Source organism: Pipra filicauda, unplaced genomic scaffold, assembly GCF_003945595.2.
Source record: "Pipra filicauda isolate LSUMZ 115617 unplaced genomic scaffold, ASM394559v2 scaffold318_size846807_pilon, whole genome shotgun sequence".
Taxonomy (NCBI): domain Eukaryota; kingdom Metazoa; phylum Chordata; class Aves; order Passeriformes; family Pipridae; genus Pipra; species Pipra filicauda.
Genome location: NW_024104441.1, coordinates 469814 through 758171, shown reverse-complemented (window position 1 = coordinate 758171; position 288358 = coordinate 469814). Strand labels below are relative to the sequence as shown.

At 41.3% G+C, this 288358-nt stretch overlaps 10 protein-coding genes and 3 long non-coding RNA genes across 31 annotated transcripts; 5 read left to right on the top strand and 8 right to left on the bottom strand.

The window, feature by feature from the left end:
• Positions 1 to 11990: 11990 nt before the first annotated feature.
• On the bottom strand, positions 11991 to 16483 carry LOC120323688. Its single transcript, XR_005564407.1, has 2 exons — positions 16297 to 16483; positions 11991 to 16204 (listed from the first exon to the last, which is right to left on the bottom strand). It is a non-coding gene; the product is annotated as an uncharacterized LOC120323688 (long non-coding RNA).
• On the top strand, positions 16375 to 89461 carry CFAP20DC (CFAP20 domain containing). 10 transcript variants are annotated; one of them, XR_005564405.1, is made up of 17 exons: positions 16375 to 16579; positions 22580 to 22667; positions 24926 to 25015; positions 25490 to 25583; positions 26675 to 26747; positions 38205 to 38319; positions 40035 to 40191; positions 43832 to 43990; positions 49311 to 49447; positions 50590 to 50788; positions 51324 to 51470; positions 56059 to 56384; positions 60181 to 60594; positions 66493 to 66699; positions 72705 to 72766; positions 79962 to 80045; positions 85063 to 85142. XR_005564405.1 is itself a non-coding variant. In XM_039383592.1 (17 exons), the coding sequence occupies exons 2-17, from the start codon at positions 22647 to 22649 to the stop codon at positions 89102 to 89104; spliced, it is 2388 nt and encodes a 795-aa protein (XP_039239526.1). In that variant the 5' UTR covers positions 16376 to 16579; positions 22580 to 22646; the 3' UTR covers positions 89105 to 89461. The 10 variants fall into 10 exon arrangements, 8 of the variants coding, with proteins under 8 accessions (XP_039239529.1, XP_039239528.1, XP_039239527.1 ...); XR_005564406.1 differs by lacking the exon at positions 85063 to 85142 and adding an exon at positions 81092 to 81358; XM_039383592.1 differs by lacking the exon at positions 79962 to 80045 and adding an exon at positions 88992 to 89461 and having other exon boundaries at positions 16376 to 16579; positions 50608 to 50788; positions 85063 to 85154.
• A 10406-nt stretch (positions 89462 to 99867) lies between these two features.
• Positions 99868 to 111032, bottom strand: LOC113984159. The gene is made up of 4 exons (XR_005564404.1): positions 110910 to 111032; positions 109798 to 109884; positions 105649 to 105741; positions 99868 to 102954 (listed from the first exon to the last, which is right to left on the bottom strand). It is a non-coding gene; the product is annotated as an uncharacterized LOC113984159 (long non-coding RNA).
• Positions 111033 to 111671: 639 nt separating this feature from the next.
• On the top strand, positions 111672 to 117253 carry FAM3D (FAM3 metabolism regulating signaling molecule D). Its single transcript, XM_039383598.1, has 9 exons — positions 111672 to 111685; positions 113099 to 113250; positions 113571 to 113591; positions 114221 to 114344; positions 114591 to 114649; positions 115022 to 115072; positions 116352 to 116436; positions 116566 to 116692; positions 116899 to 117253. Exons 1-9 carry the CDS (start codon positions 111672 to 111674, stop codon positions 116986 to 116988), a joined length of 723 nt encoding a protein of 240 aa, XP_039239532.1. The 3' UTR covers positions 116989 to 117253.
• Positions 117254 to 120023: 2770 nt separating this feature from the next.
• On the top strand, positions 120024 to 148463 carry FAM107A (family with sequence similarity 107 member A). 2 transcript variants are annotated; one of them, XM_039383591.1, is made up of 5 exons: positions 120024 to 120201; positions 131187 to 131250; positions 140858 to 141032; positions 144170 to 144326; positions 145451 to 148463. In XM_039383591.1, exons 1-5 carry the CDS (start codon positions 120178 to 120180, stop codon positions 145556 to 145558), a joined length of 528 nt encoding a protein of 175 aa, XP_039239525.1. In that variant the 5' UTR covers positions 120024 to 120177; the 3' UTR covers positions 145559 to 148463. The 2 variants fall into 2 exon arrangements, with proteins under 2 accessions (XP_039239525.1, XP_027569755.1); XM_027713954.2 differs by lacking the exons at positions 120024 to 120201; positions 131187 to 131250 and adding an exon at positions 132145 to 132671.
• Positions 148464 to 149213: 750 nt separating this feature from the next.
• Positions 149214 to 168013, top strand: ACOX2 (acyl-CoA oxidase 2). The gene is made up of 15 exons (XM_027713850.2): positions 149214 to 149287; positions 149980 to 150220; positions 151532 to 151694; positions 154326 to 154477; positions 154994 to 155101; positions 155818 to 155937; positions 156415 to 156530; positions 156927 to 157099; positions 158171 to 158333; positions 159003 to 159193; positions 160373 to 160534; positions 161492 to 161597; positions 164324 to 164541; positions 166254 to 166383; positions 167278 to 168013. Exons 2-15 carry the CDS (start codon positions 150061 to 150063, stop codon positions 167338 to 167340), a joined length of 2025 nt encoding a protein of 674 aa, XP_027569651.2. The 5' UTR covers positions 149214 to 149287; positions 149980 to 150060; the 3' UTR covers positions 167341 to 168013.
• On the bottom strand, positions 158908 to 162869 carry LOC120323687. Its single transcript, XR_005564403.1, has 3 exons — positions 162526 to 162869; positions 161934 to 162072; positions 158908 to 160645 (listed from the first exon to the last, which is right to left on the bottom strand). It is a non-coding gene; the product is annotated as an uncharacterized LOC120323687 (long non-coding RNA).
• Positions 168014 to 168929: 916 nt separating the features above from the next.
• Positions 168930 to 176945, bottom strand: KCTD6 (potassium channel tetramerization domain containing 6). Its single transcript, XM_027713861.2, has 3 exons — positions 176771 to 176945; positions 171599 to 171707; positions 168930 to 170329 (listed from the first exon to the last, which is right to left on the bottom strand). The coding sequence occupies exons 2-3, from the start codon at positions 171623 to 171625 to the stop codon at positions 169643 to 169645; spliced, it is 714 nt and encodes a 237-aa protein (XP_027569662.1). The 5' UTR covers positions 171626 to 171707; positions 176771 to 176945; the 3' UTR covers positions 168930 to 169642.
• Positions 176946 to 177218: 273 nt separating this feature from the next.
• Positions 177219 to 182050, top strand: PDHB (pyruvate dehydrogenase E1 subunit beta). The gene is made up of 9 exons (XM_027713860.2): positions 177219 to 177386; positions 177553 to 177660; positions 177732 to 177794; positions 177878 to 177913; positions 178006 to 178291; positions 178985 to 179095; positions 179719 to 179810; positions 180094 to 180235; positions 180537 to 182050. Exons 1-9 carry the CDS (start codon positions 177240 to 177242, stop codon positions 180680 to 180682), a joined length of 1131 nt encoding a protein of 376 aa, XP_027569661.1. The 5' UTR covers positions 177219 to 177239; the 3' UTR covers positions 180683 to 182050.
• Positions 181846 to 216904, bottom strand: PXK (PX domain containing serine/threonine kinase like). Of its 9 annotated transcripts, none has more exons than XM_027713858.2 (19): positions 216690 to 216904; positions 206581 to 206631; positions 205866 to 205913; positions 201204 to 201390; positions 199214 to 199291; positions 198995 to 199068; positions 198082 to 198156; positions 196772 to 196876; positions 196531 to 196632; positions 195745 to 195906; positions 194320 to 194437; positions 193806 to 193884; positions 191610 to 191658; positions 190839 to 190916; positions 190338 to 190424; positions 190042 to 190111; positions 189008 to 189070; positions 186160 to 186194; positions 182820 to 185896 (listed from the first exon to the last, which is right to left on the bottom strand). In XM_027713858.2, exons 1-18 carry the CDS (start codon positions 216789 to 216791, stop codon positions 186178 to 186180), a joined length of 1545 nt encoding a protein of 514 aa, XP_027569659.1. In that variant the 5' UTR covers positions 216792 to 216904; the 3' UTR covers positions 182820 to 185896; positions 186160 to 186177. The 9 variants fall into 9 exon arrangements, with proteins under 9 accessions (XP_027569653.1, XP_027569654.1, XP_027569659.1 ...); XM_027713855.2 differs by lacking the exon at positions 186160 to 186194 and having other exon boundaries at positions 182826 to 182912; positions 185815 to 185896; XM_027713852.2 differs by lacking the exon at positions 186160 to 186194 and having other exon boundaries at positions 181846 to 182912.
• Positions 216905 to 218016: 1112 nt separating this feature from the next.
• Positions 218017 to 219491, bottom strand: HTD2 (hydroxyacyl-thioester dehydratase type 2). Its single transcript, XM_027713813.2, has one exon. It carries the CDS (start codon positions 219469 to 219471, stop codon positions 218965 to 218967), a length of 507 nt encoding a protein of 168 aa, XP_027569614.1. The 5' UTR covers positions 219472 to 219491; the 3' UTR covers positions 218017 to 218964.
• On the bottom strand, positions 218695 to 221996 carry RPP14 (ribonuclease P/MRP subunit p14). The gene is made up of 5 exons (XM_027713836.2): positions 221908 to 221996; positions 221730 to 221814; positions 220857 to 220933; positions 220179 to 220257; positions 218695 to 219571 (listed from the first exon to the last, which is right to left on the bottom strand). The coding sequence occupies exons 1-5, from the start codon at positions 221994 to 221996 to the stop codon at positions 219515 to 219517; spliced, it is 387 nt and encodes a 128-aa protein (XP_027569637.1). The 3' UTR covers positions 218695 to 219514.
• A 3661-nt stretch (positions 221997 to 225657) lies between these two features.
• Positions 225658 to 284952, bottom strand: PRKAR2A (protein kinase cAMP-dependent type II regulatory subunit alpha). Its single transcript, XM_027713812.2, has 11 exons — positions 284579 to 284952; positions 260685 to 260720; positions 243074 to 243126; positions 241424 to 241507; positions 240216 to 240322; positions 235901 to 236054; positions 233518 to 233619; positions 231899 to 231973; positions 228832 to 228897; positions 228077 to 228215; positions 225658 to 227572 (listed from the first exon to the last, which is right to left on the bottom strand). Exons 1-11 carry the CDS (start codon positions 284826 to 284828, stop codon positions 227439 to 227441), a joined length of 1200 nt encoding a protein of 399 aa, XP_027569613.1. The 5' UTR covers positions 284829 to 284952; the 3' UTR covers positions 225658 to 227438.
• Between the last annotated feature and the right edge of the window lie 3406 nt (positions 284953 to 288358).

The following is a 288358-nucleotide window of genomic DNA, read 5'->3' as shown; positions in this document are numbered from 1 at the left end:
TATGCTCTTTTTGTAAGTTTTCGGCCATTTGCTTCCACACAGCAGCTAAAAATGTCATCTTGTGTTACTGCCCTTTATTTTCAGCTCTACACCCATTATTACAACCCCGTCCATCCCTATTTCTGTGGCTGGCACTTTAATAAGAATTAAACCTACTCACACTTTTCTGATGTTAACTTTAATTTCAGTTTCTGCAGAACAGGTGTCATGGGGAATTAGTACCATTGCATTTAGCAATTCAATTAATGAAAGTATATTAAAATTACAGTAGTAATGAGTAAAAAACTACTTAAACTTTTAGCAGTGTTAGAACTCCCAAATTTCAGTAAAAATATGCAACCCTAATGAATTAATGTTAGCTCTGGAGCCTGAGAACAAAATTTTAATTCTTTGCCATCCAATCACATCTCTGCTCTTGGCCTAGCCAGTTATTAATAATTTCTATGCTGGTGATGAGGGTTATTTTGTAATTTTATTTCATCAATTTCTAGTAGAGCAAAGAGGACATGTAGTTTGGTTCCATTTTTCATCTCTAAAGACATGTGTAAATTATCTATGGAGGCAGAATTTGAGTTTCTGACATTTAAATAAATCATTTTCTACTGTAGAAATGATAGTAAACAAAAGTCAAACTCTTATTGATCTTCACCTCACATTCGTCACACTGGATCATAGAATTGGCATCCAGAATCTGAATGTATAATACGTATTTTTTTAGCATTATAATCGTAGAGCTAAGTTTGAGTTTTGACAGCAGAAAAGCATATGTCACCCTTACCTGTCAGCACATGTGGACAGTTTGAATAAAGCTCTAGAGGCATCAGCTGCTCTGCTCTTCTTCTCCATGACAGCCAGGCAGACCCCACAGCTCTGCAGCTGTACCATGTGTCAATTATCCAACATGCAAAACTTTTGCTGTGAGAATTGCCCTGCCCTGGCAAGATGTGCTGTGACTTCCTACTACACCTCCTTGTACTCGGTTCAGCTTTCCATCTTTCAGAGAGAAAGGTTTGGAACATCTTGAGGATCAGCTGGGAGGCAATGGAGCAGGCAGGAAGACTGCTCCTAAAGCTATCTGCAAATGATCACATATCTAAGAAAAAGGAGATTCTATGTTGAATTGTTCAAAGAGCAGAATTTTAGAAGACAAATCATAAAGTTGTTTTGCAAACCATTGCAGGTAACCCAACCTGAGAAAATAATGACTGAAAGAAACAATCCTTTACATATTTTATGCCATCCACTATTTTTAAATATGGGTCTGTGGATGTGTGTGCTTTGGTGACAGCAAAAAGGAGTGAGAATGGAAACCATGCCCTGATAAGAGGACAATTTAAGGGAGTAAAGCATTCTAGAATTACTAATTTCTAACTCATGACTGAATGCTGCAGAATGCTCTGCAACAGAGCCTTCACTGAATTTAGCAATTGCACATGAATGGATTACAGAATCTAATTAATTTATGTATTCACTTTAAGATTTTTAAAAATATAGACAAAAACTCCTTGAGTAAAAAATTACAATCCATTACAAAGCCTTAGTAGTGGTAAATGAAAGTGCTGGAAAGTGTGTTTTGGAATATTTCTCCACATCCTCACACTTCTTTGGACTACGTGAGACAAAAATATCTATTTTACACAATCAGAATTTAATAGAAAAAAGCCAGAATTTAAAAAAATACTTCTCATTAAATCTCAACATTTCCAGAGTACAGGAATTGTCTAGATTACTTTCAGTAGGAAATTTCCCATTGATAGCCATGGAGAAAAGACTTGATCCTGAATTATACAAAGCATTTGCATTCTTCATTTTCATAATTGCCCGAAGTTCTGTTTGGCTGAGTGACAACAAACAGCCATGAGAATTTGGTGACCAAACAGAGGCGATGCGAGGGAAGGCTGGCGCAGACATACGTGATTACCATCACTATAATACACAGCCAGCAGAGCTGCCAGTTATGTCAGACTCCCTCCTCTTCCCCTCAAAAGCTAAAAATCTCCTTAAATACTCAGGAAGGAAAAACAGGCTGGCAAGCCAAGCCAGTTGAATAAAAGATCTCTGGAACCAGATTTTTAGCTACATAAAACAGCTGTCATGTATCAAAGTCAAGATGTGTTGAGGCAAGAACCACACAGAGGACAGTGCTTTAAGCACAGAAGAATGGAAGGCCCACAGAGAAGTGCACGTGCACTGTGTGCAGCAGCATTCCTGAGCTGGGGGAATGCTAAAATGTGAGCCTAAAATGTGAGCAAGGCTTTGCCCCCCATAAGGAGCATTGTTCTCTCACAGGGCTTGTCTTCTCTAAATACTTTGGACCTTCAGTGAGATTTCCAGGACACTATTTACCTCAAAACTGTTGATAGTTTCTCCTATGTATCACCCAGCAATTAGTTTTCTTAAGCAGCTTTATGATGCAAGTGCCATGACCTGACTCAAATGAAATTAATTCTATAGCCCTTTTTAACTTAATCCAACAAAAACCTACTCATCCCGACATGGACTCATGAATCACTTTAATATATACATTTATGCGAGTAAAATAAGTGTTATTAATACAAATTAAATGAAAACCCTAACATTTATTTTACACAGAATAGTGAGAGAATAATTAATGTCAGTGAATATTAGAACTGTTCAAAATATCTTTGAATATTAAATCTGCTGGAGGTCATGGGTGTTTTAAAAGTATATGATCAGAGAAAATTTGATGTAAAAAAAATTTACTTTCTTTTTGTTTCATTTCATAGAAGTGATTTTTTATTTACACAAGCTTAAACATATATAGTTTACAAAATATCCCATTGTTAAATGCCCCCAAGTGAAAATAGAAATTCTTAGCACCAGACCTAAGCTTCATTAACCTACTTATATACCTGCATGTCTTCACTCAGCCACTACTTTTTCTGATAGGGACTAGTGTATGTTTTTATTACTGTGACAGAGACCTTCAGCAGATCACTGTATCTCTGTCATTAGAAACATCAAAGCATGAGAAGAAATATCTGTTTTGTCCTGTCTTTATTTAATACTTACTCAATTAACGGATTGGTGAGTTCTCTTTCAGCTCTACACCAGAGTCTCCACACCACATGTCTACAAAAGACAAACTATTTTTATCTGGATTTTTTTCCCTCATATTTAAGGGACAACCATGCCCTATTCACCCGTCCTCCCAATTATCACTCTTCATGTAGACACTTCCTTCTCCAAAACAGCAGCTCAGGGCCACCTCCTACTTCAGTACCAGCAAGAGCAGTAAGTCAGCAGCCATGAGGAAAGATGGAGCTTCTTTATAGAAGAGGATATTGCAGAATAATATTTTCAACCTCTTTAAACTTCAACAAATACAAGGGGCAATGTGGAAAATCATAATTTATTCTAAACAAAAATTTAAATGTATCAGAAATAAAAAATCACTAAGTTTATGCAGCTTATAGTTCAGAGTATTTTGTCAGGGAAAAAAAGCACTAAATTTTATTAAAAGTCCATTTTCATTTCATATTAATTCCTAAAATAACGATGGATTTATTTTAATGGTTATCCAGATAAATTATCACACTTGAAGATTTACTGCATTTTCTATGTAAAATAAAGGCTGAATGCTTCATTTAAACTCATGTGCAGACCCTAACTATAGAATCACCACTAGTGCTTCTGGAAATCCATAGGGACAGCTTTACTGGTGGGGGAAACACACATATATTACACTAAAATCAACAGGGCCAAGAAAGTTGTTAAGTATTTGAAATGGTTCTCTGCATAAACTGTAACATCTCTGTAAGAGGTGGAGGTAGAACAGCCCTTTGTCTTAAAGCTTTTGCTGAGAGAAAGGAAGTTTAAGAAATATGATTTCCTTAAACCAAAAAGCAAGTGCAAATATCTGAGATATATCAAAGTACGTGAAAAGAATGAAGTTTTCCATGTCAAGTACTGTAGAAAACTATATCTGTGTTTACATCAGGGACAGATACCTCAGCAAAAAAAAGGAGCATTTGATTACATGAGTAGAAAACATTCATCTGACAGATTAATTATTTTTGAAGCAACAGCAGCAATGAACTGATTAATACATGGAGTTCTCTATCTCCATGCTCCTATAACCATCACATTAAGTAAATTCCATTTCCCTGAAAAGATTCTGACTTACTGAAAGGTCTTTATGTACTTATAAATGTGTCAACAAGCGACAAGGAGGTAATAGTTTCTAGGAGGTATTACTGCAATGTATATTTGATAATGGAATTTGCTGGGTAAATTAGCCAAAGAAAAAGTATAAAGGTCTAATGGGCTTAGTCTACCACTCAAAAAAGCACACACTGCCCACTGTAGCAAAGATATGATGGATGCTTTCTGCAGTGGAGTATCACAAGCAGTAAGGATAGAGATGAATTCACCTGTTTGCAGGCGAGATATTTTTACAAATAATTTTGGCCATGAGTGTGAACTCTTCTCTTTGAAAAAGAAATCCTGATTACTGTAGTCACCAGTTTACCAAAAAAAAAAAAAAGAAAAAAAATCAATCTCTTGTCTCCATCATTGCAAATTGTCCACTTCAGGAATCCTTTACTGAATATTCACAGAGGGTCACTGATCACCTAAATCACAAGGTATCAGTGCTGTTCTGATCCCTGAAGGGATTGTTGAAACCAGAAAGTGATAAATAGCAAACAAACATGTCCTTTCTGAACATTTGGGTACTTTCAATTTGTATTGAAATGAATAATATTTTAAGATTTGCAATTAAGGTGGGGATTCACAGACTTCTGGGAGCTGTTCAGAGAGCACACATTGGGAATTTTATGTCCCACAAAATTAATATAAATCAAACTCAAAGCTTTTACTTACCAAAATAGCTTAAAATCACTGTTGTTAATAGTTGATTAGCCACACTAGCTAAACAGGGCAATGCAGTGCTACTCATTACACAGGAGAGCAGAGCTGCCTAAAAACACAAATCAAAATCTCGAGGATTTAAAGATGCAGAGCACTGGGGAAATCATTTGACCAGCACTCATACACTCAGATTATAGGATGAGTGGCTTGTGAGGAATGATTCAAGTGTCAGAAACTTGTCATGTATTATCATGAGATGCTATTTAATATGTACATCACTTTTGTCACCTCAGTTCATCATCTAAGAAAAGGAAAAACCTAGTGGGGTACAGTAAAATGGCAATGGTATACTTATGTAAATGCATCCTTCTCATAAAACTTCTCGTCAAACAAGGTAAATTACAGTTCATCCTCAACTTGAGACAAATGATAAAATATCAGAATTTACAGTTACACAATTTTCACTTGGAAGAACCCAATCTAAAGGGATGATGTGAAGCAGTGGAGAGCTCTGGGATATGGTTTCTTTAAGTAAATACATCCAATGTTTCTGTAGAGAAAAACCTCACATTGCAGAGTTCTATATTAATATAAAATCATGAAAAAAATTGTAAAACTTTAGTGGTATGTTAACGGACCACATCTTCAAAATAGGTGCCAGATTTATATTTCTTCTTATGAAATGCAACAAGTCCTTTCAGATTCTTTCTGAGGTGAAAAGAATTAATGTTTATTTCTGGAAGTGTGAGAAATTATGCTTTATCTGTAAATTTAATATCTTTACAGATTCTAGTGTGAAATTAATACACCGCCACTACATAAAATGTATAATTCATGGACTGATACCCAGTCAGATGTAGCAGCCGTGAAAACTGAGGCATCTGTAAATCATCAGCATACATCTGCAAAACAAGTGATGTCAACAATCCTAGAAAGGTGGACTATGCGGGGTTTTTTTAAGTACAAAATTTTCACTGCATCTGCCTGTCACCTTTCAAGGTAAATTCAAATATGGAAATAATTCTTAGAAAATAAGATGATTTTTTCTCTTTTTTTAAGAACAGCCAACAAAATCATTATCATGTATGAATGGGAAGCAAATTAGTTTCAGACTCTCTAAGACAAGCAGCTATATACAATGAATTTAATTATGGCACTAGCTGTTGGAGAATAGTAGGGGCATACACTGAAACAATGACGTAGCTTATAAGTGTTGCTGAGAGAAGAATTTGGGAAATACAGTGAGGAAATCAGGACCTCGTGAGAAATAACATAGGCAGACCCTCACAAATTCTCATTTACTTCGAGCCCTTCTTTGTTGTGGCCCAGAGCGTGAAGGGTGAAGGATCCTCCCCCTCCACATCCAGGAGGATACTGATCTATGATGGAGTCATCAAGGGCAGATTGTAAGGGTGGGAGGAGAGGGCTCTCTTGGACAGATAAAGAGCAGCAGCAGGAGCAGCAATACCCACATTACACTCTTCTCAAGTTTCACAGACTTCACCTACATTGACAATTTCAAGGGTGTTTGCTGCCAGCTTAGATCTTTGGCTTCTTTTCCAGAAGTAGTGCAGTGTGCTTTCTTTAGTGTCACATAGGCTGGGGAGTACGTGGTTGTGGGCCCCTGGCAGAAAGAAATTTGAGTAACATTGATACCACATGCCAAACCTTTTTATTTGAATCAGCCCCATGCATTTGCCATACATCATTGTAGGAATTTTCATCCAATTATCTGTTATTTTAATGATTGCTCTGTACCTGAAATACTTAATTTTGCATTGTGAAGTATTATGTGTTTAAAAAATTAAATTTTAAACAGAAAAAAGAAATTTATTACATATCCTAGGATGCTGATGCTAAGGAATGCTACTGTTCCATAAAAAGTGCCAAAAAATAAGATCCTTGCTGAATTCCACTTGTTGACTATGGTTATTCAGTATTACAACCTTTCCTTCTCAGATTTTACAGAACTTCATCCCAGATATTCAAATACTTCTTCTGGCAGATTAGTCAACTCTCATATATTTATAAGTCATTTGCTGCCCCCTCCACGTCGCCCCAACCCCTCTTTCTAATTATTTAGTTAGATTTGCATAACTATCCTAGTCCTCACAATACCATTAAGATCACCTCAAGATCTTGTTATTAATGTCAAGTCCTTCCCTCTGACAATGGGAGTGAATGATCATCATCCAGCTGTGAAGCTGGAAGTAGAATTGGAGCTGGGCTTTGGGACCAGCCTCAAAGGAGAGCGTGTCTTGTCCTGTGGGCCCTGTTAGCTCCTCAGTGACAACCTCATCAGGGCTGAATCTGGAAAAGCTGTAGCAAGAAACAATCAGATCCAGAGTGGCAAACAAGCCAGAATCTGTACAACATATTTACTGGAAAAAAGAACTGAGTGGATTTGAGGGAGTCTGTGTAATAGGTGCTCAGTGTCTGATGTAATGGATATCACAGTCACAGACCGAAAATGAGGGAACAAAAATGCTTTGCATCTGCCATGGCTAGAGTGCCAGTGTATAGACAGCACAGCAGGAAAACCAGGAAAAGCCAGTGCAAAATGCCTCATTTCTGTAGCTCTTTACAGAGATCTCTTTCACATTTCAGGTCAGTGCCAATGGCTCCACATAACCATTCAAAATATGGCCTGAAAGGCAATTGACTTTATTGACTGACCCTCAGAGTATTTCCCCAAAGCATTGCTACTGATCCTTAGGGGAAAATGCTGACAGCATTTGCAGCACCTTGCACAGAAGCCACAGGAGGCAGAGGCCTTATTCTCCTCTCAACCACCTAAGGCTATATCCCTTCTCCCCCATGGAGCCTGATCCCGCTTTGCTTGCCAGCTGGCATTCACTATTCTAATGCCTTCAAGCAGCCCTAAAACCCATTAGCTGGTCACTGGAAAGAAGCAGGAAATTTCCAAAGCACCCTGAATGTGCTGCAGTCCCAAGCTGTCAGTACAGCCTCTATAGATACTGGCAGAGAAATGATGGGAGGTGAGCTTTCCCTAGGAATTGCAGCAGAAGTTGGATGGCTTCAGGGCACTTGTGGCACAAAAGATGACCTTTATGTCACCTTCACACGCAGCCACAAATGAGGGTCTGGCTCTTTGCACAGGACTGAAACATAAAAAGAATCCTTTAAAAAGATACAAGAGCAAAGAAGCATTTTGTAGTGGCTGGTCCTGTTCTCCCTGCTGTGATCTCCACACATTGGCATGCTGGCCTTGACAGATGCAAAGCATTCTTTGTTTCTTCACTCTCATTTTGCAGTGGTGGCACAACTACAAGAAACACTGTGAATCCATTAATCAATTACTCTCAAATATCCAGCTTCTCCTCAGTGCAAACAGATGTCCCACAAACTTGTCACTGGATGTGGCAAGATGCCTTTGCAAAAAAAGTTGTTTAGTTGTTTTTACTTATATTAAATAAAGAATTAGCAGTAGAAGCTACATGTAAGGTTTGAGGAATAAGCAGGACTGGTATTACAGAATCATAAAATGGTTTGAGTTCAAAGGGACCTTAAAAATCATCTAGTTCCACACCCCCTGCCATGGGCAGAGCCATTTTCCACTAGATCAGGTTGCACAGGTCCCCATCCAACCTGGCCTTGAACACTTGGACTTGTCGAACCTCATTAGGTCCTCATGGGCCCACTCCTAAAGCTTGTCCAGGTCCCTCTGGATGGCATCCTGTCCGCCTGTTGGTTCAGCTGAACCGTTCAGCTTTGTGTCATCCACAAACATACTGTGGGGGCACTTCATCCCACAGTCCCTGGCACTGATAAACTCTGCAATAAATGTGTGCAACTGCTTGAGTGCTTTAATGCACAAAGAGCTTCTGCCACAGAGGTACCACAGGGACCAGGGTGCAGGTCCTTTCTTTTCTTACCCTAGACAAAAAGGGCGGTGGGGGAAAGTGGCTGGAAAGGCTGCTTTAAAAGGCAGTTGTGAGTTAATAGAGAGACATGGAGGGCTGAACTATGGGGCAACTGAGAAAACCTGTCCCAAACCATGTGTTTACTTGGATCCTGATTAATTATGGTCCTGATATTGCTTTATCAATTTCAGGTAAAAAAATTTACCAGGTATCTTTAATGTCTTTAATAAAAAGATTCATATATGGTGTAATATTTTCCCATTTTTTTATATCTGTCCAAGATAAGGTGCTGATCAGGTCTTGGGGTCTTAATCCCAAGAAATGAAGAGAAAAATATGCAAGAAAAAAAAAAGTCAATTCACGTATAAATTTACTCCTAAGAAAAGAGACATAACCTCTGGGGGTTTAATCTGTTCGTCATTCAAGCCACCATGTCATAATAACCCCCTTACATAGTTTTGTAGTAGAAGGCACTAGAATTAGTTTTGCCCCCACACCTCTCACGGGAAAGCTGTTCCAGAATTTTACTTCATCAACAACTAAAAATGTCCTTCTAGTTTCCAAATTTAATTGTATTCATGATTGCTTTATACTCATTTGTCCTTTTGCCAACACTGCTCTTTAGCTTCGGCACTTCTTTTGCTTCCTCAGTCATTTCCCATACACGAGCTTGCAACTTATTAGTCTCCAAATGCCTGACCTTGCACCACACAGCAGTGAATTTCATCTGATTTCACTACTCCAAGCCCTAAGTTCATCCAGGTCTTCCTATAGGACAGGCTGCTCCTATTCAGAGTTCTTTCATCCGTATATTTCACATATACACATCTCCTTTTTGGGAAAACGATATGAACAAAAATTAAAAAAAAAAAAAATTAGTCAGAAGACCAATCCTTAAAAATTGTACTGTATACTACACCTTCAACTAAAATTTTCCAGTATCTCCTGTAGTTCTCAGACCGTCACTCATTCTTTACTTGCTTTGCAACTTTCTTTCTGACGAGCATTATCTCTAATTTCCCTAGGAGATTCCAAATCACATACACAACTACAGTCCAGCTAGAGGAATCCAATTGCATTTTGCTATATAGAAAATGAGTTATCTTATCAACGATGTCCCCATGGATTTATCCTCAATGTATTCCATCAAATCAGCGCTGAGCAGTGGCCAAAAGGACAAGTTGCTGAAAGACTGTTCGCAAAAGTGCCAGGTGCTGTATATTTTATCCAGCACAGTTCACCTTCATTGCTCATAATCCAAACTTCTATTAGTGGTAAATGTGACATTGGTGCCAGTGTTTGCTGTTGCTGGGCTAAACCAAATTCCATCATCACTTGGACCTGAGCGTTCCTATTTACCTCAGCAGCTACCCAGGGGCACAGAAACTGCCCATCTTCCCTGTCTTTAGATTCTTGTTGTATCGAGGTGCAGCATGTTCTGTAGTAGCCTGTGGTAGAAAGTTACACCTTTAGCATTAGGCTCCAAAACAAACAGAAAGTTCAGTCAGGGAAGGGACAAGGTGAAAATGTGACCTCTTTTCCCAGGTTCATAATGACAATCACAAAGAACTGAGCCAACAAGCACAGAGTTTCACATCATCATCGTCATGGCACTGGTGTGCAGGACTCCTGCACTGTGCCAGTTTGATTTGTCCTAGGTCTCTGGGCTACATCTTCTTAGGAAAAAAATTTAAAACATGGAGGAAGGAAGTGATAATAAAATGTACTGTATACAGTGATTGGCATCTCAAATTCTTCTGCTCTGTGACACAGCCCCCAGAGCTGAGGGTGTGTATCCCAAACTTCTACACAACCCAGGGGTAACACAACACTAGTTGAAGAGACTGAAAAACTTCATATTTTAGCAATTCCCTAAAGCCCTAAAGTCTACAGTTACTTCATGTTTGGCTTTATCCCTAAGATCTAATGATGAAAGCATACAAACTGTTAGCAGAGTTCTGTGAAAACTCAAATCATCAGTGCACACGTGCTCAAAGCATCATGTGCTTTCACCTTAGCAATGCAAACCTATAAATAAATGTACCTCTCCACAAATCATCCTCTGTGAGGGTGGCTGCTCCTCCACAGGTAAGCCCAGTACTTAATTCTTTAATTTAAAATCAAATTTAGAGTAATTCAAGTTATAATGCTTTTATCCTTTAAGAGGAAGCAGTTAAAGTCATGCAGAATTCATGCTTTGGAAGGGAGCAATGTATTTATGTCCCACTGCCTACGACGAAGTCTCTACAAGGGAGCGTATAAATGTATAACAGGCATGTCACATTCATTTTGGTAGGTTTAGGTTTGTTCATGCTCCCCTTGTGACAGAAGAATTTTTAAGCTTCCACTCAGAAATATATAGAAACATTTGTTTTAACTTGTTTAAGGCAAATCTAGTAAAAAATTATCTACAAAATGGCCCCTGTCCTTTTCACTCTGCTTACAACAGAAAATAGAGCTGACTGTGTCTGAAAGGAAAACACAGCTTTAACCTTACCAATGTTGGGGTTTTGGACAACCAGCTACTCAGTCATAACTCAGTAAGTATTGATTTATATTTCAAATCAAAGGTATGAACAAAAGACAGTCAACTTCCAGAATACACTGTATTACATAGAAATGTAAGACATTAGGTCAAGGACTCAAACCTTCCTCTCAAAATTGGTGACATTTTTTAGCTTTACTTCTCATGGAATATCCTAAGATATTAAGCTCCTGAAAGTTTTATGAAAATCAACAGCAGGGTGGAGAACAGATGTTATTGATGCTGCCATTAGTGAAAGGTGGGAAGAAATTAAGTCACTATTCATTTTCTTTGGCAGCAGCCGGGCTGACATTCACTCACTGGCTGTCCACTCAGCACAGCTACTCTTGGACACCACAGAGCACGTACTTTCTTTTTCTGGCTGCTGAGCAGAAAAAAGCACATAGAGAACTTTGGACACCTGGGAGCTCTGCACTGCAGGAAGAAGAGTTTTAGGAAAACAGAAACCAGTCGAGATACAGGAAAAGTGACAAGACACATAGAAATGTGAAAATATTACAGAATTAAAAGGAAAGACAAGGGGGGTTGCTGTTTTAAGGGAGTCACAAGAGACAGAGGAGGTTGATGTCGTTAGACAGGAGGAATTCAGGGCACAAATCTGCATGAAATCTGTCTTTGTGAAGACTTTTTTTCACAGTACCATTTCATAGGAGCCAAAATGGAAAGTGCTGCATGGTATCCAGTGCCTCAGCCCAAAGGAAATAATTGAAAACTGCAGATGCTCTTCGTTTCTCGCAATTTGTATTTGGGTTTGTAGGTTTATTTGTATTCCAAATGTGCAAAGAGTTTTATTTGAAAGTACTTGTATTTCTGAAAAAAACAACATTAATTTAAAAAGATTAATCTGAAAGATATCACAAGTGATATCACAAGAGGCATTTATATGCAGTGCATACTGTGAGAAACCTTAAACCTTAAACCCCAACAATGTGAACAATAATTGAATGAAAAAACAGTATCAAAACACTAAACAAAAATCTGACAAGTTGGATGAGCAACATCAAACTATATATTGACTTCTTTTCCTATCTTGTCAGTAAAAATAAAATCAAAAGTGGAAAGAAAAGGGAAAAAAACCCACAGAGTTATCAGAACAAATAAAGGCTCTGTTCATCCTGCCTCAGCACAAAAGAACACAGGAAATGTCAGAATAGAAGAGTCAGTTTTGACCCATTGCAACCAATATCTTGCTTTCTAATACTTCATGCTGCTTCAAAGGAAATACTCCATGGCATTCTCCTTCACTGTACAAACTACGTGATGGAGAGATGAGGAAATTCCTCTGTGAGTCCAGACAGCCATCCATTTTAACCCCAAATCATGAGGCTGCTTGTGAAATTTCAATTTTTATTCTTGTCAGTGCAAGTTACTAAAACTTTTGAGGCACAATAAACTACCTGCCTTAAGAATGTCCCAATAGTAGTAAATGACAGTGGTTAAAAATTTTTTGTATATATATGGCACAATCAAATTGATGAAGACCATCAGTTCATTTCAGAGGCAAAACCCTCTGCAGCACTGAGACTAGTGTGGAGATGCTATTCTCATTCTGAGAATAGCATGAAGATGGTTTTGTTCCAGACTGAAAACACTATCATCCGATTTACAATAGATAATGTGCTGAGTGCATAATACAAAAAATGTAGAATGATTTCTTAAGAAATCATTGGCACCTTAATTGTGTTATAAAAATCAATAGTTTATCATGTAATGGATTTACTGGACAGAGAAGAGTGGTTATGCTATTTAAAGTTCCCACCAGTCATCCAGAGGCTGTTTTCCTTTAATCCTCTTCAAAAATTCTCTGAATCAAAGAAGCATGAACAAACTATAAAAGATATTAGACAAAATCTCCCTCTACACTGCAAAGCTGAAATGAAACAACCAATAGATTGGTATAGTTTGGGGTGTTTGAAGACTGTAACTTCTGTAAAGCACAATAGGAGGTGCAAAGAGAACATTTTTCACTTTAACATGACTTGCCTAACTTAAGTACAGGTTGCTTCCATACTGTAGAAAACCATGGCAGGTTTTCACTTTTCCTGTATACTTTCCTTATTCTTACACAGCTTCAGTGAACTACTCTGAAGGAAAAAAGGCCATTAACACATATACTGCATAAAGCTGATGGGTCTTTCAGTTAAAGAAATTTACTGCCTGTCTTCAGATGTTACATTTATTTTATCTGTAAACAGATACCAGTTGCCCCAAATTAAACCAAACACAGTGAAAAAAAGAGGCACAAATTAATACTCTTTTTAGCTCTGTGCTGGTTATCTTTCTACATCCATGAATGCTGGATAACTAGTTAGGCATCCTCATTAAATACTTATCTTCATGATTTCAAGTTTAGCATATTTACCCAAGAACTGCCTTCTCCAAATTGCTGTGTTTTCTGAATCAAAGGTATTATTCCATCCTTAAAAGAAATTATTTTGTTCTAGGATATCAAAGAGACAGTCAGAATAACTAATGAATTTCACTTTTTTTTTTTACAGTATTTATATCAGAAGCCCAAGGTACAAATGAAAATGAGACAAAATTCAGAGTGTACATGGCTGAAGGAGGAACCATTCTGCTGGAAATTGTTCAGACATCCACAAAGAGTAATAGATACAATGGTGACCATGCAGTTAAATTACTCTGCATGATGAAATCTAGGCAAACAAACTTAGGAAGGCTGAGGAGTAATGTGCAAAAGATATGGAGGCTGGCCTGGCACTGGAGCAATGCTTCAGCTCCATGGCAGCTGTTACCAAGTGAAGACTAAGCAAGCAGCAATAACATCGTGTCTCCCCTCCCTGCGCATCAAGAATTGCAGGAAGGGACTACAGAACATTTCATAGGATGCCTGGGTGTCTTCTCTTAGCTTAACTAGTATTTATAATTTATATAGATCTCAAGACATAACATGGCATTTTACAAAATACGGTGTGAACTAGAAAGACAAAAGATCTCCAGACTACATGAACTGTCAGTCTAAAAAAGCACAAAGAAAACTCATTCAGAACAATATGGCACAGAACAGACTGGCAAATGGTCATTAGAGCTGAAATGGAGCTTTACACAGAGGGAAGGGAGGCCCCTTCCCATATATCAACTGGCAGGCTGCTCCAAGTGTGAGCAATAGTACAAAAAGAGGCAAAGTCAGGAAAGGATGAAGGAAATTACAGAACTACTCCTATGGATACAAACCCAAGCTATGTCAGTGGGGGTCCTTTAAAAATGGCTGGGTTTAATATCACACATCAGATATCTAGTGCACATTGAATACTCTCCTAAATTAAATCAATTCGGTTCCCAGCATGATGCTACTAACTTCCCAGTATTTTAATTTAAGACAGGAGACCTAACCACACCTTATGCCTAGAGCATTTACAACAAGAAGGGATGTCCATATGTTCCATTTTCCTAGTCCAAGACACAGTAAAAACCTCTTCACTGAAAGACATTGTAACATGTAAGGGGTGAAGATAAATGTGTGTGAGTTCTCACAGTTTTCCCCAAATTATTACTCATACACTTGCTGAATGCTCACTGCAGAGCAGCCTCAAATATTTAACCAAAGAAAAGTACATAACCCAGCAGCTCAGGTACTAACAGCAGCTGATATACAGATATAATCTTAAAGAAGTCATTATAACAAATGTCTTGATTGTCTCATTATATTATTTTTACAGTGTTTCCCACATTGCCATAATTCCAAAACAGACCTTGGAAGTACAATGTGCTCAGGCTGTGGATGGACCCAATTTAATGACACCAAGTTCCTTGCTAGTAATATATTACCTGCTATTTTTGAGTCATATGATATGGATTTTTTTCGGTAAAACTGGAAGAAACAGGAAAAAAAAAATCCCCCTCAGCATATGTCTAAAACCAGTTTCCTGTGGCAGCTGGCAAAGGGGGCTTGGGCAGCCTGGCTTTGCCCTGAGTAGGCAAGTAGCTGCTGACATATGTTACACTCACAGCTGGCTGCTTCATGTACCTTTATAATTTTAGGCTCTTCAGCCTGACTCTCAACTTTTAACTGGAATTTCCAAACTACTCAAGCCTTAGCATAACTCCTGTCACAAATGATTCAGGTTTTTCAGATACAGCGTTGAGTGTAATGAATTTCAAGATGACTTCAGGTTAAACTGTATGTAATGAACTATGTAGTTTCTGTTGGCTACAGAATTCCACAATAGCTTTTTAACCTTTCTCTTGCTATCATCATCTCTCTTTTGTCCTTGCTCTATTTACTGTTTTTATTTAATAACCCGTAGCTCTGTTTTAGTATTATTGTTTTGCTTATCTCCAGTACCCAAGAACTCTACTCAGTGTAATCCAGTGTATGATAAAACTACACTGGATGTGATTTCTTAGAAAATCCCAAGGTAAAATGAGAAACCTAAATACATCTTATAATTGATTTAACTCATTCCCTTCCTTGGCAAAACCAGGACAGTACCTTTCAGGGGGAAAAGCAAGGAAGGTGAGCAGTGTGATGTGGCCTGAGCACAGCAGGGTCCCATTGGTGGCTCAGCCCTTTCAGTTCGTGTATTTCATCACACCGTGATGGGTTACAAGGGTCTTAATAATTGTTCTTTGTAGAAACATTAAGACACACTTCGAGGAAGAAAATTCCACTACTTTTCTGTAAAAAGGCTACAAAGTTTCATGAAGAAACGCTGTGATCAAAAAAGCAGTCACTTCAAGGGAAGATCTCCTTTGACTAATATTATAAAGCCCAGAATCAAATTGGTTCCCCCATAACCTTCTTCCCAGAGGTTTTTGAAGCCATCAGGTGTTTGCTTGTTCTTGCCAGTGGTGTTAAAACTAATGGGGCCGTCCTGCTCCTTTCCTTCTCTCGGAGAAAAACGCCAGACCCGCAAGGTCATTCTAATTCCCTAAAAACCAAGGACTTTGATGTGGCTGCTCCAGCTCATCCCTCATCTTCCTGAAGGTGGGGGAAAAAAAAAATTAAGGCTTAAAGAGCAAACGGCGAATGTATTTCACGAGTTTTGATGTAAGCAAGATTTGTTGACTGACTTGAGACAGTCCGTGGGTGACACACAGCGTCACTTCACACAGCCAGCCTCGGGACACCCGTGCGGGCTCTGTGACAGCCTCGGCCGAGTGTCCGTCACTTGGCGCGGGGCAGGGACCCGCGGGCACCGCAGCCTGTGCCCGAACCCGAGCCTGTGCGACTCCCCCGCGCCCCCCGAGCAGACGCCGCCGGTGGAACCCGAGCAGGTACCGGCCAAGAGAGCCCGGCCCGAGTGACCGCCCCGCCCGCGCCGCCATGTTCAACGGCCCCGCCGCCCTCGGCCAGGTGAGACCCGGCGGGGCCGCATCTCCCCGGGACGAGCGGCCTCGGCCCCATGGGGAGAGCCCAGACCCCGACCCCTGGTTCCGACCCAGGCCCCGACCCCTGGTTCCGATTCCGGCCCCGACCCCCGACCTCCGAGCCCCAGCCCCGACCTCGTATCCCCGGCGGAGGGCCGGGAGCAGGCGGGACGCGGCCGTGCCGCGGTAGCGCCGCAGGGAAGCGGGTCCGCGGGGCTGCGGGTCGTGGGTCTTAAATTAGCGCCAAAGCGTTTTGCGCCCCAATTTTTGTAAAAGGGAAAGTCTCGGTTTTTAATTTGTTTTATTTAATTTTCGTGTTGTGTGTAAAGGCTGCGCAGCTTCGCGCCTAGGAGCGCCAGTACTCTTGCTACACCTTATTAATGGTCTTCCCGCTCATTTATTATGCTAACTTGTGTTTTGAGAAAATATATAGCGGTGTTACCAACTCAGCTTTAAATATTCAATATATGGGATTCATTTGTCTGGGAGATACTAAAACCCTTCATCAGTGATGAAGTGCTTTTCCCGGTGTGTCCTAGCCACCATAAATCAGCGCTGGCTTTGGGCCCGTGATGGTGAGTTATATGTATTAGCAGTCTTGGGTCTAAGCCCGTGTGCCCTGCCAAAAATAGTGTATCCGTGTCATTTTTCAATGCAAATTAGTAGTAAGTGCAAATTCACTTTATTTTGCTTCACAGTTTTGACTCTGGAATAGAAAAACTTAAATAAACACAGCTTTTTCAGCACTGGGATATTGACCAGAAACTTGTGTTCCTATACCTATGTAAATAGTCCGTTTAAGTCAAGGGACTAACCATGGCCATGAAGGGTTTTAGGTCTGTGTAAGTCTGTCCATCCTTGTCTCTCCTGGAATTAGAGCAGTGCTTAGTCTTAATTAGCTTAAGGAAGGATGAAGATCTGTTTGCATTTGCTGTTTGTGAAATACTCTTTTGCTTGTAACTTTCTAGGGACCAGTTGTTGGAATTGCAGTACTACATAAACACCAAATATTATTCACTTGCATGTGAAACATTCTAGTGTGAAATATACATAAGAAGCTGTTATAGAATGGAGGTGGTTTTGCAGAGTCCTAAGTGTCTTTTGTGAATGGATGTAATAGGGGGCATTTTGGACTGCTGCTACTTTATTTTCAATGTAGGAAACACTGTGAAACTAAAGATCAAAGTCACTGCACAAGTCAAGACATCACAAGTTAAATCCTGATAGGAATCTATTCTTCAAAGATAAATATCCTTCATTGTTGCTTAACTTTATAAATTACATTCTTGATTGTTTGTCATTGACTGACACTTTAAGCCTCTATTTCCAGTTGGACAGAGGTACTAAAATACATGGTTCAGGGCAATAAAAGATAAGTTAGATCTGTGACTGAAAAATGAGAGAACTGCTAGTTTATGGCATTCTGTAAAGATGTCATAAAATATCTGTTTATTTGACAACTATGCAAAAAATTGAGGACTTGCGTTCTAAGTTGCTCTTGATTTTTCTCAAATAGTCCTTTTGGATTTTAAGTACTCTTGGTTTTTAGAATTTCTGGAGAGACTGGGAAGAGGAAAGATGAAAAATATTGCAACTACCAAATTTCCAGACCGTTTTCTCTTTTGTTTTTAGGCATAGGTTACTATAATTAAAGACAATACTACTTGAGTCCATCATCAGCAAATTTGCTGATGACACCAAACTGGGAGGGAGTGTCGACCTGCTGGAAGGCAGGAGGGCTCTGCAGAGGGATCTGGATAGACTGGAGAGATGGGCTGATTCCAATGGGATGAAGTTCAATAAAGCCAAGTGCCGGGTCCTGCACTTTGGCCACAACAACCCCCTGCAGCGCTACAGGCTGGGCACAGAGTGGCTGGAAAGCAGACAGGCAGAAAGGGACCTGGGGGTACTAATTGACAGGAAGATCAACATGAGCCAACAGTGTGCCCAGGTGGCCAAGAAGGCCAATGGGATCTTGTCCTGTATCAAAAATAGCGTGGCCAGCAGGAGCAGGGAAGTGATCCTTCCCCTGTACTCTGCGTTGGTGAGGCCACACCTTGAGTATTGTGTTCAGTTCTGGGCCCCTCAGTTCAGAAAGGATAGTGAGGTGCTGGAGCGGGTCCAGAGAAGAGCAACAAGGCTGGTGAAGGGACTGGAGCATAAGTCCTATGGGGAGAGGCTGAGGGAGCTGGGGTTGTTTAGCCTGGAGAAGAGGAGGCTCAGAGGTGACCTCATCACCGTCTATAACTACCTGAAGGGAAGTTCTAGCCAGGTGGGGGTTGGTCTCTTCTCTCAGGCACTCAGCAATAGGACCAAGGGGGCACGGGCTTAAGCTCCGCCAGGGGAAATTTAAGTTGGATATCAGGAGAAAATTCTTTACAGAGAGAGTAATCAGGCATTGGAATGGGCTGCCCAGAGAGGTGGTGGATTCACCATCCCTGGAGATTTTTAAACGCAGATTGGACGTGGCACTGAGTGCCATGATCTAGTAAATGGACTGGATTTGGACCAAGGGTTGGACTCGATGATCTCGGAGGTCTTTTCCAACCCAATCGATTCTATGATTCTATTCTATGATTCTACTTGATGCATAATGAAAGTAATATCTCAGTAATTAAATGACAAATACATCATTCACTTAATGTCTTTTGTAGCTACCACTCTTAATAGCAAAGGTAATTTCCAGTCTTCATTTTTAGTATTTTAATGGAAATTGAGAAGTTATATGAGCAAAAATGTATTGCAATGTCACTTGCAGTATTTTTGCCTTTGTGAAAAACAGACTGACATTTCACTGAAGTGTTTACAGTAATCAGCTTTGTAGTATGAATGAGTTGTCCAAACACAAATGCTTACAAACTTTGGGTCTAGTTTACCTTTCACTGAAGTTAGGAAGAGCCATCTGGTTATGAATTTGATAGCTACAACAGTCATCAATTTTCTGAGTCTGTGTAAAATCTGTTCTGCAAATTAGCAAATAACCTGGCTTGCCCATATGTGTATCAGTTTAAAACACAACTTCGTTGGTGAAAAATTTTAAGCCATATTGTAAGAGTGAACTTTATTTGACAATATGAAATTTGGAGATTTCTGGTGATGATATAATCTTTCAAGTCACTCAGAAAGTGTTCATCATCCCACGGGTTTTGTATTTCTCTTTTCTACCACGTACTTCCTAGGTATTATCTCTTCATATATATCTCTACCCTCTCCATATATATCTCTCTGTATTGTGATACAGTATGAAAGTCTTTAATTATTTGGTCATCTTTTCTGTCTTAAGCATAGCATTTGAATGAGAGCTTTTCAGTTCAGACATATGTTTCCTCTACTTGAATTTAAGGATTAATTAGTAGCACAAGCTTTTTGCATGATATAGGTGTGTGCCTTCATGGAGTTTTACCAGTGCATGTGTGTTCTTTCCGTGCTCAGAGCCAAGTGAGAACTATTTCCACACAATGCAGCGTGGAGATAAATGAGTGATGTCAAGCCAAAGCTAATAAGCACTACTGAGAGGCAAAGCATGTTAGCACTGTGTTGAACCCAAGTTAATATATCAAGATGGCTTCCAGAGCTGTTTTCATCTTCCTTCAAAAAGCTGTGGGATTTGCCAGTAGTGGACTGCCTCTTATGGAAGCCACTTGTACTGTATGAGAAAACAGTAAAGAAAACGAGGTATTAGTTTCTATGTCTCACGTACAAATCTGTCTTCAGCAGCGTCTGCAAATGCTGTAGCTGTCCACTTGCTAAGTAGCTGTTCCCTCCTGAAAGATGGTGGGGTATTGAAGATGAAACTTGGCCTCTACGTACTGCACCCTAAATGTTTGTTCCAAAATATAAAATATAATTAAGCAGACTTTTCACCAGAATATTAGTATTAGTCCCTGAAAGAGGTGAGTTATTCTTTTCAGTCTCAAATAAAACTTTTTATACAGTGACTCTTAAATCAGGATTTTTCACACTGGTTTAGTCCTGATATTTTCCCCTCAGATGTTATAAGGCGTAACAGAAGTTCAGAGTATGTGAGGGCCGTGCTAGGTGCATGATGCCTGGCAAACATGGGACTGATTTTTAAAGCAAAAATAAGTGCAAGTGCTTTGCCCTAAGGAAAAAGCAATGTATTCCTTTGCATCTCCTTCGCTTAAAATTAATTATAAATTAAAAATGGGCGATGGCAAAATCCTTAATCCCAGAATGACAAGTGCCCCACCATGTGAGTTAGTGATACACCTGTTGTAAATATGTCCCGAAGGAGGGCTTGGCTTCTACCTCTGTTTTAGTACAGGTCCTTCACATTTTGCTCTGGCAAAGGGAATTAAAACAGTAGGTCACTCTGAGATGAGTTTCATGGTGCCACTACTTCTCACTCAGACAGGAATCATGCAATTTTGAGTAGTTCTGGCTTGTTTAGGGGTTGTAGATAATAGCAAAGATTAGAAAAGTGACAGCTGCATACAGAAAAGTGAACAGTGATTTCAGAAATAATTTCTCTGTATATAAAGAGAATATATATAAAGAAGGAAGAAATAAAGCACTTGCTTTAGAAGTGCATTCTTTAAAAGGTATTTCTGAAATATCTAGTTCATAGTTGAGTAGTTCAATATAACTGTTAATGTAGTAATATAAAAAACCAAACAAACAAATTATGCCAACTAAACAAGTGAAAAAATTGTATAGAAACTGGTCTAAAATGCAGAGTAATGAAATGGGTGAGTTAGATGTACAGTGACAGTATTGCTTTAATACAATCAAAATACTATTTATGGGGTTTGATGGGCCTGTTACAAATACTGTGGTTGCTAAATTTAATTTTCCTTAGAATCAAAAAGTTTAAAATAAAGTAATATTTCTGGCAGCAGAATGGGATAAATTTATGGTATCTGATTATTTTTCCATTTTTATTTTATTTACAGACATCTTTCAGACTTAATTGTTGCTGATTAAAATAGTTGTGGATAAACATCAATAGATTTCATCATGTTTTCATAAATGAATTATTATTTACTCTTTCAAATTGAATGCTGCTCTAATACCTTAAATGAGTACATTCTTTATGAACTCATATATATTGTCACTGAATTTCTAGTTCATTTGCAGGCATATATATTTTTATAAATTTCCCTTGAAGTTTGTCACTTTCTGATTGTGAGGACTAAACTTCATTAGAGAAGCTATACTTATAGTCTCCTGGTCAGCATATTGTTTCTGTCTGTTAAGAAGCTGGTTTCAGTCTCAAAAAAATACCAGTAATTAAAAAAAAAAATTAATTCTTAAGTCATCTGTGCCTGAACTGGAGCAATGAACAGGAAGAAAGTATATCAAATAAAAGTGAGGCACAGTCTTGTGAAAGGATTTTTCTGTGGGCTGAGGAGCACTTTCAGTTTTCAGTGAAGGTGTGTGTTGTCTCTTGTGACTGATTCTGTCTCTGGAGATTGACAACTCCCTTTTATGTTCAGGGTCTCTTCACTTTCTGTTGACTTCAGCTGAGCCTGCAGACACTCAGCACGATCAAAGGGGAACGTGGGAGGCTTCCAGTATCAGTCTCTTCACTTTTGACTGTTCTGATTCTCTAACTGCAGACATCTCTTAATTCACAGTCACTTTAACAGCCCTCAAATAACTGAAGTGCTTGGTTTGAGTCTTACACTAATAACCCTCGAAGAAGAATGTTGAGTGTGAAGGAAGATAACTTGTCTCAGAAGTCTCTGCCAAATATTTCTAGATGGAGAGGTCTCTATTGCAGCCATTCTATATACTTGATGAATAAAGAGAATATTTTCCAAGACAGTGTCAATATTAATATTATTTTGGTCTTAATTCTTTTGTGTTAGCCCTCTGATGCAGTTGATATACATTTATACTCAGAAAAATACTTCATAATAGTATTCATATCTTTTAAAATATGGTTGGAGTTTCATTTTAGGATTGTTTTCATGTCAAATCCTGTATTTGTTGTCCTAACATTGTTTGTTTGTTTGCTTTGCAGCATAGTTTGTAAGTGTCTTTACTGGTTGAGAAGCTAAAATTATTTTCTGCCTGTGAAACGTGGAAAAATGTTCAAAAATCATTATCAGGTAAAACAGAAATAATTTTATTTTTACCCATTTTCATTTCACCTCTGAGAAAGCTCAATTAAAATAGCTTATTCTGGGAGGCAAAAAGTCCAACTGCAGAAATGTTTTGGAGTGTTTCATTATTCAGTACTTATATAGAAATTTCATGAAATAGTGGGTAGCTGCTGATGCTGTCAGGTCTAGAATGGGCACCAACGTTGTTTTGCCAATGTCTTTACTCTTGTGGGCCAGAGAAGGCACAGCCTCTGCTTCCAGCTGGTCATGGAAGCAGTCCCAGCTCTTGAGGTATAGTCAGAAAAGGGGGTTGGTTTATTTTCTTGGTCCAGCACGAGGTTGTGACAACACTAGTCCCACTTATCACTTGTAATCCTTATTATCCCTTTCTTCTGTTTCCTGGCCTTCCTTTTCACCACTTTGTCTCCCTTTCTCTGAACTAGTCCCATGCCAAGAGAACAACCCATCCCTGATTACTTTTTCCCTGCTGGTCCCAGATGTGCTACTTCTGTACCCAAAATGGGTACTTCTGATGCTGTTACCTAGGCTTTCTCAGCTTTGCATGGTATTGCCAATGCCTGGGTGCTGTTGGCTTTGCAGTATTGTGCTCCCCAAAATGTGCCCCATACTCCCCTCCAGCTGATTGTGGCGTTTGGCAGTTTCTTCCCTAACTTCTCTATGCCCCTCCCCATGAAATCCAGCCATCCCCCACGGCACTAAGTGACTTTTGTCAGCTTCTCACATTAGTGTTTGTTTGACATTTTCTCATGTCATGTCTTTCCATGTCCTGTTCAGTTTAACCTCAAATCAGGGCCTGCTCAAGTGCTGCATTATTAACAAAATGCATTTGCAAAGATGGAAGGATTGTTCAAGATTTGCTGCAAGCACATACAGCTTGGCAGTTAAGAATCTTTTTTGACTTTTCAAGAGCTTGATCTTGGTAGTCCTTACATAAATCAGATAACTTAGAAATTGATATTGTACTGTATTTTTTAAAAATTATCCATTATAAATTCAAAAATTATTTTAAGTGCAGTTTATGGAATGCCATTTTTAATCCCCTTAGAACTTAGTAAGTCCAGTCACTGGGATCTGCTGTGTGGCTGGATGTCTCAGGTGTGTGTGGGCAGAGGAAAATACCTAATTCATATACAATGCAGAGTTGATGTTCTCTAAAAAAATAATTTGAAGAGCATTTCTTTTGCTGGCAAGACTCCTTGCCCCTCTCGCTTATTCTGACTTGTGTACAATTGCTTGGGCAGCTGAGCATAAAGAGAATTAGGGAGTGCAGGCAAGTAGAAATGAGAAGGGAGCGGCAGAGTTGTAATGATTGATTAGGTCAACCAGGCTACTGAAAAATGCTTAGCAAACTGTAGGCTGAGCATATCAGATGTCACAAAAAAATGTGACATCAAATGAGAAAAATATTGAAGCAAATAACTCCCTAAACAGAGGTGATAAAGCCAACCTCCCCAAGAGCCTGTGGTTAGATTCCTTGATGTCTAATAGAGTCCATGCTCTGTGTCAGGGGTTTTCACCTGACAGGGGCATTTATAATAATCTTTTTCCAATATCAATTCTGTGGTGCCTCATGAAGGCTGCAGCATGAATACAGCCCTTACCTTTTTATGGTGATACTGATTGGAACAGGTCTACTACCAGGCCACTTAAGTTGGCCCAGAAAAGATAGTAAGTTTTTGTTTGGTCCAATTAGGATGGAATTTGATCACTAATAAAAAGTTACCGGGAAATGTCTTTGAAATACTCACCTATGTAGGCAGAGCCATTCACAAATGTAGACAAATGATGTAAACTTCATTTCCATAGGAAATCAGACAAAACACCCAACTGAAACAGATTTTATTTTTTAGCAGTATTTTTTAAAACTCACTTTGCTTGGTGAGTTGTAAAAATAAATCATATCCAAATATAAATTGCTAATCTTCAGCATGGTTTTAGAATATTTACAATAATTTTGCTTTTTAGAGAATGACATTATAGATAAAATAATTCAAAATATTCCATTATATTCCTTCAACTTTATTTTTTGATCCTCTAATAAAGAGAAGTATTGACTTCATGGATTGCTAATATTACAGTAGTGTAGAAGCTGTTATTGATATTCTGCTGTCAGACTGATCAGTAATATGGACTGTGGTAACAGCATGATGTGGAGAGGGATTCTTATGTCCTCATCTTGACGATTGATAATTTAGTGCTGAACATTTCGTTGGATGATATATCCTTAAACCATTTTATTATAGGGTGGCCGGTTTGTTGAAATATTCAGTGCTCAAGGCAAAAACCCAGGAGCAAAATGGAAGATTTTTGGCAATCCATCAGCTATATGGAAAGTAAGTTTTTAAAGAAACTTATAAAACCTAGAGTATAAACCAGAAAAATGTGAATGAAGCTTAAAATTAGAAGGTAATGAGGGCTTTGACCTGACAGTGGAGTTGTCACTTGCAGTTCTGTCATTATGACAGACTAAATGACTACTTAAATTAGTTCTTTATGCGTGCTTGCAGATTGGTTGGTCACAGTGGAATTTTATAGTTTAAATATTTACTAAGTAATTTTGCTATTCTGATAACTCACGTTGAGTCGTGAGTCCTGTTTGTCAGCATTATTTGTTCATAAAACATGCAAGTAAAGGACATACTTATATGGGTTATATTATTGCTATCAAATTTGAACTACTTTCATATTTGCAGTGCCATCTGCCATTTCTAATTTTTAAAAGAAATAGCTTTGCATGTTGGTAGCATGGTTGGTTGTGAAGAAGAGAATTCTCTCAGGATGCTTATGTTTGTTGTTCCTTTTCATAGGAATATGACAAAGAACTAAAAGGCTTTGTTTTTGTACTTGAAGGAAGCAGTCAAGTCAACAAAATGCAGCTACCAAAGGAAACTAGACAAACTTGTAAGTATCAAAGAATTAAATGTTTGTGATGTTTTTCTGATTATTACCTCAGTCTTATACTGGAATGTATAACTTACAGTATTCTCCCTTGGTTCAGGGGTAATTCAGCATTAGAAAACTGGGGGTTTTTCATTAACTTTGAGCAGGTCACTTACAAATAAGTAAAAGGTATAGAAATGCCATATTAAAATAAATACTGTTGGGAAGATCCTTATTGATACACGTTGTCCTGATGCCACCAGATTCAGTTCTGTACCTGATCCTGCTACAGACCAATGTCTGATAAACAACTTTTGAGTCCATTCAGCGCTTACTAAAGTCAATAATTCTGCTGTCATTACAGAATGTGAAATAGGTTCCTGTCCCCTTTCTCATTTTACTTTTCAAATTATTTTTACTTTGTTGTATCAAACGAACACACTGGCAGAAAGTTTCGAATTGTCATTCTTTACAAGAGCCAGTGTTGGTGTTGAGTCTTGTTAAGTCAGTGAAGAGCAGCCTGTACCCTCCCTGATGGAATAACTAAGAAAACAACATATGGTTCAATCCAGACAGTTTTGTACTGTTTTCCCTTGATAGGGAGCTACCTGAATTTTTTTGTTGGTTCCCTCAGTCAAGCTCATTTGCTGTTATTCTTAAAATCAGAAGGCTCCACTGAGCAGTGTTGTCACGATCTGATTACATTCTTACCCAAGGGTTTTTTGAAGTTGTTTAACAAGGTGTACATTGTCACAAACAGGAGTGCGAGTTTCATATGACTATAAGATAATCTTGATAGGAAAATATTACTTCATTTTATAATTCTTATGGGATATTTGTTGTCTACATGCTCTTGGAACACGAGAGTTGTAACTTTAAAAAAAAAAGTTCCTTTTGTTTTCATGAGAATTCCACCAAAGCCACAGATGGGACTTTTAAAACAACATTTTTATTGCAGTTTAAATTGGTTTTCTTAGGGTTTTTCTTGTGTTCGTATGTTGTGTGAACCTTGGGAAATAGTGTTGCAGGAGCCACAAAATTGAAATGCTCTATAGTGAAACATGCATCTGCATGCACACAGCACATATATTTATTTTTTTCCCTATTTCTAGTGGGACTGATCCAGCAATTTCTGACCCTTCAGATTTTTGTACCATTGGGAAAAGACTTTTCCACTGAGTTACTGTAAGTTGCACAAATTTTCCTTGAAGACTTAATGTAAAGGGAATGCTTGATTGCAGTCATTAATTTTAGTGACATATTTTGCATTAAAGCACAGTGACTTATCAAGTCAATAAGAAGTAATTAAGCTAATGAGATCACTATTTCTTGGATGTTTTAAATACTGACATTCCTTTGAAGACAGAACAAACTCTAAAAATCCTGAACGAAGACAGTGAAAAATCTGAAGAAATGAGACATAAATTTAGCAAACATATGAAAAATACTGGCTCATGAGGGCTTTCTGAAAATTTGTGAGAGATTTATAACTATTTCAGGGCCCCTTGGTTCAGGGCAAAAAGAAATATATATTCCAATAACTGGGGGAGAAAATCATGACCAAACAAATGGTAAAAGGCTAGAACAACAAGTGGAGTGCTCAGCTGGTATAATTATGTCCATATTGTAAAGAAAGAAAGGTACAGCTGAGTTTTTATTAGTTCAATATGGAATGATTTAATAGAGTTTTAAACTTGGGCAATTGTCAGACTTTGGACAACATTTCTCTCCTACTGACACCATCCATTTTTGTATAAGCAGCACAACTCAGCTTTGTAGCCAGTAGAACACCTAGGAGTTGAACTAACAAAAGAAATATTGGACCTTAGAAGCCCTGCAAGAAAAGATGGGTTAAATAATATGTAAAGTCAAAGAAGGATTTTATTTTTGTTTGTCTTTCTGTAAGTTTGCAAGTAAAGTGACAAAACAAACAGGATATGTCCTGTAGTAAACAGAAACCAAGTACATAGATTTGCTTCTCATGGACATTCTCTAGGCAGAAGACAGAGATTTAATGACCTGGTACAAATCCCAATTTTCTCTTCTTATGTGCAGTGATTTCAATGTCTGTGGGGATGAAGTAATCCCACTTACTACATTTCCATATACTTTTTACAAAAGAATTGATGTTTCATTTCTTCTGTTATAATAAAGTCATGCTTACCCTGATGATTCCATAAGTTCATAAATTCTTTAAGTTACTCGTTATTTTGAATATGTATCTATCTTATATATATATATAATATATATCTTAAAAGTACAATGTCAGTTGTTCCCCACTTAGTGCAACTATTTGAAAAAGTTAATAAAACATCTTTTAAAATAGTTTTATTACTAAGTTTTGTTTTTGAAATCAACTGTAATTTATGGATGTACCTATAAAGTCCTTCAAGACTTGCAGAATAGGTAGTGCACTATTTTATCCTAGCAGACTTATGATAATCCAGTAAATAATTAAAACAAGTCCTTGCTTCATGTGACTGCCATTCAGTTCCTTTCTTTTCAGATGTTTTGGAAGAAATCTCTTGCTTGTTTGTGTACAGAATGTTGATTGTGTTGTTCCTGCCTAGGGTTTAATGTTCAAAGGTGGTTTGTTACATAACCTGGCTGCTTACTACTGCAGCTTTGGGCAGCTTCAGCTGAAAATTGATAGTGTACTAAGCCATGAAATTTCCTTTATGTAAAAAACACTCTGGCAAGTTTTGTAGTAGCTATGATGCTTTATGTTACATATCTTGCTCTCATATCCTGCACAGAGATGGAAATGGTATTTAGTTTGAGCCTCATCCTTTTTTGCATTCTGTTCAGTGATTGATCTGGTCAGCAAACAAGAATTCCTTCAAGGCCATCCATCACTGCTGCCATCAGATGACATAAACCTTCTAACTTGCTGCTATCAACCAGTCATGCAAGATTCCTGTCACAAATACTGAATGTGCAAACTACTGTTTACATTAGCTGGCTTATCTTTTCTTTGGAAGAAATTTAAGGAGAATTTTAGATACTTTGTTAGGTGGCATGATTAGGTGAATATCACCACATTAACAATCAATGTATTGATCTGCCTAAAAAATGTGTGAAATAGATTGTGGATGAAGAATTTGGTGAAGCATAATAAAATCACAACTAAGGTAGAGAACATGTAATTTATGCAGCCTCTTTGGAGCAAATAATAGCAAAGCTATTAGTAATGCTGAATATAGCTGTCTGCTCTAAATGCAGTAGCCAGTTGTTAAATCCTCGGTATTATGGATTTTTTTTTTTTACCTTTCTTAAAAAGCAAAGGTGACTCAATGTTTGAAAAAATATTTGTGTGTAATAGAAAACAGCATCTGGCTTGTGTTGCCATTCTTGCTTTAATTCCCAATATATAGACCATGTGTTTGTTGGCAGTTCTGCTCAGCATTTTGACAAGCATATGAACATTTGTTCTTCTTACGGTACTGTAATGCCAGTCATTGTCATACTTTATTTCTGATATGTGATACCCAAGCTGAGAAGCTTGTTTTAATAAGTTTTACAACAAATGGTTAGAGCTATTGATCTGAGAAGACAGACCTTGAAATTGTACCACAGCCTCAAAAAAAAAAAAATAAAAAAGCGTAGGCTGGTGTGATGTATGAACAGGGATCAGGCACTCAATTTCTGGTTATGCACTGAAATATTATCTGGTCTGGTCTGAGTCCCTATAGGTTGCTCAACCTTTTTTCTCCCAGTTTTCTCATGCAAGATACAATAATATTTGTCAATTTATTTTGAAAATATATTACAACTAGTTAGTTAACTCAGTGTATGATACTTTTAAACATAGGAAGGATAAAAATAGGAATGGTAGTAAATTTTAAAATCTGATGGTTGATCAAGTACAGTTTCATTGATATGCAAGCTAGTGTGTGATGATAGTACAGATTTAATATTTGATGTTTTATTCTATTGCTGAATTGAGGCCAGTTAAGGGAGAGAGCATTTTGTATGAAAAAAGACAAGTTTTCCAGTTTTGCATTTGGGCATCCAGACAGGACAGCAGATAGTAACAACAAAATGTGGTGAAACTACAAAGTGATCCAACAACATTGGTGGCAAAAACAGGTGTGGTACTTAGTGACCCCTGGCTGCAGCTCCAAAGTCATGCTGCCTCTCTCACTGGTGGCCAGTTCACAGTCTTCAAACTACTTTAAATCTTGGGTTGGTAAACAACTGTAAATCACATGTGGCATAATTTGTAAAGCTGGGAAGGTCTGAGGCTTCATACAAGATCCCCTCATCTCTGTGATGTGAAAACTGGCACAGCAAAAATACCCACTGTCAGTGAAAACTGCTTCCCAGTCAGAGTCCTGCTTCCGAATCCCAGACTTGGTGCTTGATATTAGCATGCCATGGGGCTCTGCTGTGTTGCCACTTCCTAGAATTACTCAGTACCTTATGGACCATGTTCTGAGTCACAGCATGGTTGCTCATTCACTCTAATGGCATCTATGTCTCTTAATTCTTCATAATGTTTCAACCTTTTGTTCACTTGGCCAAGCGTGTATCAACAGGTTTGCTCAGTTAGTATCCCACTGTTCGTAATCAAATTATCTTTGCTTGCCACTAGCTTTTGCCAGCTCCAGAAGGCATCAGCTCTTGTTATATTCTGAATTAATGCGAACTCTGTGAGAGTTTCAAACTCTGGAACATATCTAAGTTTAAGAGGTTTTCTGCTGAAGTTTAGCTAGTTATGGATAGAGGAATCTGTAGAGAAAAAGGGGTTAAAAATGTCTGTATTCCTAAAGTAGTTGTGCTTGTTGATAAGAAATGTTATTGCAAGGCTTGTGAGCAGTGCAGTAGAATCTGTATTTTTGTACCATATTTCCTGTTTTCAAACAGTTGTTTCTATAAATATAAGTTTATTACATTGAGATTTTTAATAACCACAACATAGTAGGTTTTACATGCATAGCTAATTTATTCATAGATACCGTAACAGCTTGAATTTGTGTGAATTAGATGCTATCATAATCAGTCATCATTTCAGCTTTGCTGACAGAGATACCATAAATTATTCATGTTAACCTAAAGACCCAGCATGTTTTCGGATACAGAACAATAAAAATATGAATCTTGGTTAGTCTTGCAAAACTTAGAGCAACCTCTTTAGATCTGAAGTAAGACACAGATGCTAATTCTATTACGTGTGTCTGACATTATTTGAAGATTTTAGATAGAGACTGGAAGTAAACTCTATTGAATTGATTTAGCTGGAGAGATTCTGGTGTTTAGTAGCATGACACTTGTTCCTTGAAATTTTTGTGAAGCAGGAGTGAAATACAGAAAAGTATTAGAATATGTTAAATCCCATCATTTATGAAGATTAACTCATATTTGAAAGTAAACATTTTTTGATAACTTCAGTCATCACTTTGACCAGAGTACAAGCACAGCATGGGTAGTAATTTAAGAAACAGGTATCCAAAAAAAAGGTATAAATGTATCCTATGAACAGGGTGTCCTGCTTCCAGATATAAAAGTTTCATGCAATTTTATAGAACTGATAACAAAATACACCACCCTAGTTTAAAATTATTAATTATTATTATTTAAAATTATTTAGATTAGACACTTAGTCTGAAAGAAGACAGGTATCTTCTTTCCCCCTAGTCAGGACAAATTTGTTATCCTTATTCTGTAAGTATTTCTAAATTCTCACATTTGATGAGTTTCTTTGCTTCTGCAACTATAAAACTGTTTAAAGTCGTATCAATAACTTCATTGTTCATTGAATTAATCAATATAAAACATCAAGTGTGGAGAAAGATTTTTGTGCTGTTGATCTTCTGTTCTGGAACTTGCACACATCCAAATTTACTTTCTGCTTGTTGGAGGAATCTTTTTTCCTTGGCCCTGGACCTTCTTCAGAAGTCTATACTTGTTCTTTTTCCTTCACAATAATCAATACCTCTGATTACTACCTAAAATGTTTTGTTCTTTGAGTGCCTCTTAACAGTTTAATTATCAGTTCATCTTTCTCCAGTACATCTTTAGACCATCTGGATTTTCCTGGAAGTGTTCTTTTCTCTGCCTTTCTTGAGTCCATAGGTGTGCACACCACTTGAGGGGGATCTTTCTTTTCCAGCAGTGTTTCTTTCTGTATTTGAATGTGCACCCTGTCTGTGCACAGTGTCGGTCAATTGTGCTTTAGTTCAAAAAGGGAAGAAGGATTGTTAGCCTATAAAGAATACTGCTGGCATGGTTGTGATCTGACCTGCAGCCCTAGTGATCATATGTAAGAACAGAATTTGTGAGGAGCACAAGGTCTTGGTTTCCAGCTTTATGCAGCAGCTGGCTCCATACAGATGTGTGCCATTAGCATTTTGGAGACAACATTAACACTTCAGTTTATTCAAAAACAAAATTTGGGAGTAATGCCTCAAAGTTTCATCTGGTTTGAGATTTATTCTTGATAGGAGGTGCAGCTGTCTACATTTCAGCTTGCTTTTGTGGAGGGACATGCCAAGATGTGCAGAGTGATGGAAATGACATGATCTGACCCGATGCCTACAGGCTGTCCTGTGCCACTCACCACCAAAGAGTAGTTATTTAAGCAGACAGCTAAATGCACATAGCATTAGATGCTCCATAATACAAATATATAGAAGCAGATCCTGTGAGAACTTTAAATTTGAATTGGAAAGGTGGAGACTGTTCTATAATTCTAATCTTACTTAACTGGGTATGATCCTTTTAAGAAGAAAAAAATTCCCATTGGTCAAAATTAAGATAGATGATTCTTTGCATTCTTTTCAATCAGGTCATTATTGGCAGGCTTTCCCAATGAGCTCAGTACAACTGATAATCCATTCCTAAGTCTTGCCACTAACATTTAGATATTTTAATTTGTTGTAAATTGGTAGGCAAAACCATTTCACTTGCTGTTCTGACACTGAGATGCTTTCATTCTCTGTATTACTTTCAAAAAGGGATCAGAGCAAAAATGGAGATACTAATAAAATAAATCCTAATATACTTTTAATTATACTAATAATTGTGCTAATAATTATACTAATAGAATAAATCTTACCATGGTGTTAGATGATGTCCTGGTGATATTAAAGAATAAATTACCATCTTTTAGGACTTTAGAGAGAAGAAATGTACTAATTATGTATATTTTGGTTGATGTATGTAATTAATGTGGAGTAAACTGACTCCTGTTTATATTTTTATATATTGATAGGGTTTGTTAGTCAGGATTTTCATACTCCAAATTAAGTAAATTTTGTTAGCAACTTTGTTTTGTCTTTTTAAAGGGCAGACTTTTTAACAATTCTTACTAATAAATGGTGTAAATATGAGAAATACGGCTGTCCTTGAGGGAACTGTTACATTAGCAGGTGCGATCATAACCTTTTCTTTGCCTTTGTAAACCTGAAAGGACAGATTGTCTCTTTAGAATAGAGACATTCATGGAAAGAATAACAAAGCAAAAAGAATAAAAGCCAATAAACTAAAGAAAAGAGCCAAAAGAACTAGCTGCAGGCATAAATAACTGCATTATAGAGGTAATTTGTTTAGATTCTTGAAAAGATGTCGGTAATAAACTTCCCACATATTAATACTCATTAGAGTACCTTGTACTGAAAAATTAAAAACTGGTTTTGGGAATTACAGTTTTCTAAATGATTTGGCACAGTTAGCCTTGTTTCAGAGGAAGATACCACTGTACCCTAAAATAAAATTTGCTTAATACTTGAAAATAAGACAAAGATGAGCTCATTTCAAAACCAAGGATGTTAAAATATTGATAAAAGTTTCTAAAATATATGTTATGAAATGAACACTTCCAGAATGATTTTTTGAACCATGTGAGGCTCTAAGAGTAATTAAACTTTCAAAATAAATTATTCTTGATCAGTGAAAGTACCAACTCATTCATATTTGGATAATTGATGCAAGTATGTCAAGTAGGGAGAGGTCACGGTTCACCAGTTCTTCATAATTGTTCATATTTGGAAAGTTTTTCTATTCTAACTACCAGATTTGATGATTCTTATTTTGCACCTGCCACCTGTATTACTCCCTCTTTATGTATACTGGTTAAGGGGACTTTGTGGGGTTTTTTCTTAATTCTCTCCAGAAAACCACTACCAACAGGAAATTCCAGTACCCAAAACAACTTGTTCTCCAGGTCTCTGTGACATATCAGTCTTCCAGATCTCTGATTTCATAGAGATTTGATTCATTTTCGACATAACTAAGTCTATTTTTATGAGGGCATGTGGATTTCAGGTGATCAGGCAGCCACTTCAATAATGTCTCCTACGAGACCAATTTACAAGTAGCGCATAAAATAAAACATATGTGAAGTAAAGGGTGCTCCCGAAAAAGGAAACTTCAGAATCTGAAAGCATAGCAAATCAGCTGACAATTCCTATTACTTTATTCTACTTTCTTTAAAATGGAGATGATGATAATACTATCTAATGTGCTTATTATGGAGAAAATGGTACTGCAATTGCTAAGCACTAATATACTGATGTACTAATAGTGAAGCTTTAGCAGAGGATTTTGTCTGGATTTTGACCAGGATACAAAGAGATTTGTGTTAATATTAAATTGTATGGGAGTTGCTCTTAGCTTTGCAACATCGAGGAAATATCTGCTTTCATGTTTGGTAAACTTCCAGGTTAAGTCATTTATAAGGAGAAAACCACTTTCATTTTAAGAACAGGTGAGCCTGATAAATGAAGCGTCTCTTCAACAGTCCAGTGTCATTTTATTTTTCTAAGTTCATTTTAAGCCTTGAATTGAACATTAACAAATGGTTATAAATTATTATACATACAGAAGCAAAGTGAATGGCCAATCTGAGAAGATGAGTTTATCTGTACTGTTGGGTAGCTGCTACCATTTGCTTGCAATCTCACTATAGTTACCATTGTGAGGAGAATAGTCAATCAAAGTTGAAGATATAAAATAAAATTGAAAATTGAATTGGAAGGTAATTTTACTTTCAAATGGTTTGCAAATGTAGATGTTAAGTGTGAAGTGAATGCAGTTAATGACCATAGCTGGAAGAGTTATGCACCTGCTGATCACAGGAATATTATTATAAATGAGGTTGATTTTCTTGTTGACTACCTCATTTTTCTCAGCATGGTCTCATTACTTTTCTATCACATGTCTGACCCTTAGATATAAATACTCAAGCACACACATAATAAAAATACATTAACTCCCGTATAGATTTTTTGAAAATCAAGATGTGTGCTGCAGATGTTTCTTGCCTTTGTAGGTTTAACATAGGTTCTACTTTTGGATAACAGAAAAAAAAAAAAAGTTGAGTTTCACCAGAAGTACTCAAGTCATTTTACAACTGAGAGATCTAATGTTCTAACTCCTGTTGTCTGAATTATTTCAGAAAAGTGTTTCTTCAGACCTGTGTTGTATTTTTGTTTTCCAATAAGCAATGTAACTGGAAAGTCTGGAAGTAACACTAACTCTTACATAATTATCTCCTTCTCTTAGGAAATAAATTATTTTACAGAATTTTTAGGACACCTTTCTTTAACTTTGCCTCTTCAAATGTTTTAAAACTATTATTTTAAATAAATCATGTATCTTTAAGTGTGATTATAGGTATGTATCTAAGGTTTGCCCCTTTTTTATAGCACATATATCATCATAAAAAACTCATATGTTAGACTTATATGATAGAGTCTGATATAAATGTATGTATTTTTAGCTAAGTGAATGTGTTCAGTGTTACATTTTGGAATGTAACTGAGTTGTAGATATACCAATGGCCTTTCTGTAACTAAGGTACCTACTTTTTTTAAAGGAGGGACAGAGATAAATCTATTCATATAACAAATAAATAATACAATTTAAACATATTGAACTAATATTATGAAGTGAGCTTATGTATTTATTGCCAGTTGTTTGGAGATATGCAGGACCTAATTCCAGGCTCCTACTGCTCTGTCATAGCATCATTTAAACCAACATTTGCTACTGAGAATTACCTAGTTTGAGTTTCAGTATTTTTATTTGTTTTTCAGCACTCAGATTACTGCAATTAACTGGTTCCACAGCACAATTGCTCAGCTCTACATGTAACCAGGAAATTTAGGGAGTTTCAGGCAACCACTTCTCCCATACTTTGGAATTCTTGGGTGCATCAATTTCTTAGCACTTCTGAACATCAGGATTTAGAGTGGAGAGTTCCTGAGAACTATATCCATAGGTTTTTCACCAAAAGCAATATGGGAAGCAAAGTGATGACTGGAACTAAGCCTTGATCAGGGGCACAGGTTTAGCTGTGTGGCCAACTTGCTGGTGATCTTACATGAATTATTTTACATCTTGCTTAAATTTCTTCAAAAGTAAGATCAAGTCCTAGGATTGTAAGACACTTATAGGTCTTCTGATGAAAGCACTTTTCAAGGACTTGATGGTATAATTTGTCAGTTCATAAATATATATGCAGCTGGTACTGGAATCTGTTATGTCAAATGACAGCAATGGTGAGGATATCGTGTTCCTTCCTTGGCACAGTAGGGAAATTTCTGCTTTTGAAGTGTTTGTGATTTATAAGAGGAACTGCTAGTCTTTCAGAATGAAACAGCTAGTAGGCTCTTCCACTCTGTTTTGATTTGCCCACCCATGTTAGGAGGTTGAATAGATTAAAGATTGGGTTTGTCTGCAAGGGAGAGGAAAGAATCAGCAAGTTCTGGAGAGCTGGTGAACAGTTTGCTTTGCATGATGTTCTTAATGACTGTGGGGGAACAAGAAGGTGCTTCTGTATTTTTATTGCTGTACTAGTAGAACCTTTTCATGTTTACATACTTGCAGTATGTTTTGTTCTGTCCTTGGTTGAACTCTCAAATTGCCATAATCAGCTGAAGTATGTAACTTGCTCCAGAGTTAATGCCTTCTTAAGTTGACCTAAGAAAAGCTAAGGATTTTTTAGAGTGTTTATCTGCAAATTTTGGGTGACAGCATTTCATTAGTTAAGCTACAGGTAGTCCTTAATTAATGAAAAACTGTTTTCAGTAATAAAGTTTAAAAAACAAGTCTACAGTGCAGTCTCACAATTTTAAAGTAAAACCCAGCATCTGAATAGTGATAATGAATAATTACTTTTAACAACTCCACGTAGTAACAAAAAGTTGTTTATTGTAATTTTTGTCATCTTCTCAGAGGGGTGGCTAATTACAGAGAAATACCCATCTGTTAGAAATAGGCTTGTTCAAAAGTGATAGGTAAATTAATCATTGTTTCCCCATACATTAGGCATATTTTCCCAGATTTCAGCCTTTAAAGTTTTGCCTGTGCTCTGGAGTAATAATGTAGGACTGTTGGGGGATGTCAGGGTTGTGCTGCTGTTGTGGTTTAACCTCAGCAGGCAGCTGAGCCCCACACAGCTGCTCTCACTGCTCCTGCAGAGGCTTGGGGGAGAGAATATACAAGGATAAAAGTGCAAAAACTCGTGGGTTGAGATAAAGACAGTTTAAGAGGTAGAGCAAAAGCTGCACATGCAACCAAATCTAAATAAGGCATCTGCTCCTTCCCACAGGCAGGCAGATGTTCAGCCACCTCCAGGAACTCAGGGTTTCATCATGTGTAATGGCTACTTGGGAAGACAGCGTAACTCTGAACTTCCCCCTTTCCTTTTTTCCCCACAGTTTGTATTGCTGAGCATGACACCATAGGGTCTGGAATATCCCTTGGGTCAGTTGGGATCAGCTGTCCCAGCTGTGTCCATTCCCACCTTCTTTACCGCCTCCCAGCCTCCTCGCTGGCATGGTGGGGTGAGGAGCAGAAAAGGCCTGGACTCTGTGGAAGCCCTGACCAGCAGTAATGAAAACACCCCTGAGTTATCAACCCTGTTTCCAGCACAGATCCAAAGCATAGCCCTATGCAAGCTACTCTGAAGAAATTTAACTGTATCCGAGCCAAAATCAGTACAACTACTTACAAGAATTGAAGAAACAGAACATAAAAATGACCCTGTTTATCATTTTAAAGGAAACCTAATTTTTTTTTTGTGATCATGGCTGTGGTCTGAATTTATTAGAAATATTCAAATTCAGTGTCCTTGATGTCTTTGTGAGATGACCTGAATAGTGAGCAATAAACTTCTGCATTATAATTCACAGTTGAAGATATGTCCTCAGGAAGTAAAATAGACAAGCAATGTATTGTGTTTACCTTTAAGCTGACAAACAGTCTATGTAAAGTGACAGAGGCATTTTTAGGAAAAGAAAGCAAATAATGTTTTTCTGGTTAGCAGGCCCCAAGATAAGACAAGTTTAAGGGGCCAAAACATGTGTGATTATTAAAGGCTACTGGGTTCTCAGTTCAAACAAATTGAATTCTTTCATAGTCTGAAGGGCTGTGGAAATCTAGCAAAGAGTGTAGACTGCTGAAATAAAATTTGCATGTAGAGTGATTTTATATATGCAGGGCTATAGCCACCAAATTTGAATTGGAGAAAGAAATCTCGTTACTCATCTTGTAAAAGAAGTAATTCTTAAATTCCATATTTGCTATCACTGACATAAAAGTTCTGCATATGAATATATTTTTTGTGATTTCACAAAGATACTGGATTATTGAATTGACAAAGATCTGTTCCATTCTCTCCTGCCTTTTCTTTTATAGGATAACCGATTTAGGCAATATTAAAAGAAGATTGTATTTGTCAACAGTCCACAAGGAATTGTCTGTAACCCCTCTGCATGCAAAAATTCCTCTGTTTATGATCAAGCGCAAAATAGTAGGTACCTTGGGAATATTCCTCGCGCTGTGGTTGAGCATGCTTTTTAATCAGGAATCTTTTATGTATGTTTATAGACTTGTTGAAATTACGATTTGGTTTAGAACTCGGTTCCTACTGATTTCAAGACACGTGTATATGTCCCCTCTACCAGATGGCAGCAGAACTACTTAATACTACTATTCCTCTATCCTTCTTCCTATATTAGGAATTCATTCCCCTTTCCCAAGAGTAATGTTCTTTGTGATGTGTTTCTCTCTCCTGTTGATTCAGCCTTTGTAAAATTTTCTGTGTCCCTGATACTTCACATCATAGTGCTCCTGTTCACATGTCCGTTCTCCTGCAGTGACCTTTGATTACATTCTCTGGAGCTGCAGGTAGACTGTAGCTGATGGCTGCTCTCACATTCTTCAGGTTCTTCCTAATTCTGGCATATATAAAACAAAGCATATGTCAAACTGTTGAAAATAAAACAATAACTGTCATCTTCTCCCTGTCCCCCTTTCCCATGCCCAGCCACAACATATGGTAATAGCTGGCAGGATACAAAACCTGACGGTTACCACATAGCCATGTGAGGACTGAAGTCTCAAATACTGCTTTAGAAAATAAATTTCATACGAGAATAGTTAGATTTCAAATATTTTAAAATATTATTTGCACCGAGAGAACTAGATAACAGTATACTGAGCAACTGTGAATTTAAGGTTAGACATGAGAGGGAATATTTTACCAAAACTTCTGAAGTTATACTTTTTTTAAGATAGCTTAGGTGAAGGCAGCTGTGAGAACTACGAGCATCTGTGTTTTTAAACATCAGAAACTCTAAATGGAAAACATAAAGCCACAAGAAAACATACTTCATTAGTTCTTCTGGTTTTGGTAATTTTTTGTATGAAATCTCTGTTTTTTTCTAGGACGATCATGGAATTGTAATATGGTTTACATGCAAAATAGATACCTGTAACTGCACTCCTGTATTATAAAATACGGCAATAGACAAATGGTGAATTAAATGGAAAAAAGATTAAAATTGAGAGAATTTGAATAGTGGAATAGTGCAGGAGAGTGTAGCACATTGATGATAGTGTTCTAAGAGTGTTTCCTGAACCAAATAACCATCTAATGAGAATTAAAATGGGTATTTAAGTAGGATCTTTAGCAACTCAGGCAATTGCCATTATCTGATTTGCCTTTGGAAAGTAGTAGTTTTAAGATGTTGTGATACGTTGCACTCTAGTCCAAACTAGGAGTTTACCGGATGGTTTCATTATGGAAGGGGTACCAGTTTTGGAGAGGTCTCCTTTTGTTGTGAATCTCAGAAAGAAATCATCAAAGAATCTCAAACTTAAACTTCAGTAACTCTAACTTACGAAGTAATACTGGATAATGATTCTTGTTCCCCCCAAGAAATCCTTCAATAAATATGTTTTCTTACAACTTAGCTGCAAAACATATCGTGGATATGCTGTGCTGAACTCCCTTGGGCTGGCAGTCACTAGGTCATACGTCCTTATCTGTTTGTAAAAGTAATTGTTCAAAATGCAAATACAGCAATATCTTATGTTGATATCAAAATGTTCTGCATTGTGAATCACAGCCTCTGAGAATCTAATACTCCATTGACGCTCCTTTTGTAGAGAACTATACACTCATACTCTTCTGCAGTGATTAGTGTCAGGGTTTTACTAAAGAGTATTGTTTCTCTTTTCTAGTGGTGCAATATGTGTATTGACTTGGCAGCATTCACCAGTGAAATATTCAGAGGAGCTGTCTTCCAGTCTTTGGATGGAATTATTATTTCAGCTAACTGTAAGCTACGAAAGATCTTCACTTTAAAATCCAAGCCACAAGATACAGCTGAGGAAAATGGTGTGTTTTAATTACTATCTTCTCTTGATCATAGCTGTTCACGTAAAATCAAAAGCTTCTTTTTCGTCAAATTGGCAATTTGAAAGATTACATGATTTCATGGAAATTAAGGTAGTAGCACAGCATATTAAATCTGCCAGTGACAGACACATATTTAATTAGTTAATTAAATATGTGTGTACTCCTCTGTTTTAAACATTGAATTCCTTAGAAGTATTTTATTGAACAAATTCAGGTAAGATTTATCAAGTAGAGAGCTTGTTTTAATGAGGGTCTCTTATGCTGATAGAAATCAGGTTTTGGCCAAGAAGAGAGTGTCTGAAAGGAAAGAGAAATACTTAAAACTTAGCAACATTTGCTGTTTGTTTTCTTAATTTTGGACATTAGCAGCTGATGAAAGATTTCTTCTTTAAATAATCCAGGAAAAAACTGTTACAAAACAATATTATGTGAAACAGAGCTATGAAACTCTGATCTTATGTCCATTTATCCTCATGTGTCCTTGTTTATTGGGAAAATAATGTTGGTGGTGAACTGAAAAATGAGAGGTCTTTTTTTCTGTGATAGAGCAGGATATTGGTCCAAGTTTACCAGTCTCCATGCTAGCATCATAATTCTGAATCATCCTTTTCCAAGGGAGAGAACTGCATTCCTCACTGGTATTTGCAGTAATAGAAGAGGAATTGCAAAAGCACAGCTGGCACTTTCTTATTTTAAAGGCACCCTAGGTATAGTTCAGCTTCAATTTCATTCACATTTCCATTTTGTGGCTTTTAAAGAACACACCTGAAAAAAGGGGTCTGGTTTCAGAAGGAGGGATAGTCAGCAGTATTGTAAGTGTAACAAAATGTATCTTCCATTTGGAAACCCTAAACCAATAGGGGAGAATAAGCAATCCTTGTGATTACTCCTCTGATTTCTTGTAGGTAAGGCTGGGGAAAAGAAATAATTTTAAAAATGTCTGCAGAGAGAATCTGGTAAATTCTCAGCAGGAAACTGCAGTTAGAGGCCTCACTGGCATTAATTTAATTTAATTCCATTGGTGTATTGTTTTCTCTCTTCCATTCTAAACAGTTTTTGAAATGTGCTTAAATGTTCTAAATGAGTTCCAAAATTCTAAAATGTAGTTAGCATAATGAGTAGACAGCTTTAATAAACTGTGTGCGTAGTAAAATATTGTACTTTTAATTACTTCATTATCAATTCTATGATTATTACACAGCTGGTGGGCATTAGTATTTTCTGTATATTTATGAATTTCCTCATCTAGGCAATTCATAGGATCATAGAACTGTTTAGGCTGGAAAAGACCCTTAAGATCATCAAGCCCAACCATTAACCCAGCACTGCCACCACTAACCCGTGTCCCTGAGAGCCACATCCAGGGATAGTGACTCCACCACTGCCCTGGGCAGCCTGTCCTAGTGCTTGACAACCCTTTCAATGAACAAATTGTTCCTAATATCCAATCTAAACCTCCCCTGGAACAACTTGAGGCCATTTCCTCTTGTCCTGCCGCTTGTTACCTGGGAGAAGAGACCAACACCCACCTCACTACAAGCGATAAGATCTCCCCTCAGCCTTTTCTGAAGGCTGAACAACCCCAGTTCCCTCAGCTTCTCCTCTGGTCTTGTTCTCTGGACCCTTCTTAAACTTACATTGCAGCTGAAGGTTTGGCTGAATTAAAATGATTCTACACTTCCTACCCAATTACAGAAAAACAACAGTAAGGGCTTTTTTGTTATTATTAATTAAGTTTCAGATAACAATCACTATTTGATAAAGCTTTTGCCCTCTCAGATGATTGGACCAGTTAGTTGAGCTCCACTGAATGCAATGACTTTGCGATTTGTAATGAGAGTTGTCATGCTTTAGCCCCAGCCTTCAACTAAACACCACACAGCTGCTCACTCACTTGCCCCCTGTGGCATGGGGTCGAAAAGTGGAAGGGTAAAAGTAGGAAAACTCATGGGTTGAGATACAAACAGTTTAATAATTGAAGTATTATAATAATAAATTGTAATGTAAAGGGGGGGAGGGAAGAAAAATAAATCTCTAGAAAAACAAATTATGCAAATGAAAAACAATTGTTCACCAGCAGCAGCCCCCTCAGTCAGTTTTCCCTCTAGTTGATATGTTGAGCACATTGCCATATGGTCTGGAGTATCCCTTGGGTCATTTGGGGTCAGCTGTCCCTGCTATGTCCCCTCCCAGCTCCTTGTGCACTCCCAGCCTCCTCACTGGCAAGCCAGCACGGGAAGCTGAGAAGTCCTTGTCTCCTTGTCTTAGTGTAAACACTGATGAGCAACAACTAAAACATCAATATGTTACTAACACTTCTCATCCCAAATCCAAAACACAGCACTGTACCAGCTACTAGGAAGAAAATTAACTCTGTCTCAAAAGAAACCAGGACAAGGGTCGAGTTCTTTGATTCAACCTCCTTGTGGTTAAAGCAGTGGTTTCAAAGTGCAGTGAGTGTGTTACTCTTTTTAAGCAGCAAGTTTACAATATGCTTTGTGTTCTTAAAATGATAGCAAATGCAAAGGAGAAACCACTTATACTAAGAAATTACTTCTGTATGAGATCATTGAGATAGAAGAAGAAATAATTCATCTTCTCTGCCCCATGATACTGAGGTATACAAGTTTGATCTATACCTAGTTTCTGGTTTCCATAGTAATCCCAAAGTTCTATGTGGGGTTTTTATCACTAAGTATTGTCCAACAGTGATAAATAATGTACTGGCTTGGCAAAAAAAATGGTTGAAAAAATACATCCACTACTGAAGCACAATATGGAACACTTGAATTTTTTTATTAGTATCTCAATAATTGATCCATTGTTCAAGTTTGGGGTTTGGGTTATGTTTTCCTCTTCTTATCCTTGGAAAATGTGCTAATATTCGTTTCCTTACTATATTCAAGTCTTCTAAAATTTGGAAGGAATTGACATCATAACATCAGGCATAGTTCTGACATGGATTCCTTTCTTCAAAGAGAATAGCTTTCATAAACTCAGTGTATATTGGTTATCAAAGGGAAAGCAGAGATAGTCAGATCACATTCTACTAGTGCCTGATGTCACAGGAATAGATAGGTTGACAGCTTTTTAGTTTATCATGAAAGTGTAATGGCGTCCAAATTTTGAAATTAAAGCTTGTGAAATTCTTTATTTGCATATATGGGACTTCTCCTTTTGCTACTTCAGTACCACTGGTATAAATACCATTTTCAGGTGTTCATTTTATATAAAAATCACTATATCAGTATTACAATTAAAGCTGAATTGTAATAAAAATTATAAAAAATTTATTTTGTGGTTCTGTTTTGCTTGTGCACTGGAGAAATCAAAGAAGATGATTTCAAATAAGTTGATTTTCTTTTCTAGCCACTAGTGTATATTACTTTAACTGCATTTCAAAATTTTTGTCCTAAAAATTTACACGATATAATTGTAAAATTTACATGCTTATTGTCTTAAAAGTGAACAATTACAGCAAATTTTTCAAATTACTACAGTCTATTAAATTGTTGTAGGCATATGAACTAAAGTATATGTAATCTACCAACTAATGTGAATTGAATTTAATTCCATAATGTCACGGGAGTGAAGTAAAGCCCGTGTTTTTTGATTCTAGTTACGCGTGTTGTTCCATCTGTGCCACGTGATCCCACAGATGTTATTCCTCGAACCTGCCAGCTAAATAGAGATGTGCCACAAGTTACTCAACTGCTGAACCTAACAAAAATCCAGAAGCCAGAAGTAAAATGTAGGGAATATCCAGTGCAAGAAACAGGTATTCTGTTGTATTAAAATACTGTGAATACGATCGATACGGTATGTGTACAAATAATGGATGTTTTTGTAAAAGTTCCAGTGTCTTAAAATAAAACATGACAGCTCCTGCAGAGCTGCAGTGCCATGAACACATAGGCTGTTTTGTACTTTGAGATCTATGTGCAGTCTGAACAATTCTAATTCAGGTGTGGGGTTTATAATATGTCATCTGAATGTACATTGAAGCATTGTACAGTGAAGTTGGTACACTTCTTTTTGAACTCTGTTCACATAAATGAAACTCTTCTGACAACATGACCATGCAGTCTCCTCAGCTTATACTCTGAAATAGGAGATCTTGTATTATTGGTGTCTCAGAATTATTTGAATGTTTCCGTAAGCTACAAGATAATAACCCATATAATTCAGATTTTGGCAGCATTGCATAGAAGAGATTTATTAAAGACATTGGGCAGTCATGTGCTAATACAAACTATTGACTTGGGTAAAAAGTAAGAGAAAGAAAAGAGAGGATTAAATTTTAAATTATTGTTCCAGCTGAAGGCTATCAATAGGAGACCTCAAAAGTGGTTTTTTTCTAGGCTCTGTTTTGTTTGTTATAGTTATGAATAATCTCAACAGAGATCTGAATTATATGGGATAAAAACTGTAATGTGATACAGATACTAGTTTAATATAAAGTGTGGGACTTCAGAGAGCTTTAAACTTGTGAGATGGGCAATCCCCTATGTGCTTTTTCATGAAGAACAGTACAGACCAGGTAACATGCAGGAAACATCATAGTCTGTGAAGCAAGGTTTCAGTTTACTGGTTTTATTTCTTGTGGCCACCGTGTTGAAAAATTATGGTCTAGGGACCACTGTACTGGGTAAATGTGTAACACGATACCCTGTAAAGTCTAGCTTTGCTAAATGCAAAGGATTGTACATTGGGGAGGAATGTTAACTGCAGTTAAGATTTGAAGTATCAAAATTAAATGACTCAAGGAAGGAAGGTTATCATCACCATAGATACAGCTCAGTAGAATTTTCAGATTTTAATATTTTTTAAAAAACTAAGATAGTAGCAGGAAATTCAAATACATATGAAATGAAAAAGGTATCAAACCTTTAAATCAGTTTTGCGTTATTATCTGAAATACTTTATACATAATCTGTTAAACCATCTCAGAAAAGATTTTACAGACCAAGAAGTGATTCAGGGAGAAGCAGAATGAATGAAAAATTCTCATGTGAAGATAAGCTGAAGTACAAAGAAAGTTCAATAAAAGCTGTTTTTCCTATCTCATGGCACAAAACCAAGAGAAAATGCCCTGTTACACAGAATATGATTAAAATATGGAATCCACTGCTACAAGAAGCTGGTAAAGAAATTTGTATGATTCCAAAAGCAATTGGCCATTTATATGGGTAAGAGTAATGTATTTAGCACCAGTAAAAATGTGAAGGGAAAATTTAATCATCTTCTACCAAGTTTTTCCATCCTTACTCTAAGAACTGTGTTGAAGGCAGATGATTTCATACATCTTTACTGAAATTGTCGTGGGGCATTTCTGAAGCATTTGGGTTTGGCCTTGGTTTGAAACTGGATGTTAAGAGAGATTATTGGCCTGTTCTAGACTAGCACTTCCTGTGGGTTTATGTTTAAGTTGGCATGTCTGTCTGCATAAGATTTGTAAGCCAAGAATCGGTAGAAACTGAACTGGAGATGCAAATGCCAAGATTTGAAATTGTTTAAATAGACTTGGGCCAGAGAATTTACACCTTTTTTACTAAAGCTGCTGTTTTGCTTTAAGACTGTGTATTGTTTCCTACCTGCAGTAACGTCAACAGCAGAATTTCACTAAAGCAAATGTCTTTACAGTCCTTATTGTTTTGATTCAAAATACTGATTATCTTTTTAAAACAACTTTGTAATGAGATAGATCATCGTTGAAGAACAGCAGTAGAGAGAGACGTAGATTGTTTGTGTTCATTATTGGAACTCTGCAGTTGTAAAATTATTCATAACCAGTAATGGTCTTAACATAACCATGTAAAGAATGAAATAAAATTTTCAGCTATTGACAAGTTTCTTTGCTAGCTGAACAAAGTCAGGGTTTTTTTTAATCAGTTTTTTGAGTTTTGAAGACATCAGCTACAATTCCAATGAGGAAATAAATTGATGTAGAAAAAAAACATATTTTTCACCAATGTTCACTAAATTTCATTGATTAGAATTCTAAACATATCAAAAATGTAATTTGCTTACTCCCAGGTTATTACTGTTTTTGTAAATCTAGTTGAATGCATGCATAACTGACCTGTACTCTTTTTTTTTAATTATTCTGTAGATCCATTTGCAATAGTAAATATCTAGAATATTTGCAAGCACTTCTTAAAAATGAGAGTTATAATGGATTATAATGAGTGCTCTGATTCATGTCTTTCATGGAGAACTGATAGTTTCACTCTTCTTAAAATGTTGGATTGATTATTTTCAGCATAAAATTGAGGAGTACATAAACTTCGTCCTGCTAGAACTTAGAAAAATGCACAGGTGAAATCTCTCTCTATAGACACCCTCTTTCCTCTACTCTTTTGTTATGTTATTATTGGCTTTTGAAGAAGACACAAGGCTAGACCTTTGGTTTAGACCATATAATAGTTGTAATGTCTTACTGAAGTATTTCATTTTCCTCTTGCTCTGTACCACCTTCTGTGAGTCATATGATTATACCAAAACAGGGTGGTAGAACATGTTTTGAGAAGGAAGTTGGACTGAAGTAGTTTAGAAGTGGGTCTGAACAAGCAAATTAAATAAAGAACCCATTTCCAACACATCTTCATCAGTGTAGGCACTGTTAGAAGTGGTGCTGTAAGTAGATACATTTTTATCCCACTGGGCTTAGTACTTCCTCACTCCTGAGGATTCTCATCTTTAGTATGTGAATTCAGGGAATAATGATTTCCACCGTTTCTGTTAAAATGCTCTGGAAATACATGTGCAAAGTATTGACCAAGGGAATAAGATTACAGAGAATGATAACAACCGTTTAAGTTCAATATTACACCATCTCATGAAACTCTAAGGAAAAATAAACTTTGAGAACAACCTTGATAATATCAAAGGTTTTTAAAAAACACTTTTTAAAGTTCTTTTCTTCTGCTTTTACCGGAATATGAAAAAAACAACTCATAAATATTTCATCCTCCACACTAAGCTCCCGTGCTGGTGCTTTCTCAAGTTAACTTTTGTTCTCTCTCAATGTACCTCATTAATAAAGGCAATCTTTGTCCTGTAGCAGCTGAAATGAATAATAGGAGTTTTACATTTTTGCTTAGAGTAAGCCCCTTCATATATTTACTTGTTTAAGTTATATTCAGCTTCTTTTTTCGAGCAAGTACCAGTTTTGTAATATTAAAGGGGAAATAATACTTTTTAAGTATTATTGCCCTACAAGTAGTCCAGCCAAAGTTCTGTTGTAAAGTTGGATTATAAATTTGACTTTGGAGAGGAAACTGTGGAATCCAGACTCTCAGAGGCTGTATTCAAAAATAAATACTTCTTGACTTGATTGTCAAAATACAAGGGACTGTAAAATTTAGATGAGTACAATAGTGTGAATGATGTATCTAAACAGAAAAATGACTGTTTATTTAAAATAAGACTTAAGTTTTACCATCAAGGCTACAAAGACATATAGCCCTTAGGAATATATAGGAAAGTAATTAATGATAACATCCCTCAGCTGCATGAAAACTAAATGCCTTCAGTTTAAGGTCTAATCTTTTTTTTAACCCCATCTGACAAACATAGCATGTGGGCCTCCAGACACGCTTTTCAAATTTCAGAAGTTGGCCTCCTTGAAAATGGAAGCTTTGTAAATTTAAGTACATTTTAATTGGAAAATGTTCTTTTTATCCATTAAACTTTTTGTTTGATAATCAAAAGCCCAAAATATTTTTAGTATCATCCACTTTTAATTACACATAATATTCATTATGTCATCAACACCCTGTTATGTGTAGATGTAGGTAATTAATTGCAGTCAATTAATGTGTTCATAAAGAGAGATATTAATGCAAATCAACTTTTCTAATTGGAGCTAACAACATCCCAAGGTAGTCAGCAAATTAAAGAAATTGATGTTAAACCAAAACAGGTCATCTAATCTTGTGAAATGGCAGCTGTTAGCAGCAACCAAATGTCACATTAGGAAAAAGAGGGGAAGGTAATGGCAGAAAATGGCTTCTTTTGTGCTTATTAGTACAGTAAATTATGGTATTTGGGGGCTAATGCACGATCTGTTTTTCATTTCCTTGATGGCACTGTAAATAAAGCTGATCTTGAAATAAGTTTATGAAAAATGCTTAGGGGAATCGACAAACTGTTTTATTTCTACTTAGTTACTTTATGAAGGTGTCAGATCTCTAAAGTGAGATAGCAATTTAGCACTGAAGTTGTAGCAAGAAAATATCTTTGGACGGTTTAAGTATTAAATATAAATTAATGTGAAGATACTGTTTTTATCAGGTCTGGAAAGGAGAATTCACTGACAATCTTGGAGAATTAAAAAAGAGGAAAATAGATAGTACATGCAGTTCTGCAACCCTGATGATAAAATTAATACATACTCATTTTCCTGTCCTTCCTTTTTAAATTTTTTCAGAACATTCACCTGCATTCCATGTTTACTTTTTGCTTGTCTTGCAGACTGGTTGGCAATTTCTGTGCTTGAAAAGAATTATTTGAATAAATCTACACTTTAAGCAGTAAAAAAATAAATAGTAAAAGGGGCAGAACATTTTACCAGCAATAGAGTGTGTTTGCAATATTAGGGCTCAGCCCTGGCAATACAGTAAATTCAGTAATTTCAAAAAGCAAGCTATATAGTAAAGAGTAAATAATTCTCTTAGCTGTGACTGATACCTTGACAGCCTTGCCTCAGGTTTTTTTGTGTTATTATTTATTCATTCTGTTATTTATTAATTAAAGTTCTTTTTTCTTCCTGTCAGAAGTTAGGTTTTCATTGAAGTTCTAAAGAAATCATGCAAACCAATTTTTTGTTTATAAATATCCCCCTTTTAAATAAATCTTTAAAGCAAGGGGATTAGAAATATGTCTCTGTAATGGACCAGAAGTTTCTTGCTTGTATGTTGACACACTTTTATAAAATGGACATTTGCTATTCCTATGTTTCTAGGGATTGTACTTTAAAGAAACATAGTTTTTAGGTATATGTAGTATTCATAATTCTTTTAGTTGATTTGAAAAATACTACTTTTTATTGTTTGTAAGTACTGTAATTTTTTTAACTGTTATTTTTCTTAACTTAGGTAGCTTGGTTAATAGAGGACAAGGCAACATACACAGCAGTAAAACTCAGGATGTATCACATATTGCATTTGGATCAAAAATCCTTGGGCCACCTCCATCTTCAAACAGGAGAGTCAGTACAAAGGTACCTGGAGAGGTAAGAAGGTTTAAATTCCTACAACACTACTGGCACTTCAGCAAAGGAAAAGATTGACAAGCAGAGGAATTACACTAAAGGTTTGTTTCAGAGGAATACTGTGTTAGGTCATGGACCCCAGTGCAAGAGATCCTGTAACATCCAGTGGGGAGCAAGGAAAATGCTTGGGTGGCTACAGCACAGGGCATGGATTAGTTCATCCCCCAGGACAGAAGGCTAAGGGAGTATCTGGTTGCCATTTTCAATTAATGCAGGGCTATAGAGAAGCCAGGCCTCTTCTGAGAGGTGCCATGAAAGACCAAGAGGCAGAAAGCCCTGATTGCAGGGAGTCTCTGACTAAACATGGTGATAAATATAATTATATAGAGTGGTTCAGTACCAGAACAGGGTCACAGGGAGTTGTGGAACTCAGAACTTTCAAAGAGAACAAAACGTGACTGAAACAGGCTGATTTAACTTCAGCATCATGCCTAAAGAGGTCTTGTTCTACCCTAATTACTGTGATTTCTTATCATTCTTATCTTTCTGAATTTTTTGTTCTAGACTGCTGAAATTAATGTATGTAAATATTTTTCCTTATGATGTGAGCTGTTGTACAGAGCAGAAACTGCATTTCAGTATGCTCTGATAGTCAGCCATACAGTAGCTCATGTGATGCTGTCGATTCCAATGCCAGGGAAAACCCCTGCTCTCAGTCTGCCAGCAAACAATATGCAGGTTTTTGGAATCTCCTCAGGACTACAATTCCCAGTTTAACACTGTGACTAAAGGATCCACTTCTGTAGGAAGTCAGTTGAAAGCTAAGATGTAAAATGAGATTCCTTTCTCCCAAAAAGAAAAGACTTCTGAAGTCTAGAATAACTACAAGTTTTATTCTTTTTATTCTGATAGCGAATTTTAATTTTTTTTCACTTTGCTTTGCTTTGTTTTCCATTCACTCAGTGAAAAAAAAACCCTGCCTGTTACTAGGCTGTAAAAATTGAGCATACCACACCGAATCACACCTACCAGGAAGTTTCCTGAAAAGATAGTAATTAAAAAAAAGATTTGGAAATATTTATTTGAAAAAATAAGCGTAATTCAAAATGTGTATTTACTTTGGAGTATTTTGAAAGCCGTTACATTTTTTGTCTTTTATCAAGAAAATAATGTCTTTCAAGGTAACAAAGACCTCGGGTAGCAAAAGTAATAGATCATGCCAACTTCAAAATTCAGGAATGCCAGCTGAATCCATACAAGACATTGAGAGATTGGAGCTATCATTCTCATCATGCAATGATTATTTAGATCAAGGAGGCAAAAGAAATACTCACCAAACAACTGAAGATACATGTCAAAATGGTAAGAGTATAAAGCAAAGAATATGTAGAGTTTTCAAACTGCCAAAATTTGTGCATTATTCTGCCTTTGGAATGTAAGAATTAATTCTTTGTTTTTCTAATCCCTTATCTGCCTTATTAATTACTGGAGACATATTTATTAAATCGTGGCTTATTCTCCTGTATGAGCTTGAATAAATGCTCATTTTCTCTGCAGGTATTCGTATTGTGTTTGAGCCAGGGGTCAGCACCTGCTGGCAGTAGCCACAGTTTATGCACATACTCCGCTTTCCCTCATGCTGTGCAAACAACTGAGCTGCTGCAGTGGCTCTTGATTACTTTGCAGACTTTTGCAAGCCTGTTTTTTATAACTTCTATGGCTTGCCCATCTTCCATACCTATTATTAAATTTTTACTTCCTTGTGACTGTCATATTCCTGCTGCCCTACAAGACTCCCATGCTATTTGGAAGATGTTTGTATCCCAGTATAGTGCTGCATTATGCACACAATATGAATGTTCACAGGCATTTCATAAGCTTCTACATTGCATTTCAGACCCTGAAATTCAGACTGAGAAAACATCTGTGAGTGGAGAAACAGATTTTCAGCTCACCTCACCACAAGTACCATCACCAGACAAGAACAGTCATAAAAGATTATCTCTAAAAAATGCAGCCAAAACCACATGGGAGATAACCAGTGGTATGACACTCATTTTATATTATTTTACATTTCATTTCTATGTGGTGTGAGGGACTATCTGTTGCAAATTTCAAAGGACCCAGAAGCAGTTCACATAAAATATAAATGTCTGTGTTATGGGGGATTACGGAAATCAAACACCCTGCAACAGAATTGCTTTTGAGCGTTGATAAAGATTTGCAGGATTAAGCAGAGTACCAGAGCAATGAAAGAATATAAAAAGAAACATTCTGTGCTCTCATAATTAAAGGAAAAGAACTAAAAATAATTTGTTCTTTAAATCTCTAATAAATTTAACACTGAAGATTCCAAACATGAAATTTTACTTGTCACAAATAAGAGTTTAGAATATTAACTATGGTACCTATGTAATCTCAGGGGGTTTTGTTTGTTTATAAAGTTCAGTGGTGAATTATATTTTGTTCTTATTCACAGAAGGATACCTCAACTTATGTTTTGGGTTGTCTGCCAAAAGGTGTGGATATTTTTTTGTCATACAGTGTCAATCAACTTGCTCTGCCTGTGTCTGGGAAGTGCTTTCTTGTGGCAAAAGTAGCCCTTCTCTCTATGAAAAAGTAGTGTTACTTTCTGTTAAAAGGCATAGCCACCAATTTGAAAAGTGGTCAGACTACTCAAATGTGCTCAAAATTGACCAACGAGATTTTCCTTCACATTATGAGTGATTTCCATTTGGTTTATTCTTTGAGGATGTTTAGAAGCAATTATATGCTAAGACAGTGTCAGTAATTGCTATTTTGGGTATCATAATTTGACTGGAAGAGATTCAAGATGTTCAAGCAAGTAGAACCTTCTGGAGAATTTTTTGATTGCTTCCTGTTTACCTGAATTTTGAGGACTCTGGACCAGGAGTCACAAGTCTTAACTTGTTGTTCATCTAGAACACCAAGGTCCTTATCTAGCGCTAGAATTTCAGAAAATTGAATCAACACTTCTTATTTTATGTAAATATAAGTGATATAAAAAGACAGACTTAGGGCAGTAGACTGGCATGTCTAAATGCCCTCTTGTAAATTCAGAAGCAGAGAACTGAGGAAGAAAGCTGTGTATAAGCTCTGCCCTTTTGCTGTTTCTGTTTGCAAGAATGAAAACTGTTTCTATGTAGTCTTAGTTGTGTGTACAGGCAGATAAATGCATGATGTCAATTTGTAAGGTACAATTCTACAAACTTCTTTCCCTGTATTTTCATTGCCTGTCACTTGTAGCTCAGTTTGCAGATTTCAGTTTCTTTTCAATACATGAAGTTATCTAATTGTTTGTAGATAACTTAATGATTTCTTTATCCTGTAGTACTGGATTTATTTGCACTCACATTTTAAAAACAAATACCTTTCTAATAAAAGCAAAGAAATTATGATTTCTGTGATAACTTGAGTTGTAGCTGTATTTCATCCATTGTCAAGATTGCAACCCCATAATGCTCAGGATAGATCTTCTAGTGAGGAAACTCCCAACTGATCTTGCCCCAAAGTGAACAACCACAAGTCTGGCTCAGTGGTGATGACTCAGCCAAAATCATAGTCCTGGCATTTCTGACAAAGTGTAAATTTACATAAACCTATGACAAGTCCTTGGAACAAAACCACATTCCCCAAGCAAGTACAAGCTTCCATGGTTTCTTGGTCCTCTTTTACACTGCGGTCAAAGCAATTTGTATCAACGAGAATCCATCATACACTACTCTTATCATCAGACATTTAATATTCTTGAACCCTGTGCAGCCATAGCCTGTGGAGATCTTGGAGCAGTACTACACTTGTTCTACCATTAACTTGAGTAAATATTAATTTAAACTTGTTGGGGGTAGGGGAGCTTTCGTAAGTGATTGCTCTTATTACCTTAGGGGTTAGGCATTGCTATTTATAATGTCTCTTAGATTTATTATAACCTCAAATCAGCATGTCTTCTGTAACAGATGTGCTGTACTTTTACCAAGGTAAATTGTTTTTAACCAAGGGGAAAAAATAAAGTGAGTAAACATTGTTTATGCCAATCTTATTTATTCAATGCTGAAACCTTCATTAAAATGTTAGGCTGCAATTAGAAGCTTTAGCATAAGTCTGACTATGTAGAAGAGCTAATTAGATGTTAAGGTGATCATTCTTGCATTTATGTTGTTTGCTGCAATGTTGTGATTGCATAGTAGTTTGCATATTTTGCTGAGAAAGTACTCCAAATTATTTGTTACAATTGACATGGAAATGCTGAGTTAAAAAGAAATTGTAGTAGAGTTTTTGTTGGAGAGGTAATGGGATTTTGTTTGGTCCAAAACTCCCTGTAGACTATGCAAGAAGTTACAGAAGTTGCTGAACTCTGTAACCACCATAAAATGTCATCTTAAAGCCTTACAGACTTTTCTGTCTTCCCCCTCATATTTCATTAAGAATAAGTACTGTGCTATGCAAACTAATATTTACATTTAACTTATTCCTAACTCAAGTGTATTTCTTCAACATCTCTGGAAATGAATGTTGTTCTTTTCAGGGAGGCTTAGACTAAAAAGGCAGAATATTCAGGTTAAATATTATCCTGATACTAAGTCTTTTAAAGTAGTTCTTTATATTTCTGGAATACTTTTTATTCGGGCAAGACATTACTCACTATGTTGAGTAAAGTGATATGTAAGAAGTTTTTGGATGTCTGAGGCAGATTCAGGAGTGTAAGGCTCTAATTGCCTCCTGTTTTCTAAACACTTGACAAAAACTGTCACTTAAGTTTTCTTTTCCATGTTTTGAAACGTCATTTAAAATTGACTTAAAATCTCAAAGAGCAACTGATTTATCACCTTTTTTTTTCTTCAGAATTCATTACAAAATTTTGTCTGCAACTCTGTCTGCAAATAAACAGCATTAGAAGTTATTCTAGAATGAGAATAGAACAGTTGAGACTGCAGTTAGGGAAGTTGGTTGTTATTAAGTCAGTAGGCCAAAATAAAAATTAAGCCACTCTACTCATTCACAGTCCTTTGTGCATAAGAATTAGCAAATTCTCCTGAAGTAGGTTGTACACTAAACGTGAAACCACACCTTAGAGGGCTTGTTACAGTGGTCTGAGCTGTGGGTGTTTGAAAACTGCGAAGGCAACAAGATACTTGTCAAATCTAATTTCATGACAGGGAAAAGACCTTCTGAATACTAAAGAAGTGTGTGTTATACACTTGGTCTTAGTCAAGCCACTGCCATTGAAACCTAGTAAAATGTATATACACTGAAATGTGGAATGGTGGGTGCCAGACTGGCCAGAAGGCTGCAGGGTGCTGAGAGAGGAAAAAAATAGAAACATTTTCTTAGCCAGGTAAGTTTTGAAGATTTTGTTGTTGTTGTTTTGAAAAATGTGGCGAGTACTTTTCACTGATTCCTGGATATTAACTGGAGTTTGGTAGCTTTATGAGCTGTCTTCAGTAAACTGAAAAAATCACAGCACCCAGTAAGAAGACAGCTGTTTCTTCTGGCATCTCATTCTTCTTTCTCTTGCCTTCATTTATGGTGGTTCAGACTTCACACCCACCCCCCCAAGCTGCTGAATCTGCCTGAAGTGGTAACTTTAACAAAACTAAAACTAAAATACCAGAGTAAATCTACTGTCTTCTGTGATGGCAAGCATTTTATTATTGCAGAGTTACTTTATTATTACATTTTTAGTATTTTTTTATTGTGGCTTTTTTAATATGGTTGATGATAACTTCATTTTATGGAGCCAGAAAGTTTCAGTATTTAGTGAATAATCCACACCACACTACCTTTAATGAAGATAAGGGAGTATTGTATACTTGAGCAATTCTCCTTTTCTCAGATGCTATTTGAGACTGGTTTTAATCAATCAAATTGACACCTTTTTCTATACCATCATTCCAAACAGTAAAATATAAGTTAACAATAAGAATATAAAAATGGTCTTTTCATGTGTATCTGGCACACTCAATCTTTAAATCCATTTCTGGACTTTATTATTTGTTTTAAAATTGTCAGATTAGTAGTGACTGTATTCAGGGAAACTTGGTGAAACAGATATCTTCATACATTTTTTATGTCACACTATTTTTCATCTGAGCGGTAGTTTGAAATTGAGATTTAAACCATAAGTTCTAGATGTAAAAGAAAGTGTAGAATTTCAGCCATAAAGAAGCAGCAGATTGTAATGTTATGAACTTTCCACCAATGTGTGTTTATTTTTTAAATGTCAGCCACAAAAAAAATGCCTATAGAAAAAGATCAATGACCAAATTTAATACAATTATGTTTTCCTAGAATAAAATTCAGTTCCAGGTCTCAAATCTTGGCAGCTAAATAGTTTCAGGTTTGCAAATTGCAGGCCTACATGTCATGTACCAAAGCCTGTGTACTTTTTGATCTGTGATCTAAAATGTTTGGATTAACCTTGCTGCACTTTGAAAGCAGCCTGATTTTTTTATTGCATCCTCGTCACTCTTCCAGCTGTATAAATCTGATAAGCAAAATAGTTCTGTACTAGAAGAACTTACTTTGCTGTCCAACTTCCCCAGAAAATAAGCATGATCAAGGTGTCACACAGTTTACATATTTGGCATTGAAATAAACATTGTGTGTTTCAGATGAATGGGACTTTCCAGGAAGTTTCACTGAGAGTATTCGGTTGGATAGGAGTGAGCAGTTCATAGCTACTGAAGATTCAGCCTGCCATCATTTAAACTCATCCCAGAATGCCTCTGTTGAACATCACAGCAGTGAAACAGGTGATCAGCAAGTGAATAATAAAGAGATTTTCACATTTTCATCAAGACCTCGATCAGCTCCTCACGGGAAGTCTCCAAATATGTCACCAGAACGTTATGTTTTCCCTTTGGATTTGGAGCCAGACAGTAACAGAGTACGTGAGAAAACACAAGATAACTTCCAAGGAACTGACAGCAGTGAAGAGGTAGGCCACTTTGTACCTGTAATTCTTGATAAAGCAGTCTTCATCCTAAAACTCTTAGGATGAGATTCCGTCTTCAAGCTAGACAGAGGATAAATCATCTTTTCCCCATATACCTACAGGTAGATTTGTCTTTGTCAGGTTGCTGTGTCTAACTGGATACAGGAGTGAAACTGCAGGTGTACCACGTGTAAAAAGTGAACAAAAGAAACCCAACTCTCTGTCAGCCCCTGTGCTAGCAGAGAGATGTGAAAATTGTACATCATTACTCAAAAATCATAGATTGCATCATAGATTTGGGTGAGACACAAGTCCATTATGGTTGCTTATGAGTGCAGTAAATAAGACTTCATTGTGCATTTTAAAACTGTAAGTGGAGACTATTTTTGCTCACTGACATTGCTGAAAGTGAATTAAGAAATTTCAGCTTTTGAATACCAGTTGATTATTGGTATTTCTGCTTTATATCCTGTCTGAGCTGTGTCAGCATCACCAACTTTAATTCTGTTGCAATGTGGGAATCTTTCAGCAATAAAATTAATAAAAAGAAAAGAAACATTTTTTTATATGTTTATATAGATCTATACAGATCCCGTGCCAAGCATACAAAGAGAAAGCAGTAGCCAAGTACTCCTGCTTTTACAGCAAAAGAAGAACATTGGGGCACATTATTGACCATTCTAGAGGGTTGATGCAAGAGAGTGATAGAGGACCCCTGTCTTCCTTTAAAAAATTTAGGTATGACATAAACTAAAAGTTTTTCTTCGATTATGTACCAGAGATGTGGTAGGGAACAGCTCTTGTTTCATTAATTGTCTTTGGATGTGAACTGCATTAAATAATATCAGCACTGCAGTTGAAGATGCATTAGGCTTACAGAGCTAGAATTACATTAAACAAATTTAGGCATGCTAACAAATTATCAAGAGTTTGTTTTTCTGAGTCTACTACATTAGTAATTCATAGTTAAACCTTTCTTTTATGTGGAAGAAGCCACTGAACCAACAAATTACTTAGCAATCATATTTTGCCCATATTCATCCTCTTCCTTGTATAGATACATTTTGTGTTGCTTCTTGAAGTCAGTTTTATATTGATAGTTTGGATACATTTCATATTCAGAGTGCTCTACTTTGCAGTACTGAGGTGAAATGGAAAACAGTTTTATTTCAAGCCTAGGAAATACAGGAAAGAGGATCTTGGAAGAGCCATGATAGCTAACTTAATTCTATCTGGTTTAGCACAGTTTAAGGTATCTTTGCAGAATTACCACAATTCTTAGCCCAACCATGACATGTTTCTCAGTTTACTTCACTTATATGACAAAATATTTATTTTACCAAGTTATGCTGAATCCTGTAGCGTTGGGGTTTTTTTAAATATATGTTAAACTTACACTATTATTGTTTCTAGTAATCATGATTACAACTTCCTCTGAAATTCAAATAAACTATGTTTGTGTATGACGCACATGGATATGTACATGCTCTTGAATTACAACAAATAAAGTAGATATCTCGACCTACAATTTAAATAATTGGATGTGAGCATAAATTGCTTTTCTCCTGGAAAATATAAGTAAAACTATTCCTTTTTTTTTAATTAAAACAAATAAGAAGACTTTGCATACCTTCTTAGTTTAAATGTGTCAGACTGATTAAAAGGCCAAAAGTTTTCCTTCAGTTTATGCCACTGTTTCCTTCAGTTAAGTGGACATTGACTCTCTCTGTGTTGCATGTACTGAGATCTGTAAGATACACACAATAACTGTGCTAGAATTAGACAGTTTATGTAACTTTTGGCTTTTGGGGAAGAAATTTTTACAAACTGAAAACAGCAAGTATGTATAAATTCCCTTTAGTGTTAATAATTAGTCACTGAAATAGTTCAATGCTGTTTTTTAATTATCAGAGTCAAAGAATCAGTAAAGGATAAAAATTTCTTCTTCTGTTGGAACCATTCACCATCAAGTGACTTATTTTGTAATTACATAAATGTCCATGCTTTCAGCTCAGATTTCTCTCAGTGACTTTGTATGATTAAACTTGTCATGGCAGCATTTATGGATTGTGCCAACCCCAGAGCAAAACCAAGAACTCAGTGATGGCAAGAGTTATGCAACTGTGGCAGGTGTGACCACATACCAGATAGCACTGTCAAAAATGCTGTTTTAAGTGTAACAGGCCAGCGCTTCAGTGAAGCCTTCAATGAACAAATAAAATATTTCAAAGAATAAAGAAATAAGATTAAATATGATAATGTACCCTTACAAAGGCAATAGATAATTTCACTGATACCTCACTATTGAGTGAAACTATATCCCATCTGCTCCTAGTAGGGGGCCCTTCGGAGTCATTAGAATGATCATCTTAAAATTACAGCCCAGCAAGAGAAACCAGTTTTATGTATCCAGAACTGCCCATCTGCATGTCCTTTCAAGGTATACATACATCAGTGGAAGTGCTCATTCCTCAGGAAAATAATTCTCATCTTCAGTTTACATATGCTGCACTGTAGTTAATCAAGCAAACTTTAGAGATGTTTCTGGCACCGTTTCATGGTTTAGTATTTAACAAATTATTCTAGAATCTAAATAGGTGTGCCTAAAGAGACATGGAAACATGTGAGGGTTTTAAGCTTCAGATAAGTCAAAGTTACTCATTTGTCTCTAATATGGGGGAAAAAACACAGTGTTTGCTTTACTAATCTTTCAGCCTGAGTTAAATTAACTTTATGTGGGTTTTATAGCACAGACTTTAAGATAACATGGAAAATAAAAATCCATGAAAAAGAGGGAAGAACAGATTCCTAATTCAAGGCAATAACTGAGGGAATTAAATATAAACTTCCAAAATATCTATATTAATAAAATTGAGTTATTATCTTCTTGAATGTGCTTTTCATTCTGTGCAATCCTGGACTCACTGAAGTCAGTAACAAACTTGCATCACTTTCCTGTGCAGTAGGACTGCACGTGGCTGTGAGAGGCAACACAGCAGATGACATTTCAGTGTCTTGCTGAATCCTGTAATATATACTGCCTCACATCCTGTGTGGTAGCATATGGCAGAGGAGCAGCGCCGTGAGACGAAGATGAGGCCTCTCTCATCCTTTCTTCCTTGAGAGCAGGAACATTGAGGCAAACACTAGATGTGCTTCCCCGTTATTTTTCGTCCCATCTGTTCAGTCCTGCTGTTTGTTGTTGAGATGGGGTATGAGTGAACTTCGTACACTTGATTCATGAGATGATTTGCGGAGACATTGTTAGAAGCACGAATATAAGGTTAACAGTTTAACCTCTAAAATTCTTAAACTATATTCAAATGGTAATGAATATGATATTCTGTACCATATGATTACCAGAGGTGAGCAAAGTGATCTCAGCAGGAGTTATTCCTTCTACATTTAAGTTGAAGATGCGATGTGAAAATGTGGAATATTAATAATTCAGTGGAAAGACATCATTGTTGAGGACTCTTTGCTTAGTTTTGGTTTACAGTTTTAATAAATTTTATTGAAATTATAATTATCAGGTAAGACACAGGTTTGGGAGATTACCAGCAATCTAAATTTGGGGCAACATTTTGAAAATAGTAATTTATTTGAGATGTAAGAATATGTTTATGGTATTGTCAGTGTAGTTGCCAGGAAAAGCATCTGTTTTTCAGAATCCTTGCAAAATTAGAATTAGAAAGCAGAGATTAAAGAGAGATTTTTGAAATGTCTTAAGGTTATGTAAAACTGAATTGTGTGATGATGAGAGGGAGCCAACTGCCCTTGCTTTGTTTCCTAAATTTAGGATGACAACAATGGACTCATCCAGGGTAGTGGGAACCTTGAGATCAGCCACTGTAGACAAGGAACATCTGATTCAGCAGTTTTTAAAGAGATCTCATTAAAAAAGATGGCGTGGAAAACTGAATACTGGAAGAATAAGGAACACAGCAAACATAACCTCGATGAGACCATCTTACCAAACCCACAGAGTTCCACTGTGAGAAAAACAGATTCTATTAGCTCTCAGAGAAGCTTGAAGCCTATCCTTTCTCTTTCTCCAACTCAAAGTAAATCTAAATTCTTTAAAGCAATTAGAAATGGATCTGAAAAAACTGAAAGATATGAAGGAGTTTCTGATCAATTAGAAAGATCCGTCAGTAAAATGTCTCTCAAGAAAATCTCAAAAGAAAATTCATGTCTGACAGCACAGACTTGTGTAAGTGATTTTTACTTTGAAATTAAATTACTAGATCGTATAGAGAAGCTATATTAGATATACTCATTTGCATTAAGTAATTAATAGTACATCTTTCATCCAGACATATTCTGGTTTCATCATAACAGCATTTACTGAGCTCTATCTGTTGAAAGTTGATTTTGTAGGTTTTTGTAGCACACAGAATAATACTCCAAATAAAACAAATCACAGTGGTTTATAGATAAAAAGAGTTGTCATTGAGCAACTCACATTTTGGAAATATGGGAGTTAGAAAGTAGTTTGGGGCTGAACGATTGCTAAGGAAAATAGACAGATTTTGAATTGATATATTAACGAATGACCATAGAAAGAGCGTTAATCTGGGCACTTCATAGTCTCTCTGCGACAGCCTTGAGCAGTAATAAATTATGTGATTGAGAGCCAGCAGCAAAGCTGTGCCACAAGCTGAATTACCAAGCTGCTAAAGGAATTGCTACATTCACCAAGGTGTTGTTTATTCCTAGTTTTTTCTTTGTGGAAGAAAAGACAATTATGTTTTAAATATTTTCTAATAGCTAATTCCTGTGTCTTCAGCTTATAATACTGTGCTTTGAATTGGGAACTAGAGTGCAAGAATCAAGTGTATTCTGTAAAACACAAATGAACCAGTATGTTCCATGGGTTTTGATAGAATTCTTTTGGGCTTAGAGTCATTGCAGATCCATGTCTTCTGACATGTGACCTCTTCTCTAAATATGTTATGAGTGGATTAGATTTGTTATTGAGTGTCTGGCAGTGGAACGTGCCAGGCTTCTTCCACAGGCTTTTTTTTGTCATGTCAGTGGATAAGAGACCAAAGATTCCCATAACCAACATCTTCTGTCCAGCAGTCAGTTTTAGTGGCTGGGGAGAGTAACAGTGCAAGGACAGAGAACATCCAGCGGTATCTCACCAGCATGCCCTGCAGGCTTCCTGCCAGCAGTGCTTAATTTAGCAATTTCTTCAGTGAAAGGTGTTGTCTTTGAGGTGAATAACTGGTGGTGGAATTTTTTCTACAGATTTGTTGTAGTTGCTTTTTGTATCTGTGTGGCCTTTGCCTCGTGACAGTGAATTTCAGAGTTTAACTGTTATTTGTAGGAAAAAATACATATCTTCATTTATTTATTTGAATGCATTGTCTCCTTACTGCTGCTTTCTTATTCTTCTGTTTGTTGTAAGAAAGAATGAATAATCTTTTTTTTTAATTAATATTCTTACCTGTGCCATTTCCTACTTGATGGCTGTATATCATATTCCCTTGTAGCTGTCTCTTCTACAGGTCAAGGAGTTTTATGGTCTTTATTCCCAGGATTACTGTTCTATGATTATTTTTTTTTGACGTTTTTATGCAGCAATGTTGAATCAAACTACTGCATGATCATTATTGTAAGAGTGGGGTTTGTATTGTAATATCTTGAACCAGGTATTGCATGCCTCTGGAGACCAAAAGAATAGATGCTTCTCTTTTTTGGGGGTTCTATGAAGCAGTTATGCATTCTTTGGAAGAAAATTACCTACAGTAATGTCTTGGAACATGACATATGCCTCGTTTGCATGAAGGGCATGGATATCTTCCATCATTATTGTTTTCTGTCCTTGTAGTTTGTCTCATCTGCTGTAGGATACTGCAGTCACGATTCCCAGCAGGGGAGGGTGCTGTCATTCTGCTGTGGGAATTTTAGTCTGTAGCAATTCTGTGACCTGTCAATACGGTTAATTTTAGTTACCTGATTTGACAGCCTCTGTGAAGGGGGAAGCAGGAGTGACAACTTCCATGGGACAGGGATGTGGCTGCTGGGGCAGGGTCATCATGCTGAATGGTTCTACCTTGCCTACTTTGGACTGCTCTGGCTGCTGAGGATGGACAGCCCTGCAGTGGGTATGGAAATCTGGGCATTGGGGTAGGAGGAGCATACCAAATTGGGCACCAGATTAAAGAATAGTGTCTAGAAAAGCATTTGTTCAGCTTTTCTTTGTGTTTTCTGTGTGATGGGGAAATGCACAACATGCCACTGATTCTTCAGTGCTTTTTGTGAAATGAATCTATTTTAGTCCTGGTGCAGGGACTGGGTTTATGTGTCTCACAGTCCTATGAGATGTCTCTCAGACTGGGGATTCTGGAAATCTCTTCCTGTATTCTGCAAGAAGCTTATCAGATTGGTAAAGGCCTTGGGGTTTTCTGATAAAAACAGAACATGCTCTTCCATGAGAGTTGTGGAGACTGGTTTCCTTTGGGAAGGAGGTGGATTAGGGGGAAGCAAGGGGAATGAAATACAATAGTACAAGTGAAAATCAGAAACAGTGCTGAGACTTTACGGTAATGAAAAATATCAGTGTCTGGTGATTTTAAGGACTATAAAATGGGAAAAAAAATCAAAAAGCAGAGAAATTCTTCTGAATAGCAGCATATGTTCTGTCTATTTATGATCTGGAAAAGACATTAGAATTGCCACTAGTGATGTAGAAAATGTGGAAGAATGCAATGCATGAGTTCTTTTGTATTAAGAAAGAAGTAAGATAATGTTTCGGTAATTTTTAGTGATAGGAAACCCCCAGTTGATACTGATAATCTTATCCTCTGTTTCTTAGATAGGTTCATATCCAAGTATCTGTCTGTAAGTGTATAACAAACTTTTTTTGTATTTTGCATTCCCTTTCCCTTCTAGTATAATTTATAGGAATTTAATTTTTCTGTTTTCCAGTAACTATTTATGGTTTCATGATTAAATATATTCCTCTCTTGTTTCCTGATTTTTTCCAGTTTTGGAAAATTGTTCCACTTTAAATTCAACTATTTTTGTTACTAATAATAACTGAAATGTATTTGTCCATAACAAATGAAATGATACATTGATTACTTTTCTAAAAGTTAGTGCGGTCATCAACTTTGTCCTGTAGAATTTAGCTAAATATACACTATCTGGGTGGATTTTAATAGTTGATTGTTAATTTAGACTGTGGGGTTATTAACATACTGCACTTATAGCTGTAAATATATTGCACTTATAATTTGTTGCTTGTAAGTATTTTTTTTCAAGAACAAATCCTATTATCAATGTATAGAAACTCAAAAGCTACAGACCTCATTTTGTTGCTACAAAATATAAGATTAAAGTATCTGGCAGATTTAGCTCTCATACTTGATTTGATCAAGTATTAAAATTTTCCCATCCAGAAACCCTTCCTTGGAGTTCTTTGGCACTCCTTTTTTTGCTTGTACAGAGGACTAGTAAAGAAAAAAAATGCTTAACCAACTCTTCCTGCAATCGATTTGCCAGCTGCTTAATACGCTTTAAGGACCTGGTTGCTTGCAATGTTTTATTCATGTTTTAATAGAGTTCTCTATTATTAAGTTCAAATATTTTTAATTAAGAAAGAAGTATAGCCCTCTGGGTAATATTGCGGGCATGTAGATAGCTGGTAATTAAAGTTTTCCACACGTATAACTACATTCAGACAATTCTGAACAAATCATTTGAACCTAGAAGAATGCAAATGTCATTATATATGAAAAAAATCCTTTAAACAACAGGTTTTGTCAATCTAGGAAAAGTTTTAAGTGCTTAATAAAAATACTTTATTGAAAGGGAAGGATATGCAAATAGACGAGATAAGCTTTTAATTACTAAATGAAATATTAATTTTAGACAAATTTACGAGTATTGCAAAATTACTTCTTACATCAAAAGTTTCTTCTAAATTACAAAGTGAACTTAATTTCAAATTCAGTTTTCAAATTCTCTCTTTGAAAATCGACTAAGACAAAGTAAAATTCGTAAAGAGGCTTTTTGGTAGTAGTAATCTGAATCTGAAGAATAAGTATTCCAAACTCTTTCTACTTTATTAGGAGTTTATTGAATGGGATGCTTAACACAGAAAGCTGTCATGACATGTCTTCTCCTTCCTGAATGTGGTTTTTCCAGAGTGAGACCATTACAAGAAAAGAAAGCAGAATGACAATTGGAAATAAGCTGCAGGGTAAAAACATCAGCATGTTTAGAATTATGCTGTAAAAAATTCCAAAAATCTATGCACTTTTCTTCATAGATGTAAAGCAGAGGACAAGCAGGTTTGGGCAATGTTTTGCTTTTATTAAAAAGAGAATGAGAATAAAGTTCTTTCAATGGTTAGGGCTTTTATGCTGCAGACCTCCAGTTCGTGCTGTCAGTTTAATGACTACATGCCAATTGCTGGTTATATGAGATAAGAAAGGTAAGCCAAAGCTTCTCTTATAATAATCAAATAACTGCAGAAGGTCTATATATAGAAAAATTAACAGGAAATCAGCATCTTCAGTAAGATCAATAAAAAAGCAGCTGTAGATCGGGTAGAATAGTGATACATCAGAGCAAAGCGGGCTCCCAAGGGTAACAAAGTGAACAAATGACTAATAGTAACTGAGCGAGTCACAGACATTCAGAAAGGGTCTAGAGTAAATACCTTGTATTATTTTAGGATTGAAAATGGTAGAACTAATAACACTAGTAAGGAATGAAGCTTGGGCCTCAAAAGCCAGAGGTAAAAAAGGGGTGGCAGCTGTGCAAACTGCTTCTGCCATCTTCTTATACCTTGTATCTTCTGTCGTCTCTTGTCTGTACCTTGTATGTTATATACATAGGAGGAAAGATCAGGAGGTTGTAATCAAAATTTCAGTGTGTAATACTTTTGTATGTCTTCTGGTGCTACAGTGACTTTTGTACCCCTAGAAGACAAACTAAAACACTGCATTAATAGCAGGAAAAGCCAGCAGTGTTTGTATCACTGGTACCGCTGACCTGCATGTGTTCTTGAGGCCTTCAGTTACCCGGTGCCTTCTCACAGCAAAACAGAATGTGGGATCATCCCTTCTGCCAGGAACATGTACACTCCTGGTCTAAAAGCTCCATTCTCTCCACTAGAATCAAAGCACTGTCCCTCTTTGGGGTCCTATTATAGTGTCTCACAGGCCACTGGCCAATATTCCATTGATCTGAAGTCCTGGTCACTGCTTGGATTCACTTTTCAAGCAGAAATGCTTTGTAGTTTCATTCAGAACCAAAACTAGGTACCTCAAGTATCAGACCTGTTCCTTTGTGAAACAGCAATCTATGTGGACCCTTTTAAAAAACGGAAAATTTTTCTTAAAAAAGGAGTTTTTTAAACAAAGTTGATGCCACAGCAGGTTGAGTGACCTTAAACTACCTTATCATAAGGTTTTACCTGAGGCTGAAGTACGAACTGGAAAATGGTTAGTATGTGTTTTCAGCTTTTGGCCTGTAGATCAAATTTGATATGACAATTACAGTTACATTAACAATTCAACCAATGGATATAAAGAAAAACAAAAAGACAGTGAAGTTTATTTGAAAATTTATACAGTAGCAAATTGCCAAAATAACTTTTGAAATTTAGAGCTAATGTGTAGCTTTCCAGAGAAATTTTATGTTATGCTTGACCAATAACTAAGGGTTATGTTGATGGTGTTGATGATACTGTGCTAGCTGTGTGATTTGATTTATTTCAAGATTTGCATTTAATGCTTGAGCAATTGTAGCTGCTGGATTTCTGAACTTCTTAAAGCCTGCTTTTGTCTCCTGTTTTTACTGCAGTGGAACAACAACTTCACCAAACACCCTGGATTGAAACTGCAATAAAAACAGGAGACAAGCTGCAGTGTTTGTGGTGTTCTTCCTTCCTGTAATTACATATAAATATGCTTAATCTTCATAGTTGAACAGAAATCTGTTAACCAATCTTTTCTAGTAAACATTTTGTTTCTCTTTTAGTATTGTAGCTTCTTGAAGATTCTCTGAGAGATTCTCCAAGGTCTCTGTTTCATTCATCTATTCTGTTCCATGATCCTGTCTATATTGTTGACTTTTCCATTTTATTTCACAGGAGTATGACTGGAGAAACAACAACTCAAATATGCTGAGTTCATCTGAACTGCAGATGCTGACCAGCATGAAGAGACAACAAAATGAAGAATTACGGGATACTGGGATCTCACATGGGCTGAGCACGTCACAGATAGATACCTGCAATGTTAACATAAGTACAAGTGGTGATGATAATACAGCAACCTGGAACTCCTTACTTCCACCAGTAAGTCTAAACTCACAGTATATTCTCTGTATAGTTTCTGTCAATTCTGAGACTCAAGGATCTTGAATATTAAAATTTCTTTGAGTAGCGTTGAAATTTAAGGTATCATCACCAAAGGCTTCTAGAACTTTTCAAGTAAAGCATGCTACTGAGACACATGCACTTCCAGCAGGTTCTATAATACCATCATGGATAAAGAGCAAATCTTATATATATTCCCTCCTAGAATCCTGAATAATTGTGTAGGCTGTACAGCTTGTCACAATAGTGGCTGACAAGCTGCAGGTGTGTGATATAGAACTTAAAAATAGTTCCAAAATGAATGAAACCCAGATATACCAGTCAGCAGCTGCATTACAGTGTGAGTAATGGAAAATAATTGCTTCATATAGTGAAAAGCTAAATGTTTAAAGGACTGCAGTAGGAGAACAGCAGCAAAAAGCTGCAATAGTTCTGAGCACTTAGTATGTGATCATTATGTATTTTACACTTTGTATCATTATTTGTCCTGGTACAAAGTGGCACAAAATCACACACAGCTGCACTATGTGACAGAGTACTGATATAAGAAGCAGAGTATTTGTTACAGTCCACCAAAAAGTACTGAATGTATGAAATCACAGAATAACTTCAGGAACTATATAAAGATACTTGCAGGAGCTGCTGTAAAACTAGATAACCTCAAACTCCATTTATATATCAGCAATATAGCTGTTATTTTATTATAGTTTAAGCCATAATAAACAATGAATGTGGCTAAAGTAAAGCACACAACACAACTCTCAGAGGCAGATCCAGTGTTAGAAAAATAAACACATCTGTGTTGCCCCAATATAAACTATTGGAGAGTAAATGCTCTAAAATGTTAGGTGCAAATTACCTCCAAGGTTCTACAAGGCCCAGATAGAGGCGTGTGGCAACAATCTTCCATAGTGAATGATCAACAGAGTTGGAACTTTGTGGTACATTGTTAAATGGAGGTTTCAAATGAGAAGAGATGTATTGGTAGGTGGGTAATTGTACAAATAAAAACTTGGTTTACAGAGTAGTATTTTGCAGGATCAGAGAAGCATTAGTTGGTTTTAACTATTTGAGATATGTCAACATTGCACATTTTCATTATTTAATTGTATTTCCAATGCATTTTCTTAGTATTCACTAAATAGACTCAAACATGGTGTAAATCTGCAAGACCAGACAAATGGAACTCAATTAAACATAGCGAATAGCAGCCTTATTAATTTTTGAGTAGTTTAATTATAAGGAAATTGATAAGAATATTTAGACATGTCAGATTCGGTTAATACAAATTACATGACTAAAACAAAATGAACTTTTGAAGTAAAATGTACTGCTCCAGTATTTGGAGAAGTACAGTATGACTGCAAAGACAATTCTTTGATCTTACTGCCTTGATCAGCTTCTGTAGCTTCAGACTAATAGCATCATGCTAAAAAAACTGTTTAGATATAATAGGTTAGTAATTTAAATTGCAATTTATATAGTTGTAGTTTTTTATAACATTCCTTTATGACCATCTTTCTCTACATAATTTGAGTGTAAAAGGCAAGAATGTTTTTGTTTGAGAGAGAAGTTTTTCACATTTCATTCATCTGGCTGGGCTGAAGCGTAGGTGTAGCCTTACACATACAGCCTTGTCAGGTTTCTCCTCTGCATTTTGCAAGGTAGACATTAAGGTTTTAAGATTAAATGGTAAGAACCTAATGTCCAAGAAGAGAGAACTTAGAAAACAAACTTAATCTTTCTCAGATAAGGACTCACAACTTAGTCCCTCACAATAATAAAGGAATTCAGCTTTCCAGGTCTTTCCTATCCATTTACCTCTTCCTTTAAAAAGAGGAACTCTGTACCAGTTCAGTGTCAGATAGTCCACAGAATCTGTTGTTTCACTTCATATTTCCTTTCTGAGATATCTACCAGACCACCAGATCTTCATAGATTGATGCAAGTTTTTTGAGTATGGACTTGTGTGTTTTAACACTGCTTGATGTAGTTCTGTTCCAATATTTAGAAAAATGCAGAGTATCAATGTGAGGGTGATAATTCACTTTCTAGACCTTTAGTATGTAAGAAGATTATTAAAAACATTTGTTAAGGAAGGTGATTATTTAATCACCCCAAGCTGGTTTTGTACAGAAGTTTTTAAAAGAATAGTTGAAGGAATTTTTGGTATGCTGGTGTTAAATTTTAGTATATTTTGATATGCTTAAAACATTTCAGAAGGCTCTGAATGTAGCAATGCTGTGCCAGTGTCCAAATGGTTGGCTGAAATGAAAAGGTCTTTTGCCATACATGCTCTTGATGTAAGACATAGAATCATAGAATTATAGAATTATAGAATACTTTGGGTTGGAAGGGACCTTCAAAGATCATCTAATCCAACCCTCCTGCCATGGGCATGCCCCTCCAACTTGCAGGGATGGGGCAGCCACAGCTTCTCTGGGCAACCTGTGCCACTACCTCACCACCCTCATTGTAAAAAATTTCTTCTTTGCATGTAGTCTAAGTCCACCCTCTTTTAATTTAAAACCATTGCCCATTGTCCTATTGCAACAGGCCCTGCTGAAAAACCTGTGCCCGTCTTTCTCGTAAGGCCCCTTTAGGTACTGGATGGCTGCAATAAGATCTTCCCAATAAGATCTTCTCCTCTCCAGACTGAAAGCCCCGACTGTCTCAGCATGTCTCCTCAGGACAGGTCTTCCATCCCTCTGATAATTTTTGCAACCCTTTTCTGGACCCACTCCTACAGGTCCATGTGTATCCTGTGCTGAGGATTCCAGAGGTGAGCACAGTGCTCCAAGTTGGGTCTCACAAGGGCAGCACAGTGGGGCAGAATCACCTCTTATGTCCCTCTCCACAGGCCTGCTCTCAATCCCCAATCTTAGTAATCTCATCATTTCTTCAGCCTCCAGTTTTTAAAGAAGTGTTCCTTATATGTATATTTATTCCTTATATATATATCATGTAAAATACAGATTTGTAGAATAAAAGCAAATTTGTTTGTCACTGGTCTTTAGTACCACCATCATTGGAGTTGAGTCAAGAGAATTTGCAAATCTCAATCCATCAAAAATCAGATCTACAAACTGCAGAAAAGTATATATATATAAAAACTATAAATCTAAAGATATATAGATATAAAGAGAGAGAGATATATTTGTAGCCATCTTCCAGCTATGTAGGCAAATGATTTTAGCAGTGCAGTGTATAGAAAAGAAATGGAAATAATCCTCATATTGTAGTTTGAGAAATTAAGGACAGCTTGAAATTCTTGTAATGATTAAAGTTTCATGCTTACATGAGTTTTCAGGTTATATCTTTCTGATTCTTTAAATCAGTAGTATCTATTGCTTTCTCTTATGTTTTTCAAAGATAAATAAGGAATATTTTTGTTCCAAATTTTCATTCATTTTATACATTTTTGTCCTTTAGCAGAATCTATGGCAACAGCACCACCAGAAGGCAGCTTTCTGTGTATCTTTCATTTTGAAATACCTGTGATGTTCTGCAAGGCAGGGTAGGGTATAATCATGTTAAATAGTGAATTTATGTATCAAAGTAATATTTTATATATAAAATACTTTTTTAGCTAGGTTTTTTTTTCATCACTTACCTGTTAGTCTGATTTCCAGATTCATTAGAGTCATGTTACTGACTAATGAATCTGAGAAACCGTTGTGAATGTAAAGGCACATAGATCAATCATATTGCTAAGTTGCAGTTAGAGCAGATGTCATTAAACAACTATAAAATGGATATAAACTAAAACTGTATTTTTATATTCTGTGGTAGTTTACCACAAACTGAATATATGCTGTCAGGAGAAAACACTGAAATGTAAGTTATTTAGCAGCTGCTGTAAACTATGACAGCCAGAAAGGAATAAAATCTCTTTGAATATTATACATTACCCAGCATAGCTATCAGTTATAAATATGAAAAACTTCTATTTTAAAATGGATTTACTTTGAAGGGGAATTGTAAACCCTTGCAAAATGTGTGTGGAGTACAGTTTCAAATCAATAATATGTGTACGTAAAACTAAATATTTTAAAAGATTTTATTTGAACCATGTCTTACCTGAATGTTTCCTTAAATCTTAAGATCTGTGAAGATCCACGTTAGCTTTGCAACACTATGAAAGACACGGTTCTGTATATTGCAGTTTAATGTGAAGTTTATACCCACACATATACACATTATCCAAGAAAATTTGCAAAGCTTACAAACCATTTCCGCTTAAATGCCTTGATTTATTCTAGAGATCCAGTAAGACCTTCCTGCCTGTCAGGGAATTGTACCATTCAGCTTCTTGGGCAGTTGTTTCCACGCTTCAGGCACCACTTCAGATATAACACAAACATTCTGGAGAAAGATCATCTATAAGGGAGTTCCCTGCTTCTCAGTCAGAAATGCAAAGGAGAAGGAAGATTCTCCGGGATAGCTCATTGATATATCCTGGAAGCTTGTAGTGTATGATGCTGCATTAGCAGACTCCATATAACGCTCACCACTAAGACCCATCTTTCAAATAAGGAATACTCACAGAGAAGAAAGATTAGTTGTTCCCCAAGCAACTTCCTAAATATAAATTCGGTCACATAAGTCTTGATCTGCAAAATATTTGAAAGAGTACTTCCAGTTTCATACCTAATTTGTGGAAGGTCTTCTGGCCTCCTTTGTGAGTTTTCAGAAAAGAAAGCCACTTAACACAGAAATAGTCTGGAAGAACTGAAGTCTGACAGACAAGAGGAGTGATATTTAAATCCTGTATTATTCCAACTGAGAGCTCAGTTTGACAACCCCTGGAGGGATCTGTTCACATCAAGTCAAATTGCAAAACTAAAGCAGAGTATTCTTTATTATGAAATGAGGCTAAAAATTATTTAGACAGATATTCTGGTTCATAGACTGACTAATTCACTCTCTGTCTCGTCCTCAATCTTGCACTAGCCATCATGTAGGAATTGCACTATCCACCACCAGGCAGTGAGTCATATTGGGCAGTAATTAAGATGTCATTCATCCTGAACATGTGTTTTACAACATCCCTTCCTGTTTTCTGAAACCATGAGAACATACTTGTTTTTATAGTGATTTCTGTTTTTAAAAAATTGGTTATTGTTTTAGCATTTCATGTACTAAATTGTACAAGTCTTGTTAATGTATGCTTATATTTTCACTCCTTTTGCACATGCTTTTGCTTCAGTGATTTGTTTAGAACTGCTTTTGAGGTGTGTGATAATGGCAGGGGGAACACTACATAAATTCTGAGAGAAAATGTATTTATGAATTTTAGAATTCTTGAATTTTTATACCCGTTTATGAATATTGATTTTTCTTGCAAATAACTGGTTTTAATGCTTTAACCCAAATGTAGTTTGAAACCTTTGGGACACGTATACATGATGGGTAGGTAAGATTTGAAGAATGTGGAACATTAGCATCTTTTGTATGAATATTCATACTGTTGCCTTAATCCAGGTTTCAGAGGTGCAGTGACATCGAGAATCATATGTGCTTCAGCAAACTTCAGTTGGGACTGCTAAGCTTACTGTTAATGGTGCTTCTGAGGAGAGAGGAACCTGCCAGCCCTCTTAACACTGGCTCTGTATTTTCTCCAGCGTGGTTGGTGCTGCACAGGTCCTACTAAGAGTTCCTGCACCATGCTTCCTATACACGTTCAGTCTAACAGGACTTTGCCACCCTCCATCTCTGAAGTTTCCTGACTCTGTCCCAACACTCTCACAGGCAGTAGAGAAATGACTGTATGGTCAACTCCCTTAATTCATATGTATTTCCACCCAAACAAGAATGATCTATTCAGTTATACTTTTGCACAGTTAGAATCTGAATATCAGTTTTTAATTTCACAGATAAGAAAAGAGACTGTAAAATTCTAATATCAGAAGCTATAAATGCGTATACTCATACAAGATCTCTTACATACCACTAAACATTCTATTATTTTTTGTTTTCCATAGCCTGTCAGTCAGGAGCATCACTATCAGAGAGAAATGAGCCTACTTTCTCATTCCAACCCACGGTAAGATTCCATTTATAGCCCAGGCAGTAAGGATTCAGTTAGAGTGTTCTGAATATTAAATGTGACATTCTTTGATGTAATCTTCAGTCTCTTTTCAATTGCAACTTCCTCTCAGAGGGCTCTATTGCTCGTTTTAGTCATTGTCTGCAGGATGTCTGCGCTGTCCGGGAACGCAGAACTGAATTCTGCATGTTTTGGATGTACCACTGTGTATTTAAAGTATCTGACACAGGCCTTGCTCCTACATCTGCTTTGATGCGTGATTCAGCAAATCGTCCTCATCTGACGTACATGCACTCTCATCCATTTCTTTCTCTCTCTCTCCCTCTCTGCTTTGAAGGTTTAGAACTAGAGTTCTGTATGTGACTGTAGGTGTCAGGGAATCCATTTGTTCCAAAAGATTTTAATGTTATTTATTGAGAGAGGTTTTTTTCAATAAATAGCCCACTCAGGAGAGGGTGTTACAACACTGTGGGATAGTTCAAAGGATAGTCTACAGTGTATTTTGTCTGTCAGGTTTTTAGATTGATCTGTTTTGTTTGGAATCAGCAACAAAATCCCTGTAACTTTAATGTAAGGTGAGATGAAGACAAGGGAAGAAGGTGTCTAGGGGGAATCAATCAAATTGAGACTATTGAGACAATCAGGATTAATTGACCAGTTTCAGAACTGCCTTATACCTGTGAAACCCTAACATCACTTTGTCAATTTTTTAACTGCCTGAGCAAGAGGGGTACTTATTTTAAATAGCAGTCCTGTTTTGCTTTCACTTGGTGTCGTTAATGTGGATTTTGTTTGTCCAGGATTTAACTGGGCAATGTGTGTGGTTTTGGAGGGGTAGGAGGAGAGGACATTTCAGATACAACTTCTTTATGTTTTATCGACAGTCTGAGATGTTTTATGATAGCACACTGCCAGGCAGTTGTGCAGGATATTATGTTTTGTCCTCACACAGATGTTTTCAGCCACTTGTCTCACTTGCCATCCATATTTTTATGGATTCAAAATCTTCTGGTTAGATTTTATGATGTGAACACTATGAAACTTTCTGTGCAAGTTCACCCAGATGCATCAGTTTTTGCAATACACAGCCAAATGTGTCCTATTGCACAAAATATATTACTGGAGTTAAAGTACAATCCTGGATTCCTGTTCCCTCTCACATGTAAATGAAAGTGCTTATGTTGGTCTAGAAAACCTCTCTGCCTTGGGGGATGGCTATCAAAGGAACCATCTCCTTATGAATTGTTGAATGGATGAAGTGGACAGAGACACTTGACTGTAGTTCAGAGCACAACAGCAGGTACCTTGAGACTGCACGTTGGACTCTTTATTCCAAAATCAATTTCATAGTTCTGGTGACATTAGAATTGCCTATATCTTAGTGCAAGCTACATTGTTAGTCTTCTTTTTGCCCATACATTGGTTGAGTCAGGTTTCATTAAGTTATTTTATGCATGTGCTAAAGCAATTTGGTACTCAATACATTTTATATACTGAAAAACAGAATAAACAGCATTATCTGTACAAATAAAGTGTTTCATCATATTAAGTTAATATGATCAACAATGAAAACTTGTATTTCCATATAGTAAAATTTAAAACAAAATGGTATAAATTACGACTTAGTTCATATGCTGTTTTAATCCAGAGATCTAGAAATCATTTTCAGGAAATGCAGGTGAAGTATTCGTAAAATACCTGACTTGCAAGTGCCTCATAAATTCAGTAGCCCTTGTGAACTGCCAGAAAAGCATTATTGGGCTGTAAATATGGAAGATGACAAAATTATGAGGTCAGTTTGCATCGTGATATAAAAACTGGAGATGATGTGACTTGAATACCATTATTCACATCGTTACCTTTTTTTTATAGTGAAAAACTCTGTAATGTTTTTCACAGAGGATGTGTACCTAAATGAGAGGGAGATAAAATTAATGGTAATTCTATAACTTAGTTCCTAAACTGGTTTTAAAGCCAATTTTAACAAGTGTTATGAGCAACTAGAAAATGTCTAAAACTTTGTAAGCCTGCTATAGTTATGTAGGGAAAACACAGACTATTTGAAAAAATTGATACATCCTTTTTAGATGTGTGGGTGTAAATGCCATGGCAAGAAGACAGTTACGTGGTGCATTTACTGAATCAACAAATTGTTGTAAAGAGCGATAAAGAGTTTGACAGGTCTCCAGTAACTTTAAAAAGTGTAGTAGTGATATTTTCTGGGAAATGAAAAGAGACCAGTCTGGAAGCTATTGTCCAGTAAATGTAGGTTCTGTCCTTAATAAGATAAAAGAACAAGCCAGGAAAGAAAGCTCCTGTGAAGATAATGGAAATTCAGTCAATAAAAAGACCCAGCTCGACTCATTGTCCCTTAGTTTTGCTGGGTAAGGTCATAAGTCTGCCAAGGATATTGCTGCTGCAATACAAATCACCTCCACATCGTGCTGCTCTGCAAGGCAGAGAACCAGTTAATGAAAGGAGACAGGAGGGTACAGAGGCTACAGAGCCAGAAGAGCGAGAGGATGTGCAGCGTTCGCGCCTTGGCCGTGCACTTCCCACTGACTGATGCGCTGTGTGGTCCTGGAAGAACTTCAGAATTGCTTTCTTCTCTCCAAATAGGAAGGTGTAACTATCTCTGTTACTTCTTCCTCCAGTGCAGGAGGAAGCATCCAAAATATTTGTATGTCATAGAAGGCTTGGAAGTTTCATTAAAGGAAATGCTGAAAGACAGTGAATAATCTAGAGGAATTTCAGCCATACTGAACTGTGGAAAGCAAAGCTGCTGTCTGAAAAAGATTGCTCGAACCTAATTTATTAATAGATTTTTAGAAACTTCTGTAGATGCTCTCCAGAAAATTTATTTCTGATAAAAGTTGATTTTTCTGTCTTGGAGAAAGGGTGGTTTTTAATGAGTTGAAACCTATCTTTATAATCACTGCCTCACTAGATCCTCTCTTGGCATCCTACTCAACTCTTCCCAAACTACCAAATAAAATTTGTTCCTTTGGAGTTCAAAGTTGTTCCCCAGAAACTGCACTAAAGTAGGGCCCAAATATTTCAGCATTTCATTGGGTGTCCTTTCACAAGAAGCATATTTTACTTAAGTAATTTCATACAAAATGTGAATGGCCAATTTTTCAGTTTGGTTTTACCCAGATGTTTAACTCTGCATGTTGAGAAGAGTTGTATTCCCACAGTGAATTGCGAGCACAGAGATTGATGATAGTGAATGTCTGCCTTATTGTAACCTACATTTGTTGCATTAGACCAATTGAGATATCATCATTATTCTTTCCTCTGCAATTAAAAAACCCCAAAAAAATGAAGAACAGCAATAACAAAACCCACCCAAAGAAAAGCAAATAACATTTTCTTCCCTTTTTTGATAAATGTTATATATTTGAGATTTGTAATCACAAAAGAAATATTTCATTGATGTGGAGAGTGATGTGTTGGAGGAGGACAATAACTATAAACTTTTCAGAAAAAGTTTTTGGTTTTACCTTAAGGAGAAAAAAAAGGCAGAACCCAAATCCTTAATTGCAACTTTATCAAACAATGGGATTTTCTTATTTTTGCAATGATATGCTTGCACAGTAATTCAGATAATGAATCATGGAGTGAATAAACATGTTCCTTTAACTAAATACATTTTTAAATTCTTTTCAAACTTGATTATTGGTAAAATGTAGATTTATTAGTTATATATATAAATTATATATACATGTAATAAACACCTCTTCCTGTGTGGAACTCTGACCACTCTATTGATCTCAGGAAGTAAATTATTTCTTTTTATTTGGAAGTTTCTGTTAGAGAAGTCTTTTTTCAGAACCTATTGTTGCCATATATATTGCCATTATCATGGCACCTGAAATTTGCGTAATTTGCATCCTACCAGCAATTCCAGCACAAAAACACATTTACTGTAAACTGTCAAATTTAAAAGTATGCTCAGCTTAGAGACTACCATTCAAGTACTCTCATCCATCCCAGATGAAAACTAAACATTCCAATAGCTGGTGCATATGTTATTATACCATTGAGAGATTCTATAAGATTAAACTCACTTACAAAATGGTGCAATAAAAGAAGGATTGTAGCTATAACATTTATTTGCACTGCACCAGAACCTTTCCAATGTGCACGCTCTGAAATTTAGACACAAAAAGTCTTTGTCTCCTGTATTTCCAAGCAAAGGTTTGAATAGCAGAATAACTTAGTTAAGAAGCACATTTAAAGACTGAGTTTTGCAAACAAAGAAGCATATTTATTTTTATGATTCATTACAAGATCAAGCCCATACAACCCCATTACTTTTGCAAAACAGACAATATTACATTATGAAGTATTATAAAATTACACAACAGTTGTCAAAATAAGTGAACAAGAACAATGTATCACAAAATGTACTTTGGTTTTTATTTTACTTGTTCAGTTACTTACCCACAAAATAGAGTAATTTGCAATAGATCTCCCAGTCGTTAATCTGAATTAGCAAAGTTCTGCTGCATTTGTCAGGCTGTAATGTGCACGAAAAAGAACATGACAAAAGAAGCAAATGGCACAGGAACCACCTAATTGAATAGGTTACATTTTTTAATCATGATGGTAAAGAGCTTAGCTGCAGAAAGGTTGTTGAGAACCAAGTGGCTAACACATAAAAGCTTGTTAAAATAATCCAAAAATGGCTTTCCCTTGTATGGGAGTCTGAGAACATGGAAATGTGGTAGCATATACACTGAGGGTTTCAATATGAAACATGGCAAATACTTTTAAACATGCTGTAAAATCTTGTTATATCTATTATTTCTGTGTTAAGATAAAGTAGGGGGTTTTGGGGGGTTTTTTCGTAGCTTCAAGACTAACTGAGAATAACTTTTATTGATTCCACACTTTTTCTGGATATTCCTGGGCCACTCAAACAAAGTTCTCTGGCCTTGCTTATACACAGAGATGGAGAATATGGAGTAAAAGATTTTACAAGCCTCTCAGATATCTTAGATTGAAAGGAAAAAATAGGTGTTATCTCATAAGAAGTCTGGGATTCCCTGTTCCCAGACTGTTGCAATCTCTCCTTCAGTATTCAGTTGGAACTATATATTCTTCTTTTCTTCTTCTGAATTGGAAGCTCATTTAAATACAGACAAATCAGACTCCTTGACCAACATCCCACATACATACATTTTCTTACAGAGAAAAACTGTCTGGGTTTCCAAGGGCATGGGAGCCCAGACCTCCCTTCCCTGCTATTCCAGTATCATTTGTGCAAGACTGACAAAACTCGATGTTTTTGGAGAATTCAACTGAGGTAGCATAGTGCTTACTTTGTGCTGATTAAGTTTCTGATTTTGTGCTGTACCATTCATTCCATTAATATACAAAAAAGTCTGAGTTTTCTTGCAAACTTCTCTTTTTTCTACTTCTCTGAAAAAGACAAGTAGTTTTTCCACAGTAAAAGAATTCAATAGCATCACCTCTAACAAGTTTGGTAATATTGAAGTTAGTGCCCTGCTGAGTCATGTCTCTCCACTGAGTTTTAAAAACCCTGTACCTCCTTATCATCCATTAAAAGTTGATGGGCTGCAGTCAACATCCAGGATGCAGAGAACAATAGGATGCTCTTGGTGGCTGGCTGTGAAAAAAGATTTGTTAGGTACTAGATTCAGGTGCTTTCTGAACTGCTGAAACATTTAAATATAGTTTTAAAAATTAATGGTTTATTTAATTGTTAAAAATATGTAAAAAAGGAAGTACATCCTACCCAACGGACACTTCACTAAATGTGAAAATCTATTTGATTCACTGATCAATGAGTATCTAATGTAGTTACTAGAATCTGCTTGCTGAGATTAGGTTAATATGAAGAAATTTTAACACACCTTTGCAAATTCATTACTTCCAATTTATACAGCTGATCTTCTGATAAATGAATTAAAACTAGCAAGGAAGAAAGAGCTAGTATTTTACTTAAATGAGATGTTAAAACACTGATTTTCTCTGCTAGTCCCATTTATATTGCTAGTGAATATGGAGACTATAATCTAGCCAGGAAGCTAACATGGTGGTGAACTAGAGATTCAGTCTTTAAGTAAATTGAATGTTCCTTCCATTTAACAGAAGCTGTGATAGACATTTCATGTATTTAACTACAAAACATTGACCAAATGGCACAATATATTAATTACTAAGATGTTAAACCTCTAGATTCAGGTAATCCATATTTTTAGACTGATGTAGATGACTGTATATGTTTTTGCTAACCTACACAAATTTATCATTTCAATTTTGAAAATAAAAGAAGAACTGGAAAGCATTAACAGGTCAGATTTTCAGCACATACTAGTTAGCATGATTATACTGTACACACTTGCAGTGGCACCTTACGCTATCTAAATATCTTGTTTAATAAGTAGCATTCACATCTCCTTTGTTATCCTTGAATCTAATCTAGCACCTATAAGTGCTAGAACCCATAGTTCATTTACAGATTTAAGACTTTAAGAGAGATTCAAGTGTTTCCTGAACAATTGCACTTGTACTTTTTGCGATCTTCTGTTTAGTTACTAATTCATTGACAATTAAATGGTTTTATTTTTAAGGAGATCTCTGCCTCCATTGGAGATACAGTGTTTGGCAGGCTGGACTTGCTGAAGTGGTTTGGAGGAAGGGAAAAGGCATTCTCTAAATGTGCTTGTGATTTTCTAAATCTTAGTGCTAGGAAAAAAAGAAAGTTCCAGTAAGGCATACAGTAAATGAAGATATTATGTATTAGGGATGGAATGAATCTGTCACTTTGATGGATTGTGAGGCAAAGAACAGATTAACAGATTACTCATAGTCAGAATGCAGCTCACTGTGAAAAATGTGCAGGAAATGATAAGTGTTGGTTTGTACTGATTTAATGATATTTTGAAACTACAGTAGCACTCCAGGAGAATAATACAATGTAGCTCATAGCTTGCTTTTTTAAAATTTTTTAATGTATTGCCAGATTGCCATTAAATACTTTCTAAACTTGAACTTTCAAATCATGGAAAGTCATATGAACAGATAAATTTATGTTCTTTTTCAACATTTTTATTAAAATGTGCATTCAAAAATCCTTGATTTGTATGTAAAAGTATACCTTGTATTCTTTTGGTAGTATATCTTCTCTTGCTGTGCACTCACTCAGTTTTTCATTTAAAAGATGCTGGTTTACCCACCTGGAACTGTTAATCTAGAGGAGCCTAGCAAGTAACTCATGCTCCAAAAAAGACATATCAAGAAACAGGTGAGGGGTCTTACAAAGCTGGGTGACTTATTAATTTATCTAAGAACTGAGATAGTCTTTACTAAGCTTTCTTAAATAGATACAATTAAAAATACAAACAAGCAAAAATTACGTCTTCATCTTAGCTGAACCAAATATTTAGCCTATTCTGAACCATACTTTTGATATGAGCTGGTAGTTTGCATTCAGTGCATCATAGTAAGATACTACTTTGAGCATTTGCAGCAGAATTTGCTTCATGGGATATTAAATATTACTAATACAAACAGCAGCATGTTCTGAGATTTAGGTTGATAGCTGCACAAGATGTTAAGAATTGGTCCATTTTTCCTTATAGTGTTTTTACACTCCTGGTTCATACATTGGCATTCTCTGGCCCTTCACAGAATTAGTCAAATAATCCACTGTGAAAACAAGTAGTTCAGCAAATGTGCTCCTCTTCCTGTCACTCAGGCACAAGTTAGTTCTCCTCCCATGTTCATAAAGATTTACTGAGTAATTTATGCAGTTAAATACCATCTTTTGTGTTTTTAGTGATTGCACACTTCAGGTACTTAATAGTCTGACAATTTGATGTCTTTGTAATGACACAAAGCGTGTTTTTTCTTTTCCTGTGTTGAGGTATGGTAACCCTGGCCTTGCACTTTTTAAGTATGCTACAAGGCTGAACAAATTCCTTTTAATTTCTGTATAGATTGTTGGATGAAACCATACTAAAACTTTGAAGCATTTCGATTTTGTTAATAACGTGGATTAAATGATCCCATTGATTTAAGTAATACAAATTAAATGTGATCCAAAAGAAATGCAGTAAAGTATGCTATCTCAGTTTGCAGCAATGTTAAAAATCTTTATACTAAGTGATTTGGCATTTTCTCAGTCTCCCAGTCTGCAAAATTATCTGTAAAAACACAAACTATCAAAGGTGTTCATTAAGATTTAAATGAAAACCTTCTAATTCTAAGGATTTTTGTTGATGGTGAAAATTTTGATACATTGCCATTGATAAGTGCTACTTAATAAAGCATCACTAATTTTCTCCACAGATTTTGCTGATGGACGCTGTTTTTCTGCGAAATTTAACATACTATCATAAAACTTCATAAAACTGAAAACCATGTTCATAAGCCCAAAAGATTCTTTTGCTTTCCATCACAGTTTGGCTGTCATGTGATATTTCAATATATTATTATCTGAAAATATTTTTAAGTAATTTTTTAAAGAAAAATAAAACAAGATTATATAAAAATGTATTGCATTTTGATGTGGAGAATATTTTGCAGAATAATGAAGAATTTCAGTGCAAGCATTAAAGGTACATGATACTGTGAGTGTGTGTGGAATTTATTCTCAGTCTTCCTACAATTCAGCTCACAATGTCAAAAGACAATATTTGCCATTCCACACTGTTATCAGGAAAGCTCTAGATAGTTTATTGCACATTGATTGTATTGATTACAGCTGGAGGCATTGATAGCATAAATAGAGTGTCTTTAATTCGTCAGAATGTGTGATTAACATTTCTGTTTTAAGGAGATAAACTAGCTTCTTCAATAAATTCTCCAAAAAGTATATTCTTTTTCAATCAGAATAAACCCACAATAAACACAAAGAGGCCACAGTCTGTGTTTCTCAGAATAATGCCAGTTGTCTCCAGGCTGGGCCTTGACCTTTAGCCAAGGTTTAACAAATTTTTCAAGATGTTTTATTAAAACTAACTCAGACCTTCTGTCTCACAGATACACACACAAACATACTTTAGTTGCTTCCTAAAAGCAACTGCAGAATTACACTGCAAACTCACTTATTCTCTACTGCAATTTGGCTAAGAAGATTTCAGCACAGATGAGATTTTTTTAAAAATTTCTTTTCAAGATTTTAGGAAAGGTTAATTTAGACATTGCTAGCTAACTTGTGGAAGGGATAAACCATTTTTAACATATATTGTGTAAAATGTTTTAACCTTAAAAGTAATATTAAGTCAACAATGAAACCCTGATACAGTAATGTTTTGATTACTTGTCTTGGTGAGCGAGGCTTGAATGGTAAAACTGTTTGTTTTTCTTGGACACTGAGAGAAAAAAACATGATCTGAATCTAGACTGCCTCAATAGGAAATACTGAACTAGCCAATTCATCTCTGTTGCCTCCGTCATATATAAAAACTCCTCTACCTCACTTTAGAACATCAAAATCCCTATATCTTACCCTTGGACCTCCTAGAGAGAATAGTCATTCATCTCCTAAACCAGGTGCATCAAAATAAATACAAAGATGAAACTGAACAACTCCTTTACACAAGAAATGACTCCAATAAATGAAGACAAAATCAAAGATAAAATCACCCAGCTAGTCACAAATCATCCCGTCTCTGATTTCCCAGACTTGATATTTCAGGCAGATCTTCCAGACATGAGACTTTAAACTAAAATTCATCAATTTCCTGAATAATAAGAACTATTAATTTAGCAGAAATACAGGTTTGACGATATATTATTACCTCACTCCCTCAATTCTCTCTAAATGAATTGCCTCTGTCTTTTCCATTGCAAGTAATTGCCTTATTATCTTTATTTCCCTCTTCCTAACATCATCTCTGTTTTACAGGCATGAACTATTTTCTTTAGAAATTCTGCGATACATGTTTTATATGAAAAACACGTATCTCTAAACTCTTCTGTTTTGTGCCAGACCTGTAGAACTGCATATGTACTCTAAAATTTCTTTACTCTTGTAACTCTATTTGTTGGTCAGACCGAGATAATTCTCTTTAGAAGCAAACACTGTCTTTCCTCCTTCCTTGCACCACTTTGTGTTTCAGTGCAATTGTGGAGAATCGGGTACGTGATGATGCTTTGTGCTCTCAGACCGCATCCTATGAGCGTGGTCAGATTCCAGTGTTAGGCTTGTGCTGGCTGATTCTGAGGCAGATCAAACCACACATGCAAGTGACAGAAATGGAAAATACATTCTTCCATGCCACTGGATGTCAGCATGCATTTAGCTGTTATTCCTAAAAACTTCTGAAGCTTTGGTGTCAACAAAGCCTTTGGCTGTATTCAGGGAATGCAGATATGGTGCACTGACAGAGAGCTAATAATGAGAAGTCCAGGCAAGCATATTGCTGTGTGCATTAGTTGTACCAGGTCTCACTGGCATTAGCTGAACAGCAGAAGAGGAGAAGGATTGGTTGTGAAGTTGGCCGTATATGTGAAAATAATACGATGGTGTAAAAAAATTTTGACGTATGTTTTTTACATTTTAAAATGATGGAAAATTCAATATCTCCTCCTTTAAATCTGCTATACTACTTGCTGGATTTCTACACCAGCAGTTCTGTTTCCTGAGGCGGAAAATTAGTTTTTTCCTTTTTGACTGCAAACAGATAGGTGGTTGTCCCCTGATTCACCCCAGATTATGCGTACATGCCAACAGGAGATGATGTGGAATCAATAACAGGTCCAGAAGTAGCAGACAAACTAACCAAAAAAAAAAAAAGGCAGTTGGAATAATTTAGCAATTACACCAGATGACTGAGCCTTGCCAGATTTCTCTGACAGAAGCAACGCGTACGTGAGATCATGACAGCTTTTCAGAAAGCAGAAGTGCATTACCTTTTTCCTTGGTGTTGGACAATTGAGTTGAGACAATTACAGTCTGGCAGTGCTAAGAAAGCTGCCAAGCTTTGGAAAAATTCATCCCCTTTAGACAAAGCCATGGATGTTGAAGTTGCCTCTACAGCTCTGGCTAATCTCCCTGGCCTCTGGCACAAGTTCATATGCATAATGTTTTTGTGCCAGTTGTTGGAACAGCCATGGCCAGACATAAGTTGAATCAACCCCTAGACAAGTTTAATTTACTCTTTAGAGCTGCAGTGCTCTCATAAGCATGAAGCAAACATATAGGAATTTATCCCCTTCCATTCTTCTTGCCTTGCAGTGAAATAGGTTGGTCAAAAAGGGTGGATCTGGTTCTATCAAAATGAGATGATTCACTGAGGTCCCTTGAATTCTGTGTTCAAGTGTTGACTTGCAGTATTTAGTCTAGTTAGTGATTATATGGAAGCCTTAATGTGTTACAGATCTTTACTGCTGAAGAGGAGAGACAAGAAGGAAACATCAACTATGCAGAGTGTGCAGAGATTAGCTTCATATGTTAGAAGAATTGCAAGACATGGCCACCTGCAAAAGGAATGTCTTAAATTGTGACTTAGATGTGTCCTTCCAGGGCACTCTTTCTCTGATTGATAGCATAATATGAGTGACTTTGTCACTGAACTGCACTTCAGTTTGCAATAAAAAACAGACAACAATAACAATAAAAGCAACTGTTCTGTTTTCCTTTCTCTGAGCTGTAACAATCAAAGACAGTGTTCCATAAAGTGATGTATGTGAAATGACCATTGAACTTTGCATGAACGTATGATAACATGAAAATCATTTTTAAAAGCTATCACAGTAGTTTCCTTGAGAGACAAAAATTGTCCATTAAGTTGAATAGGTGAAGAAGGTACTCTCTTCTCTATGACAAAGGTCCCATCAAAATTTTTTTCTTTACAGAAGTGAAATAGATATGTAACAGCTGCAATGAATCATGTTATGCTCTATAACAAATTTTTATGTATAACATACATTTTGTAGCAATAAGAAATTGTTATAAAGAATTATTTATAATGTGTTTACCTAACAATGCTTTTTCCCATATCAATCCAATGTTTCCTCTTTAGAAAACTGTTAGTGGCATCCATTTCATGTCTAAGCTCAGCTCTAACTCACCAACCATCCAGACAGGGAATGATGCACCACTTACTGTGTTACCCTATTACAGGGTCTTAATATTTAATAATTGTATTGAATGTAAAGTTTATTTTTTAATAATAAAATCTAGCTTGATTTTGTTTTGGCACACTTGACAACATGTGATTTACTTTCCATATTTTTTAATAATCAAAAAAATTAGAACAATTAGAAACATAAAGTGGGCTTTTATGAATGATATTTTGATTTGTATTTTTCAGGGACTGGTCGAATGTGTTCAGTCCCCCCATCATTCCTGGAAGCCAACAACTGGAAGAGCACACTAAATCTTCAATAAAACAGAATATTCAAGGTAGGAATTTGTAAAGAAAATGAGAAGAACCTGGATAGAAAAACATTTCTAAATATTTTTTCTGTGATGCCGGGGCTGCCTTTTCATAGTTTTCTATAGCTTTTAGTTTCAAGTTCTCTTATTTATTATGCTCAGCTCAAGCTAACAGAGTTTTCCATGCAGTATTATTTGCCTCTGCTAGAATAACATGCAGTTGCAGTTTCCTAATGTTCTGGCACTACACACATTAACTCATAAAAAATGCATCTTATTTGTTTAAAATAAGGAATTTATGCTAATGGGGATGGCAAACCTACATAAGAAAGAACACAAAGACTAAACATTCTTATTCAGAGGCACAATTATACTTGCATAAGAGACACTTCTCTTATGAAGAAAAATTTCAAATTTACCCTTAAATGAAATCTTAGAGTGATTTCCTGAGGACTGTTGTCACCAGTGTTACAGGCTTTTGTTTGTTAATGGTATTTGCTCAGAGAATGGCAAAGAACTTAACTGAAACTGGAAAGTCAACAACAGAATAAAGACAATACCTTGTTTTCTTCAAATGCCCTTTTTTCTTATTAGCTATCTTAGGAAAAAGGGTTGAGTTATCATCATAGAGTCACCATATAAATGGTTTGGGCTGAAAGGGACCTCAAAGACCATCCAGTTCCAACCCCCCTACCATGGACAGGGACACCTTCCACTAGACCAGGCTGCTCAAAGTCCCATCCAACCTGGCCTTGAACATTTCCAGGGTAGACATCTACATTTTGCTTCAAGTCTCAGGAATTCATTGTGAGCTCTCATAAATCTGCCCCATGTATTTTGGCTGCCTGAGGGGTAAAGATATCTCAGTGCTTTACTGTCAAAAATAAATAATACCCCTCAAATTGGGAATATTTTCACAGACATATATTTGTAATTGTTTATGACAACAAAAGAGAATTTTGCTGTCAGGAAGGGACCTTGCTTTGAAGAATCAAGTACTATGTTGTGTTAAGGGTCCTAAATAAGCCAAAGAGAACTGGACAGTAATCCTTGAGTTAAAGGCACGTTGGATAAAAATTTCTGATAGGCCCTGTAGAACTTTTTTATGTTAGTATTGTGAAATCCAAGGCTTGCTGCAGTAAAGCTATAATTTTTGTAAATTTTAAAAATTGTGTTATTATATTTAAAAAGCTTTAAAAAAGAAGTCTAATTGGGAATTTGTATTTCTCCTGTTATTCACACTAGGATTTTCAAACTGTTTTGTGAATTGTTCCTAAACTATTTTCCTTTGAGCTGAAATATTTTACGTCATGTGCCTGTGATTGCACAGTTGGAGAACAGAAAATGTCTATATAACATAGCTTTTTATTTAGGCTTTTATTTTTGTACCTTTATTCAGTCAAATTCTGACTCACGTATGTATAATTTTTGTAATTTTGAAAACTTCATACAGAAACTTTTCTATCTGATAATAATAACATAATAATAACCATGCAGTTATTTGTACATTCATTTCAGAGTTCAGAAAAAGCTGCCACATGCCTTCCCTGTTCTTTGTTATCTGGGTTTAGACATCTTGATCAAGCCTTTCTCCAGAAAAACAGTAGCTCCCCTGATTTTAGTGGGACAGCATTTCATTTAATATGACAGGTATTTGCTGGGACTACTTACCTTCATCCTTCTTTCAGCTCAGAACAAAAAAATACTCAACCCTCTCTAAAGTATATCACAGACCTTAGTTTTCATTTAAAATCAAGGTATTTTCTCACCTAAAATACCATTTAATTTTGTAGTGATTTAGGAACAAAAGCCTTGATTCTGCTTTAACCATGATATGCAAATTAAACTGCCAAGAGGTTTTCTCATGCAATTCAACCCCAAAAGTGTGGGTGGTAGCAGCATAAACAGCTATGGAAATTTTCTTTGAAGGCGACCTGGTTATCAATCATTGTGGCCGTGGGCACTTCATTCCTACATGTGGTCAGGTTGCAAACAATGTACCACTCGAAATCAGAAGGATTCCTTCTAACACAGCCGCTACACATTACTTGGGGTTTTTAGAAGAATATCACTTGTTTTAAGTAGTACTTTTATTTAGGAAGAAGAACAGAAGTGAGGTTTTCATGTGTCTATTCAAAATTGAATACTCCATGCTGCTTTTGGAAATTTGTTGCAACACCTAGAAATGCCTTGAAGTGCATTTGGGGGCCTTGTGAGATGCTAAAAGAAAGGATCCTAACTTTAAAAACAAGATACGTCTAGAAAACTTTCTCTTCTTGATCACGTGGTGACCACTAATTCACATGCAGGGAATTATTGCTATAAAGGTATAAATCCAGCTAGTCCTGGATGCAGTATAATTCTGATGTGATATGAATTCAAGGCACGGAGGGAAAGAGGTATTCTCCTGATGAGTCTGAAGAATTTCTTATTCCTAACTCAAACCAGGGAGTATATTGAGGGGCCAGTTCTAAGGTAAAGGGGGAGGGAGATTTAAGCTTAGAGGTGAAAATAGAATCATTTTGAAGAGAAGCATAGGCAGTGAAAAGCAAAATAATAAAAGGAAGAATGCAGTGAAAATAACAACGTGGTTTCCGGTGAAATTGTAATGCTGTGTGAGAGAGTGAGGAATGAACACCATTTCCTTGTGTACTGTGATATGAAGCAGAGAAAAAACATTCAGTTCTTTGCCTTCTTTCAGCGTTGCATAATTTTCCCAGGAGTTATCCAAACAAAATACCTCAGTTAACCTCATTTAATTTCCCAGGCCTGATGAAGCACCCACAGCAGGGAGGGCATCACTTTGGCTTTACCTTCTTACCTTTGGTTACATTAAAAGACAGTTTCTTTCTGTTGGTATTTGTTCATGCTACTGAGGAAATAAAAATGAAATCTCTTCTGAAGCGATAAAGCTCACACTTTGGTATGCATCAAATGCACCAGCCTACTTTCTGGTCTCCAGATAATGTAACCTATATATCGTTGTGTGATCCTGGCTGTAAATAGACTCTGAGCATTCTGAAACTGCTGCTGTTCACATAACAGGCCATTACTTATTATGAAGTGTTAGAGCATACAAAGCATTCAGTTGGTATTAGCAGCCTGAGAATGGGATGAACATTTATGGTGAAATGCAAGATACAGATTGCATTCAGCTGTGAATTATTTCCTATCAAAAAGGTATACATCATATAACTTAGATTTAGCTTATATGAAAGGCAGACAGGCTCAGAAATCAGAAGCTACAATGTATAAAGCATCTGTAATAAAAGTCTGTATGGTTTTATCAGTGTGTTTTAGGCTAAAGATTCAATTTTGTTACCTGAAAACATTCTTGAATTTCATATAACTTTAGAAAACCCAGATTTAAAATTTTTATTGTCTGGAAGAATCTTATTTCCTCTCTGATATTGAAAGCTCTTTTGTACAGATTTACCTATACTGGATATTTAGGTGACATATTGAATACCAGACATTCAAATTCTTTCATTCTTACAGGCCTTAAGTACGCACTGCCTTTGTTCAAGCTAAAAAATTATTAAGAAGGTTATTGAGGAAAATATCACTTAGAAATACTTTGATCCACTATTAGTAAAGGTACTTCTGGTGAACTGCTTCATTGGACTTCGAAAAGTCCAGTCATTGAGCAAACTCCAACTGACATCATTTCACCTCAGCTAAATACAAGTCCTCAGAAATATAATAAAAATGTGAATTGCTGTTATCTTGAAGGTAACAATTCAGAAGTCAGAAGATTACACACTTTAAAGAAAAAAAATCTCTCACATCTGACAGAAAGGTATTTCCATGATATTGTCTGAGGGAATAGGAGTGATTTATTCTTACGTTTTCCATTTCATGCAGGTGAAGATGACTTCAATGCTGAAGAAGATGAGGAAGGTTTGACTCTTCTGTATGATCCATGCCTGTACCGTTACTTTGATCCAAATTCTGGGAAGTACTATGAATTGGCATAGTCAGACCATGAGAGGATCTCATTTTATATTCAGAGTATCTTTTAACTTCTTGCAAAACATGACTGAGTATAATTTATTACCTAACTTAAAACTTAAATTAAACAATAGTTTTGCAACCAAATTAATATATTTTGTAAACAGTGTCTTATTTTTATAGTTTTGTATGAAGTTGTAGTGCAGTGGAAAATTACATAACATAAATGTTCCTTGTGTCTAGGACAGTTATTTGTTAGTCTAATTTATTTCCAATATTCACAGCTTCCATATGAAAACAAATGAAGCTGAATCAAGAAGGTTAGTGGTATTTGTCTGTAAATTATGGTTTTACTCAAATAAAAAAAATTAATTACTTGCTTACTGCTTGCTTCATTGGTGTGAGCTATCTTATTCTGTAAGATATACAGTGTGTTGTTTACAGGCCTCCATTTCATAAGATCACTTTCTCCTTTTAGTCATCAGAGAAAGCAGCATTTCCCTCATCTTCAAGAAATTCTCTGCTGTTGCACGTTACAGTGATGGGGTGATGCCAGAGGGGGGGTGGTGCTGTGTGTACAGAGCCGAGCGCTTCAGGGTCTGTGTTCACATGAAAATGAAATCATTACATGAAATTAACAAAATACTGCACAGGTATTATATTTGTTTTATTTTTTCACTTATTTATTACTATGCATGAATCATGTGCACTGCACTTTGCTCTAAAATCCAGTTACCCTGACCCTGATGTCTGTGCATTGCCATGGCTGCTACTTGGCTCCAAGCAGTGCCTGACATTTCCAGCCCCAGAGCAAGTGCAGTGCTGTTGCCAATAGCATCCCCCCAAACAACGGGACACTTGCCTAAAGGGTAAATAAATCTTTACAAAATCAGCTGCCAGGTATTTAAAAAAGGTGTCAGGCAGGGGTTGCCTATGAAAGAAGTCCGAGGGATTGTGTTGTAAGGGAGTTGATTTAGTGGAACAGCTTTGGAGTCCACCTAACACTTTCTTTGGAGACAGCGGAAGAGAATGTGAAAATCACATGGCAAAACTGATCTATAGGCATTTCTGGAGATTTTTGTTCTAAGTTTCTACTTGATTATATCCAGTGCTATTCCACTGTAATTATTTGCAAGTTGACTACTCAGTGAATTTTTAAGAATAATGTATTTGAATGTCATAAAGTGAGCTTAGTAAGCTCACTGGCAAGTGATTTAAAATTATATGTCTGTAAATTATATGTAATTATGGATCCCAGTTAATGAATATCCTAGAATCAATTGGAAATGCAGTTGGTAATAGTGACTTGGCATAAGATCAGACTGTGTATTTGGCTCTGTGGCAGGTACAAACATATCATCACAAATTGATTCAAGTAAGAGTAACACTGAAATCCACAGGAAGACAGATACTGTGCTGAGATAATTTACTTACCCAGCCTTAGCCAGAAAGATTTGTCCCTGTTCTTGCTAATGCCATAATCAGTTTAAAAGTTCAGTGAAATCATAATTTTGACCTTCAAAAAACAGATGCTGGCTTGTACAGGCTTGTGCATATCTAACCACTTTCTTTTTGGCATCATTTAGTGATAAGGGACCACACTCCCTCTGTCTGTGGCAAGGGCTATTTAAAATATGTTGTTAATTTTCTTCCCATAGCCACGTGTCTCACAGGAGTGGTTGGATGTCCTAGAGCACCACTGTGAGTCCAGACTGGATCACTGCTGCTACTGAGCTGCTCACTTGGAAGAAAAATAAAAAAGAAACAACTAAATCCTGGTTGCAAACTGGTGTCAGATGGATTGTCAGCCAATGCCTGTCTGCATAGAAATGCTTGTCCTGGCTTCACAGTAGGCAGTCACATACAGAAGTGTACCAGTGGGCATCCAAAGCTTGGGCAAAAGGAAGTCCTTGGAGACTCCACACTCTTATCCCCACCTTTAATGGGATAAGGAGTCAGGTAGGCAGCAACAGTAGGTTCAGGGTGAGTCTGTTATTCCAAAGAGGTTCACAGTCAAGTCCAGATACACTGTTTTCTTGTCATTAGCACAGTAGTATTTTATAGGTAAGCAGGTAGTATCCTGCTTTTCAAACTCAGCAGTTTGGGATCCTTGCCCTTTGTGTTCTAGCTAGCAGCTTTATGTCTTCAGCATCCGTGGGGATTGATTGCCATGATGCTGTGAACAACACCTGTGAGTTGAGCAGCTCAAAAGGGCTCTGAGTTTTCCTCACCGTGTTTTTCTTAATCATCATCCTGTGAACCCAGAACTAAAACACTGCTGACACAGTGGGCTTTTTGTTGAGCCAATTTGTCAAAGCCAGCAGTTATGGCAAGTGATGAGGAACACAGAGATTTGCTCCTAGCCAGTCATGTGCAATGTTTAGCCCGTGAGAATCACATAGTTCTCACTGGAGCGTGCTTTCCAACAGGTGAAAAGACCTATGTCTGGGCATAAAGTTTCAGGTTAATGAAACTGCAGGGATTTATTTCTACAGCCCCAGCATCAGTTATGATTTTTAGGAACAGAAATTTTGAAATGCAATAAATTTTAGTAAGCGTTCATTAACATTTCTTGGATCTGCATTGAAAATAGAGGAATTGAATTTAGAGTTCCTGGAGTCAGCAGATCACAAGTCAATCAATTGGTCTCTCAGGCCTTTCTATGTTCCTTACACACATGAGGTGTGACAGACATCTCTGCTTTGTTTCTACTTGCTAAAAAACACAGCCAGCCAGCTTTCAGATGGTTCAGAAGGAATAAGGAATCTTTAAAACACTTTTTGCTGTTTTAAACCATAACCCAGAGCAGTGTGTTTCTGTGTTGCTGGAATGATTCTCCCCATTTCTCATTGTTTTTCCCTTAAATTTTCTCTGAAATCCAACCAAATAACCAGGTTTCAGCCTTCAGATCTCTGTGGACACCTGGAGCACTGAGGTGTAGGTCAGTGACAACCTGGTGCCTGTGAGCACCCATGTGGATTCCTCCAAGCAGCTGCCAGGATTTTAATCTTGCAGTACCCAAGTGTTGTCTGTACGTCCGAGCCTCATTATACCAAACAAAGAACACACTGTGTCCTAAGGAGCTTACAGTAGGAAATCAATATTGATTTTTCTTCTCTGCTGCCGTGGTTACTAGGTGAGAAAATATGAAAAGTCATGCTTTATTATTCACATATTCTTCAGCCATAAAGTGTTCTCTTCAGCAGCACATCCTCTAAACACTGAGTCGAATGGCAAGGATCCACAGCCTGAAAAATCCATGAAGATAATTTTGCATAATGAATTTCACATTCAACTTATTTTTCCATGGTATTTCTTCCTTTCAGAAAAGGGCTTATTTTTTTAAGCAATGGGCTAAATGTAAAATGAAAAGACAATCCAGCCTGTCTTTTCTATGTGGTATTGCTGATAATCACCACTTTTCTCATGGTTACTATAGTAACTTCGCATCCTTATCTGCCACCTTTTTTGGCACCTTCAAGAAAACTATTTAAAATGAGTTCCCTGATAAAGCGAAAGCTTGGCTTCATGATACCCATGGGAATATGTAAGTGTAACAACAATATTTATAATTTTTTCTTATTTGGTGTTTAACTTGCTTATTAGCAGCTGTACAGGTATTTCTCGCTGTGATGTTTTGGGATCCTGCTGCAGGCGTTATAACCAGCACAAATGCAAAAGCCCTGGATGAAACCCCAGAAACAACTGTGAGCTCCCAAGGGCTCACATGCAGCAGCCCACAATGCAAAGACCTGAGTAGGATTTTGCTCTTATCACACCACTCTAAAGGCAGTTCTGTTTCCAAGTTTGACATTTTCAAGGAGACAAATAATCTGTGGGCATTAAACTACATGGTAAGAATTATTATGAAGCTTCCTGGGGTAAATCAGTGTTGAATCAACAGCCTTGTGATGCTTTTAATCCCTTTCCAAGTATGTGCCATCCAGTCTGCATGGCAGATGAGAGTGGACTTGGGTTGGGGATGCTGAGGAACTGAGAGAGATTTTTGGAGGTGAGTCAAAGGCCAATGCAAAAACCAGATGCCCCTGATGAGCACAGCTCCCCAGCAGTTCCACCTCTTTTTCTGTCCTAAGGGCACCAAAATGGTGCTTGTGATAAAGGTTGTTTTTCTAATTCTGTCAAAATGTGGCCCAGATAAATCCCTCTGCTTATGCAGCCCCTGTGCCAGTGTCCTTGAAGATTCCTACACAGAAGTACCCTCAGCCCTGAAAGAGAAAGGAGATGTTGACACCTGAACAGCTGCTGTTGGCTCCTGGCCATCAGGCACAATGGTCCAGTGTGGGCTGCAGAGGGGCAGAACATTTTGCTGAAGGCAGAGCACTCAGTGATCCATCCCTGTGGCTGTGACATCTTCAGCAGATCTCTGGCTTTTAATTCGTTATCATGTTCTTTCCCCAGGAGTTTTGAAGAGCACACAGGTTTGAAAGATACGTAGTAACAAAACAACAGAGGAAAAATGCTATCAAGAGCCATTAAATGAAAAGCAATTTTCCTTTTGTAGCATGGCTGGAGTGCTCCTGGGGAATAATACTGTGTCCTCATCCCACTCCTTACAGATACCCTCCCCTGGCCACTGCCAGAGAAGAGATACAGGCTATGCTAATAGTGAGTCCTCTGCACTGACCCACACAGCCACAGTAAAATACTTCTCATAAGGAAAACCAGCTGGGCTCCCAGTACAACTGTTACCACACTGCTAGTGCTAGTGTACTTCAAAAAATGTTTACATTACACTGTGTAGGGTTTTTTTCTGAGAAAAAGTTTATTATGGGATGATTGTGCATTTTATCTGCGTGGGAGACCAAAAAACCTTAGGTCACAGAAATTACTAACATTTTAGAGCACTGCATATTTATTAGGCCATCTGCTGCTGCAGCGCTCAAGGCAGAAACCTTCGTACAGGCAATCTATTCTCAGCTACTGTTTTACCACCTGATGTGCAAAATATCAAAGCTCTAGATGCATTTATTAGTGTACTGAGTAATTTTCTAATGAATTCATAAAGCTCAGGAAACATTCCGCGCAAGAGTTTCCTGTACATTAGGCTGCTATTTTCTCACTGGGGCGTGAGAGAAGCCTCTGAGGAGGAATCCCATCGTGTCAAAAGGTTTGTTGTGCCGAACACACAGCTATGTGGCTCTGCATTTTATTATTCAATCCTCAGTAAGATGGATTCCTGCTAGAGGGTCTGGTACATACCTGTACATTTCCTGTGTATCTATATGAAGCCCAAATTAAAAACCAAGGAACTTTTCAGAAACAGCAAGTTCCAACATAGCATTAATGCCTGGGCAAGCTGCGTTATGTTCATAAGAATACCAGAAGTTGATCCAGCTTTTGGGTTTCCTCAGTGTTCTTTCTAGTAACTGGAGAGCCTCCATGATGGAGTGTGAACCAAGAGGACAGGTTCCTGCTCTGAAACCATACCTTGGTATGGTAATGTGCAGTCATGCCATCTATATGCAGACATATGCCATCTATATGCCATCTATATGCAGACATCCTTGCATGGGGCTGTCCATTGTGCTGCTAGGACTGGGCAGAGAAAAACAGGAATGGATGGGGCCTGTGGGAGAGTTTGAACACCCATGAATGGCTCCTGCCATCCTCAGTGAGTTGCTGGTTCTCTGCAGTGCCACATGGTTCCCCAAATGCATCAAGAGTCCCAGGGTACCCAACCCCAGCACTGCTTTCTCTGGGGTGATACTGAAGGGGCCAGAGCTAAACATGCTCCCTGTGAGACCCCCAGACACAAGCCCAGAGCAATGTGTCCTGAGCAGCAACAAGAGGTGTTATTTGGAGGGATGTGTTTCATACAAGGAACAGACCCTTACCCTGTGCATACTTAGAGCAAGGCTGAGACTCTACATTTGACCTAGTGCAGAACATGGAGAATCCTCCATCTCTGGCTGAAACATCTTCATCCTTCCCATGGGTGTCTGCCGCGGCAGCAGAGCTGGGGGTGTTGATGGCCTGGCAGCTGTTGTGCCACTGACACATCACTCTACAGTGCCCTGATAGCTTGCAGTGCATTAAACCTTATTTAATATGGTCTATAAATCCTCCTGTGCCAATAGAAGGAAATGTCTGATTGTCTGTAAGGTGCTCAAAGGACTCATCTTTTACTGATATCTTCCGTTAATTTCCAGCTCGTGAGCAAACCAACACACGGCAGGTGCTGAGACACCCGAGAGAAGCATGTCGGCTCTCATCGATCCATCATCCCATCCCCTGCTGCCACTTCCCTTCCAGAGCCACCTGAGAGTTACACATGCACAGACAGAAGGTATTTAAGGTATTTACACCTTCCTCTGAGTGAAACAGGGGGCTTGGTATTACTCAATTCACTGATCATGTTGAAGGTAATCATGGGAATGCTTTGCCACTGTTACAGTTTAAAGATGCGTTGTTTAAATGGAATGAGATATCTGTAGTCAGATTTACAGCTGGAGTTGTAACAACCCCTGTTGTAACAATCACAATCCTGGTGATGCTGAGCCACAGCAGTGTTACTGTTGCTCGTGGCAGGAACCGTGCTCAGCCCCAGCACAGCTGGTGGCCCCGGGGAGCTGCTGTCCCAGCCTCACTCCCTGGGACACACTGTACCCCTGCTGGGGCTCTGCTGGCTCAGAACCCATCCATGTGCACCCAGGGGCACCCAGAGCCCAGGAAACTTTGGCCAAAGACATGCAGGACCCTGCATAGATGGCTGGGGTGCATCCAGAGCCACCCTGTGAAATAAGTATAACAGGGCTAATTTATGAATTTGCTTTCCCTTGCTGGTCCTGTGACATCTCCAACTCTGCAGTCCTCTCAGCAATAAACTCAGTGCCATGAGATTAAAACATACAACTACGTGACACATTATAAACTACATAAATATGAACTGGCAAGGCCCTGTAACAGTGAAGGATTTTGCACAAAATCTTCAGGCACCAATTCAGTCTCAAGGCTCTCTTTCCACTGCAGTGGGTATGCAGTGCCATTATGAAACTTTGACTGAATTATAACCCTTTATTCTTCTAAGGCATCTCTTTTTCCTGTCTTCAACAAGGTTTTATTTTGACCCAATCATGAACATAAAAAGCATAAGAAGTACAAATTCACTTAGTGATAGATTTGTTTTCTCTGTAAAAAATGTGTGTCATCGTGATGCTAGGAAAACAGCTATTAACTTGGAGGTTATTTTAAAGCTAATGGATAATTACTATACTGTGGAATTTTTTTTCCCAGTGAAGAGATTAGTTTGCTGAATGGTCCCTTTCCATTTGCAGTGCTGATGCTTCTCTTCCCCTACATTAACATGTTACCAGATGTTATCAGAACAAATGGCTGTGCTTTTGGCTTTGAATTTCTCTTCCACATTTTTGACAATTGTTTTCAATATCTTGCATAAATGACTGTAACACATGATAAAATCAAGCATATTCAATGCCTGTGAATAGTTAACTTACTGTTTCTCCTGTATGCAGAAGCCCATAACTATATTTTAGAGCAGTTAAAGTCTTTTATCAAGCACGTGTGTTGGCAGATTTTTGTAGCTGGATCACTCAACATACTCTAGCAGCTCTTAAGCAGCTCTCACACGCTATCATGTAAATCCTCCTTAATTCACGGTTTATTGACCACAGTGGTTCTGGATGAGTATTTTGATGCCCATCCTGTGGGCAGTGTGCCACCTGCTGCCACGTCGCCATGGAAATTCCCAAAGTTCCTCTTGAAAAACCAATCCATGTGTTGCAGACCATCACTGCTTCCATAAGGAAACCAAGCTGGAGAGGTCGTGATGTTTGCAGTGAGTTGATGAATGGAATAGCCCACAGCCAAGCAGACAGGAGCCTCTTGATCCTGATGACACCCTACAAGCTCATGGAAAAAGCCTGTCTTGTGTGGGACAAGGGAGTGGGAGCACCCCATCCCCATGAGCAGGAGGGTCAGATCCTGGTGAGATGGGAGGTGACACCCAGGACTTTGGGACATTTATGGCCAGTCCCACAGTACCCATGTCTGCAAACCTCTTGGGTGTCCCAAACCAGTGTATAGCAACACACAGGACACCATTTGTTCAGTGCAATCTGCAGTCAGTGTGAGTGGAAGGGGGTTATTTTGCTCCTTTTAGGGACTGATTTATGACTTGTTTACTTGTATGCCTCACCCACACTGCTAATGTTGTAATTAAATCTTGTTAAATTGTTCAGGTCCCCCTCAGGCATGTGTTGTAACATACTTTTTCCCCCCTGAACAATAATTATTATATAGGGGGAAAAAAAACCTGGGTGGTGAGGAAGGGTGTCAGACAGGCTTGCTTATAATAAATACCTATTTAGCAGGCAGAGAATGTTTAGTCCTAAACCAGATTGTATATTAAAAGTGGAAATTGCTGAGATTGGTGTTTACCTGTGAAACCAAAATTACTTCATGAAGAAAATAATTATAGATGCAGGCTCTCTAAAAAAGTAGTTGTAAGCCTTTATTAAATAGTTAAAATCAAGATGCTGCTGTGAAGCACAGCATCAGCACATCTTGCGTGGGTTGCCTTGGAAAGAGCTGTGAGCTGTGTGTGTACATACCCCACGGAGCTCTATCCCAGAGTTTTCCAGTGCACTGCAATGTTTTCTAGGAGACAAACCTCATGAAGTAATATTAAACCAGGTGAAACAGGGCACAAGGGAGGAATCTTATTACCAGAAAAGGCTGATGAGTTCAGGGAATTAGTAGGGGAAAATATGAAATTTATATTAATAATAGTCATTTATTACCTGTAACAAGGCAGCAAACACCCTTATGAGCAGGTACACAGGCACAGTGGCTGCAGTGCCCGTTTTGCAGAAGCCCCTCCCCAGATTCTAAAGCAGCTTCAGTTCAGTTTAACTCAGTGCTGGATTCGCTAAGGGACTTCTCTTTCGAGGCAGGTCCAGTAGTTATTACCAGGAGAAAGTATCTATAGACTGGTGTTGCTCAGCTGGGTGTGTGTGAGCGCCAGTGGGTCAGGCAGGAGAGCCCTGGGGTGCTCTGGGGAGCTGCTCTGCATGTGCAGCACCAGAGAGGTGTTGGTGGCCAGGTGGCAGCTGACAGCCCACAGCAGCAGAAAGCCCCACAATGCCATACAAGGGCTCTTGCAGGGCCAGGGAGTCACTCGCTGTCTCCTAAACCTGCTGTGGACACAGAGCCAGGAACAGGGTGGCCCTTTCCTGTAACTCTCCTCCAGCGCCACATTACGAGACGGCTCTTCCAGGAACAGCCTCCTTACGTTGGAGCTTTACGGCTGAGGCACGCTGGAAGCTCACCAATGGCTGCTTGGATCTGGACTATTTTTAGTCAGTCCTGTCCAAAAGCAGAATCTTTCTTGAAATAGCAGTTGTTCCTCCTGGAAGAGTGGTTTAACACTGGATATGGGAGAGTCACTCAAAGGACAAAGATGCTGATAAGCTCCGGGGAAATGGTTTGGTGGGAAGCCAGTGCACTGGGTGATGATGCACCTCCACAGCCAGGGCAAACAGCCTCGGTACAAACAGTGCTGCTCCCCAGCACACACCCTTGATGTGTTGGACAGCAGTTATTTACCAGCAGCTTGCCAGTGTCTTCAAACTTACATTATGTGAGAAAGAATTGCTGAGGTATTAAGAAGAGCACCTCACCACAGTGCAGGCAGCATGAGGAGCTTGGGTGTCATGGGCTGTTGAAATACGTGTCTTTAGTCTGGATTAACATTTTCCCTTCCCAAGGATGGCAGAACTGTGGTGAGGGACCCCTGGCAGCCCAAAGGTCTTGACTCTCGCCCACTAGGGACAGTTCGCCTCAAGAACTGCACCACTTCTCCATGCAGTTCCTGGATGGATACTTAGTGACTGTTGGAAGTGGGAACAAAAGGGAGAAAAGTAAATGTGTTTTTCTTGTGGAGCTGCATGAAAAAATTTCTTTAGAGTTTTTCAAGCAATTAGCCAGGGGTACTGGATGGCACATGGAATAGTTCCTAAAAATGAACTGGTTGTGATGCTGCCCTGCATGGAAGTTGATGGATATTAAAGTCACACCGTTTTCAAATAAGTGCAGACAGAAGTGCAGGCAGTTTGCAACCAGCTTGGTGCAGCTATACTCTGTGTGTGTGTATTCATTCATTAAGGGGAGCCATTAGTTCTGTCACCAGTTCTCTAGAGTCAAACACAGGAGACCAGCTATAAGGAGTCTCACCAGCAGGGAGTTTTTGGGTGCTCTAGAACTGGGAGAACAGTGTCACTCACTGGTAATCTGTTATCATGTAATCAAGTTCATCTGTGCATCGTGTTACACAAATGCCCCTCACGTTTGGCCAGTCTGGCCTGAAAAATATTGGAAGAATTTGGGCTTTTGCACATTTTGCCATTTCCTTTAGTAGCATCAGCCATTTGCTCCAGGACCAAGCCACTGCTGTGATGCTTTGAACCGTGTCGCTGCTGAACATCCTCTTGTGCACTGCAAAGCTATTGGAGAAACATAAACTATTGAAATACAGCAGACAGAAGAAAGACTTTTCACCCTCTAAGACTGTAGTGCTTGAGCTGTTGGTGTGTTTTCACTGTAAGGGATGCTGGGTCAAGGCTCCAGCATGGGACTTCATGCTTTCTCAGGCATCAACTTGGGAAAGTGAGGAAGACAGCTTCAGCCTCTTGCTCATCAAATCCCTCAGCATACTTGTCTAACCAAGAGTAAAGGCTAAATAAACACATCTAAACAACTGAAAAGCACATCAACATCCAACTTCAAAATAAAATGCAGTGAAGTGTGAAATTATACCTTTTATTCCATAAATCTTCAGCAACAGACACAGTTCTGTAGCTTTTATCACACTTTAGTATTGGCAGAATTTAACACACCATGCAAAGCCCATAAAGTAATTACATTTCATCTCAACAAAGAAACAAAATCCCAGCTCATTCAGTCCCCTCCATCTGAGGAAGGATTATAGACAATTCAGTGCATGTCGATTTTTCCTAGTGATAAATCCAAAGCAGGTCACCAACAAAATGGTAGTGTGGGTTCCCAAGGCAGCTGATTTACAGAGAAAAATAAAGATGTTATTTGATGTCCTTCAAGACAGTGTCACCCTGCTTTCTGAAACTTCCTGAGGTTTATCCCCATCTAAAAGGCGCTTAAAAATGTAAAAGTTAACCTTGAACAGACAAATTTGGCGCTTGGCAACTGCCCCTGTGCAGGTTTATGTGCTTCATACCGGATTCCCATCTTTTAAAGAGCTATTTCATTTTGCAATAAATGAGATTATATGAGTGATGATAAAGATGATGATAGAAAGCTGGCAGAAGACACTCACAGCCCCACATCTTGCAACACCAACCATCAAGCCCCAGGAATATGGGCACTCCAGACCCATGGGTCAGGCTGGAAATGTTTGTTATCAGCGCATGTGTTGGCTGCCCTTCTGCCAAACCAAGGGTATCTCTGTATACAACAAGCCACAGTTAGTTTAACTAATTTATTGCCCTCAAATAAAGCCTCCAAACTTTAATTAGACCATTGTGATTAAATGCAATTAAAACCCTGAAAGCAAGTCAACAAGGACTGCAGGCACTCTCATTCCCAAAGCCCAGCACAATGCTACAGACACACACAGGAATGGATAACTAAGAGTGAGGCTGAAAGATATTTTTCCCCACCAGGCACAAACTAACATGTCACCAAAGACTTTCTACCATCCCTTACTCAGCCTCTGCAACAGGACAAGATCTTGGAAAGGAAGCCTAAAAGTCCTAAAAGGAGAGATGGATACAATTGCCTGCCATGGTCTGTGTTGGTGCATCAGCTCAAAACACGATGATGCCCCTCATCAGCACTGGCTGTGATGGGGCTCAGTGATGGCACAGGCACAAAGGAAACTTGCAAATACACGGGTGTTTTCCTTTATTCATTTCCCCACCTTTGCTTCCTTTGCTTCTGACCCAAGCAGACTATGATAAATGTTTCACAGTGATGGAAAATGTGGGGGGGAAAAGCCATGGCAGCCTCCCAGTGCCTGCTGTTGTTGTACAAAACTCAAGGCAGACAATGCAGAAATAACTTGTGCAAGTGTTTTCATGCTTTTTCAGCTGATACACCTCGTGAATGTAACTCAGTTCCCAGTTCACTCCAAGAGACCAAAGACTCAAAACTGTGTTGGCACAACTGAATCTTGTCCATGGAGAGGTCAGAGGGAAATCATCATGATTACCAAGACAGAGAGAGTGACACTGGGCTGAGTGACACGGGGGACTAAATTGTGCTAAGAATCACCTGAACACAGAGTGGTCTTGGTGGAAGACATAAAATTTGATGGCAAATTTTTGTATCAAAAAGTTCACAACCTTTCTAGGAGACAATAAGCAGTGGAAGACCAAAATGAGGCAAAAAATGGCAAGGAGAGCACTAGTCAGGTTTCACAGGGCAAAGAATTTGGTAATATCATGATCGATTGCATTGAAATAGGAAGACAAAACTAGAAAGGGCTCTGAGAAGCCAGGAAATGTCATTGGGGGTAGGGGGACAGTAAGGAGGTGAGCAGAAAGCAAGAAAAAAAAAATCGTATTTCTAAATATAAACCCCAGCCAGGTCCTTCGGTCCAACTCTGGTCATTTCTCTCACTCTTTAGACTTTTTGAAAATCTGTCACTGAGCTATAACTTGAACAACCCCAAATCATTCCTCCTAATGGCACCTGTATTCAGATTTATTTTCTGTATTGAGCTGGAGTAAAAGGAGAGTTGCAATAGGCGCCCCACGGCACACCGGCCATCGCGGCTCAGTGTGTGCACGGAGCCAGGAAAAACCCGGCAGGTGCAGGAGAGTTCCCTGAGTTATTTCCTATTCTCTGTCTAGCAATAAAGACACAGCTACACTGGGTGGTAACTCTTAGCAGATGGTGACTTTTTAAAGTTGATTGCTGTATAAATGATACTTTCTGGGTCTGTTCCTTTTAATTCAGATTCTCAGTAGTGTGTTCAAATGTCAGAGAGCATCATATTTCTATCTTTTATTTCCTTTGTGAGCAGAAATCTTCTATAAGAAGTCTAGGAATTACAGCTTGGGAGAGAAGATAGACTCCCTCAATAAAAGTGATCTACTTTACAAATGTTACAGAATACAATAAAAACAGGAGAGGCAAAAAGTCCCACTGGCTTTGTTCTCGGTGGAGAGTTTGAATTTCTATTGCACTCTTAAAGAGACATTTTGTCTGTACTGTAATGTTTACTGGATCAGTGAGGTCCATTAGCAGCACAAAGGCAGAATTTCCTCTGCTACCAGCACAGGGAGGGTGGGGAGTGGGGGTGGAAGACATCTAATTAATCTACTACTGTGGGTAAATAAAAATAACAGGACAGCTGAATGAGGACCTTATTTACCCCCCAGCTGCACTGCAGCCCCAAGCCGGGGTGTCCATGTGCCAGACCCCCATGGCATGCAGGGTTTGGGGGGCTGCACATGCCCCAGATTGGCAGCCACATTAACCAGATTCACAGAGACCAGAGTCAATGCAATTTGGCTCTGGCCGCAAATCCAAACCCTGTGCCATGGCTCCCAATGGCAAGAGGGCTGTTATATTGCTCCGAGCTACCTACTGGGTGGTTCACCTGCTTACCCACACTTCTGTACTCACCTGAGCAAGGTGTCATTTCACCACGGTGCTGAGGAGCTGGACCTGTACCTGGAAGTTGTAGCTCAAAGGCTTTTCTGGTTTTCTGCAAGATGTGTGTACATGTCTTTTTAACAGTGTTGTAGCTGGAAACTGTATCCTCACATACCTTTGTAGCTACGGAGGGTGTTCAGACCAGCATGGGCTGCTTGCCCAAAACTCAGGAGGATCAATTCTCTTCCCGAAAGAGGATTCCCTGCAAGGACAATGGGTCACCTCTGAGGGCTTCCCACTACATCATCCACCAAATCAGAAAAGGTACCTCTGACAATAACTACAGTGTATTTTCACAGGTCTCACAGAATATTCTGAGTTGGAAGGGACCAACAAGGATCATCAAGCCCAGCTCTTGAGTGAATGGCCCATTGAGGGATCCAACCCCCACCCCTGGTGTTATTAGTGATTTCCTGCCACCCTACTGACCCACACCTGGGACCTGAGTACACCTCCTGACATGAATACTCTGGAAAAAATGGAGGTGAAAAACAGAGCACGTGTGTGCCTCGTACCACTGTGGACCCCTCCCTACCATGGGACAGCCCCTATGTCCCCAGGTTTGGGAAGATTTACCAAAATAGATGCCACTGTGGCAAACTGGGGAGATTCAAAGGGCTCTGCTACTGTCACTCAACTGCCCTCTGCACTTCACCTCCCCTCAGAGTCTGTGTCTCAGGCCATTTATTTATTGCACCTCATTGGCAAAAAAGGAAAGACATCCCCTGGCCAGAGGGAAATGTCCCAATTAAAGAGTGAACAATGCAGTAAAACAGCAGAGCATTCTTGAGAGCAGCGGTAAAAGCGGCCACCTCTTGTCCTCAATTTATGCTGCTCCCATCACCCTGGGCATTATATTTGTGCTGACAAGGATCAGTTTAACCCCTGCCTGCAATCTAATAAAAAGCTGGCATGATGCAAGCATACATAATCTTTCTTCAGTGTCCTAGGAATGGATGCAATAAAAAACTGCTGCTGCTGCTCGATGGCCACAGTCACTGCCTGGAATAAATAACACCCTGTCCCATACCAGCAGTTGGAAGTGCTTTGGACCAGAGGCTTTTCAGACCCTCATCTCTTTATAGAATCTTGTAATCATAGGGTTGTTTAAGCTGGAAAAAAACCTCTTAGATCATTGCGTCCAGATGCTCCCCTAGCACTGCCCAGTCCACCACTAAACCATGTCCCCAAGAGCCACATCTACACATCTTTTAAATCCCTCCAGGGATGATGACTCAACCACTTCCCTGGGCAGCCTGTTCCAGGGCTTGACAACCCTTTTGGTGAAGAAATTGTTTCTAATATCCAAACTAAAACTCCCTTAGTGCAGTTTAAGGCCATTTCCTCTTGTCCTGTTGCTTGGGAGAAGAGACTGATGCCCACCTGGCTACAATCTCCTTTCAGATAGTTGTAGAGAGCAATAACGTTCCCCCTGAGTCTCCTTTTCCCCAAGCTGAGCCCCCTCAGCTCCAGCTTAACACTCCAGCTCATCTGTGAGTGTATCACGTGGCTGGTGGCAGTCACCCATCACCTCTCAGTATATACCAGGGGCAAAGCAAAAGGAAAAGTCCCAAAGGCCCTGCCATAAGTAAACAACAGGATCTTTCCCCTCACATCATTAATTGACCGAATCAGAGTTGCAGAGCTGACATTACGCTCTGCTACCCTTTGTAATGAAATCCCTGCCTGTGCATAAGAAACAAATTTAATGATATGATACTAATAGGGTTAGAAATTTCCCATGCAAATATTAATAATTTATATCTACATTCATTTTTTAATACTGCTTGCAGTCTGTAACAAGAAAATGGTGAAGTTTACCAGCCTCTCTCACAGATCTTGTCTGGGGAGGGCACAGGCGTTACCCAGCTGGAGGCACAGGCTCCCCAACACGATTTCCCTGGAGGTGCAAATTAGCTCTTGGAAATCATGTCCTGGCCTGCAACCATGTTTCAAAAAAGAGATGATGCCTAAACATGAGCGCTGCTTGCATGGACGAACCAGCAAGAGGAGATGGACCGTGAGCCTTGGTGCTGCCTAAGCCCCTTCCCACAAGCAACACCCTCACCAAGAGCCAGGACTGCCAATGGCCTCTGCAACAACGCAGGGTGGAATGAGCACCAAGCCCCCACCTGTGTCTTGAGGCAGCTGGCAGCAAAAGGAGCAACCTTTGGACTGTAAAGCCAGAGGGATCTGGGGACTATAGGGGGCGGGGTGGGGAGGGCATTTTGTTGCAGAAGTAGGGAGGGATTTGTGCTAAATGTTCTTTTTTTTTCAGCGGTGAAAAAGTCTCTTAAAGGAAGGGCAGTGACTGCGAATCTGCGGGGTTGAAAGGGAAGCTAATTCCCTCGGACAGGCATAATTGCTGCAATTCAGAATGGTAAAAATGTGAAATTAGGAATAATCAATGGCTGTTTATGATCTGTCTCTATACTGTGAATTCAGCTAATACGGAGTAATTACACTGCGCTAATTCCTGGTATTTGTCATCGTTCAGTTGCAGAGGAGTCCTGCAAAACAATAAAAGCAGATTGGCTGCACTGGGCCCGCAGACCGGGGGCTTAGCACTGCCCGAGCTAATTTCTCTTTTAATAGTAAAAGCGGTTATGATTTCCCTTATTTATTTTTCTCTCCTGGCGGCAAAGCCGGCAGTGGGCTGCGCGCCGGGCTCGGCCGGGCGCAGGATGCGCTACACAACAGCACCCCCAATAGCCGGCACCGCCGCGCTGCGGGGACACGCACCGCGCACCAGCCCCTGCCCAGCCAAACACGTCCTGTCTCCGCTGGTGAAACTGCGTCTTCACCTTCTTGCCCAATATTGTTATAACAATCCTCCTATCAAACTTTGTCCTCACATAGTTCTCATCTGGCACAGGGTAACCCTGCCGCGTCTCACCCGGATGCTCGGTCACTCCGGAAACCGATGGGATGTGTTTCCCGGCAGTTTGCTGGCATGATTCACTCTTCAGGCAGTGCTAGTTATTGACCTCTGCAAAAGTGGGAGAGGAGAGGTGAGTACAGGAACAGGATGGTTTATTGGTGGGTGAATAACCCCCCACAGCAGCACAGGTGGAAGGTGTGGGCTGCAGAGACAACCCTCGCCCTCACCCACCTCTGTCACATGTTGTGCAGGAAGCGTAGATGATGTTTAACACTACATAAACCCAGAAGTTACAGGTTGTTCGAAGGTGCTACACTTAACATCTGCAGTACGGGGCTTAGCTCGGCAGGAGCAATCAGAATCCATACACCCACAGTGCTTGTCAGGACAAAGTTTGCAAAGTGGCAGTGGCCAAACCTTTCCTAAGAGAATTTGTCATGACTTCATCCCAGAGAGCACATCCCTGAAAAGCAGCGTGGCCCTGGCCACTGCAGAGCCCCATAGGCGAGGGATCTTTGGGGAAACCTCCTGATGCTGAGCTTTCATGTCCTGGGAGGGACAGTCCTGCAGCCACTGGGGCTATTTGGCAGGAGCCACCAGTGCCCCAAGGCTTCCCACCATCCGCTGAGGGGCCACACACCCAGCACTGACACACGGAGGGAGGATGAGGAGGATGAGGAGAGCAGCTCCTTGCGTACCAGCCCACTCCTGCCAATTCTACAAGGGTGCTCATCGCAGTGCAGTGACTTTGCACCACAGACTGCTCATTCCCCACCTTGGCACCTTTTTGACATCACATCTATTATTTTTTCTTAACTTCTCTTTCTCTGCATCACACAGAACCCCTGGGAGGAGCCTGAGGATGAGTCTGATCTGATTTCATTGCACTGCACCAGTTAATTGTTTGCTGTGTTGAGATGAAGCTGATGTCCTGTTCCCAGCACTTGACACATTCACTAAAGCTAGGTGGCATTAAAAAAGCCCCCATTTAAAAGCCCCCTTCTGCTGTGTGCCACACTGGATGGGCAAAACCTGGGCTACCACAGGATGCAGGAATGGGACAAAAGGGCTCTCCATGCCAGCACCAGCACTTGAGCTGTGCCATAGCCACATCCCATGAGGAAAGCGCACAGCTCCCCATCTTTTCCTGTGGTTTCAGAGAAACATCTTGGATGAAATGTGCAGTTCCAGAGAGCAGAGGCATTTCAAGCAAGATTTCTTTGTTGTGATGATGAGGCTCCTGGCCCTGCTGATGCTTTTTGCTCATTTCCTCTGCAAGCAGCAGCAATGCCTCCATCTCCATAGAGGACTCAGAGGCCTCAGGTGCCTTGAAGCAGGAGGAGAAATTCATCACGTAACTGACCTCCCCCAGGGCACTACAATCCCCATGCCATGGGCCAGCTCCTGGATGGGTGGGAAGCGGGTGGATGGAGCAGGGACACGTGCTGTGGCACGCCGGGGCTTGGGGCACTTGGTTATTGAGCTGAGCCGGTTATTGCCAGCAGCTAAACAAACTAATGGGAAGGATATTTCCCTGGAGAGAGAGAAGGTTTTTGATTTAGACTGTACTGTTTAAGCTTAGACTCTCACCGCAGCTAAAATTTCCTTCTGAGGGTAATAATTATCCCAGTGCAGAGCCCAAGCATGTGTTTGCTTTTCTGCTCCCTATCTGGAAGGATTTGGTTTAGGGGTCTTTGATTTCCCCTGGTGTTCAGCACCCCCTGCACCCCTTGCCCAGCTCTGGGGACCAGAGCTGGAGGGAAGCAAAGAAAAGCTCAGTGCACAGCTTTATGCAGAGATCACCCTCAGGTATTAAACTAATTACCAGGGAGAGGCACTGGTCCCTCAGGGTTTCTGCTCCAGCCCTCTGCAAGCTGCAGTCCAAAGACAGTGCTGCTGCTGCCAGCCCTGCATTTCCTCCACTGGTTCTGGAATGAAAATTGCTTTAAAAGCTCCAAGAGAAGCCATTTGGTTCTTCTAAGTGATGGGAATGGAAAAGAAAAAGGAAAGAAGGAATGGGAACACTTTTGTTCTTGCTGGCAGGTAAATGAGGTTCAGCTTTTGAAAATATATGGGGCCTCTAGTGCTAACTGCAGGGCTGGAGTCTCCAAGGAGTGATTTCTTCCTTCAGAACCATAATAATAACAATAAATGATTAAAAAGAAAACAGCCTAAATCTATATCTGTAGTTAACTCAGGACTCCTTCAGAGTTCAGGCCTGTTGCTGAATAAATAAACGCTTACTTGAAAAAGGAACCTCCAGCCTCCTGCAAATGAGAGGCAGCGAAGCAGCGCTCAGGGGCAGCCCGAACACGTGCAGCACAGCCAGGGGGAAATCCTGCCAGATCAGGTTATTCTGGCTTTACTCCAGATTGGGGAACACCAGGCCTGGCTTCCTGCCCACCCGCTCCCATTGCAGAACCCTGCATCAGCCACGCTGCCCAGTGCGCTGGTGTGGTGCAAGAGCAGAGAGTCAGGCTGGTGACCGCCCTCAGAGAGGCTTTTCTCTTCTGATGTGCCAAAAAAGTGAGTGCCAAAGTAGAGAAAACCTCCAAAAGAAACACATGAGGTCATGGCCACAGGAATTACTGTTTCCTCCCTCCCATGGAACAGCTGCTTCCAACCACTGCCGGTCACTGCTCCCTGTGGGCTGACACGCCGGGTGCTCAGCCCCACACCGGGCGGTGAGATAAGGCTCAGGGAGGTACCATGAGTCACAGAGGGCTGGGCAGACTTGGCAGCTGCACTGCCACACTGCCCAGCACATGGTACCCCAGCTCCCCGGGACGCCCCAGCACCCACACAGCCTGCAGAGAGGGACAGCACAGCTGGGACGCAGAAAGGTACGTAGACTTGTCCCATCCCTGACTGGGGAAATGTGGTTTCTAGAGCATGACTGAAGTAATGCATTTCTTTTTACTTGCTGGCAGGTTAGAAGGTTGCATGGGCAAGGTTTTGGTTGTTCCTCCTTCTTGTAGGCAGGAGGAGAAGGGGAAGCCCCGTGCACTGGCATTCCTTCCATGAGATGCAACTGTGCCGGTTTCATGGTCAGAACTAATGAACTACCTGTGTTAACAGGGATTTGTAATGTGGTGGAATCAGCTGTGTGATGTGGGGTCCAGGTCAAAGCCCTTTATCCGTCATGGCTATGGATGAATTTGCAGGATGTTCACTGTGCAGAGTGTGTGGTTTGTCCAAGATCAGGCTGCTTCTCAGGTTATCATGTATTTTTTCTTGCACTGCTGAAAGAGACTCAGTCTTGCTGCCCACACAGCACCAATAGAGAGGGAAATATTTTCTTTAAAAAACTGATGACATCATCTGGAGTTTCGAGAAACCAGACTAGATGGAAGGGAAGGAGGACATGAGGTGGCAAGTGCTTCCTGGTAGAAAGCAGCAAACATTGGTCAACACCCCAGATAACTACTGGATTGTACTGGGGGCAGTTTTGCCATAAGATGTCCTCTCCAGCCATTTGGTGGATCCAGCAGCTGGCCAAGCATTTTTATGAGCAGAGGAATTTATAAGCCCTCTGGCAAACAGCCCCCTCCAGTTGAGTAAGCTGGCAAAACTCAGTCAGATTGACTCCTTTTGAGACTGAAAATGACAGCGTAGCACCCTCCATTCTCCTGTGGTGGGATAAACCCTGAACACGGGGTGGATGTGCACCCACCCAACACCAGTCCCTCCTCTGCACCCCTGCATTCAATTTTGCAGGAAAACCTGACTGTTGGAGGGGTGACTCGATGGGTGTGGGCAGTCACCCTCTTTGGAGCCCCAGCCCAACCCCACAGCAAAATGCTCATGTTCACAGTCAGGGACCTGCTGGGAAACAGAGGGACATGTAGGGCTCAAAAGCAGAAAAAAAAATAGAAAAAAAAGGCAGGAGTCTGTGGGGAAGCAAAGTAAAGTTTTCCTGCAGTGCCAGGAGGCAACAGAACATTCACCTGCTGAATCCTGGAAAACCAAACTGTGTTTCTTCTTGACAGCAATTAACTCAGCTCTGCTAAGCGGCACTTCCGTCCAGAGGAGGCTTGGGTGCAGCCTTTGCCTTACAACACCATGAACCTCTTTAGCAATATTTGTCCAAGAACTTTTTTGTTCCTGGAATGCTTTTTAAGCAAATAATTTCATGTTTATTAGACAAATAACTCTGTTTAACACCTGATATAGTTCCTTCCTTTCTCCCTCGCCTGCCAGCAGGTCTCTGGCAGATGTCAGAGCACAGGTGCCTTTTATTCTGGCACAACACTAGGAAGAAAAAAAACTATTCAGTGCAAACAATTATAAAATAATGTAATATAAATAACAGGACATGGTTACTCTCTTGTAATGCAATCAGGTTCCAGGATTTTCACCGCCTAGGGACTTCACCCAATAAATTTTATCTGGGATTAAGGTGAAGATAAACAGCCCAAATAAATATATCACTTCCCTAAAGCACTGGCATTTATTGGTTTATTTTTCCATTTCTCTTCCTCTGCAGTGAAATCAGTATGTGCATAGAAAACCCACAAATTTGGTAAAGGAGAGAACTATGCAATGGGCCCCTGTGAGGCCAATGGTCACTGCAGAGGTGGAGACCAAACAGGGAGGGTTTTGCAAACCCAGTGGAGTTTTGCTCCACTCACTGTGTCCAAATCACAGTCCAGGTCTGAATCCTCACCAGCTCCAGGCTCTGCTCATGGCACTTGGGGGGAAGTCAACAAGCTCCAGAAGCAAACCAATACCAATTATGAAGTTCTTGTGTCTTGCCAAGTGGGATTCTGAGGACTGCCCCCATTTTCTGACCCCATCACTAGATCAGGCACTGGCATGGGGGAGCCAGGACTAGGGATAGTGTCCCTGCGTTTAACAAGCAGAACTTCATGTTGAAAGGAGCAAAAAGGAAGAGCCTGGTACTGCGCCTCCAGATCCATCCACAGGCAGCATTCGTCCTCCAAAACCCTTAAACCATCCTTTTTCAGGTCTGTGGCTCTTCTACCAGCTCAGTGAAATGGGCCTGTTAATCCCAGCTCCATCACAAGTTTTAATATCTGTTTCAGAGATACTGTGCTGGGGCCTGGGATGGACCAGGACAAGGTGGTGTGGGGAAGGGCTGTGAGAATCACAGACCCCCCTGACACCTCCCACAGGGACAGATTCCTGTTCACAGGCCCCTTCCTCTGGGAGGAATAGCTGCTGGGCAGAGAAGGGCGATTTTGCTGGGAAGCTGCGAGCTCAGCTGATACACTACCAAAAACACACTGTCATGATACCCTAGGGTACAGAAATACCTTCCAAGGCTTCCTTTAAAACACAGACAGGCCAGTCTCCCATGGGAAGCTCATCATTCCCCGCTGGAGCAGCTCCAGCGTATCCTCCTTGCTGCGGTTCCCAGCAGACATGGGCACAGCGGAGGGGTCTCATGGGGGAGCAGTGCCGGGCTCCAGACACCTGAAACATCACTGAGGGGCTGCCTAAAAGCCCCAGACAATGATGCTGCAACCTGCCCCTGGGTGTAGGGAAAACCAAGGGGAGCATCATATCAGGGCACTGAGGGGGGATGCAGGTTCATCCCGCCCGGGGTTCAAGGCAGGACACGCATCACAGCCATGGTCAGTAACACGGCAAGCCCTGGGAGGGGACCCAGAGCAGGGCTGGGCAGGAGGCAAAGCTCTTCTCTGCTTCCTCATGACGCAGCAGCCTGAAATCAACATTCAACCCAACCCTGCTAAAACCCGTTGCTCCTTGTTTACCCATCAAACAGGAAAAGCAACTCTCAGCACGGCCCTTTTACAAATTTTCTGTCAAACAGCACTTATAGGGCTGTTCAGTTAACATCAGGCTCATTAACCAGGAGGCTTATTAACCAGCACCCATCTCACAAGTGACAATTTGCCTTAGGAGTCCAGGGTGGTTTCCACAACAGACGTTCGCCAGACTGCAACCTGGAATTTCAAAGGTAGGAGTGGGTCCCCAGCCCCTGGGAGCCCAGTGCGTGGGGTGGCGGGTGCCTGTCCCGTTGGTCAGGGTGGCAGTGGGAGAGAGGGCAGCAGATGGACTCGCTCGGGTAGGAAATAGTTCATGCTCCAAATTACAACCACACCCCATCCCTGTGGGTGAAGTCGCTCCAAGATTTGGCCGAGTGGGAATATTTCTGGTTTTAAGTTGGGTGTCTGCAAAGCTGCCTGCTCTGCCCAGCACAGTGGTGCTGCCCTTCTTCCTTTTTCCTTTGGATTTGAAGGAGGACAAGCTCGTTCCCAGAGGTTCCCCTAACTGGGTAAGGCCAAATCACAGCTTGTCCTTGGACAGCATTTTGCAGCCCCTAATATTTAAAACCTACTTTGCATCATCCCAGAAGGAAATGAAGCAAAGATGTGACTGAAAATATCCACCTCATCAGCAGAATAGAAAAAACCTGATCCATTACCAAGAACACAACATGAAACAGGAGCACGGGGGCAGCAGACAGACACAGGGAAGGGTTCTGAGACTTCAGAGGGATAGAGCTTTATCAGTGCAGCCTGCTCTAGCATACAGAGCCAGGACTTATCAGAGTGGGATCAAGCACATGTGCCTGATAGGAATTTGTACATCTTTGATGATGCCTTAGCTATTACAAATATGACTAAACATAGCTATTATCTTTTCATCCAGAATCTGCCTGGCTTTGGTGGGTTACAGGTATTCTTTATGGCATTACCTTCTTTTCTTCAGGGTGACCTGTGACCATTGGCCACCCCCTCAGCTGTGCTCTCCCTCCCCAACACCATGCGGATATCAGGTGAGGGAGACATATTTACCTTTCTCTGTCCATTCTTCTACAGTTCCTTATGCCTCCTTCTCATTTACATGATGCCTTCTAAGCCTTGACCTTTCCCTGCCAGGCACATGAGAAAAGGCCTTTGTGTAAGCATCAGGTTTTTACAAGATTTGTGTAGATTTCAGCCTGTTGTATTTTTCCCAGTGAAACCTTCTGTGTCTGGGAAGAGATGGCTATTGAGACGCTCCTGGTTCCATAAGAGCTATTCAGCTGCAATAAAAGTACATTTTTCTACTCTCTTTCCATGCAGGACTGGAACGTTTTGCTCTGATGAGCGCTGTTTTAAAGCCAAATGCCAATCACATTTGTATCAGCAGCTGCTCGGCTGTAGCAAGTGACTAATTGGGGGATAGCAGTCTTCCCAGCACTGGGAACATAAGAAATATTTGGATTTACATAGCTCTCTGAGTAATTATAAGATTTACTTTAATGTAGAGAGAAATATGAATAGTGCCTCCCAGTAGAATGGTAGTGCCTATCTGAGCATCACCACATACTCCAGAGATATTAATTAAGAGATCAGAATCCATTTAGATGGTGAAGGAGTGTTAGCTGCCTTCCCACACCATGTAAGCACTGGCTGTCACCCTGAGCCTGGTAACCTTGGGACAGACAAACCAAGTCCCCAAGAAACCAGAGGGATGCCCCGGTCTGACCTAGCTGCGGCTGCTGCCCTCACCTGGCTCCTCTCCCGCACCTTGCAGGTGTGATCCGGTGCATGGTGCTGCTTATCACACTGCTGGGCACATGGTTCATCATGCAGACGTACTTCCACCACAGCTGGAAAACCATCAGCCTGCGGAGCTGGCTCGGTGAGGCACCAACGGGGCTCCAACCAGAATCAGAGGGAGGGTGTGGGAGATTCCATTGCAAGCCAGCCCCCAGAGCTGGATATAGTTGCCACAAATATTTGCACTTGCAATCTCTGGCCAAGGCTATAACCACTAGCTCTGACCACCAGGGCAGGGAGGGGACAGCATAGTGGGAAGCTGCACTGGGGCAGCGTGGGTCCAGAGATGCCTGCAGCCATAGGAACCAGTTTTGGGGACCTGGTGCCTGAACAGCTGCTCCAGGCTTGGGGAAGAGCCAGCTGCTCTCTGGGGTGTCTAACCCTCCTGCTTGATACCCACAGGTGCCAGGAACAAGCCCAGCAGTGAGTACTGCTCTCGACTTCATCTCTGTCCCACAGCTCCGCTCCAGGGTTGAGGGTGACGGTGGATGTGCGATAGCTGCCCTCAGAGCCAAGGCAAAAATCCCACCCTCCCAAGCACAGGAGGATTTGCTATTGCACACAGCAGTGGGGTTTTGGCAGGCTCTGCGAGCACACAAACCTTCATGCAATCGCCCTGCCCCCAGCAGAAGCACCCCCAGGGCACAGAAGGAAGGTCATGGGTCCTGCCAGGTGGGTCCCTGCCTTGGCAAAGAGTGGGGAAACTCTGGGCAGAAAAGCCCTGAGGGTCTGGCCTTGGATACCAGCTCCAAATGCTCCTGGCACACAGCCCTCTGACCCCTATGGCAGCAGCTGTGCCACCTCACACCCAGAGCAGCACCTGGCAGCACCAACTCATACCTCCCACCCCAGGCCTCCACACCGTAAACCTCAAGCACAAAGTTGGTCCCAGCCCCAGGACAAGCCTCCTTCGTGCAAGAAGCCAGTCCAGGTGTTACCCCCTTAGTGGGCCACTATCCCCAGTTCCAGCCCTGCTCAGCCACTCAGGGGCATGGCCTGTGTCCCCCTGAGGGGCCAGTGCCATGGCTTGCAGCTCCACTCCTCCCTCGCAGGTGAGAAGCTGCCCCGGCACAAGTGTGGGAACCAGAAGAGCTGCCCTCAGAATTATTTTGCCTTCAAGATCATCAGTGGTGCTGCAAACGTGGTGGGACCTTCCATCTGCTTTGAAGACTTGGTGTAAGTAGCACATGGTAGGAACAGAGCAGCCGTGGCTGGCCTGGCCTTCAGTTTGGCCTCTGCCAAGCACATCACTGGCTGTCACAGTGTATTTGTGGTTAAAAAAAATTTCTGTAAATAGATTTCTTTGCTACCACTTCTGGAGTATTTTGCTGTCTCCAGCTTCTTTGCCCCATCACAGTTTCACTGGCACCAGCATCTCCAGGGCATCCCTGCACTCACTGTGCTCTCTGCTTTCCTTTCCAGCCTCATGAGCAGCATCAAAAACAACATTGGCAGAGGCCTGAACATTGCACTGGTGAATGGTGAGTCGGGTGGGCACTGACTCCTTTTTCCCCGTGGCCAGGTTTCCTTCCTCTCCCAGGAGAGAACAGGCCACTGGGGACCCCATCCCAGGCACTGTGGCTGAGCCAAAAGCATGCCCATCTTGTTGTTGCATGGGGCACACAGCCACAGGTATGGTTGCAAGCACTGCCAGTGAGAAGGGAACAAACCCACCTGGGTCAGTTCCACATGCATGACAGTTCCACGAGCTCCTCCAAGCAACACAGAAGATATGACACACTGAGGGAAGAGCAAAGCATTTGGAGTAGGAACCCCTGGCCCATGGCCAGGCAAAGCCTAGAGCCACCCCAGCGCAAACTCACTGTGCTCTGTTTTCAATTTTAACCTTTCAGGAACAACTGGGAAGCTCCTGAAAACTGACTCATTCGACATGTACTCTGGAGGTGAGCACCATCACTCTGCTGCTTAGTGGTTCCCAGCCAGGGTTCACACCAACACTGCTGGCTGCTGGCTACTTCAGCTGCTCCTCTGTCATGTATTTAACCATAAATTTGAGTGGACTTTGGCCAGAATTTCCAGCCTGGGTGGTAAAAGCCCAGCTTTCCCTGAGGCCATCAAGCCTGGAGTCCTCACAATGCATCCACATCCAGGATAGGCTTCTCACTCCTTTTACGTGCACCCAGTAGCCTGGAAAACATAATTTCACTAACCTGAATAGACCAGGGCACTCGAGATTTGAGAAAGGTACTTTCTGAGATCAGGTAGTTAATCCCAATATTTTGCAACTTGCAATTCAGTTTTTGAATGCTGGTGGTGGCTGAGCAGCAGTTTGTTTCCCTGCCTTTCATGGAAGAATAAATGAGGGAGCTCAGGGCATGGCAGTGAGACACGACCCCCAGGCCCAGCAAGGAGCATGGCAGCAAAGACCTGTGCCTGCTGGCTTCAGACAATATTCCTAGCAGCAAATAGATGCCCTGAGCCAGGGCAGCACCTGGCTGACACTGACATGCTGGATGCTGAAAATCCCACCACTGTTGCCAAGCTGTTACCAAATCACTCTGCAGCTTTGGCAGGACTCATCAAAAACCACATGTTAAAATCACCCTTGTAGTCCTTTCAATTTTCCCTTTTCTGTTCAAGCCTTCCCTAGAGATCAGTCCCCCTCTACGCTCCTTGGTTTTGCCACTTATTCTTGATAACTCTGGATTTTTAAGGAGATTCGCCAATATAATGGTATTTCCAGCTGACTTCATGAGCAAGATGCTTGATAGAAGAGGTACTGGGAACGAGAAGGCAGTCGGCTCCTGTGCCACTAGATGGGGCATTGGATTCAAGCATCCCACAGATGCAGGATGAGGAATAATTCCCTCAATACAGCCATGACTGCAGGGCAGGCAGCTCTGTGCCTGGGCAGGTTCATTTCTTGTGTCAGGAAGTAAATTCACATAACTAGATTTCACAGTTAGCAAGCAAAGTTTAGAAGCAATTTCCCCCTGCAGTTGTACTGAGAGGAGGACATCAGTCCTGGGCGCTGCAGGAAAGCCCAAGTGGGAACATAGGATGGGGAATGCAGCATCTGGGAACCCACCCTTCCCCAAGTCCATGGCCCCAAATCCTGGCTAGCACTAGCATTTCCCACTGACCTAGGGGAGGCTCCCCCAGCTACCACACAACAGTCCCTGCTAAATCCCTTTTTCTCTCCCTAATGCTCTTCTCTCCCAGACATTAAAAAGCTGGAAACCTTCCTCCAAGGGATCAGGCGCGGCACCCTCGTGCTGACAGCAAGCTACGACGATCCTGCCACAAAGTGAGTTTGCCCATGGCAGCAACACTGGGCTCCCCAAAAACCTGCAGCTGGGGGAGCTGCCAGCAGCAGAGAGGGACAGGAGGGGACACGCACCTGGCAGCACACTGCCACCCTCTTACCCTCTTTCAGGATGAATGACAATGTACGGGCACGTTTCATGGAGCTGGGCAGCAGTCACGTGAGTGAGCTGGGCTTTCGGGACAACTGGGTCTTCTTGGGAGCAAAAGGGCTGATGAACAAGACCCCCTTTGAAAAGGTATGTGGTCCTCCCCTGACACCAGCTCTGGAGGCTCCATCCTCTTCATAGTACCTCCCAAGCTATATCTCACCTACCTGTCTGCAGAAGACAAGGGCCAGTGACATTATCCTCCACGACAAGCCAAGAAGCAACTTCTGCCATGTTGCAAACTTGCACTATGCCACCAACCTCCTCATTAGTTTTCTCTCTCTTTTTTCTTGCAGCACATCAAAAATGATAAGGAGACAAATAAATATGAGGGCTGGCCTGAGCTGCTGGAGATGGAGGGCTGTGCCCCCAGGAAGATGGATTAGCATCAAACTCTAGCCTGCCACACAGGGCAACCTCCACCAGTCCCACAGGCACACCAGCTCCATCGTGGAGATCCCAGCCTCTCCACTTCCCGGTCACACAGCCCAGCAGCTGCTGCCTGCTCCTAGGAACCGTCTGTTTCACAGCAGGAACTGTGCAGGGTTTGGAGAAGAGCTGCACAAGTGCTTGGAGAGCCTGAGCAAACACCTGGCCAAGTTTCAGCCGAGCTGTCCTACTCTATGGGTCAATTTGGGGTATTTTATTTTTCTGTCTTTAAATTAAAAACTTTGTAGAATGTCTTTTAAATTTCTTAAATGAGATTTCTAATTATAACACACTACCTTCTCATTTCCATTTTCAAGCGTAATCCACACTTTCCCCCACAGGCACAGCATGCCAGGTCCTCTGCCACCAGTCAAGCATCACCATCACCCATTCCACAGCCCTGCACATGGGTACTCCCCCTCCCCACATGGCACAGGGTAAAGTCATCCCAAGCTCAGACCTTGGTGGTTTTCCCCCGGAGCTCTTGCCAATGCCCCACAGTCTTCTACAGCCACAATAAGGCCAGAAGTCCACAGGGATGGCATGCAGCAATGTAGGTTAATACTTGCAGACCAAAGCAAGTTCTCCACCTGGTTGCATCTTTCCTGGGTTAAGTCTTTAGCTGGGTTAAGCTAAATCCTCTGTGACACATCCCCATCAGGATAAGGCCAGGGATGTGCCAACCGGACTTTGGCCTCAGAGAGAGACAGATGGATGAATGTGCAGGTGTCTTGGGTAGCTGAAGTTGTGCAGCATAACCAATAGGTGGGAGCCTTTTACCAGGAGAGCCAGAGCCAACACCACTCTGGAGCGATATAATGCACCCAGGCTGGCACCCCCCAGCAGGCACACACACACCTGGAACTGCTCCAGGAACTGCACCCCAACCTGGGGCCAGCCAACACTACCAGGAGGAGAAAGATCCCTGCCCAAAGGCAGGCTGGAAAAGCCACACAGTCCTCCTCCTAGAGTAGTTCCTAGGCTGCTGCCCAGCGCTGAGCAGATTCTGGGGGAGCATCTGCCCTCACTCAAGTCCGGATGCATCACCCAAGCACAGTCTGTTCCCAAACCCTCCCTGAGCACCAGCACTGCTAAGATAAGAGGAGCTGTGCCGGTGACAGACGGGCTTATCTGTCATCACCGACAGGGATGAATTTGCATCATGTACAGACTTTAATTTCCGATGATTATATCTGGTTTTTCCCCATTCTTTGAAGCAGACCAGCAGTTTTGCATAAAATGACGGTGGAGCATTTCTGCTGGAGCACTTGGAGCTGTGGGGGGGTAACAGGCTGTCCTGCATGGCCTTCTCTGACTCTAACAGCCTCAGCACAGCTCCTGACAGGCAGTTCACAGAGTCATCCGAGCCCTCAGGTCACCCCAGAGCAACAGAAGTGAGGAGCATTGGCAGGATAAGGTCAGGAAAGGACACAGCCTGTCCTGTGTTGATCACCTGAGGGATGAAACCCTGCATCCAAAACCCAACGCCACCAATCAACTGGTTTTCCCTAAGCAAGGAAAAATCCCCAAACAAATTGTCTTACACTTGTAAGAACTTCCAAAGGTAAAACTGAAATAAACCCCCAAAACAACCATCAGAGGAATCCCCCAAGAGGTGTAGTACTTTATCCCAGCTTATCCTCCCACGCTCTTAACACACACCTGATGGCACAGAGGGAAGCCTCTGCCATAAATCGATCCCTAAATCTGCTGCAACAACAGTGGTTAATCCCAAACGCTGAATCATCCCTACCCGTGGCAGGAGTGAGAAATAACACAAGGCAGCAGACACAACAGCCCTCACATCACACAGCCCCGCAGCGCTGCCAGCATAAATATGCCAACTATTTTAAGCCCCCTCAAAGGATCTAGATTCCCTCATAAACCAAACTCAAAACAGCCCAAGAGCTGTAAAGGTGGCTGCATGGGGTAAACCAGAGCACAGCATCAACTACAGCCCTGAAAACAACCAGCCCCTTTCAGCTGTAGGAAACTCTTCCTACCCCTTCACAGTGCACATTAGAAATCTGGTTTAGAGCCAAAATAAAGGAAATTTATGTTTCAGCACACTACAGGCAGTTAAAACTAGCTCTGAATCCATCATGGAGCAGTTACTAAGGTACATCACCATTTGCAAGAAATAGAGAGAGCTAAAAGTAAAACTCCTGTGCAGGGGTCTTCATTAACAGCCAGTGTTTTGAAGAGCCATTCCTGTCAAAGTCTCCGTGTCCTGATAAATCACTGCTTTTCAAATATCTAGAAACTGGGAGGCAGAGTATAAATATGGACTCAGGAGTCAAATTGAACTTGCTATTTTTTAGAAGATTTGAAAAGGATGGTGACTGCAGGGACAGCAATCCTCAAATGAGGTTTTCCAGTGCCTTGGTGTATTGAAAGCTGTATTACTAAGGGGACAGGCACCCACCTGGCTGGTTTTCACTGTGCCACATCCCCCGGAGTCCTCACCAAACACAAGCCTGATCCGCCCAGCCTCCCAGAATGCAGCTTCAGGTAATCTGGCTCACCTGAGGTCACAGTAGGCTCCAACGCTGCAGCAGCAAAGAGGCAGCCTGGGGTGTTCGCAGGAGCAAAGTTTGCAAAATCCAGTGCTGCAACAGGAGCCAAGAGCCAGGATGCAGACACATAGCAGAGGGATAATCCTCCTTTATTTTTTGGTGTTTATTTCAGCAAAGCACCAAAGGAGCATCGAGGAAAGATGCCACAGGCAAGGACCTGCGGGTGCCGGGCCCGCAGCTGGGCGAATCCGCATCCTGTGACATCTTGCCCTGTCAAGTGCAATTACTGTAATCTTCCACAGCCTCTCAAAATACGGATCCCGGCTTAGAAACCGGGCATCCACAGCATGAAAGCTGCCTTTGTGCCCGGGCAGAGCCTGGGTGCGAGCCAGCCTTTAGGTGCATGAAGAAAATGAGTTCTCCACGTGCTGGAAGAAGGGAGGAAAAGCAAGCTTTCCTGCCCGACCCCACCACAGACAGGCTGGATTTCACCCACGTCTCCCCGGAGCAGCCGCCGAGGGGCTGGGAGCTGCACGGCTGCCTATCCCCCCGGGAATAACGGAGCCGTGACCACAGAGAGCTGGCCGGTCCCACACCCCGGAGAGTGGAGCGCAGCCAGCACATCCGACCATGGGGGCGTCTCACGGGAAGAAGGTAACGGGGCAGTTTTATGCAGGGCTGTGGTGGTGGGAGGATGGAGAAGGCACCATCTGCTCACGTGGTGCTTGTTTTGCCCCGCTCGTGCTAAGGCGGCTGATGGCAGCGAGGGATTAGAGGGGAAGGGACCCGCTCCTGGGTGTGGGTGCCACTCGTCAGGGCCGGATTAAGTAATTCCATCTAATGGGCTCAGCACTGGGGCCTGCTGGGCTTTTCAGGACAGCAAGGAGGGGATCAGAGCATTGCAATAGGACAGAAAAAGTTTGGCTTTTCTGGGGAGAAACATCAGGTTTATTCCGAATGTGTCAGGCAGCCTTGCAGGTTGTCTCCTACAGGTGCACTACAGAACAAGCTCTGAGTGTTTCTTGGCCTGGGAATTGCTGCCAGCTCCCTCCCAGGACAGGGAGGAGCTCGGTCAGGTCCCACAGCATCCGCACGTATCTCCCTCTCCTCCAAATCCCCTGGGGAGAGCGGTCAAACAGCTCCAAGTGGAAACAGAGTTTTATGAAGTCAGAGCTCTGTGGAGGCAGCTAGAGATGGTTGTGCTGAAGACGCTGTTAGATGTCATTTTGCTTTCATGGTTGATGACATCAGTGCCTAGAGATGCATCATCACCATTCAGTCATGATGCCCTGATCTGGAATTAGACTTCCATAGCTCATCTCCCAGCTCTAAGAGAAATGCACTTGTGTACCACACTAGGTCAGTAACTTCTACTGGAATGGGGACAGCACTGGCCCTTTGCTGCAGGAGGGAGCTTTCATGCTCAACTGAGCATGGCTGTGGCCTTCAGAGGTCTGGGCACCTCCAAAACAGGTGCCTTGCAGAATTTTGCAAACTTGCTGGACTTTCTTCCAAAACTAGAGATAGACACTCTTGCAGGGAAAACATGCAAAAAAGCAACCCACTGGCCAGTGTGACCAACATCCAGAAGGAAAATTAGAGGTGAAATGGGACTAGTAAACATTTACCTATTTTTCTGGACTTCCGAGAAGTGCCAGGTACAGGAGGTGCCGCTCCCAGCCAGACCCCTGCCTCTCCAACACCCATCCGAGGTGCCAATGCCACACTGACTCCAGCCATGGCCATTCCCGGGGCTCAGGGCTACAACAACACACCCAGGAGGAGCCATGCTCTGCCCACAGCTAATCCCTAGACCCCTGCTCACGTGGCTGTGACCTTCAGGCCCCGGCGCATTTGTACAGGCATTACTGGAAGCAGGGAAATAAGCTGGTTAGGTCAGGCTTGGCTCAGTGCCACCCGGTTAAGCCCTGCTGCATACAAAGCAGTCCATGCCAGCCTCCTGACCACCAGACCAGACGGCTTTTGGACAGCTTTCCTGACTGTTCCCTCTCTCTGAAACACCATGATCCCACTGCAGCCCGGCACTGAATGGCCTGGCTTTGAAACACTGCCGGGATCTCGGGCTCTCCCGTCACACCAGTTTGCTGGAAGCTCCAAAAAGCTCTGAGACAGTTTTATTTTCATGGGTACCAAAAGGTCAGAGATGTCACTCTCATTTCAGCCTCCTAAATGTTGCCTGGGTTGACAAAAGCCTGTGCCACTGCCCAGCTGGCACCAAGCAGAGATGTCTGACTGGGAGCTCCTGGGTCAGTGCTTTACCCTTAGGCTGATGCTGATGGGGGATGAAAACAAGACAGCTCCTTCTGCTGCCTTTCTAGGGTGGGCATGAAAGCAGGATCCAGCCCTCCTGAGGACCAGTTTGGGTCCGAGTGATAGGCAGGAAAACTCTCCTTCCCCCAGCCCTTGCAGAACCAGCACAGCTCAGGACACAGGAACCTGGCAGGCATGACCCCATCCATCAGCTACAGCCCATAGAGGACCTGCAGGGGAGCACGAAGCAGAATGAAAGTTCTGCACCCCTCGCCAGCACCACCTGCATTAGCAGTCTCAGCTGCACCCCGTTTAAACTTAAAACAGAACAGGACTCCAAGGGGATTACAGTAGTGGATTGTGGAGTGCAACACAATCCCCAGCTCCACAACAAAAGGCACCGGAAAGGCTGCCAGCATGGCTCCAAGGACATTTCTACTTTCAAAGGCTGCATCTACTCCCAGAAAACCTGTTCTGGTATCACCAGTGTCCTGTGGGCCCAAGCCAACAGCAGGACTCCAGCAAGACACAGACCCTTGCTGGGATACCCTGTGCTTGAAGTGAAGGGAAGGACTTTGCTGGGGGCTGGTTCAGGGGTGCTGCAGAGCTGGTGCTGATTCCCTGCCAGTTCCTCTGCTCTGCAGGGCATCAGCCCCACTGGGGACAGGAGTGTGGCTGACATTCCTCTAACTTCAGCAAACCCCCTTCAAATAATCCTGCAAGTGCAGCCTCCCCAGCAGCAGCTCCCCAGGGTGCCAGGGCAGATGCTCCCAGCCCCCCCAGCAGTGGAGGAGGTGGTTTCCAGGCAGCTGCACCTCTCCGCTGCTTTTCTCCACGGTTTCTCAAGGCAGGGTTTGCATAGTGGCTGTTTCCCCAGGGAAAGTTTTCTGTCCCCAAATTCCCAAGAGTGTCAATTTACACTAATGTCAGATGAGCCCAGATTAGCCCTGCTGCTGAGCGGGGAGCTTTGCTCTGTGGCTGGTTTAGAACAACAAGAGGCGGCACGCCAGTGCCAGGGAGAAAGGCTCTGCTTGTTCAGGCAACCACAGTACCTGGCTGCCCATGCTGAAAACAGGGGTTTGAGAACATCCTTTAAAAAAAAAACTGCTCCATCTGAGCATTGCAGGACTGGACAAACATTTCTGGGAGCTGCTGGTGGGATTTCCACACAAACACAACTTACCCCACTAGGGAGGGTACCCCCACAGCCTGGCCCCTGTTTTAGCCTATGTCCCAGCTCAGATGGGACATACTCTCTGGCCTTTCATCCACCCATCTTTTCAGGGCACAAGGGACATGCACCATGTCCCTCAGCCACCCCAGCACTGCTGGTCCAGAGCAGAGTCCCTTTTCAGAGCAACTTTGGCTTCTGGCAAGCTTCTCCACCAACACACCTGATTACACTTCAGGACTTCTTTTTCTCACCAGTGATCATACATATTATTCACATGCCATAAGGGAGATGAAGGCTACAAAAATGAACCCCTCAGATCCAGAATGAAAAGCAAGTCCTAAAAAATTCCTTTGCAAAAAGATGGGAGGTGGTGGGAGGGAGAATAATTGCTCTGCCCCTCATTAGCAGGAGGCTCTCAAATAGGTAAATAAGTGACTGGCTCTCCCAGACAAGTATTTCAGAAAGCCAGTAGCCAGTGTCCCTGCCAGCTCTTCCAAAGCATCCCAGTGCCTGGGCAGCATGAGAGCCCTCTGAGGGACCCTGCCTGCTCTGACGTTACAGCCCCGGCCATCCCCCCTCACCACCCAGGGCTGCTGCTCTGATATCAGCAAGAGGGGCTGCAGGTGCCAAGGCCCCTGAGTAGCTGAATGCCACCAGCTGTTTGGTGGCACTGGCCTCGGGAGCAAATCCAGAAACCAGATGGCAACTAGGAACCACAACATTTCAGTGTCCTGGGGTATTGTGCTGCTCAGGGAGAAGGGTTTGCTGACTGCAACAAGCCTTTCTTAGAGGGGCAGGAATGAGAGCTGCAGAAGCACAGCAGTAAAGTCCCAAAGTGCCTCAAGGCTGGGGAGATTATTGATAAAAAGCCAATTTCTGGGCAAAAATAACATACACCCAGAAGATAACAACTCTGGATCATAAGACAGCAAACACCTGTAAGTCCTCTCATCTGTCTGACATAGCACACAGCTCAGAGTGGGACAGCTGGGTCAGGACTAGTCCCAAAACCTCCATAGAAGCTGTCTTAGGTGACTTTAACCTGCCTCTTGCCTCCCTCTTCTTCAACCCTTTAAAATCCCACAGGTGGTGACGTGAGGACTCTAAGCAGAGACACTGATCTGGGCTTTTGTAGCTTTCAAAGTAGAATAAAATGCTGTGGCATCCCAGACCTCAGAAGTCAAATTCTTTATATTGGGGCTGCTCTAGCTCCTGGAATGAGACCACAGCTTTATTTCTTACCCGTCCACCGTGAGTACCCAGACAGCACTAGTAAACCACCTCCAACATCTAACATAACCCACTCTCTGCCTCCAGAAAGGCTGACATTTCAGTCCTGAGAGAGCTCATGTGGGCTCAGTGCAGACAGGGAACTAATTTGGACACAGTGAGCCTTCCCCAACCTGCTCTGCTGCTTCTGCAGCTGGGCTGGGTCAGCAGCTGATGTGCTGCACCCTTCAGCACAGTGCAAGGTCAGCTCCATGGTACCCACACCAGCTCCAGCAGCTGACTCTGCCCTGAAGCAGCATGGGGATGCACACTCAGAGAGGGACACGCAGCCTCTGTGCCAGTAAGGAGACCAAGCACATCTCACCAGTCTGTGCATGACAAGCTGGGGCTCAGGGGTTTGATCTGTGGGTGAGGGTGCGGGGCAGGACGCAGAGGAGCGTGATGCCAGCCCCTCCAGAGCAAGGGCAGAGGTTATCTGGCACTGGCCAATGCTGCCTTTTGCAAGGGAGCCATGGAGAGGGCTCAAACTGAAGGGAGGTGCACAATGTGCTCATGGGGAGACCAAGATCATTGCATGGGAAATGCTGCAGCTGCTGGCTCTGGGATGGCTCAGCAGTCCACAGATAAAAATGGATTAAAGTAATTAAAGGCTTCACTGCTTCACTCTGCTCCTGGGGGTCTTGTTTAAGTGGCATCTGCTGCCTCCTCATGAACCCTGCAATAACAGGGATGCTTCACCTCTTCCTTCGCTGCCTTCTCCATTTGCAGCCCATGGTGGCATTTTCAGCCTTGAAAGTGGCATCTTATCCCAGATAACTTCCAAACCTCCTCACTTTTGTCCTCTTCCCTCTGGGGTCTCCTCTGTGTAGGACCCCGGTGGTACATGCTGCTCACAGGGAACAAACCACACCACTCTGCCCTGAGAGCTTGTTACCAGAAGTGCCTGGGGCTGATGGGGCATTTCTGCCCTTACTTTTCACAAACCCCATTTTTACAAGCTAAGGAGCTATTCTAGTAACCCTGGGCAGGTAAAGAGCTCAGCAAGGTGCTGTCAGAAGAGCAGATTGATGATGGCAGCTCTATCCTTGGCCACTTACATATGGTCCCCAGTTGTGAAATGGAGTGATGATGCCACTGCAGCCTGGTAGCTCTAGGACAGCATGGCACTGTACCAGAAATAAATATTGTCCCTATTAATCATGTGGCAAAAGCCTCACTTTTTGCAAAACAACATTCTTCAGGGCACTTTAGGGTGTCTTAATGGTCTCTCTGCAACATGACAACAATTCACTTCAAAGCTGCTGGAGCCCTTTTGTGCCAGTGACTGATGCTCTTCCCCTGCAGTCATCTGCATCCCCAGAAACAGTGGAGCAGTCTTTCACTTTCATCAGTGGTACCACACCTCCAGCACAGGGTAAGAATAAGCTCCTGAGACAGGTAAAAATGGTTTATCTGTAGCAACAGCTTACCTGCTGCTGACAACACTGAGGTGGGAGATATAGGTATTGCCAGTAGAGAGCAGGGCAGCAATTTGGCTTTGCCCTGGCATGCAGAGGTGTTGTGTGCTCCATACTTTGTGGAGGGGACCAGGTTAAAATGCACTGGACTGCAGGTTAGGACTTCCTTCGCACCACAGGAGAACAGCAGGTCCATCGGCACCACACTGATGGACGGACGTGCTGCTCCGGCTTGTGCCGAGAGCCTCCCCGTGCCCTTCACAGGGGGATGTTTGGCTTTGCCGTCAGCTTGAATGCTGACAAATGAACCTTGTGCAACGGCTGCCATGGGGCTGAGCCCTGTCACTGGTTGCTTTCATTAATCTGCAGGAAATTTTTTGCTGTGTCGTATTGCACCTCCCCGGGCGTGCACTGGGGAGCAGCAGGGGAGCAGCATTTGCTCAGCTGCAGCAGGGAGTTCAGTGGGGCTCCCTGCCCTGGGGCTGGCAGCTCCAGCAAGCCCCCATTCCCATGCTGCTGCCTCCCTGCTCTAGTTTATTTTGTCCTTTTTTCTGGACAGTCAGTGAAATGGGACTCGATTTGCCAGCTTTCATGGCCACAGGAGGGCTGTGCTTGCCTTCTGGGGCCACAGGGATTTGGGAGGGGAGTGGCATTGGTGACAAAGACAGGCAGAGGTCAGCACGGTGCTCATCTGTGTCAAATTGTGTTTTCTTTACGAATAAAATAACACTAAGCACTATTTGAAGCATTTGCAATTTTCTACTCGACCAGGCAGCAAAGTGGCCACCTGGCTGGTGCTCCCCGAGAGCAGTGTGGGAGCTGCAGGAATGTCAGCCTGGCCCCATAGCCAGACTGAGAGCCCCTCTCCTTCTGTAAGCCTAAATTTACAAACTGATGTAGTCAAAAAAATCCTTGAAGCTGCTGATTGCTCTCGTGAGAGTGGCCACAAGCATCTGCCCTCAGCTTCACTTCAGTCTGAGACAGGCTGCAGACTTGTAGAGGTCAAAAGACCAGTAATGAAATGTTACACCAATAACTTGATATTTCTTAGAGTCCTTTGCAATACAATAGTGAAATCAGCTATGGCTGTGGCCAGGAAACAGGAGTAATACAAGCTCACAGCTTCTCTTGAAAAACCAGCTCTCCCCAGGGCAGGTGTGCACGGAGGGCTGGGCACGGGTGGCTGAGCATCCAGCAACCCAGGACAGGGAGCAGTGGGGGTGGGCTGAGGCAAGTACTGGATGCTGGGGTGGTTCAGAACTCTGCCAAGACCCTTCCCATGACAAGGGCAGCACTGTGGCAGCAGATTTCATAGCTGCTGGCTCAGGAATGCTGGGATGTGCCTGGACACTGACTCCTGGGTGCCTGCCAGTCCTGATTGTGAAACCTGCCAAAATAACAGTGTCCCATAATGAACTGGGAGAGAGGAATGTGCATAGTCAAGCTCCCTATCTGGGAGTAACCCTCCCAAACAGCATTGCTCTGCCTCTTCAAGAGAGAGGAACAGGCAGTTTCTCACAACAGCCCTGACAGAAGCTATGCCGTGACCTCCACAAGGAAGACAAGGTCTAGTCTGCCAGCTCTGGAGGGAGCAGGGTGTTATACTGCCTCTCCTAGCCCTCAAGAAATTCCAGAAATTCATCCAAACTGCAGCACTTCATTGGCCAAGGCCATCAGGGAATCAGCAGCAGTATGAGGCGTTGTGGCATGCTGGTGATTTTCTCTGTTTCTCCTTGACAAAAAGACGGTGTCATCCCGGCAAACATGTGCACCAGCTTGCCAAATCAAATAAACCTCAACACCTCACATGGCAGGACTTTGAAGCAAAACAATCAAGCTGACAGATTTTTGTGCTCTGACATCACAGATGGGAAAAAGTCTTACTAATCCTCCAAAGTTCCTTCCAGTGGATGATTTCATTGAAGTCTCTGGATCAGTCCCAGCTGCTGCAAATGAGCACAGATAGACCAGAATTCAGCAATAACACAGGAAATTTGAGCAACAGCTTAGATGATATCTCAGAATCCAGGAGCATATAAGAGATGTTTTTATACGGAACACCAGGAGCAGCAAGAGGGTATTTGGGGCTAATTGAAAACAGAGGTAGAGTACAATTGGGATAACCTCTAAATCGCATGTTTTGTGGCTTCATCACACGCAGAAACGCTGGCTTCGATCTGCCAACCATCAATGCCTTGTTCCAGGTCATGACAACTCCTTTCAAAGCCTCTGGGTTAAGCAATAACACTATTTTAATCAATGGATGTGTTCATTGATGTTCACTGATGTCAGCAGCTGCTACAGCACCTTAAGGACAAAGCAGCTCTTTGAGCCCACCTACTCCTAAATCGGTAGAGCAACTTCCACCCCTGCTAATGGCATCTCCTTCCCAAAACCAGGTCTGTGGGAGAGTCACATCAGTTCTCAGCCTGGGTGGCATTTTGCCCACTTCAAAACCTCTTTATCACCATGATCTGATGGCCGAAATTTCTTGCCTAATTCATTTCTTCAGACTTTGGCTACAGATACAATATAGATGCTCTGATACTGCACCTTAATGACACCTGTATTGATCTGAACCTGCCAGAAGCCATCTTCATCACCCTTTCCATGGCTCATGCTCTGACCACACTGATGGCTCATTTCCCTGCTTTCATCAGAACACAAACATGGTTCAAAATTACTATCAATTGTGCTGCAAGTAAATATTAGAGCACCCACACGTGGGACAAGTAACAAACACTGATTAATGGTTTACACAGGGCGGTTGGCTTTAAGTTGCACCCCCTGAGCAGGGAGCCAGGGATGAAGATGGTGGTTAGAACTGGTAGTTCAATGCAGCCTACACCTGTAAAACTGCCTCCAGATATTTGCTGCAGGAGCTCTTTGCTGTGCATCAGAGTCAGGGCCAGGAAGAGTCCTGCTGGGATATAGTGGTGTCCAGGATGTTTGGGAGTAACACAGAACAGTGTTACTGTGTTACTTTAGAAGCAAAACATGGGACTACTTACTATTTATACTTTGTGTTGCTTTGTGGCATTTAACCCATTTAATCACCAGGCTAATTCCAGCTCAAGTGGTGGGTGTCCTCACTGACAGGGTCAAAGCAGGATGGGGATCCCACGCAAGAGGATCTTGGCTGCAGATTGGAAGTGGTACCTGCTCCCATCAGCAATGACTCCAGAACTGTCCTGCTCGCATGCAGAGGGGCACAGTGTTACCATCTGATGCTAGATTTTATTATTACTTCTTACTCCTCGCAAGATGCAGTTGCACTGCACACAGAAGTGATTTTCACATGGAAACAGGAGGTTTGGGGAAATAGCAGGCATTTTCTGCCCATCTACTGCAACACCCTCCCCATCTGAGCCCTCTGTACTGTGACAAATTTAGCCCTCTGACTCCTGTGGTACCTGTTCCCCCGCCCAGCTGTCTGGGGACAGAGTTCCATACCCCACTTTGTCCCATGGGGAGCAGGCAAAAGTCTCCATCATCTGAGCAATCATTAACTGCCCCTGTGAGCCTGGGAGGTGCAAGGAGCTGTCCTGCTCTGCAAACACACTAATGGCTCAAGTGGAGATTAGCAGGAGTTGTCACCAGACACACTGCACCACAGAGGTGACACAGTACAGAGACCCAGCATAGCTCTGACCAGCCTACATAACCCCTGCCTTGGCGTGGCCACCACCAAGGTCACCACCACAGTGCAAACAGCACGACTTCTTAGGTTGTAATGGGATTGCACAGAGTTTGTGCTGGGGGCCAGGGCACACAGGGTGGGAGGTAAGGCTGGGCTGCCCAGCCAGTCCCCACCACCACAAGCAGCACTTCAGCCAACATCTAGCATTAACCCAGCAGAGGAAATGTTTAACCAGCCTCTAGAACCTCCCTGCAGCAGGAGGTAAAACAACGTCTGCCTCAAGTCCAGCCCTGGGTTACTTTAGGGGACTTTAGAGCCAAAATTTTGCCTGCAGACCAGAAGCCTGACTGGCAGCAGTGCTGCACTCCCAAACCTATGCTGAGCACAGAGATTTAATAAAGATCCAGGCAGGAAGGACCAGGCAGAGCTGTCTGCTCTGTCACTCACAGTTGCACGGAGGCCCCTCAGTCAGGCAGACAGCGAGCCCATCCCGGCGGCAGCGTTATCTCACTGTCATTGTATTTGCATCAGCATTACACATCCCTGGAAGACTGGTGTTGGGCACTCACTTGGCATGTCTGGGCTGTTTTAATACAGAGGGGACGTGTCCACACCATAAAGCTCCTGATGCCACAGCAACTGGCTAAAGAGACGACAGCCAGCAGCCAAAATCACTAGCACAGTAACTCAGCAGCTAAAAGTCAATCTAATGTACAGCCCCAGTAACAAAGGCCCTGCTGTGGTCTTTCCTCTTCCCAGCACTCATTAGAAACATGGGGGCAGTTGGTGACTGACGCAACTCCTTGTCTGCAGGAGCCACTCCAAATAAATATCACCCAGCAATCAACCGCCCTCACACAGTAACCTTCAGGGAGCTACAGGGGCAATACAAAGGCTTTTTGTTAATCCCAAAGACACAGGAGCACAGGGTGAGATTACTAACTAATTCAGATAGTAAAGAAAATTGTTCAGCAAGGAGCAACCAGAAAAAGAGCTTTGCCATGAAAAGTCCTTTGGTTTAGGACAGAAGGTCCTAAACACCCCACAAACTCACTTTCCTGCAGAGAGGAGCCCAGATGTGCAACTCATCAGGCACCAGGGCAGATCAGACAGAAGTATATCTAGAAAATTTAGCTGGTTTTTTCTGATTTGTTTTACTCAGTCAAAAGCAGGTGTTGATGGTTTCCATTCCCACATCCACCAGCAATAACCACCCTTACCTCGGAGCTCAAAGCGGGTTTAAATTGATGCTCTTTTCCCTTTGACACATCTCCAGCGAATTCACAGAACCAAAGCCTGTTCAAAGATGATCCAAGGGGAGTAGTACAGATGTGCATAGATTTCTTTTTCCATTCAAAGTACCAAATGGTATTTTTGGAGTGTGCAATGAGCAGCCAGGCCATGGGGCAATAGGTGACATGAGGGAAGTCTGCTTGGCCACAAAAAGCTTTTGAGGCACACATGGGCTGTAAGGCAGGCTGCAGTTTGAGCAGAAAAACTGCACAACCTTCCCACTTAAAAGCCTCTCCTTCACCACAGGTTTGGTTTAGAGGCAAAAGCTGCATGGGGTCTGCCAAACCCTGCCCTTGTTTAACCCATGGCTGGATGGGTCTGGATGATTGTGCTCACACAAGCACAGGGACACACACCACACACAGTAGAATGTGGACCAGCCTGCCTCTTGTCTCCTGCATCTAATGCCCCATGTCAATTAAATTTAACAGCTCCTGGTCAGGAGGTTAAAACAAATAATAATTTTTTTAGTCTTTAGTAGCAAAGGACCAGCAACGCCTCCTATGTTTCATCTCCTGTAATACAGCAATATCTGTACAGTCTCTTCCCACTCCTCTCTTGTCTTTTCTTCCAGAAAGAATATTCCCTTCAGTCCAAGAGTCCAAGTGGGAGCAAGAAGCCAGGGAGTGATGGTTCAGGTGAGTGCCGGCAGCCTGTGCTGCCCCACAAAGAGCTTTGGAGGTGAACTGGGAGGGACTGGGGCTTCTGCTCACACCTGGTGCTGCTGAGACCCTTGCTGAGAAACATGTTGGAATGGGGGGAAATGCTGGGACATGGAGAGGAGCAAATTGCGGAGATGTGAAAATAAGTAAAAGAGCACCCCTGTGGTCCATTGGCAGCCTGGCCTCTTTCTCCAGTCTTTTATGGGGCCAGGAGTGTCAGGCCAGGACACGGCTGAGACAGACCATGGGTGCCATGGTGTGTGAAGGTGCCTGGGCACCTCAGCAGTGCCCCCCAGCTATCCTTATGCCTTCCTCTGGCTGTGCTCCATCCCTGACCCTCCTGGGACTGGGACACTGGGCATCTGCAGGTTGGCGCTGGGCAACCTGGGCAGAACTGGACCACAGCATCCACCTAAGAGCCAAAAGGAGTTGCTGAGGTGGTTGCTTCTCCTCCCCCAGTTTTGCATCCTCTGGTTTTCCAGGCTGTGGCAATTCACAGCCAACATGGTACCTCCAGCCACAGCGAGGATGGGAACAAGAAGCCCAATTCAAGCAAGGGCTGCATCTCAGCTGGAAGAGACCTGGGGCAGCAATGATGTGGTATCACACAGCTCTGATGCCACCAGGATACCCATGACCCTGTGTAGGGGCTGCTTCTCCCTCTTGCAGCCCCTACCCCTGGGGTGCAGCAGCTGCTCCCCTGGGCCGTGCAGCAGTTGGTTGATGACAGGGTGTTGCAACATGCCAGGGAATAATCACGATAACTCGAGCGGTTGCCCTGGTGCCGGCTTGGCTGTTGCAGTGGTTGCTAAAGAGAGTGGGCGTGCGGCTTCCTCTGGGGCGATCTGATTTCTCCAGGAGAGTGGTTAAGGCACGTTGAGGAGAAATCATCCTCCGTGGAGCAGGGACATGACCTCTCCACCAGCAGCAGCGGCTGTGCCGAGCGGGCGGCTTGAGTGCCTGGGCACACACAGAGCTGTTTGCTTTGGGGAGAAAGAGTGATTCGCTTGTTCATCCGTCCTGGGAAAACATCATCTGGCAACAAAGAGCAAAGGGAACAAGTTTGCAGAGGGACCTCTGGGACCAGCACTGAGGAGTGAGCAAGGCCACCGGCTGCTGCCAGCTGAGCTCCAGCCCTCAGTGGGGTCCTTGCGAGGTGGCAAGAGCAGCGAGGAGGGAGCGCCGGTGCAGCAGCCACCTCCACGTGACCTCCCGTCCAGGCTCCCACTGCAGACACCTGGCAGTAGCCAGGCAGCTTCGTCGGACCCAGCCAAAAGTCACGTAGGCACGAGTGCAGCCAGGCAGCAGCGGCAGCCTCAGCCCCGACAGCCCCATGTCGTGGGGCGCGGGGCAGCACCTGCCCCCTGGGCTTCCCAGGGCCACGCTGCGGAAATCAGGTAAGATCAGGGCCCCCCGAACTGCCCCGGGGGATCCCCACTTCTCTGCTGCTCCCTCCTGTGGGATGGGCTGCTGAGCCCTATGGGATTGCTCTGCACTGCATACATGTTTATGCACAGGTGACTTGGGACTCTGTTTTAATTTTATTTGAGATATCATGTTACTTTAATACTTTAGTAGCTGTTTGAGAAGCTGCACCTTTTGCTTCTGCCTTTCCAAACATATCCTGCAAGAAATTCCCTTTGTAAACCCATGCTGCAATTCAAACCTTCTTCTTGGAGAGGCATTGGGCTGGACAGGGGGCTACTACAATGCCTGCAAATCATCGTGGGAGGATTTTCTCTGTATTTAACGAAATACCTTTGAACTACCTTGAAGTATTCATTAGTGATTGGTGTGCGTATCTGTCATAGGCAGGCAAATGCACAGAGCAAATATTTGATGAGAGATTAAAAGTAAGTTTATGATTGTCAAGAAGGACTGCTGAGCATCTGCCACTGCCCAACAAAACTGAACAAGTGCTTCACATGTCGCTTGTAAAAGGCATGGGATGTCTTGGTGATTGCTAACAGAGTGAGATCTGAGCCTTTCTATCTTTGCTTATCACAGTCCAAGGTAATTAAATGAAATGATTAACCAACCTGACAGCAAAGGGGCACTTACTGCTGCCTGACAGCACAAGCATTTCCAGCCAGTAACTTCTACACCCCAAAGAGCCCAGCAAGCCTCAAACCTGATGAGATTTCTCTCTTCCAAATACACGTGCATGAGTGCAAAGCTCAGTGACCATGACATCCAGAGTTCTTTACCTTTGGGGTGACTGCAGGTGGTGACACATGGGCAGCCCGGGCTGAGCCCAGTGCCCACTCTGTGCCCTCTGGTGCTGGTGTAACTGGGAGACCTCGGCCCTGGGGTCTGTGGGGCTGGCACGAGACTCTGCAAGGGTAAGCAGGACTCGGGGTACTGGGGTTGAACCGGGGAGAGTGGCTAAAATAGTGGGAGAACACTAGCTGTACTGGTGGGAAGCTCAGACTGTACTGGTGAGCAACATGGGCTGTACTGGTGAGGGGCCTCATCCCCAGCACGCACTCAGAAGAGAGGCAGAGGTAGGAACAGTGTTGACATGTGGCAGCGGTGCTGGGAGCTGCAGGGATGTGTTCCCCCAGCCCTGTTTTACATTTCCATTAGGGTTTTCTCTCCCTTTCTGACCCCATGACCTCGTGGGGTTTATTCCTGACCGTCAGGGCTGAGTGAAGGCGAGGGGACCCGGGCTGTGCGCGCCTGCTGCCCCGAGGCAGCCACCCGATAGCTGGGAACTGCTTCCCACGGCGGCCACATCGAGTTACACTCACCCTGTTGCATTATAAATACCAGAATTAGCCTTGCTTAATTATTTAAAACTATAGATTAAAAGCAGACAAAGGCTCTTTGCCTCCTTCCCAGAGCACGCATATCATTTATCGGTGATACGGTCGCCTGGTGACAAGCAGGGGGGAGTGTGCCAGGTCCATCGGTATGAGGTGCTCCTGAGCTGCCGACATGGCAGGAGCAGAGGAAAATCACGGTGAGGATGGGAGCTGGTGCCATCTCACCCAGGGAGGGTAGTGGTTAGCATCTGTCAATCTTTAGGCTCACATTATTATTATTATTATCATTATTATTATTATTATTATCATCATCATAACCACTATTAACCTCATCATCATCATCCATCACCAGGGCAGTAAGCCACAGCAGTCATTAAGCTAATGTGAATTAAAGGTATTTTGTTCTGGGATCGGCTGTGTAACAGCAGCACATGGATTAGCTGGGGTGATAGGGCATATTTTGTGGGCTCAGCTGCAGTGACTCACCCACCAAAGGGTGTCCAGGCATTGTGAGCCTCCCCATTGTGCAGCACCCACATCTGACTCACCCAAGCTGGCACCTGGGTGCCTCACTATGCCCTGAACCCACCGACCACGCAGATAAACACCTGAAAGATGCTTCCAACACACAAAGCTTTGGGGCTTTCAGAGACCAACATGCAATTCTTTCCCTGCCCCACAGTTGCCAACCCAGCTGTTCTGTGTTTCTCAAATACAATTAACTAACACTAGAAAAGTCATGCAAATTAGGAAATGTCATCAATTGAAGAATCCAAAACAAAAGACAAACTTTCAGCTTCATTCTTTGTAGGACTTAACATACAGCATGACCTTGTCTGACATCACACTCTCACAGGAAAAGGCATAGAGCCAAAGTCTGGCTCCACTTCAGGCGTTTGAAATGCATTGACAAACGCATTGACATACCCTAAAGTGAAAAAAAAGTGAACGTCTGGTTAACAGGTAGAAGTGTGCCAGTGCTTAAAAGTAATAGAGGCCAGTTTAAAGATCCCACACACCTCCACCTGCACATGCAAACCATTGCAAGGAGTGAGGACAGGTCCCATTCCTCTCAGCCTTCCCAAGAGGGCTGTGAGGGATGGCACCCTCACTGCGGGGAAAGGAAGGCTCCTCAGGGAGCCGATGCTATCAGGGTCTGTAGCCCAGAAAAGGGAAGGTTTCCTCCCCATGAACTGCAGTTACGAGTTTGTTAACTTTTAAATGTGTCAGAAACTCACATTATTTCCCAGGCTCGGGCTACTTGTGTAAATAGCTTTAAACTCGCTCTGCTGACCCGTCCTGATGTGTTGGTTTTGCAGCCACCTGACTTGCAGGACGTGTATGACCAGCTGCTTTCAGCAGCACTTCATTAATCTCTTGGTCCTTTAAAAAAGACACATTCATTAATAAATCCCAGGAATCCAGAAAACCAGAAGTTCTTCCCTGTAACCACAGTTTTAAGTGATCATTTCTGCCCACGAAGCAGTCTCTTGGGTCACTGGTTTTACAAACCCAGACCCAGGGCTCTGACCCTGGATATCCCTGAGGTTTCTGCCCAGTCTGATTCCTTCTACCAAGTAACAGGGTCTCCCAGAATCACAGATGGCAATGTCCTCTGAGTATGGATCCCATTCCCAAAATAATGCCTTCTGACTGTTTTTATGGGGGTGGTATTTCACAGAAGCCCATTCTCTGCCCAGAAAGGGATGCCCATACAATATTTTTGACAAGAGCAGTTTGGTCATCATCTGGTCCTACTGGCAAACCTCTCCTAAGATGTTCTAATTGGAAAATCAGTTCTCAAATGGCACAGACAGCAGAAATAAAACACTGTTTGCTTTCTAGATTTCAGCCAAAGCTGAACACTGACCTACGCTGCAAAAGGTAGCACTGAGAGCTTTGCAGGTTAAGGATGCAGGTGGCATGGACAAGTGTGGAGGGATGTGCAGACCGTGTCATAGGAGGCAGGATGTCAAGGAGAGCTTGGTAAAACAAAAGTCAGGGAGAGAAGGCATTTCACATGAAAACCTGCAAAAAGCAGCTGGTGTCCTGCTGTACCATCCATTCTTCTACACAGGTGCAAGCAAAGAGGTGCTGGGCAGGAGCCCAGACCTGCACCCTACAGCTTCCTAAACCCAACATCTATGGATTAATTTTGTTTCCAGCCTCTGAAGGTTTTCCCCTTGTAAAGAACAGCTGTAGCCATGTAGACAGCCGTAAGCAGAGCTGCACCCCTCAGGTTACCTGCCCTTTCCAGGACTGTTAATCCTCTTAACATTCCTGGGGATTATTTCCATTCCAACCGGACAGTAGAGCAGGCTGCCAGAGGCAGCGCAAGGAGCAGCACACAGTCCTGATGCAGAGGGCAACCCACCACTGAGAGACAAGTTGCTTAATCCTAAATAAATGCTCTGTGAAGGGCATCTCCTCCAAGTGAGGGAAAACCAAAAAGCAGCAGTTGCAAAGGGAAGTGTAGCTCAGCTCTGGCCAGGCCAAACCCTGGGCATGAGCCAGCCCTCCACTTCTCCTCCTCCTCCTCTTCCTCCTCCTTTCCAGGAGCAGGCTAAAACCTTTCTCCTTGCCCTGGGCCACACAAAAGTCACTCAGCACCCTGAGCAACACATCTCGTGTTATGCCCCTAGTAGAGTATATTTAATATATATTTGCAAAATTCAAAGGTATTTAATGTTGCACCAAAGCTGCCTGGTATCCTGTTCCTCAAAAAGATTAGGGCTGAGCATAATCACAAGTGAAAACAATTTGCCCCAGGATTTCAGACTGATGATTTTAGTGCAACTCTCCCAGGAATTGGGGGATTTATAAGCATTTCCAGGCAGTCTGAGCAGGAATTTGGGCTTTGCTTTAGGTCAGAACAGACCAAGATATTAAAATGTTGGTTTTGTCCTCCAGCCAGTCCCACACCCTGGGGCAGGAAGGTGGCTGGTCTCTGGGCCATGTCAAAGATGCTGAAAATTCCCTATGGGGTCTCCTAGAAAACTAATCAAGACTGGGAGCTCATTTCACAGATACAGTTGAGAGAGGAGATAACTCCACATGTGAAACCTAAGTTTCTGCCAGGGTCCCTGGCATCCTCATCCCACCAGTCTTGCTTTTTACTAACAGAAAAGAAACTGCAAACACACCTTCTTAGAAAGCCTCAGGCTTCTAGAAATGAGGGGAGGGAAAATATCTAAAAGTAAGCAAAAGACTGAATGTGTCGAAGAAAACAGAGCTACTTTTTATAAGCAACACTCCAAAGCAGACCTATTTCAAAGGTCACACTGTCTTTCTGAGCACAGCAGAAGATATTAACATTCACATGTATTTTTTTGGTTATATCTTGCCAAGAACAATATAAAAATGTCCAACATCTTTTGCTGATTTATGATGGTGGCCAGGGAGGTGCCAGAGCAGAGCCTTGCTCATTGATCTACATCTGAATCATGCAAAAAGAGACACCCTGCTGTAAATCCACTGCAGAGACCTGGCTTGATTTACACCTCCAGCACCATAAATACTGACAAAAAGCAGCATGATAGCAGTCTGTCTCCACTTACATGGACAAGAATTACATCAGGTCTTGAAGATGATAGATCTGCTCCCTGAGAAATGTTTTGCACTGGGCCCCTATTTGCCAACCTGCAGGAGAAAGGATGCCCTGTCCTTACTCCCAGCATAACCCCAAGCTGTGTTTCGGGTACACCAATATCTTTATATTCTCATTTTTCTTTTTCTGCTCAACACAAAGAAAGACTTTCCTTGAATTGTTCCAGATTGAGGGCTTCTGAAGGTTTAAAGTGCTATTCTTGTAGTGAGGTTCGAGGCTCCTTCCAGTCCCAGTCAGGACTTTGACTTTGTCCCCAGGGCAGCAGTACAGACACCCACTGGAAGCCAAACCTCAAGGTGGGTGTCTGCACACCCCTAGGCACATCTAGCAAAAAGAAAACCAAGCACAGAGCTACCTGATGTGTCCTGGCCCCTGCAGTATTGTTCAGGCAAATTGCACTCCTGGTGAGGACTTTTGCATGCTGGTTTAACAGCGCCTGGCCAGAAGTGCTTCCAGTCCATTTCAGTTCCTCCCACTCCTCCCTTCCGAGTTTTTTTCTTAGTTTGTACTAGTTTCAGTGAAAAGTTCCCCATCTGCCTTCAATAAATAGACTGATAAATTGCTGCTTCTTTGCAAGCCTCAGCCACGCAACATTAGACTGCTGCAGCCTGAAAATAACCCCATTAGCCCCTTCAAAACCTCCAGAGTGCTCCCCCAAAATGCTGCATAAGCAGAACGCCCCTCAAGATGGAAGGGAGGCCCTTCTCTGATCATCCTGGGTGTCTGGGAAAAACATCACAAGATCAGACTGAAGGGCTGGATGACACTGTGCCATGGGGTTGTACACTGCTGAGTGTTAGACCTATGTGGATATGGGGACAGCCTACTCCAAGTGAATCACTCGGGATCTGGATCTTGGGGAAGGGGAGAAGGGACTCCCACTCCTGAGTTGCAAAAGGAAACCCAAACTCCATTCATGGAGGCAGGGGGAAAACAGTAGTTTATAAGTAAAAGTGCTGCCCCAGTGCCCCAAGAGCTGGCACAGGACATGAGAGCTACTCAGTCCAGAAAACAATACCAAAGTCACTTGAGTTTCAGACATTTACAGCATCCAGGCTGGTCCTTCAGGCTTGGTTGGTTGTGTAATCCTTCCACGTTTGTTGCTTGCTGCATTATCCCCTAGCAAAGCACAACAGGCGGATTTAAGATGGACAAATCCAAGATGGATATGCCCCAGCCCTTCTCCTGACATGTGTCAGGATTTGGTACTCAGCACACAAGCCAGTGTGGGCATCTGAGTCACTGGAGGCAGCTCTGGACTAAACGACAGCACAGGAACAGCCAGAAAGGGCAGTGGGATGACACGGTGGCATTGAGGTTAGTCCATTAGTATAGCTGTCCAAAAACAGTGTTTCCATTAAAAACACCTGGCATTTTATTTAAGTTACTCCATGGAGAGACTTTTTGTTTGAAGAATGAAGACATAGCTTTGCCATTTGAAATAGGAGCTCAACCGTCTCATTCATGCCAAAACAAACCTGTGCTTTTGTACCTTCCTTCCTTGTCTTTTGACTGCCTCTTCTTCTGTGAAAAAAGAAAGAAAAAAAAGGGGAGAAGTACAAGAAAAAAAACAAAGTAATTTTATCCCAGTGAAAATCTGATATGTTTTTCTCATTGTTCAAAACCTGGTTTTCATCTAACAAGAATTAGCCATGAAATTGTGCTGCCTTAACCCTTGGCTGTTCTTCAGTCTGTGCATCTCTCTGGAAAGCAACGCTGAGCCCCCAATTTCAGCCTGAGGAGTCCGGCCCTGCAGGGGTTTCAGTCAGCCTGGCACTTGCCACCAAACATCAAATCATGCCACCTTCCCTTCTGCCAGCAGTGATGTGTGACCCTAGAGGAAAATAATTTGATACAAAAAAATCACTGATTCCAGCTTCCAGGGGCACTTCAAATATGTACCGAACTATTCACCCCAATTACACTCCTGTAATGAGCTCTGATTTGTTTTCTTTTGTTCCCAAAGCAGTAGGGCACTGGCTAAAATGAGAAGTTGTTTGATATTGAATCATTTCTTCAGCAGTATTATTCCTTACACAATCCCATTTGATTGCAATCCACTTCACATTTAATAAGTACTTAACTGACTATGAAAGAATGACCTAGTCTGCTTTCTCTTGCCTTTTTTTATTGATTTCTCTTTTAAAAAGGTTTTATTCCTTTTATATATGAGATTGAAATAAGAGAAAGAGGCAGCATTACTGAACAACTGTTTTCCTTGCAGCTCCATCAACCCATATAACTTCATCCTAGGCCCCAAAAAATACTTTAATAATGAGACATTTAAAGACCTAAAGCTGCCTACACCCTTTTCCTGGGACTTTTTGTTCTTACTGGTAAACTTCCAAATTGTTCAAGTGAATAGTCAGGAATAAATTGCTCTTTCTGAGCCCCTGATTAGACCGTACACTGAATAATTGGAGGCAGATCTACTGTGCTCTGTATTTAAAGACACAGCCCACCACATGTAGTTTGTCTTATAACTTGTGCTTTGCACTCACTTTGTATAGGGTTTTTTGTGAAGAGAAAATGTAAAGCACTTGGAAAACACCAACAGTGAGCATGTCCTGCGGTTTGCCTGAAATCCAAGCTGCCATCCCTTCCAAAACAGGAGGCTCTTGTTCTTACATCCAACATACAAATTATTACAGCATGATCCCAGGCTGCCTGGGCGAATGGTGCTTTTCTTGGCACGGGGCTCGATCCTGGTCAGCAGGATATCAGCAAAATCTTTCCTTGTCAAGAGGTTTCAGATGCAGCAGCACTTCCTCAAGCCAGTGTTTCAGAAACCCTTCAAATCCCACAGCATCCCCTTGTGTCAAGGGACTGACAGCAGCAGCCAGGACACCCAAAGCAGCAGCTCAGCACAGTACACATCCGTGGCTGCTTCCAGTTTTAGTCAGACCTATCTTGCATTAATTAATCCTTGGCACTAAATGCTGCAGCCACTGAAGCGAGTGGCTGGCAAGTAATTTTAGTGATCTAATTAATATGTGTCTTATCAACAACACAAAGGGAACACTTTTTAAAACCTCTAAAAAACCCGCACCAGCACACGAAGGCACGTGCACTCAGACACTGACACAGTGTCAAGCAGCTGGGACAGGCACCATTTCTTCTCCTCTGTCTTGCCCAGGGGAGGAGAGCTCCAGTGGGTTCCCACACCAAGCAGGGTGAGACTTCTCACGCAAACACCTCTCTTTTCTTCCAGCATCGATGTACACTGAAATACAACGGGAGCGACCAGATGGTGGGAATATCCTGACTCACCCAGATTACATAGACGGAAACCCAGACCTCATCAAACCTAAAAAGCTCCTAAATCCTGTAAAAGCCTCGAAGAGCCATCAAGAGCTGCACAGAGAGCTGCTGATGAACCACAAAAGGTAAGACGAGGTAACAGCCCGCCACTGGAACAGTCCAAGAGGTGCTGAGCCATCGGAGTTCAGGAGCTGAGGCACAGGTGCACAGGGCACGATAAATCCCTTCACTTGTAAACATAAAACTTGCCGTAGACCTTTCCTCTTTTCTCGGATGTGACAGTTTCTTTTACAACAAAAGCAGAACAGAAAGCCCCTGCTCTGCCATGCTGAAGTATCAGCTGGCACTTTTCAGAGCCACAGGCACTGGAAGATGCAAGGCATCCCTAGAGAGCCCCACTCTTGGTGTTACATGAAGGTTTTCTGGTTAGTCTGTCTCCACCACTGACTTGCAAAGTCCCCAGCAATGTACATCACTCCTGTGTGCTTGAAGGTCAACCCAGAGGCAGGAAGAAGTGCAGGCTGGAACGAGCCATTGAAAGCTGGGGGAGCACTGGGGTGAGATCATCTGTATAAGGAGAAGGCTAATCACTGATTCCCTAAATAACAAGTGGGTAAAAACAGGCTAGAATTCATATTCCTGACTTCCTACCCCACCACTGCAACTTAACTTTTTGGGGGTGCAGATACAACATCGGGAAAATCACACCAAGGACTGAGAACCTACAAGCATATTATTCCTTTACAGCAACTGTCTGAACATCAGTGCAATAAAATCATATTCAGCTCAGAGGCTTTTAAGCACAGCAAGAAATCTGCTGGCTTTATATTGACATTTTTCGAATGCCCTGAAATACCCTGACTCGAGAGCTCTTTGGCCGCCTAATTAAAAGGAGCACAGCCTCTGTTCTGAAGGACTGCAGTCATCTCGAGAACCAGACACGTATATTAATTCAGGGAACAATCAAGCCTGCCAGTGGGGTGCATTAATCAATACTGACACTGGCTGGGCTTGGGTTTGATTTGATTTTCCCAGAATCAGAAGAATTACAGGGACCATTCTCTGGCATCAAGGCAGAGGTAACTATACCAGCCAGATATTTTTAAAACTCTCTGGCTTGAGAGTGACCATCTCCTCCCTAGTGATACTGCTCAGTTTAAAGGGTCACCCACCAGCATTGGCTTTGATCTGAAAGAACATTGATCCAGTCTACCCATGATGGAACAAAGAAACAGGAAATCCCTGCAACAGAAGCCACAGAGGTGAATGGCAGCAGATGGGGTGCAGATCCCATGGCATCAGACTGAGCTGGACTTCACACTGGCAAACACAAAGTACATCATCTCTCTTTATTATTCCAGTTCTGTGCCTGCCACTGTTACATCCACATGTGCCATCAGGTACTGGCAGGAGGCAGCTCCACTGCAGCCATCCTGCACACCCTGACCTCCCTCATGCCTCAGTTTAAAACTGGTTTGGCTTTGACCTCCCAGCTATTTTTCAGCAAGTATGTGAAACAAACCCTACTGGAAACAATAACCCATCGTTGCTGGTTTCCTGTCACTCTCAAATCCACCAGTTTTGCTTCCTGCTACATGTTACTGAAGAGGGAGAGAGGGAAGAAGGAGAGAGAAAAGGGTCTGTGACTTGCTCCTGTTTCTGCTTTGGTTGTTTTTTTCCCCTCAAGCAGCGGGGAGAAGCAACTCAAATCAGCAGCTTGTGTAACAAAATCCTTATCTTAGTCAACACCTCTGGGCACTAACAACACCGGCTGATTAAATCAAAGAATAGTAACAAATCCACAAGCAACATTGCATGGTGTGTCTCCAGCAAGCCAAGGCAGGTTTGCCTTCTCTCAAGCCTTGGGAAAAGCAATTTTGCAGCATCCAAGTTGTTCCTGCCTTGAAAAAACATCACGAAACCTCTGGGGCCAAGGCTAGGACTGCCTTCACTGATGTTGCTGTGAAGTTTGTCCTGTCATAAAGCAAAAGAAATTACAGTCAGAAGTATTATTAAACCTGGCACTGGTCCCCAGCCACATTATGATAGAACAGAGGTTTGGTTTGCTGCATCTGGAGAGTGTTTCTCTCTCCTGCCTGCCAGTTCAGTTTCTTGTGCTGTGAGGTACCACCTCAGTACCTGCCACCCTGCCCAGAAATCCGCAGCCCACAAGGTTTGATGTCTCTGCTTTCAAATGACCTTAGCCAAAACCAACCAGCCTTTGGTGAACGGAGACCCCCCCAGTGCTGAGAAGGAGTTTTGCATTAATAGCACTTCCCAACCTGCCATGCCCTGGGCAAGCCCTTAGCACAGGCATGGGGAGGTCCCTCCTCGGCTCAAAATAGACCTTCACCCACAGGAATACCAAACACCATCCACGATTACTCACATGCTTCCAGTGGGGAAGAAGCCAGTGGGAAGGTGGCCAGGGTCAGCTGCAGGAGGTAAATCTGAGTGTCTAAATTCAGCCATGGCAATATCCAAAGTGTGAGGTTTCTGAAACTTGTTCAGAGAATTTCTACCATCTCTTTACCACGTATTTATGCCCTGCCTGCATGGCCTTGCTATGTCTCCTATTCCATGATTCCACCCCTCACAGGACAGGGATTCACCTGAGATGCTTCAGGTAACAAAGGGGAACCAGGCACCTTCACAATCACCAAACCCTCCAGCTTCCAGGAGAAAAGGACATTTAATTTTGGCCTCTTGACCCAAACTATCCATGTCAACGGGGGCATTGCCAGCCCTCAGCTCCGAAGCAAGGCTTCAGATGAAGCAAAGCTTCAGACAGGATGCGCGGGGAGGAAAGGAGCTGCCAGGACAATTACTGCAGACCAATGACTACCCCTGCTGGTGGGAAAAAAATCGTCATTATTTCAAACGTCTTCAACGCAGCCGAATCCGTACCTGACACCACTTAAACCAGCAACAGCGGGAGCCAATGGAAGGTCCCATTTCCACACCTGACACAGAAAGCTGTAGTGCCCCCGTGCAATGGGATCCACAGAACTTCCAGCACCGCACACGCCATACAGGGACAGCAAACTGTGCCCACCCCAGACAGGCAGCCCAAGGCACCATCCCTGCAGTGTTGTAACACCCCCAAACCTGATGGATCTGTGGACCAGGGCTGGTTCGTGGACCAGGTCTCCCATGTTTCCATTTAGGAAAGAGAACAGCTTTGGGGTTGCCAGGCTGGCAATTTGGTCACTCCCCAGGGTGTAGGCACTCTGACCCTGATTTATCTGCGTTTTATCCACAGAGGTTTGGGCGTGGACAGCAAGCCAGAGCTGCAGCGGGTGCTTGAACACCGACGGCGAGATCTGCTCATCAAACAGAAGAAGGAAGAGGAAGAGGCAAAGAAATTGCAGTCTCCTTTTGAAAAAGAGCTATTAAAGAGGCACCAGAGGCTGGATCAGGTAGAACTGAGCTTTCAGCCATCCCTGGGTTATCCTAACCACCCAACACAAGGCACTGGGGAGATGGGTTGGCTGAGGCTCAACCCAAGGTATAGTGCTGCTACCCCTCCATAAAACCAGGAGCCACAGTACATCCTTCACTGCTGCCCCAAGCAGCTGCAGCACCCTCATCCTCGCAGTGGGATCCACCACATTTGTACCACCCCACCCAGAACCCCTGTCACACACCACTAGCCCTGGATCTCCTCTGGGTCCCACACAGTGTCCCTGGGGTGTGTTTTCCAGTTTGAAGCAGCCTAAATAGCATGGAAGCCATTGCGACATCCACTAAAGGGGTGCTCAGAACCCTGAGGTGTAGTGTGAGAGGCTGCTTTTGGGTGCAGTTCCTGACATGTACCCTGGCCAAAAGTATGCCTGGGGAAGGCAATATTCACTGTGCACTTTCAGCAGCACAGCCAGGCCCCAGGTGCTCCATGCCTGCCCTCTCACCCAAACCAGTGCAATCAGGGAGCAGACTCATCACCACTGAAAGTAAAGTCACTCTGTCCTGCTTGCCAGTATTTGCACTGCAAATGGATGAAACCAGTTTATTTAATTAACAACACAGTAATAATGTCAGTCAAGCCGTGATCACTTGAAAACCAAAGTCTGGCACTCTCAGAGAAGAACCAGGAATATGAAACAAGGTGGTTTAGGGGCAGATCCATAAAGACTTTGCACATAAAAGTGAGGCAGTACAATGATTTACTCTGCCTTAGATAGTAACAACTGCTGAGAGCTTTTCCCAGGCTCACAGGCCTCCTTTGCTGGGAAGGATTAAAACCTCCTCCTCCCTCCCCCATGCCAGGCCTGAAGAGAACCCCTCCCCTGCTTTTGTGATGGAGATGTTCCTCCCTAGAAGAAAAAGAAAAGAAATTAATGTTTCAGCAGGACACAAAAAGAGACTAAGGGTGAATACAGGTCTGCTGTGATAATTTAGAAAAAGAGAGCCCCAACATGTGCACTACACACTCATTCAACTTTGGGCAATAATAACTGAACCCATCAATAATGAAGCCTTCTGTTTTAATGCATCTGATGCCCTTTTGTCCTTTCATATGCATAGTGACTCTTCTTTCTTACAGCTGGAGAAAGAGCAGGAGAAGCAGGAAGACCATGCACCAGAATTCATTAAAGTCAAGGAAAACCTGAGAAGAACATCAACAGTGACAGGGGATGAGAAAGCAGCGTAGCTTCTGCCAAAACTCAACAGGGATCCTACCAAGGCCAGTGCTAACACACACCCGCTGACATCTCTGTACATGGTGCACGTTCACAGCCACGTCGTCGGGGCTACTTATGGTTATTAACACTTGCTCCAGTAGAAGGCACAGAAAAGGTTTTCCCAGCCCAGGAGGGAATCACTGTGGAAAAAGTGCAGTATTCACTGAAGAAGTACTCACACAAGTGGATGCAGAGATAATGATGTTCTTTCCCCCCCCCCAGACCATGGGTGCACTCTAACCACCGGCTAACTCTTGGTTAACTCTAGGGACACAGCGAATATTTAAGCCAGGGAAGTCTGTGGAGGCTTGGGGGACCCCTGCTTCTTCCTGGAGGCAGGCTTGCCATGCACAAGGTGACACCTCCTGGAAACCTGGCATGCTAACTAAAAGGGACAACTTGTGTATTACTGAATACAACCCAGATGACCATAATGGCTTTCCCAAGGGTCACTGGTATTGCACCAGTGTAAGTCAAGCCTGGCTGAGGCTGTGTGTCCCAGCAGCACACCTGTGCTATTAGAAAAACCAACACCTGTGTGCTCATACCAATGCAGCACAGGCAGGTGCAACTGTTCTTCACAAGCACCTTTAAACTGCATTTCAACCCTGTTTGAAAGTGGCTATTTAGGCAGTTCCACGCTCAGGCAGAAAATACATTGGACTGTTCCATCAACACCCCAAGTGGGAGGCAAATGCTCTGTGCTGAAAGCAAAGGCTGGATGTTTCTGGCATGGTTGTCCATGGAAGCATGCAGTGACCAGGCAGAAGATCCCTGAGGATGTAGCAGACAGACAAACTGCTTCTTGCCCCTGGACTACTGAGCTTCAGCCCCTCACCCAGCAGCCAAATATGTGCTATCATAGGGACCTATAGAAAGAGTCCTGTGATGGAGAGGGGGTGATGTGGTGATGTGACACCGGTGTCAGGCTGTCCTGTTAACCACCCTGCTTGCAGTTGGTATCTGTAGACAACATGAGATACAGGGGAACATAGGTCCTGACGCAAAACTATTTGTCATTGCTTCTAATCCCCTTTTCCAGGGGTCAGAGCTGCCTCATTGCAGTTGCCACCTTGCAAAGCTGAAACTCTTCTTGTTCCTGGTATAGCCAAGCTGAGGTGGATGGTGCATTTGCACCATGTACGGACAGAGCCTGCCACACTTATGGTGGGTTCCCCTCATGCCCTGGGGTATCCACATCCAGAGTTAAAATTGTGCTTTCAGGAATATCTCATCTTCTTGCTTCTCACATCAGCCCTGATACAAAGCCTGAACACCATAACTCACTGACTGCCTTTGGACACTGGCCCTTGAATGGCCTCAGTGGATCTCATCAGCTGGGAAGGTAATACCTGGTTAAACAACATCTACTATCCACGTCTTCAGTGGATCCATACATAAATTAAGGGAAAATGGGCATTTATCACATATTTATCAAAAAGTTGCTAATCCATTCCCTCGTCTCCCTGGTCCAGTGGGGTATTTCATTTCAGAGAGCTGTTGCTCAACCTGACAGCTTGGGTAAAGCATCTGAGCCACATCACATGTCAAGAGCAGTGATACAGGTATGGAGTTTCTGTGACAGATTGGACTATAAAAGCCCTTAACTCAGCTTCAGTCCTTGAACACCCCATGTCAAGGCACTGTCTCTGCTGTAGTTTTTAAGCCCCTTGCTCATATGCTTGTTGTAAACGTGATTTTGTTTCAGAAATCCAGTGCATATTGTCACTATGGCTCACACAAGACCTGAAAGGCTTTATTACGTCCTTTCCAACTGTGAAGCTTTTCATATAGGTGATGATTAAAACCATAAGGAAGAAGCAGCATCAACCATTTTTTCAGGGGGAAAAAAAGAAAGTCAAATTTCTCCAAGGATAAAAAGGTGTTGCTAAGGATGCCTGTACATAGCTGCAAAGAATGCTGCATGATACTCCACAGAGAACATCAGCATAAGTAGCAAGTCAGAATTACTGTGCTGGAGTTTTGTGAAGAGTTATGGCACAGATTAAGTAACCTTGATCAAAGAGCTCAAAAAAACTCAGCAAATTAATTTGTAATTTTGCCACAGATGGAAATGCACTCCAGGACAGGCAATCTGTCACTCCATATGCACCAGTGAAATCAGTGTTATCAGCTCACCCGGGCTGGGACGGGGGCATTTATGCAAGTCCTTGGGTGGGAGCCATCCAGTAAGGTCAGCAATGAAAAGGATGAAAGTATTTTTCAACTGCTCTTCTTAAGCAAGCAAATATTACCTGGGGGGAAAAATAAATCAAGGTGTCTCCCTTTGATGTGGTGTCCACCAAGCACAGAGTGGGGCTGCACACAGCATGGTGGCTAAGGGGTGTCTGGGTCATTTCCAGCAGGTGTCCAGAAGGGAAAGGGAAGGCCAGGTCAGACTGTCCTAACTCAGGCTGAGCAAGCAGAACCACAAGAAAACCTTCCAGCAGTGGAGAGACAGCAGAAAGCCCTGACCCAGCTGCCCACCAGGACCCCATATTGTGGGGTATCTTCAAGTCTCTATTGCTTTTACATTAATTCCTCCCTATGTCCCTAAAACACATTCCTGAATAAACATGGTGTATTCAGAAGATCATATAATCAGAGTATTGATGGAAGACAATTTTTTGCACTGTGTATGTTGCTTATGTGGTATATAGTCTATATTCTGTGTTGATGTTTATACATTTATATGAAACTATACATTTATATGTCTTGCATCTCTACTGAATTAACTTGCTATTTAATGTGGACAAGTCTGAAAAAATAAACTAAACAATGATTGTATATTTTGCTCTTTTCCACAAGGAACTGAAAAAGCTCCAAGGATTCAAGCAGACAACAGCCAAATAAACTTAATGAACATACAAACCAGTGAAGCCTGACATCAATTCCTTTGTTAGTGTTGTGTTAACTTGCTCATCAATGAGCCCTTTTCAGCATCTGCACCCAACACTGCACCCAGTGCTTATCCCCAGACTTCATCTCAGTCTGATGAAAGTTTAAAGGCACAAAAATTGAGAAATCAGGCCTTGTGCACTGAAACTTTCCATATTGTTTGATGTATGGAACTGGCCATGGATACCCACTCGCCTGGCAGGGTAACACCCACAAAGCCAGGGAAACACGTCCTTGGATTTAATTTAAAAACTCAGTGTTGAATTTACAGGTAATCCTCACACTAGTGAGCTTTTTTCATTATTTTTAAACATTTTTTATGTGCTTTAGCAGCAACCAAAGACCATAGATTAAAAAGATAAGAAAAAGAGAGAATGCTTCACATGTGCAGGTCACACACACCATGGTCCCTGAGAGCCAGGACTAAAACTGAACGCAGGAAAGCAAATGAAAAGGACTTTTCTGTCTCATTACTGATACTGGCACAGACGCCAACATCCCAATCAGAACATGGCAGAGATGGTGCTTGGATGCATTTCTCTGACACCAGGTATTTACTGGAGTTGCCACACTGGGAGGTACATTTTGTTCCAACCCTCCACACCCTGTGGCACTGGTGTCATGTTTTTAGGCGCAGAGTCCTTTCAGCGCTGGGATCGGCGGGATTTTCCTGCCTGCAGAGGTCAGCACACGCAGGAACACCCGGGGACAAGGGGCACAGGGACACAGAGACGCCGGGAGCCGCGGCCCAGCCAGGGAAGCAGCAGCCGGGGCGGCTCCCGAGGGACGCGTCGGACAAGGTACGTGGGGGTTCGCGGTCGCACGAAGCGAAAGGAGTCGCGGATTTTCCTTACGCAGCCTCGCGGAAGAGGAAGCGTCCCTGACTCCGAGCGCTGCTTCCCGTGACGGCTCAAGGGCAGCGCTGGGCGACTCCAACCCTGCGTACCCAGCACCCTGCCCGGGGGCTTTCCTCTCTCCCGAGACAATGAGGCACTTTGAATTAAAGGTCTGAATATCAGAAAAGCAGGAATTAATAACACATTTGCAGGAGTTTCCAGAGTTTACGTTTCTTAAAGTAATGGAATGTTTGGGAAGGCAGCAGCCTCTTCAAGGGAAAAATCTGGTTTATTTTCCACACGCCACACCTTTTTTTACTAGGATCCTGCGATAAATCCTGCTGAACATGGGGGTTACAAGTTTGGGAGTTAACGTAAATAAAGCTGAACCCCATGGCAGGACACAGGGAGCACAGGAAGTGCCTGTGAGCCCCAAGCCAGAAACTCCCTTAAATATTAACACATAGGTGTGGGATATTGCCACACTAACTGATAAAATATTGCGCACAGACTGGGGAAAGTAAAATATTTTACGCTTAAAAATATATCATAAAACCTGCAGTTTGAGTTCTTAGAAGTACCATAAATCTCCATTGTCCACATCACTGCAATGAGGACAGGATAGGTGCCTAAATATTCATGTAACCCCCGTACAGGTACAACATCTCGGCCAGCCTACCGAAACCACTCCTCGCTGTGCCAACACCTTCATCAGGCATCCACTGACGGGCTCCAGGATGGCTCTGCTGGAGACCAGCAAGTACTCGCAGGGCTCGGTGCTCGGCAGCGTGAATCCCGACCTGGCCAGCGAGAGGCAAACTGCCTCCTTCTGCGTGGAAAAGCTCACGGCCCTGCTGGATGGTGGCGCAGAGCAGACTCGGATACGGAGAGCGGTGGGTGAGTGAGCCCTACAAGGCCCTGCTGGGGAGCTGGCACAGGCCGTGCCTGGGTGTCCCTGCTGTTCTGCTCCTCCTTTGCAGCATGGTGGGGGTTGTGCTTCTGGGCATTTGCTTATCACCCATCTCTTAAAAAAGTAGAAGTGTGGAGCTGGAGTCTTCTCTTAGTGTAAATCAGCACGACTCCTCCGCAGCCACTCCTGCTGTCTGAAGCTTTTCCTCCTCCCTGCTCCAGTCCCCAGTGTCTCTGGCAGGACTGGTTAAACTGGAATGCAAGAACTGAGGGTTGAGTGTCCCTGTGTGAGTGGGATGTGTGCAGGGGCTTAGTGCTGCTGTGCAGCAATGCACACCATGTGTGAGCCACAGCCAGCGACCCTCCTCGGCACATCAGGCTCATCCAGGTGGGGAATGTCTTGCGTGGGTGGCTCAGCAAGGCTGAGCTGCTCTCACTCGTCATGAGTGTGTCAAAAACTGACTGCATGCTCAGAAGGAACAGAGGAACCCTCTCTTTTGTCTCTATAACTACATCTGTATTATACACTTATCAAACAAGAACAGCACAGGCTGCTGGGATCACACACTTCATGGTGCCAATGGAATTCAGTGTAACCTTACATGTGAATAGACAAAGCAAAATGGAGCAGGGGCAGTTTCCAGGCAGACACAGAAATAGTGACTCTGAGTTGCTTTGCAACATTGCCATGGGCTGGTAACATCCCAAACCAGAGCTCTGGTGCTGAGCAAGACACCCAGAAGGCTCCAGCCATTAGCCACCCTCTGGGCAAAATCCAGCTAACCACAGCCCTTGCTGGAACAAGGATGGGAGCAGCAACTGGAGGCAGAGGGATCCATAGCATCTTGAGATTAGCTCAGTTGGTAAGAGCATGGTGCTAATAATGCCAAGGTTGTGGGTTCAATTCCGATTTGGACCATTCACTTAAGAATTGGACTTGATGATCCTTGTGAGTCTCTTCCAACTTAGAATATTCTGTGATTCTGCCCCAAAGTCACCTCTTACTCTCTGAACAGGGATGGTGCCTTACCCTGCAGGGTCACCATTTCCACTCAACAGAGCCCTCAGGCCCCCTCGGTTCCCCTTCTCCTTCCCCAAACCCACTGCTTTTCAGAGTTAGACGTGACAACCCTGGGAGCCAGGACTGGCAAAATAAAACTTGCCTACAGGCAGGTGCTAATAAGTCACAGCATCAGTATCCATGGGTCCAGTCCTGCCCACTCCTCCCAAGCAGGGCTCAAGGCACTGCCTGCACCTCCCCAGCCCCAGGAGAACTAACTCTTCTGTATTGCCTTGCAGTGGAAGCTATCCAATCCGACCCTGTATTTAGCAGTGAAAACCAGTATTTCCAGACCCAAAATGAGAGGTACGAAGCAGCAGTCAGGAAGGCTGTTCATCTCCAGAAAAAGATGCATGAGATGGGATGGACTGAGAATGGACCTGAATATAAGTACATTTACAGGTGATTTATCTTTATTTTTTGTTAATGTGCAACTCTTTTTTTCAAAGTTTTGGATGCCTACAAGAATCAGCTTTAGCAAAGGCTGGGAGAGACCAACAGCTGATAGAACAGGTTTGGATAAAAACATGGTGCAGGTTTTTATTTTAGCAGCACACTTGGGAAAAGGGAAAATGGTGGTACACAGCAGGGAACTTCTCAGAGAGCAGCACATGGGTACAGCATGATAGATCACAGCAGTTCACAGCCACAACATGATATTTCCACTTCAGCAAGCTCCTTACTTCTGCTACAGCTCTCATACCACCCCTCAGATATTTTTAAATGTATAACCAGCATTGGAAGTGGTGCTGTTGCTGTTACATTACTGATTTGCAACTAAATTAAAGATGACATTTTGTCCATCTAGAAAACCCACATTATATTAAAGGGGGGGAGGAAGGGAAAGAAAGAAAAAACTCACCTTAGTTTTCCGGTAAATGGGAATAAAATATTTTCGCAATCCTTTCTTTATAAAGTTTTCTTAATGCTTTGTGTGGGGTTGAGCTCCAGAATTCAATTACTTGCCCCTCCTTCTTTCTCCCTTTGCTAAATAAATTCCTGCCTCACTGTTGCCTGGTGCACTCTCTACATACCCAGTAGGAAGGTGCAAGTTCAGAAGCATCACCAGAGGGGCAAAGCCCCTTACAGCTCACCACTGACACTCAGAGCCACTTTCTAGTATTTCATAGAATCCTAGCACAGTTTGGGTTGGCAGAGACCTTTAGAAGTCCTCTAGTCCAACACTCTGCAGTGAGCAAGGACATCTTCATCTAGATCAGGATGCTCAGAGCCCCATCCAGCCTGACGTGGAATGTTTGCAGGGATGGGGCATCCACCACCGCTCTGGACAAGTTGTTCCAGTGTTTCACCACCCTCATTGAGAAAGAATTCTTCCTTATATCTAGTCTAAATCTACTTTCTTTTAGTTTAAGACCATTACCTCTTGCCCTATGGTAACAGGCCCTGCAAAAAAGTTTGTCTCCATCTATAATTTTTTATGCTAAACTCTTCACTGCCTACAGTGAGCGGGACTAATGAAGGGGGAACTCCTCCATCAAGAGCTCTTGGACATGATCATTATATTCCCATTTAAAAGCAGCTCTCCACTCCTCCCTCAGAAGAAAAAAGAAATCCCAGCATATTTTAAAAACCTGATGAAATTCCACCCCCTCTCCCACCCAGGTGTGCTTTTATCAGGCCCCCTGATGCCGAGGGCTGTGGCAGGGCCAGCCCTGTGTTGTCCCATTTTGCTGGATTAGGAGCAGAGCTGCCTGGCAGGGCAGCTCTTGCCTAATGAAACACCGGGTGAGCACCAAGCTCTTATGACAGAATCCCGGTGCTCCTGGTGCCAGGCACAGTGAATCACTCGCACAATTTAAAAATCGAGCTTTTCAAATTGCAGCTAAAGGAACGTTATTTCTGGACAGGCTGCCAAGGATTCATTAAGTCATTTTCTGCTAATCAAAGCAATTTCCTTTTAACTTCTTTGTTCATATTTTTCCCCCCACTGTTTCAGCATGATTGATTCTCTCTCAGGGCCAGTATAAAAGAAAGGTCAGAATCATTTGTTAACAATAAAAGGTATCTATGTGGAAGGAGATGCTCACTAGAGCACTGCAGTAAAGCAATGTGCTAACAGCCACCCAGCTACTGAGAACAGCACAGCCACTTACTTGTACCTGTACCTATATCTGTGAGGTGATTCAACCAGAACTGAGGAATCCCAGGAAGAGGGACTATATTCCTCATGTTTTCTTAGGATTTCTCACACACAGAAAAAGCTTAAAACAGATTAATTTCTGATTTGCACCATGGAAATGGCTGTACCCAAGTTCTCATACACAGCTTCTGGAATAGTGCTTTTTAGGATGTATGCAGAGGATCATGGCAAAGGGCCTGACCAGACGATAAACCAGGTGTTATGCAGATGTATTTGAATTTTCCCACAAGAAAACAAAACATGTCAAGTCAGGCCAAATCTCCATGAACCCCAATATTGTTCACTGACAGCAACAGAAAGCAAACACATAGCAAAAAGTACAGCAACAAACCCAACATACCAATCTTATTTCCCCAGAATGAGAAGGCTCAAAAAATCCAGATACCTATGTGTAATTCAGTCTAATGTGCCCCATAGTGAATTGCCAGGGTTTGGGGGTTTTAAAGAAGGGTGGGGTTTTTTTGGGTTTTTTTGACTTTTTTAGTTCAGCCTCAAAATATGAATTAAATAATCAGGAAATAAAAAAAAGATATTAAGGGCTCACAAGCCTCAGAGCCACAGGAGCTTTGGAGCCGGGCTGTGTTTTTAGCTGAGCATCTGCTACTCAGAACAGATAATTCCTCCAAGAGCAACTGAGATAATAAGCGAGCAACACTTAAGCAAACTGCTATGAAAGAAGGAACAAAAGCAGCTTGGAAGAGCTCTTTTCCTGCAACGCTGTGCTGCTGCTGGCTGCTGGCTAAAGTATGACAAGGCAGAAATCAAAAGGCAGCAGGTGGTACCGTCTGGTGACCACCGCAGTGCCACTGCCTCATTCATCACATGCCTGGAACTTCATCCCCTTAGAAATACCCCTTGTGCCTTCTCAGCAGGGCGCTGTCCGGGGACGTCGCTTTTCTCCTTCACCGCGTCTTCATGAGAAGTATTTCGGTGCTGGGCTCTGACAAACAGATTGCCAAGTGGATTCCTCTCGCCGCCCAGCTCCGGCTCATTGGAAGCTACGCCCAGACTGAACTGGGACATGGTAAGGCTGTGGGGAAAACAGTGTTTCCTTAGGACAAAAGGCTGCAGCCAAATTCTCATGGAAATTTGAGTCCAAACTGTCCATCCTTCCCTGGGGACAGGGGTGGCTGGGTGGAAATGCCTCCTGCATGTTAGAGGTCGATGTCCTCAGCGTTCCTCTGCAAGCTGGAGATGCACTGGCTTTGGTTTTGTCAATATGGAAAACTTAACAACAGCGAGGATGAAAGCCTGTGGTTGGACAGCAGGCAGTCACCAGCAGGGGAGGGGATCAGCCAGGCAGCTTGTCCAGCTGATGGCTGTCACCAGGAGCCAGGCAGATGCCCGAGTACCACAGGGCTTAAGAGATTTGTGCAAGAAATGGTGTGGGGTCATTGCAAGCATTGACCTGTGGTTCTTGTCAGAAGGGTAAACCACAAAACCCTGATAATACCCACACCAGTCCCCAGGGACCATTCACTCCCTCCATCCTTGTGTTACATCAGGAGATAGAATTTTTTTTAAATTTCTTTTTTTAAAGGCACTTATCTTCAGGGTTTGGAAACAACAGCCATCTTTGATATTGCTACTCAGGAGTTTATACTGAACACACCAAAGATCTCTGCCATGAAGTGGTGGCCTGGAGACAGTAAGTACCACACAAAACATTTTGGGTTTCCTCATTTGCCTCCTTTACTTACTCCACCTACCCTGCTTAAGCTCCATGTTTGAGGGCCCAGGTGCTAGCAGAGGACTTCTGTAAGAGATGCACTCACTGAGAGGCAAGAAAGGGGTTTGACCAAGTTCAAAGGCCAAGAAGGGAGCCACCATCATCTACCAAAACCTCTTGGGTGGCAGGGCTGGAGAATTTCACTCAGGGAAACTCCTGCCTCAGTAGGAATAAATCTTCTTTCTCAATGATACTCAGGCAACCAAAAACTGCAGGGAGGTCATCAGCATAAAGGATTCAAGTCATCAGACAGTCTCAGCATAAAGGATTCAAGTGTGAAATTCTCAGCTCCCTTCAGGAAGGTATTTCACAGAAAATAACTGGAGTCACTGCAACAGCCACAGCACTTCCCACTCTCTCAGCACTGCATGAACTTTACCTGCTTATTTTTTCTCATATTCTGATGCAAAACTAGTAATCCAAGCCTCGTGGGCAGCAACAGTGGCAGAATGATGGTGCAGCTTCTGAGAGCCAAGAACAGGCTCAGCTTTAGGCTTCCAGCACCTGTGGCTCAGACCTGTGCTGAGCCCTGCCTTAGTGGGACCTAACACACAATTACACTGACCGCTGTTAACTGCGGAAGTGTTTGTGCTATACCTTGTCTTAAGGGAATGGGGCTGGTTTTCTTCTTGCAGTGGGACGATCAGCGACCCACACAGTGGTCTTTGCTCAGCTGTACATCCACGGGAAGTGCTATGGCATCCATCCCTTCATCGTGCAGATACGCAGCCTTCAGGACCATTCACTCTGCCCAGGTAAACAACCCCAGACACCTCAGCACTTGTGCAGGTGCTCTGCCTGTTTTGCCCTTAAAGGTTTTCTAAAACATTGGGCCCAGGGAGAGTTAAAATTGCCAAAACCAAGCCAAGAGAGATACCCAAGGCATAGTTATCATTAACCTCAACCTTCTTATCTAAAGGGAAATCTAACATATCCTCAGGCATGTTCAGACCAAGCTCTCGTCTTAACCAGAAGCCTGGCCTGCTCTGAGCACCTCTCCATTAACACCTCAGTTCTGGCCCCAGCCAACACGGATCCATCTGTTGATGGATCATGGAAACAAACTACCAGAAGGCATTCGAATGCCTGTTTCACCCCTCAGGCGAGATCTTCCATGCTGGGGAAGAAGCAGAGCTGAACATGCCCTTCCTTTGAGATCCTCAGCCTGACACAAAATGAGGGAGAAAAAAGTTCAAGTGGAAGTAAGCAGGCTCTGTTTTCTCCTACTGCAGGCATAACTGCAGGAGACATTGGTCCCAAAATGAATTTTGAGGCCATTGACAATGGCTACCTCATGCTGAAGAACGTGCGCATCCCCCGGGAGAACATGCTGAGCAAGTTTTGCGAGGTATGTATGGACTCACATCACAGACTTGCCCATCAGACTCTCATTGCACAACCAGAGAGACAGGGACTTGCCTAAATTTAGGACAAAAATCTTCCTTCGAGGTGTCTGCAAGTCTCTGAGGTTTTATCAAGGGCAGAAGTTACCTGAATCCTAAATGAAACTCGGTGTCAAGAATTCCACATTCAGACACCGGGGATAACAGGGCTGGCAGAACCTATCTCAGCCAGAAACAGTAAGAGTTTGTCTCTTTAAACAGATATCTTCCATCCATCACACATAAAAACATTGTTTGCATTCAGAGAAGGATTTTTATGTCCATTTTACCCTATGCTTAGTGATTACACAGCCACCTTAGTATTGAAGAAGGCGGCATCTAACACCCTCTCTCTACTCCAGGTTCGACCAGACGGCACCTATGTAAGACAGGGGTCACAGAAGATTAATTATTTCACAATGACTGCAGTGCGCATTTCCCTCATTTCAGACGAGGTTCTGACCCCCCTCATGAAAGCCTGCACCATCGCCATCCGGTACTCCGTGGTTCGCCGGCAGTCCAAGTTAAAGCCTGGGTAATGCCACACAGAGCCTGCAGCAGTGGGAAGGGGACTACACACCACGTTCCCCTGCACCAGTTTGTGTTTCTGCTTTTCATCTTATCTTTCAGCCCATCACTGGCTGATTTCCTGGCCCAGGCAGGGCATGACGAACGTGCTCCCCCCGTTATTTACATTAACGAGCTTCAGTCAAAGTACAAGAGAATGTTTACGGTTCTTTCCAAGATAAGTTTCATAGTTTGAATAGCTCAGCGGTTCAGACAGGCAACTTATTTTTTATAACTGGCCTTCCCCTAATGCAATCCCCTAACTCAGCAGAATCCAGACAAAGTGGACAAGCTGCTGAATTCTTATTCCATAGCATCCTACTAGTGGGTGCAATGTTAAAATACCTTCCAACATCCAGAAATCCAGTATCCACGCTTTACAACGCTGAATTGTATTAGTCTGGCAAGAATCCCTGTTATTTTTAATTTGAATGGATTACAAAAATTTCCATTTAAATCTCCTGTCAAAAGCAGAAGGATCCTAATGAGAACATGGTTTGGTTCAAACACAAACCAAACAGAAGAGTGCAGCATGTTGAACAATTGTAATAACCAGTTCCAATGACTGAAGCCCTGAGTGTACTAACCACAGAAAAAGAGGTAAAGAACATCCAAAAAAAAAGCTCAAAATAATTTAGACTCAATTTTTTTTGAGTCTACACCCAGGGCCACAAAGATTCTGTTTGAAAAGCAGAAGTTTTTCAGGGTGTAGTGGCACCATCTCCCCTGGAACGACTTGCTGTCCTTGAAGGCTTCATCCTTTTCCTCTCTCGCAGTTCCTGTTCCCCCTCTGCACTGAGCCTTTTCTGTGCTGTTAGGCTGGTTCATCAACACAGCAGAAAAATCCCTTTTCTTTTCTCGAAGGGTTTGTCTCTCCAACAGCTCAGCAAGCTGGGCAGATTTGCTGCCACACCATCAGCTCAGTCCTGTTTGCACACTGCTTCTTGGTAATGAAAAATGCTATTTTTTGTTCTGCGACTGTAGCAGTAGCTATGCCTGTGTCCACACTTTCCCTAGTTCATCAGCTGTCTTCCAACAGGGAACAAGAAGCAAAAATCCTTGACTACCAGACTCAGCAAGAGAAACTGCTGCCCCAGTTGGCAGCAGCCTATGCCTTTCATTTCATCAACAACTACCTGCAGGAGCTGTTTGACAGGGGGTACAGAGAGATCCAGAGGAAGAACTTTGACATGCTGCCAGAGGTGAGCTGCAGCAGGATTCATACAGCAGTTCTCATCTCCAGATATCAAAAGATTTTAGCAAACTGGACAAGCATTCCTCTCGCTAGAGAACTGGAGAAAGAGGAATCAGTAGGAGATCAAATGGCATGTCCCAGGTCCACAACCAGTCAGCGACAACATTCACTCTACCGCCCCAAATTTTTTGTTTTGGGAACTATTGCAAAGTCCTTGAAAAGCATGTCTGTTTGCTTAAAAACCTCGTTCCAAGTGGCTGGTGGCACAAAGCGTTATTTCACAACTTCATCTACAAATGCACGTGCAAATACTCTCTTCTGAGCCAAAACCAAAAATGTGACTTTTTAGATGGAACAGAAGATTTTGCAATTGGGTGCTTGAAATGAAAACACACTCTGAACAAAGGTGGTCGAAGCCACAGCTGGTTGAGAGAAACCCAAAAATGCATAAACTGACTACAGTGTGGCCAGCAGGAGGCTGTGCAGCATCCCAGGCAGACACCAAAGGCCAGGCTCAGGGAGATGGGTGCTACCAGCATGCAAAGGGGGACCCGACAGGGATTTCATGTCCAGAAGTTGCACAAGATTAAAAAAAGGACATTTATTCTGAGGATTGTTTTAGAACACTTACACCAGTAACACTTTGCTTTTGGTTTTTTCCCTTTTTTTTTAACAGCTTCATGCATTGTCTTCGGGCTTTAAAGCCGTGATCACTCACCACAGCACTGCAGCAGTGGAGATCTGCCTCCGGGCCTGTGGGGGACATGGCTACTCCCTGCTGAGTGGACTCCCTTCCTTGTATACCAAAATACTTGCCTCTTGTATTTATGAAGGGGAAAACACCATCTTGCTCCTGCAAACTGCCAGGTAACAATTCAAATGTGTTCATCTAAAAGCCTGTGCCCTCGTTTATTCAGCCTCTACCACTTCTTCTCCAAAACCAGTAAAACCAGCTACTCCTTTCTCACAGCACCTTCTAAAAATACAGCTCAGGACATAAACTATTCATGTCTTCTGTCTAACAGGCATGGAGGTGTGTGGGAATTGGATTATCTCTTCTATTTTTGGTTTGGGGACGTATGCAGGTGCTGCTCTGCATAACCTCATTTTCCTCTTTGCCTCCTAGCACAGCAAATACATTGCTATACAAGTTTTGTGGTTTATTTTTTAAGCAACCATTGTAACAATGGTACAATGTAACACAACATTGGTAAAAGTGAGGCCAGAACACAGTATTGGTTAAGTGAGATTCAGAGAAAACAAAGTTGTTGGATACTGAAAGTGGATGAGTCATGCTCCAAGAACACCACTTTCCTCTGAACACGCAGACTGATGATTATCCAGAGCGCATGAAATACAGGAAAAAAACTACAGCTGCTTGAACTTTTAATAATGTGTGTTTTTACTAGAAGGAGAAAAGCAGTGCACTTCCCAGAGACAGAGCAACCATGTAGCTCTGTGCTTGCATGCAGACACTTCTGGGCTCATTACTGCTTCTTCAAGAAGCAAGATCAACAGCAAGGTCAAGAGAAATGCTGTAACTTTTTAATGCCAGACCTGGTCAGTCTAGCTCATAGCAGAGGTGCTAAAAAATAAGGGAGTGGAGAATTCTCCTTGTACACAATCTCCAAGAAAGGGTCTCGTGTTTGTTAACATAATGTGACTGTATGTTGGGGATCACAGAGGGTAAGACCAAACCACTACTAAGATTCCCAGAGCATTAAGACTCAGGTTGCAAAGTTGATAATGTATCTAATCACCACACCGCTGAGACTGCTAAAAGCCACAGCAAGTTTCTGCTGAAAAACCCATCACTACAGGCTGCTGCAGCATTAAATACAGTAGATAGGCTACCCCTGAGAGCCACCACAGATCAGGTTACTGCGAGTAACAGGCAAAACAAAAGGTCATTACTTGTTCAAGTCCGTTCTGGACCACTGCAGCACCTTGCTGCTCCATACCTGCTCCTGCTTTACACTTTTTGCATGACTATTTGCTGTGTGCAGATCACCACCATACCCTGCTCTGACTTTGCTCTCTTCCCAGGTTCCTGATTAAGTGCTTCATGGCAGCCAGCGCTGGCCAGCCTGTTCCACCATCTGTCACTTATCTGGCTGCAGTGAAACCTGGGAAGTGTCCAGCCAAGAACAAGTCAGATTTTCTCAGTCCAGATATTTACACTGAGGCCTATCAACACGTGGCAGTCAGGTCAGTACGGAGAACGGGAGACATCAGAAATGTGTTCAGAGCTCAGCTTCTTCCTTCATTTCAAGGGAGGTAAAATAACATAAGTTACACAAGGATTGGCACCATCTGCTCCTGAAAGAGAAAAGGAAGACTACACAGGATTAACAGCCATGTCAGATGTCCAGTATGGAGCTTTCACACTCAGAAGTTCTTAAGCCACATGCTACCAACCAACTACGTTCACAGAGTTGGTGGCACCATTTAAGTAAATCCCAGACCACATCACTGAATTGCCATCCAATAAAACCTTTAGGCAACTGGATCCTGAGCAATTTTATACAGAATGTTAAAATTTCACATACCTGAGAAAGGGATGTTTGTTTTCAATTAACACCACAGCAAACACACAGCCTCTCATTCTGTCTGTAGCCTTTCAACGACACATTCAGCCACTCAACACAAGTAATAATGGTACCATGAGTGGTCTCATTGGAATTATGTGCATGGTTATGGGCTCTATAGGTGTCATCTCTGAAAACCAGGTAAAGAGACAACCCTGCTGTCATTGAAACCAGAGTAAAAACAGAGCCACTTGCAAAATCTTTGGTGTCAATGGGAGCAGGATTTGAATCCCTGTGTAGAAAAGGAGAAACATAATGTAAGAGCAGTCCAGTATTACTATTTGTTTTGCAAACTCTCCTTACAAACACGATCCAGGAAAAGCTCAGCCAACCCCTTGGTTATCTACCCTGGAAGCTGAGAAGGCAGAAATCCTCCAGTACCAGGGTGGTCTGGGTGCTTCCCCAGTTTTTACTCAGATTTTGCATGATCTAAGTTCACTCACACCCAGTGTAGATAACTCCAGATGTCAGAAATGCCAGTTTGCCATTTGAGCACACACGACTCCAAATGAGAACCGTGTGCATGTGGGCTGCTCCATCCACAAACAGTGTGCCTTATGCTTTTTCAATTTTCCAGGCTCATAAGCAGCACAGCAGCTAAACTACAGGATTTGATTCAGTCTGGAGCCAAGAAGTACGACGCATGGAACCAGTGCACTGTGCAGCTGGTGCAGGCTGCAAAGGTTAGCAAAATTTATCTGCTTATTTGATGTTTGTCTTCATGATACAATATGCAACAGAAATGGCAGGATTAGCTTAAAAACTCAGTGCTGTTTATTGTTTTCTGTTGGCATCTAAGGGACACCACAAAGACCATCACTGTGGTCTGCATGGTGGGAAACTCATAGAAAGAAGCAATTCCTGATCTGAAAAATTTCCTCTCTGAAGAGGTCAGGTAGAAAAGACTAGGAGGAGGAGAAATGGAGAAAAATACCTTCAACAGTTATGCTGCCACTGCTAGCCTAATCAGGCATCCCATATCCTGCAACAAGAACCCACCATCTCCAGCCAACATTCACCTTTCTGTAAAAATCCAACATTTCTGGCTCCCAGAGGAAAGTCTTCCCAAAGCCACCCCACTGAAAGCCGGTAGAGTCACAGCAAGGGTGAAACATGCCTGGTATTTCTTCCATCTGCCTCTCTCCCAAGGAAAGATAACTGCAAGGAAAACAATGAAGTGCAACGTTAACTACTACCGAAAGAAAAATCAAATCAAAGTCAAATTAATAAGACATGCTTCAGATGAAGTAGGATTGGGACAGCAACATTTGTTCCCCAAAACAAGAGTTAGTGCAGAACTAAGCAGAAAACAAAGCAGGAGGGGAGAAAATACCTAAATTTTAATGAAAGCGAAACCCGTCAATGTTTCTGTATCTCCAAAAAACAAAATTTTTAATATGCAATTAAGTGCAATTCCTCTGCAATTATGGTGAAATTCTTCCTTCCTTCCTTCCTTCCTTTGCTGAGGAAAGGAAGATTTTGAAACAGATCCATGATTTTAACTTCATTGAATTTTTAATGAAAAACATCTAGTTTTAATCTACCATTCAGCCAGAGTGAAATGGACTCAGCAAGAAGCCCCTGACAGGGAAAAAGGAATCGTACACATACCTGGCAGGGGTGATCACCACTATCGTGGTGGTTTCATAGTAGGGACAAGCCCCCTTGTAGTCAGTCAATTAGATGAAGTCCTTGATGAGTCAAACCTTTCTCAGCAACAGCCAAGAACCTTTCAAAACCACGGGAAGCATTGATACAAGCACAGATATAAATCCTTCAAAACAAGAACTCAGTGAGTAAGGGAGCAAAGACCTGATGTCAGCAGCAGCATTTTTTGTGGTCACCTGTCCTCCGTGCATCACCCCACATTTTCAATTAGACAGACTCACTGTAAGCAGCAAATATTCAGTGCTGTAACTTTGAAAAAAAGCAGAAAAACTCTGTACTTGCCTCAAAAACAAAGGAAACCTCCCATGAACAAAGTGACTTTTAAAAATTACGTTCCCAATATTTTTTTAAATGTAAATATATTTTTAGGGGAGTGAAACAGAAGCAAAATGTTCCCATTCAAGATTACCTCTAGAAAAAGCTCTGACCAGCACCCCCTGCAGACAAACCTGAACAAGTTGTTTCCTCCTGCACCCACTCAAATGGGTGGCCAAGGTCTCTGGACTTTAGAGGAGGGGGGATCATATGTCAGAGGAGCTAGAATCCAACTCTCTCTGAGAAGCAAGGAGGAGAATGAACCTAGACATGAGACTAGTCAGAAATAAACCATTTCTGAAGAGCCTAACATATGCAGAGGGCTGGCTGTGGTATTGTCAGTGGTGACTGTGCTGCTAGACTCCTCAGAAAATGAGAGCTGGGCCCCTAAAGTTTCTTAAATAATTCCGAGACAGGAAGAGTCACCCAAAACCCTTGAGTTTGCCCCATAACTTTAGAATCTTGATATAATCTGCTGCCTTCTTGGGGCATTTCTGTATTTACTTCTAATCCCACACTTTCCCTGGAGACTCACACACGACTGGCATAGCAGCTCTATGAACTGATGCCTGCCAGCTCCCAGCTGTGTAGTTCAGACACTGGGCAGACTCCCCACACGTTAATTGCTTCAGTAGACACTCGGCTTCTCAGGCAGGTTCTGCAGTCCATGCTGCTCCACCGTGCCAGCAGGAAGAGCTTCAGTGCAGGTGTGCCATGCTTACACCCACAGCTGGGAGGAGAACTGTGCAGTGGGGGAGTGGAGCCACACAGTTCCCAACACCACCAACCACCCACAGCAGTGTCAGTATAGCAAGAGTCACCCCACAGACAGGTGGGGTCAACCTGCTTCATTAGCTCTGGACCTCAGCTAATATTTATGTAATTTGGCAGTCAGGTACTTTACTGGTGTCTGACCCAGAAATTATCAGTTTTCTTAAAACCACAAAAGTGGGAGGTAAGTTTGGTTGTTCTTCAGTGACGTTTCCAGAGCTGAAGCCTTGTAGACACTGATCCCAAAGTACCATGAACCCAAGGTCTTCAAGTAAGGAGGTTTTTTCTGTTGATGTACAATCAAGATTCACTTGCTAGGGGTCAACACAAGTACATTCCAATGTGTTTCCTTCACACAAACTCTTTGGGATATTAATCAGAAATATTTAGAGTAAGTACTAACATGATTTCTGAAGCAGTTTTCTAGAGTTTACAAATACCACAGTGTTGACTGTTTACAACCCTAATTCTGTTGTCTGCTGTTGCTGTAAGCCATGAATGCAAAAGGCCTGGTCACCCAGCAAACAAAGGATACAGACTGGAGAAGTGCCAAGGAAATGAAAAGGTTTTATATTCTTTGCAAGAACATTTGAGTCACTTGACCTACTAAAAGTGTTTTGAGGTGCATTCACTGTTGATTGCGTTTGTTTTCCAGGCTCACTGCCACTACATCACAGTGAAAAACTTTGCAGAAACTGTGGAAAAACTCGAGACCAAGGCTGGCATCCAGAGGATTATGAAACATCTCTGTGACCTCTTTGCACTACATGGGATCTTCTTGAATACAGGAGCCTTCTTGCATGATGGATACATATCTGCAGCTCAGATGGACATGGTCACAGCATCCTACCTGGACCTCCTGGCTGTTATTCGGTGAGTTGCTCTGGCAGGAGACACACAGCTATTCAGTTTGTCCCTGTAATAGATATAAAATGGTGCTACTGTACCTATGGCAACATCTCCACAGTCAATTCACCTCGTTCAGTTTTTATTTTCATTGCCTGGCAGCACTACAAATTGATTGAAACATCTACACAGAGCTTGTTTTCATGGTAAAACAGACCATGACAAGTGTCCAGCTCCTCTGCAATCTCTGAAAGTTCTGTAACATGAAATCTTAAATTATAAATGAAGAAGTCCTGAACACTTTATACCATTTTCAGTAGAGCGAAAACACGAAAATGTGTAGTCAGAGCAGCACTGGCAGGAGGCAGCCACAGCAACCCATCACACACTGCAGAATCTGCTCAAGCCGCAGCTAATACAGCCCACTCTGTTGCCATGGCTGAGCTGCAACTGGTACCCAAACAATCCTGCCTACAGCTACTTCAGATGCATCTGCTCGACACAATTTGTCACTAACTCTGTGAATTCTGAGTTATGTTAAGGTTTTCACTTACCACAACACTCACAAAGGCCTTTTGACAAAGCATTCATCTTTCACTACTCAGTACTGTTTGTTTAGAACAGATTATGGTGCAGAGAAGTTTTATGTAAAATTCTGCTTAAGCCACATGGAGAGAAACAAGAACACACCACAAGCAAGGGCTGAACAGGGCTGAGCCAAAGAGCAAGGCTTTTCAGAACTGATCATGGAATCTGAGTTAAGTGATGAGCTCAACATTAACATTTGCAAAAGACTAACATGTTGTTGCCTCTGGAATTCATTGCAACTTCTGTTTTAGTCCACGCCTTGTTAACAGGATTCAAGAATGAAGTGAGTATTTACATATTTACAATTAGTAGAAAGAATACAAACACTTCCTGGTCTGTAGCAAAATCTCAGCCTTTCCCAAACCCCCGAAGAGCCCTTACCCAAAAGGAACTGGAAGATGCAAACATTTTGCATCCCGGTACCTTGGGTGTGAGGTAGAGCCAGCAGGACTTCCTACATGCAGGACAATGGGAGGACAAGGAAAGAGAAACCATCTCCTGCTTAGAAAAAGCTGCCTGTGCTGCAGCTCTCAGTTGCTGTCAGACTGGCTCCTGGTGTGGGTCAGGGTTGCTTTGCTCTTAGAGCCACAAAGAGAATAAAATACGTCAACACCTCATGATGAGGTAATAGAAATACTGAAAGGTAGATGGAGGTTGGAGATCAACAAAGCACTTCACATCAATCCAATAGCAACCTTATTCCATTTTATAAGACAAACACCCACAGCGTGAGAAAAATAAGACAAAAATCAAAAGAAAGAACTGGCAGAGAGTGCTGAGAAAACATCTGATGTGAGACTGAGTCCTGAATTAGGGAATTAGGGACAGAGCCCAGGTGATTACAAGACCTGCAAACTCCCATTCAACAGCACAGACAACTCAGGGTATTAGTAGAACATCGCAGAACTGTTAGGGTTGGAAGGGACCTCTGGAGATCATCTAGTTCAATTCCCCTGCCAAGGCAGGGTCACCTAGAGATGCCTCTGAGGAATCAAAAGAAGCAGGCTTTCCCCCCCAGTATAGACAAGGAGAAAAACTGGCGCAGACCTTCTAGGCTGAGGAACCTGGACAACTGACTTCCAAGTTTATCTTCCCCCCTTACAAAGCAATACCTGCTTCAGTAACACAAATGTCACTGCTCTGCTCCGTAGGAAGGACGCCGTTCCACTGGTGGATGCCTTCGACTTCACAGACAAGAGCCTGAACTCCGCGCTGGGCAGTTACGACGGGCAGGTTTATCAGCGGCTTTACGAGTGGGCTCAGAAGTCCCCCACCAACAAGGTATGGATGGGTTACAGCCAGACAACTTCCCCATTAGCCAGAGCAGAAACTGTTTGCTTTCCTTCTAATAAAAGTAATACAGATGAAAGACATGAGCTTTTAATTCCTTGTATCTCACTCTGAACAATGACCTGTGACACTCCAATCGTGCCACCCATAGTCTGAGCTCAGACATTTAACCTGAAAATGAGTTAGAGCCTGCAGAGTACTAGAACCTGTGCCAGGGAGATGGGCTGTCATGTGCCACTCATGTGGTTTTGGTTTTTAAATTTGTATCACTGAGGTTACATTGTACAAAATAAGCTAAAATAAGTCTGTATACATATTATGAAACAGCACTAAATGCAGGGTATTTTATATACACTGATACTAGTGCAAAACTTGAGTTTTTTAATAATATGTTTAACCAGAATGAGTATAAATGTTAAACAAGGCAATTTCATCCTTCATGGTCTTTAGAACTTTACTTTCTCTTCTTAAGTCATCCATATTGTGGAGTAATGTAAAATTCTGCACAATGTAAATATGCATTGCTCTGTTTGAAAACTCATTTTGCCCTGAATGAGATTTTTACTGTGTTAATCAGTAGCCTTTGAAATCCTACAGCTAAACACAAAATTTGCCTTCAGCAAACATTCAAGTCCAAGCATATTTTTTGAAGTTAAATAGTATTCTGTCCCATTTGGGATGAGTTGTGTGCTGGTTATGAAGGATAGTACATACTATAAGGAATGAGATCTTGCACACAGTTGAAATAGCTGGTGGTTTGTTGTTTGCTTTTTTTTTTTTAATAGTCTAGCTTTCTGTATTCCAGAGATTGTTCTTAAGAAAAAAATTATAGCCTTTCTGTTCTTAATTGCCATTAATTCCCTTCCACATTCTCTTTCTGAACAGATGAACCCAGCCTACGAGAGGTATTTGAAGCCACTTCTTCACAACGCACTATCGAAATTATAAAGAACGTGTTCCAAGTGAAGGACACACGTTTCCTCCTGTTCTTTGTGCAGCAGTACATTTATGAAGCATCAGTAATGACTAATCAGAATTAATAATCAGTTGCTTACTTGCAGTTACAACAAGTCTGAAAGATTCTCAGCGAGCCATTTGCAATTAGACAGACGCCAAGCAGCGCTGAGTGGTACCCGCTGCTATGAGACAGCGCAGGAATGGTCCAGGGTTCGCTGTTTTCTAACCTGAAGTGTCCTGACAGCATCAAAACAAACAGCTTCCTTATTCTTTTTCTAAATCCACTATATGATGATTAAGGAAGAAAAAAAAAAAACACCACCACATTATGAACCCCCTCTCAGGGTGTTGGAACTATACAGTGCCTTCAAAAAAAAACCCCAAAACAACCAACTGTACTGAAAAATCCAGTGAAAGTAAAATTATGATCCTTGGTTTCTAAGAACAACTTGTTCTCTTCAATCAAAAAGTATATTAGAAAGTACATCTGTTTGGACAATTAAAATAGCTCTTGACTTGCTCAGCAGTGGAACATTCCTGCCTAATGAAGATTCAGACAAAGCTGATGCCAGTTTCAGTCTGCAGAATTTACCTTCCCATTAATAGGGCTGCTCATACTGTCTTTCTATAAATCTTGGTCTCCAATAAAGTGTATTATTTGGAATACTGCTTATCTAATTATTATACTTCATAATTATGGAAAGGGCAGGCTGATCCAGGCTAGTCATTAATTTGCTAGTAAATGAAGTGTTGCAAAGAACATCTTGTGATTATAATTCAATGCCTGTTAACACAAGTATTTCTTACCACGTTGCAAGAAAGAAACAACCACTTTTCCTGAGCTTCATCAGTTCTGCTGCTCTTCCCTCCCTGATAGGAAGTATAAAGCTCTTGCTGCTGCCTCTTATTACATAAGTCAAAAACCTGCATGTATAAACAGGGAGAGACAAAATATGATGGACAAATACACTCCCAAAACAGGCCTTTAGAGTGAGACATGGAATGGAAAGTTCCCACCTACTTGTGACAAGAACTTCACAGGATCCACTCCACAAAATACTTACTCTCTTACTCCCAACAGCATTCAAGTAAAAGCATAACTAGAAATTCTATTCATAACTATGACAAAGTGCCCAGGATAAGCAGAAATGTCAATGTGAAACAGAGTAAAGCCACAGAACTTGACTATCACCAGAAACAGCACTCTGCAGTTAAAATTATATATATAAAGTCACTAGATATAGTGCTGTGAACCAGATAACGCTATTTAGCAGCTACAGTATTGAGGCTCCGTGTTCCCTCCATCCCTATCCTTTAGCCAGTCCAAATAAATGCCATCTTTCTATCAGTCTAAAGCAGTTTTCAGAACATAAGCTTTGTCTATAATGAGGACATTTGATTCAACTGATTAACAGAAAAAGGAACAAATTCTATCAGCAATGGAGGAAAATGGGGCCCTACCAGAGCACCCGACTTTGCAGCGCAGAAAAACGGGGTTTGGGTGGGGCTTTTTCTTTTGGTTGGGTTTGTTTTTTTAAGTAAGAGAGTTCTAAAAGACAAAAAGAAAATACAAAACAGTATTCTGTATTTCACATTTTTATTAGCTTCTTGCTGGCAGGCATTACACTTGGGAATAATATTGCACCAGGCATTAAAAATATGAATTCTACCACAGGGACATTTTGCATTTAGAATCCAATATAAATATTTCTAATCATATTTCCATGGCTACAGATAATATTTGGTTGCTTGATTTATATGCATAGAAAGAAACAGTTGTCATAACTGTAAGAAACTGTACTTATCAAGTACTTTTAAAGGGTGGGATTTGTTTTCCTAGAATATTACAATACTGTTTATTGATTTAGAAACTAAATTAGTCTACACAATAGCAGCTTCTCCCCAACTGCATTTTAAATTCTTTTTGTTTCTTGCTCCCAGTGTCATAGCATTAGATGGATTAGAAACCATTTAGACAGAGGTAATTTTAGCACTTTGAGTCGAGTCAGAGAATTGTGTTAATGACACAAAATACCCTATTGTACTAATTCTTCGGACTCCCTCTTTCAAACAAAAAGGTGTCTTGACTGAACAGGCACATGCACGGTTTTTTTCTGATCAGGACAAAAGAACAGAGCTGCTAGAGAACGAAACTCCTCCAGTCCTTACTGATAAACAATAAATAGTCGTATAAAAAAAGCCCACATTGTTGCTTTAGTCAAAATCCAGACTCTCTTGGGTTTGCTGTCCAATTAAGTTGCTAATCACTGAAGTGGCTCCTGTGGAGTCAGAATCAGTCATCTGTTTTCCGTGCCAGTCTACAGAAAGTCCAGTTATGCTCCACTGTGTTTTCATTGGCACGCTCGCTCATGTGATGAACTCTGGTGTTCCTGATCGTGAAGCCTTGCTTTGTGATGTACTCCATCAGATGGACTCGGAGCGACACTTCCTGGTGGTAGTCACATGGCCCAAAAGTGAAGGAAACCTGGCAGTCCCTGGTGTCCATCATGTGCTTGTTCCACTTTGTGAAGTGGTTTGAAATGCCTTCCAGTAGCGCGTGGACTTTCGTCGTGATCGTGAGCTGTGTGATGATGACAGCCACTGGGTTGGAGTACTTGGAAAGCTTCCGGGTGCTGGACAGCTCCACCACCTCCTCAAAGGTATCCACAGGATACAGTGGCTTGGGGTCATTAAGACACTGAATTAGCGGCTCAATCTGATAGAAGTCCGCTTCCTTCCGGAGGAGGTCGAACTCCTTGAAGTCCAGTGGCAAAGTGAGCTCTGAGGTCCTTAAAAAGTTAAGAACATAACGGAAAAGTGGTCCATCTCTGTCAATAAAGTAATTGCCCTGAGAGTCCCTGGCAGTGGGGAAGTCTCCCCTGAACATGGCCCCGAGCATTGAGTCAGGATATCTCGTTAGAGTTGTGAGGGAGGTCGTATACATGTGTCCACCCACATTTAGCGTGACTGGATCAGTCATCTAGAAAGAGAGAAATTGCAGAGTTTATGAAGCCACCACACAAGATTCGATCACCTCACTGACACACATGGCAAATACTGTTGGAAAACTGGGAGAGAATCACGCTCCTCCTGTTCAAAGCCTTTAATGGGTGTTTAAACCTGGACAAATCCAAGCCACCTGGCAACAAGGCACAACTGGCAATTAAACAGGATGATACTTAACATGCAGAACGCACATTTCCAGAATGCTTTAGAAATCTGAACAACTGAGCTACTGTCAGAGAAGCGAGTTTTGCATTTGGATAACAAGTTTTTTCCTATTCTACAGATGGGGAAATGAGAACAGAAAGATTTCCTGACGAACAAGTTAGTCTGAATGAGGCCCAGCAGTGTTCCTTACTTTCACAATCTGTCTCTCATTCTAGAACAAAACCAAATCCAAAAAAAAAAAAAAAAAAAAAAAAAAAAAAAAAAAAAAAAAAAAAAAAAAAAAAAAAAAAAAAAAAGAAGAAAAAAATCAACCAAACAAGTCTTAAACCTCTTTTTCTCCCTCAAAAGAGGAAGACAGTGCAGCTGGACACATAGGACCAAGAGCTCACAATCAAAATAATCCATGCCCTGGTTCAGAGGCATCATTAAAACAAGCAAAGAAAAAAAAAGAACTTTCAGCTTTTAACTCTAAAAAGAAGTATTTATTAACAAATTAGCATGTTGCATAGAAGAGGGGGATAGAGCACAAACCAGTTTGCATCAGCTTCCAGATAGCTCATGAGGAAGCAAGAGAGAAAGGAACATAAATCCCATCTGGCCACCAACCCTAACAACCAGGACTGTGGCCAGCCAGAGAAGAGAGACATATGCATGGCAGCAGAATGAGAAGGGGAGAAAAATAAGATGTGTTTGTCTAGTTTGCGACAAGGTTTACAAGGAAAAATACTTTTCTTCATAAATAAAATTACAAAGTCCTTAAAATTATATGTAGGAAGCACAAACTATTTTCAGCCTTTGTGTTAGGAAAACAGTAACAGTGAGCCCCAGGCATCAGTTCAGTCCTGGCTGATTGTCACTATGAAACATGAACCTGGGTGCTCCCCACAAGCTGCAGGCGAGGTGCAGCACTCCAGAGAAGGTAAGTAAGCTGTTGTAAAGCTGGTGTAACACGCATAGTTTTCCTCCTCACACGAGTGAAGCTCTGGAGCTACACAAGACAGATCTGGAAGGATTCTTGCTGCAAGACCTCGAAAGCCCAGTTGTACCACACAGCACACACTTGCACAGGCTCACTCACCATATATCCCCAGTCTCCATTATCCATCTGTTCAATTGCTTGAACTGTGGTATTCCAAGTTTAACAGAAGGCTGCTGAAAGGATACGCGATTCACCTCCTCTTATCTCCCTGCAGGAAAAAGCACACACAAACAGAGAACAAAACATGGCAGATCATCAGTACCTACAAGAACACCAAGGGGAATACTTTCCAATCAAAGGCAGGCTCTCTGCCAGGACAGCCACAAAGCCACATTAGCAGGAGAATCTGCAAACCTGCTTCTCCCTCCTTATCCCTTCATGCTACCCACAGGACTGCCTCTGGAGCACAAGGGTAATCACTCCAGTGGTTGCCTGAACATCCCAGTTTTGTTGAATAACAAGCAACAGTGCCTCTGAGGATAATACACGTTCACAAACTACCTTTCACCTGGGAAACTCTGAGTACTTTGAAAGACAGATGTCATTTTCCCACTTAGCCACCACTGAGGTCACACATGTGATCCGTTACTATTAGTCAACATTCCCATGCTCCAGTTTCAAACTGCTCAGAAGAATAAATCAAGCATGAAAGTCAATGAACAGTAAGAAGAAAAAAACTCTCGCTGCAGAGTTAATAATTCAGCAGTGGAGAACTGTAACTGATAGGAAGAACATTAATCTACAGACAAAGGGCATGAATGGACTTCCCAGACACCTAGTCTTGAAAGCAACCTCTGTAGAGACAAACCAGAGGACACCAAACATGTTTTCAACACATTCCAACAAAAGCAATTTGAGAAGAGGTTCATGCCGTGACTTCCCAGACGATGTTGAACTGTTGACTTGCATAACAAGGGGACTGTCCACATGAGCACAAGGCAAATCCACATCGAGGGTTGTGCAACTCGGGGAGGGGGGGAAGTGAATGACCTCAGACTCCAGTGTTGATTTTCCAGTGGTGGCCTGTCAACCATGTCAAGCGATGCAAGGACAGGGAAGCCAGTTGTCAGTGAGCCTTTATCCCTACCCAGAGCCTGCCTCTCTGCTAGAATTGCTGAAAATTTAGGTCAGCCTGTTTTAAGTAGGGTACAGCTTCTCAGCTTTGTTTATTTTTACATCTTAAAGACCACACAGTTTCCAAGTCTCCTGCTCCCATCCTCTTTACTAACAAACTTCAACAGTCACCCAGCTAAAGGCAGATAAAGATTTAGCCAAGCCAGAGGCCTACATACCAAAACAACTGAAGGTTCATAGTTAATTCTCAACCAAAAAGATAACTTGCCCTTCTCTTTCCTAGCAAATAAGGTTGGTCTCATTCAACACAGAACCAGGCAGCATATCCCACCTCTCTGGGCTCTGCTTCCCTGCCCAAACCCACAGACTGGGCACAACAGTGTCCAGCAGGTCTTCCAGTGCCAGCAGCACAAGCACAAGCACAGCCCCAGCTGCCTCTCAGACGGATTAAAGAGTACAAAAAGCAAAATCAGTGTATGAAAATTGTGAGGCTAGACAACAGAAGACTAAGGAATACTAAGATACAGAACTAGTCATACTAGGATCCTATTTTTACAAATTAGAGATGGAGTATGCTTCAAGAAAGTACATTAAAGCACACCCTCCAACAGCAGATAAACCTGGAACGCTCGTTTGCCAACCTCTGTAATTATTTTTTTTAAATGTTCACAGATCAAGAAGTGAATTCATTCAGGTTTTCTCTGTTTGGAATTGTCACTCATTAACTTTTATCAATAGCCCAGACCTTTTAAATTCCAGCACTTGAAAGTGTTAATCTGGTCAAGTACAAGGCCAGGAGAACATGCAGATGTGCTAAAATCACATGAGACTGGTACAGGTTTCTGATATTCAAGGAAAACACTCACTTGAAAGTGAAATGATGCAGCCAGACAGAAACCTCACTAGTAATCATGGCAGAACAGATCTGCAGTCTTAACAAAACTAACTGGAATTACGCATTCAGAATATTTCAAAGACAGAGAGATGTCCATCAGTGTTATTTTAACTGGTGGATATGATGTTATTTTGGTCAGCATCTAAGTCCACACTACAGATGAATCAAGACTTTACGAGGGAGAGAGAGATGACACTGCATGCCCGTGCAAAGGCACGAACAAATCTTTGATCACAGCACTGCTGTGTAACACCACAGTGAATAATTCACGAGAGCAATTATCTGAAACAAGCCTAGCCCTCAACACAGAAGTGGAATCGAGAAATCTCACTGACCTTTGTGTAAGGACCCAGAACCACGAGGCACACACAAACCTCCCTGGCAAACCAGTGCTGGAGCAAGATGTGCAACACAAAGGGAAGACACCGGGAGGCCATCCTAAAATGATGCCTGAGTGTGATCCCAACTATCCACTGTTTCCCTCATCAGCCTGGGAGCTCTGAATTTCTGGACAACTTCACAGGCTAAAGTAGCTCAGTTTGGGTACAACTTGAGCTAAGGACTAGCAAGGCTGAGGGTGTACAGCCTTCATGACATATGCCTTTACAACAATGCTTTAAAATCTTCCTGAATGGAATACAGTGATCATCAGTGGGGATGGGCAGACACTCCAACCATACTCCAGGACAGGCAGCCTCAAGCCAGCTCTGGTCTCTCTCACACAACAACGATCCCACACAGGGCCAGCCTCACCAACACAGTTACACCCGTCCAGGCAGCAGATAACAGATGACATCCTTTGATAACCATCAGCCTGCCTTTGATAATAACAAGAAATACTCATTTAAGATGAAATTCAGACCAAGTGCTGACACTGTTTAAGTCAAACAGGATGTCCCTCTTTGGTGGGAGCAGAAGTGCCTGGATGGTGTCAAGCCACAGTCCTGCCGTTGTTTCTCTGTTCTGTGCACAGGGAGGAGACACACAGCAGTGACATGGTCACCGTGGCTCCTGCCACAGCACAGCACAAGCACAGCCAAAACTGGAAAGGCACAATGAGAAGCGAGAAAAGCACTCAGGTCATCATTTTATACTCAACACACCAAACTGGGTACCCGCATTTACAAAATGCTCGCTCTTATTTCATGTATTATGACTCAGAGGATTACGGGGCTGTTTATCAGCAGCACTGCTGCAACAGGTAGTACCACTAACTTCAGCAGGGCTTCTCCCAGAACAGAGCTGCTAACCCACAACCATTCTGCAAGCTGAAATTCAGAGAAAGCAAGTAAGAGTCAGGTGAATGTCTGTATCTGCGAACACACACCCGGGCTCAGGCCAGCCCAGGGATGCCAGCAGCACTGCAGGCATTTGCACTGCTGGGACTACAGGCACTGCATCGGGTTGAGGCCACAGGCTACAAACCACTGCACTGATGTCACACACAGTTACCCAAAGGAGAGGCAGAAATACACCCAGCAGTTTTAAGTCAACAGGCACAGATCATCTGATTTGTTCTGAATGTTCTTCATCTGTTTTTTCCAACAAAAGAATTAAGGGATTTATTTGTGGCAATAGTGTTTCATGAGCAGTTTGGTATCAGTATCAATATTACAGCACGAGCTGTTTAACCTCAAGAGTTACCTTTGATTTCTAGGTCAATATAGAGCTGGCAGGAATTTTACCAATGGCAGCTTAAAAAAGAGCAAGCTAAGACTCCACTTATACAGACACATACACTTGGCATTTCATTTACTCACCCCCTCTTGAGCTCCCTGCCTCTCAGACTTGGATCTCCGAAGATGAGAAGAAACTCCAGTCCCAGCACAGTTATGCTGTACATGGACAACCTCTCTGTTCCCAAGCCAGTCAGAACATTTGAAAGGCAAGTTCTTACTGTAAGTTATTGGTGACTCACCTGAACTGACAAAACACTGAACAGCAGCAGTGCTGACTGTACTCCACCAAACTACAGCAAAACAACAGTCTGCAGAGCAACCCCTGAGCTCCAATTCTGTGCTACCCTGTTAACCAGGAGAACAAGGAGGAGGAGAGCTCTCAAAACAACCAGTTACCCGAATCTTCCGGCAATTCAGCCGATCGGCTTCACTAAAGAAAGCATCTACCACCTTCTACACGTGTCAGGTTTATAATGACTAATGTAGTTTATTAAATGTTAACTTGATTTTCTTGAGTTGTTTTTTACTAATACTCAGTTTGCACCTCAGGCAGGATGGAAAAACGCTCACACCAGACACTCAGCATTTTTACTCCTTTATGTTTAATTGCTTCACTATAAATTCCAAGTTCCTGATGTTTCCTTCCCTCCCCCGAGGAGCTCTGTGACATCCTGTTTCAAGCTCAGATTCCAAACTTTCCTTTTAATTGCTTCTTGTTGGAAGAGCCCACATCCCAGTACAATTTTGGCCCTCCTCTCAGAGAGCCAAAGGAAGACTCATATCCAGCCTGGTCCTGCTGAAGCAACCCAGAGCACCCAGGCTTCCAGGATCTGTGACAATAATTGAGTTTTACCCACGTATTTTCCTTCTGTGACACTAATCAGTGTTGTTCCCATGTGGAAACACGTCTCCAAACAGTTTTGGAGGAGGACAGGTGTCAGAAACACCGAGCCTCGCTGCACACACCGATGGGGCTCAGCACACACACAGACAGCAAGACGGGGAAGAAAACCCCCTGAGAGCCCAGAGAGGGGGCCAGGGCTGCAGCACGAGCCGGGAAGTGCCCGTTTCCATCACAGAGGAACCAGCGAGCTCGTGGTAGCAGAACTCTCCCCAGGATCAGAGTGATTCAGCAAAGACGCTGGAAATGAACCCAGACATTTCGTCTCTCCCTCCCACAAGTGACCCAAGAGCCCACGGCCTCATCCCCACCCCAAAACAGAGCCCCAGCCCTGCCTCCCCTCCCCATGGCGCAGGAGGAACCACTGCCCTCCCCGCCCGGAGCAAAGCCCACGGATCCCAGATCATCCTCACCAGAGATCCCCGCCGGGCACCGCGGCTCCCGCCCGGACATCCCCCCGCTCCGCCCTCAGCCCAACCGGGAACGGGACCTGGGCAGCACCTGCACCATCCCTGCCCGAGTGCCGCGGCCGCGGCTCCCCGTTCCCGGCCCGAGGGAGCCCCGGGGACCCGGCCCCGCACCTGCCCCGCACCCGCGCCGGGACGCGCCCGTCCCGCCCCAGCGCTCCCGCCGCGGGCGCGGCCCCAACCCCGCAGGGCCCCGCTGTTCCCTCGAGCCGGAGCACCCCCGGCCCTGCGCCCCCCGCCCGGCCCGGCACTCACGGGAGCAGCTCCCGGCGCTGAGGCGAAGCCCGGCGGCAGCAGCAGCGACGGGGACTGTGCCCGAGCCCGGAGCGGAGCCGCCGGCGCGGGCGGGGACGGCGGAGCGGGGGAGTGTCCTGACGAGCCCCGCCCCGCCTGTCGGTGGGTGACGGGGCGGGGCGGGCGGGCACCACGGCGGGACGCGCCGCCCCGCTGCCCCCGCGGCCGGCGGGCGGTGTCCGCGCGGGGCGGGCCCGGTCCCCGCGGGGCCCTGAGCGCCCGGCCGGGGCCGCGCGCGGGGGCGCTCGGGCGCGCGCGCCATGCGCGACCCCGCGAGGTGTCCCCGCCCCTCGCGCGGCCCCCGGGGCCGGAAGTGGCGCCAAAACGCCGCGCGCCCCGCTCGGCCTTTTCGCGCGCGCCGGGGAGTTCTCGCGAGAGCACGCTCGGGAGGCGGGGCCTGGCGGCCGCAGGGCGAGAGGACACGGGCAAGATGGCGGCGGCTGCAGCGGCTCTGCGGCACCTGGCCACGGGCGCCCGCCTCGCCCCGCGGGGCCGCGCCGGGGGACCGCTACCCCCGCACCTACAGCAGCTGCAGCAGCGCAGGGGCTTCCGCGTCTCGGCGCCCGCCGCCATACAGGTAGCGGGGAGGGCTGTCGCCGGAGAGGGGCTCGCGCCCCTCAGGGCAGGGTCCGGCCCCGGGGCGGGCGGGCGGCGCGATGACTTCGCCCCCGGGCTGAGGGGACTCCCGGCGTTCGGGGAGCGCGGCCGTGCCCCCGCCCAACCCGGCTGCCGCTGTCTCGCAGGTGACGGTGCGGGACGCGCTGAACCAGGCGCTGGATGAGGAGCTGGAGCGGGACGAGCGCGTCTTCCTGCTGGGCGAGGAGGTGGCTCAGTACGATGGCGCCTACAAGGTTTGTGGAGGCCGTTGGCGGGCTGGGAAAGGGCCTCAGGCGGGCCGTGACTCCTGTCTCCTGCCCTCCAGATCTCCAGGGGCCTCTGGAAGAAGTACGGGGACAAGAGAGTGATCGACACCCCGATATCCGAGGTGAGGCTGCCCTGTCTCCAACCCCGGTGATCCCTCCATCAGCTGCTCCCTGCTCCTAACCCCTTGGTTTCCTTCTCTTTCAGATGGGCTTCGCAGGAATCGCTGTCGGAGCTGCTATGGTTTGTACATTTGCATTCTTCCTCTTCTGGTTTTAAAAATTTAAACTATTTTTAGATAAAAACACGCTAATACATTTTAACGTATTTAACAGGCAGGGTTGAGACCAGTGTGTGAATTCATGACGTTCAACTTCTCCATGCAAGCCATTGACCAGGTCATAAACTCTGCTGCCAAGACCTGTTACATGTCTGCTGGATCCATCGGTGTTCCCATCGTGTTCCGGGGCCCCAATGGAGCGTCGGCCGGAGTGGCCGCCCAGCATTCCCAGTGCTTTGCAGCCTGGTACGGGCACTGCCCTGGGCTCAAGGTCGTCAGTCCGTGGAGTGCAGAGGATGCCAAGGGTTTGCTGAAAGCATCGATCCGGGACGACAATCCAGGTGAGCACGGGCAGGTCATGGCAATACCCAGCGCTCAATCCTAAGGAATGGCTGTTTTCCCCTCCTGCCCCATTTAAAAGATACCACAAAAAAATTGTTAAACCGTAAAGCACTCAGATTTTCTTTACTGCAGTAGGGTACTTATAGAGACAGAAGGGTTTACTCTTTCCCTAACAGTCACCTGCCTTGCTAACAGCAGACTGATTTTGTGCTGTTGCCAGGAAACCTGGAAGCATTTATAAATCTATCATAAAGGGATTAAAAAGGATGAAGTTAGGAGGCCTTCCTGCATATACAGTGCTTCAATATAACTCATTTTTACAGATCATGAAATTCAAATGATAAATTCAGAATGTCACTAATTGAAAGCAGGGCCACCTTTGTCTTTATTTTTCACAAACGGGAATGAAAAATGGGAGACCTTTCAAAAAGTGGTGATTGTAACATCGTGTACGGAAAGTAAAATACCTGATCTCATTTCAGACTAGTCGTAGACAGCTTTTTAAATGCTTCAGCATTGAAGTAAAGACTCTGATTTACTTCTTTTTTTATTTAATTGCTTCTGCAAACATGCTCCTCACTCCCTTGTTGCCTGGATGGGTTTAGTGTATTGAGCTGCTGCAGGACTGCTAATGGTGAGTGCAGCCCTGTGCCTGCAGACATACACGTTAATCCAAGTATGTTTTCTTCTAGTTGTGATGCTGGAAAATGAATTACTATATGGTGTTCCCTTTGAAATGTCTGAACAGGCACAGTCAAAGGAATTTGTTATTCCAATTGGAAAAGCTAAGGTAGAAAGGCAAGGTAAGCTGAGAATATGTTTGTTTCCTTATTAACTGACCTGGTTGGGGACTTTTTTTAATCTCAGCTATTCAGGGTACTGCTGTCACAGGGCACAGAAAAGTATTTCAAATGTTAAGTGTTCAAATGTTCTTTTATCCAGTAGTATGATGTCATGTTCTGTTACCCTATTAGGGAAACATCACCTGATAATCCAGATCTCGACTAAAAAAATACCCTTCTAAAGGATTTGTTCCATAGTGTAGAGATGAAGTAGGTGATGGCTGAAACACTTCTTTCCTCACCTAAGTATATAATTTTTGTCAAAAATGCAAAAAGAGGTCATTGTAGCGTTTAACCCCATTTGTTCATGATTTACCACTGAATTATATGAAAGTTTGAAAAGGATAACTTGGTAATTATATTAAATACCTCTTCAGTTCCCTGAATTCAAGGGTGAAGTTTGTATTTTGGCATAGGTCTTCCTCTTTTCCTGCTATGTCTGGGCTCAGCTTTTCAAACAAACATAAGGAACTTAAATTTACAAGTGAATCTAAATGTTAGCCTGAAAGGAGCCTGAGGTATAGAAAAAAAGCTTTAAATCTTAAGGAGTTTTTTTTCTCTTTTAACACTTGTTTTTCTTCTAGGAACTCATGTTACATTAGTGTCACACTCAAGACCTGTTGGCCATTGTCTGGAAGCAGCTACTGTACTTGCTAAAGAAGGTGTAGAGTGTGAGGTGAGTGGGGTTTCTGTTGCCTTTCTTTTTCCCTGAAAGGGGGAAAGAAAGCAGAGTGTCTTCTCACGCAGGCTCTGCTCACTTCGGTGTATTAACTACAAGCTGCTTATATTTTTAAGTCCCTTTAACAGCACGTGCCTTTCATGTTTCTGAGTTAGAAATTCTGTTAAGACCTGTCTTTAAAGTCCGAACAGATGAAAGTGCTGAGGGGCCCTGTACCCAAACGGTGGTGACTGACAGGCTCAAGTCACAGCAAAGTTCTCATTATCCCTTTTCCCCCCAGGTTATAAACCTGAGAACCATTCGACCAATGGATATCGAAACAGTGGAAGCCAGTGTGGTAAAGACAAACCATCTTGTCACTGTAGAAGGAGGTTGGCCCCAGTTTGGAGTAGGAGCGGAAATCTGTGCCAGGATCATGGAAGGTACCAAGTTTTGCAGTGCATGTCTCAATCTCGTTCCCTACTCTAAATCCTGAAGACTTCTTGATAAAGCCTGGCAAAGGCAGAGTTAGGGGTTATAGCTGAGGAGCTGGAGCTTGGCTGTCTTGCTCTAGAGATTTTTACAGGGTGGGTACAAAAACCACAGTGCGTGAAGATAAACAAGCAGGAACAGCACTCTCTGGAATATTAGAGCTATAGGAACAAAACTGTTTAAATAGAACAAGATACAGAAATCAAGAGAAAACCACAGTACATGGCAACCTGACACTGTCTTCTGTTTCAGGACCTGCCTTTAACTACTTGGATGCTCCAGCTGTGCGTGTTACCGGCGCCGATGTCCCTATGCCTTACGCAAAGATCTTAGAGGATAACTGCATACCTCAAGTGAAGGATATAGTATTTGCAGTGAAGAAAGCTTTGAATATATAAGTTGTAAATACATGTTTTAAAGTACCTGCTTTACAAAGCATTATTGGTGTTGGGCAAGTTGTATCCATAATTTATGTTCTATAAGCTTTGTGAACTTTTGTACAGTGGGAAAGTATAGTGACCTCCCAGAATATTTATATATGGGGTTACGCTCCCTAAGCCACACTTCATATATGCAACAATGTGGTAATGCTTGTGTTCAGCAGTACAGTTGGGCTAGTGCTACTGTTTGTGGAGAAATCCCGTTCTAAATTCAGAGTGAGGAAAAAATCCTCCATTTTTGCTTGGCTTTAAGTACCAGAGGAACTGTGTCAAATCCGCTGGAGCGGTGGTTTAGTGCACAATTGCAGAGAGCAAGAGTAGGCCCCCAGTGCTGTACAGCTGCATGGTCACAAGGCCTATTAGAAGGGAATGACTAGACTGGATGGGTGAAGCCCTGCCTGCCAGTGCAGCTCTGCACAGAGGCTGCAGCAGCCCACAGTGTGGGTTAAGAGGTGGTGACCCTGTTTGGTTTAAAGAGGGCTCCACACATGCAGAAAGACTTCTGCACAAGAGCTTAAATAAAGATCCTGACCCTCTTCAGTAGGTGATGGGAAACACTACCTAACTTTTCTTTACTCCCTGTCACATAGAGTGATTAAAAAAATGCATGTCCAGATGCTTGGCTTTTATGGCTCAGCTCCATGTGGGTGTCTGTAACTCCTTGCCTGGGCTGACAACAGCATGTTCCCACTGTAGGTCTTGCAGAGCAAAATGAGTTCCTTTATTCAGCTGCACTGAGCCCGAGTCTGAAGCAGCAGTTGTGCAGATTGTGTGTGAAGAGCTGGGGAGCAGTCGAGGCAGACTTTTGGCAGAACACCACATCCCAGGGTTTGGATGAGGGTTAGTCCTGCCAGGCTTCCCTCAGCAGCTTTTGGTACAGAGGGAAAGCTGCCCTGAGGGGCCTGTGCCGCAGGGCCTGCTCTGCACCCCGGGTGCAGTGGCTCCCCAGTGAACAGGTGGAGAGGACATACCTCTGTAAACAGCCAGAAGAGCTCAGGTCCTGCTTCAGGGAAGGGCCAGGAATACCTTTCAGGGTATTCCTTTTAGCAGAGGTGCTGTTAGGTTCTTAGGAAGTGTGGCTTGCAGGTGTCAATCCCAGCTGAACATACCCACCACACTGCTGAAGGAATTCCATTAACATTTTAATAAAAATGACTGAATATCACAGGTTACATGAAACTTTGTACAGACATTCTCTGCATAGTAACAAACACTGATGTACTTGAATTTTAAAAAATGGATTATCTATAATCCTTTAAAGTGCAATTTGTTTTAAGGTTTTAAATCAAAAAGGATCTTTCAATAAAGTTTAAACTGTAGAATTAACTTGAAGTAACTTTGCATTTAACTAAATCAAGAATAACATCCCAGTGCCCTATTAACTCCCATTTCAACTGTTTCCTCATTTAAAAACACTTTCCCTTGGAGTGGCAGGTAGGATGTCCATTTAAACAAGCTTAATGAGACAGCATTTTGACTCCACCAGCAAATATGGTGGGAATAAGATTTAATTCTCCAGTTCCCTCACCTGTGCAGTATGCTTTAAGGGTTGGATTATCTAAAACAAAACTTGTTGATTCAATGCAGCAAGAATTACAATGAGTTACAAGTGCATGGAAAGAGTTGAAAAACTGAGCAGACTAAAACTACATCCCTGTAATTTGAAAAAAAGGGGTGGAATAGAGCTAGTTAAAAATGCATTAATTTGCCATCATCATGGTCATTCCTATTTTCAGATTTTTATTCAGCTATATAGAAGCTGCTGTACCCCTGCAATTGTAGCCAGAGAACACAATTCTTGAAACCCAGTAAAGAATGGAGTACTTATCACAGCATGGGGAGGCAATTCGGGCAGGGCAGTGCTGCTGCTCGAGGAAAGGTGAAATCAGGCAGAACGGAGCTCCAACGTCATCAGTGCTGGTGGGTCAGTTGCTGGTCAGGAGGGTCAGCACAGGAGGGGGAGAGGGAATTCAATCCTGGAGTGACCAGTGGCCTCAGCTGATCCTGGGAGCACTGTAGTCGCACGTCTGTGTTTTCTTCAGAGTTCCTTTCTGAAAGTTTTGGATGGAGCTGAGCAAGGCTCCCCGGCTCGCACTGACGGGCTGCGGCGTTGGCACCTCTGTACTCAGGGGAGGAGCTGCTGGTGGCAGGGGTGGCGGAGGCGGTGCTGGGGGGATGGACGATGCTCCTGTTGAGCCAGGGAGAGAAGATATAGTTTGATTATGCCAGGGGTGTCCTGCCACAGAGGACTGTGGCTGCTTGGCTGGACATGGTCAGTCCTGCACTACTCACATCATCCCTTGAATGCCAGTGGAATGTGAAGAACAGAACAGATGGGAAATGCCCAAGTGATCAAATCCCTCTATCTGCAGGTGAGTCGTGTCATCTGAGACACCTCTGAAATGAAGCCTGAAGGGCCTCAGTACTCAGGGATGCAAAACATGACTCAAATGTGATCTTCTGAAGGAAATGGAGATCACTTAATGGGATTTCCCAGCTCTTGTTTTTGCCTAGTAAAGCAGTTTGCTTTCTGGGACATGAACAGTAACAAAGACTGGAAGCAAATTTTACTACCTGTTCCTACTTACTTAACACACTTTATGATCTTTGAAGGACCGCATCACTGTAATATTTGTGATGACCATTTTGCTTGGTCAGATTATATGCCGTTTTTAAAGTACTAACTGCAGATAGAGTTTTCTGGAAGTGTTTTACACTTCCACAGTCCACTTTCTTCAGACATGTTGTAACGAATGCTTGTTGGACAGACTGAATGAACCACAACACTGTGACACACACCTCTTGCCTGCCTCTCCTGTTCCCACCAGCCACCTTTACACTCTGGCCCTTGCTCTCTACCCCAGTCAAACATCCATCTCATCATTCCTCAGCCTCCATGTCCTGACTCCCTGGGAAGTCAGAGCCCACAGCAGTGCATGTGGGGAGCTAGCCCAGCAGTGAGGGCCTGCATGGAGGTGCTTCCTTGGCAGTTCAGATCCAGGCAGGTGGCCTAATTTGCCCCAGGCTGCTCTGCCAAACACCCTGATCTTGTGCAGCTCTGCTGCTGCACATTGTACCATCATTTCTACACAAGTATAGTAATAATAATAGGCCTATCTTGTCTCATATATTCTGGAAGGAGTAGGGGCATAATGATTAGTATCTTAGAACTATTCACCAGTGAATTTTAACTGCATCATCTAGATCATAAGTTGTTCCACATGAAGACTACAGAGACAAATGGCACCTATAGTCTAACACTTGCTTTCAGTAGGTCTAACCTACAAAGAGAAATATACTGGTAAATGGCAAGAATAAGGATACTGGACAAAACAAAACAGCACGAGGGCAACCAAGACACTGTGGTTACTGAAGTAGAACTGCTTGCTATGAAGTGAGAAAATACCAAGCAGTTGAAGGACATTATGCCACACAGACTCGAGGTATTTGATGAAAGATAAAGCTCAACTGCAGAAAAAAAGCAGACAAAAGTTCTCTGTGCTCCATTTCTCTCTCAATTCCTCACACTTGTTTTCAGACTAACAGGTAGCAGTAAAAACATCACTGCTGTTATTAAGCAGTTATTCTACTAGATGAAAGACATAACTCAAAGCTCCCTCATTTTCTATTTGTACTAGTCTTTGAAGAGAGACTTCTCTCATATGGGAACAAGCTCAAAATGCAGAATATTCACACAAAGCATCCAATTTTGCCAGTGTACATTAATATGTGCTGTGATTGTAGCACTTCCAGCTCTTCAGGAGAAATTCTCATTGGCATGAAAGCCCTCTGTGAAAACAAAACATGGAAGTACATATTGAGCTCATCTTCACTCTCTACGCTTTCAGAGGAAATACTCAAATCCTAACAGAAATACCAGAGATCAACTGAAACAATTTAATGTTCCTAGTGCATGTGGATCAACTGTTCTCTGAAGTAATCAAAACATAACAAAATGGCTTCTAACTTACCCAAATCTGCTTTTTACACTTTACCATTAGAAATACTGGAAAATCATTCCCTGGGTCAGAGCCCTGTTTCTTACATGGATAGACTGCCAGGGAAGGAAAACTTGGCATTTTGCCAAAGGAAAAACATGACCAAGAACAGTTCAAGTAACCATTTTATGGCTGAAGTGGTCAGTGCAGAAGCTGTAGGACTAGCACACCAACCTGTCCCCAAACAGATCAGGTGAGCTGCTGTAAGAGCACCAAGAGCAGCTACTCATATATGAAATGGCTTCAAAGAGATGCAAGAACTGCAGAGAACAAAGCCAAGATTTTTGTCTGGAATTGCAAGGTGAGGCTGAAGAGGCTATGCAAGTAGTTGTACAAGATGCAATAGGGAATTGACCACAAAAACAGAGGCCAGGACTCTGCAGGGAATACAAATACAACGGTAACACGTGCAGTGGAAGAAGGCACATGTTTGACAGAGAGGGGGAGCAAAAAAGACACAAAATGCTTGGATGACTAAGTATTATTAGGCCAAGATTCCATGTCTATCTTCAAATTTTGGTCTGGTTATTTTACAAGGGGGGTAGAAAAGACAGGGAAGTATAGGGGGAGAGGTCACCTTCCTTTCTCGAAAATTGTTAAATTCCTCAAGACTCACTGTTATTGAAATAGAGCTGCTGACAACATCATGCAATTAAACTCTTGTGAGACTGATAACAGATAATGATACTCTTACACCCGAGCTCTGCCTTAAAACATAAATACAGGGTTCAGAATGGTATCTGACTAGCCATGAGCATTACATATTGAACCTGGTAATTAAGAGCATGATTCCAAAAATCTTCATATCCATTCATTTCAGTTAGTCAGTCCAAACCAAGCTGTCCTTCCCTTCTTGACATGAGTGGTGAAAAGGACATCTGAGTTCACACACAGGTGTAGTTACATCTACAGATTAAACTGTTCTGCCCAACAGTGATATATTTTCCTGTATTTAGTAGAAAAAATCACTTAAGACAAGTGCTCAGTTGTCAGTAGGCCTTTCCAATATACATGCTGGAAGACATTGCCTGCACACACACGTTCTACTCATTCATGCAGTTGTAAGAATAAAACACTCAAACAAGAACTTACCAAGGGTTTTTACAGGGACATTTTTGTTAAAAGAGTGTGTTAAAAGGAATAGGAAGTAAATCAGATGCTGTAAACTTGATGCCTGAATCGAAACAAAAACTTAATTATGAATTTAAAGTGACAGTAATAGTGCAAACAGCATTAAAAACTTGGCTGAGAATGGGATGCGAACAAAGAAAATCATTTTAGTGAGGTTTTAAAGATGCTGCATTTCATTAAAATAATCTGTAGGAACATTCAGATTTTTTTCTTCTATTCCCTCCCAATACTAAGTTCAAGATTTGCATTCAACTTTCCCATTTAGAAACAGAGCATCTTTAAAGAGATAAATCAGCATTAGCTTACTTTTCCGAAAATTCACGTTCAAAATGATGCATGCTCTATTGAAGACAGCAGAGAAAGAGAGAGGACACAAGTTAATCATCTGGTTCTCGTGTCAAAGTAAGAAAAACAGACACTGTTAGCTGAAAAGTTAGTACAAAAGTCAATATATTCTTATTCACTGACAAATACGAGGACAGTGGACTGACTATTTCAATATACATTTACAATACTTTGTCCAATTCTGAATAACGAACCACTATTTTCCACACTCTAGGCAGTATTATACTTGATCACCAAATAAAACACAAATGCTTCCAGCTGCACATGCCATAATTCAACCTTTACAGGATTAAAGTGCATTTAGAGAGATTTAGCAAGAAATCTGCAGGAAGATTAGCCATAGGAGATGAAATCCATTCAGTTCAAGGAACACTTCCTGCTGTATTAACACCCGTATTTACACTCATGAGTCAGAGACACTCAGGAAAAGCGCTTCCTAAAGCATTCAAATTGTCTTACAGAAAGGTGAAGGGCAGGCAAGATGCACCATATAGATGCCAATGAAACCTATATTGTGCTGAAGGATTTAGAATAACTGGCACAGAAAAGATTGTTAAGTACAACTCTCACTTTATTCCTGCAGAAAAGCCCAGGAAAGCAAAAGTAACACCCCACAAACTTTTCTCTGTTGTAAAACATCATGCTGGTATTTTATGGTATTTCCAGTGGACACCTTTCCCCTCAAAGCAGGCCATGCACTCAATCCTACAGCTGCAGCTGCCATTAAAAAAACAGTGAAAGCCAACCACTATTTTATTTCTTAGTCTGTGTTCCATCAACTATACCAAGCACTCTGGTGCAAGCCAAGTCTCACAAGGCCTTTGTTCAGAGACAAAACACCTCTCAACATGTGAGAAACCCCTGAACAGGTTCTTCCCCAGGACATGTCAGCCTGGAGCCCGTTCCCCTTTGGTCAGTGTCTCTGGCTCTGCACATACCCACACACCACACTGATTTGGTTGGTTACCAAATGATGGCAAGAGCTTCTGCCGGGTGCACTTTTCCTCATCAGCCTCAATTTTGCCTTGGCATCACATCACCAGGATGCTTTGAGGTGCCCTGATTCTAACACGACCACAACCAAACCACACAGACAGACTGAAAGCCTCATGCCCTTTTGAGAATCATCTCACCACACTGATACCCACAAGCAATTTTGGTTTAGAGGTAAATACCCTTAGTAAGTACAAGGAAACTGGAAGAGAGAGAGACAAGCTACAAAGGCATCACTTGTCACTAAGTCCCACCATGGGGCCAGTGAGTCTTTCATTGAGCCAGTAATAGCATACCTGCTTAGAGCAGCTAAAACTACAACGCTGCTGGTGAAAAAATTCAGCACACTAGTTTTCTCTTAGAACTAATATCCAAAATTTCTTCTATTAATTCTACTCACAAAAGCATTCCTGAAAATTTGCCACTTGCCTTTACACTTCATGAACAACATCCAAGCCATCAGCTCACTCAGCCATTTGAGTCACATCAACACATAAACCTGCATCCCATGCTTAAAACTTGAAAAAGCTTTCAACCAAGTTCCAACAAGTCCAAGTTAAAACATAACTAAAAGGTAGTTTTATTGAAAAAGAAAAAATTGTTTGCATCTGTCCATTTTGGAGGCACAAGGTTTTCTTTTGCATTTGCAGCTACTTCTTTATTAAATGTGTAACAAACCCTCCAGCTAACACTGGGTGCATCCTGAGAGCAGCACTGTTACTGTGCGACACAATAACACTAATTATTTTGTTTAGGCTAACTGGGAGAAATTAGTTCCTAAAATGCACATTTCTCATACCCTCACCTTGAAGGAGAAATTACTAATTTGAATTTCAGCATGACTGATTTGAATTACATCAGAGTGCAGTGTCCTTTGAAAGATCATTCACAGCAAACACAAATTTGATTGCATCATGTTAGTTACTGAGTTGTTCTGTGTAGAAAGTTCCTGGGACTAGAAATCCTATGGCATGAGTCACCATAACAAACAGCAATGCTATGGACTGCTTCCCCTCTAGAAATGTTTGCCAGTGCTCCTCTTCCAGCCTTTCAGCCTGCAGAACATCCACTGTTGCTCAATACTCAGATTTGTAATCAAACTTTCAGAGTATTTCTATTGGTCACTCAAGCAGATTCTTCACCACTTCTCATCACCTGTCCTAAACATTAGCAAAACTGTCTGCACAGCTACCCTGCAAACTGAAAAACAGAACTGGTCAAAAATAATAAAGATATTACTTTTAACCCAAATCAGTCTCTGACTCGTTTCTATGAGCTCTACTGGGTTATCAATGGGCTGTAGCACAACTGGGGAGATTTACACAGCCTAAACCACTGAATTTGTCACATCCAAAATTTCTGAAAATACATCACAGCAGTACAGGAGTAAAGAGACAATACACAAGGGGTGAACAAGCAGTATTTCAGAGTCAACAGACCATTAACACCAGGACAAATGCATACTGCAACGTGAGGCCCACAAAATGTCTGGAAAGTAGCAATGTCAGTAGGCCTGCAGTAAAAGAGACTTTGAAGCAAGCACTTACACTCTATGGATAAATCATATCATGTATATCTCAGGAAAGGTTATTAAACAAAAAAGAAAACTATTAAAAGGTTTTCTATGGCCCTCAAAGAGAGCCATAGAGAATGGCTCACATGCCCACACTCAGGCTGACACAAGATAATTGTCATCTCCGCGTTCCATCCTTGAAAACCACCATCCCTTAGTCATCCTTGGAAATAACACCCACCACTGAGGAGCAGAGGGGAATAAAAAAACCCAAAACCATAAAATAATGACTCTTGAACTTACCTGCTGTAGAGGGCGGAGTGGGGGATGATGGAGATGTTAAAGGGGAACTTGCCCCAGAGCCTGCTAAATAAAACAACAATCTAGTAACTACAGCTGTGACATGGCAGCTCAACAGTCAGACAAGACAGGTTGTTGGAAATAGGCCAACTTTACTGATTGAAGATCCAATCCTGCTTCCATTGAAATCTTGGGAAAGATTCCCATTCATAGGAACAGTGTCACTTGGACCCAATCTGAACAGAGCAGCTTTACGGTACAGAGCATCAGAAGATCTCCAAACACATAGGAAGTGCATTCAACAGTATTCCTCTGTGGGAAACACTTCTTTTCTACTGCTTAGGCTGTTTGATTTCAGCATCCAAATTCTGTTCCCCTTAAAAGTTGTGCCACTGCATGGATGGCACCCATCTCTCCTAAGAGATGATGTTCAGTCAGTTGCTGTACTCCACAAGTTACTCTGATATCTAACTACTCCACAACAAGCTGCTTTTGGACACATTTTAGCCAAGCAAGTCAGCTCTTTTATCTGTTCCATAGTACTAACCATACCTCCTAAGTAAATAAAGACCTGTCAAAGGCTCTGTTGTTTTGGAATTTGGCACTGAAGCAGCAATTAAACAGATAATTCTCTCATTCATCTTAACACCTTACTATGTAATACAGATCACCATAAAGAGTCTCCCTGAAGACTCCATTCTTAAATAGCCCATATAATGAATATTGTTATTCAACTCAAATATAAAACAGAATAAAGAGACTGATTGGTTTGGTTTGGGTTCTTTTTTGAGGAATGGGACACAGATGAGAGGAAACATTACTTTAAATTAAGCAGCTGAAAATCTAACATTGACAATATTTTTAAGCCCTCTATTTATCTATCACTAAATACCCAAAGCAGTTGTTATCAGGCTTTGGTAGTCCAATATTAGTATGTAAACTGATGGTAATCCTGGATCTTTTCGGACAGAAAATGACAGTAACAACAAAAGAAATGACACAGATGTGTAGAAGCAAACTTTTCTCTCTGTAGTTACCTGAGTTATTTGAGTTGCTGTATTTTGCTGAGTGTTCCTCCCCACTTTCATAGGCAGAACGTTTTGACTTCTTTGAAAGGAAGCAGAGAAAACAGAAGATGGGAATGAATAATCACTTTCTGTTAAAAGGATTGAACTGACAGATTTCTAACAGCCATCTGCTGTATCACACAAAGTTTATCAGTAGTGCAGACAAACACAGATAGGTTTACCTGTGGCTAAACCTATCCATGCTAAACATGCAAAAAATATACACATATTTTTCTGTGTGAGAAACCCATTTAAAGATTTCTTACTTTGCGTGCTAAGATCTTCCTTTTCTTTTTTTCTTCTTCAGAGCCATGATGAGATTGAGCTCTTGTCAGCCTTCTGTGCTGGTGAATCTTCAAAATGAAGGAAAAAACAGAAAAAGAACCATGTTAAGATCTTAAATGTTTTCAAACAACACATTTGGGGTACAAGAAAATATGCTGTAGTCAGTTTGTTTAGATTTATTTTTTCATTTTTTAGCTTTTATCTTTACTGTTGCTGGTAAAGGATGGAGGCTCATACTGCAGTTAAAATTATCCTTTAACTTGGGAGCCACTGCCTGTGAAGCTGCATCACTTAAAACAGTGAAATGCCACACAGTCAACAGCTGTTCTACAAGTCCTCATACTGCAATTTTGGGAAAGCAAATCTGTTGATGAAAGCCTATATTACTCAAAATCAATTTTGAGTAAAAACTCATTTTCTGTACGTAAAAATGATAAGAGGAAACGAAATATCTGTAGGAAATAAAGAAATGCAGACTTTACCAATTTCTGTTCTTCTGTTAATCGCTTTTCTATGCATTCCTTGGAGATTTTCAACGCCTCTTTTAGCTTGGTAGGAATCTAATACAGAATGGGGAACAAAAACATGGCACAAAATGTGATAAAGGAAAACAAAACTTGACTGCTCACACCTCACCACTCATCACATTGCTCATCTAAAGCCCCAAGTTCTGGCACCATTCCTTTAGTGAATAGAAAATAAGACTCTAGATGCATGTTTTTCCACTCAGAAATAACAGCAGGGACAAAGAAACTCTAAAGGCTGGGACAGGTGACTATTTTGATACTCCAGTCACATCCCCAAACTGCCATGAGGCTGACAAGACACATGGCACATGTCTTCCAGGAGAAGTGCCCTGGGGCAGCTCCCCAGTGGGACCAGATGTGGCTCCCAAAATGCCCCAGCACTGGGGTTGGCAGCAAAGTGCTGATGGTCTCACGCAGCAAAATCAGCTTCACAAGGTGCTTCCTCTCACTGCAAGGGACCCACATTACTTGGCAGCCTCTGCTCAGATAGAGCATCATCATTAGCTACACAAATGGGCTCCAGGACAGCAACTGCACTTGAACACTCGTGGGTCACATCATGGCCCCTTTCTAAGGATACAATTCAGCACAGGAATCCAAATACTGCTGGAAAGAACAATAAAGGCAAATAAAGCCAGTTCTCCTCTACCTTCTCTGTCAATTAATGCATAGATACTCACAGCCTGGCACTTCCATAAACATCAGCAAATCAATGTTCAACTTTACCTTAAACTGTGGTTTCTCAGAGTTTGTTAGCAGGACGTCACTGAATAATCTGTGAGTGGATAAAAACAGAGGAATATTATTTCCAAGAGATAGGGAAAACCACAGCAAAAATACTACTAGTACTGTTCACTTAAACCCCTCTTTCTTCCTTTCCTTTTCTGTCCTTATCCCTAGGCCACAGTTTAGTTTTTTCCACAGGCTTTTATGTACTGCTTTTTATTTTCCAAGCACCGCTGTAATATTAGCAGCATCCCACACTCAGAATGTAGTCACTACTGATGGCAGAGAAAGCAAGTTTATCTCAGATATTTTGAAGGTTGCTATAACAGGTACAATTATCTAAGGCAGAGAAGAACAACTTTTCCTTAAAAGCATATGGATTCTTTAATTACAAAAGATTTCCAGGGGTTTTATTTTAAATTTCACCTAAGCAAAATCATTGTTCTTGTTAGGAAAATTCTCTTAGCACTATTGTTTTAGTATGAACAAGAAACATGTGAAAGGTCAATGAGTGAACTTAACATTTGAAAATATCTGCATTCTTGCCTGTACTCTGCAAAAGGCAACTAAAGCAAATAATCTAATATTTTTGTTCTCCCCTCTATGGTGTCAGGAGTAATGCTTAATCCTTTTCCATCCAAAACAAAGACACTAGAGGGCAATGGTAGTCTGAAAATAAACTGGTTAGTCTATTTCAATATACTTTGTCCTGGAGAACATACTAGAAAACTGTCCCAGAGAGATCTCAAACCCAGCTCCAAGATAAATATTTCTGAGATCTTTTGTTGCTGTTCACTATGGAAAATTATCATAGACTTATACTAGGAAAAACAAATTCAACTCTAGAATCAAGTTAATTAAGGAGAGTATTCCATGAAAAATTCAGAAATAAAGCAGACTTGAAAATACTTTCAAAAAGCCATGACAATTCATCCTTGTTTACAGGGCTTTCTGATCCTTTCTGATTACATGTTCTTATGAAAATAAGAGAAGTCATAATTTGTATGGCTATAATAAATAGATATTTAAATTACATTAATTGCTTTAAATTACATTCATGCCATTGCACATCTACATAGAACGTTTTTGTGAGGAGTATTGGTATGAAGGAGATGTAGTATAATATCTTAAATATCAGATGCAGCTGGGCATGGATTGTTTGTTCAATTTCTTTTAAGACTTGTATATTCCTGTATTCACAGAGTTTTCTTACAGTATTTTTCCCCTGTTTACAGTCTCCTCTCCACCTTCCACCTCCTTCAAAAGCAGAAGAAGGGAGGAGGAGAAGGAATTGAAGGATGCAGTGACTCCCAACCAGGAAATTTGAACCTGAGAGCATATTCTAAATGCACTGCAATCTGTGTGTTGTGAGATCAGACCCAGATTTAGGTATGGAAAATCTGTCATTTATTAGGTCCTGACTCTGGCACCTCACATAAGGAAAAATAAAAGAACTTCCCACCAGAACTGTGGTTCTGTGGCTTGGCACGCTGGTGACGTATCACAGCACAGGGACAGCAATTTCCCTGGAAATGCTGTGTCTCAACTGCAGGCAGTTGTGATCTCCACTCACTCATATGCTGACAGTGCTCCCTTCCTGCATCCTGGCCTCTCCCCATGCCCCTCCCTGCCCTCACCCCTTCACTGCATCCTGGGAGGACAGCCTGTTAAGGAAATTTAGTCTGTCTATGCTTCAGAGAATCCCAAAGCCAACCCTGCAAGAAACCAAACAGAAGTTCCACGTAGCATTTCATACTCAGAGCAAGTCTAAATGTCACTGCTGAGCAAAGCAAGAGATCTATTTCACCAGTCATAAGTAAACTGATAGCAAAATCTACTGAAGTAGATCTGAAGGAGACATGCAAAAAGACTTATTCTAAATCTTTTAAATCAATCTGTACATGATCTTAGGCATACTTGCATTACTTTAATAGCTGGATTAATTTAAATCATGCTAACTAAAGTGCATTCATTACAGCTCCAACACACCAAGAGACAAAAAATGTTAAAAGCACATTCATCATGTTCACAAGGGATGGGTTCTACAAAGCCTATCAATTTTAAAGCTTCATTTGGGACACATCCCTCAGAACAAGGAGCAAACCTTTCTAAAAAGAAACAAGAGCAAAAAGGCTCTTCCTCCTGAAATAATTAAAAACATTGCTATGAGTATAAAACAAGTAGAACAGGACTTACGGCATCTGTAAGAGCCGTGAGACAGTTGGCATGCCATTCTTCATAGCTTCACAGGTCAGAATGGATTCCAACACTGACACTACCAAAGAAAGAATAAGAATGAACACATTTTTGCACGGCAGGACAGCAAATGATTTAGAATGAACGTCTGTGTGATGTTACCCTAAGTATTGCATCAACCAAGCAGTGATGAAGCTCTGTGGCATGTGTTTTTTATTATAGCATTACTATTACACACACAAACTTTTCAAGAATGTTAGACATAAGGCAAGGAATCCAGGCATCTCATTACTTACTAAACACTGCTTTATCACTCAGCTAAAAAAAAAAAAAAGGTTTTACTTATACACTACATACATTTCATGAAGAACACATTTTCACTTTGACCGAATTATTCTTTCTGGTCATATGCTGCAAAGATCTCAGGTTGATATTTCACAGCACTTCAGCTTGGGTAGAAGTTAAGAGTGCACCTAGGAAGTTGTGACTGAGATATTCTCCATTGCATACTAACCAACAAACACTGAGGGTGCAGGGGGGAAGCTCTCTACTGGAATCGTGTCTGGGGGTCTTCCGTATGTCATTTCATACAGTAAGTGTCCAAAGCAATGTACATCAACACCTTCTAAAGTCTGTTGAGGAACAAAAAAAATACAGCCACAACTCGTTAGTTTTTCACAACTGGTTAACCCATTGCAGAAAAACAGTGATTTTGCACGTGAAGATAGAAAAGAGGAACCACTAAGACAGTTCTTAACCACAACCACTTCCCTGCATAACTGTTGCTCAAATGAAATCTTCATGCCTCAAGCTAAAGCAGACACCACTGTCTTCCTGCATGTGATGATAAAAATGGGATAGCAGTATAGTCAAGTTCTGTAAAAATGTGTGAAGTTGTAAGGTCTTTTCCTACAGCAGTTTAGAAAGCCACACATTGACTGAAATCCCAACCAAGCCCATTTTCTGAGCTAAGTCAAACAGCAAAGAATGAGGTTCATAATAGGACCTGCTGCCACTTTACAGAGAGGTAGATAAAAAGACAGAAAAAAATGCATATCAAACAAACCTAGGAGAGCCTCCCTTGCTCCTCCTTAGGTTTGTGCAGGCTGTACATACATTCTGAGCTCCCACACAGCATATTTCCAAGATTTCTGAATTGCGTTTAAACAGGAAGGGCTCCTCTGACTGGAAGATGCTCAGAGCTTTGATGGCACTAACAGATTTGGGCTAACCATGAACTTTTGATCGTTTCTTTGACAACACAGCAGAACTTGTTTAGCAAGGTCAGCAAGCAGCTATCTCGTGATGCTGTATGGAATTTATTACAATGAGAGCCTAAAGGCAGGGCAAGATGCTGCTGGATTGCTGCAACAGGGCAAATTTGTTTTCATACTTTTGCAGGAAGATAATATTTTGCTTTTCAAGCCCTCAGTTAACAGACACCCTTCAAACAAATAAAAACCAGCTTTGAATAGCTAGACATCTCACCAATTTTCACAGTATTCACCAAAGACAAGGCTGATTAATACTCCCACCTAAGCACAAGTAATAAGCTGTGATCACTGGACAGACATACAAGTGAAAAAGTGTGGTAGACAATAAGCACATTCCTATGAAATATAAGACCAGGGTGGAAAGAGATCTTAAAACAACTGTACTTTACCTCTATTTGTGCCAGCACTGTTATCACAAAAATACTCACCTACATTCCCCTTTTACCTGCTTACCTTTGGCCTCAGCCTCACTCCAGTGTGCTGCAACAAAACTGCTGTGCAGCCAAACAGTGATTTGGAGGAAGCAGAAAAGGAATTTGATGGAGAAAAGTTCAAATTAAAAACAGGGGCTTGAGAGAGGTTTTTTTCATTCTAGTCAGTTCTCCACAGAGGTTCAGGATAAAGAGATGCATAAGACTCAGTTGAAGTAATTGTCTGAATCTTACATTAATTTTCCGAAACTGTGAAAAGTATGATCGATAAAATGATGGAAGTCCCAACAAGGAATTTTCTAGATCCAGTAACTTGCAGGTATCCCCATCCAACATCACATTGGCAGAGTGAAGATGGCCGTAAGGAAATCCTTTCTCATGCAAGAATTTTAATACCTGAAAAAAATCCAATGCAGAAGCACTGTCACAAGACGCTCTGATGATCTCAAGATCATAAGATCATCAGCTTAAATGCTCCAGTGCTGCAGCAGATACATAATAAATGAGGCCCCCATTTGGAATGCTTGCTCAACTTGATCTTCTACATCATCTTTGCCCGAATATTCATTCCCATTTCACTGGTAACACTTTTCACAAAACAAACATTTGATGCTGATCCTCAAAGCAGCAACCTCCCAAAAGAGATCTGGAAACCAAAATTCACAATACTACTGAATATAATAGTTTGAATAAAAAAAATTTTAAAAACACATGAATGACCATGAATTTATGGCACATGTTCTGCTGTCTATTAATTACTTCTTTTCCTTTTTACACAAGGAAAAAACTTAAACTCCACATGCACCAATTGCCTTTTTTTTTTTTTGGTCATAAATGGTCTCACACACACATATCTAAATTCAACTCTCAGCAGCTAATCTCAATTCACATTTACCTTTGAAGTCTGCTGCTGAAATAAAGCTTCTGTGCTCAAAAGTTTGTCTACCTTTCTAGCTAAACCAGTTGGCCTCAAAAAAAAAAAATCATAAAGGCAGGTAAATAAAGCAAAGAGAAAAGTACCTCTAATATTTGCCTTCCATATGTTTTTATTTGCTGAAGCTCAAGACCTTGAATTTTTTTAGGATTGCAATACTTCTTCAGGAATGGGTCTTTTGGCTTTGCCTTTAAAAAAAATACACATATCGAATATCATGCTGAGAAAAGTCAGTATTTGTCTTTGTTTGCTCAGCAATAGATGGCAAACACTTTTATAAAAGACATATTATGGTCATTCCATATCCATGTGGGCGGTAGACATTACCTTATAAATAAGGTCCTTTAGTGTCCCTTTTTCACTGAATGGTCTAATAACCAGTGCTGAAGATTCATTGGCAGTGGCAAAAGTGATTTTGTAAATATAGGGATGCTATCAAAAGAAGAAAAACCGTAGGCAAATTTTAGATGACTGGTTCTGTAATTCATTTGTGTTCAATTCACAAGTAAGAAAGGATCTGCCTGAATTGTATATTTAATGCAATAAATTGGATTCTGTCAATGACATTGAATAACCCATGCAAATAAAACTTCACTAAGACATTATTCAATTAGCACATAAATTAAAAAAAGAAAATCCACTATCTCTTTTTTAACAAAACAGACTGGCAGTTTAGACAAATGAAAAATACTGCACTTATTCATGAGCAGCTTTACTGCATGTTTAAGTCATGATAAGCTAATAAATTCATTCCCAGTTTTATATAACTATGGTACATAAGGAAATTCAGCATTAATAGCTGTCATAACAGTTTTATGTCTTCAGAAATTATTATAACAACTTTGCAAAACCAAATGAGAGAGCACAGTTGGAAATAAATTACAGACACAACAAAAACACCAACTGCAATTGCTAGTCAGGAGAAGACCCCTTGTTCATGTCTTATTTTAATACAAGTTTCAGTCTGGCTGGAGTGTTGAGCAGCCTGGTTTTCAGCCTCTCCTGTTATGGGCAACTGCTGAGCTCCAGGACTGCACAGAGATTTACCAGTTTAAATACTATCATTTTCAGCCAGTCTCTCACACACTTAACATCTTCAACTCCTTTTGGAGTCAAATGCCAGTTTTTCAGGCAGAGATGGCTACTGGATTTATAGCGTGGCATTGCACAGGAGCATAAATTGTACAGCTTCCATTGTACCTCTACTTAGATACTCCTTTTTTTAAGTTCAAAGAACTGAAAAAACATAACAGTCCTTCCACTGCCTCATCCACTGCTGCCTGAGAATATCCCCAGCTCATGGGCTAGCAATTACACCTAGGTAGCACTATCCTAACAGCCTGAAAGTGTTGAGGAGCTGAAATAAAAGCTCATGACCTCACAGTACTGCACACGAAGAAAAAAAATTAAATTAACCACAACACTGAATCTCCTGTAGTAATCCTGCAGGATTGTTATTTGTGCTGAGAACATGTTGCTTCACATTATATGGGAAATGTAATTAAAAGGTTTGCAAACCTTTAAATGAAAGCAACTCTAAAATTACAAACTGTCTACTAGGCTACATGTGCTTTTGCAAGATGAATCCTTGACATGCACTTCTCTGCACAATTTAAAAGTCTTCAAGTATTACTCACAGAACAGGAAGAAAGAAGTTTCACAGCATACTGTAAGTCTTTGTCAGACAAGTACTTATCAGGGCCAAGATCAGCCTGGAAATAAATAGGAAAAGAATGGTATCATAAAAGATGTTGTATTCTATAAAGAAAATGTGATCTATATTCTACTCTGGCAAATGAAGACAGATGTTTGAAGGTATATTTTGAAGAGCAAGCAAGGAAATTATACATACAGAATGAAACCTGAAGAGGCTGAACAAGGTCATGGTTTCACAAACAAAATGTGTGACCATAAATATTACTGCCTGTTTCCTCCCCCAGATCTGACATTCTTTACTACCACTGAATGAACTGCCAACTCCAAACTGAGGGACTGTGTGCATTGTGAACTGATAAGGCACCTTCTTCCTCTGCACCAAGAAAAACTCCCCTCCTATTGCAGGCTTTAGTGATCTCTGCTCTCCAGTGAAGTCTCACAAACAGCACTGCTCATACAATTAAGGCAGCAGCACATTTTAGGGCAGGAGCAAAAGCAAGTGTTGTCAAAGGACCAGTTCATTTCTCTCTTGCCTAATAGTTTGTCAGTACAACTAAAGATCTGAATAAGAAATCTCACCACTTTAGAAAGGATCATTTTATTATTTTCAGTGAGCAGATTTATATATGGTCAACAGCCACATCATTACAACTAAAGAATCCTGAGGTGCAGGACTGGGAACAAATGGCCATGCACAGAAACTTGCAAACTGGATTTGCCACCAGAGGAAGGAAACACAAGAAGTTCCCACACCACACATCCACCTAAGGGCTTTCAAGGCTCTCCCAAAGCCTGAGCTCTTCAGCCAGCTCTCTGACACTCTCACATGGTAGTCAAAATAAAATCTTGAGTGAAATTGAGAAAGACTTGAGTATGAGATGAAGGCATATATACCCAGCTTAACACTAGCCGTTCCTTTGGTTGATTCTTTATCTTCATTAAGAAATATTTCTTACGTATTCGCCAACCTATAAAAAAAAAAATCAGCAGCAGCTTTAATTAAACACAACAGGACAAGGTCTGTAAGCAAAGACTTAAGATTGGAATCTTAGGACAACTCATACAGTTAGGAAAAAAATCAGACAAGCTTTCATGCACACATGCTCTTCTTACCTATATCTTTTAATGGTTCTACCACTTCCCACTTTGGCTCTGATCGGAAGAACATTGAAACGTGCTGTAAGGCAATTTCTGGAAAGAAAAATGAGAAGAAGGGAGAAAGAAAGTAGAAAAGAAATTAAAATGTTTTAAAGAGACTATATCATGTAATTATCCACATATTAGGTAAGGTTCAAAGCCAGAAGGAAGCCTGCAGGAATTCAGACTAAAAGTCAGCAAAATCACTTCAAAAGGAAATCAGATAAAAACACAGTTAGAGGGCATTTGCATTTTTAACTTGATAACTCAAATCCAGAGAGAAAACAGAGAAAGCATTGCTTGGAAAACTTAGCTTAACAGTCTGCTTTCTATCTCTACTAGATCTACATTTCCGAGTCTAAATCCAATGCTCACAGCTTAGATTTCCCACAATAGGAGTATACAACACTAGATCATGAAATGTTTCTGCTATACCTGTAAAAGTACTCACTTTTATCTCTTTAATGTGCATCTATATTGCCATTACTACATGTAAATTATGGAAACTAAACAGTTCTCTTTCACCATGTGTTATTCTGCCCTTTTCTGTGCAGACGAAGGTATTTGGCCAACTATCATGAACCTACATACATTTGGGGGGCTGGAGGGAGGACACCTGTCTTGTTAGTGAATTCTCCCACAGCTAGGAACACAACTGGTTTATTCATGAAGTGACACAAGGGGAAATCTCAACGAGAAGTGGTGACAGCAGGGGGAGAAAGGGAATCATGCTAACAAGGAATTTTCTCTAACATGGCTTATCTTGGCATAGAAAAACAGCAAAAAGGTAAGGATGTGTTGATCTCTCCCTCTATACTGTATATACACTGTATCTTCTCTATATATAAATATGCTAGAAAAAAAAGTGCAATAAATATCATCTCACTGCTCCAGTATTTAAAAAAATCACAAACTGATGTTCTCTAAAGACCATAGGCAATGATGTCTGTGCTACCAAGTTCCCAGCAACTGGCAGGAAACACAATCTTGATGAAAGTTCTCAGAACTAACACAGAAGTCACAGTGTCTCCTAGAGGATTTAAATTGCTTGCTCAGCATTAGCCAGACAAACTGCATCCATAAAGAGTTACTAAGAATTTACAACTCCTGCACAGCTTATCATAAACATCCGGTAAATGTTCTTTCACTTTGAAGCTGAAGACACCAGAATGTTACATAAAGGGAGAGAAAAAAGACAAGTTAAAAGGAAGTAGTGAGTTCCTGCTTCAGGAGTCTCTGCTTTTATGAAAACAAGCTTTGCATTTTGCAAAGAGTTGGTTTGCCCGTGAACTAAATCTGTGGAGTGGGTTTGATCACTAAGAGGAAGTTTTTTCAGTCTGTAAGACAAATATTTAATGGTTTCCAATAGCCGAAGTAATACAAATTCAAAGAAGAAACATTTAGTAGTGAAGAAACTGATCACTGGGCTACCATTTTAAAGAGATACAGTGACTGTCCAGTATTTGTGGGAAGAAAGTGTCTAACTTATTCAAGCCTTGTAAAAGTACTAAACCTAGCTCAAACAATTATTTCTGGAAGTCTCACATCCCAAAGCAACAGTAGGAGCTGGACAAGATGACCACAACTGTTCCTGTTGAAAGACTCAGTGTTGAGAAGACTGGCTGTTTTAGCAGAACATGGAGTGGACAAACTTAACTCCACCTTACACTCTGACAGACAAATGACTTCCCAAGAGCAACCCTTTCCATTTATCACCAACTCTCCCTCCCCCAAGTTCTGCTTATCTTGACCCTCTGTGAAATAATTCAAATATTTAGACTTGACAATCTCAGCATGATCCATGCACAGAGCTGGAGAAGCCTTATCATAAATAATCACATGCACAATATCACAATTTTGAAGGTTGTTCCCCACATGTTTTAGTGCAGATCCTTGCCAGCATTCATGGAAGATACACACACATCCTAAAGTCAAACTGTAATGCAGTTTTGTATTTCCTACTTACCAGTGTAGTTTACAGAATAGCTGTTTGGGTCCAAGAATTTCTTTACCAGTTCACAGTTAGACAGTATGTGATGGGTGGTAATTACATCGAGATAGGCCTGGAGTCCCTTCTGTCTTTCAGCGATGAATTCACGCTCCATATTTCCAATCAATTTTTTTGGAGGAAGAGGTAGACTTAGAGTTGAGATCTTAAAAAGAGAGGAAAAATTACTAGCCTTGCTCTCAAAATGCCTCAGGGATATAAACTGGCAACTCAGAAAGTAAAAGACTCACAGCAGCAAGCTAACTACTCGATAACTTGTGTATATACAAGCTTTTATATTTTTCCTAAGTACTGTTATCAGAGTCAGATGATAGCTCACATCCCACTGTGAAGAGACTAGTAAATGGAACAACACTGAAAATAAAAGGAGACAAATTTTTGCTAGTGACTCATACATTTAAGATCACTACACAAAATTTTCAGATACTAAATGGCTACAATTTTCAACCAGACCCTTCCTGTGACATACCTCTGCCACAGCACAAAAACTATTCACACCTTACCATTTTCTCTGGATGAGATTTATGCTTTCTCATTTCATGAAGTGCAGATTAATAACTTTTCTTTGCTTCTATGACTTTGTAGGTAATTCAAAGCCCTTTCTGTCAGTACTTTAAATCTATAATTTCCAATGTGGTGCATATTTTCCATTTTCTCTTCAGAATTTGCTACTGTACATTTTTTTAAAATTCTATACATCTTTCAACCCAGAAATAGCTGCAATCTACCAGTGGACATAGAGTAGTTGTTTTATGCTGACACTAGTGATCCAAAACTTCAGAAAAAAAAATCAGAGAAATCCTTCAAAATAGGATGATGAAAAAACGTACAGAAATTCAAAGCCTTATGTAAGTCAGATCAAAGAGATCATCCTCTGTGTTTATATTCAATTACATCATGTGAATTGCCAGAATACATTTTTCATGTTGTTAACACATTGTTGTCTTTGCAGATCAAAGCACCTGCCTTGGGTAAGCTGAATCTCCACAGGAGTTATCTTTAAGAACCGTGTGTTGCAGGAATCAATTACACTAGATGCAATAACCTCATTTCTAAAGCAAATAGTTCACCAGGGAGAAGACAGGAACTTTTGGTGTTTGAACAACTTTCATTTTAACTAGTGGAAAAGGTAAAGGATTAGTTTGACAAACTGGGACAGAAGAAGCATTCCCTTTCCTTTTTACCTCATTCATTTGAACACAGGAGTTGTTCCCTACTAAGTTTAGCACTTCTACTTCACCGTTTTCTGACTGCAGATTATGGACTGAAAAAGAACTACAACTATGTCTGGATTACAGAAGATGTTTATAAAACTCATCCTATTCACTGAGAATTTTTAATGCTCTTTTACACACAAGGGAAAAAAACCATCCAGGAATAAACCCAAAAGCAACCATATACCACTCACAGTCAGTAATTCACCAAATTAGTTTTAACACCAGAGGCAAATCGAACTCTCCTTTGTCAGACCACTCCAATTCAAAACCAAGTTTCTAAACAAAAACTAAATCCTTTTCTGGTACTACTCACTTAAAAAGCATGTCAAATGATAATCACCTTTACCTTCTTGACCTGACAGCTAGCTACCATCAGAGAGACACTGACTCTAGTTCAGATATTTTCAAACCACTATTATTTGTTTAAAAACTTAGACATCTGCTATTTTTCAGCAGAAAGTAACATTCAGGCCCAGGTTTTTGTAGCAATCTGACAAAACACACAGCACAGCGAGATCGCTGTCTGTCCTAGAGGGACACCTCACTGAGGTCCTGACCTTGCCAAGACCTCACATGCTTTCAAACACCAGTAATATTTCTCTGTGGCCCCAGCTCACCACTGGAGCCAGGATGGGCTTCATCTCGGAAGAACCTGGGAATTAACATTCTTATCTTCAAACCACAGCCTGCTCAGGAATGTCTGTTCAAAAGCTGCAATAAAATGCTTCACAAAAGCCAGATATCTTGCTGTGAATTCCAGTGCTTCCAGTACTTCACTTAACAAAACAGAATAGCAGTCAATGATCTCCACACATCTCTGTCAAATAAGGGAAGAGGAAGAAATGCAGGACAGACTGGAAGGAGCTTTTCAATCCAGTACAGCTGAGAGTTCAGGGAATCTGGCTTGAAACTTTCTGATACAAATCAGGGTCACAGGTATGCATTCCCAAGCCTAGACAGTTTTGAAATTCTTGATCCTTAGTATTATTATATAGGTAGCACCAGATTAACAGCAGAAAATTTGCATTCCAACTCAACTGCAGCTGTGTTCAAACACAAACACCAAAATCTACAAAGAGGTCAAGTATGCCATGAGAACTTGAAGAACTTGGGGCTTTACATCCAAAAGAAGCTCCAGCAGTTTTTCCAGCTGCATTTTAGTTTTGAAGGAAGAAGATTGGAGTTTGGTATCTTCCTATTGGTCCTTGTTTTATACTGTTTTTTGAAGGGTTGCTTTGTGTGGAGTTTGTTTTTTTACTCCTATTTCAATATACACAAGATGAGAGCTTAAAGAGTTTAAAAACAAGTCATGGGACCTGAATACTGTGACAGAATATTGTTGCTTAGAGTTCTGGATGGAAAGAACTGAGGAGCACTGCACTGTCTTAATGAATGTGAAAACTTCAGCTCCAGCATCACAAAGAGCAATTTATAAAAAATCCAAAACAGTGGGAGAAAAAAGCAATTTTACCATGATTTTCACTAGTTACTGTCTGCCCTGGCATTTGGAACTAGGCTGGAGAAGCAGTAGTGTTTGTCAAAAGCAGAGTTGTGCATCTTTCATAAACGCTTAAAACTCTATTCCTGCCCTTCTGCTGGGCACATAATGAAGAATAACACCTTTTAGGGTGGTTCTCTGCTTGAGCCAGAAAAAGCTTCTCCAAGCAGAGACGCAACTTTGCCTTTCCAGACTGTGGGAAGCAGACTCAGGAGTTTGAAAATCAAGGTGTGAGCAGTAGTTTTCATTGAAGGAGTCAAGTGCTAAAGATCACGGCCTGCTAATTTAGCCACGCTCTCATACCCTCCCATCCAAGTTAGACCTATGTTTTGATCATTCTGTTTGATGTTTTCCAGTCATCCAAGAAGCTGATGTTTTTGTCCTAGATCTTGGTCTCCCTCTTGTTTCAAATTCCCCCTTATCCCACTCTGCAAGTTGCTGTCAGATAATTTCCTGAACCCTCCCTTTTTATCATTCTCCTCTGTCTCAGATAAAAAGGCTTTTTCTTTATCACACATAACCTATTTACCTTCACTTTCTAGACCTTCCAACTAGGCCTAACCTTGCAGTACCTGTCATTTCTGAATTTTAAGATTTAAAGGCCCATTGCTTTCTCTACTAAAGGTGCCCCATTTGAAATGTAAATGAGAAGGCATAAAGCTTTTTCATGCCTTAATACATTCTATTCCCCAGGGTTAAGAGGAGCTTGTTATAGGTGGCTGCAAAAAGTGAACTCTTTCTTCTTTTTAAAACTTTCTCAAAATTCTTTCTCTGTGATCTTTATCAAAACTTGACTACGGTTAAGACCACAATGACCCCTAGGTACTCTGATGACTGGTACCATCTCATCTCTGTGTTCCCCTGGGTGTTTATCTAATTTTAAATCTTGGATGTCTCTGGAGCAGGAGACATCTCGGTATTGCATTTATTCAGCACATCACAGACAAGGTTTCTAGGTCATGATAAAAGTTCCTACGTGCTACTGCACATTCAACAGAATAATTCAACAAGGCAACCAAGTTGCATCTGTTGAATTATGACTAATTTGTCCTCCCATCCACCTTCAGCAAAGGAATTGGTTACAGCTCACAATTCAATACCCTTACAGGGCTTTGCTCACCAAGGATCATCAAGCAGACAGTTGATTAAACTGGGGAGGTAAAGAGGAATTGGAAACAGCATTAAACTCTTGAATTCATGCAACATTTAACAGGGGAAAAAATTTCAACCTCACAAAAATCTACCCTCAAACTGCATCATTCATTTTTTATCTTGTTTGCCTAGTACCATGGAAGTACCAAGTAACGAGTTTCAACCCTGTAGATGCTCATCAGTCCTGCTTTCCCCATTTTCCAAACACACTCACATACACCCTGCTTTTTCCCACACAAACTAAAAAGAAATAATTGTCCTAAAAAGCAGAAGAAAACACACAGTGAGTCCAGTGTTTGACCAAGGAACACTCCTCAGTGACACAGAAAACCATCACATGAGAAGCAGCATCTGGTAGTGCTTTTAGACGAATATAAATAATGGGACACATAGCACTTCAATGCTGAATTTATAAGGTTGGTATGTGCCTTGGCTTTCTCCAAATCAAAGAAGGAACAAATAAAAACACATAAAACCGGAACAAGTCACAGTACTGAAGGGAAAGATTCAGTATCTGCCAATTTCCTCCATTTCTATATAAATTGATCCTGTTGATGCTAAAATTCAATTTTATAAGGGAAAATGCAGGAATGAAAAAGTACACATTCGAGTTACATTTGAAGTCACAGTTTCTCTTTACAGCTATGTGAATTTTTATTTCTTCTTCACAGCAATATATAAAAATATCACAAGCCATTTTAAATATACCCTTCTAATGACACTTTATATTTATATATCAAGGGTGAAAGTTACCTGCAAGCTGTTATTAAGTAAGTCAAAGTCACTGTATCGCCTCACAATCTGCAAAATAAAAGACAAAGTTCAGGAAACAAATTACTTTTTCCATTAGCATTTTACTCCTCAAAATCACATCAGAGAAAAGTAATTCCCATTTATAATCATCTTCTTCTTTTAACAATTCTTGTACAAAGGCATAACTGCTGGATTTATGTCACATTGCCAGAGAGCAAAGCAGTTTTTAATCACATCTCAATCAGACAGAAAATGCATTTCTAAACATTATCTCAAAGCAGTTTTAAAAATATTTGTGAGCAAAGTTGTCTGCAAACAAGACATTTTTGCCATATTAGATGCGACAACTTTTCATAGTCATCTTCATTACTACTTCTTGTTTTTGCTGCTCATCAAGGCTGTATTTTTAGCCCTAAGGAAGGCAAACTAGCATTTGAGATTTTAAAGTGATGGTTGTACCAACACATAGTACTAACGCATGAGAGGCATTTTTCCTGGAATATTCAGAATAGTAGCAGACAACACGCCTTCTGTAGCTGGCAGCAATACTGGTTTTGTGTTAGTTTTTGACCAAAAGTATTCAAGCACTTCATGTTCTCAATTCCAAATGAACATTTCTCTTTCCAGCTCAAATCTGAAAAGCTAGGAAGAGACAATTTTCAAACTCTTCCTAAAAAGGCATCCTGGTTACATGAGCCACAGCTTAAGAAATTACCTGCCAACTGTTTTCTGCTGAAACTCCTCTCTGCACACGGATTATGTATTCCTAATAAAAGGAAAAAAATATTAGAAATGAGAACAAATAAGCTGAAGAAAGTTATTAAGTACTTCTCCAAATATGACCACTAACACCGAGAAACAGAAAATTCAGATCCTGCACCTAGGGGAAGGTCCAAGATTGGTTTGCTCACACCCATCCCTAGCAATTGTCTCACTGTTTCCCAGTGTGGAAGACAAGGAGAGGTCCAGGAGCTTGCACTTGAACAGTTTAATTTAGTTACAGAGAAAGACAGTAAAAGCATACTCAGCACACATCTCTACCAACAACAAGAAACCTCTCCTTACCTCACCTCCAATATCCAACAAGTACCCCCAGGAACTACTGCCACCACCATAACAGAGCAACATGCCAGTAAATAACCACAGAAGCCCAACCTCCAATTATTTTCGTACTGGAAAGGTTACCACAAAAGCTGTGGAATGTGCTTGGGTAACTAGAACATCTCAGTTTCTCATGATGGTAACTCTTCATTTATAATGCAGGCTTAATGTTAAATATTTATATATTAACTATGCAGATATATCTAAATCTCAGTAAGGAACTTCTGAATTTTAAGAATTAATAATTCTTCCACCACAATTACATTCATAAATCACAATTTTTTTCAGTCTCTTCATTTCAAGCTCCACTGTACCTTTTGTAGATCAATGCCTGGTCATAAATACAGCAATATCATTATTGGAGATTTATTCAATTATCTCAAATATAGATATGAAGTATTTTATACACCCAATCAGGCATACTTCAATGCAGACATGACTTTGGTAAACAAAGTCATGTACAGTTTGAAAACAGCTCTAAAAACACTTTTGACATTTCAAATATCATAAACAAGGCAAGTCCTTTTCCTAGAAATCCTATATTCTCCATTTTAGATATTGTTTAATTAGTAAGGAAATAAAATTATTCTGGGCTGACTGTAGTAATTGATACTTCTTTGCCATTTGCTTACACAGAGCTCTATAAATGCTGTTCTTTTTAAAGTCTTATTACAGAGATTATCCCACAGCCACATAATTTACATTGAAAAACAGGCTTGGCTGGGGTGGCAGGACCCTGCACTGGGGCTCAAAGTGCCACTAAACCCCCCAGGTTTCCCCAGGGAATGAGCACAATCACACCACGCACCTGCAGCTACACATTCAAAGGGAGAATGAAAAATTCGGAGCCAAACACAAATTCACACCAGGGCTCACAGCATTCCCAAGCTGGAACACGCAAAAAGCTCCCTGCACTTGTGCCAAGCGACGCACGAGGACCCACCAGCCCCTGCCTGCAGTGCAGCAGCACATGATGCACCGCTGTCAGCCAGCTCAGATGACTTCATTCACCCCGGGACAAACTTTAAAACATGTTTTATGTAAAGTGCTGAATAATTTTTCCATTTCAAATGCTATTTCGCTGAATTGCTTACATCAACAGGAGTCTTACACAAAAAAGGACTGATCAGAGCATTATGCACATTTCCAGATATTAAAATTTATGCTGCGTTCCAAATTATTGTGAACAAACAATAAGGAAATAACAACAAATAAACAAAGGTATTTCCTGCACCTTGTGTTTAATGCCAAATTTGTCCATTCCATAACAATAACTCTATCTGACATGCCTACCAATTAGATAATTCAATTAACTGAGCGCTTGATTCATGAAGTATTATAAGCTCAGGTTCACAGTTAAGAATCCCCTTCATGCACTTTTAAGTATCTTCTTTCAGGCACTGTGAAGTGTCTTCTGGTTTTGGAATTTGCCTTCCAAACCCCACAAAATAATTCTCCTCTTTAAAATGAAATTAAATTAAAAACTGTTACACTGAAAAACATAAATGTACCATTGGAGCAAACAAAGAAAGTGCGGCACATCAGAGAATCCCTCCACAGAATTAAATTCTCATTTAACATCTACCAAGTAATTAGTGTAAATCAAGAATTATGACTCTTCCAGACAAGAGGCAAAGGCAACACTTACCAGTTGGTATTACCTTATGTGTTCAACCTTACCTAATCCAGATTTTATTTTCTCAAGTTTCCTTCCAAAGCCCAGTGCTGCTGAGCCAAAAATGCTATGCATTTTCTAAAATTCACTTAAAATATCCTCTATTGTCAAAGCTGTCAAATATCTGTAGCAAGTTTGAACCACCTAGCCTTGAGAAGAAACAAAACTAGTAAGCATGAAAACCAAAGTGATTTATCACATTTCTTGTCCTAGCAGCTTAGATGGAAGTGACAGAAATTCAAGATGTCACAAACCAAAACACGTAACTGTTATACTAGAATTAGAGTGTCTATTTTCAGAAAATCAGCCTTTCATGCTCACTCCATATTCTCTTCTCTCACCCATTTGAAATCATAATTATGGTATCTTCCTGCAAAACAAGAAGCCCAAATCCTCATAAATAGTAACATAAATCCACAGAGCTGATTGTAATTCAACCAGTGTAATTATGTTTGGAAACTGTATGACAGAAATCAATTAAAGGGACACCTGGAAACCCATATTCACCACTAAAGTGGCCTTTCCTGTTTTGTGAGCATTTCTGCATTTTGGGAAGTAGGAAGAGGCTACTTCACACACAGACAAAAAACTGCAACAACTGCTTATTCATCAAGTCTCAAAGGAACGTTGGCAGTTCCTCTGAAAAACCACGTCAGTGATGATTCACCACGTGCAGTCATTCATCTTTTCCAGGATTTTGAAAGAAGCAGAGTTACTGCTCAATCCCTTGTAGCATTTACTCTTCCTCCAGTGACTATCATTTTCTATTGTATCCCAAGAAAGCGCTCCCAGGCAGGCAGAACACAAACTCATTAGACAACCATCAAAGCATCTTCTTGCACACACCACTCTGGTCAACACGGCAGTCGGCTCTTCTGGAGAGCCCAGAGATAAACAACTCGGGGCTCAGAGCCCATTCTCACAGGAAGATTATATAAAAAAAGACCATATTTGGGCCACAACTAATTTTCCCTACATATACTTGAGCATTTTCCCATCCTGTTCTGCCTTGATGCCCTAAAACACTGACTGTAATGAATAACTGTCCAACCTGTAAATCTAATGAAAAAGCCTAAACGCTCTTCTGGGTTTTGGGGTATTTTTCCCCCAAAGTTGATAAGGAGATTGAAAGTCAATGAATCGCTGTAGTAGAAAAAACAGGATAAGAAATACAATCCCATTCCCAGTGTCTGTCATGGCTACACATAATCAGCAGACCATAGTATCCTGAGTTTTAGTGAGAAGTTGATACTTCCTATTGCCTCCGCGTGGCAACAAGCTTGTTGTGGGATTATAATTAGCACCACTGATATATGCTTCCCAGAGGACCAGAGAAGAGCTTTCAACTCTTCAAGCCTAAATGCACAAAAGCCTTTATTACTCTGCCAAATTCTGTTTTGGTTAGGGAAAAAAAATCTGAATTACAACAATCTTCTTCTGACACTGCCTGATAGTGGGACTGAGACTGTGCCCATAGGAAACACATAAAGCATAGGGAAAACAGAGAGGCACGGTCAGGATCATTTCTGTTTAGCTGCATCATCCAACCTAAGAAAACAGAACGGAAAAGGCTTCAGAAAGGGCTAGTAATTACCAGAGTTCACTCCTGCCAACAATTTTAGGAATCAACAACCAGGCTCGGTGAGGTCTAGGTTAGCTACACTCATGCAGAAACTCCCATGGCATCTTTCACTCCTACATGAATAACTCAGAATCTTTCCTATGACTCAGTTTACCAAATAACTTCAAAGGAGCCCTAACAGCTGCTGGTTGGCAAAGAAAGGTCTCAGCTTTCACAGGAGAGACAACAGAGAGACAACAGAGAGACAACAGAGAGAGAACCTCCCGCTACTGATTTTGCCTGCTACTGATTTTGCCTGCAGGCAGCAAGGTCACTGCCAGCAGCTACACAGGAGACACAAGACAGGCCACACAACCATTCCCAACACAACCTCCATGGATCCCTCCAGACCCCCCACATAGGTAAGGTTTGTACATCTGCTCCTCTTCGTATCAGTACTGCCAACCAGCTCCTGACACAACCTTGATATTCCAGTAGCAGTTCAAAATACATTTTTAAAGATGCCAAGGAAAGCAGTTTTACCTATGGGATCATTTCCTGGCTGCTCCAATTAGTCAAAAAAGAGGAAACTGGTGCCAGGAGGAGGAGGTTTGGAGCAGGGAAAGCTGTATGACCCCAGTTGCACACTGTCATTTTCTAAAATCTTCTTGCTATCACTACAGAGTTCTGGATAGAGTTTCTGAAAAGGAGTATTCTCCAAAAATCCACATGGATCAGTGATGACCACATTGCATTTCTCCAATCCTTTGCCAGTAACAGTTTCACAATCACTGAGTGGGATTACCATTATCCTGAACTTAGCCATTTTCATGCAGAGCCAACATTTAGGTGTTTTTTTCCCCCAAATTCACCAAGATTAGCCCCTGGTATTCCAGCACTTATTAAAACACTAGCATCAGCAGCTCAGTGCTGCTCAGTAAAATTTTGTTAACATTCCTATGTGCAAATCATACAGCAAAGTATGTTCAAATGTTTAACAACTGCTGTTTACCACCATTCCTAGTTTTTGAAACAGGAAGCAAACAGGAAAGAAGGCTTTTGTAGAGACAAAATAGGAAAGAACTAATGGTGAATTTAGAGATTCTTAAAATAAAATGTAGAGTGTCACCAATATTGGGAAATACATTCTGTTTTGCCAAGAAACTAGTCTCTAAATTTCCAGCTCGGGACAGTCAGCCTGTTTTTCCACTGATTTCTGCTGTACGTCTGTTTAATCCAACAGGCTTGAAAAGCCAACCATTATAAAGATCCAGGTCACCTTCAGGTCACATCAACTAAAAGTTTGGAAGGGCTTTATTTTATAAGCATTAAAGAGAGGAAAGCCTAATTAAGCATGAATACAATCCCTGCCTAAGTAGGCTGGATTGGAACAATTTCTAGTAAGAAGCTCTTTTAAATGTTTATTTAGAAAATCTCCCATGTGAAAAGTAGCGACAAGACCAGGAAAGCTGCTCAGCCTCAGAGACCTCTCTGTTACAGGGCACAGTATTTATTTGCTATTGCACAACCTGCCATTAAGCCCATCTGAGGCAGAAGCAGCAGCAGGCCGGTGTTTCACGACATTTTAAACAATGCAGGTGTGTGTGTGTGTGTGTGTGTGTCCCCTGTTTGTACCATTCACACACTGTATCACTGCTCTAGTAATGAGTCAGCCATTCAGTAAGTGAAAGCTATGAAGTAGGACAACTGCAGGGAAAAAATAGGACACACATTTACATGTAATGAAACTTACTGAACAAGGAAACAACTGAAACATGAGAAATCACGGATTTTCAGTGCCCTGCATCACCATGGCCTTCACCAGAAAGGCAAAATACTGAGTATTTTTCAGGAAACACTCAGTAGCCAACAAAAATATTCTAATCAGGATTTACTAAAGTATGATATGGCAACTAATATTTTGATTGCAATCTTTGCAGGAGCTACAAATGCAATACTAATTTCCTGAGTTCAGTGGAGGAAACCATAAGGTTGGAATATCTAAAATTAGGTGTGATGAAAGAGCTACCTTTTGTGAGCTCAGGTTGGAGGGGAGGGGGGAGGTGGCCAAGGTTACTTACTAAGTCAGTGGAGGAACTGCATTTCTGTAACCTCAAACAAGTGAACTCTAATAGCTTCCTGTCTAAAGCCACGTCTAAAAGTAACTTCATGTTCTTTTTTGTTCAAAGTGAAGGTAACCTTGCAGAGATTGAATTCCTTATAAAGCAGATGCACAAAGTCCTTTACAAGCTTTTAAACTAAATTCTACTCTTCTAGAAACATATGGCTCCATTTTTGTATTCGGAACAATAGGAAAGATATAAATGCTTTTTCAACGTTTTTCTAATCTAAAAGCTGTGAGTGTCAACATTCATCATTGCTCAAGGAAAACTAAAAACTCTGAAAGTATGTTATGAGAGGGATTTATTTCAGCTGTTCATTTCCAAATGCCTTTAAGACAACAATGTACTGCAGCAAAGCTGACTGTTTCACTACTTCAATTTCAAAACATGAAACACATGAAAAAGCAAAATCGCTTCAGAAAAGAATTAAGGAATGTTCAGAAGTATATGTACAACTCAATAGTAGTTCTACTGCTGAAAAGTGCTCTAAGAGTTGTATGTGCACATGTGCAGTTCTTATTAAGGCATATGTCCAGATTATTGTGGAAGAAAATAGCACCCTATTTCAAGGCTTAGAAAGAAAGCCACTTCTAAATAGTGAACACACAGATGAAATACTGCAATATGAAGCAAGTTCAACAGCCAACATTTATTAAAGCTTTAGTGCTGAAATTGCCTCTGTTGTCAGAACACAACATTTGGCGTCAAGATGAGACACTTGCAAATGGCTTAATATACTGGATGTAATTCTGCTCCTATTGAAGTCAAGGAATGCAGTGGCTACAAAACAACTTCATTTTCTGCAAAACTGGTACACAGACCTGCCAGTGGACTGAGCCATGGCTATGGAAAGGTGCCCAACACAGTCCTGAAAGCTACAGTTTCTCTCTCTCTCTGATGCAGTGCTAGTGACTGAAGCATAAAGCAGGAGACAAAATGAAGCTGACAGGGTTTGCTCATGTAATTTCACATCTGTTAAGTGGGTGCCACTAGAATGCACCTGTAATATGGGGGGTTTTTTGCTTTTAAAATAAAAAGGACTCCATAAACACCGCACTATAGAATTAATTGTATGTAAGTTCACATTCCAACAAAACTCAGACTGCTTGTAACACACTTAACTGGGGAAACAACTTTTGCAAACATGAAAAAGCATAATTTTCGTCTTCAATTATCATTGGAAATAAATACGCAGAAAGAAAACCTCAGTGGACAATTTCTTTATTGAAACACAAAAACATGGAGATTATGTCCCAGCTCAGATGTACTGACTCCAATAAGAACTTCTGAGCTCTTCTGACTTGAACAAAACATGCCGAGCTTGTGAGCATATCAGAGAATTTTGCGGCTGATTCCCTAACAATCTAAAAGCCCAATTTACTAGGGGTTGACCTACTCTTACTAAGCAAAAAGTGCAAACCCTCAAAAGTACATTTTCAATACTAGCTTTGTCCCTTCTTAGGTTTCTGGAGAATTCAGGAAAGCACGTAGTAGTTTCAGGTTGTGTTTTCAGTTTTGTTTTTTTCAGTTTCACCTTCAGCCCCAGGAAACAGAAACTGAGCCTCTGCCAATTACAGCCCCTGATTCAATGCTATGAAGTTTACACTCACCCAGTCTGTTTTATTAAATTTAAATTAACAAAAACTGCTTAGAACAATAGGCAAGCAAACTATTCACTTGACACAAGCTTTGGTCTTCTGTGTGATATTTCACCATGTCTACAGAGCTTTTCCTGAAATTCTTTACCTCTTCCTTATTTGGTTTTTCAGAAGACTGTCTATTTTCAGCATCCACAGAAGGTTTACATAATTATTAGTTCAGTTGCTGTGTTAAAGTTACACCTAACCTTGGCCTAAGCTGTCTTCATATGAGTGCTTTTATAAGGTATGACCTACAGGAAAAAAATACAAATGCAAGTTTAAAACAACTCTCGCAACACTAAACAGCATTATAAAATCTTAATACAAACTGCTGACAAAAGAACAGAAAATTTATTTATGGCTGCCTTTGTATTTCAGCTTTAGAACAAGTCTACCACGTGAAAAGCTAGTTCTCCAAACAGTAGTTTGGAATTAAGGACTGTACAGATGTACATCTTTTGAAGATACTGCATTGAGGTGGGATGAGAAACAAACCTAAAAAGCATTCAGTTAATGACAACCTACTTTCTTCTAACTATAATTTAACAAAGTAAAATGCAGTCTTTAACACCCCACAAAAGCACTTCAGCCCTTATTTCTTAGAGGGGCTTCATTTACACACCTCTTCAGATACAAGGGTTTATTTGTGTGGCTTATTATAAACTAGGAAAGTTCAAATCAGGGACAGCATCACCCACCAATAAACAAACTATTCAGACACTAGGGACATAAGATGTAGCATCCAAAATGACAAAATAGTCGATTTACATCAAATAAGAAACCAAGCCTCTGTTAATGGCTTCCTGTATTTTGTTATCCCACACTGGCTCTATATAAACCATCTGTGCTACACACACTTCAAGCCATCTTTCAACTATCAACAGGGCTTCTGCAGTAAAACAAACAATTACTAATAGATGTATCTTAGAGACAGATTTTAAATCCAAAAGCAGAGTGCTCCAGCATTCTGGTATTAATGAAAGATCAGAACAAATCAATAGAGAATTTTCCCTGAACATCCGTTAGTAACAGAATAGAGAGATGAAAGACGGGGGGAGCAACATTTGCTATCACACTCCCTCAGACAAGACAACACACACGGAGTCTGGATTGGAAAAGTACTCATTCTGAAAGAATTTCGTGACTTTTTGTTTTTTAACCAAAATCATGCAAGCCAAAGGAAAGAACACAAAAAGCTATTGTCATTTGCAGTAGCAAAAAAGTATAATAAGGCATGTTGGAAACAAGTTACCAATGAAACTTAATCTGCTCTGCCAACTGGGGGGTATTAGGAGTTACACAACTTCTCATAGGACTTGGCACATGCACCCCTCAGCTATTGAAACAGGTAAAAAGTATCACGCTTGCCAGGAGATTTAAGAAGAGAAGTTGCAACAACTGAGAGCCATAGCCTGCTAGATTCACAAGACCTTCCAGACCATTTCTCATAGGTATCTTCTGTTTAGAGAAGACTGGAACATTGGCAAATGAGAGTTCCTCACACAAAAAAAATCCCACTTCTTAAGTGCAGGTTATTTATAGGAAGAGTATTTAATAAGGCAGTCTACAGGTAGTTGTACATCCTGTGGTGAACCTACAATTATTGTCATTCAGGTTAAGGGTATGCACCAGATGCAGGGAACCAGGAAGAGATCCACAATGCAGGGATCTGAGCTGTGTAAGGGGCAGAAGAAATACCCTCTGTCCATGTAAAGCACACTTCCCACTGGTGTACCCGCTCTGAGGTATCTCTGGCCTTCTTTCCAGCCCAGCATCCCTGCTCTCAGCCAAAGCAGGAACCACAAATGACAGCCAGCTCCCTCTCTCTGATTCACAGTACTGCTTGGTCATACCACAAGGAAACCTGGTTTTTAAAGTGGAAAATAACTGCAAACAGGACATTATGAAATTTGGACTATTACTGCACACTCAAAGACAGTGCAGTTCTTAGGGACACAGTGTGCATACATCCCTGGCATCCCATAATTAACCTGTGACACCCAAGTGACAGCAGGGCTTGTTCTGCTGAGTGTCACTGCTCCCCACAACAAAGAAGCGGGGCTGGGGCTGCGGGGTCTCTGCAGCTTCACAGCCTGAGTGACACGGCAGGACCCGCAGGCAAATGCAGCCCGTTCATGTGTAACTTCATCGCAGATACTGAAATGAGGCAACGAGAGCCCATCTCCGCTCCAAGGGCTGCCAACACCCTGAGAAAAGCAGGAATTACAGCCACTCACAGGGCCTCGCTCGGGGGGGACACGAGACAGCCCCAGCCCCGCACCGGCCGCGCCCGCAGAGCCCCAGCGGTGCCCCCGGGGCTGTGCCCGGCTGCCCACGGGAACCCCGCGCACACGGCGGGGGCGAACGAGCCCAACGATCCCCGTATCCAGGCGGCGGCGGCGGCACCGCCGCATCCCACCGAGGGCTTCCCGGGCGCTCCAACCCGCTCCCGGGGGTAGCGGCCCCGCCGCCGCCTCCCGCACCGCTCCCCCCCGCCCGCAGCCCGCCCCGCACTGCCCCGGCGCCCCCCCCGCCTCCGCCACCCCCGGCCCCGCTGCTGCGGGCTCAGCGCAGGCCCCCTCCCGGCCCCGCTGTCCCCGTGCCCCGGCCCGGCCCCGCACACCCCGGGCACCCCCCAGCGCCCCCCGTTGCCGGCTCCCCCCGCTCCCTCCCCCCGCGCCCGCCGCTCCCGCCGCCCCCCGCGGCCCGGCCTGCCCCGCTCACCGTGTGCGAGTGCAGGCTCTGGCTCGCCTCGATCTGCGCTGTCAGCGGCACCGTGTCGTCCAGCAGCACCTTGCCGGCCGGCGGCTTCTCCATGAAGGCCATAGCGGAGTGGGGAGCGGGAGAACCGGCGCCGCCAACCCGCTTCCCGGGGCTGCTCCCGGCGCGGCCGCCGCTGTCAACACGGCAGCGCCGCCGCCGCCGCGGGGCCTTAGCGCCGCCGCACGCCGCTGCCCCCGCACGCCGCCAGGGGGCGCCGCGTCCCCCCCCCCCCGGGGGCGCCACGGGTTCGAATCCCGGTCCCGCGCCGGGAGGCGGCGGGATGGGGGACACGGGGAGGTTCGTCCCCGGGAGCAATAAAGGGGAAGGAGCGGGGGCCAGAGCGCAGGTGGCCGTCCCGCCGCCCAAGCCTTCCACGCCCGGTGCTCCGGTGGCACCGACGGCAGTGGTAGTGGCATGTAAGGCAGCAACCCCGAGACACTGCTGGCCCTCCCAGAGGACAACAGAAGAAGGCTGGTGCACTTGCTGCTCTTTACCTCTTGGGGTGGTTTTTTGTGGTTAAAAGATCACAAAATAATCAAATAGCATCCAGTAACTCCTACTCAATTTCTAGATTTTAGTGTTTGGGTTTGGTTTTTTTCAGAAGACATTTAAAGTTGTTCAACTGAGTTCCACAACCTGGCTTTCATTGCAGAAGCATAAAAAACTTTCTATTTCAGTACTACGTAGCACTTGGGAACCTACAAGTTGGACACTTGTCTGCATTTCCTTTTGTCTTTTTACACCATACACAGGAATTACTTTCACTTAAGATGTTGTAAGTAAGACCACAGAGCTGGAGTTTTTTGTACACTTGTCTTGCAGCTCCCTGTTGAGAGGAAAAGGGGCTGTGTGGTGTGGTTCATTAGCTGAATCTCAGGCTGGAACAGCAATCCTGACTCCCCAAACTACTCCTTGTGCCATGATCCAGGAGGTCAGGCACAGATTTGATTCATTTTTTTTAACAGATATTAACACATCAACTTCCCACCTGGAGAGGAAGGTGAATAAGAAACAGAGAAAGGAGTATGCCTGCTTTGGGAAAGTGTTTTACACAGCACAAGCCAGTGACAGACAGTGACCCGAGGCAGAAGGAAACGGGAAGTGAAGCAGCTCCTACAAACAAGAGATAAGGAAAGCTCTCTCTAACTACTGCTTCCAGGTTGTGAAGAGGCCAAACACCAGGCTTTGGAAACAGAGGGCATGGAGTCAAACACCTTAAATGTTACCCCTCCCTCTGCTCCAGTGTGACTAACACCTGAGGTTAGAGTGCAGCACACTCAGGCAGTGCACCTGTTTTACCAGTAATTTTCATTACAGGTTGAGGACAAACTCTCTTTTCACAGCAAACAACTTCTGAGGTTATTTGCAGTCAAGGAAAGTTTCAAATGCATTTCTGCTGCACAGAAGATAGAAAGGATAACAGATGCTTTGCCAGAAAATTATAAGCCACCAACTGAAGGCCTTCTTCCTGATGGCATTGATCATTCCTGAAAGAAGTCTCTTAGTGTATAATGATCTTATGCTGGTAATGAATTTACCAAAAGCCTATTTTAACAAGGTCCTTTCAGTGGGCAAGGAGGAATACATGTTCACACAGACAAGCAAGCAGAGAGAAGCCATACAGTTAGTACTCAACTCATATGTCCCTGCTTGTCTTGCCCTCAGGAGCACAAATACAGTAAGCACAAGTTGTGACAATATTTTTTTTTAAAGGCTCCTTCACTCTGCTTCTGGGAGGCAAATTTCAGAGGAAACACCCACAGGAGTCATGCAGATTACAACACATCCTGCAGTACACGTGTGTCAGTACCTCCACTTCTGTCCCACTTGTTAAATGCAGCATTGTCCCCTCCCCTGGAGCTTGTTGGCAATACAACTGCTTTGTACAAAAGGAACAAGTTTTAACTGAACTTTGCTGGTGTGGACTGTGATTTTGCCAGAAAGAACAGCCTCAGCCACTCCAGAATTCCCACTGTAGCAGAGCAATGGCTTGTCTAAGCCACTTTTCCTCTTTTGTCACAGTAAGTACGTAGTTCTGCTGGTTTCACTTTGACAATACATAGAGGAAAATGAAAAGTTTTAAGCTTAATGCAGCTCTATCAGGATTAAGTTTGTACACTGTCTTTCAAGCATTTTTTGTTGCAAATTTACTGGATTGAGTGATGTCACGTAAAAAGACAAAATCAAAACCAAGAATTTCTGGCCTTTACAGTAAAGTAGCACAGGCTGAACAGCTCTAACTGTCCGGCACCATGACTTTCACCATCCCTTCCATAACAGTCTTCCCACTTTCTCTGACCTGACATGATACTGAAATGTGTGCAATAGAACCCTTCAGCCGTTTCACTTCTGCTGCAGCTGTGACTTCTTCACCAATATACAAAGGAGCTGGAAACCGGATCTCCTGGGAGAGAAATATACACCCTTGACCAGGCATTTTAGTACCTAGAACTGCAGAAATAAGTCCATTGATCAGAACTCCATGTACAACAGTTCTCCCAAACCTAGACTTCTTTGCAAACTCTTCATTTAAATGCAAAGGATTTGTGTCACCTGTTAAGTAGGAAAAAGTAACAACATCATTCTGTGTAAAAGCTTTGGTAAGTTCAGCTTTGTCTCCAACTTTTATGTGTAAACTTTGAAGTACTGGATGTCCAAGCAGTGAGTTGATAAACGTTAGCTTTGTCAAGGCTCTTCGTCGGAACATTCCTCCAGAAATTCCTCGCCTGAAGGGCTGCAACATCTCCAGAAACTTCTGCTTCGTACAACCAAACCAACAACCGCATTCAGTCTAGGACTAGTTCTCTGCTGTTGCCAGATAATGCGAGAAGAAATGGAGATGTCTGTTTCGGGGAAAGAAAAAACAAACAAGAACAAACTAAAGCCTTGAAAAAAAATCACCATCAAATGCACTCAAATGTGAAAATACCTAAATTTTCCTTTTACATGAAAGCTATGCCCTGGCAGATTTTTGTCCAGCCATGGCTTCAGAGACAAAGAATTCTCAGAATTCCTTTTATTAAGCAGCATCCTCTAGAAAAAAATAAGCTCTGGAAGTGCATGTTTGTAAGGTCTGTCAACAGTGATTATTAGAAAGGGAAGAAATGGGGCAGAGGAAATAAAAGACAGGACCAAGATGTGGACAATAAACAAAACCTGCCAGAAATTATTTTCTTGCAGGTGCATTAATGACATCGGGACTTGTCAGGGGACTGAAACCATAAAGTAATGAGACAGCCTCTACCATCACATTTTACAAGATTCATTATAAGGTGAGAACTGCTCAAACACAGGCCCACACACCTGCACTTAAACGCATTTCACTCCCAAACCAAGGCATTTTTGCATCTAGGCCACCTCTCTGTGAAGAGACAGCATGCTCAGACAGACAGCCAAGTTTAGAGCCAGAACTGACATCTGGGGGAAGCACCAAGCCCTGCAGGGCTTTACCTGCAGCACCCGGAAGGCACACCTCCTGTTCTGGTAGAAGCCCAGCAAGGTTAGAGCACTCCACAGCTTGACAAGGCCACTTAGTAAAACAAAAATAAAATATACTATTAAAATTTCATTTTATCAGTTTTCCTGCAACATAAACATCTTAAATAAAAATAACATTACACTAAGAGTAATGACATCTTAATTGAGTTTAACAGCAGGTAAATTCACCAATAAGTTCTAGTAGCAACACTATGTCCTGAAGGGGTATTGCAGTGGCTGCAGTCTCTTGTCTTTCACACACAGATATGTAATGTAACCTCTTCAAGATCACTTTACCAGTTCTTGTGCTCTCTGTGCATTTAAGCTCCTTCTGCCCCTAAATCACCTGCAGTTGTCTTCACTATTTACAGTAACCATTCTGATCTTTTACTGTAGAAAGAGATCTAAAGCCACACATTTCAACGGTGCTTAGTTCCTGTCTTAAACCATTTAAACCATTCAGGTTTAAAGCAGGAATAACATTGATGCAAGAAGTTACCAAGCCTTAGTAATTACTTTCTGCATGCTGATCGTAAATATCTGCAAGTTAGGGTTAATTCTTCAAAGACTATTCTTAGTTTAGAACTTCTGGCTTTCTTACAAAAAATATTTTCATAGCAGTATCAGAAGTGTGTACCGACTGCACCTTACCTGCTAATAACTCTTAATATGGCAGACAGAGTTTTTTCCTCATATGTTAAGACATCAACAGGCAAAGCTGCTCCAACCTATGAAAAAAATGTTATTTAATAAGTTCCATTCTATTCTCTTATAGTGGGTTATAAGCAAGTGATTTCACTCCCAGCATGTGACATCATGTTATAGTTAAACTCAAATCTCAAAGGAATATTTCAGTTACAAATAAACAGCACCTTTTCTCTCAGAGTTCTTTAGCTAGAAGCCACTTATTTCCACATTACAGCTGGAAAAACATGGACCCACAAGTGATGTGACCTGATTAAAGTTACCCAGCAATACTGTAAACAGAGCAAGAACAGTAGTGTGGATTTCCCATCCACAAAGCTTTTCCCTACATATAGTTCTCACTCTAAAGCCTCCCTATAGCAAAAGCATCAATACTTCAAATTCTAAAAACCAGATATAAAAGAATGGTTTGAGTTGGAAGGGACCTTAAAGACCATCTCGTTCCAACCCCCTGCCACGGGCATGGACACCTTCCACTAGACCAACGTGTCCAAAGCCCCCATCCAGCCTGGCCTTGAGAACTTCCAGGGATGACTGGAGCCACTCCACCACGGACACTAAACTGAGACGTGCAGCCCAGCACCACCGGGAGCAATTATAACGTGGGCTGGGGAGCAGGTCCGGTTACGGGAGCAGCAAACCGAGGACACTTCTCCCTCCTCGCCTGCCCCTCGGCCCGTGCCCTCCGCTCGGACACTGCTCTGCTGTGCCGGGGGACAAAGGGCAGGCAACCGGCCGCTCCCCCAAGGCTCTCCCGGCCCGGAGCCGCCGCCGAGAGACGGACCCCGACCCCAATCCCGATCCCGATCCCGGTCCCACCTCTCCGTGCAGCTCCCTCAGCGCCGACACCACCAACTGCTTGAACTGCGCGGCGTTCGGCCGGGCCCCGCCGTCGGGCAGCTCCCTGCGGGAAACAGAGCAGAGAGGGGTCTGAGGGGGGTTTGAGGGGGGTCCGGGGGCGGTCGGGGGGTCTCGGGGGGTGGGCGGGGGGGCTCACAGGCGCACGCGCAGATAGTGGTGCCGGGCCGCGCTCCGCAGCACGCGCCGCTCGAACGCGGCCGGCGGCGGCTCCGCGCGCGCCGCCATGGCCCGCCCGACCCCGCCCCCCCGGCGCGCGCCTCCGACCGGCCAATGGCGGCGCGGGGCCGCGCGCCCGCCCCTTCTGTACGGCGGCCGCGCGTGGTCAGCGTCGCCATGGTAACCGCGCGGCGCGGCCGCGGCCCCACCGAGGGGGGACACCCAAGCGCAGCCCTGCAGATGGGCAGCGTCGGGTCTGACATGCACCTCGGGGAAGCTGAGGGAACAGATGGTGTTTCCAAGTGCTACACGCGAGGTTTTCGCTTCGGAAAGGCAAATATTGAGCGCTGCGCCACAAACACGCTGTTGGGAGAGCGGCACGCAGAGATGCTCCTTCGCTTCCCCTTCAAACAAGTGTGGTGGTCGCGATGCAGTTCCCGAGGCAGCGTGGTCCCGGTGAAGGTGATGCCTGGCACCGTGACAGGTCACAAACACTGAGGGCACTGTGTTATCCCAGCCTCTTGTTTTGCAGTACACGCAGCTGAAATAGATTTGAGAAGTGCACAGCACGAGGCTGGCAGATCAACACCTACTTGAGAAGGTAAAATAACACAATTTCAGTACCTTGTACCTGATCTAAAAACTGGTGTGAACTATATCCTCGGGAGAGAAACAGCAGAAAGGATAGAAGTATCTCTGCTCCGCCGAAATGATGAAACATTAGCCCCGGCAAAAGAACTTCACAAGGTCCTCCTTCTTTTACAAAAAGGTTTACCTAGGAATTGGTATCAGCGGCAGCAGGATAACACTGCAATAGCCTGATCTGATGTTTGAGTCATGGCCCAACTCAAAGGACACCAGTTGCCTCTGCCATCACACTGCTCAGTCTGTGCAAAGGTCCTGTGCTATTCCAGCAGAGCTTTCTCATGTTTAGCACCACAATCCACCTGAACTCCACTCCCAGACTCACTTAAAAACTGTACATAAAACACCAGACATTCAGAAAAAAATACTTCAGCAAAAGCAAGTATTATTTCACATGTACCAAAGTAATTTTCAGGTTGTTAGTTAGGTTAAATAAAAGGCAGCTGTAAAATTCAGTACATGTAAGTGCAGGCCAATAAGAGACCCTCAGGAATATAATGTTTCTTGTGGAAACCAAGAACCAGTTACTGCAATGCTCAATAAATCAGTTCTATGATAATTTGGCAAGACTTAATCAGAGCAGCCAGTTTTATTGGGACCGACAATAATACCTACAGAAGTTGGTATTACTTTTAAGATTAGTAAAATTTTATCGCCAAACAGCAAAACTTGGAGGTCAGGTGCTGTATAAATCTCTTTTGGTTATTGCAGTAGGGCGAGTGCTGCTCTCCATGAGGCTCTGGCAACAGGAGCTACAGGACCTGAGCCACCCCAAGTGCATCCAGGGAGCTGCTGTAAGGCTGGGGCTGTGTCAGCTGCAGTGAGTCAATAACAAGCACACACAGGACTGTACAGGAAGGCTGGACACAACAGGTCAGTTTTTTATTAACCAAAAGTGAAGCTGAACCCCAGAGTGGTTTAACTTGTTAAAACCATATGTTTTTATATGGCAGATATTTTTCTTTCATGTTCAACACTACAGTGCAAGAACCAAACTTCGCAGCTGTTCATCCTTTGAGAATCAAGTACTAAAAGTAAAATGAATTAAAGTAAGGGTCCCTCAATGAATAATTAAAAAACCATTTAACTCAAAAGAACAGACCAATTTTAAGAACTGTCTTATTAAATTTTCCCAAGTGAAAGACCTTTAAAAGCACTTGGAGCCTTGAGGTAGCAACTTTATGCAGAATTCAATTCCCCTCCTGCCCCACAGAGGAAAATTAGTAGCGCATTATTAGCTCCAGCCAGCTAAGCTGAGTGTCTCCTGTGAGGTTAGTGACTTTCTCTTGCCTCTTGAAATAGCAGTGGAGTGCTGCAGAGCTCCAGGAGGAAATCCACAGGGAAGGCCCCTTGAAATAAAATATATGGTTTGAAAAAAGTTAAAATTATCAGCAATAACCATAACAACAAAAATTATCTGGAGTGAAAAAACCCGACGTGTTTGTATTTTGGCAAGACTAGTTTACAAATACATGTCGAGAACAAGAGTTTGCTTTCAGCCAACAAAAAAGAAAGAATGGAAGTGACATTCAAAGGGATTTCGGGTTTTGTTACCCTCTGTGCAAAATTGCACTTTGTTTTTAAAGTTTTATTTTAAAGTTTTAAGTTTTGCACTTTTGTTTCTAAAAATAGAGCACTTTTGCCCTTTGTTGTTCTTTTACATTTTGAAACCTGTGCTGTGACATTAGACAGAAATACCATATGCCAGGATTTTTGACCACTGAAAGCTCCTCTCACTGACTTCACCACAATCACAAGCAGGGGATCACAAACAAGAGACTTGTCTTCCTCTGGGTCTCGAAGACATGATCCTCTGTGCCCACTTTGCTGCTGAGTTCTTTTATTAAAAACTAGATCTCTCTCTAGTGCCAATTTCAGAGACTCCATGGCAGATTTACTGAACACTGAGCGGTAACAAAACACCTGGGCTTGTTCTCTACAACAACTGCGATGAACAGTCAAAGTGAAAAGGAATGAGCTGAGATACAGCTCAGCTCATGGAGCAGGATGGGGCAGATGGTCACAAACAGATGCTCCACTTACTCCCTGCACCTTCCATCTTTGCTCACTGCTGGTGCTCTAACCAGATTCCTGCCAATATTGAGTATCACACCATCTTCATGCTCCAAAACTGTACAGAACAGGTTGGTTAAACCACACCAAACTAATCAGGCATATTGCACATTATAGCTCTTAAATGGATTCAGCTTTCTTAGCTCATTCTCTTTCAGCTCAAGGTCAGCTGCCTTTCTACACCATGGAATGCTGCTGCACAGACCCTGGGTGCAGGATAGCATTGCCCACTATGCCTTTGCTCCAGGGAGCCCAGAGAAAAGCAAAACTTCAAACACTTGTTCTTGCTCACATGGGATCCCAATTTTCTGATTTTATATTCTCATCTTTTCCTTTGACTTCTAGAAGCCATCAAATCCTCCCTTCCAGGCAGAAATATCTCAAGAATCTAACATCTGGTTTGCCTGGTTTTTGGTTAAGCTTCAAAACAACTGCCCATGTTTGCCTGTGCTGAGGTTACAGTCTTGTCCTGCAAGAGAACCAAAGGCTGTAAGAACCAGAATCCATCTGTAAGGCAGCCCAACCTGCCAGGCTCCTTTGGATAAAGGAGAGGATATTCTGCCTGGGAGCAACAAAGGCCAGCTGGTGATTATTCACAGCAATTTTCTATTTAGTTCACATGACAGTTTAGGCAGCACAGAAACTCACGCTGGTTCAGAGACCGGTTTATGTCTGGTTCACAGGACAGTCACGAGCTAGCTTCAGAAAGACTCCTGTCATGGACCCCAAAGTGTCTAAAAGTTAAATCTGTTATCATTGCAAGAACCTGATGAGTGAGTTTTTTTCATCTCTTCTTGGGATTTTTTTTGTTTGTTTGTTCTGAGTTTCTTAGGGCTTTTGTTTGCTTTTTAATTCTGTAATCAAAAGAATTATTTTTGTCTTTGGTGTTAAACCTTGGAAGCATGAATGAGAAGTACCTGCTGCTTCTTTGGCTGTAATTTATGACAAAGAAACAGCCGAGGAAAGCAAGGGAAATTCACTGTTCTAAAATACATGCAGTTAGAACAGCCACTAGACATCACAACCAGGACTTTAATAATATGGAAACACCGAGATCAGTGGTGTCCATTACAAATCATTTGCATTATATAAAAATATGACTGAAATTACAGTAACTGGACAACAGCCATTCAAATTGATCAACTTTCCATCTTGCTCATATTGCAGGAAATGGGAGGAAAATCCATTGGGGGGGGCGGGGAAGTGTCCAGAAATCAACTTAGAGTTGCTGCTAAGCATCTCGTGCCTCAGAGAAACATCCACTGTGATAACTAAAAGCAGGAATTCAAGATTAGCATCCTTCCATTCTTGCTCACATGGCCATGAATAAAAAGAGCAGGTTTTGTTACACTAGCATTCACAATTAAAATTTTATAACCCCATAAAACACCAGTACGTTTTGCATGAGCTGCGGAAGAATGCAAATTCAAAGGGTCACTAGATTTATTACCTCCAAAATCAATGTCTTAATATAAATATTCTGTTTGTACACCATAAAAATGTCCTTCTTATGGTCTGATTCTTATTTAGATAATACTCTGATAAAATCTCAGCCATATGCCAATTAAGGTCATTAAAGCTATAGAAACAAGAATCTACCTAATAAATGCTGCAAATTTAACAGGTATTTTAGATAAACATGATTAGCTTAGTTATCACCTAGACCAAAAAGACTCCTCAAACACACCAACTGCGTAGTTAGCAAAGACATTTGCTTTACAAAGTCAAATGTTGCCAACTTTTGAAAAGTTTAGCAAATCAATGTGGTATTTGGAAGCAACCAAGTGTCTAATGAAGTTAGAATACTGTGAAATGTTAGGACTGGGGGAAGCTCCTGTAAACAAGTACAGAAGTAGTCTTCATTTAAATTACAAAACATTCACCTCCTTAAAAAGCTTTAAAACTGACCCAGTCAACAACTGTGCCCTGGGAAATCTAGCAGTATAAAGGATCTCTGTAAGCAAGAGAAGGTCATACGTTGTGATCTCACCACCATAAAATGTACTCAGTGTCAGGAACAAGGAGCAAGTTTGGGGAGATGACAATTATGACACTTTCAGGCCATTTGATCTGAACCACTGCACTTTTTTGGGCAGCATAGAGTAAAACAATTTTCTTTGCTGCTCAGAAAACACTTAAAGTATAGTAATGCTTCATTTTCTGCATCTGGTTGCTAAGCAGACTCTCCTATGTCCCCAGCTCGGTTTACTTGGTTTAAAGAGCTATTTAGTACCTGCCACTTTCAGCAGGTGGACAGAAATTTCAGTGCCATCTTATTCACTGGCTCCATTGATATTTTAACTTCAAACCCAGATGCTACAATTAAAAGCAAATTTGACATTGTGTAAGGAAAGCATCAGATGAAGGTAATAAGTCCATGAAAGGCCTGTATTCCACAGGCTGCCTCTGCAGAACAGGCAACCTCCCACTACAGAATCTGATTGGAAAATTTATCCCAACAGTAACACTCAGAAGGAAGGAGGCTTCTATATCTTGCACACTTTGGGTTTCATATCAGGCACTTGAACTGTTGGACAGATGCCATTCTGAACCAAGTAAGTGAACATAGGGTTAGAATCATCTTTAATCTAGGTCTAATAATGAAGTATCAGCAGCAAAGTGGAGGCAGGGAGTGAGCAATCCATCTGTGCTGAGACTTGTTTATGGTTTCTAAAATGCCCAAGAAAACAGCAGCAGTAACTGTTCCATAGTGTCCGTTGTCCTTGTGAGTTGTGTTGCTGATAGGAGGCTTTTCTGTGTCTTGAACTAAGAAGGCATTGAGGTACCCTGTGCCTAATTCCCTGGATCCAACAGGTCCATGCTAGAGCCAAACATTGCCACCAGTTGCTCCTCATAATGCGTTATATTCCTCTTCATAATGTCCATGCAGGGTCCAAGCAACCGCTCAAATGCTTGCACATCCATGACTGCAAAGGAACACGATCATTTGTCAAAAAGGACACCACACACCAATCAGGTTTTTAAACTCAGAACAGACCTCCAGTCCAACCCACTCAGGTCAGAAACAGAAATCATGTCTCTGATTTCCCTCTGTACTGTTATTTGTAGAAACAAGATTAATGAAATACAAACCTGACCTCGAGGACAAATACAGAAGCAAAATACATCCCACACTGGCATTAAAAGATCACCTGAAGGGTATGTGTGACAAACAAGCTGTACACAAGAAGCCAATGCCCTTCAGAGAGTACACACAACTCACGCAGAAAATAGAGAATCTGCCATAAGGAAGCAGAGGTGCTTCTCTGACTTCCATGGGAGCCCTGCTCCAGCCCCTGCCCCTGCCTTCTGGTGTCTGACTGCCAGTTAGCAAAAGGTTGCTGGTTTTGAATAGCTGCTCACTCAGGCATGCTCCATGAGACAAGCAAAGACCAGAAAAGGGTAACTAGAAACACAGAACATCTGCTTACCTAAACATTTGACCTCCCCAACAGCATAGGCAGAGGCTGCTCTGGGTTTGTTGGTAACAAGTGCAAGCTCTCCAAAATACTGCCCTCTGTGACACCGGGCAATCTCCACTTCTTGGTTAGCTTCTTTACTCGTCATAGTCTGTCAAACAGTGCAGTTTCATTATTTGCACACAGTTCTGTCCTTGTGCAAGGCTGCAGTTCACCCCAACATACCTTACACACATGCAACAGCTCATTGGTTTAGGGGCTTTAACCTGGAGATTCCCAAGTCATGGTCTGTGCTGGTCAAACACCTCAACACCATGATAAGAAGAGCATGTGCCAGCCCATAAGTGTTGAGACTGGCAGGTATTTACTGTTAAATCAATCTAACACAGCCTTTATCATCTTCCACAAGCTGTTCCCCAAGGCTGCTTTAAATGCCAACATCCAGTATGTCACTAGAGATAACAGACCTCACTTTTTCTAAGCTACAGTTTTCTGTAATGACAAAAGAAAAGTTTCATCTCCACCCTTAAGGCCAGGGAGAGTATATCAGGTTAGTTTGCAGAGCAGCAGACAGAAGCAAAAGACTTTTCTACTTGAGTAAACTAACTTCAGGTATGGGAATTTACAACCGTCATCACATGAGTAATGATGATAAACATCACAAAATAATATATTAAAATAAGTCAGGGTAGGCTTTTTCATATCTCTTGTATTAATCAATAGAATAAGGGATTGACCTAAACCCTAATCACTCAATTTGCACTCACCTTGCTTTTAATCAAGATTTTTACTTCACCAGATTCTACAATGTAAAAACAATCTGCTTTATCGCCCTGTGAAGAGGAAAAGGTAAAATAAATTATTTTTTACTTGACTTATACATACTTGAAAGTATGTATAAAGGGTATTAACTCATTCACTTTGAACTAGGCCTTGTGCAGAAATCTGCTAGAATTGACAAACATTCAGATTCCTAACATTAAAAGGTGACCGGTTGGATAATACATTAGAGGAACCCACAAGAAAGTAACTATTAGTGCATGTCATCCAGTGAGAGGGCAGGAGGAAAGGGAAACACAAAGGAGATTGATGATATAAAGCAAAATCACGAAAGTGCAAACCTTCTGCTCTTGACAGAAGTAGCCAGTTGTGAAACTAAGCAGAGCCTAGAATTTCTATAGGCAAATTTTAATAAAACACCAATTTAGTGACTGTGTTTCTAGATGTCAGCAGGAAAAAAGATCCATTAAACTAAGTATGAGCTCAGTCAATTCACGGTAAAATAGCAGGAGACAGAAGAACCCAGAATAGCTGCATTTGAGGAGCACAAACATAGAAAGGAAGAGGAGGATAGTTTACAGAAAGGCAAGTCCACAATGCAACCCATCTACATGAGGAATGATGCAATGGCTCCATAGAGGTAGTGAGAATGGTAAGGAATAAAGCACTCAGCATCATGTCATTAAAGGAAAATCAGTCACATAGGGGCAAGTGGGAGAAAATAAAAACTGATAGCCATTTTATATCAAGTTCTAGAAAGATACCACAAGGTGCTGTTGAATGACTGGGTGTGAATTAAAGAACTGTGATTTAGTCCAATCCAGCTGTTTCTATGAAGAAAGCACTGTGAGTGACCAAGCACACCCAGAAAGGTACTGAACTCTGTTCTTTGGGATATTCAAAAGTGATCTGAACACAGCCCTGGGCAACAGGCTCTCCGTGGTCCTGGCTGAACAGGGGGGTTTGGACAAGGTGACTTCCAGAGGTCCCTTCCGACCTCAATCATTCTGCAATTCTGTGAGAGTTTCTAGAACCTTCTTCACATCTCTCAATCCCCACCCCATTGCAAACCTTCAGCAGATCCCAGTTTACATCTGCTCTGGAGAGCTTTGCCAGCACTTAATTTCAAAGTTTCATCTGTGACAGAGAGGACTTTCCCTCTCTGTATCAGCCCCTGTGGGTTTGGCATAGGGCTGGAAGTCAGAGCAGAGACCCAGCACATGCCTCCTGCTATAAATCACAAGCAAAGGGACTAAAGGCTTCAGGGAGACAGAGGCTGGAAAAAGAACTGATAAGGGAATGGGAGCAGCTCAGCAAAAAAACCTGAAATAAGAGAGATAAATCTGACATTAAGTCAAGTGGGCAAGGAGATGATGAATGTGATGGGAAGAATGGAGGGAGATAGTTACAACCAGAGTATGAAACATGGGCTGGAAGAAAATGATGCAAGATTTAAACAGAGTTACAGAATAAATTAGGCCTTTAGCTGAGCTTCCTGGAGGTGGTCATAAGTCATCCAGTGCAAAGCTTTTCATTCACCATTGCCATCTATCACAACATGAGCTAATACTCCCAGCACACTTCTGAAAGAGTAAGTACTTAAATAATACTTTTTCTAACAGAATGGAAATAAACTGAGTGGGAGACATCCTCGTAACACTACTAACAATTTTGAAGTGCTTTAAAGCTTACTGCCCTTAACTGAAGGGCCAAATTCTAGAAGGGTAATTAAAATATAAAATTATTCACAAGAGAAAAGGAGGAAAGGTGTTCGTGGAATTGATGCAACTGCTGCAATGTAAGAGTTACCATATCTTTCCCAAGCTTAGAATTCCATCAGCTCTAGCAGTGTACCACCAGACCTATTCAGACTATTAATCCTCCTTTTAAGGATAATTACATCCTTGTCCTTAATTCAGTTATTACAAAAGATTAAAACCAACTGTGTAATTGGATCACTGATGGTGTGAGTTCCCAGTTTTGAGACTTATTTATAAGCTCTGATTTTGCTGAGAATTCAGTCTTCTCAGAGTCTTAAGCAACAAGAGTTTCAACTTACAAAACAGGGTATTTTTGGAGAGAAGTAATTTGACAGTATTTGCTTATCAGCAAACTAAAGTTTCCTGCATCCACTTATCTGACATTGCAAGTAATTAAGATTAATTATTCAAGACATTATCAAGGAGTCATATTCTGTTTATAAAACAAGAACAATGGTTGTAACCAAAAACCTGCAATTGCAGGTAAGCCAAGGACTTTTCTGAATTCACTTCTACTTGAACTGCAGCACTTTTGCAACACAGCAACCCCAAGCTAAACTTGACACAAAATCCCATTGTTTCATCAGTAACAGTGTTCCAAAAAGTTATTTGTGTCACAGCCAAAAAAAAAATAAAAAAAAAAAATCACACAGCTTTAGCTTGAGTTCATCCAGCTTCATGTTCCACCACTCCAGCCTTGATCTGCTGCAGCAGACAAAACATACACCAACCACCAAAGGCTGTCAACTGAGCCAGACCACACCACTGAAATACTCTTTCTAAAAGCATCAGGAAGAACAGTGGTTTTAGTTAACCCTGATAGTTCTTAGAATAGTAAACTGGGTTGGGTCCAACATGTATTGAATTGTTTGTTTCTGTTGTTCAGTCAGACCTAGGCATTAGAGATGCCTTAACTACATGCTTGTGATTCCTTTTTTGATCTGGTCATAGGGGCCTAGGAAAAGTCTAGCTGGGGGCTTTCATGGGAAACTGCATAGGCAGAGATTTAATTTCAGCTTCTGAAGGCACACTCCCCTTGAAACCTTGCAAAGACCATTTAGAAAACACAGGTAAGAGAAGAAATACCCAGAAGCTAAAGTGGTAGAATAAATTTGCAGCAAAATACATACTGTCCATTCCCCAAACATTCAAGAAGTGATTAAATAAATTGGAAGTATTAAAGAATAAGTGCCAAGTTGGTCCAAATAATAAGATTCTATAAGTCAATTCCACACACAAAAAAAAAAGAAGCAGAGAAAGGAGAATGATAAAGAGAAGTTTAGAGTTCAAGTACCTGAGAAATGATACGTTCCCCATCTTGGTACACTTTCTCTCCTATAACATCCACTATCTTCATTCGCTCTGATGCCTGGAACAAAGAGGAAAATTAGAAACAAAAATCAATTATAGCTCATGTCTGTGAACTCTCCTGAATCTCTGTGGTCTCTCCTGAAATGAAGAGGTATTCACTAGACACACAAACACACAATTTATAAATATAGCCCCAAAATGACATGGTCATAGTACTGCAACACAGTTCACAAGATACCATAATCAACAGGGAAAGAAAATTGTCTAATGTCCCATCCCTGTGCTTTCCTTACCTGCAAAGTTAAAAATTAACTGATTTGCCCGTTTAGAGCAATAAGGCAGGGAGGAGGGGAAATCACTTCCTTAAATATTCAGTTGAAATTTGAAGAAAGCACTCAGAAAAATGTCATAAACTTACTACCTTACACTAGCAATATCATTTCAAAACATTTTAATGACTTTATAGTTGAATATGTAGGGGGTGGGGTTTGTCCCAAAACTCATTCCTAGAGTGGCAAGGAAGGGAATATGAAAAGGACAAGGGCTGTGAAGCATGAGCAGGCACTGCAGCCAGGATGCCCAGCAGCAAGGGCAGGAGACCCTATCTGACATGCCACAGAACAGCCTGAGTCTTCATAATCAGGAAGGGGAAAGAGAACAGCTACAATTATCTCCTGTGTTTCCCACAGCCCATCTAAAACCCCACAAAACAATTTTATTGCTTCAGAGCAGCATAAAAAAAAATACCAAGAAAGGAAGAAAACCCTGCTGTTAAAATTCAACAGATGATTCAGTTGTAATCAATCCATTCATTCCCCAAATGCACCTTAATCTTGCCTATGTTTGAGAAATCAAAATCTGGTCCACGCATGATTCAACTGCAATGTGTCATGCAAAAAGCCATCCTAGTGCTAATGAGTTATTTTTCTGTATCTTTAAATATTTGAGTCACTTCTGTTCTCAAAAAAAAGGCACACTGATGGAACCAGTTTAAGCCAGGCACTGAGGAAGAAGGTGTTGTGTAATTTACCCCTTCCACAGCTACAGTATATGTCCAAAATCACATGTATTAGAGGTTGTTATTCACACCTAATGATACTTGGCAATTTTGTAATCTTCTCCCAAAGGCATAAAGAGTTTTTCTCAAATACTAAAGATAAATCATGAGAAAGATTTTTTTATCATGAGAACACAAAGAAAAGCTAAATTATGATGTAAGGCAAGGACAGACACATACTAATGTCAAAGCAGGTTGGTCAGTTGAAAGAGCCCTCTGAAGATACAGGTTGAGTCAACAGAAGTGACAATTGGCACATTGTTCCTGAAGTTATGCCCCACACACACCAATGTAACACCTGTCATTGTGTTCCCAGCTAGATAAAAATCAGCAACTTGCTTACTGTGAATAAAGGGTCTGAAAAAAAAAAGCAATGTACAACTTCAACAGTGCAAATTAAGTTGTGTAGTAAATGTGATACCAAAGCGGCTCTTAATATTTTGTTCTAAGCAAAAATAACACAGATTTCTGACACAGCAGAAACAATGTCTGTGGAGCTATTGCTAATGCAAGAATTTGATGTAGATGTCTCTGAGAAGCTTTACCTCCAAGGATTTAAGAAGGGGCACAGACTCAATAAATAATTCATACGTCTTCCTCTTCTTTGCGTTATTTTTCAGTATAATTCTTCTGAATGTCACTCGATCCTGCAAGAAACAGCACAGAGAAATACATTATTTCTCTTCACTTAAATGTTCCCTGTTTAAAGAACTGACAAACATGAACTAGTATTTACAGCAAACGCTGGGGTTGAGAAACCAGCTGTTAAAATGATACCATATCCACCACAACAGTGACTGCAACAGCTCCTCTGAAAGCACTTCTGGGAATAACAAATTGAAAAACAGGGAGCTGTACGATCTGATTCTCCTCAGATAAGCATTCAGGAATTCAGTTTTTGGTCTATCTTGTACTGTTTTTCAGGGTTGAGTTTTGAGGTTTTCTTTGCCTGTTTGTGAATATCTTTCATGCTTCTGCATACAACCAAGTTTTGCTCTTTCTGCTGACGGCAGTGGAAACTGGAATTTCTAAGACTTAAGGCAACTACAGGACTAAGTGTAAATTGGATTCTTCTCTACTTGAGCCACAGATTTCAAAAGTAAGTCGGAGATTTACACTGCTCTCAAACAGATCAGGAACAGAACATGGAACAGCAGCAGGCTTGTTCACTCCTCCACCTTCTCGGATCCGAGAGCCAGCTTTTACAAGGACCACTTCCTAACTGCCACCTGTCCGTGTGTTCCATAAGGAAAAACTGTTCGGCGTGGTTTTGGAGCCCAAATTTGGGGCAATCTCCCCCCTCCCAGCCCAGCCCCGCCGGCCCCCGCGCTGCGCTCCAAGGCCACTGGGCGGCGCTGCGGGCCCGGCCGAGCCCCGCGTCCCGGCGGGAACAACGCGATCCTTTCCCGCACGGGAAAGATGGACTTGGACACCGGCAAGCACCGATGGGAAAGGCCCTAGGAGAGCTGAAACTGAGCGGCACGTCCAGGCGAAAGGGAAAGGCACCTGCCCACCAGGTGTCTCTGCTACCACTTGGGATCAGCGCTGGATGATGAGCAGAGCCAGAGCTGCAGAGTTTGCCTTGCACAGGATAAGGCCATAAGTGGAAAAATCAAAACCAAAAAGTAGGATGAAAAGAGTACCAATTTGGTTAGGAAAATGTTACCTCCCCCAAAAAAAAAAAGCCACAATTAGCAGAAACATCCAGTACCCTGAGAGCCATTCCTCCAGAACTCATTTCCCAAAACCATTGGCTGATACCTAAGCAACAACATTTTAAGGTGAAGAGGTATTTTGAAGTGAACATTTCTATGGGATGCAGGCTGCAAATACTTGTAACTTGAAGCAAGGACTGACAGAGGTGATACTAGTGGAACATAAATCTGAAGGATGTGAAAGATGAAAGGCAGGATGGTATTGTTATCCAAAGGAGAACAAAAGATGGTAAAGCATGAGGGATTTTTAATTTTTTTTTTAAAGAAATTCTTCACTGGTAGAAATGTCATCAAATGTTCGTGTTTTGAAAAGCAGAAAGGTGCAGAAACAGTCAGGGGAATTGCAAAAGCATAAAAAATTCAGAATTCATTTGCTTGAGAATATCAGTCCTACAATCAAGGTCACAACACAAGGCCAACCCCCAGCGATAGTTGCCGAGGAGCCCGGGCACACAGACAGCACACAACACTTGTGGCTTCAAAGGCTCCGTTGATCGCACAATCCTCTTATTATGTGAACCCTCACAGATGAGTAAGAGAGCACTGTGAAAATAACCCCATCCAAATAGTACAGAGAAAAGAACTAAATAAGGAAACTAATGTCTACAGCTTCACATTCAACACTGCTGGGCTAGAGACAAAGCAACACCATCATTTAGCTTGGTATCTCATAGGTCATGCTGACCTGAGAACCTCTTCCAAGGTAACAGAGAGGGACCAGAAACATGATGACAGTTTATTGTGAAGGAAAACAAAGCTTTAGGTGGTTTTCTGACCTCTTCAAATTACTAACATTCTCAAGAAGATATTTAACACCTTCCCATTCCCCTTAAAGCAGACAAAATGGTAGGAAGGTAAGTGGAAAACAAAAATGTCATTTAGACATTGTTTCCCCCTCCTAAAAAAATGTGCATGCCTCCACTGTCCTCTGCAGGATGAAAACAAAACCAGGGTTTTTTCCCCCCTAACAAAAGCTACAATTATAGCAAATGCAAAACCATAAAGGGACAGATAGAACTAGTGATATAGTTTTTACAGACAAGTTGTTCTAGAAAGGCAGCCAAAAAGATTTGCACAATGGATCTCTCATGCCAGGAGATAACAGATCATGATAAAATAGCTGTGAGCAGAGGAGCCATACCAAGAGAAGCTCTGGACACGGTGAGTTACTGTTTAAAATATTACGCCTATGAAAGCAACTTCCTTTCCTTACCAGTCCCCAAAGGGCTCCTTCTGTTGTGGCAACGATGGTGGCAGCTCTAGGAGTGTTGTACATCAATGCCAGTTCCCCAAAGCTGCCATGATTATCGTAGCGGCCCACGCAGCGCGACTGGTTGTCTTTTGCTACAACAATATCATACAGTCCCCTGCAAAACAATGGAATAGACACTTTTTATTAGACAACATTCCAGTACAAATCTTAAAAACAGCTTTTTGCTGTTATACAAATAGGCTTTTTATTGCTGTGTGAGATGGAACATGCTTTATTGAGCTTTCCAACTGCATGATTCTCAGCTGCTTCTATCTACACTATTTTCACACTAATTCTCTCTTAATGAAGTTTTTCACTCCTGATAGATATGGGCAGGATCGACTTGGTTTTTTCTGCACAGTATTTTGACATTGCTCTTCTGGCCAGGGTGAGAGGCAGTTTCATCATCTTTAACAGTGTCAATTCACAGCATGTGTGTTACCCAGTGAGGCCTCTTTAGAGTGACTTGGACCCATCTCTGCCTGTTTTCTCAGTGACAGCATTGCTGCAGGACCTTTGGGAAACTGCTCAACTGCTACTGTGGGTTTGTCTCAACTCCAGATTAGGGGTATGTATATCATAACCTCAAGATGCTCTAAACTTGCTGACATCTACCAGGATCTCTGAACAGATCAAGATGAAATGTCAAAGTACTTTGTTCATACTGAGCTGAAACTTGTTTAAATTGGAAAGGCCTCCTGTTCTCCATGAAACACACTTCCTTACATTATAATGAAGTTGAGGGAACAGTATCCCAGAATTTACAGAGAATCAAAAGACTACTCTGATGAAGATGCAGGTTTGGGTCCAGCTAGTAAGCTCAAGACTCAAATCTGGATCAAACTGCACTAGAGCAACTGCCTATGAAGAAACAGGCTGTGCATAGAAAGGTAGCCATTTAAAAGCCAAACACGTGCCTGTAACACCCTCAGGACTGTCATGCTTTAAACAATAAAAATATAGTTTGAGTAGGCTTGATTAATTCTTAGCTATGGCACCAGAGATCATTCAGGTACTAGCCACTGGCCTACAAGACTTCACAGAACATACACCCTGGAGAAAAGCAGCAAAGGAACACCTTCCTGGCTTTAAGCAGCTGAATAAACATATAATTTTCCTGAGGAGTTTAGATTTTTGTCCAAAGGAATGGCATTACCTCCCATAACATCATTAGGCCCATAAGAAAAAAAGAAAAGGAATCACCAGAAATGGTAGTAGGTGGGGAAGGAAGGCACATGAGATTGCACAGCGTCCTTACCAGCCATTTTTTGTACCTGCTGCTGCTTACAGCTACGAGACAGAGTAGGAACCCAGCAGCATACTAACAGTAAACCAGAAAAGGTTTAGTGTGGATGGAAAGTGTCACTAATTCTTGTAAGTTCTGATATCCATTTAATGATTTTCTGAGAGGCACAAGAGGCAACAATCTCCAGAGGTGTATTTTTGATCTAGAAGAGATATCTGTGAACACCTTAAGCAAAAGCAACAACTTCTTCCCATCCCTCAGCCTGAAAGTCACTTACTAATGCCATTTATTTCCAAATAGCTATAGGCACATAACCTTCAGCCAAGCATTCAGCTGTCTGCGGCCCAAGAACTAAACTGGTGAGGCAACACTGGGTGACCTTGGTTCAGTTTTATTGGGAAAACTGTTGTTGAGCTGTTATTTTAGCCCGTGAGCTAAAACCTTGCGAGATAAGAAGAATAAAAACAGAGCGAAGTGTAATTGTTGAGATGGTAATCGTTACGGGCCCAAGGACTCAAAGGAAAAGTACTGACATGAAAAAATATAAAACCCCAAGTTAGAAAAAAAGCAGAAAAGCAGAAGAGGGCACCTCAGCAAGATTGTGGATCAGTCTGTTCCAAGAGACAACAGAGGCAAATGCTGCCCCTCCTGACTGATGACTGCTCAGTCAGCAGAGACTCAGCAGGTGCCTTCTCAGCAGCAATGAGCATCCTAAATGTTCAGCCATGGAACACATCCCTCTGAGCTCTTCCTTCCATGCAGAGGGTCCTAAATAGTTGCTGCATCCTCAGGTTGCATCTGCCCTGCCTTCCTGTCCCTCTGTACATAGTTAAAGACACTCAGACACAAGAGATCTGGTGAGGAAGCATCACAAGCAGAAGACTCTGGGGAAAAAAAAGGCCTGTGCCAGAACATAAAGTCACTGTTCATTCAGACAGAAAGAAACTAATCCTCAAGGATATTCAGGCATTAATTACTTATATCAGAGTAACAAGACATGCCTACTGATGCCTTGAAAGAGCCAGAGTCCTTTGAACTTCCACTTGCAAACAAGTGGAAAGACTGTGGCTTTCCAAAAGGACCAGTGTCCTCCTATTCTTTTGCATGAAAAATTAGAGGGTGGGAGATGGAGGAGGACTGGAAAGGGAGAAAGGACAGAAAATTATAACTGTAGAAGTTTTTCTAATAACTGAATAGTGAAAAAGAGTTGCAGCTGAGTTAGTTTTCACAGCAAAGGCTGCTATGCTGTGTCACTAGATAACAACAAGTTTAATTTTCCTCACTGTACAGCCTTTCTGCCTCATATTTTTGTCAACATATTTACGTTACTGGTGTATTTAACTTGAAAGTAAAACAAAACAAAAAACTTAAAAACCTGAAAACTTCCAACACAACTATCTCTCGATAGAAAAAACCTGTTTTGAAATAGCATTACATCTGTAGAACAGAGACCATAGAAGCACTTATCTGAATATCTAAGATAAAGTTCCATTCCACTTCTTTATTTAAGGTTAAAACTCATAGCAGAGCTTTTAGTAACCAACAGGATAACAGCCTTACATAGAAACAAATTAAAACAGGCTGATGGTATCTAACATTTTTGAGAGGCTCCCAAACTGAGTTTAAATTTCCTCATGATTAGGAACCACTGCTCTGCATGGAATCTCATCTTTGTAGAGCTGGTGGCTCTGGCTCCCACAAGTTCTGATCTGCAGTACCTTACTCTTATCTGGGACAGCTTGATCTCCCCAGTGAACGTGGCAAGAGAAGGAACTTTTCCTGTCTAGCCAAAGACATGGGATTGGACTGAGGCAGAGCAGTTGAGGGACATAACTGAGTATGGAAATGGAGCAGTGGTTTAGGCTAATGGGATGGTGTGGTAGAGGACAGGAGAATGGGCATATGGTCAATATACTTGAGGTAGCCCTATGTTCAGTAATTTCCCTAATCAGAGAGGGGAATGTCCTTAAAACAAACAAGAATCATTCAAAACAAACCATTTCTAACCTAGAAATTCTTTCACAAACTCCTTAAACATAGCATAAATGACAATTCAAAAGGGGACACATTGTCTTGAAGAACTGCTCTGAAAGTATTTCATACAATATTAATGGTGTCATTATTTCAGTGATAAGCAAGATAACAGCACATCAAAAAAGCAGTTTGCTAAGACTGTATTCCAACAGACATTTATAAATCACTTAGTAATTTTATGTTTAATATTACAGTTTTGCAGCAGGAAATAAATCCATATCCTTAATTTTTCTTTAAATATGGTGATTAAAAGTAACATTAGCCAGAATTTCTTCCAAAAGGGTAAAAGATACTCAAAATGTGCATGCACACATATATCTATTATATGCCTGTTGCATATATATGTGATCCCCAAAATTATCATGTGAATTTGCTTGATGCGAGAAATTGCAAAATGGCACCTTAAACTCTACAGGTACCGTGACCAACAGAGGCAAAGCAACCCTAAGTCTCTCTGAAGTCAGTGATCAAAACTAACTGGACAAAGTCCAGGTTGTTCAACAGTCACCATTACCATAGATTTTTACTTCCTGTATTCTCCTTCCTGAAAACAATCATCTATCCCTTCCCACATGGCTACTTCTGCTGCTTTTATGCCTCCTTTCTTCAGAAAAAAACATATCCTGGTCTAGAGACAGCATGTAATAGGGCTGGTTTTAAGCTGTACTATGCTGAGGGGTACAAAAACTAAACTGAACAAATCACAGGCAAGCTCACGCTGTGGCTCTCCCCTCAGAGAAAGTGGTATTTGTGTTGTCACAGTCTCAGAGAACGTGTTAAAGCCCAGCTGGTTTGAAATGTCCACCTAAGTCACATCGGATTGTCCCACTGACCCAAAAGTCAATGGAGGCCTTAAGGGGAAACTGGAAAGATCACATGAGAAGGCAATGACTGCAAAAAAGTAAGTTTGCTTCAAAACCTGTTTGCAGTAAGCATTCCCTTTCTTAAGAAGCTGAAAAGAAACATCCTCTTCATGTCACAGGCACAGCTGCTTACCGCTCAACGACATAGAAGTTATCTCCATCATCACCTTGGTCAATCACATGTTCCTGAGGTTTCACCTTCCTCTCAAACATGGCATCAAGGACCTGAGACAGCTGCTCCTAAAAAAACGAACAGGAGCGGGGGGAAAACCCAAACCTGTCAGAAAATACACTGCTGGACAACGGCAAGTTCATTTGACTTGATCTGGACAGTGAAACACAACATGCACTGCATCAGTTTTACTGTATGCAAATACCACTAGTACTGATATTATATGTTAATTTCTACTGGTACCTCATTCATTTCCACATTATTAATGTATGTTCAATAATGCAGACAAACATAGACACTTCCACCACAGAAGAGACATTATCTCAAATTTATGTCCAAATGGCTCAATTTTTGCAGACCATTTCAGTGCCAAAGCATACATGTCTGTTTGGTATAACCTGACACAGCTTCACTGCCATGGACACACATGGATTCATGTCAATGGCAGGTGTATTTCATCACATGTATGTCTAGAAACTGCACCATGATCTCTTAGTAAATTATCTGTGCTGTCATCATCTAAGAGCCCCAGTCATGACTAGGACTGTACTGAACAGAATTCTATACAGTTATTTCCCTAGGTAGTCTGTGTCTTAGAGAACCTACAATTGCAGCCCCAGATGAGACGGGGTAGGTACAGATGGGGAAAACACACAGAAAATGGGATAATGCTGGTGTGCACAGCAGGCTCCAGCTGGGTTTCCCCAATGAGCCATGACTAAACTTTCTTTTTTTGCAGGCAGCACAGCCAGGAAGGCTGTGAAAGCCAAGAGAGATGATGCCACATAAATGCCTTGCCTCGATGCTGACCTGCTCTACCAACTTTGTTATTCCCAGGCCCATTAACAATATACTTTTGCTGCATTTTCAATGCCCAGATGTTCAAAGCTAAAGATGTAGATCACAGCTGAGTTTCTAAAAATACACTGCATGAACACGCAAGCCAGTCTTTATGCTGCTAGGTGCACTTGAAATATTTACTGCACTCCTGGAGTTGGAAATTATCATTGCAGCATCTGTAGGCACCACTATATTGAAAATATTCCCCATCTTTTCAATAGAATCCTATTTTCTTGTCTTTAAAAACTGTGTCTGGACTGTTAGATCACGGTATTAACTGTACATACAAACAATCAACTCCATTTAAGATTTCCTTAAAATGCTATTACCTGATCTAGGTTTTTGAAGAGCAGGATATCTTTACAAGCTTCCTGCAGTCGGCATCGCTGTTCATCAGTTTTTGGATGAACTACCTTTAAAACAAAGTAAAACAGAACTGTCACGACAACAAAGAAATATGATGACAGACTGAACCTTCACCTCAGAGTGAAAAAGCAGAACACAATTTAAGTGTCAAAGTATACATTGTTTTTTTGTTGTTTACATAAACAGTATTTATATATAAACATACAATGCATGACAGAATGAAAGAGACATAAGAAAAATATTATGCTGACAATTAACACCTGCAAAATAACAGTCGGGACAGACAAGAAAGAAAAGGATGCCTTTTCCACTCCTTTCCCTTCTAGCACAGCCACAGACACGTCAAGGTTTGAGCACTTGAAACAGGAAAAAGTGAACAGTTTTCTTTCTCAGCTCTGGCTATATTAGTCCCAATATACTTACTGTTGGCATACAGGCAGTTCGTAAAATATATGATATATATGAGTCTCAGCCCACCTAACTACTGAAGAAGTATGTTTTTTTCCAACAAAATTACTTAAATAAAGCTTTGCTGTTTGAGATATTTTGCTACTTCTTTCCAATTATAAACTCTCATCAGGTTAAAGGAATTGATACTCACTGTATCATAAAAATGTTTATATGTGTGTTTGTTAGGGGCTAATTATGAAAATATATGTAAAAATATTAATTACCTGACATTCACCACATTAATATTTATTATTTCTGGAATAACAAGGATTCCAAAAATCAGTTACATTAGCAGGCATTTCTAAAAAGTATTATCTAAAGTTAAGCAGATCTCAGATCCTTATTTTAAAAGAAAACTGAATATTGAGTGAGCAGTCAAGAAAATTAAGACTTTTGATGTATCCAAGTTTACAAATATTTGGATGACCAGACACACTCATAGTCTTTTTTTTATTTTTATATTATAAAAATTATTTATGAAGTATCTTCATTTTTAAGAGAGATTAAATTAGACTTAGATTTTCATTGCAGAAGTGTAAATAACCTTGTGATGGAATCTGGAAAGGAACACCAGAAGTCCAAAGAGAAAACACTGATCATCACCAGCCAGGCTACAGGATTTGCTCTCATAAAACCATTTCTAAAGAAATACAATTGCAGTATCTGGATTCACAATTCCTAGAAATTCCCAGCTTTCGAAACAACAGGTGGCCACAGACTTAAAATATTTCAACCAAGTATTTCTCCTACCCAGGCAGAACTGCTTTAACAAGAAAGGCAGTAAAAAGCATGTGAGGAATTTTAAGCACCCATGAAGAAACAGCTGTGGTAAAGCTTAACTAATTCTTCTCAACAGCATCAGTGCTCTAGGAATTGCCTCAACAAGCCTTTAAGATAATTAAGAAGGAAAATATCCAAAATTTTAAAGATATTAGACTTAAGCACAGCTCTCCAGTCCTTTGAAGTAAAATTATATTAAAGCTGAAGTGACTAAAAAAGTGCATGAGACAAGGCTGGCCTTAAATTTCAGAGCAATGTCACTTTGTCAGTGTCACCACACCACACTCAGCACTAAAGGGACAAGTGGTAGGAAAATGCAACGTAGAGACATCTGCCTGTCAATCTGTAGAGAGAACCATGCATGAAATTATTCCCTCACTCACCCTTTGTTCTGTATCTTCTTCCTCTTCATCTGGATTGAAAGCTTCAGCACAAACTTGGAAGAAAAAGAGAGAGGAAATTAGTGAAAAGAAGTAATTACATGAGAACAGCAAGCCAATCAATTTATATACCTTTCTTCTGGATTTTCCTAAAGGAAAAACAAAATAACTTTTTGATTTTATGTCATTATAGTGTCAGAGGCTTAAATCCTATCTGTTCTCTGAGCAGGTACAACATGGCTGTTCTCAGACTCTCATGTAAAAAAATCTGTAATTTACAATAGAAAATAATCTTGCCTAGCAAGTACTCTGAAGCATAGACACAGGTTTCCTTTCAATTTGTATCAAAGCATAACAACCTCCATTCAGATTCATTTACAAGCATCTTCTCTAAAATGCAGCAGAAAAATACTGCAGCTACACTGCTTCGTTCTTCACAGTGCAATGTACAGAGCAAAACACACTGAAAAAAAAAAAGAAAAAGGAGGGATGAGGCACTTGCTCCACCTCAAGTCAGATGTGCAAGTATCGATATTTTGGGAGTTTTCTATTTTTTATATTTTGATACAGAGAAATAATGTTTGCACCAAAATTTACCCAGGAAATGAACAATCAGCTTGACTACAGTATATTCTACGACAAAAATAATATTTATTCCCTTCTCTCACATGTTCCTAAATCTTACTATATTTGAATCAAATGAACGTCAATTGGTGATTCAAAACCAACTTGAAAAATTACACAAAGTGATCTTTTTAAAATGGATGAGAATATTTGTGGAAAACCACACACGGCAGAGCACTGGGCCATGGGTCTGCCAAACATGTCATTACATCTACAGGATCAACTGGAAGAGGCAATAATGGTGAGCTGCTAAAATTTCAAACGGTTTTGATTCTTCAGAAAAGGCTTATCTTCACTTATCTTAACAGTTATACTGTTACGTGGTTTTACAATACTAAACACAGACCCTGTGGCTTCCAAAAGCCAACAGCTCTAGCTCAGATTTTCTTATTAATTCATGCACATTTACAGTTCTTGCATGTCAAAGTGATCTGCACATTCTAACCACCTGTACAGACAATCAGAGAAAGAAGAGTCAGTCCTGTTTTCATCTAGCTGTGCTCTTACTTTAACAAGGCTGGTCTCACTTCTGAGGCTATAGGCCACTTATAAAATTTTACAAGGAAATATAGACAAGCATTTTTCTTTGTACTTTATCCAGCATTCTGACAATACTGAAGACTTGGCAGAATGCCCAGAAGCTCACTGCAATGACATCTAACCCCTGAATGGACTCAAAGTATAAACAAAAATAAGCAGATTAAAACAAAAACCAAAACAAAACTAGAAAGTCTAGAATTCAGCGACTTGCAAATAATTCAAAAATGCACACAGGCTTATTGACCCTGTCATCATGCTTTCAAGAGGACTATAAAAATGGACAAGTCCAGCATAATTTGCTAGGAAAGATTTGCTTGGGTTTGCGTGGTTTGGTTTTGGGGTTTTTTCCCTTACCTAAAAGATACAGGTCTTTCCTAGCAAATTGGATTTTAATTCCTTTCTTCCCTGGAGAGAGTGAAGAGACTGGAATACCAAACAAGCATTCCACTTAACAAACCACAATGTAAAAATCCAATCATATAATCATTAGGCATCAGACATTTAAAGAGTAATTATTACTCATACAATAAACCCATTTAACAATACAGAAACAGTATATTGACAGTGTACCTACCACATGCTTTTACTTTAACAGAGGGATCCACCCACACTTAGGGCAGATACTTTAGAAAGGATAAACAGCATTCTTCCTCAGCTGAAGAAAGGTATAGTCCACCCCACAGTCCAAAAATGGCTGGATTATGGGAAGGTGGATGCCTACAAGCTGCAGAACTTGGACTGATAGGCTGATCCACTTAATATACAATACAAAGGCACTGACAAAGAGAACATTATTAGCATTTTGGTGTGAAAGCTTTCCTCCTCCTTTCATTTTACAGTAAAGATCAAAGTCTATTGTCAAAGCTGTGAATTTTCTAATAAGGAACATTTTCTAAGAAAAAAGGCTCCTTGCTTTGGACAGTACGGTGAAACTGGAGATTAAATAAACTATATTTTTTACAATCAGCATATTTTATGAGGAACTGGAGTACAATTCTCTATTTTGCACTATAATACATACTATAAATGCATTTCTGTACATTTCTAAAAGTACCTGGCATATAAGCACATTCAAGATATGTATCTATGAATTCAGAGATCATCGTACTTCACTGTATCATTCTATATTCAAATTCTCAATACTAAGCTGCAAATTTGATTTTGTTCCTTCCCTGTTCCTGCAGGGAAGCTAAAAATGCTTTGGAATTCAGGAAATTCTCTTCAATATTTCCTTGGAAAAACAAGTATAATTACCACAGTTAAAACTAGAGCATCAGAGCAAAACCTTAGATTAAAACAAGCAGCAATCAAAGCAACACAGTTCTCTGCAACTTCAGTAAGAAATGGCTTTGGTTGAGGTTTGTACAGGTAGGTTTCCCCTATTTCATCTTACCCACCATAAGGCCCACACAGGATGTATCCTTCTAGGACTTAGTGCCCTTCCCTTACATATGGAAATTACTTCTGTAGTGCCCATGAGTGGGCACCACAAAAATACAACAAAAATGTGGCCAAAATGGCACTTCTTCCCATACTGTCACATAGAAAACCTTCCCATTATACTTTTCATTCTTCAACCTCCTGCTGGGATTTCTTTTTCCATGGAGAAGGATAGGGCAGAAACTTTGGACTTTGGACAACTCTGATTGACAGGACTTTATTTACTTGCAGGCAGAGCTGTAACACTTAATGTAACATATCTGTTATGGGATGGTTAAAACAGGGGAGAGAGACAAAATTATGATTTCTGACTTCAAGCTTAAATTAATATTGTGATATGCTGGAAATCCCACAGAAAGCTTTTCAGCCTACTCATAACAACCAACAGCATTTTCCAAATACTTTAAAACATGACTAATGCAAAGGAAAAGTAAACATTACATCAAACCCTTCCCATGGTTTATGTCTCAATATGTTCAATTTTTCTTTTCACTATTTTTAATTGGTAGATCACTTGTGGAAGTCTGTACTGTTGAACACATGACCTGCTGGTATCTGTGTGTCAGCCTTACCTTCAAAATGTTGCATGGTATCTGTGCTCAAACAGTGTTGCTTTGTTATTCTTCTGGCTGAAAAAAACCCCTTTAACTACCTAAACTCTGCCAATCCCTGTCAGAAATCTATGGCATTTCAGGACTCCTCAAGGTTATTCATTTGAGGGTTACACTACAGCCATTCCCAAAGAAAAAACATCTGATCTTTCATCTTGATAGAGTGAAAACGTACTTGACCCACTATTTGATACATGACTGAACTCATGTATTAACTATTTCAGTATCCCAACAAAGCAGATATCCCAAGGCAAGCTTATTCTCACGACATTATCCTGAAGAAATGCACTGGTAGCATTTTTCAAACCCATTGAAATGGCAGTTGGAAGGGATCTGTCTCCAAAGGTCATCCAGTTCAACCTCCCCCTCCAAGGGGAGCTATTTGGAATGCTGGATTGGGGCTGACCTGGAAACCTCCCCGGGCGAAGATTGCACATCTCTCTGCTGACCTGCTCCACAGCCCTCCTGGGGAAGAGGCTTTTCTTAATGTGCAACCTAAAGCTCACAAGTATCTTGATATAAATTGAAGTGGCTTCTGAAATCACACCTTTCCTATGCGAGATTTTGAGCACAACTCTGCCCTTGAGCAAACACTAAGCACGAATCCATCAGTGGAAGTTACACACCAGTGTGACGCACACACAGTTACATGTTTCCAATACTACAGCTCTATCAGCTCACATCATGCAGACCAAGCTTCCTTCCAAGTCTACCCACATAGCTCAAATAGCTTTGGAACATAAAAAACAGTTTTCAATTTTAAGAAGCTTTAAGATAGAAAGAAATTCAGCTTTTTATCCTACCATCTACATTTAGTCTCTTAGCTCCTGCAGCTTCTACAGCGAGTTTAGGTTTCTCTCATGCTGCACCTTCTTTGGCTTTCAAGAACAGGCACATCTGTTAACACTTCTGAAGGCTCAGAAATGACACAGCTCAATCGCTGCTTTGTTATGCAGGTGACAGCATCTGAAAGCAACCAAGATCTTTGTAGCTGCAGCAATGACATCAGCAGTGGATGGTTGAGGGGAAAGCAAGGGGTGGGGAGAGAGTGAGAAGTAGCAAGACACCTTTGTTTATGCATGTTTTAATCACTCTCAAAAAATATTGTTCGGCAAAATACGAGTTTTGTCAAGATCAAAGTCCTTGCACTCCGTGCAAATCTGCATAATAGTTGAACATTTAGCTCTGGCAAGCCATCACAGCCTCTGAGAGAAACAGCACACCATCCTGGTCCCTGAGAGATCACTGCTTGTTTTCTTCAAAATAGCAGCCAAGAGGCTGAGGCCTGAATACATTTAGACACATACAAAAGAAAGAAATTAAACTTCCATGTTTTATATAAGATGAATGCATTATTAATATTTCTGTTGCTATTGAAACAAGTAGCAAATAGATGCTCTGTCACACTTCCTTTGCAATTTTGGATAGCACCTTCTGTACTCTGGAGTGAAATCCTACTTACTCCTCCTTACTTATGAGGATGCATCACCTCCAGCTGATCCTATCAGCCCCAATAATAAAAATCCACCCAGAGTAGTATGTGCAGAACCACTTTTCCAGTTATTTATTCAGGTGACTAATCTTACACTACATGTATTGTGACGTTCTTTGCATTTGAGTTTCTCAAAGCTTCAAACATTTCATAGGTCTGTCTCTCAAGAGACAGATGCAAAGCCTCTTCTGGGAGCAATATGCCAGCTGGAAAGGTGACCACTTCCAGGGTCTTGTCATTCCCTCTTTGACAGCTGAGTTGCACTTCAAAATGATGTAGTCAGATGAATTAGGAAGCTTAAACAGCATTTATACATAGGTCTTTGCTGGCACAGCTCAACGTGATTTTCTGCACTTGAGAAACAACTCCAAGTTTCCTCTCACTTCTGTTGCTGGTTAGCTCAGTACTTTTTGTTTTAGAAATTGCACTTTGATTCCCAAGTGAAAGATCTCACCATGTCAAAGCAGACGAGAGATTCATACCTCGATCCAGCAAGTGGGAAACAGAACCTGCACCCATCTGCAGCACCTGAACCATTTTCACATTTATGACAGATAGAAAAGCAACACTGGAACCTGAAGAACAGTTAAGCCATCTGCAGAAAAATCAGCTGTTTCAGCCTTCAATTCACTAATGAGAACAGACTGAAATCAAATGTTATTTTTTTCTCAAAATTAATATTGTTGCATCAGCCCGAAACTCAGATCTTGAGTCTTATTAGACTGGTCGTTCTATTGTACTTTTAAGTGCCACATGACAACCCCTAGATGCAGGATAACCCAAAGCAGTACCACCTCCTGACTTCATTCTTAATTCTTATAGATGCATAACTAAGACACGACTTACAGTGATCAGGACTCGAGAAAACAGCACCCCCTCAAATTTTGTCAAATACCAATGCAGAATGTTCAACACACAACCAATTGCATGGCCATGTATGTCAAATCAAATTTAAGATTTTTCAGTTGAGAAATATTTAGAAATAATGAATTTCAGTAGCAAAGGAAAACAACGGATTTTTGGTTCTTGAAATGGCTTCAAATGTCATTTAAAGCTAAAAGGAAATTAAAGTAAAATCAATTCGGAATGGGCTGCCCAGAGAGGTGGTGGATTCACCATCCCTGGAGATTTTTAAACGCAGATTGGACGTGGCACTGAGTGCCATGATCTAGTAAATGGACTGGATTTGGACCAAGGGTTGGACTCGATGATCTCGGAGGTCTTTTCCAACCCAATCGATTCTATGATTCTATGATTCTATGATTCACAGGCAGCGTCGTTCTGTGTTACAGATTAACTATGAAGATACAAAGTCACTCAGCGTGGCTGTGCCAAACCAGCTCAGCCCAGTCCCGATTACAGGTTCGGGCACAGCTCCACACTTGGTCTCAAAGCTGCTCAGGCTGGAGAGCTGCACAGATCACTCTGTCAGGCAAAGAAGCCTATGAGACACTGACAGAGCCTGAAAGGCCTTAAACCCCTGCACTGTTTCACCCAGCTCTGTGAAAAGCCAGTGTTGCATCTCTGCTATTGCACAACACAGCAAAACATGCAAGTGTTCACCTGCCTTACCCTAAGCTTCAGTTTCAGCCCAGACTCAACTTGAAAATGCCCATCTCTGATGTGGGTGATGTTCCTCAGGGCCCACTATTTCAACAGAGTAGTGAATCAGCTCACAGGCAGAGCTTGAAGGGCCCCCGCTCCGCTCACAGCTGCCCCAAGGCACAATCCTGGATAAATGCTTTTGCCCAGGGAGGCTGGGGAACCTAAGAGATGTGCATGATGTGTTACAGGGCTTGCTATCCTTGCCTTTAGAAACCTTTGTAACCATTCCCTCAGTATGATTATGTACTTTACAGCAGTGTTATCTAAATCAGACTTCTCCAGCTTGTTTTATTTCAATCAAAACAGAAATGCAATGCTTCCGGTGACAATGGCTTTGTGACAAAACCATGATGCCACTGTCACACATTCCTATTTCATATTATGTTTCAGTCATGAGTTCAGAACAGACTGCACAATCAATTATAAATGCAACCTTTTATGATAATGTGGGTGTTTCCTTTGCAGGAAATCCAACTTTACATGCACAGACACTTTTTCTCCCAAGAGGCTTTAAGTATAGGCAACACAATAAGCCCTTTAAAATTATGACAACTGGTTGACAATCATTGCCATATGTACATTTGTTTTATATATTCTAATGCTTTCTTCAAATGTTCTTATTAAATTCATAGAGATTAATAAAAATATGGTTTTGTTTCTTTAAAAGGCTTTATCATCAGATGTAGAGTAAAACAATTTAGACAATTCATTACAGCAAAACAGCCATTGAAATGATACAGCAACAAATCAAATTTTTTTTCCACTACAGGAAGATTTGGCAAAGTATTTAAAATTACATTTCCCTAGGGGCAAACAAGAACTTTCATGATGAAAGACCTCGAATAATAAACGGAAAGTAAATAATCACAGTCTCTTAGATTCATATCTTTAGACACATGTAATGAAAGCATTACATGCAGACAATACTGCTACAACTAGATTTAAAGACAAACATGAAGCACTTTTAACATGATACAATGCATTCCTGCTTAATTATTATTTCTAGGTAGGCTTTGTTAAGCGTTGAGGTTTTTGTTGTGTTTTGCTTAACTCCCTCTGCAACACACAGGATCTGGCCTGGAAACTGCCCCAGTGAACTGACTCAGGGACACAGCTCAAGACACACCATAGACCACAGCACACCTGGGAACCTGCTCCAGGGATCTATTAGGGAAAGACATTCCCTATCAACTAAGAGGCAAATTGGGGGGGGAAGGTCCTACTGAACTGCAACAAAACTTCAGAAGACAATCCTCAGCCTGCACATCTTTGTTTAAATCCTCCTCCTACTCAGGAGCAATTAAAATAAAAAACTTGTGCCAATGCAGGACTGGAGACAGAATTCTCTTAAGTATTTCTACTCTACCTCTTTGGTATAACCAGATGAACGTGACATTTGCCTTTTTTTTTTTTTTAAACCAACAGCTGTTTATCATTGCATTTGCTTCATGTAGTTGCCTGTTTAGTTATATCGAGACACAACTTTTACTTAATGCCTTTATGTATGAGTTATGCAAAGTGTTTTAACTTATCCTTCCACTTTGCATGCTCATACATGGTTAAAGGGTCATACCCTCCCACCTCACTCCAGGTGCTGCAAGTAGCCTGTCTCCCATACAGCTGGAGGAGCTGAGGGACAATATCACCTGATTTCACAGAATCACCTGCAAAACCACAACTAAGGCTCCTGCACTTTTGGTTTCCATGTCTCAATTCACAACAAGAGAGCTCAGCATCCCATCAGACAGTGGTGTGCTCTGGGCCTTGCAGTAAGAGGTGAGTCTGCATGAAAACTAAAACATAAAAAATACCTCGATCACGGTAGAGGAATAACTAAAAATATGAAAGTTTTCCATGTGGCTGATCAAGGGAGTTCACAGCTCTGACATAGTAACAACCAAACTCATAATATTGTCCTTTCAATCTTAAAACAGTAATTTACAATTTGCTTCTTCTGTTTCCAACTCTCTTTACTACATTTAAACTGAAATCTCAAAACAGCAGCAGAGTATTTTAGAGTTATATACTATTCCACGTGGTGAAGCCTGGGAAATTCATATGAAGCAAGCTTTATTCTTGAAGTTAAGAAATCAGAAGACTGAAATGAATAAACATGCTGCTGACCTTGTTCAAGCCTTCTAAGAGAGCCTTACCGATGAGATAGTCATCCATAAAAAAGGTCTCCTGGAAAACATGATGCTACTACTATTTCAGAGCACCCAGATTCACAATTGTAGAAGCAAGCCTTCTGCTTTAATGATCTTCTGGTTTAGCCCATCACATAACTCTTAACACGTTCCCAAATGTGTTGCATAAGCAAGGCAGATAAATCCAGAAATTAAGCACCAGTAATTTTTATGTGCCTGATAAACAGAGTGATACTTTCTCTCAGTAAAAAACAGCACAGAGGATGTTCATTTTACATTCAGTTTCCATCAAAACAGCACAAGTTCCAAGAAACGGCTCAAATATACACCCTACTCCAAAAAAAGTCATGTATCTTACAGGCTTTTAGTTGCAAACAGCAGATAGAAGAGATAATCTAGCTGAGGAATAAAAAAGGAAAAGTGTTTTTTCAGTCTAGAAATAAGAAATTTTGTTTCAGTTTCCAGATAAGGCATTATTTGGATTTACACTCGCAATTCTGCTATGTGAATTGCTAAACCTGCAGTAAGGCACATAATACTTTAAAAGAACCTCCAGCAACTTGGGAAAAGTGCACTGAAGCGCTTCTGTGTTAGAGCAGAGCCCTAAAATTTCATTTAGCAATGAAAATCACCCACATCTTTCTGACATCTATCATGATAGAGAATTGAAAGATGTCAAAGTGTTAGAAGGCATTCCTGAAATTAATGGTTCAGCAACTTAGATATGATTTTTAAAGATTTCTAGAGAACATCCAAATATATTAAAATTCCCATTACCCTCAATAGAACCAGTAACACCTATTTACCTGGAGCAACAGGGAACAATACAAAACTAGCATGGCTTTGACACACAAGGATTTTGTGCAGAGGAATGATGTGGAAGCCCCCAGGTCCCTGTGCTTGGAAACAACTCCTTCCTTTCCTGGCACACAGGCAAAACAGGAAATGTGGGAACCCACTGTCTGACTCCCTGAAGAAAAACCCAGTAGGTCCCCCCCCATTCCTGTGTGGCTGCTGAGCAACTCCCATGCCCTGGTGAATGCCAGCCATGGGGAAGGTGTAACTCTTTCACTCGATGCAACTCATCTCCTGGATCAGCCAGTTCTGGACTTCAGTGGCTCAAGGAACAAATGGATTCCCTTCACAGGAAATACACAGTTGAGGTGGGCTGGTAAAAGACTAATATTGGGCAGAACTTCATCACTTGGAACTTGTGTGCTTTATTTCTGATCACTTAGTTTTGTGTTTTTCCATTAGAGAACATTAGTGTGTTTAACAAGACTACGCTCCTTTCTCTCCCAAATTTTGGAGACATGGGAAACACACACATTTAGACACACTAATCCATACCAGGTAAGTGCTTCAGGCAGTCAAGTACCCACACACAAGCCACCTCCCAGTCAAGTCCTGATTTAAGTCTCTTTAAAAGAGAGCATTTAAAGTGCTCACAGCAGTTCCCGAGGTTGCTTTAGAATTTCCTGTAGTGGGTTTTCATATTGCCATTATATGCCCTGTAGTGAGTGTTTCAGTATTCTAGTAAAGCCTTCCATTATTTGGAGTATGCACAGCCTCATCAAGGTGTTCTGGTGTTAAAAATGACTGAGTGAAGCTTCTGAAAATACATGGGATACCCCTTCATATCTAAATCATGTTTGTTTAAGCTTTTCTGTTCTATATGGACTATTCAACCCATTTCACATTAATCTGAAGTAACAGCGACCTAAACTTGCATGAGTGTATTAAGGGTATAAAATCATCTTATGACTTTGTCTAAAACTTCATATTAAAAAAGGGATAAAGTGCTGCCTTATATATTCACAAGAAAAAACGCAAATCTCATTTAACTCCCAGGGTCACTCCACAGATGTACATCAATGACAGCACCATATTTTGCACTAGGTATAAAACTGCCCTTTCAGCCTGTATTGTGACAGGCATTTTGAGATTTCCTCTAGTGTGTTTGCTTTCAGTCTCTTGTGCACAACAAACCATGAAGGAATATTTTTATCTGGGCTTTAATTGTTGAAAACCAGCTTGAATTCAAATAAAAAATAATAATAAAAAAAAGCTACTCTCTTTTTCATCTCACAAAAGAAGAAAATTAAATTCCAACCTATCAAAAAGTGAGAGAATTAAATTTTATTTGAACAATCAGCTGAAGGCTGATATTTTCAAAAGCATTTATGTATCTAAAGACAAGGACTAGCATTTCTGTAAGCTTTTTAAAGGTTTTTAATGTAAAACAATTAATGGAAGTTAATCACTAGCACCTTTTGCTACTTGAATTCTTTTGAAAAACTGGTCCATACTGCATTAATTGCTTAAAAATGTGCATAGCTATACTTTTGCTCCTGATTAATAAGCACTGATTTCAGTTAAAACATTTGACATCAGAAGAGCAACTTTTCATGGTTATGTGGCACCTAAGCACGAACAATTATTTAGAAAGAATAAATTTAAAAGACAAAAACTGTAGCACTTATGTGCACTGAGTAGATTGGATCAGAATTCATCTGACCAGGTATTGCACTGACTTAAGTTTTAAATAAGGATGCTCACTGTGGTGTATTTCTCTTTATGCCAGAAAAAAACCCCCGATCAGAATTACAATTATTCACAACACTGTGAAATCCAAGTAATTGTGAAGTCACGACTGTTAATTTCCAAATATAAGCTTTTCATTATTCACTGGATGTCAATCACATGCCAGGAATTTTTAAATAAGTCCCAATATTGCAAACAGAGAAAACAAGCTTTTTTGGTTTAATGAATAATGATTCAGACACTTTCTTACAGGAGAAGCACCCACACAATTTATCACCACTTTCATCTGTCATCCCACACGCTTGGCTTTTGCTCATATCAACATTTTTCAAAATGAATTAATTATTTTCACTCCAGTTATGATATCAGTTTTGCAATCAGTAAGGCTAGCAAAAAAAAAAAAAATCACAGAAGCATCAGGTTGCTGATGCAGGAAAACTGTTTGTGCCATTTGTACAAATGTGAATTTTTGAACTCAAAAGTCTTTACCATTTATCACCTGCCCGAAAACCTTTCAGCACAAGTTATTATGCCATCAGTTTTGTAAGATGGTGAATAATCAATATAGAAATTCATTAAATAGCTACAAGAGAAGAAATCAGATCATGATTTTCAAGTCATCCTCTGATAGTCAGATAGTCTGATAAGTATAAAGCAAAGAGAATAGCACAGAAAAAGTCACCACTCAGTCCTCCTCCCTTGATGATTTCAAGTGATGAGATTCTATCACTGAAGTATAGATAGTATCCTGCAGGAGAAAACACTCAAAACAACCTCCCAGGAGAAGTGTTGCCTCTTGCTTCATAGCTACTATTTAGATGTCCCAATTTAACAGGATCCCAAGACAGCATTCTTTACCAAATGTTAACATGTTGCGTGGCAATAATTAACATAAAAGCTTTATTAGAAAACCTTAAAGCTGTCGTTTTTAAAGGCTACTAAAAAGAATTAACTATGTGTAATATTATCATATCCTGACATCTCAACTTGCGAGGATGTGAAGAAAATTATGTATCTCACTAGAAAGCAGAGAGATACCAGACTTTAAAGACATATGTAATTTATGAGATGATTGCTAATTTTTGGCAGGAGCCAGACTAATGAAGAGTTCAAGGTAAGGAGTCCCCTCTATTGACAAAATAGGGAAGAATTAGTGACTTGGAAGAACCAGCAGTCATACAAGGCTTCTTATGGAAGTTTATGTTATGAGGAAAGAAAAAGCCAGAAATTGTCAGGGAGCATCAATTTACAGATTATTCAAAATACAAAATTACTCAAATACAACAAAAAAAACCCCAAAACAAACCTCCACAACACCAAACCATACTGTCATATCAGATTGCTAGAGACAAGAGAAACACCAAAAATACTGATTTCGAACCCAACATCTGCTGGGGTCACTGACAATGGGAACTGTCAGTGTCCCACATAGTGCTAATGTTTGCTGTACACAGGAAAACAGGGTTCAGTAACATTTAAACAAAATTATCCTGTATATGTGAAACCTTTATTCAGCAATCCTACCTTAGGGGGGGACTTAGCACCCAGCTCCAGGAACAGCAGATTTGATCCTTCTCATTTCAAGGAGTCTCTGCTGAAAGCTGCTCTTCCAAAGGGACTAACTCAGGCAAGTCCTGTTTATTTGATTACTTTTATATTAACATGAAAACAGGCACAGATCCTGACAGTCATGTTACTTTGCCAGTATAAAAATATCAAGGAAATAACTATCACATATTGATTCCCTAGATTATATAGGTCAATTATTCTGCTTATAGTTGCTGAATGTGAAAACTGTAATCTCATTCCTATCCCACTGAGGCCAAAGGAAGACTGCAGGAGGGAGTACAGACATATGCAAGAGAGATATATTATACCAGGTCATTGAGACAAACAGAAATAATTAGAGAAAAAAGATTAAAACCTTCTGTCATACGTATATGCTATGGGTGTCACATTTTGTCAGCTTTTTCCTATCCCAAGGAGATATCAGCAAGTGTGCTGGAGAGTGGGTGTTCTGTAGAATGAATTAAAGGTGTCTAGAAAAGGCAGTACAGAAATCCAGCAAAAAACTTTATTGAAATATGCTAAAACTAAAAGAGGAGAAACTATGCACAAGTGAGACTGTAGTGGGCGTCACACCCTTCATTCCAAAAACACAATTAACTTTCATTCATATCCCACCAGGAGCAAAATTCTCCTCAATGTTACATATCAGTAGTGGGACAATTATCCATGCTCTCCTCCTCTAGTTTTGAAATAGCTTTAATATTATTACTTGAGAAAGGAGGTATCACTGATTTCTCCCACCTCCCTGCACCTTGTAGTCACTAACCAAGGGCTGGGATATTCACTGGTGTGCTCTGCAGTCTCTTGCATTACAGAAAATGAAGTGACTAACAGAATTAAGTTTGTCAGGAGCCCGTATGCTTGGGGAAAGATTAAGGAATGTAATGAAGCAAGTATGAATTCTTGGGAGGAAGGAATCTATGTGGGTTTTAGGCCATCCAATCCAAGCCTGGGCAGATGGGTTACATTGGCAGAAGGCTCAGACATTGCTAATTCACTTAAAGCAGCAGCAAGACGACTGGTCTGCTGGGTAATTAGCACTGAAATTGCCCATGGCACCACAGTCTGTGGCACCCTATAGTCAGGAGGGTTTCAGATTAGTGAGGTGTTTTTTTCCTTTTTAGTTTCTACGTAGGGATGGCTTATGATTTTGCAAACAGGAGTATTTTCATCAAGCCAGGCTCGTACACAAATCAGAGCCGAGCGACGTTGGGGTTTGTGTGCACACCTTGGCTCTCAACATGTTACACGGCCAACATGCCACACACGAGCCAGCTATTTACTAGATTGATTTCTAGGGGAACATCAAGCTCTCATTTCTCCTTCTCCCTCCTAGTGTTCCCTGGAAAAGGCTGTTTCTCTTCATGAGAACACTACCACTCTGCACTTCTATAAATAATTCCATGAATGTGATTAGATAAGCCCCCCTTTTCCAGGATGACCCTCCTGCACAGTCCATGGGGTTTCTCACTATCCCATCCATGGATCCCTGCTTTGCTGGCTGAACCTCTGGCCAGCACAAAAAGCCAGGTTTCTCTGGTCAAGGAGCAAATGGGATTCCCTGCAGAGCCTTTACAGCTGCCAAACCATTTGGCAGAATTTAAAGGCACACAAGGCAACACCATCCCTCCCCCTCAGAGAGCACCTCAGCCTGGGGGATGAAATAGCAGCAAATGTTAAAGAAATGGGGAGCACAAATGAGCAGAATGAATCCCTGAGTTCTCGATACTACAGATTTAGTAAAAAGAAGTGGTATGTGAGGCTGTGCTACTACCACTTATGGGATATAAAAGCAGTAATCACTTTTGGTCAATTTTTGATTTGAGAACTGTGGAAATAAAAATAATTCTTCTTTTGGACAAAAAGAATATAGACTAAGTATGTTTTATTGTACAAGGTCAGCTTGACCTTTCTAACAGACTACCATTTGGCAAGCAGTTTTCTTAAGTCCTGATTTGAAGTATTTTACTGTAGTACTGCATAAACTAGACGTAATCTAATTTGCTCAAGGTTTTCAAGAAGTGCAAAAATAAAATTCCTGATCAACAGAGAACTCACATTTTGAGTAAGTCTTACAGAATGACAGCTAAATATTTACAATACTGGCAGTATTTTCCAGAACAGTTTAGAGGTTTCGTAACTAAAAATAAACACCTAAATGAAAATTTAGTAATCATTACAACAGACTTATTCTATGGGTTTATGTATCCCTAGAATTTGCATTAGGTCCACCAAGGGAACCATGATAATCCTGTTATCTGCAGGCAGCTAATCACAACTGACCAGTAGTAAACACTCCAAATTTAAGATTGAGGACATTAATAAAGCAATTTAGAAGTAACTGTTACATATACAAGAACATAATAAACAATTGTTACTCTCCAAAAACATATCTCTAGTTGAAGAGTTTACCAGAACAACTGTTAGCCTGTCCTACACTGTATGTATAATGTAGTCAATTACTTTATCGACTTCTCCTTTAATTAAAATTATATTTTTCCTTTCATTTTTGACCTAGTGAAAAATGAGAGCAACGCCGTAATTCCCTAGGCAGCCAGATTTTAAGTATTTTCTTTTATATTCCCCATGCGAGTTTTTAAACTCTTCTCTGTAAATCTACAATTTTGTGCATGTAAATCTCGACAGCAGCAAGCAACTTAACACTGCTCTTCACTGCCCTTACAAATATACACTGCACTGGAAACACAGCAATCCCTGGTCAGACTGACAAGGGGCAACACAGACTAGCAGAAGGCTCCTCTGAAGAGAAGTCCAGAAAAGAATACACTAAATGCAATTACAAAAAGAATTATGTGACAGCTTTTTTTCTCCGTGGTTTGTTCTGCTTTACTTAATTAGTTAAAACCAGAAATGTTTAGATACTACGCTGAGTAATCTGTAAGGCAATGTTGGTTTGGTATTTGCTGTTTTGTTGGTTTGTAAAGGCAAAACCTATCTTTGTCTTATTATTTTATTATTTGCATTATTTTTATTAATTGCAGAATGAAAAGTTGCTTAAAACCTAAGGCATCTAACAGGGAAATCAAATCAAATCCAGAGCACCAAAACCAGCAAATGAGTCACTCATTTTATGCAAGAGATTGTAAAATGTGGTTGCCTGTGATGGCAGGGAGCTGAGTTCAGTGCCCCAGCAGAGCCCTGCCAGTCTTGTTCCTATCTGGGTAACTTCTTGACAGACACAGCAGGTATGGAGTGCAAAAAGACCACCAAACAACTCCCCCCCAGCCCAAACCAGTAGGTTTCTCTACTTTTCCTGCCAAGAGTAGGCAAACAGCCTCTCTTTGTGCACACATGGATGCTGTTTGCATCGCCTTTGCATTTTAACAAGTCCCACGCTGATCGTGACCTATGCAGTGTATAGAGAGAGAGACTGGAGAACTTTTCACAATAAAAAAATATTTAACACAAAGTAGTAATATATATATATATTCTAGGATTGTTTGTCTCCATGACAATTCTAAGATGAACTGTAAACTCTGAATTATTCTAGCTCTTCCTGAAGCAGCAGCATTATTAAGAAACTAAACAGTCCTCCTTAATCTAATTGCACAAGTTAGCAATTCAATTTTACATTTGCTGTTTAGTTGTTCACATTAACCTTTAGACCCCCTTAAATGACTAAACCTGTTTTTTAACTAGGAGCAGCTCAGTACTATGTAAGCACCAATATTACATTTCAGTATTGAAAATTCAAAAAGATAACAAATGCCTTCTAAATAAAGCTCAATTTTTAACTTTGGAAATAATTTGGCCTTTATTTAAATTGAAATCTGAGATGTATTCACTTCTCATTTGTATGATTTTACTCCATCAGCAGGTTCCAGGATGGATTAGTTTAATTAGCAGAGACATTAAAATGTCTTAGGCCCCTCCAGATTAAGATACTCTACAATATATGACTTGCAATATTTACTATCAGAGTATCAAACTCCATTATTCAAGACAGTTCTGTCCTGCCTAAATTTCTCACATAATAATAGATCAAAACTACCAACACTGTAATTTTTTAAGAGTTATGAAATTCTCATTATACTCAGTTACTTATTTGTAGTGGTATAAATACACAATCATGCCCTTAATCACACCCAAGCAACCAGCAGCAAAGAAGTGAACCGCATGACTATAAGGACAATTTGCACATAAACATGTATTTATCTTGCATTTATTTATATACCACTTATTTATGTAGATATATATTTATATATATCTATAAAATATATATATTTATATATATATTTTATATTTATATATATAAAATCAACAATGCCCCACCATAACTAACATACCAATAATATGTAAGATCATATACACAGATTACAAACTGAGTGGAATTGAACTCAAAACTAGAGTTTTTGGTTTCACCAAACAACCAGCTCCTAGGCCAGCTAAATGTTAGTTAAATATCTGAAGACAAAAAAAAGTAACACATGTAGAGCAATTCACACTGCACCTCAAATGAAAAAATGATGCAGTACCTTCTCATCCTCACATAACATTTTGTTCACATGATACTCTTTCAAAAACCAACTTTGAAAAGAATTTGTTGGGAATAACAGTTTCTCATTAAAGCATTTAATATTGGTTGAGATAGAAAACAAACAAATAAAAGAGTATAATCTGTGTCTCTAGAACAAGTGAACAGCCACTAATTCAACAAATTTAATATCAGATGCACAAGCCAGGGGCTAAAACAATGCAGAAAGGGGGCACTCCTCCCCCCCATATTTTTGTATTCTAACCAGAGATAAAATTCTTAGCAACACGGAAGACTAGGAGATATGGTACAGCTGAAAAATGCTGCCATTTTTTTCATTTTCCTGCAAAATAATTATGGCAAATTATGCTATGCTGTCTACAGTGAATTAAGAAGCAATTATCATTATTTCAAATAAAAATACTGCAAGAATTATGACAAATAAGGCAGTGATAAGGGTAAGGTAATTTTTAATGCAATTCCTTTAGTCAAATACACATTTAAAAACTATTTCACAAACTTTAAACTCTCAGAAAAGAAACCATACCTGATACTCTTCTGTTGTATCGGTTAACAACTGGAGCTGAAAAAAAAAAAAAAAAATCAAAATTACACATTTGTGTTGATTATTACAAAGTCATCATCTTGATTAATCATTATTATTTTTACTACACCGATCCTACACAAATCTCTAAAAAAAATAAAATGCTTCAATATAAAGCTTTCATCCATTTACTTGCCAGTCAGTGTTTATTTAACATTAAACCACATATTCCTGAAAGCCATTACATGCTAAGATAGCTGGTAAGAGCCTTGGGGTTCTTTTTTACCTAATTCTGAAAAAAAATACACCTTTACAGAGGTTACTCAGTCTTAACCTACCATCAGTTCCCAGCCTATTTTACTTAGTGTTATTGCACAACATTCCAGCACTTTAGGTTAGCTCTACCTACTTAACATGGATCAAAAGCCAAAGGAACTTACTGCTAATCCCTTCTCTACTCCTACAGAGCACAAGCTGTGTGAGTACCAAGGCAGTGCTCCCATAATAACTCCAGTCATCTATCCCTGACCAAGGCTGTCTTCCATAAGGGATTTAAATTGAAAAATTCTCAGATGGATAATCCATTGCTCCTTTGTTCGTGCTGTTGGCTGTACAAGGTACTTGAACTTTAGTTTGGGATGAACATTTTGACATCAGGCCAAGCTTCAGCAAACAGCATCTTTGCCCCTTTCACTGTAACCAAGTTACTGCCTTCGTGAGCTGCTTCAGTCTCAACACAAAAACCGGTTAACCTGTAAAGCTTCACCCAGAACAAAACCACAGCTTTCTGCTCTCCTTCATCAACCAAACTAACAACCAAGGTAATTTTATTGAGTGCTTCATGCTTTCCCAATTCTCTTCCTTTTGATGGATAGTTCTATTTTTCCTGATAAAACCAATGAACTTTTTATTCCATTCTTTAAACATTCAAGAATTAGATGAGCCTTTATACCCCCTCAAAGCACACGCATCACAGACCCAGATGTATTAAACCCACGCTACTAAAATCTTAATGACCCCATCATGTCTTAGAAGTTACAAACTCTTGAGTATCTTGGCACCACCAGAATATGAAGAACGATGCTTTCTTAGCAAATACACAAGAACTCAGCTTCTCTGGAGCACTTAGAACCACCTTGCATCTACATGAAAACACATAACTGAGAAAAATAAGAACAAAATTATTATTGTGTATTCTTTTGTAATGATAAAGGAAAATCAGAAGAAGCTGGGGTGGGGGGAATAATCAGCATAACTTCATAGAGTTTTCAGCCAAATCTACCCATAAGGAGACAATGCTTAGCTTCACAAGAAGCTCAGGATTAAAAGCAAGATTATTCTGAATTTTACAATTTAGATCTAGATCTGAACTTCTATAACATGACATAACCCCTATAAAAATAACCCTGACGCAGTGTTTCATACATCAAGCTTGAAGAGGTTCAAAAACACTGAATAATAAACCTGAGAATTCAGGCAACTTTATCTTCAAACCTTTAAGCAATTTTTGACAGCAGCAACCCTCCCTGCAAATAAGGGCAGCATAAATCTCACCTGCCAAAGGACACCAGGGATGTGAGAACTTTCTCTCACCTTAAAGGGAGACAGGTATTGGGAACACAGATCCATTCAGGTTTATTAAACGAACAAACTTGTGCAACTCCCTGAAATGAAAGTGTTTATATATTTTGCCCTGCTCTTAACTTTTCCACGTGGGTCTGTCTGTGGTCACCAGTGGTGACACAAAACTGCTTTGGACATCAATGTGCCCTGCAATGGTACATTCAGTCTTATCACTAGTTTAGTGAGCCAGTTTCAGTGAGCATTAAAGTTGGCAAATTGGGACCTCAAGAAACGGGAACACTCACCACTTTTGTCCAGAGACACAGCCAAGAGCCTACCAGCTCTCAGGTATTGAAGAACAAGAGGAACAAAGGCAATTAGTTCAGTTTCCACCACCAAGTGATTTTTTACAAGAGAAATACTCAATTCAAAACAGAATTTGATGTTTGCTGCACAAGCACCTCATCAAGGTCATAACAGTTTCAAGTAAATGTTTAACTCCTCTCATATATGGATTCAGATACTGTTAATCAACACCGTTAGTAAGTAAAAACATTGTTTCACACTCTATCTGCCACATGCAGAGTTTCTTCGCTACTTCATGATTCCTACACCCATTTCTTACTCACGTTTAACATTTTAGTGTCTTTAAGCAGAATTAATATAATACGGAAAACTCTGACGTACTTTGGGTAACAGAAAAAAATCCACTTTTCAAAGACTGTCTTCTTTTAGAATCTTGATTATTTTATCCCATAGCAGGGTTCAGTGTCATCAAAACTGCATCAAGTTTTCCAGTGTTAAAAACGAGAAAAACACATAACCTTTTAAGGACAGTTAAGAGAGCACTATTATTCTGCCTCCACAAAGCTTTTAAGATTAAAATGATAGTTTGCATTTCTTACACCAGTGACAGTTTTAACATGTATAAAATTTCAGGTTCACTTTTATATGTTGTCAGAAGATGACTATTTTTATGCTAAAGAGAAAATCTGACATTTCCTACTAGAGAAGATTAGGGTTGGGGTTTTTTTCCTTTTGACATACCAATGAAAAGCTCTCTTTGCTTATGACTATTTTCAGTATTGCAGTCACTATAGCCACTCCTCTGGCATCCTTGTGTTTTATCACTAGAAGTACATGGAGAAAACCTTGGAATCAAGGACTGCTAAGAAAACAGCTCCTGAAGGTCCCACATACATCTGCATTAGTCTGTGGACAGATTCCAAAAAACTAGATGGGGCAGAAGGGAATAATACATTTACAGTAAACACAGCCTATCTCTTAGACTGAGCTCTAAAGGGCATCTAATTTAAAGCAATAACGAGGGACACACCAATAACAACCTCTTAGACCAGCACAGCCACCACAGCAACCTCTGCCTACACGGTGACGGGAATCCTGAGAATCCAGCACATCAACCTGGTACCACTCACCAGACCTGGGATCTACAAAAACAAAATGGAATTGCTTTGAAACAGGAAACATTTCATTTTTTGTACCTCCAGTTAGAACTGGAACTGAATTCCCTCCCTGCACACCAGTGGGACAAGGCTCAGGTTGAACAATGGGCCATGTCTCTGGTAATAACATGACTGTTATTATACGTTAATTGCAGAGACTATAATGAGATTAAAAGATTTTGCTGTGAGATGATTGCATTGTAAGTTCTCCGTTATGTCAGGACCTCAGGTGCAGCAATATTCAAGTCCAAAATGTCTCATACCTTTGGCACAGTTCCTGCTTTAACTTGGCTCACGGGAACCAAGACACAGTAATTGGGTAAACACAACAAAAACTGAGTTAAATTAAACCATTGTACCAGAAGAGAGTAAAACGTCCCAATTTCCTCTCTGGCAGCCAAAGGCAAGTGACTCTGGCAGTGGAAAGGCAGATCAAGCTGTGCATTCCACAGTTTTGCCAGAACTGACTCAGGGCAGTGATCCTACTCCACTGTTCAAGAAAAATGAGAAATGTCTCCTGAACATGTCTGTGTTCTCTACACTGTCCTGAGGCACAGACCGAATTAAGCACTAGGTAGGAACACTTAACGGGCTGTTTCAGATTAAAAAACCTGTCTTCCTCAAAGCAAAGGTATGTCATTACATTTATTTAATAAAAAATTATTTGAATAATTTGCATAAATAAACCAGTACAGTACATTTCATTACTTAAATTCACAAATGTACCTTACATCAAAGAGCGGTACTGCTACAGAGCTGTACTATTACTCATTAGTGCCTCCATTCCACTGGCTTCTCTCACTTGAAATATTAGGAATGTATATTTCTGAATCACAGAATGGGATTTTAAAAAATTTTTTTAAATACTTTCAAAAAGTAACAAAATAGGAATTTCTTCAGTATTTTTCAGTTTGCTTGGGCATTGAGATTTACTTTGAAGTACCTGATGCTGGATTTTGGCTCACTAAGCTTAAACTTACAAGAGTTCTGATTATGCCTACAGGTAGGTGTAAAACTCAGCCTCACAGGTGAAAAATGGACACAGATATTACCTTTTTTTACACCTGCTTTCAAACCAAACCAACAATTAAAGTGTTTAAGACAAACACGTGACAGTAAAATCATTCTTTACGGTCAGACCTAAAAGCATGTTTTTCCTACAGTGCGTGGGCTCCCTTCTCTGACAGTGACTTTGAAAAGTGACTAGTAAAAAAAAAACACCATCAGGCTTTTTCCAATGTACACCACTACCATCACAGGGAAAGCTGCTTCTCCACACTACTCATAAGCCTGAAATGAACAGAAGTACAACCATCATTCTCCCAGCTATTGCTATGCTCTTCTCACCTGTCCAAAGAACATTACATTCCTACAGAAAGGACAAATGAAACTCAAAAGATCAGTTCAGGGTCACAGGAAAAACACTCAGGGTCAAACTAATGACTGGCATTCCAGGCACAATGTTACAGTATTAGATGTATTGGATACCTTGAAAACATCCTCCTCCTCCACAAGCCCTTTTAGGAGCCGTAAACACTTCCTAATTACAACTGGGGTAAAAAAAATCCCCACATGCTCACGTTTCTGATACTGGACACAGTTTATAGCAGCAGACTAAGTTAAGCTATTGTGCACACAAGTATGTAATATAGATCTTTTGTGTAACTCTAATCAACTCAACAATTTTTTGATGGTTTCCTGATGAAGGATGGAGCAAAGCTTATAGTAGGTGCCTAAGCTTTGTAGTGTAGTACTCAGAGTACAAAGAGCATACACACAAAACATCAGCTTTATTAAAACAAAGTAACAAATCAGTGATTTTCAGAGTACTTTCCCATCAAATCATGGCACAAAATCATCCCATGTGAGGAGAGGCAAAAAGAGAAACAGAATGTAAACTGTTCTAATATAACAAGTCAATTAAGATTATCCAAACAACGAGTTGACACTATAAACCATTAAAGCTGAAATACCAGAAGCAGAGTGGAGTATAAATCTGAGGCGTGACTGTCTCTGTGGAATGTTATATCAAGTTACGATAAGGAAGTGCCAGACTACAGCTGTCAAACTGTTTTTCTACACACCAAGATGTTAATGGACGTACATAGATAGGAACCATCACAACTCTGAGAAAACTTGTAGGTTCAACTATCAACTCCTTACGAATCCTGGCAATTAAAAAGTAATTCTATAGCAGAAACAAGACTTTCATCATCAGATACACCATCATACTTTAATGAATACCAATCTGAACCTTTCCCTTTGACAAGTAAATAAAATAACAGGGGTCCCTGTGAATATTTCTAATATAATAGTTGTGTATTCATGATTTCCTTCAAGATGTCTTTGCTGGACAGTGGCAGATTCCACTTCCATTCCACATCTCTGCTTGATAAGGTGGGGAGCGTGACTGGGGCTACAAACTACTACAATTTTTCCAGAGGCAGCTCTGGAACCCAACAGTCCACATCAAGTTTTCTTCCAGAAAGGCAAAACAGATAGAAACAGAACAGGGTTTTACAGGTACCCTTTTTTTTTTTTCCTTCTATTCCTCTGCTCACCCCCCCCCACCAGAAGAGCCTGGAAACTTAGAACCTAGTTAGAGACAGGCAGGAGAGACCCTGATGGTGTCAGCTGAAGCATGCCAGATATTTGGAGGAAGACAAAAGGTCAGGGAACACTAAGGAAGAAGTGAGTTTTCAGAGGGAGTATGGAAAATTAAAAAAAAAAAAAAAAAAAAAAGGCAGAAAAATGGAAACCATGGTCCCTGATTGTCTGTGTACACACACATTGCTTTTCTGTAAGAGACTTTCACATCTATTGAGTTGGAAAACAACAACAAAAATTACATTACTATTAAACACTGTTTTCCTCTCTGCTGCAGGACAAGTAATAGAGGCGCAGATACCTTTTTATTTCCTAGTATTGAAAAACAGCTGTCATCAGTAGCAAGAGGTAACAAAATATAAAAACAAAGTAGCAAAACATCCCGTCTCCAAATTAATTGATTTTTTAAATTTGGATTTAAAAATTACTGACAGAAAATGAAGAAACATTCATCTTAAAAGAGCCCCTGACCCTTGCTTTCAAAGTTTTTTAGAACCCCTCTAGTAGAAAGAATGCAGCAACTTCTGAAGGGAAAAGTTGAGTCAATCAGCAAGGCCCTTAAGTCGGTGAAAGATGTTTTATGAAGTTAAAGTTCTTGTGCTATTTTGGGTTGGCTCTTTTTTGGTTTTTAAATACAGAAGAAAAATTCATAGGCATTCTGGAATGGACAGACTTTAAACAGCTGACAAATTCAAGAAAGAAATCTTTACCTGAGTAACTGAAAAGAATTTGGGTGAACCTCTGGTTATAACGGCATTTCTTGACTAAGATTTTAAGAGTTTTGTTTGTTTGTTTTTAAATTAGAGATACTTCAGAAAAATGTATCCCTATTTCAATATTCTCTTTTCATAATTGAATTTGAACAGTCCTGCATGGTACTATTTTGATTACGTTTCTCAGCAGATATTAATTTACACAAAAAAGGACCATGACCCTTCTATGCAACGAACTCTGCTCTCAGAATTCAGGAGTTAATACAGCCTGACTGAAGCCTAAGTACAGGAGAACAAATACCTATCAAGCAGCACTCTCTATTATCTGACATTGCAATGGTATGACCCACAGCCCTTTCCTATTTCTTGCTGACATCTCAGATCAAGCCAAACACAGCACTTTTTTTTTTGTGTGTGTTCATTTTTTATGAGAGTAATCTATATTATGAAGATCAAAGAGATAGCAACAAGGCATGCACTTGCTTTACAGACATGAAATTAGAAAAACTCCCCATGCTGAGGTACAATCTCAGCTGAAAGGACACATTTCACAGTGATTAAAGATATAACCGTATGCTGATACTACAACAGAGATTGTCAGAGACTGAAATGAAAGACCTGGGAATGTTTTCAAGTTTTAGAAAGACAAAATTATACACTGCACAGAGTAGGAAGGATGCTGCAGAGAACCAGGAGAGTAAAGAAGCAGTTGACAAATCTTCAAAGCATTGTCAGAGGAGGCAAGACTCTGAAGGGTACAACAAAGCAAGTGAAAAAGGGAAATTTGTTTGGGCTTTAGGTGCAAGCTTAAAGAGGAAGGCATTTCAGAGATAGGGAACCTAAGCAGCCACATTAGTATTATCAGAAAAGTTAAGCTTGCAAGCCCAACATTAAATAGATGATAGAAAGGAAAGATACTGAACATCCTTAAAAGTGACTTTCACAGGGATTGTCTGACAATGAAAAAGCCAGAGAGGGTCAAAGATGAGAATGAAACTACAGAGAAATGGAAACATCACACCAAGGAGAAATAACTGCAAGTTTGCTTAAAATAAATACTTCTTACAGAAAAAGACTGCATCTTATCTAGGGACCCATAAGGCATTTCCCAATCAGTAAGAAACATGGACAACTCACCCTCATGCCTAAGTGCAGCGGCAAAGAACAGCCTGTTCCTTTTTCCACGTCTCTTGACTAACTCTTCCCTTCTATCTTACCAGTCCTGCTTTCAAGTGTCACCTCTTTATTTACCAGACTCCTGTCCCACCAGAGATCACAGATGGATTAGGCAGAAGGATTAATACTTCAGGGTACTTAGGATTTTTGAAATGTAATGAAGACAAATTTCGTCTGAAATCTTTTCCTTACAAACTTTGGAAGAGCTGTTTGAAGCAACATTTGACTCTCACAAGCACAGTTCTTTTAAAGCAATATTTTTCATATTTCAGCTGGCTTTTTACTATAGCTTTTGATTTTCTTTGACCTCCCCATACTTCTTAAAATATCCAACCCTAAAGACTTTTGACTAAATTTTTATCCTTTGACTGGCTTTAAGATGCAAAGTCATTGCTCTATGTTACAAATTAACCACACTTAGATCTCTTTCAGCTTATTTGGAAAGCTAAGTTTCACCAAACATACTTGGAAATCCTGGAGATAATTCCTAAATGAGTCATAAAACCCATCATTTAACTATGTCTAGCACACTACTCTATTTTTATTATTTCCGACTGCACCTCTTGGGAAAAAACTCTTTCCACAAAATAATGAACTGTATACAAGTGAATGCAATGTGAATAAGGCTAAAAAAAACCAAAACATATAAACCTCAAGAATTTTTTTAACATATCACTACTATTAAATTTGCATTCTATCATAGCACAGAGCCACTGCTAAGTACAAGGTATATAAGTCACTGCCCCAAAGAGCACAGTCTCAGTCACACCTGACTTGCCACTGAAATCAGTCAAGAGGATTTGGTTTTCCCTTTTCAGAAGCCTAATTAAAAGTCCCACCATTACCCTGAACATCTGAATGCATTAAACATCATTGTGAAAACTAATGACAGCAACAAAAGAAGACCTCTCACAACAGGTAGGGTAGATTCAGGAGGCAATTCCTACACTTTTCCCTAAGGGAGATGGTCCCCACATCTGCACTCTGGGACACCACCATCAAAACCAGTCCTCCCCCAAACCTCATGGGCAACTCTGCTCTCTGTCCCACTATAGTCTGGATTTTAAAAACACTCCTGAATTAATATTATCCTCAGGAATAGCACACAAGTCAACATCTCTGAAAGTATGCATGTATCTCTTGAACACCCTTGCTGAAGGCAGGAACCTCTTCTTTATAGCTAGGCCAGTAAATTTGAGAGAAATATTACCCAGGCAACGTAACTACAACAGACAAACATAATCCAAATGTAGATCTGGGGGGAAATCTCCATTGAAGTAATAGGGATGAAGTGGAAAATGCTATCAGTGGCACTGGCTTTAGTGTTTACACAGCCTGAGGTATAAGCAATTGTAAAATGAAGTCCGAAAAGGGTGCCACAGCTGCAGTAATAACACGAGTGAGTGAAGCAGTGTACTGGATCCACGTATTTCACACCTCCTGTCACTGCCTTTTCTATAACCTCTTCCCCCTGTACCCTCCCCTCACACACCTGCATTCTGCCCCAGAGGAAAACACAACTGCAGCAGCAAAGAGGGAAGTTACAGTTCCCACTCACCTTGAAAGCCTTCTGCTTTCAGTTTCAGTACCACACTTACCCTCTTTATTTTCACAGCTTTTAATCTGTTCCTACTACCAAGGCTTTACTTCATATCTCAAGGACTGCCATGGAAGCATAGTAAGTACTTCAGTAATTAATCCATGCCCTTTCCCAGCTGGATTGCTGCTGTCTTCTGACAGTTAAGTTTGGGCAGTGCACCACTAATGTTCTCGTCACTCTCTTCGTTCCCTGGTTTTGTTCTAACCCTCCTGTGCAGGATGTACTTTTCCTAATACACCTCACAGAACATCTCCGAATCCCAACTCAATACAAACACCTATGTATATTTTTACACAGCCTTCCTCAATTAAGAACTCCTTAAATAATTCATGGACATCCTACATTTCAACTATTTTCTGTCCTTTAGGCAGAGGCATATTTTAAGGCATAGCAAATGTCGCACGTATTCCTAATATTTTTCTAGGTACATCTGGCATTTGAGAAAACTTCAATAAGGCATATTTTTAGTATTTTTATTTTAATGCATAATGAAGAGTTGATTTCCTCCTATATGTAAAGAAAAGTTATGATGATACACAGATATGCATGTGGATTAGCAGTCAAAAACAAAGAAAGACAAGAAAAATTTTGACTGCCTATTAGTTTTCAACAGAAATCCAACTTTAATTTTACATTCACTACATTGTATTTTAAAGAGATTCCATCTGCTCAGGCTGTAGTGCACATTAATATTCAGAAGACATCTGCAGTGTGCAGACCAAGCTTTTAATTGGAATCATGTCTCAGCTACCATCACACAACACTGAATGTAAATGTTGGCTATCTGCACTTGGCAGCTGCTTGGCAGGCTCAGTATAAAATCCTACTGAGACTGATAGTTTCTTTAGATAATGTGGTATCAGGATATAAAAGCTATCATGAGAAATCAAATACTTATTATCATATCCATAACTAATATAGCTGACTAGCCCCTCACTACTTATGAGCAAAATATGGTTTATATTCAGCCACAATTTTCAGAGAGCCAACAAATTGATACAACTGAACACTCACATCTTTCACTATGATAGATACTTAAGCAAATCTATCTCGTACACAAAAGGGGACAAAGTAAACTGAAATGACGTAGAGAAGCTCAAAGCATTTGTAAAAATCTAAAATTCAAGCATTGCTAAGGATGTAAGAGCACCTGAATAAAATAATTCGATTAACAGGTGCATTCAGTGAATAAAGATACTTTCCTACAATGTCAGACTAATTATTCTAGAATGAACAATATAGTTACCTTTTTTTAGAATAAAAAAGCACTGAGTTAACAGTATCACCATTTGCTTCAAATTCTTGCCAAACCATGGTAACATAAAATTACATTTTTCCAATCATCTGCGTATTTTCAGCTTGTACTTTGCTGTAAGGTTCTGACAAAAATGGCAGTGAATGACAATCTATAGAGAGAAAACTGTATGTGTGTGTATATGTATATACACATAAACTGAAGTTATTTGTCCAATACAAGCTATACTGACAAACTGCTTTTAGACACGTTGCAAGAAATATAAGACTACTCAGTATGTAAATATGACATAGGAACTCTAAGAACAGCAACACTTGCTTTTCATGAAAGACGCATTTTCTTGGGGAATTTGTCTTCCACCACTTTTGCCATTGTATCGTAATAAACAGGAATAGAACAAAAATTCAAGACCACAGCTCATTAAGGTAAATAGCTGTGCTGCCACAAAAATAATTACACGAGTAGAGGCAACATCAGAATGCAGTCATTGTGATCCAACTGTTCTAACTCCAGTGCCCTTCTCTGATAGACTAATTGGCTTATGGATCCTCTGAGCTTCAGTGCAGCTCCCAACACAGATAAGGGAATTACACAGAAGGGGAAGACACAATTGCTTATGGTCAGGGCATACACACATGGTTAGTCTCAAGCCTGTACTTGCACATCTACAACCATTCTAGAACACATTATGGTAGAAAGGAAAAAAGAAAACAAATGAGAGGACAGAGCAAGGTTCCGCTCCCAAACCCGAGCGCACAATGAGCCTATCGCTCACCACTGATTGTACTGGCACTTCCAATCTGTTCCAATGCCAAGGAAAAAAGGGCTGGTCTTAGCCTTTTTCATCAGTGGTGTACAGCTGGTCTGCTCCAAGTTTGGACTAGAACAGAAAGGAAGAATTAACGTGGGCAGTTACGGATGCGATGCAGTGTAAGAAGCTTTTCCTTTCGCCTCTTAGCTATTTAGTCTCAGACAAAACAGATTGAAGCCACTCTCACAGTCAGGTGTATCTCATGTGATAGACAGCATGAAACAACTATAACTGAACTACTTCTACAAAAGAGCAATTTAGAAGAAAAATATGGAACAGAAGATTCGAAGCTCAGCAGAAACAACCAGCAATGCTGAGAGGGCCTGGTGTTTTATATACCCAGCAGGCTTGTTACACAGCTACACTTGCCAGGTCAACCTGAGTTCAGGATTCTGTAATTATAGGCATCCGGGTACAATTCAAGAATAGCTTCCTACAGGTAAAAGAGGCACACAAAAGCCCACAGTTCTTTGCCTGGGTCACTTCACATTTCATTACCATTTCCTGCTGTCACTACTGATTTGAATGATGAAACATAGCATGTTTTTACATAAGACAAGGCTGCAATGGGCTGTGCTGTCATCTGACTTGATCTGTATAAAAGAGCACGAGGAATTTCAATCAGAAACTCCAGCATCAAGTGTCACTTCAAGCTGATTCAGAGCCTAATCTCACACATCCACATTTAAATCAGGGCATAAGCACACTTGTATATGCCAGGCAAGGAATGTGAGATTCACAGAATCCTGGGTTGCTTTAGGTGTAATATTGCCATGTTGAGGGAGGTGGTCCTTCCCCTCTACTCAGCCCTGGTAAGGCCACACCTGGAGGAGCACTGTGTCCAGTTCGAGGCTCCCCAGCACAAGAGACTCATGGACATACTGGACAGAGTCCAGCGAAGGGCCATAAAAACAATGAAGAGACTGAAGCATCTCTTGTGTGAGGACAGGCTGAAAGAGGTAGAACTGTTAGCTTAGAGAAGATAAGGCACAGGGTAGCTCTTATCAGTACCTGAAGGGCATTGAAGGACAACAGAGGCAGGTTCTTTACATTGGTGCCCAGCGACAGGACAAGAGCCAATGGGCACAAACTCAAACACAGAAAGGCTCCATCTGAACACCATGAAACACTTTTTTGCTGTAAGGGTGACCATGCACTGGCATAGGTTGCCCAGATTGGTTCTGGAGTCTCCATCATCTGGGATACTTAAAAGCCATCTGGGCATGGTCCTGGGCAACCACTCCAGGTAGCCCAGCTTACCCAGGGGGGTCAGGCAAGACAACCTCCCAAACCCAACCATTCTGTGATTCCTTAAAGATACTCCACAGCCCATTAAAACCCATGCTTTACTTCCAGTTTAAGTTCCAATAGGCAAAGAGAAGGTAAATTGAAGTAAAATTCATCTGCAGGTACAGGTATTAAGGGACTCTCTAGTTTCAGACATCCTTTTTCCAGTAGGTAACTATAAATTTTGACAAAGCCACTGTACAAGTTTGGGGCTGTTGGGATTTAATTTGTTTGGCTAGTTTTTTTGAAGGGGGAAGAGAGAAACAGTAGGAAGAAAGAGGCTGAGAAATAGACTGGGCTTCTACAGGTTCTTACCAGGGGCACATTCTTCATAATTGCAAACTGAGCACTTCCTGGGGCATTTTAAAAAATGTTCAGTGATGACCCTACTACAGTATACTGAACTAGTGCTTGTTCTAGTAATGCCACATAAAAGCCTATGACCATCCCCATCCTGGGCAACATGTTTATCAGCCCTCTTAGCCACTGTCATAAAAGGCATCTATTATGGGCTGATCAGCTACAATAACCTCTGCACCCTTCCTGTAACTGCTTTCTAGGATTTAGCACTCTCTCCCACACACATAATCACCACTGAAGACTCATTCTTGCCTGAACTGTTTGTGAATGACCTTTCTCAAACGAGTCTTTCTCAAAAAAACAACAATTTAAAGAGCTGGCTCAATTCTTCTTGAAGTCTGATTTTTACAGGGCTTTTTTCATTATTATTAAGTGCTTAAAAAAGACTGAAGACATGTTGTTGATTTGTGAAATTAAAAAAAATGTATTCAAAGAACTAGTGTTCCCATATGTGTGTGATATGTTAAAAAAGAAAAACTGAAGAAAAAAAATGTATCATGTACCATACCGCATTTTTTAATAACCAACACCAGAAAATGAGAAAACGTTGGTCAGTTGTCTGTAAAAGGTTCCAGATACACTTGCAGCTGAAGTGAATTGCTTTCCAGTTTAAAAAAAAAAAAAAAAGGAAAAAGGAAAAACAAAAACCAACACACCAAAACCTCCACACCAACTCACAATTTGTGTCCTTGTTACATACAGATTTACCTAAATTAGTGATAGAAGAGGTGCACAGGATTTACAGAGGGAGGGTGACAGCCAGAGGACTGAGGGGTGGCACAAACTCATCAGGGAGAAGGTACAGAAGAGTATCAGGGATTCTACAGATGCATCATTAACATCTCTGGCAATTCTGGGAAACTACACGTATACAACATGAAGTACTGCTTCATTACTAGTACAATATATTCATCAATAATTCACAAGTGAAGCTTGTTTCATTCAGATGTAATTTGGTTACAGCCGCTTTTAGTAAATAAAGTATAAATAAATTTGAGTACATTCTAAATAAGTCTGTTTTAAAATTTAAAACAGTTTAAACTTCTAATCTGGGCAATCTTCAGGTCATGATACAGAACCAAATGAGGAACAAAAATAACTTCTGTACCACATCTCAAAATAACGCATTTTATCGCTTTTCTTCCTTCAGATTTACACTTCTAACCACGTTAAATCAACATTCAAGTTACTTAAAACATATAGCTGTAAAAAGAATCATCTCCATGTGAAAAAGTATTTTGACAGACAACCCCCCACACACTTCCAGTAATTGCATCCTGTGCACTTTCACAGGAAGAGGATTTTTGGGAAAGAGGAAGGGTGAAGACAGACAGATATGTTCTGTTTCCTAAGAAGGGATAATAGTAAAAAAAAATTAAAAAATAATAATAAAAAAAAAAAATCAGCATGTTCTACCCAGACCAGGAAAAAGCCTCTTTTACAGAATCACTGAATCATTCAGGTTGGAAAAGATCTTTAAGATCTTTAAGTCCAACCATAAACCCAACACTGCTACATCCACCCCTGAACCACATCCCTAAGCACCATTCCAACAATTCTCATGGATGTCAGAAGACTCTGCAAGAGCCTTGCACAAATAACATTCATTCTGACAGAAAGTTTGGATGTAACCATAAAAAAAGTGAGCTGCAGCAGATGGCAAGTGCTACAAGGTTCAGCTTCCAGGTGAACTGACTTTCAGCAGCAGAACTTCTGGTCTAAAACTCCTCCCAGTCAAACACTGCTTCATAACAAACGAACACAGTGCAGATCTTTCAGCTATTACAAGTTAACACTGTCTGCCCCTGAAAGCTCTGAAAAGTTTAAATCACTAGCAAAACCAGTATACCATGTAAAGTTACATTATTTCAAAGTGCCATGAAAAAATTACACAAGGCACAGCACTTAATGTTTCCAATGATAAGAAACTAAAATTATTATGCTCCTACAAGAATACATGAGAAACTGAAGTCCAGCTTATGGCTGCTTATGATAATTCTAATCTCAAGATTAGAATTAAAAACATTATATCCAGTGATGCTAAATTGCTATACACTTCAGAAACTGGGCTCTGAACATCACCACTCCGAACAGCATTAAGCTTCAACATTTTAGAACAAGGATACTTGTGGAATCTCTCCCCTACTCTTCCCCAAAGATGTCAAAGACTGAAGACTAAACGTTAATCTGTTTTAATGAGACATCGTTCATAATTTCATAACCTGAGAAAACTTTGAGTGTTACAAATACTTACGGATTTTAATCAGAAACATTGATAACATCAAATGCTAAAAACCTGTTTCTGAACAATGATTTTCTAATAAAGAAAGAAGGAGGGAAGGAAAGAGGTAACTCCATCTCTGAATTTTCACTCCAGGGCTGTCCAGAAGACATCTTCCAGAGGGGTACCCCCCACACCCATGACAACCTGAGATCGACCAGCTCCTTACCCTACAGCATGTCCTTGAGGAAGCAGTTCTTCCTGAATGGTCAAGATTAGCACAAGTGTTGCCACAGTAGTAAGTGTTTACTGAAGCCTCAACAGAAAAAATAACACAAAAATGTTTGTGGTTTTCTTTTTTAAAATTGCTTCTTTGGAAAACAGTTTTCTTCATAGGAAGCACAAAACAATATGCTGTCCCAAGGGAGGAAGAACCAAAATGGAAATGAAGGGCCATTGTGACATCCTGCTTTATAGCAGTCTGTCAATATACAATCACCAAGAACAAGGAACTTGGCACTACAGTTGATTCAAAAATGCACAGGAAAACTACAGAGAAGTTTCTCAACCCTCATCCAAAACCCATATTTTGCTCCCCACACAAACTCCACAAGTTTTTAGAACGTTCTGCAACAAGAGCAGCAGGACTTCAAGCTTTGCAATCCTTCTCTGTGAAGGGCTCAAATCCACAGAAGGACAGAACAGTTAGGCATGGAAGAACATGCACTTCCTCTCCAACTTGCAATCCTAATCCTTCTTCACACAACAGTTTAGAGAGAGATTTTGTGCCAATTTGCTCAGTTCTGCTGACGAGGTCCCTGGTCATGGACCATCTTGGTCTGGACCTCGCAAGCACCCAAAAAGGAGTGCAAGGTTCCAGACTTGTGTAAGATGACCTCACATCAAAACCTGACATCATGCCAGTCCCTGCAGGCTAGAGACCATTTCCAAACAGAAGCAAAGCTGTTCTTCAAGCCACCAGGAAATAAAATGAGAGAACAGAGAGTGGCTTATCATTTTTTAAAAAAATAACTCCCAAGTTTGTTGTTGTTTTTAAATGATGATAAAAGCAATGCTACAAAAGGAATACCTGCACTCCCTCCCACATGCCTTGAAGACAGATTCTTCCTAAAGATGTTTTCAAATTCCAAAGGGAATTTCCAAGTCTCTGCACAGAGAACTGCCACTACTCACCATTTGTAACTTCTATACAGAACAGAAATGCCCCAGTCTGGAAAGGGCTACCAGCAAAACTGCTACTGATACAAGGCTGGCCTTTATTATACACAATTTAGGGTATATTTATGAAACAGAGGCCAGATCCTATCAGCATGATAACTATAAGACAGGCTGCTTTCATCTTAATCTCCTCTCTCTTAAGTATCCTTCCCACTAAAGCACACAAGAGAACACTGCCATCATCACCACAGTTCTCACAATCTCACAGACAAAATACCAATGACCACAAAACAGCTGCTCATTCTGCATAACAGATTTCTGGAGTTTCCACCCAACAGTACTTCTTTCAGATCCTTACTTTTAAAAGATCCTTTTGCACTATGGGATCTCAGAAGCATGCATCCCTTTAGTAGAATTAGTATCTTGCTGCCAGAGTCTTTCATACGTCAGTGTTTTGTCCACACTCAGATTTCCCAAATTCCCCACCAGTCACTTTTCTAACTAATATTCTTGTGATTCACTATTTACCTTGTCTGTTTAGATTACAGTGATGCATAAAGACACAAAAACTGCAGAGCGTAGAAGAGTACACACCATTTACTGGGGAACTGACAGTACCTCAGGAAAACAATTAAACCTACATGAATCAAAGAATCTTGATGTATCAAAAACCACCAAACAATTGTTACTTGCCAAGGAAATACTGATGCAAAGCCAGGCATGGAACACAAAGAACAACCAAAGGAATCTAAAGGACCATTGCAGAGGCAAGAATAACATTGCTCTAAAAGAGGAACCAATACGTTTGTGAACTATATTTGTTATTGTCTCCCTCTTCTTTCACAAAAAAATATGAATGATCATTCATGAAGCTGAAAACGTTACTAAAGCCAGTGGGAAACATTCATAGCTCATCTTGGCTACACTTCCAGTCTTCATTTGAATAATGAGCAACTGCTCTTTGTTAGACATTAATGCTTTTTAATGACTGACTGGTGAATAGCTTGAAGTGAGCTCCTTCTCTGCTGTCTCCTCCTCTTCCCCGAGATCTCCATTGTTCTATTTTAGGTAAGAGGGTACAACTAAACTTCAGTGTTAGCACAAGGGGAAGATGGCACTCTGCTACACTGACAGAATTGTCTCAGCACTCTAATATTAGTTTATTAAATGAACAAAAATAGCCAAGTTAAATAGAAGCTTGTGTTCAGTACAATACCTAATACTGCAATACAATATTTTCCATTAGCTTAATTTTAGAACCAGCTTGAAGAATCCAATTTTAGAAGTTTCATACAATTTTTATTACAATAAGCTTTTTTCAACACGGAAGCAAAAGCTTTTAAGAATTCAACAATTATTTACAAAGGCTAGTTATCCACTTCCTTCATAGTTAGTTACGCTCTTTGCAGAGGCTAGTACGTAAGAGTAATAAAGTTTCTATTTGCCCAAAGTAACAGCGGAATACTAAAACAGCAGATACTGAATCTACAGCTTAATTTATCTATACAGTTACAGCAAGTATCAAAAGCTATTTCAGGAAATATCAAACTTAACAGTTAAGTGAAAAGTTACTAGTATGCAACAGATTACAAATACAAATTCAAAAGAAATTTAAAACAAAAAAAAATTCACTTCCTGCTTCCTCATATTTTAGGACATACTGATCACTTAAGGCAGAACAATTATGTCAAGCCACTAAGTGCAAACTGGAATAAGATGATATCTTTCTTGAGATAGGTTGTTAAGAGCTGTCTAATAGGTGCTATAGGAATAATAGCAGAGTTATTTGTAACGTCCTGGCATCAGCACCAAGTGTACTATGTCTAAATTCCAAGAAATGTAGCTTTTACAATTAACACAGAAGTTGCTCCTTCCTGATGTAAACCAATATACATTTAGCAATATCCAGCAATAGCTGAATTTCAGTCAACTCATCTATAATTCTGTTTCTCAGCCAGTCAGCAGCTTTTATCCCTTCACTTCATACTTTCAGTTCTTTTACTATCTTAGGTAAGAACAACATATTACACATACATTTTAATTAAATTTTCATTTGTACTGAAGATTACTGATGAAACGTTCCTTCAAGCCCCACTGAGCTACAATTGTTGGCTTTCTTAGACCTACATCACTTAGTTAAAAAAATTCCTAATCTCACCTTGTCATAGAGTAATTACAACCTTAAGAGCAAATGCTGAAAAGCAATTCTATTGTGATAAACAAATATAGAAGCAAAAAGACCTCCAGACAGGAAAAAAAACCTTTAGATGTTTTGTCCAAGTAACTAAAGAGAAGTGAGATCAGTCTTTCTTAATACTTAGTTTATCTTCAAAATTCCCCTGTGAGAACAAGATAAATATAGGGAGTGAAGTTCCATTAGTACTAACAGCAGCTACTCTACTTAATCCTTCAGATTTAAGTCAGGGAGAACTGCCTCTGCAAAAGCAAAGACATGTGCAAGTACAGCAGCTGCACAACAGTAATCTTTCACTTGGTATTTTTATGTTAAACACGTTCAAGATACTTTGCTTTATAACTGATTTCATTGATGGAGATCAAAGAACAAATAAAACTCTAAAGCTTCTTCTATACCTTCAGGTTGCTAGGCTTGCTTACACATACAACCTTTTAAAACATAAAGCAAGCATGTGTATTTCTTTCTTTGTGTACCAAATTCAAAGGTTTAATACAGTCAGATCACAGAATTGTTTAGGTTGGAAAAGATCACTGATCAAAGATCACTGAGTCCAATCATTAACCCAGCACTGACAAGCCCACCATTCATCTATAGCTTTTTCCTCCATCTCCCTAAAAATCTAGAGACTACTAAAGCAGAGCACAGAACAGCTTTATTACAAATATTATTAAAAAAAAAGATGCAGAACTAGTAATCATCAGATTATGAGAGTGCTCACTGTGCTACCTAGACTTTAAATAGAGTAGCTCCTCTTTGGACTAGATTTGCATCATACAATGCAATTATTCTGTACAAAATCCCCAATGCACAGAAAGGCTCTTTTAATGTTATGGACAAAAAAAAAAAAAAAAACACTAAAAAAAAAAGAGGGAGGAGAGAGCTACTTAGCTTTATTCCCAGTAAATTAACAGTTATGGAGGAAGTAGGTAGGTGAAAGCACTACTAAAAAGTTAAAAGTACTTTCATTTTAAAGCTGATAGTATCTCACAGCAACACATGAATCCAAATTACGTCTGAAAGCTCGAACAGCATTGTTCAGAAGGACCACTATTCTTCTTATCCTATACTGCAAAATTCTTAATATCATCCAACTCCTATCTCTCAATAAGTTTCATTTTATTATGAAAATTTTCATTTTCTTGAAATTTTCATTTCAAGAAAACAGGAAGGAGTTATGCATGACTTGTGAATTGATGCAGGCAGAGTATAAATGCTTTGTGATTGATGTAAAGAAGTAACTTCTTAGGAATTCCACAGGATGTATCAGCCCAGTACAGAAAAAGAAATCATAAGCAAATGATGCTTAAGAATAAGAAGATAAGCAATCTGAAACAGGTTTAATTTAATATTAAGCTCTTCTCTTAACAATTAAAAAAATAAATATTTCAAAGGCAGACTGAACTCTTATTCTGTATCACATTCAAGATCTAACAATGTAAAAGAGCATCTCCCTACTCCCTTCTGCTCAGATATCCTGTTGATGTTTTAAAGATGACATTTAGCAAATCTCTGAATTTTAATTGAGCAGCTCAGTGCAGAACTAAAGGATCTTTTCACCTGTCCATCCAGATTCATATGCACCACTTCCCTTCACAAAAACAGAGCATACTGAAGAGGATTATCTCAAAAGCTAAATATTAAGAAGGGTTCTCTTTTGCTCAGGGAGCAGCTAAAAAGCACATAATCTTTCCTTCAATATCAAGGTGAAATCCTGGGAAGGAAAAATTTGATTTGCACTAAAATACTTGTGATTAGTTGAAACACCTGAGTTGCTCAAGCTAGTATATAATCCCAAAAATATTTTAGTTTCACTGTTATATTTAATACCTTCAAGAACAAAGACAGTTGTTTTTACTATTACAAACAAGGAGACAAAACAGAAAGTTAATGGTGCAGCACTTTGCACCTTTGTGCAACTGCCTCAATAGACAGGGAAGGAGAGCTCCCTGCCTTCCTTCAGGTGTCCTCCTCGACAGGTTTCCCAAAGCCATGACTCAAACAGTGAACAGACCGTTTCTGTGTCTTTAGTTTCACAGTCTTAACACATCCCTTCAGAGCCTCCTTGTTAAAAGTACAAGTGTCATGGTCAAGGACACACTTTCAGAATACATATCCATCCTTGGCTACGTCCTCAACCTGATTTTTGAAGCTGTCACTTTGCACCTTTCCCAATTCTATCAACTTGTCAATTTTGCAGTTATACCAATGAACTAAAGGTTCTGAGGAAAGATTCAAATGTAAAAATTCTCTGCCCCATCCCAGTGAATAAATGTCTCTGGAGGTTCCCCCACAACTATCATCATTTCATTTCCACACATTCCTTACAATCCACTCTGCTGAACAGCCACATCCTGATGTCCTTTGATCACATATACAAAAACAATTAAAATGAAGGATGAAACTCTGGAGGAATCAGAGAATGAACATAAACCTGGAAGTAATTTCTTAAGCATGACAAGAAAATACAAGTCTTTTTTGTAGTCTAGTTTGTTTCAGTGACTTTTACCACCTGGATGGAGTGCTATTATGGCAGCAAAGGAACCACTGGTGTCGCTACGAGTACACGAAGACATTTGCCACATGATTTACACCAAAGGCCAAGAGCTCCTTTTGACTTTGAGTTATTCTTGCTTCTATTACCATACTCTCTCAAAGCATACAAAAAACCCTCATATAACTTATCTAAAATGTTCTCACTCTTAGCATGCAGGTGCAGCCTAGTGACATGCTCAGATTTAATGCTGTACAAGGAGACACATTAAGACAAGCACATTATTTCTGCAGACATCTTCCCTACTCCCAACATATACAATAGGGGTATATACTTAAACTAGCTTCAAGTTTCCTTAGCATAATAACTTACAAAAACAATTGCTCAGTTTCATCTTTATATTTAAAAACAGCCTTGGAAATGTGTTTAAAACATCCATTTGACCTATCTCAGCAACTCTAAGGTAAGAAGGCACTAACCTAGGAAAACACAGTGAAATTATTTGTCTGTCCTAAGTTGTCCAAGATGAAAAACTGCAATCTTAATAAACAGTACTCAGGTCTGTCCAGTTATCTGAGTCTCTCACTGTGTGTTTTTCTCTATTTCCAAGTGTCCTTTAAACACTAAGCAGTGTGTGAGCACACAGGATCTAGTCTTCCACAGCAAGGCACAGCTCCTATCTATAACAGTCATCAGAGATATCAGAACCTCTGACTTAACACTTTCTCATTTTTAGAGCCTTACACGACAACAGTTACAACAGAACCCTAAATAACAAACACACAGCCATGGTTGACTGTCACCCACACTGTTGAACACTGCAAGAAAGGATCATTTCCCTGACCCTGGAGAGGGATCCTCGCCTGCTGCTGAAGAGAACATGGCACTGCTCCTGCCCCAGGTCTTGGAAACCACAAGGAGGAAACAGCATTACAGGCAGTGCCACTTGCCTAAAGGGCTCTGCCTACAACAAGTGACACTGCCGTGCCTTCCTAATTTAATTTTCTCTTTGACTAAGATAGAAAGATGATAAGCAGAAACTTGAAGCAAAGGAACCACCCTTCTGTTCTGGACAGCCTCACCATGTAAAGCTGTATTTTAAAAGCTGTTTGCCACCATCATATTTTTAAATTTTTCTTTGAAAACATTTAACTTCAGAGGATCCTTCCAGCTGTACTTGCAACATTCACCAGGAAAATTTTACACTTACTTCCCTGAAGAAGGTTATTCCAAACCCTAAAACTAGGTAAATTGATCACTAAATAGCAAAGGTGCATTCAAAGACATTAACAGTTCTGGTGGAATGGGGTTTTGTTTCGGTTGGGTTTTTTGGGGCTTTTTGTGTTTAGGTTCCTTTTTTTTTTTAAAGGAAAACATTATATACAAAGATATTGAACATTTTTAAAAATTACATCCAATTACTTACTGCAATTTTTCTAATCTGGAGCTTAATTTTAAAATAATACATTCTACAAGAAACTATACCTTTTTTATATTTAGAGATGTTTGAAGACATTGCTGACTTGGTTGCAGAACAAAAAAAATCACTTGTAATTTCCATAAATCTGTGCTCATACTTGAACATGCCATTAACTTCAACTCAATCACTGCCAGTGTCCACCTCTTCACCCTTCACCTTTTCTTCTTCATGCCCTAAACAGAACTTTTCTCTCATTAGAAAAAATAAAAATTCAAATACAGACAGTAATTGCAAACTGCTTTTTAATTCATTCTGACTGCACATTTCACTCTTGCCCTCTCGCATATTCCATGTCTTGTTTAGGTTGTCTATTTTCAAGAACTGAAAGTATGTTTCACTCTGTAAAGTAGCCAGTCTAAAAGGGCTGCAAAAAAAAACCAGCCAGTGTCTCAACCCTTCCTTAATAAAAACAATTACTTGTTCTATAGCCTAATTTCTTCCTGTTTCTCTAAAACTGTTAACCAGAGAATAGGCATTAAGAGCACACTTCATTCACAAGGTGACATCCACTAATTGGTCTAACAGGGGATCCTCTATCAATAAAAGCCAGAAACCTTTACTCCCGTTATAGGTCAAGGGCACAAGACCTCAAATCGAGGGCACTGAAAGTTTAGGAAAAGCACGCTTTTTCTCACCTTTCCCTTCCCCTTAAACTACTTTCTAATACCAAAAGAGCATTCAGTGATTTCAGGTCCAAAATTCTGGGTGTGCCAAGTACCACCATTCACAAACATTTTAAATAACTTTTCGCACTGAAGCTCAATTACAGCCCAAATGACAAGTGCTCTGCATAGCACAACACACACAGTATGTTCTGACAGAATAAAAATGGAAGTATCATAAGTGGCGTTTCATTCAGCTCAGGTTAAGGATCTTATCTATCTTAGAGAGTGACAGCATAAAGAGGAACATACAGGTGGCTTACAGGAATTTTAATACGTCGCGAAATAGCGAAAGTTATTTCGCTGCTTTATAATAACCACTTTAAAAACTCAACAGCGGCAATAAACAACCCCAGCTTCAGTGGGGAAAAAAAAAAAAAAAACCCTACACTCGTCCACAACGATTTAAAGACAGAAACGCAAGAATAAGTACAGGAGAGGTTGCACAATAACACATGATCTTCCCTATCACATGCTTGGCAGCGCGCTCGCTCCCCGGCGGTCCCCGGTCAGACCCCGGGGCTGCTCGGCCGCCCGAGGCAGCCCCGGACGCCCCGGGAAAGGGGCTCCGGCCAGAGGGTCGGGGCTCCCCGAGGCTCGGGCGGGGGCTCCGCGGGGACCCGCGGGGCGGGAGCGGTGTTACCGCGGGGCCCGGGCGGCGGCGGAGCCTCTCCCCCATTCAATCCCTGCCTCCCTCCGGCTCTGCTCGGGCGGCGGCGGCCGGGGCAAAGCACCGAGCGAGGAGGGGAGGCGGCCGCCGGCCCCGGGGCTGCATCCCCCGGGCGCGACCCCGCGCCCCCGGCTCCGCCTCGGCGGCGGCGCCCGCACTTACGCTCGAAGTCGGAGTCCGAGTCCTCGTCGCCGCGCTCGGGCTCCTCGTCGCCGTTGGACTCGGTCTGCATGGGCTCCCCGTCGAAGCTGACCACCCTGCGGCCGCCACCCGCCTCCTGGTCGCGGGCATCCCGCAGGCGGGCGAAGTAGTCGGCGGCGAAGCCCAGCAGGTCGGACGGCCGGTGCCGCAGCACCTCCACCGTGTAGCCCTGCAGCAGCTCGGTGAGGCCCGGCGGGATCTCGATGCTCATGGTGCCGGGCGCCCGGGAGGCCGCCTGGCCTCCCTCCCCTGCCCCGTCCGCGGGCGGCGGTGTGGGTGCGGGCTCGGGGCCTCCGCGGCGGGCGCGGACCGACTCCCGCCGCTCCGGTCACACGAGCGCGGGGCGCGGACGGGAGGGGCGGGGCGGGAGCGGCCCCGCCGCGCAGGCGCGGAGCGGGCGCGGGAGCGGGCGCGGGGCAGCGGCCGCGCGTGCGCGAGGGGCGGGGGGGGGCGCGTGCGTCACCGCGGGAGCGGCCCCGGGACCGGGAGTGGGACGGGAACCGGGAGAGGGGAACGGGCACGGGGCGTGGGGCCCGGGGACGGCGCTGGCAGCGTGTGCAGATGGTTCAGCTCTTTGGAAAACGGTTCTGCCCGCGCCGTTAACACCCCTCCCCCGGTCACGGGATTCGGGCTGGGTTTGTGCCGTGTCGGGAAGCGTTTGGACCAAAGCTGGCGGCGGGATAAGGGAAGGGGGGGAGGTCGGCTCGGTGACCGGGCAGGGAGGCCCTGGCCGTCGCTACCTCCTCGTTATTTTTCTCTTATTTCCCATCTGTGACCTCGTTCTCTCATTTCTTGTCAGAATCACAGAATCGGTTAGGTTGGGAAAGACCTCTGAGATCATCGAGTCCAACCTCAAACACCACGATGTCAACTAGACCATGGCACTGAGTGCCACGTCCAGTCAAAAGCACCTACAGGGACGGTGACTCCACCACCTCCCTGGACAGCCCATTCCAATGTCTAATCACCCTTTCTGTGAAGAATTTCTTCCTAATGTCCAGCCTAAACATCCCTTGGCACAGCTTTAGGCCATGTCCTCTCATCTCGTATCCAGTCGCCTGGAAGAAGAGGCCGATTCCCACCTGGCTACAGCCGCCTTTCAGGGAGCTGTACAGACTGATAAAGCCTCCCCTGAGCCTCCTTTTCTCCAGGCTAAACAACCCCAGCTCCTCAGCTGCTCCTCATAGGACTTGTGCTCCAGACCCTTCCTCAGCTCCCTTGCCCTTCTCTGGACTCACTTCAGCACCTCAATGTCCTTCTTGAAGTGAGGGGCCCAGAACTGGACACAGGACTCGAGGTGTGACCTCACCAGTGCCAAGGACAGAGGTTTTCTTTCCTCAAGGTGCCTGTCAGGGTGTTTAAAAGGTCCCCCAGGAGCAGGAGAAGTTGTTTTTCTTTGACCTTGGTCAGACCCAGTCTAAATTTTAATCTAATTCTTGGTAGCAGTTTGATTTAGGACCTCCCACCCCTCTAGTTTCTTGTCAGAATTAAGGCATTAAAGAACAATTCTTAAAATAAGTGAGCGCAAGAGAAGGAGCATGCAGCTCTTCACACCTGAATAGAGCCATAATGACATCGTTTGTGAAATTGTGGCAATAGCTCTGATCTGCTTAATAATAAACCATTAAAGATGAAGAATTTCAGAGAAATGAAACACAGAATCATAGAACGGTTTGGGTTAGAAGGAACCCTAAAGATCATTTGGTTCCATGGGCAGGGACACATTCCACTAGACCAGATTGCTCCAAGCATTGTCCAGCCTGGCCTTGAACGCTTCCAGGAATGGGGCATCCAAAGCTTCTTTGGACAACCTGTGCCAGCACCTCCCCACCCTCTCTCAATTGCTTATGTGTGTGAGCTTTGGAGGTACCCTTTTGTATGTTGTTGGATGTGCTTTATTCAGATTTTTGCTTGTCTTCATTGTACAAAACCTGTTATCTGTGTGTTTGGCAGATGCCCAGGGGAAGGCAACAGGCTGTGTGGCGTGGAGCCGTTGGCCTTTAAGGTTTGACGTTGCTGGAAACCTCGTCTTGGGAGAAAACAGTCCTGTACAAACATGAGTCAAGGGGATATACGGATGTTGGCTTAGTGACACCGCTGCGCGTTGTCAGTGTAAATATTTTTATTTGATTCTTCTTCTGTTTCAACAATAAAAGAGCAGAAATCAACTTGTGCTCAAAATACAAAATTTCACTCAGAAGCCCAGAATTGGCTGAGGCAGTGTACTGTGTTTTGGTTTTGTTTGCTCATGTGCCAGGGTCCCCTTGCTTATCCAGATGGTTCTCACCACACTCCCATACAAAGATATCCTGTTCATGGCTGCTGCGTGGAGGGCACAGCAGTGGATCCTAGAACACCCATCCAGTGCCTTTACTTTATTCTCAGCAAGGGGTGCCAGTTGGAAATCTCATGGCACTTAAAAGGTGTTCGCTGTAATACAGGTCCCATATTTTTATGTGGAGTAAGATTACATCTTGTATCCATACAAAATTAACAAATTTTTAAAATGCACAGGAGGTAGATTTGCCACACCTCACCAGTTTATCCAAATATTTTGTATAAAGCCATTTCTCTTAATTTTTATTCTTTTCTACAGCAGGAATAACAGTTGCTGTATCCCCTTTTTCAAAAGATAATTGACACTGATTTTTCATTTGCCACTCCTACAGTATTATCTGTCTGGTGGTCTCAAACAATATAAGAGCACATTTCACTGTTCAATGTACCTTCTTTAAATACTGACAGAACTGATACAGGGAAAAGGAACTGATCAACCATAAAACTGTATATCTGGTTAGTCCCCCACAAAATAAAGATTTCTGATGAGATCTTTCCTTTGCCAGTTGGGTGCTGAAGACATTGCTGGTGGTGAGGAGGTAAAAATGAAAGGTAGAAAGTGCTGTAGAAATGGAAAAACAAAATGCCATTAAAAAGCACTGGCAAGTAGCGTCAGAGGAAGAAAAGGAAAGTCTGATTCCAAGGGAATACACTGAGTTTTCTTTACCACTCTCTTTCACAACAGCCAGCCACCTGACAAAAAATTGCCTGCTTTTGGCACCAGTCAGCTCTTATATTAGCTTTTAGCATTTGTTGGCAATTTTCTCTCATTTGTGCCTGTGGATATAAATCTGGTTATTTATTTGAGAAAATGTGTTGCCGGTAAATAGTGTTAAGTCTCTGAAGAGCTGCATTGTATTGGCTTTCTGGTATTTATATGTCCACACAGAGCTAATCAGCTTCAGAGGAAAGTAAAGAGCAGAGCTGTGTTTAGCCTTCTCTGAAGGTCAACAGACAAAATCAGAAGCATCCAAGGTCACGTGAAGCACATTTTCAAGTTGATTTACGCCACAGTTTACCCTGTTTCTTTAAACACCTTTTTTTTTTTTGTGAGCATCAGAATTGATGGCACAAATATGTGAGAAACTTGTCGGCGATCAAGTTAATTGTAATACTGCCTGCTGCGCATACATAGAGCTCATCATACGCTTTCTTTCACCCTGAATTTGCATAGCTTTTTTAATTATTACTATAATAAGCATTCACATTAAAAGAATGGTAGAAAATAAATTAGGAAATGCACTTGCAGCCTTAATTTGATCCCCTTTATAATAACGTTTTTAATTCAGGCAGCATGACCAGTGCAATTTCTTTCCACTGTCTTCATGGCACGTTCAGCACCCACTGTGGAGTTAGATAAGACTTGTGTGGCTGATGAAGTTGGTCCCCACAGCATTCCTATCA

Excerpts from the sequence above, each read along its gene's own strand:
- ACOX2 (XM_027713850.2), top strand. The coding sequence starts at position 150,061 with ATGGCTCTGCTGGAGACCAGCAAGTACTCGCAGGGCTCGGTGCTCGGC. Across the intron at positions 159,194-160,372 it reads TTGCTCCTGCAAACTGCCAG|GTTCCTGATTAAGTGCTTCA; the intron begins GTAACAATTCAA and ends CTCTCTTCCCAG. Across the intron at positions 161,598-164,323 it reads AGCTGGTGCAGGCTGCAAAG|GCTCACTGCCACTACATCAC; the intron begins GTTAGCAAAATT and ends TTTGTTTTCCAG.
- RPP14 (XM_027713836.2), bottom strand. The coding sequence starts at position 221,996 with ATGGCGGCGCGCGCGGAGCCGCCGCCGGCCGCGTTCGAGCGGCGCGTG. Across the intron at positions 221,815-221,907 it reads CACTATCTGCGCGTGCGCCT|GGAGCTGCCCGACGGCGGGG; the intron begins GTGAGCCCCCCC and ends TGTTTCCCGCAG. Across the intron at positions 220,934-221,729 it reads TGAGGGAGCTGCACGGAGAG|GTTGGAGCAGCTTTGCCTGT; the intron begins GTGGGACCGGGA and ends TTTTTTTCATAG.
- PXK (XM_027713852.2), bottom strand. The coding sequence starts at position 216,791 with ATGGCCTTCATGGAGAAGCCGCCGGCCGGCAAGGTGCTGCTGGACGAC. Across the intron at positions 201,391-205,865 it reads TACTTAATAACAGCTTGCAG|ATCTCAACTCTAAGTCTACC; the intron begins GTAACTTTCACC and ends TCTCTTTTTAAG. Across the intron at positions 196,633-196,771 it reads TAAAGGACCTTATTTATAAG|GCAAAGCCAAAAGACCCATT; the intron begins GTAATGTCTACC and ends TTTTTTTTAAAG.
- PRKAR2A (XM_027713812.2), bottom strand. The coding sequence starts at position 284,828 with ATGAGCATCGAGATCCCGCCGGGCCTCACCGAGCTGCTGCAGGGCTAC. Across the intron at positions 233,620-235,900 it reads AAGGAGCCCTTTGGGGACTG|GATCGAGTGACATTCAGAAG; the intron begins GTAAGGAAAGGA and ends TGTTTCTTGCAG. Across the intron at positions 231,974-233,517 it reads CCCTTCTTAAATCCTTGGAG|GCATCAGAGCGAATGAAGAT; the intron begins GTAAAGCTTCTC and ends TCTTTGTTCCAG.
- CFAP20DC (XM_027713944.2), top strand. The coding sequence starts at position 22,647 with ATGTTCAAAAATCATTATCAG. Across the intron at positions 22,668-24,925 it reads TGTTCAAAAATCATTATCAG|GGTGGCCGGTTTGTTGAAAT; the intron begins GTAAAACAGAAA and ends ATTTTATTATAG. Across the intron at positions 38,320-40,034 it reads TTATGATCAAGCGCAAAATA|TGGTGCAATATGTGTATTGA; the intron begins GTAGGTACCTTG and ends TCTCTTTTCTAG.
- FAM3D (XM_039383598.1), top strand. Across the intron at positions 113,592-114,220 it reads TGCCAGGAACAAGCCCAGCA|GTGAGAAGCTGCCCCGGCAC; the intron begins GTGAGTACTGCT and ends CCTCCCTCGCAG. Across the intron at positions 116,693-116,898 it reads ACAAGACCCCCTTTGAAAAG|CACATCAAAAATGATAAGGA; the intron begins GTATGTGGTCCT and ends TTTTTCTTGCAG.
- PDHB (XM_027713860.2), top strand. The coding sequence starts at position 177,240 with ATGGCGGCGGCTGCAGCGGCTCTGCGGCACCTGGCCACGGGCGCCCGC. Across the intron at positions 177,661-177,731 it reads AGTACGATGGCGCCTACAAG|ATCTCCAGGGGCCTCTGGAA; the intron begins GTTTGTGGAGGC and ends CCTGCCCTCCAG. Across the intron at positions 178,292-178,984 it reads GATCCGGGACGACAATCCAG|TTGTGATGCTGGAAAATGAA; the intron begins GTGAGCACGGGC and ends GTTTTCTTCTAG.
- HTD2 (XM_027713813.2), bottom strand. The coding sequence starts at position 219,471 with ATGTTGCAGCCCTTCAGGCGAGGAATTTCTGGAGGAATGTTCCGACGA.
- FAM107A (XM_039383591.1), top strand. The coding sequence starts at position 120,178 with ATGGGGGCGTCTCACGGGAAGAAG. Across the intron at positions 120,202-131,186 it reads GGGCGTCTCACGGGAAGAAG|AAAGAATATTCCCTTCAGTC; the intron begins GTAACGGGGCAG and ends CTTTTCTTCCAG. Across the intron at positions 131,251-140,857 it reads GCCAGGGAGTGATGGTTCAG|CATCGATGTACACTGAAATA; the intron begins GTGAGTGCCGGC and ends CTTTTCTTCCAG.
- KCTD6 (XM_027713861.2), bottom strand. The coding sequence starts at position 171,625 with ATGGATAATGGAGACTGGGGATATATG. Across the intron at positions 170,330-171,598 it reads ATGGAGACTGGGGATATATG|ATGACTGATCCAGTCACGCT; the intron begins GTGAGTGAGCCT and ends CTCTCTTTCTAG.